The sequence below is a fragment of the Brassica napus genome, chromosome A9 (genome assembly GCF_020379485.1).
Source record: "Brassica napus cultivar Da-Ae chromosome A9, Da-Ae, whole genome shotgun sequence".
In the NCBI taxonomy this organism is placed as follows: Eukaryota; Viridiplantae; Streptophyta; class Magnoliopsida; order Brassicales; family Brassicaceae; genus Brassica; species Brassica napus.
The window spans coordinates 11817674-12041354 of record NC_063442.1 but is presented as its reverse complement, the minus strand read 5'-3'; the positions used below and the strand labels follow the sequence as shown (position 1 = coordinate 12041354).

Sequence of the window (223681 nt, the reverse complement as noted above, 5' to 3'; positions counted from 1 at the left end):
TTTATTTTTCAGTTCAATATTTTGATCTTAATTTATTGAATCACACATAAAAACTCATATGTATACTTCCATACATATTCAACATACATAAAATGTATCAAATAAACTCATAAAATATATGAAATTCAAATATATAAAGTTTTAACTAATATAAAATATTATGAAATCACATGTTCTTTCCTTTTTAAATATAAATATTTTTTAAAAATATAAATCTAAAAATGGAAATTTTCTTTAAATTTAAAAAAATTATCATAATCCCAATATTATTAATTTGTAGAGTTTTTACTGTATGTAGGTAGTTTTTTTTTGAGCAAGACTATATGTAGGTAGTTATAAGATACACATAATATAAAACAATAAAATAGATTCACTTGTAAACATTACATTTGGAGTAAGGAAAAAGAAATATTCTCGGCAACATGAATGATAATTAGAGAAAATCATATTATTTTTGAGTGTGATTGGATGGCATTACTAGAGTAAAAAAGTTGGAGTAAAATTTTTTACTCTGAATTTAATTTTTTTTACTCTGAGTTTCTTTTACATACATCCAAAGAGGATGAGAATGGTGAAAAAAGTTTTCCACTCATTTATTCTACAAAGTAATTTTTATTAGTTGTTTCCACCTTTTGTTTTACTCATAAAAACAAGGAGTAAAGTGCAGAGATACATGTTTCAAAAAAAAAAGTGCAGAGATACAAAAAGTAACATATTCTTTCTTTTTACCCTTATTTTTACGCTAAGTTACTCTAATTTCCTCTGTTATGTTGCTAGCCAAACCCTTTTTTTCTACTTGATTGGTTGGTAAGTAGTGAAAACCGGCGATAAATTCTTTTCACTGTTTTACTTTTACTCTAAAAATATTTTACAGTCACACCTTTTGTACTTGGCATTTTAACATTTTTATCCTAAGTCCAGCTATCACATGTTGTCTGTAAAACTCAACGGGACTAGTACAATGTTTACATTTTCTTTTTTGGCAGTGGCCTACTTGACTTAGAATTTGGATATGAGTCTTGCAGTTTTGTCTGTGGTTACAGGAAATTTATTATTCTCTATTTTGCTTTATCACCCTATGCTAAATTGCCAATGGCATTTTTCTATCTCCTGATCTCCTCGTCTCATGAATATACACTTTCCTGCAAACTACGAGAAGCAATACAAATACGAAGACTTGTAGATAGGTCTTACGCTAGCTTTAGATAAGCTTTACATTACTATTGTGTTTAGGATTATTCTCTTATGATAAGGTCATACGCTGACTTGGATGTTGTATAAATACTTGGGCACTGACATTATACACAGTGGTGACTGCGGCCAGTGCGACCGTCCCGGGTTCGGTTCAAATCTTACAATATTAGGGGCCCTAATTATTTTCATTAGTATATCTGATTTAGATTTGAACAGTATTAAAACGTTGTATCATAACTTTTTCTAGTTCAATTATCAAAGAGAATATACATGTTTGATGTTCGAGTCGAAATTTCAGGGACTTTTTACCAACGTTAAAAAATTAACTTACTATAGGAGCCTTAAATTTTTTTTGCCCAAGGGCCCTTCTATATATTAAGCCGGTCCTGATTATACAGACTCTCAGATCGCATACATATTGACAAAGGCTTTTCGTCGTGTCCCATTTCAAAATCTAGTGTCCAAGTTGGGCACTACAAATCCATGCTCTCAGTGACGGAGTTAGAAATATTTTTTACTGGGGTCATGATATATAAATTTGATATTTAAATTTGATAATATATGATATTATAACAAAAATATTTTTTTTCTAATGGGAACATATGACAACGTACGTAAATATAAATCACTGAGGTCAAATGCTTTTTTTGTTTTTTTCACTGATGTTATTAACGAAAACAAAGTCAACAAACATGTCCAACAAAAAAACCAAACAACAAAAAAGCTAAGGGCACAACACAAGGCCCAAATAGCATAAGAGCCCAAGAAGCCCAACTATTAGATACAGCTTGCGGCCGTAAGCACAGCAAGTAGAAACCGTTGAGGAAAGATGATTAGTCATCCACCAAGTGTTCGGTCGACAAACAATTCATGATCCACGCGTCAAGATAACCAATCACCGTGGAGCCAGCAACGAGGCGTGACGGAGCTCCACCAACAGGAGAGACAAGCCGGTGAAAAGCCGCTCAAACAGAAAAACTCTCACCAGAATCAAAGTCGCTAAGCCTAGACTGACGGATCAAACGTTTCGGAGAGTAGAAATCAACCGTCTTCGATCGAGCCAATCAACATCTATTTTCCTGAATTAACAATCAGACATCCTTGTTGATACGAATTAGCTTGAGGATGAAACAACCCAGCCGAAGGGAAGGAAAGAGACATCGGAAGATTAGCTCAAGAGTCGGATGAGCGAAGGAAACACATGAAACGCCGATCAAACACAAACCCGGAGAAAAGACTCCGGAAGAGAGCCGGCGAAGTAATACTATAGAAGCTATCACTCCCCGGAGACAAAAGCTGGTGAAGCCGGTGATAGCGAACAACCGCTTCCCAGAGTCAGAGCCCAATAGACGGGACTTTGTACCGGATTAAACTCCGGCGAACTAACACAAAGATCGCTCTCTCTGAAAAGAAAACTAAAGAAAAAGAAGAGAAAGCATCAAAACCAAAGACATCTCCTTCCTCTGAAAGATTTTTCTGGAGATAAGAGGAAGAGAGAATCGCTACTGACTGAAGTCAAATGCTAAAGTGGCAAAATATTAAATTAATTTTAGAAAAATACACATTATAATATTTTTTCAAAAATTTAGTGGGGTCATGTGACCCACAACCCCTTTTCTGCTTCTGTCCATGCACATTCTCCAACTTGAGAAGGAATATTAGAACGGATATACTTTAAAAAAGATAAATACAAAGACTTGTTAAAAAAAAAAGACTTGTAGAGAAGTCCTACGTAGTGTTTTTTTGGGATAAGCTTTGCATTCCTATTGTGTTTAGGATGATAAGGTCATATGCCGACTTGGATGTTGCATAAATACTTGGGGGTTGACATTATAATAAGACAAGCATTAGAGTAACCTTACTGGTGAGTATGTAACTCAGTTTTTAAATAAAAATTAAAATTATTATTTAGCAACATTTTATTTAGTTAATTAAATTATAAAGACTCTTAAAGCTATAAACCATTTAGTAAATGACATGTGTAATACAAAGTATATAATAATATGGGTGTAGAAATACTTTATCATGTCTCTTTCCTATTTTTTCTTTTTCTTTTTCCTTTTTTTAATAAATATTAAGATACTTTAATTATCGGTACTGCTCTTATAATAAGATCGGCACTTTTAATACCTGATCTTAATGTTTTTAAACCCGATCGGCCACTGAATCGGATGACTTACCGGATCACTGGATCATTGGATCGACCGCGGATGAACCGTGGATTAATAAATAAATTAATTTTATTATATAATAATATATTAGCTATGAAAATAAATATATAAAAACTAAAGTTTTATATTTTCTAAATATTTTTAAAACATAAAATAATAGTTTGGATATGTATATATATATATATATATGTTTAAAAAGTATTTAGAAAATACTTAATTTTAGTTTTTATATTTTTATTTTCATTTGACATACAATATATCAAAAAATAGTTTAGATTATTTAAAATTTTCTGTAACAAAATAAGAGTTATGACATCTAAAAGAAATCAAAATATAAAATTCATAAATATTTAAATTTCTAATGTGAATAATAAATTAAACTTTAAATTTAAAGTAAACCAAAGTAAAAGACTATTGTAATAAATTGTCAATAACGAAAATAAACTAACACCAAATAACATCAACTAATTTTGGTTCTCTCGACCATCGTTCACTTCATTTTCTTCAGGTGGCATAGTGAAATCTTCATCAAAATTTAAAAATAACAAATATAAAACTGAAAAGGAAAAACCTAACTTTTTTTTGTCAGCACTTAAAAATATAAAACATAATCTAAAAACTAAAAAAAAGAGTAAAAATTATTTATTGGTTCAACCGGTGGTTCAACCGGTATCGGATTCTGGGTTTTAGTGGGTTTTTGCGGGTTTTTGTGGGTTTCTAAATATTGGGTTTTTTACAAAACCCAAACCGAATTTTTTCTGGGTCACCAAGTTTACCGGTTCAACCGCAGGTCCGGGTCGGGTTTCAAAACACTGCCTGATCTAAATCTACAAAACTCAAGATATGTGTTAAAAAAGTGACATAAGTGGTAAAAACACTAGTAACATACTAACATGTATTAACTCCGTTGACTCATTGACTTGGATGGGTTGAGTCTAGAGGACAAGAATCCATGTCATTCTAAAAAGTAACCTGTGGTTGGTGAGCCAATTTATTCTCACCACAATGTGAATTGAAAGTTCAAACTGCTTCGTCTCGTACGAAGCTAGTTTCCTACAAAATACAAAATTCTTATAAGCATCAGAAAAAAAAACAAACTGAGAATCATGAAACTGTGTTTGACAAAAAAAAAAAAAAGAATCATGAAACTGTTTCTTTTGCTTTCTTTTATTGCTCTTGCGCTACTCGAAGCATATGGTGAAACTGATATGCAAGCGTTGCTGGTATTTAAGTCTCAAATTTCTGAAGAGAAAAGGGCTGTCTTGTCCTCATGGAATCGCTCATCCCACTTGTGCAACTGGAAGGGGGTTACATGTGGCCGCAAACTCAAGAGAGTTACTCATCTCAACCTGGAAAACTTGTCATTAGATGGAGTGATATCACCATCAATTGGTAATCTCTCGTTTCTCATATCACTTGATCTCAATGGTAATTCTTTTGGTGGTACTATTCCTCAAGAGGTGGGAAACTTGTTTAGACTTGAATACTTGGATATGGGAATAAATTCTCTGAGAGGACGGGTTCCAAACAGTTTGTACAACTGCTCTAGATTGTCGAGTCTTCGTCTAGACTATAATCATCTTGGAGGGAGTGTTTCTTCAGAGATAGGGTCACTGACAAAGCTCGTCGATCTAAATCTTTTCAGAAACAATCTGAGAGGAAAACTCCCTGCGTCTCTAGGAAACTTGACATCTCTAAACCAACTTACATTATCAGACAACAAACTAGAAGGAGAGATTCCGGGTGATTTAGCTAAATTGACACGACTAGAGGATCTTCAACTAGTATCTAACAATTTCTCAGGTGTTTTTCCTCCAGCTATCTACAATTTGTCTTCACTCAATTATTTAGGCCTCGCTTATAATAACTTCTTGGGTCGGTTGAGACCTGATTTTGGTGTTCTGCTACCAAATCTTATAACGTGTAACCTGGGAAGGAATTATCTAACAGGAGTCATTCCAACAACGATTACCAGTATCTCGACTCTTCAAAGATTGGGAATGAATGAGAACAGTCTGACAGGAAGTATTCCTTCCACTTTTGGAGAAATACCAAATTTGAAATGGTTATTACTTAGTTCCAACTCTTTGGGAAGTGACTCTTCTTCTAGGGACTTTGAATTCCTCACTTCTTTGATTAACTGCACCCAACTAGAGAAACTAGCGGTTGGTTGGAATAGGCTCGGGGGTGACTTCCCTGTTGACATATCTAATCTGTCCTCCAACCTCATAGCTTTGGAAGTCGGAGGAAACCTCATCTCCGGAAGCATTCCTCACGACATTGGGAATCTCATAAGCCTACAAACTCTAACGTTCGATCAAAACATGTTGTCTGGACCACTCCCTACCTCTCTTGGGAAGCTGTTAAACCTGAGGGTTGTAACTCTATCCTCGAATAGATTATCAGGAGAGGTGCCGTCTTTTATAAGCAACTTCACTATGCTGGAAACACTCGACTTGGCTAACAACAGTTTCCAAGGCATGGTTCCTCCAAGTCTAGGAAAATGCAGCAATTTGCTACATCTTCGTATGGATTCTAATCAGTTGGAGGGGGAAATCCCTCGGGAGATCACGCAAATCCAGCGGCTTATTCTCCTTGACATGTCTGGTAACTCTTTGGTTGGCTCTCTACCGGAAGATATTGGAAAGCTAGAAAAACTTATTACACTGGCTGTTGCGGATAATAAGTTATCAGGGAAACTCCCACAAAGCATTGGAAAGTGTCTCACAATGGAATATCTTTATCTGGAAGGAAACAGTTTTGATGGAGATGTTCCTGATATGAAAAGGTTGGTGGGTCTTAAAGAAGTTGATTTGTCCAAGAATAATCTCTCTGGAGGTATACCTGAATATCTTGCAAACTTTTCCAAGTTGGAGTATCTCAATTTGTCTTTTAATAAATTCAATGGAAGGGTGCCTATATTTCAGAATACTACTATGGTTTCTGTATTTGGAAACAAAGATCTGTGCGGAGGGGTTAAAGAGTTTCAACTAAACCCATGCCTCACGCAAGAACCATTGGCGGAGGCAAAGCGTTCCTCTCATCTAAAGAAAATAGCGGTTGGAGTTGGCGTGGGAGTAGCGTTTATTTTGCTGATGTTGTTCGTAGCTTTGATTTGGTTCAGAAAAAGAAAGAAGAATAAGCAGACCAGTGATCCAACTTCTTCTTCTGCCGCCTTGGAAGTCTTCCATGAGAAGATAAGCTACGGAGATCTTCGGAATGCAACGAATGGCTTCTCTGAAAGCAATATGGTTGGGTCAGGCAGTTTCGGTACAGTGTTTAAGGCATTTCTCCCGTCTGGGGAGAACGACGTCGTTGCGGTGAAAGTACTAAACATGCAGAGACGTGGAGCGATGAAGAGTTTTATGGCGGAATGTGCATCTCTCAAAGACATAAGGCATCGTAATCTTGTGAAACTGTTGACGGCTTGTTCGAGTATTGATTTCCAAGGAAACGAATTCAGAGCTCTCGTATACGAGTTCATGCCGAATGGAAGCATGGATACGTGGCTGCACCCGGAGCATCTTAAAGAGCCCTCAAGAACCTTGACACTTCTTGAGAGGCTCAACATTGCTGTAGACGTTGCTTCTGCTTTAGACTATCTTCATGTTCATTGCCACGAACCTATAGCTCATTGTGATCTCAAGCCAAGCAACATCCTTCTAGATGATGATTTGACTGCCCATGTTAGCGACTTTGGTCTGGCTCGTCTTCTCATCAAGTTCGACCAGGAGTCTTTCTTCAGTCAACTGACTTCAGCTGGCGTTAGAGGGACAGTAGGTTATGCTGCACCAGGTAAAACTATCACGCATATGCAAATTCCTTTAATAAAAGAAAGAAAATTAGTTTTTATTTTATTTTTATCAATCCAGTTTTGTTTCTGTTAATTATGGTGCAGAATATGGGATGGGAGCACAGCCATCAGTACATGGTGATGTGTATAGCTTTGGGGTTCTCCTTTTGGAAATGTTCACTGGAAAAAGACCTTCGGATGAGTTGTTTGGAGGAGACTTTACTCTAATTAGCTACACCAAATCGGCGTTGCCGGAAAGGGTTTTGGACATTGCAGATAAATCGATTCTTGACAGCGGTCTCAGGGTTGGTTTTCCTGTTGCTGAGTGCTTGGCATTGGTTTTGAACGTTGGACTTAGGTGTGGGGAAGAATCCCCAATGAACCGTTTGGCAACGAGTGAAGCCGCAAAGGAGTTAGTCTCAATCAGAGAGAGGTTCTTTAAAGCTACAAGAACAGTCAGACGCTGAAGTGTGTATGACTTTTTCTACAAACTTTGCCATCCACTTAACAAGCACTGAGGTCTATATAATATCTTCTTTCAAAATTTCTGTTTTTTATTTTTTTTTACTCTATATTGTTAATGAATGCTTGTGCTATTTTAAGACAACATAGCTGCCTTTAGTTCCGTTCTCGGATTATGAATCAATTAAGCAGACACTAAGCATATGCATTTTCGTTCATAAAACAGCAAGGCCACACCTAAAAGTGACCAACTTCTCAAAATGTCCCATTATATTTATGTTTACCCAAAAGTATCCTATTGTGTTGTTATACCTCTTTAACTCTAGCTTGTCTACATCCAAAATATTTGCTCACTCATTCCTCTTTGTAAAAACCACAAATTAATTACCTAATAAACTCTTGAGCTTTCTGCAAATGATCAAACAAATGCATGGCCGGCCCTGATCAATAGTTCATGCAAAAAGATATACTGTTGAATAAAAGACAAGCAGTTGACACAGATGTCGACTGGGACATGAACAAGGAAGCAAGCCACCAAAGGATGTGTGACACCCTCAATTCATAAAAATGCTTTTAGCTCGGAAAAAGACAAATTTGTTCAGACATGTTCATAAGTTTGGTTTATATGAAGAAAAAAAAAAGACAGACATGATGATAATGATGTCTTCAGTTGATGTACTGAGAGAGCCACTTGAATCCCTCGCCATATCCCATTTTCCGGACGATGCTGCACATGAAGACCTCGAGTGGGCGAACACCAGAATCTCCTCCAGCTGTCGTCACTTTGCCCTTACCGGTGGTGAAGTTGGTGAGACCCAAGTGATACCTAAGCTCGTCCTCCGAGGCTGCGTAAGGGATATCAATCTTGTTTCCGAGAATCAGAAACGGGACAGTTGCAAGGGCTTCATCCGAGAGAAGAGCGTCTAGCTCTTTCTTTGACTCCGAAAATCTCTCCTTGTCGTAAGCATCCACTAGGTAGACAACTGCATCAACCTTTCAGACAGAACAAGAACGAATATCTATCAGCAAAGATTCGATTGATAGGCTAATATGAACAATTTTAAATACTAACATGTTAATACACGCAAACATACTTTTAGTTTGGTCTATACATAACTCGTAGCAATTGTGTAATTGGACTGTAATGAAATAAAGAAATATCTATCTAAGGTTCTACTATAATGCAAACTACAATCATTAAGGATCTAGTATCATTAGAGAGTGGATGTAACCTTGGCGTAGTAATCTTTCCAAACTCTACGAGCAATCTGATGGCCGCCCAAATCAAAAGCCTTGAACTTGATTTTGCCAATGCTAAGTTCCTCGGACGTTGGATGTTGAGTCGGCTGGTGCTGAACCAATCTCTGTCATTACCAATCACATTAAATCTCATTAAATCTAACAGAAACAAAAGCGAATCGAAGTAGGCAAGGATGGAGAGAAAGACAAACCTCGTCTTTGAGCATGTGAAGTAGCGTGGTCTTCCCTGCATTGTCGAGTCCAAGAAACAAGATCTTCGCTTCTTTCTGCCATAGCCCTAACGACGCCAAGATTCCGTAGAACCAATCGAACAAAAACATGATTCTCCTCCCTTATTCTTCTTCCTCACAGAAGAAACTGAAATAAAAATTCAGATCTTGTCTGGATTCGAAAGACAAATGTGAAAAAGTATGTATGCCCAGAATATTAAAGCAGACGTGGCCGATGATTGAGGTGGCTTTTCCACGTGGCTGATTATGATTGGAAGGTTTTATTATGGATGCCAACGTGTACATCAGATCTAAAGAACGACCGGCATCTATTTCACTGCTTTTTTTTGTTATTTCAATATGATCAGTTTTTTTTTTGTCAACCCATTTGAATCTCATTCCATGTGTACCTTTGGAATACAATAGCTTAGTAGCTTTGCCAGGATATTACATAATTTTGATTTCTTATCCTAGCATTTTTTTTTTTGCAAGCTGACCAACAACACATACAAGTTCCTAGGAGAGTAATGAAATGTAGAATTTTGGTAGGATGCAAATGTCTTGATGTCCCTGCATTATGGAGTGCGCCTCATTAATGTTTTCCAACGGTAAATGAGTAGGATCCATTGCAGCGCTTCCTTGAAGTCTTCGAGTGCCTTCTTTACTAAACAAGGACCACCCTATACCGATTTTATTAGTAAAGCTCTGCATCTTGTGGGAGGGATCTCTGCAATGTTGGTTGGTATAGAAGAGGCTACCCCTTGCATTGGATTCATATCCATTGCCGTCGCCTATTGCCAAATGTTTAAATCCATGATCGCAGAATTAATTGTGTGAGTGATGTGTTCTCGTTTGTTCTCAAACTCAACTTTGTCCCGCGATTTCCAAATCCTCCAACCAAGAAACAAAGGAAACATAGACCGAGAGGCGAGAGCTCCCGTGTGTTGCATTTAAAACACTTCTAAGCAGATTAATAATGGCAGAGCTGTTCTGGTCTAGCTCAGTTTCTGCACCCTGCAATGCAAGCGACCATATTTCTCGTGCAACACGACACTGAATGAGCATATGATCAATATTTTCATCATAATCTCCACGGACTTTACATGTCGGTTCCAACTTGCATCCTCTTTGATTCAAATTGTATGCCACTGGAAGGCCATCATGGAGTAACTTCCACCAAAACATCTTAATCTTCGGTGGAATGTTTAACCTCCATATTTTCTTAATGCTTTCAAAGTCGAGACTTCTCCTGGTGGATCTTACAGTCGAGTCACTTTGCACCTCTTCAGCAAAGAAAAGAGAAGTCTTGTGTGTTACTTCAGTCCATAGTTGTGGCCGCTGGGTGGGAGGCAAATATGAACAATTTTGATAGTATTAATATAGAAAATAAAAGCTAATTTTTTGTCTATTTTATTATTTTACAGTAATTAAAATACTATAAATAAATGTTTTCACTTTTATTTTAAAAATACAAAAGGTACGAATAGATATTTTTAATTCTTATAAGAAGACTAGCTAATTCGCTCTTCAAAACACCTCTCTCGTTATTTAAAGTAGTACAGATCTGCTTCATCAGTGTTTTTGATCATGAATCTGATATCAATACCAAGCTTTTCTAACTCTTTCATATTCAACGTAAGATTAAGAAAATAGTAGATCATAGTGAATCATCAACTTAGCTACCATCTGCTTGAAAGCAACCTGATCATAGTTTTGTGCTTGTAATCTAGCATCAACTGTGACGATCATGTTGTGGACATTAGACACATTACCATTACATGGAACCTGACTCCATATATTATAATGGCTTCTCAAACACCATGTTCCATGCATTTTACAGTTCCATGCATACTCAAGCTTTCGATGTTTTACATATTCATATTGTTTTAAATCGCTCAAATCAGAAGTTGGCTCCTTCTACAATTTACAGTTGCAAGCAGTTACATGTAGATCAATAACTTTTTTAAAATAACAACTTAAATTTAAAATTTAAATATTATTATTATTATAAATATATGTATATATGTGATATTTTGTAATTGATATCACCAACCGCTATTATCATTTATATTTATTAGAATTTTAAACGAAAAATAGCCTAAAACCCAAAATTCTTTTATCACTATATAAATCTTACAGTACATGTATTAAATCGAATATTAATCTCTATGAAAACTATTTTTCTATAAAATTATAACTTTTACATAAACATACAAACTAAAAAAAATTGTGTAATTGTTATTGTTAATAATATTAACTTAGTATTGTTAATTTATTATCAAATGATGCTGCATATTCTATTCAACTACTCATAAGTATCTCATAAAACACTCGTCTCTAAACGATGCGCCAGCCGAATGAATCACTTAATAATTTGCAACCATCGACATCTGCAAAATGTATCAGCTTCTTTCTGCATGTTTCTTGCTTTCCATACCATTAGAAATGTTAAATGGATGAATTTGAGTTCTTCCATAAATCCTAAGGAGCTTCCTGATCTTTCAACTGCAACTAATTTCAAGGAACTGAATCTTAGGTGTTGCTCAATTTTGCGCAATGTCCCATCATCTATTGGTAATTCAAAAAACCTCAAGAGTTTGTATCTCGACAACTGCTGAAGTCTTATCCATTGTTTTTACTCGTGCTCAAAATTAGTGGAGCTATTAATCTCCAGGTTTTGGATCTTAACTCGTGCTCAAAATTAGTGGAGCTTCCTTCTTTTATTAGAAATGTTACTAATCTGTGACTATGGGATCTTAGTTTTTGGTCAAGCCTGGTGAAGCTCCCCTTTTATAATGGGAATGCTATTAATGTCAGAAGATTTTACCGAATTATTATAGATACATTCCTCTACTGGAATTAAGTTGGTCAAGTCTAGGCTTTGAGTGTAGCCAGATGTGACTCATTCGAGTTCCCTTCTTCTATTGGGAATAACTACTAATATTCAGAGATTTGATCTCGCAAGTTGTAAAATGCTCAACTATTGCGGAGGTTCCCTTTGTTTTGGGAATGTCACCAATCCCGATCTCTATTGTTGATCCTAATAAGGAATGTGCAGATGGGAGATAGTAGAGAGAGTATGAGAAAGTCAGGAATTTATCAAGTCTAAAACAAGCTGCCACGCTCACCATTTCATCATATTTTTTTGGTAGCTAAAAAAAGTTCTAATATCCCCAACAAACTAGCGCTAAAATAATTCTTTAAAAAGAAAATCAAACGACTCTGGAAACTTGTTGGATCCTTCTTCTGCTCAGAGCTCGTCCTGTAAGTAAAATCATAATCACAAAGTAAGTCAGTCACACAGCTTCAGCTAAAATCTAAATAAACACTTCTGTATATATTCTTGGTTGTGGACACATACATGGGCGGCATCATCCTTGTCTGAGGAGGTTTCTACCTTGGTTTCCTCAGTTTTTGAATCAGTGTCGGATTCATCTCCTTCATGGTCATCGTCCTCTTGTTCATCCTCAGCCTGCACAAATAAGTGAATTTATATCATATCACTTAATGTGAAATATAAAGAGAAATCATTGTGAAACCCGAGAGATTCTTACGTCAGAATCAGCAGTGGGAGCATCCTTTGATTCCTGGTAAAAAAAATAAACATACAAGTTGGTGATAACTCTCATGTTTATTATGATATTGTTTATTTGGAACTACAGATTGGCTAGTTTGGGTGGAGAAAGTTTACCTCTTCCTCTCTCTTCTTCTCAGCTTCGTCGAATGCTGCTTTCTCAGCCTGTAACACCAAATTGGATTTAGCTCTATGAGATCATCAACCACACAAACAAAACCTCCTTTTACAGAAAGAAACACAAAAGAGTTCAGGATTAACATACATCCTTGAGCTTTCCCCAGGTTTCCTCAGCCATCTGCTTAGCGTACTCCGGGTCGTCGCAGACCAAGACATTGTCGAACAATGATCCAGATTTCACCTAAATAATTACGGATGTGTTTAGTCACTAAAATATACCATCACGAAAGACAAAATATATATTTTCTTTGAGATAAGATATTGCTATTACCTGCCACAACTCCACTCCAACATACTTCAATTTGGGGAAGACATAGAGTTCTGGGTCATCCTTGAAGTCTGCATGAAATTGAGATGCTAAGACTTCAGTTGAATATAAAATATGGATTCCTAAATGACTCAAGTTCGTGTAAGATTATAATTCATTAAAAGAATTGAACAACGATCTCAAAGCCATGGGATTACAAATAAACTAGGATAAGACCCGCGCCTTGCGCGGGATTAAGTTATTATTTTTATTATATTTTGGAGAATGAAACAATAGTTTGGCTTCATTTAGATTAGGGGTGTTCAATCCGGATATCGGATTAGTTTCGGTTCGGTTCGGTTTTTTTCGGTATTTCGGTTAGTAAAATATAATTACTATTCTAAATCCATATTTGTTTTGACTTTAGTCTTTCACATACTTTTGAAAGATTTCAGCTGGACGACTAAATTGATCAGCCAATCTTGTTGCTTTAAATCATTAGTATTTATATATATATATATATATATATATATATATATATATATATATATATATATTATTTAGTTTGAATATTTATTAAATAAAAATTCATATGTGCTATATTTTATGATCATTTGTAACTTATTATAACAAAAAAAATAATCTATTGATCACAAAATTTTCAGAGTGGGAATCTTCAAATTTCTAATAATATATAGACGTTTTGAAAAATTCAAAATATAACATATAAGAAAAAATATAAATGTTTTTATTATTTATTTAATGTAATTTTTAATATCTTTCAATAATATAAAATTAAAAAAAGAACTAAGATACCAAAATTGTTATCAAATATTTATTATTCATAATAATTAATTTTCATATATACGTTAATCATATTAGGTAATTTCGTAACTTCTAATTAAGGAAAGTGCAAAAAAAAATTTGGTAGATTATTTATCAATTCGATAGTTAGTTTAATAAAAAATATAATGTAAGTTAAGATGAACCAACCTATTTTTCTAAGAATAGTATATTTTATATAGTCCTTTATTAAATAAGAATTTATAATCATACAGTTCTATGATCATTCATATCGTTTTATAACTGAATATTTAAATCATCGATAACAAAATTTTCAATGTGAAATCTTTAATAAGTTTATAATTTATAAATGTTTTTGAAAATTCATTGAAAGTTTTAATATTAAAATATTTATGTAATCTTATGGTATATAGTTTAATCTATATATATATATATGTTTTATTATTAAATGATATTTTTTACTCATATGGTTTTAAAATCATGTGTATCTTCTTATAATATTAAATAAAAGTTCATATTAATACAATTTTATGATCATTTATAACTTATTATGACAAAAAATAATCTATTGATCACAAAATTTTCTGAGTGAGGATCTTCAAATTTCTAATAATTTATAGACGTTTTGAAAAATTCAAAATATAACATATAAGAAAAAAATATAAATGTTTTTATTATATATTTAATGTGATTTTTTAATATCTTTTAATAATATAAAATTTAAAAAAAATAACTAAGATACACAAAATTGTTATCAAATATTTATTATTCATAATAATTAATTTTCACATATATGTTAATCATGTTAGGTAATTTCGTAGCTTTTATTTAAGGAAAGTGCAAAACATTTTTTGGTACATTATTTATCAATTCGATAGTTAGTTTAATAAAAAGTGTAATATAAGTTAAGATAGATCAACCTATTTTTCTAAGAATAGTATATTTTATATAGTTATTTATTAAATAAGAATTTATAATCATACGGTTCTATGATCATTCATATCGTTTTATAAAAAAATATTTAAATCATCGATAACAAAATTTTCAATATGAAATCTTTAATAAGTTTATAATTTATAAATGTTCTTGAAAATTCATTGAAAGTTTTAATATTAAAATATTTATGTTATCTTATGGTATATAGTGTTTAATCTATATATATATTTATTTTTTTATTAAATGATATTTTTTACTCATATGGTTTTAAAATCATGTGTATCTTCTTATAATAAAAATGTTAAACCATTGATCATTAATTTTTAACATAATAATTTTAATAGTTTTAGTCATTTATTGTCGTTTTAAAAAATTCAAAATATAACATATACGAAAAAATCTAAATTTTACTTTTATAGCTAATTTGATTGTTTAATTTATTTTAAAAATATAAAATTAAACAAAAAATGATGGAGGAGATATAAATTGTTATCAAATCTTTATTATTAAAATCATTTATTGTCATATATATATTAGTCATTTATGGTAATTCCGTAGGTTTTATTTAAGGAAAGAAAATATCATATCATATTATTATATCATATAGTTTGACCAACTTATGTATCTAACAACATATAAAAATCGAATGTGGACCTACTTATTTTTCAATTGAATGTAATTGACTACCTAATTGAGTGCCACCTATGCATTGGGGTCTCTTTTAATTAATACAAAATTGAGGTTACATCTTTTCAAATGTTCCTCAATTAATATATAAGGGATTTTATTGCATAAAATTGTGATTATAAACTGTTGCAGAGAGAATATTACCAGGGTTGTCAATCATTGGAGCCTTCCATTTTCCCTTGTAGTTAGGGTTCTTAATTTTCTACAGAACAATATCACAACAGTGAGAAGAGAGTGCATAGTTTATATACAATCTTATATACGCTAGCTACTTGATTGCAAAACCAACAAACCTTGGGCTTCCATTCACCGTTGTACTCGGGGTTGGGAATGGTAGGGGCAGTCCACTCACCATCTTCCTCATCATCCCAATCCTCAGGCTAAAACAAACATACGATCCAGAATCAAAACGAGAAAATGATCTAGACTAGTTATACACTTCAAATGCTAGAAAAACATTAACAAACCTTCTTTGCATCAGCGTCTGGGATCTCCTTTGGGATGTCATCGTATCCAGCTGGCTTTGTGTCTTCAGGATCAGGAATGTACTCTTTGTCATCCCAGTCCTCAGGCTACAGTAAAACAGAGACTCAGATTAATGAGAACTTGTTATCACACACGTAGAAGAGAGATATAACTTTACCTTCTTGGCGCTAGGATCCTTAATCTTCTTGGCTGGGAGGAGATCCCAGTCAGAGTAGAGGCTACCAGTTTGCTTCTCAACGTTATCAATAAGAATACTGTAAGTAGCATCCGGGCGGAGGATGAACGTGTAGACATGCGTGAGCTGATCAGTCTCACATGGAACCTCCTTCTTGATCAGATGGTTTGTTCCATTGTAGGTAAGGATAGCATGCACTTTCTTAGTGTCGTAGCCACAGATATCAGGACCAAACATGATGCTGTAAGGAGTGTCTCCACCGAATTTCTTCTGGTCAACATCACCACTGAGAAGCTTCATGTATCCACCGCCACAGTCAAGCTTCTGCTCGTGCTTGACGGAGAATTGGAAGACAAGGGTCTTGTCCTTGTTGCTGAACTCAGGGAACTCAGCTGATATGGCGTAGAATCTGTAGTCCTCGCTAGTCTGGATACCTGCAAGAGAGTGATCAACGCTTAACATGAGGTTTATGAATGAACATGAAGAGATCCAATGAATCATCAATCAACAATACCTTTGTCGTTAGCGTCACCAGACCAGTTGCCAGCAGTGTGGCTCCATTCCCCAGCAGTGTTGTCATCTTTCTTCCAGTCAGATTTTACCCATCTCTTCTCCCATCCATCTTTACAAACATAGATAACAAAAAGATTATCAGTCTAAATCATATCGAATACATATAAGCAATCACAAACTACTATCGAAATCGTATTTTCCCACACGCCTTCCTAGATCAACGATCATAATCGCGAAATCAAAGGATCAACGTTAAAATTCATAGATCTACCACAAACATTTCGAAAAAGTTCGATCGATTCAACACGTAATGAGCTAAACCGGATCAACGTGAAATCATCTGATCAAAACGAATAGACGTGGCGATCGCAAAACATCGATTGAAACTTTACAAATAACAGATAGAAGTTATATAGAGAAATGTAGCTACCTTCGAATTTTTCCTCGAAGATAACACTAGCAGAGGCGATCGCGACGAGGCCGATAAGAATCAGAGAGATGAAGTTGGGGTTTAGTTTCGCCATCGCTGGAAACTCAGATCGCACCTTCCTCGAAAACAGTAAGATGCTACAAGCCTACAGGAAGATGCTCTATATACCCAGAGAGAAGCCGCAAGTGAAGTAGCGCTCTCGTGGCTTACTGACGTTGCAAATTTCGAGACGTTCACCAATGAATGAATTACACGTCATATCTAGTTGTCATTGGTAGGACGTGGCCTCAGCTCATTGGATAAAACTACGAATTTGGAGTCGATTTTTAATCGTACAGAGTTTACACGTGGAAAAATGTAAGTACACGGTGCATCTCGTGTGATTTAAAGGAGGTTTCAATAACAGTGTACTCCGTTGGATTTTGGTAGATGCTATTGTAACCGTCAGATTCGACCTAATTTTATCCAAAAATCTTTTGTACAAGTAGTTGTTGCAATTTTCTATTTCTGTCCTATACAAAATAGACCTGTACAAAATTTATTAATACTAATTGCCAAAGAAAAATAACTATAGATGTACGATAAATAAATATTTTCCCTGAAATTAGATATTAAGATATTAATAACATTAAATGACTAAAATCTAATGAAGTAATATTTTTTTTTTCATTTTAAGCTCTCGGCATCTCATATTAAAAATTAAAACGGTTAAAATTGATGATACTATTCAATAAATAATTAGATTTATTACTATATTATTAACCATAAATAAAAAAATAATTTTATTGATATGATAATTATTTTTATCTAAAAATAATTTATACTGTGTTATGAAGAAATTATTTTACATAATGAAATTGTAAATTTTTAAGAAGAAAGATAAATTCATATATATTTTTGGATATAACTATGTACACTAAAGTTTTTCCAAGTTTCTTAAAAATTATTTCACAACATAATATTTAATTGTTTTAAAAAAAGATGAATCCCTATATATATTCACAATAATATTTAATTGTATTTAATATTTTATTTTATTTAAAACTATTAATAATATTCTACAGTTTGTTTTTTAAAATGTGTGTATAAATCTAAAAAGACAAATAAAATGAAACATATCTAAAACAAATCAATGCTAAATCCCCAAAAATGATATTATTTTAACAGCATTGATTTATCAACCAGTGGTATACATATATCCTTAAACCGAAATAAACAAAATTAATTTTATGCGAAACCGGGATCAGGTCTCATTAGCTAACCGTCGTCACATCCACATCGCTTTGAATAGTCTTTCCCTCTGCCACACTCGAACGTTTTGTTCTTTAAGCAGAAAAAATTGGGGGAAATCTGGAATCGAGAACTCTTCATGGACTTCCGCAGTAGAAGGGTTCAATTTCTTCTCTTCGCTATAGGAATCGTCGCTCTCAGTATCACAGGTGCTTTCTTCTTCATCCTCAAACTTACTGTTGTTTTTTTTGGGATGTTCATGTTAAATCAATGTATTTATAGTGTAAATCTATCTCTTTTTTCATCAATTTGTTCCTGTAAGTGCTAAATCCCGATCTGGGCTCTATTAGTTTGTACTGAAGTTTTGACATTTTGAAGATCTGGTTTTAGAAAAAGTAATTTTATTTCTTTGTCTGATATATTAGATTTGGCGTATGAACTGCATAGCTAAGTGTGTTCTGTAGTTATTATTATTATTTTTTATACACGATGGTTGTTAATATATATACTTTGGTTTAAACTTGGTTATATGAGTTGTTGGGATGTCTGAAACATCTGTTGTGTTAGCTCAGTGTGTTGTGTAATTATTGTTTGAATCTTCAAATTTCACAACTCCCTTTCCCTCATCTAGCTGCTTAATCCTCGGAACCATATAGTTTTTCATATATACTATGGTTTAAAATTAGTTATATGAGGTCTTGGGATGTCTGAATCATCTGTGGTGTTATATATATTTTTTATATATGTTAAACAGCGGAAAAATGTCGGGAACTTGTTGGAGAAGAAGCTGCGTCAAAGAGTGGACAGTTTACATTCCTGAACTGCTTTGACATGAGTTCAGGAACCGTAGCCTGTGCGGTCAAAGAAGGCGTGAAACTGTATTTCTACAGCATAAGATCTATTCACGTCGAGAAAGCCCGGAACGTCGCCATCGAGAAAGCCTTGCACGAGGCGTTGGTAAAAGGCATGGCCGCGAACGAAGCAGCCAAAGACGCGCAGAACGCGGGAGCGAAAGCGGCTAAAATGGCGACACGGCAAGCGAAACGGATCATAGGACCGATCGTAGCAGCCGGGTGGGATTTCTTCGAGGCGCTTTACTTTGGAGGGACGTTGACCGAAGGGTTCTTGCGTGGTTCGGGAACTTTGGTCGGTGCTTATTCGGGAGGGTATGTGGGAGAGCAGAGGTTTGGGAGGTTCGGTTATCTTGTGGGAAGTCACTTGGGGAATTGGATCGGTGCAAGGGTTGGACTGATGGTTTATGATGTTGTGAATGGGGTGAATTTCTTCTTTGAGGCTTATCAATCTGGAGAAAGTTATGAGGATCAGTCGACTTATAAAACTGAGGAGAATCAGTCTACATATGAAACTTCTGAGGAGGATCAATCTACATATGAAACTTCTGAGGATCAGTCTACATATGAAACTTCTGAGGAGGATCAGGGTTCGTATGAAACTTCTGAGGATCAGTCTACGTATGAAACTCCAAGTTACGAGCTGTAGAAGCTTCCTGGATTGACCATGGCCTAGGAAGCTTTTGAAGATTAATAGAATTGCTCTAGAAGATTCTGGAGTGTTTGTTTGTGATACGTTTGACATAGTTGTATAGACTAAAAGAGTTCCAACATTGCTTATGTACGAAATATTTAAAGTTACAATTTGTTCCTGTTTGACTCGATTTTCCTCTCAGTCATGTCTTGTTTTAAACCCGTTTATAGGTAGCAAAATGTTGTTTGTGGGAGGCAGGAGAAATGCAGATCATCTGCTGTTGCAGGAGAACTGCACTTAAATCATCCCTTCACCATTTTCTGTTTTTGAAATTTATTTGGCAGGAGAACTACAATCAGTTCAGAATTTTTTGTCATTTTCTGAGAAAAAACAGATCCCCCATATACAGTTCTGTCCATTATTTGGTGATGTTTTCCCACTTTTTTTTTGACCAATAAATGATTTTATTACAAATTATTAATATATTTAATAATCTTCTATAATCTTTTATATTTAATACTAACCATATTTAAACTACAATATTATACATTTACATAATTAAAAATTCACATATCATATAAAAAGAGAGATAAATAGACAATGAGATTTTTTAATGGAAAATAGAAATATTTGGTTAATTACTAATATTTTCATTTTTTAATTTTAAAATTTTAGTAACATAACTTTAGTGAAATTTATTGTTATTTACGTATTGTATTTGTATATTATGTATATTATTGTTATTTTATTATTTAAATATATAATATATTTTTAAATTGCTTTTATCATTATAAATTGTAATTAATGTTTTCAAAATCGGATCGGAGACGGTAGATCAAACTGGCCAGACCGTGACTCATTTTTTGACTTGTTTCTGATTGTGTTAAAAACCGGATTTGAGTTATACCGGTAAATCCAAATCAAAAACCGGTCAAACATGCTAAAATCGTGATATGATTCGATATTAAAAACTGGTTTTTAATTAAGTTAAAAATTTTAATTTTATAAAAGTTATAAAAATTTCATACGTTTTCTAATAACCATTTAAATAAATTGAGTTTGTCATATTTTATATCATTTTAATTTATTTTGATATTATTTTAGATTCTAACAATGATAAAATTGCATGAGAATAATTTTGTAGCTGTACTTATATATATAATTAATTAATTTAATATAAAATTTCAATTTAAAATCTGGTTGGACTAGTCCAACCGTTGATCTAGGGGTGGGCACTTTACCCGATACCCGAAGCCGCACCCGAACCCGATCCAAAAAACCCGAACCGAAATCCGAACCGAAGTAGCAAAATACCCGAACGGATATTAAGTTAGAAGAGATTGGATATCCGAACCCGAACGGGTAATATCCGAACCCGAATGGATATCCGAAGATAACCGAACATATGTATACTTACCCTTATATATCTAGTTTACATCTCTTATTTTATTTAAAATATTTATATTAATGTTACACATACTTTAAGATCATATAGTATATCTATAATTATGGAGAAAATAATTTGATATTCATTTAAAATGTATATCAAAATTTTTGTTTTATGTATTAACAAAAGGTACATCCAAAGTTTAAAAACAATAGCCAAATTAATATCTATTTGTTTTTAAGATATTATCTCCAAATCTATTAATCATTCAATCTATAAAAAATAAAAATAAATCAATTAAGTGAAATCTATATTTTTAAATACAAGAAACTTAAAAGTGAAAATTTTATTTTTTTCTTTTAAAATCTAAATATCCGAAACCCGATCCGAAATAACCGAACCCGAACTAAAAATACCCGAACCCGACCCGAAGTACAAAAATACCCGAACGGGTTCTATATCCCTATACCGAAATATCCGAAAATCCGAAATACCCGATCCGAACCCGAACGGGTATCCGAACGCCCACCCCTACGTTGATCTGCTTGATCTGCATTTCTCCCACATGTTCTGCTTGATCTGCATTTCTCTCACATGTTCTGCTTGATCTGCTCTTGATCTGCTTGATCTGCACCGCTTGAACTGTTTTTACCATTCGAACCCTGAAAATGTTGTATGTTTTCTTTGGTGGTAGAAAATTTTATTATTTAATTAGTAATTTTTCAGCGATTTAAAGTTGCGAAATGGACTTGTGAGTGTGACTGATTGTAAGTTGCTGCGACGTGCAAACGAACATGCCCATATAGTGAGATAGCAAACAATTTCACAACAAATCTGTTTTTTTTTTCAACAAATCTAATCTTCTTCATATTCTTCTTTCTCACGTTCGCCCTATATGATCTTATACTCTCTTCCATTTATCATAATCAAGTAAATCTCTTGTTCAAAAAGGCGGCCATCGGAGGTTGACCGCGGCGACTATGTCCAACTCGGTGTAGTTAGGTATTGATCCGTGTTGATCCGCTTAAGACCGTTTAATTCCTGCGTTGCCTAATTTCCACCTAAACTTTTAAAGTTTTTTTTTTCCGTCCGTGTAAAGTTAAAATATGATTAATTATTTTTTACTCATTATTAATATATTTTGTGTAATTATTCATTACTAAATAATTATAATTAATTATCAAACCCAAAACAAACACATATTACATCATTAAGAAATTTTTTCGTACCAAACATATCATAATCTAAATGTTTGATGACTCAAAAAAAGCTGTTTAAAAATATATATAAAAAATTATATAATTATGTATAAGAACATATGTCATCATGTTTAAAATTAGCTAAATATATTATAAATATATTAAATTTTATTTAAAACTAAATCCCGTATAATTTTTAAATACTTTCCGATTTTTTGGTAACTCGTTAGGTCCGGAGTCATCTCCGACTAGCACCCAGCGCATTTCAATATGGGGGGTAAATCCAACTCTCAAGTCTTATCAGACTCGAGACTTCAATTTTGAAATATTTATAAGACAACAAATTGGACTTGGGCCTTAGTTAGATTGGGCCGAGTTCAAGTCGAGTTGGGTTTATAACAGAACTAAACCGGTCAATTAGCGGATCAGACCGGATTTAGTTTGTTTCTTGAGGCAAAGGAAACCCCGAAACTTTTTTTTATTAGTGAGGTAAAATAACAAAATCAAAGCTTTCAGATCTTGAACAAGAACCTAATCTCTCTCTCTCTCTCTCGCGCTTGCTACGGAAAAGATGACTGTAAGTCCGACAAATCTCAAAATCTTCAATGTTCCTTACTGTATATGCTTCTGATTCTGTGGGGGGTTTTAATCCAGTTTACTATTCCGATTGATAACGGAGATGCCTTGAAGAACGCAGAAGCTGATTCACAAAGAACTCTGTAAAAATCCTCTCTCTTTCCCTTTCTCTCTCTCTATCTATTCTCGATTCAGTATTATGGTTTATGTTTGGAGTGTTTGGTTAGGTACCCGTATGTGACTGGGACATCGATTGTGGCAATCAAGTACAAAGATGGGGTTCTAATGGCTTCCGACATGGGAGGTCTGTTTCTTTTCCCTTAGTTTCAGCTAAAAAAGTAATTGAAGATTTCTCTTGTCTCTCTGTTGGGTTTCTTTTTATTAGTTTAAAGGTATCTCTTTCCGGCTAGGGATCATGTGTTCTTGATAGATAAGCTTGAATAAACTTGTTTTCATACTCTTTTGTATAACAGTCAGTACTCAGGATGTTATAGTGGCAAGCTTTTTGGATATTTGATTTCTCGTAAATTCTCTCTCTTTAGTTGCATTTTTTTTTTTGAGAGCACGCTTTGTAATTTTTGTTAGCTGTTACTGTGCACTTTCGATTGAGTTAGGGAGTTAAGAGTTCTAACAACGTTATGCATAAAAGATGTTGTTTCTGGCTATTTGAGTCTGCTTTGTATTTGACATTAGTTTAACCTTCTATGTGTGTTTGTTTGGCTACAGTTCTAATGGCTTCTTCTCTTTGTAAGTTTAAAGGTTTTATGGTGGATAATGAATGTGCAGGTTCATATGGATCCACGTTAAGATACAAGAACATTGAGAGAGTGAAGGCTATTGGCAAGCATTCTCTTCTCGGTGCCAGCGGAGAAATCAGCGACTTTCAGGAGATTCTTCGTTATCTTGATGAGCTCGTGTAAGAATGATTCCAACTTCTTCTTTTTTTCTCTTAAATCTTTCAACTTTTTATATCTGACGAAGCCCTTGCTTGCTTTTTTACATATAGGTTGAATGATAACATGTGGGATGATGGTAACTCTTTGGGACCAAAAGAGGTTCACAACTATCTGACTCGTGTCATGTACAACCGCCGCAACAAGTTTAACCCTCTCTGGAACACTCTCGTCCTTGGTGGCGTCAAAAATGGGGAAATCTACCTCGGCATGGTAACGTCTCAAGAGACTCGACATTCGCTCTATGCCAAGTCTTTCTTATTGATTTGGATCTGTTTGATTCTCTCTTTCTAGGTGTCAATGATTGGTGTTAGTTTCGAGGACAATCATGTTGCCACTGGATTTGGGAACCACCTAGCTAGGCCAATCCTTCGTGATGAGTGGCGTGCGGACCTGAGCTTCGAAGATGGTGTCAAGCTCCTTGAGAAATGTATGCGTGTGCTTCTTTACCGTGACAGATCTGCTATTAACAAGCTTCAGGTTTGTTTGTCATTAATTTCAAGAACGATTTGAAGCTCTTCGTTTGGAAACGTAATAAATGGAAAATGTGTGTTTGAAACTTTGCGCAGATAGCGAAGATCACGGAGGAAGGGGTGACTGTCTCTCAGCCCTACTCATTGAAGACGTTTTGGGAGTTCCAGGCTTTCCACAACCCAACTGCTGGTGCTCAAGGCTCTTGGTAAGAAAGCCTTATCAATCTTGAGACCAAGCTCTGCCTATTTATTTTATTTCATGTGATGTTGTTAAAATACTCTCTACTGTAGTGGATTTCCTGGTGGTTATCTCAATGAAATTTTCTGAAGACATTTGGACAGTTGCATCTCTTAAATACTACGTATTCTATAAGCTTTATGTCATACGAGGATGCCATCATATATACATAAGAGTAACAGTTGCCCTGTCATTACTGACTTGAGTCAGTACAGAATAAACCATAACTAGTGATAAAAATGATAGTATTATCAAAGTGAGATATTTAGATCGGATTTCTGTTTTAAGTCCCAAAAACATATTTTTGATAGGTAAAATTACTTCTTGAAATATTCTGCTTCTAAATATCTTGCAGCGCCTAGAACCTAAAACTAGGGTTGTCAGTTGAGTATGATCTTAAAAAATCAAAATCAGACATATCTTATCTCGATAAATCGGAACTGAAACACCTAAATGCAAGTATGAAAGAGCTACAACGATCTTTATGGTGATATGCATACAAACTTCTTAACTATCACCGGAAATACTCGAAAATGCTTTTATTTTCATTGAAATTGTTGGAGAGGGATTGAATATAAACATTCGGTCCAATTGTTAGAAAAACCTGTGCATATAATCATATTTCCACCTAATGGAGATAAAACGTGCATTACAATTGTCCTACAAATCAGGAACAGGAAAAGGAAGCAGATCACCACTTAATTATTTGCAAATAATATGAGATTAAAATGAGAATACCAAACCACCACGGGTTGGTGGGCTAGTGGTCTGAGGTAGTTAACACACCAATACGGACCCGGGTTTGAATACCCTCTGTGGCCACGGAATACTTTACGCCCTCCCTAAGTTTAAAGTTATCGCGGCGTTGGTACAGCCGTACCGGGTCCTTGGGTAATGGGTATTAGTGTCGGCTGGTTCCGGGCCAGGGGGATTAGATGGTTGGCAATCGGAAAACACGTGCAGATTACGGATTTTTGGGCAAACGGAAACCACGTGCGGATTACGGGTCACCTTTGAACCTCCTGTTAAAGAAAAAAAAATGAGAATACCATAACATAGAAATAGAAGACGTAGTGTTCATAACGTGGATGTTGCTCTCTCACACGTGAAGGGTCTTCTTGCCACCGCTAAAACCGGTCTCAAACAACTTTAGATAAATTCTGCAACATGAATACCATGTCAGGAATTAGATCGGTTTAGTATAATAACAAATCAGCATAATATAACTAGATCGTAGATCTGACCTCTATAAATGGGATAATGATCTTTTCTTTAAAACACCCTTCAAAACATATCTGACCTCTATAAATGGGATAATGATCTTTTCTTTAAAACACCCTTCAAAACATAAGTATATGATTTCAGGATTAGAAATCTTCAGAAAGAAAGGGCCTATACATCGAGATTGACAACATGCACAGAACGGTCGAGAACAGTGGTCGTTAGGAACCACTTCAAATTTGCAGTACCGACGGTATTTTATCATGCGTCTTGGCATGAGAAAAGAGAAATCTCCAAGAACACACTGGACATGCAATGTGACCCCAGAGTGAGAGCAAGTGTAGAACCAGTCTTTCGGATTTGTTTCACCCTCACAAATATCACACCAGTATTTACCATTTGGATCTTCGCCATAACATTGTATGAATACAGGCTTGATTCTTTATTGATACGTATGAGTACAGTATTTATACATAATACAGAAGTCATTAGGTATTAACTAATTACAATAATGACCCTAATCATATATCTCCTATACACCCCCTCAAGATGGAGGTACTAGAGTGACTCCAATCTTGTTCATGAGTTCCAGGAAGCGCAGTCGCGGAAGTGGCTTGGTGAGCGCATCAGCCAGTTGGTCTTTAGTCGAGAGATGAGTGACCCGAAGAGTGCCAGCTTGCACATTGTCACGAACAAAGTGATAGTCGAGAGCTATATGTTTCATTTTGGAATGAAAAACTGGATTAGCAGCTAGGTATGTGGCCCCGATGTTATCACAATATATGACAGGCATTTCCGCAAGCGGGATATGGAGATCAGTGAGGAGGGAACAGACCCATCGAAGTTCAGAGGCTGCATTGGCAACAGCTCGATATTCGGCTTCAGTCGAGGAGCGAGCCACCCCCTGCTGTTTCTTTGAGCTCCAAGAGATCGGGTTGCTCCCTAAGTAGACAATGTAGGCATTCGTGGAGCAGTAATCATCAGCGTCTCCTGCCCAGTCGGCATCTGAGTATGCGTGAAGCTTTAGCGGTGTGTCGGAGCGAAGCAGGATCCCATACGATGCAGTACCAGCGAGATAACGGAGTATTCGTTTCGCTGCTTGCCAATGGAGATCTGTGGGACTTTGTAGAAACTGGGAGAGACGGTTGACTGGAAATGCAATGTCTAGTCGGGTGAAGGAAAGATACTGTAGGCTACCCAGTACTGCTCTGTATTCGCGAGGATTCTCCATCGGTGTTCCGGACTTGAGAGACAGCTTGGGCATCGGTGCCATGGGCGTAGAGACTGGGCGCACAGAGAGCATGTTTGTACGCGTTAGAAGGTCTAGGACATACTTCTTCTGCATCAGATGTAAGCCTTTTGACGTCCTATTAACTTCAATACCCAGAAAGTAGCTTAAGTCACCGAGGTCCTTTAGTGAAAACCGAGAAGATATGGCCTGTATAAACCCATCGATGAGCTTTGTGTTGTTGCGGGTGATCACCATATCGTCGACATACACCAGAACATAGATGATATCAGGTCCTCGGTGATAGGTGAAGAGGGAGGTGTCAGCAGTAGAGTTCAGGAATCCTTGGGTCATGAGGTATGAGCGAAGTTCTTGATACCACGCTCGTGGTGCTTGTTTTAAGCCGTATAGCGCTTTCTTCAAGCGACAAACATAATGAGGGCGATCTTGATCGACGAAGCCAGGTGGTTGGGTAACATAAACTTCCTCGTCTAAGGTTCCTTGTAAGAAAGCGTTGTTCACATCAATTTGCCGAAGAGGCCAGCCCTTGGTAACTGCGAGATGGAGAACAGTTCGCACCGTCGTGGACTTTATGACCGGGCTAAACGTCTCCGTGAAATCATGACCATGCTGTTGGTGAAAGCCTTTGGCAACAAGACGAGCTTTATACCTGTCAAGTTCACCATTAGCTTTATATTTCAGAGTAAAAACCCACTTACAGCCAATAATATTCTGAAACCGTTCTGGTGGAACTAGCTCAGACGTTCCATTACGCAGCTGAGCATTGATCTCATCGCACATAGCTTGTCTCCAGTTAGGGTCTTTGAGCGCTTCAGCCACAGTCTTAGGAATGGTAGGTTTGAGTTTAGGAACAGAGGCAGTGAAAGAGGTTTTGGTTTTGGGTTTGGATATGTTATTTTTGGCCCGGGTTTTCATAGGATGGATATTGTGTAGCGGAGGAGCTGGAGGCGCTGGTGCAGGTGAGGGCGTGGGTGATGGAATTTGTGAGGAGGCTGATGGAGAGGAGGTTTGGGTTTGGCGTAAGGTGGGAGAGGTAGGAGGAGAGGAGGTAGACGTGGTGACAGAGTCAGGTGGTTGTGGAGCTTGAGTTGCAGGTGGTGGCTGAAGCGTCGTAGGAGACAGAGGCGGAGCTGGTGAAGATGGAACTGGCGGACTTTGCTGGTGAGGAGCAGAGCACGGGGGTGGAGCTGGGAAGAGTGGCCGTACCGGTACCAATGTCGTTGCAGCAAACTCGGTAGGTTGATGCCGAGCTTCTTCTGATGTTGTCGCAGTCGCAGGAAACGCAAAGGGAAAGCGTTTTTCATTGAAGACAACGTGACGTGAAGTGTAGATACGACCCGTTGCTCTGTTCAGACAGAGATACGCGCTTTGCGTTAAGGAGTATCCAATGAACACACATGAGGCAGACCTTGGTTCCAGTTTGTGGCTAGTGTAAGGTCTCAGCCATGGAAAACATTCCGAACCAAAGACGCGAAGCTTCAAGTAGTTAGGTGTTTGTCCGAAGAGCAGCGCATAAGGCGAATCATTGCCTAGCACCGGTGTCACCATCCTGTTGATGAGATAGACTGCAGCAGTAAACGCATAACTCCAGTAAGTCTTTGGCATAGAGGCTTGACTTAACAATGTGAGGCCAGTCTCGACCACATGACGATGTTTGCGTTCAGAGATGCCATTCAGCTCAGGGGTGTGAGGTGGTGTGGTCAAGTGAGTAATGCCATGAGTCGCAAGGAACTGACGCAAGGCAATGAACTCACCGCCGTTATCGGAGTACAAAGTACCGATCTTGTGTTTAAATTTGTTCTCCACCAGAGCTTTGAACTTGATGAAAGTGTCGTGAACCTGAGACTTCAGCTTGAGTGGATACAGCCACGTATAGCGAGTGTACATGTCAACAATCACAAGATAGTACTTGAAGCCATCTACAGACACAATCGGAGAAGACCACACGTCCGTATACAGATACTCAAGAGGATAATTTGAGACAATGGTGTTGGAGTAAAACGGCAGCCTATGACTTTTATTGATAGAACAATCCGAACAACAGAAATCGTTTGAAGCAGACAACGAGACTGGTAAAGAAAATTTGGAAACAACAGACTTAAGAACTGATAGGGCCGGATGACCAAGCCGTGCATGCCAAGAGAGGAGGTCTGGTTTCTGAGAAGATGAAGCTAGCAACGACATTGGAGAGGAACGTAAAGGGAGAAGGATCTCTACACTCTTGAAAACCTTGAACCAGGTCACAGGATCAGCAGTATCCGATTTTGAAGAGCCAGTCGAGCCTGATGAGAAACCTCTCCCACGGAACTTCAAGTACGACAACAACAACGACAAGTCAAAATCAGGAGCAGCAGTATCCGATTAGCTTAGCGAAGAAATATAATAACGAAACATACCTTGGCGAGAGGCACCTGATTCATCGTCGTCCTCTGCATCTTCTTCATCAGCATTGCTCGCATCTGATTCATCTTCGTTTCGTTGGGAGAGTAGTGACTAGTCACCGTCCTATTTTTTAAGGTTTATTCCCAATTGGGAATACATTTGTTACTATTGTTTTTTATACTTGGCCAATCAGGCCTATTTTGTGGGCTTTATTCCACATGGGCCTGCCTTGTATATTCTTTTATGTTTTTAGTGCCTAATAACTACACATGCAGTGCATGTTTTATTTAATTACGACATTATTCCCTTTTAGATGGTCTCCGGTACAAGAGCTCGAAGATTGTCAAGTTTTAATTAGCATTTCAAACAAGCACAAGCAGATAATGCAATTCCTGATTCAGCTACAATTACTAAACATATAACCAACTGTAACTAGATGATTTTTTTTTTTAAACATGGAGCTTGACCTGAGATAATTATTTATATCCTTATACATGATTTTATTACTAAAAAGTCTAAAAGATTAGCTTAATCAATACTATGATTGTAAAGGGAGAAGGATCTCTACACTCTTGAGAAGAATCCTGAACCCTATCTCTTTTATTTTAGTGATTCAGCATGTTTTCTTCATCTGTTATCTCTGTGTTTTCTTGCTCCATGGCTGAGTAGTCAGCTTGCTTAGTCTAGGGTGTTAGGGTGTTAGATCTGTGAGCTTGACATAAATAAGTTATAAATCGATTGTCTTCATTCATTGTTGTTCTTAAGGCTTGCATCAAGTTAACCACTTAGTGCCTGATTCTAGGTTTAATCTATTCATCAAAAGTGTTATAGGTTGCTAGATCTGTTATGAATGAGCCTAGCATCCCTAATCAGCGAAAGTAGATATTAGGGTGTTTGGTGAACCTATCGGACTTGATCTCTATTGCTTGCTGTCGCATCTTGATCCAAACGAGAGTTTAGGTATCAAGATCGATCAGCATAGGGGGCAGTTCCACGACAGTGGGCTGTTCTACTTGAGTGATCCGAGTTCTAGACTTGCTCTTAATTAAACTTGAATAATTGTTTGGCTCACACTTGCTTAACACCCGACCAAACCACCCTAGGCTAGCATTTTAATCATCTGAAATCTTTAATTAATCTTTTTACTTGCTTGTTACGAAATCAACTTTAAAACCCCCATATTGTTTTAGCTTGATATTGATCCCATAAAGATAAAGTGTAATAGTTGGTCTCTGTGGATTCGATCCTAAAGTGCTACATCGACATACCATTCGATTGTGGTAGTGTGCACATTAGGTTATTTGGTGTGCGTATACACATTAGGAAGAGTCTAAGGCATGTTAGCCATGGAGCGTAGGAGGAGGCAGAGGACTGGCTCGAGTTACCAAAGCTCCCATTGAGCTGCAGCTGAGAACAAGTACGAGCACTGTGACCGTGAATGCCACATATCTGGCACTTGCCCTGGTAAGGTCGCGGCGTGTATCCTTGACTGTTGGAGTTGGGACGACGATTGTTCCAGTTGTTGTGGTGAGAACCACGAGCATTGGAACGACCATGTCCACGACTGGTGTTGTTGTTACCACGGAAACTAGCCGCATTAGCCGTCACAGGAGCAGGCGTGAGTGTCTCAGTCTTGGACGCGAGTTTCAGCTCATGCTGAATGAGCTTCTCATGGACCTCAGGTAACGAAGGAGAGACATCCCTGCCTTCTATTTGATCAATCACCGTCTTGTAATCCTCCGGAAGACCCTCAAGTAGGAACTCGATCTTGTCTTCATGATCAAGTGGCTTTGCAAGAAGCGCTAACTGATCGAAGCGGTTGGTGAGGCCCTGAACATACTCATCAATAGTTTTGGTCCCCTTGGTCCATTGCTTGAGTTGTTGTCGCAATTGAAGAATATGACCGCGGCTTGGCTTCGCGTACGTGGCGGCGAGAGTGTTCCAGACTTCCGCTGCGGTGGTGGTGGTGGAGAGAAGAGATTGCACAGACGCAGAGATGACGCCAAGCAAGGAACTGTAGATCAGTTGATCTTGTCGCTGCCACAGCACGTAATCGGTGTTGACGGTTATGACATCATCAACTGTAACCGTTTGTGGTGGGATCGCAAGAGATCCATCAACGTGGCCTGCCAAATCATAGCCACTAAGGAGGGAGAGAACTTGACGATTCCACATAATATAGTTTGTGGAAGTCAGTTTGGTGACATTAGCCATGTTGACATTCAGCAGCGTGCGGTTGTTGGAGACAGTAATGGTCTCGTGAGATCTAGCAGGAGATTCATTGGCCATGGCGGAAGAGATGAAGAAACAGAGGGTGAAGAAGAAGAAGAAAAAGTCGGGAGAGAGGAGAAAAGATTTAGGCGGCGAAAAAAATTTTTAGGTATCGTGATATGCTCTGATACCATGTATGAATACAGGCTTGATTCTTTATTGATACGTATGAGTACAGTATTTATACATAATACAGAAGTCATTAGGTATTAACTAATTACAATAATGACCCTAATCATATATCTCCTATAAACATAACGAAAGAGGAGGCTCATCGTCTTTATGCTTCACCACCCTTGGCAAATTAAAGCATCGAAATCCAACGCAAAGTCACAATCATCACAAGAGAGCATATGTTGTGACATCTCTCCCCTATGGTGGCATGCACGACACCTCGGAGACGCTTTCTTATCATTATAATATACAGCAGGGTGGTCATGGAACTCATATGATTCCAGTTCTGAAAACGTACCGCAACGTACATCTATACTGATTCGATATGCCTTGTACCTGAAACCGCTAAACATTGTTTTACAGGCGTAACACTCAAAAGCTTCGTAGGAATCCATGTTGGGAGCATATAGTTTGAACTGTATGTTGCGAAACGGAAGTCGTTTTTTCCTTGGAAGATTCGCGCATGTCTCGTGGAGGATGAAACCACATTGCTCACAGCTGTATACCGGATCAGAATAGACCGGAGAGACGCATGCTTCACATCTTGTTTTTTCATCACGAGTACTTGTACCATCACTCTCTAGTCGAAGAATATGATTTTCGTGGCTGAAATGCTTTATCAAGTTATTACCCACCACCTTGAAGGGAGGAATAACTTCTTCTTCTTCAGGGATCCCTTGTAGCTCGACTCCATCCCACACTCTGTGTTTTGTTGGGCATGACGAATGAACAACAAAATCAGGGCAAGTGGAGCAAGTATAACCTCCGCAGTACTGGTTAACACTTTGGTGACAGACTCCACATTTCAGATTCCCCCGGTACCCAATATGATCAGTGAGAGAGATGCGGTGATCGTGGCGGTTGATGTTTATGACGCGAGGCAAGTCGATGCAATCTCGATGAACTAAGAAACTGCACTGAATACATGAATAAGGACTTCGATCGCCTTGCATCCCACAAACATTACAAGTAAACGAGACTCGTCTTGCCAAGAGGGAGAGTGTATGCCTGTGGGTCTTGGTATGTTGGACAGTGAGTGGTGGAGGATTCCTCTTGCAGTCAATACATATGCTGAAGTTGCATTTGGAACAATGATAAAGCACATGCGCTGATTCTTCTCCACACAGAATACATGTCTTCTCAGCGTTTTCTGGAAGTGATTCAGATGTGAAGAAGTCAAGGATATGACTAGAATGAGACGAATGGTTTACCTCTCTTGACTGATTGACGCAGTCCAAGTGAAAAACATCTTTGCAAGTAAGGCATTCATAAGGATATCCTTCATCAATAAGAGACTTGCATATTTTACAAGGATCCATGAGCGGTGCTTCCTTTGTGCGGACGACCGAATGCTCATGGAACATCGGATGCTCAATAGCTGGAGGCGGCGGTGGTTTTTGTGCACAAGCCATATCTATGACAAAATGGCAAATGGCACAGCAATAACCACTTCTGATTAAACGTCCGCATAGATGACATCGTTTGTAACCTGTCTTGGCGTTGAAAGTTAGAGGATGTTCAGGGTGAGAAGGATGGTTGATTTCCGATGGCGACTCGCCACACTCCTTATGGAACCAACCACCAGGGCTAGCATTATTGTAACACCCAGAGTCATTGCAACGGTAGCCTCCGTAGATATGACCTCTTACACGGCAACCTTCGCAACGAGCATAAAGAAATCGAGTTGAAGGGTACAAAGGATGTTTGTGAATTGGTAGTTCAAGTGCTGATACCTCCATGGATTCGTTCGAATCAAAGGGGATTTTTTTTTATTTTTTTTTTTGGGTTTTTGGCTTTCTATCCATATTCGGATAAACTAACACCCGCCACTAAAAAAACGCCAAGACTATCAGATTTAAAATGATATCCAAAAAAAAAAACGCTAAACACACAAAACACAAAACACTAATGGCTTTGAAACTCTGCTCATCATCCTCCTCACCTTCACTTTTCTTCCAATCATCAAGGAGATCTTCTTCTTCTCCTCTTAATACAATTAGATCAAAACCCACGGCAAGATCATCTTCCTTTCCAGGATTCCGATGTGTCTCTCAGGCTCGTTTACCGTCATTCAAAGTGAGTGTTGCCGCGGAGAGCCCGACGTCGACGACGACAGAGGCGGATGACTGGGGGAAGGTTTCCGCGGTGCTATTCGACATGGACGGTGTGCTTTGCAACAGCGAGGATCTCTCGAGAAGAGCAGCAGTGGATGTCTTCACCGAGATGGGAGTTGAAGTCACTGTTGATGACTTCGTTCCTTTCATGGGGACAGGTAAAAAAAAAAAAAAAAGAAAAAGAGACTTTTTTTTTAAATGATTTTTTTAATGAATTGATTTGGGTTTTTTTGTTGCTATTACTCACAGGTGAAGCTAAGTTCTTAGGAGGTGTTGCTTCTGTTAAAGGAGTTCAAGGGTTTGATCCTGATGCAGCTAAAAAGCGCTTCTTTGAGATTTATCTCGACAAGGTAAAAATGATCAAGAGAAATGTGACTAAAACCTCAAGCTTTTGTTTGTTATGTGATTCTTGTTTTCTTTTTCTATGGATTATATATAGTATGCGAAGCCAGAGTCTGGAATTGGATTTCCAGGAGCACTAGAGCTTGTTACTGAGGTGAGGAATCAATCACTATTTGCAAATTATTTGTTTTAGGCTCTCTGGTGATTAATGATCTGTTGACTGAGACAGTGTAAGAACAGAGGTCTAAAAGTCGCTGTTGCCTCTAGCGCCGACCGTGTCAAAGTTGATGCAAACCTTGCAGCCGCTGGTTTGTCTTTGTCCATGTAAATATCATTACAACTTTTGTGATGTCTTTAGTAATCATTTCCTAATTGCTGTGTGGAAATAGTCACCAATTTGTACCCTTCTTTCAGGTTTGATGCAATTGTATCAGCAGACGCATTTGAGAACTTGAAACCAGCTCCAGATATTTTCTTGGCTGCTTCCAAGATCTTGGGTGTGCCCACAAGCGAGGTAATACTCAACTTATTATTTAGTGCTAAGATATTATTGAGCAAAAGTTTACTTGTTCTAATTTAGCCTTAAAGATGTTCACAAGTGATTTGTTATGTACATTTTTTGCAGTGTATTGTTATTGAAGATGCACTTGCTGGAGTCCAGGCTGCTCAAGCTGCAAACATGAGGTAATTTACTTTTTGTGTATCAAAGTGAGTCAACATTATTAGCATACCAAAAAAAAGTAGATATGATACAACATTAGTAGCTTCAAGATGTGGATCGTTCGCAAATTCATTTTCTAAATTTGCAGATGTATAGCTGTGAAAACTACTTTATCTGAAGCAATTCTGAAGGATGCTGGCCCGTCAATGATCCGAGAGGATATTGGAAACATATCAATCAATGACATTCTCACTGGTGGCTCTGATTCTACCAGTATGTAGCCTCAAAGCAATTCGTTGCAAAACACTCTGTTTCTAATGTATTTATTTATCCATTGTACCTTTTCAAAATTTTCTTGAATAAAGGAACCTTCTTTGTAATGAGATTACATTTTGACATATTGAATTAAAAATGTTAAGCATTTTATTTTCTACTGGTAGATATCTCTAGGCTATAGATTTATCATTCTCTAGTTCCATAATTTTCTACTTTTTCTTTTTTACATGTTTGAGTACTTACGCAGGAAAACAACATCAAGAGAACACTGCCAGCGACAAAACCAATAACAACGGGTAAGTTTGGGGTTTATACTTGTAATATGCAAACAATCTGTTAGAGAAAAAAAAAGTCTATGTTTACAGTGTTAATATCGAGGCAGTTTTTTTATATGTACCTGATGGACTAGACATCATTAGAGAATGGAACAAATGATATGGCATGTGGAAATTTTCATATACTAGAGGTTGCAGATGAAATGTTCCAACAGGTTTCAGGGTTCTCGTCGAGATATATTGAGGTATGGGAGTCTTGGAATTGCTCTTTCTTGTGTTTACTTCGCCGCCAACAACTGGAAGGTAAAAAACACTGAAGAAGACTCTTTTTTTTTTGTGTTCAAAGCTTTTATTAATCTTACGGAGTTGCTGATTTTAAGTACAGGCAATGCAATATGCTTCTCCACAAGCTTTGTGGAACGCATTGGTTGGAACAAAAAGCCCTTCTTTTACACAGAACCAAGGTTTGGCCTTTCGTCTAAATTTCCACTGACTTTTTTTTTCTATGGCAGCGTATAGTGAAAGGTAGCTGACTTCTTTTTTTGTGTGTTACCTTGTAGGTGAAGGGAGAGTCCAACAGTTCGTGGATTACATTGCCGATCTAGAGAGCAAGTAAGAATAACTATTTGATAATTATCCAGTCTAATGTAAATGGAAATGCAAGAGTTAACCTCTTATCGTGTATTAGTATAACCTCTTATCATGTTTTTCATATTTTGATGTCTAGGCAAACAGCTACAACTGTTCCAGAATTCCCATCTAAACTTGATTGGCTAAACACTGCACCTCTCCAGTTTCGCCGGGTAAGTTCTCATCTGAAAGGGAGCATCAGATGCTTCTTACTAACCTGTTGTGACATATTTTGTGAGGCAGGATTTGAAAGGGAAAGTGGTGGTACTTGATTTTTGGACTTACTGCTGCATAAACTGTATGCATGTATTACCAGATCTTGAATTTCTTGAGAAGAAGTATGCAGACAAGCCAGTGAGTCTTTTTCTATAAAAAAATATTAATCAAATTTCACCAGGGGATGGATTACCAAGCTTCAACCTATGTTTTTTTGTTTTCTTTTTCTTATGTAGTTTACTGTTGTGGGTGTACACTCGGCTAAGTTTGACAACGAGAAGGACTTAGAAGCCATACGAAATGCAGTTCTACGCTATGACATCAGTCACCCGGTAATTGTTTGTAAAACTTTTTAATTATGCCAATTCCTGGATTTTTTTTTTTTTTTTTTGTTAACTGACTATTATTGGAAAAATGTTAGCTGGTCATCATTTTTGCATTTATGATGCAACCAGTGTAGTAGATATAGTTCTTCAGTGTTCTCTGTTTGGCCTAAGCTGATGCTTAAATTATCTCATTTTAAAAACAGGTTGTGAACGATGGAGACATGTACATGTGGAGGGAGCTGGGCATCAATTCGTGGCCGACATTTGCTGTTGTCTCACCAAATGGTAAAGTCATTGCACAGATTGCCGGAGAAAGTCACCGCAAAGTAACTTCTTTTATCTCTTTTCTCTCCTTTTTAAAATAAAAACTATCCAAGAACCTCAGACTGATTTGTTTTGTTTTCAATTTGGAACATGTAAATCAAATTTTACTTTCCACCAAAATACTCATTGTCTGCTCAATGATGCTGTACTCTTAAAGGACCTTGATGACTTGGTGGCAGCAGCTCTAATATACTATGGTGGGAAGAATGTTTTAGACAGTACTCCACTTCCTACACGTTTGGAGAAAGATAACGATCCGCGCTTGGCCGCATCTCCACTGAAATTCCCAGGGAAGCTGGCCATTGATACTCTTAACAACAGGCTATTTATCTCAGACAGTAACCATAACCGCATTGTATGTCCTTGACTCTCTATTCCAAACCCTTGTTATATATATATATATCATCCGGTTTGTCTAATATCAGCACTCTCTGGTCATTTTTTAGATCGTAACTGATCTTGACGGAAATTTCATCGTCCAAATCGGTAGTAGCGGAGAAGAAGGTTTCCGTGATGGTTCCTTTGAAGATGCTGCATTCAATCGTCCTCAGGGACTTGCTTATAATGCAAAGAAAAGTATTCTTTATGTTGCTGACACCGAGAATCATGCTTTGAGGTATAACTTAAACAAGAATCTCAAGTTTTGAGTGTAGAGATGTTAATCTGAAGTTTCAATGATTGTTCATCTTAGGGAGATTGATTTTGTCAACGAGAGGGTAGAGACTCTGGCTGGTAATGGGACTAAAGGCTCAGATTACCAAGGTGGAAGAAAAGGAACCTCACAGGCAAGAAACTTGATTCCGTTAATGTTTTTAATTATTCTAAGAGATTAAAGAGTAAGCAAAAAGTGTGTTTTTTTTTTTACTTTTAATATTCCAGCTTTTGAATTCTCCGTGGGATGTATGCTATGAGCCGGTGAAAGAGAAGGTCTACGTTGCAATGGCGGGTCAGCACCAGATTTGGGAATACAATGTGCTTGATGGTGTTACTAAAGTGTTCAGTGGAAATGGCTATGAAAGAAACCTTAACGGTTCTACGTATGTATATATACATTAGCCGTTTGAATTTACTTGACCTTTGTTTGCTTCTTTTTAATGGTATATATTTTCCGTTGTTGCAGCGCTCAAACGACATCGTTTGCTCAGCCTTCAGGAATCTCATTAGGCCCTGGTAACTACAATAAACTTGTCACTTTGAACTGTTACAAAGCTAGCAAGGAATGAAAACTGTTGCATATATACTGCAACTGACAGATTTGAAGGAAGCATATATTGCGGATAGCGAGAGCAGTTCTATTCGTGCCCTTGATCTTCAAACTGGAGGATCAAGATTGCTCGCTGGTGGTGATCCTTATTTCTCTGAGAATCTTTTCAAGGTAATGACTTGATTCATTTTCTCCTAATATCTTTTGGTTTTCATGTATTGTAGAAAAGTTTTATCATTCATTTTTAACTGTTACTGTTTCTACAACTTAAATATTACATTAGAGTCTCTAACATGCACTAAGACTTGAACAGTTTGGAGATAATGACGGTGTGGGAGCAGAAGTGCTCCTGCAACATCCACTTGGTGTATTATGCGCAAAGGATGGTCAAATATATCTAGCTGATAGCTACAACCACAAGGTAAATCTAATTTGGCATGTCTAAGGACTGTTCATTATCTTAACTCAATGTTCAAAACACTCATGCGTAGATTAAGAAGCTGGACCCTGTGACAAAACGTGTTGTTACTATCGCTGGGACAGGAAAAGCCGGTTTCAAAGATGGGAAGGTTATGGTTGCTCAGGTCTGATCTAGGTTTTACTACAATATTGTACATTGATCAAACTGAAAGACTGTTTCATTATTTTCACACGTTTGTTTCCATTGCATGTTTCAGCTTTCAGAGCCTGCAGGACTTGTTCTAACTGAAAACGGTAACTTTCTAGTCCCTTTTAACAGTTCTTACAATCAAAGTGCTAATGTTGTTGCCTTGCCTACACTGATTTTTCAGGGAGGCTTTTCGTTGCGGATACAAACAATAGTCTTATACGATACATAGATTTGAACAACAAAGTAGACGTAGAGATTCGTACACTGGCGTTAAAAGGCGTTCAACCGCCAATACCGAAGGCGAAATCATTGAAACGTTTGAGGAAACGTGCTTCGGCTGATACAAAGATTGTCACAGTGGATGCTGTTACATCTCGCGAAGGAGATTTGAATCTTAAAATCTCATTACCAGATGGCTACCATTTCTCCAAGGTTCACAATCTCGTCCTCCTTAAATCCTATTTACATATATATACAATGCTTCGTAAACACACTGCTTGGTTGTGCACAGGAAGCGCGGAGTAAGTTTGTGGTTGATGTGGAGCCTGAAGACGCAGTAACGGTCGACCCGTTGGAAGGAGTTCTTGGCCCTGAAGGTTCTACAGTGCTTCATTATAGACAATCTTCAACTTCTGCTTCTATTGGGAAAATCAGTTGCAAGGTTTATATTTCAATATCATTGGTTTATCTAAAATTAGTTTGTTTTATTATGGGATGCGTCTTTTTGCAGTATAAAACAAGCGGTTTTAATTATTTTTAATGTTTGCTTAAAAGTTTTGCAAACATATTTAATGAAAATGGTAGTTGCAGGTGTACTATTGCAAAGAAGACGAGGTTTGCTTGTACCAGTCTGTTCAGTTTGAGGTACCTTTCAAGATGGAATCAGAATCATCTTCTTCTCAGGTGATCGCATTCACCGTTAAACCTAGAGCATCAGATGCCGGCGGATTACAGCTTCAAGCTACTAGCTAAATCACTTTAATGATCAGGACCATGATATGATAAAAGTTAAATAATTGTTTTGGGTTTATTGTTGACCAATGCTGAAATACAGAAGAACTTGTTCAAATTAAAGAATAGATTTGCCAAATATTGTGTTAAATTCCTAAACAATGCTGTTTTTTTTTTCCTGAAAGAATGTACACAATTTGTATTTCGTCTCAAATCCATTAAAGATCAACAATCTTGAAAACTATCAAAACACACATTCATGTTTCATAAAGTTATTGTCCTAATCCTAATATCATGATGCCTCTGAAAAAATAATAAAGGTATCTGCAAAACTGAAAAAGATCACAACATAGAAATGTCAAAACAGGAAAAAGTGAAATGATAGATAATACAAAATAATCGAAAAAAATCGCTGGAAACTCATGAGTGAAATCTTGTGAACAACATCCACTACAAGAAAACACCGGGATTCTGACGGCTAATATCGTCGGAAAGTACAATTTCCTCGGAATTTTCTCAGAAAATTCTGAGGGAATACCGAGAAGACAAGATTCCGAGAACATTCCGAAGAAACATTTCCTAGGACTGTTTGTCGGTATCTCCTCGGCGTTTTCCAATAGAACGGTCCTCGGAAACATTCCGAGAGAAAAGAGGTATTGGAAAATTCTGACGAACCTCGGCCGTCGGAATTTTCCGAGAAACATGAGCCGTCGGAATATTCCGAGGAAGTGTATCCGTCGGGAAATTCTGAGGACCTGCGTCCCTCGGAATATCTGAGGAAGCAGTCGTCGGAATATCCCGAGGGATACACTTCCTCGGAATATTCCCAAAACTAATTTTTTTTTTAAATTAAAAATTTATTTTTTTTATTTGAAATTCGAAAATATAAAATTAAAATTGAAATAGCATTCAAAGTTGTACAAACCAAAATAAAACATTCGGAGTTTTTGAAAAAAAAAAAATACGAGAACTGCTCGTTCGGGTACATCCTCCTCATCATCTCTATCATTTGCTCGTTCTGCTTCCTCGTTGCCTCCCATCCCGCCTCTTGATCCGCCATCTTTTGCTCCAACGCAGCTATGCGGTCATCTCTGTCCTTCAACTGGTCCATAAGCCCTTCTGGATCAACATAGGGCTGTGGTGCAGAAGGAAGAACCGACCGGGCTCGACGACCCAAACCGACCAAACGTCCCTTCTTCTTTGGAACCGACTGAAATAGAAAATAAACAAATTTAAATAATAGAAACGTTGATAAAATGAAAATAAAGAAATAAATGAATTGAACTTTTTTATAAAAAACATACCGATTCAACAATTTCGTTGATTCGAATCCGGGACAAGTTGGTCGAAGCCGTCGAAGTGGCGTCCAGGTCGGTTTGAAGCTGAGATAGACGGGTCTCTTCGTCTTCCTTCTGAGTTTCGATCAGGCTGAGCACATCCTTCACAACACCATCATCAATCTCTCCGGTCTTCTTGTTGGTATGCGCCGTCTTCATTAGGACGAAATCAAAACCGGCTCGCCATCATTTCCATCCGCCTTAAAAAAAAACAAAAGTTAAACAAACATTAGAAATTAGAAGAAATGCATAAAAAATAAAATAAAAATACTTAAAAAAAAAAAAAAAGAGATTGAACTTACCAAGCGATCCCCCAGAGTGGCAATAGTCTGGGCACCCAAATTGTGCTAGTACATGCCCTTCCCGCCACGATCGCTCTTGCGGTTGGCGGAGTTGGTCACGGAGGTTTCTTTCGTCTCGTCCTTATCCCAATGCACACACAACTCCTCCCACACCGTCTGGTTGATCGACTTTGGGACCTTTTAATAAAAAATAAAATAGTTTAATAAATCCAAAAATAGTTTAATAAATTCAAAAAATTGTTTAATAAATTAAAAAAAACCTTGTTGATGAGCCACTTCTGCTTCCACTCGTAGATCTGCTTTCCATAGTTGTCCATAACTTTATGGACGAAGTGCTCACGGATAAAGTTCGTGTGATCGGGATTCCAGGTGAACTCTTGGTGGAAAAAAAACACAATTAGTAGAAATTTTATATTAAAGATTAAAAATATAAGTAAAAAAATTAGAATACTTACCGCAAACTGACGAAACCACATCTCCTGGTCCTCGCGAGAGAAGTGAGTGAAAGTCGGATGTCCCTTGCTGAGGTTCGAGTACATCATACGGTTGATCCATGCGCTGATCCAGTTCCCGGATCGGTTGAACCTAATATAAGAAACAAATTTTAATGAAAAGAAAAAAAAGACTTTTAATTACCATGTTTGACCGTGTCTCTTTGGACACGGAGTGAGATATGGAAGATGCTCACGACCGGGCTGTTGAACCAACTGGGCAACAGTCATCACTCCCGGAACGACTGGAGAAGCGGGAGGGGGTGCAGCAGCGGGAGGGGATGCAGAAGTGGCAGAGGGAAATGAAGAATCCCGATAGTGGCTGCTCGACCCCCGAGAGTAGCTGGACGAACCCTGAGAGTGGCTCCCCGTACCACTACGACCTCGTGGTGAGGCACGACAAGGTCGAGCCCGGGTCTGATCACCAGTATCCCTGTAAATTAAAAAAAAATATTTAAAAATAGTTTTAATAAATATTAATTGAAAAAATATTTAAAATTAGTTTTAATAAATATATAAATTAAAAAAAAATTAACAATAGTATTAATAAATATTAATTGAAAAACATATTAAAAATAGTTTTTATAAATACAAAAAATAATAAAATAGTGTTTATAAATCAAAAAAATATTTTATAAATACAAAATTAGTTTTAATAAAAATAAATATTTTAATAAATATGAAATCATCTTTTATAAATCCAAAAATCGAATTTATATACAAAAAACGTTTTGTATATTTAAAAATTGTTTTTATAAATACAAAAAATAATAAAATAGTGTTTATAAATAAAAAAAAAATGTTTTATAAATGCAAAATTAGTTTTAATAAAAATAAATATTTTTATAAATATGAAATCATCTTTTATAAATCCAAAAATCGAATTTATATACCAAAAACGTTTTGTATATTTATAAAATAGTTTTTATAAATACAAAAAATGATAAAATAGTGTTTATAAATAATAAAAAAATGTGTTATAAATACAAAATCGAATTTATATACAAAAACGTTTAGTAAAATCAAAAATCGATTTTATAAATACAAAAATAATTAAAAATTTATAAAAAAGTTCTAAATCAATTCAACTCAACCAAATCACAATTCTAAACCTATTACACAAACAAATCACAATCCTACCCAATCACCCTAACAAAAATCTATCAAAAAACTTTTAAAATCATCAAATCTACTTAAAAACCTAACAAATAGGACCTAAGAGAGTGGGATAGGGTCCTTACATGATTTGTGTAGGAATAGAGATGATTCGCCGGAGAGATCGTCGCGAAAGAAGGCGGAGAACGCCGGAAGGAGAGAGAAATCGCCGGAGGAAGAAGAGAGAAATGGGGAAGAAGAAGTGTTTCGTGTTTATAAAACCTGGAGCCCGATGGATATTTTCCGTCGGAATTTCCTCGGTATTTTCAATTTCAATTTTCGCAAAATATTTGGCGGCTGGTTTGCCCGGTTAAATAAAAATATTCTGAGGAAATTCCGACGGCAACTTAAATATCCGTCGGAATTTCCTCGGTATATTCATTAATTCGAGGAAAAAGAATATCATGTGCATGTATTTCTATTGGTTTATATTGTTCCTCGGAATTTCCTCGGAATTTCCTCAGAATATTCCGAGGAACACATGTTTGGGGTTTCAAAACATCAAATTTTTTTGCCCTATATCATTTCTTATACAAATGCAATGCATATCATTGAGGAATCTTTGTATAGATGATCATAAACCATGAAATAACTAAATTTCAAAACGAATTGTAAGTATTCCCTTTACTGTTCATTATAGTGTATAAGTGTTTCTCTTATGTTGTGGGGATTTCGTTCATACAATCGGAAAAGTGTTTATTATAGGGTAAGGAACAAATTTTTGACTTTATAATCAGTCTAAGCACTTAATAAGGGTTATATAAATGTTATTCAAACGGTAAAACGTTGTTTTCGGTTTAAAAACCCTATATCCTCGGAAAAGCCTCGGAATATACCGAGGAAATTCCGAGGAACACTTGACATTCCTCGGAATTTCCTCAGAATATTGCGAGGCTTTTCCGAGGAAACAGAAACACTAAAAGCAATGCCTAAATCCTATTGTCCCTCGGAATTTCCTCGGTATTCTCATATTAAAAAAAAAAAAGCGATGCTACTCTATTTCCGAGTCATCATCACCAGATGAATCTGAATCTGGATCTTGGTGAAACTCTCCAATCTCTGGTTCATCCTCTACGTGAACGACGGCTTCCTCTCCAAAGTTGGTTAAATCGACTACAAGGCCAACTGCAGCTAAATCTTCTGCTGCACTTAAGATGCCGGATGTGCTTGGTTGTAGTGGGTCTTCCAGCTCAGAACTTCCCTGAACTCGGCCTCTCGGGTTGAGTGATGTAACAGTGACCCATGGATCATCTCTGTTCTTAACCCGGAGGTACTTGATATAACAAACATGTAACATTTAAAAAATTATTTAATTTGTAAATAAGTGTTATTAATACACATGATGATGAATCATTATGAATAATTGATATATGTATATTTAATTACCTGATCGGCCTGAGAAGCAAGAATGAAAAGATCATAATATTGCAACTTTCGCCTCGAATGTACTGATGTAACACCAAATGCATCTGTTCTCACACCTAGATCTGGAGTGTTGTCGTACCAATCACAATAGAAAACAGTACAGCGCAATCCAACCATGCCCGGATACTTGATTTCCATAAGCTCCCGTATGTTTCTGTAGTATACATCATCTCCAGATGCAGAACAAACGCCAGCATCATAAGTTGTACACGAACGTCTCCTCTTTTGAGTTGTGAATGCATATCCTCGAGTACAAAATCTCGGATATGACTTCACAATATACTCTGGTCCACGTACCATCTCGCGTATCCAATCGTCAAATGTTTCACCTCTGGTCATACCAGCAGACAACTATTAATAGCACATATACGAGTTATATCAATATATGTGAATTAGTATAAATATGTGATAAATAATATTTTAATTTGTTTAAAGTACTCACATAAGTAAGCATCCATCCAGAAAATTCTCTCTGCTACAGTTCTTCAAGTTCCTCCTCTGTGGCGTATTTATATTCGAAGCGCTTTTCTGCCATGAAAATCCTGTACATATGTTGACAATAATATAATTAATTAAGATTTAAATTTCAACTTGTTAAAATTAAAATTTGTAAGCTAATTTATTTACCTCTCATATTGAAGAACATCTTCGGAGTTGGTGAGCAAATATGTTTGCAAATGACTGTGTTCCTTCTCAGTAAGTCGACGGTCCTTTGGTTTTCCGCTAAGTCGTCCAACATCTGTGAAGATGTCTGGAACCGTAACATGATATGTTGCCCGTTCGCCTCTATCATCATGCCGAGCAGGTCTTCTGTTTTTGGTCTGCACTTCCGCTGAAAAGTAAAACTCGGCAAAGTTTGAAGTTTCTAAATTTATCATCTGTGCGATTATAGAACCTTCCACCCTACTATAATTTTTCACCATCTTCTTCAAATGGTACATATACCGCTCATACAAATACATCCATCTATACTGCACAGGACCACCAAGTTCCAATTCTCTTGCCAGGTGAATAACAAGATGCTCCATAACATCAAAAAATGATGGAGGAAATATCTTCTCAAGGTTGCACTGATTCACAGCTATGTTAGTCTTCAAATTTTCAATACCTTCAAGAGTCACTGATCTCGTGCATAAATCGCGGAAGAAAACACTAATCCCTGCAATTGCTTCATGAACATTCCGTGGTAATAGTTCCTTGAAGGCAAACGGAAGGAGGCGCTGCATCATTACATGGCAATCGTGACTCTTCAAGCCGATAAACTTTCCTTCCTTTATGTCGACACAGTTACGGAAATTAGATGCGTAACCGTCTGGAAATTCCACATCGTTTGAAATCCAATCAAAGAACGCATCTTTTCCCTCTGCATCAAGTTGGTATATGGGAAAAAGAGCCCTACTATTCTCATCAACATGAAGTTCTGAACGAGCACATATATCGACTAAATCCAGTCTTGACTTCAAATTATCCTTTGTTTTACCTTGAACGTTAAGGATCGTGTTCATGAGATTGTCAAAAAAGTTCTTCTCAATATGCATGACATCTAAATTATGCCTCAGCAGATGATCCTTCCAGTATGGCAGATCCCAGAAAATACTCTTTTTGTGCCAATTATGTAGTTCTCCAACAACATCTACCGGATAATGCACATGTCCACCTTGGTTTGGCGTCTTTTCTGCACCAAAATCTCTTAGTTGTGTCGACAAAGCTGCCCCACTAATTTTTGGAGGTGGACTGTCAAACACCCTCTTGTTCTTCGTAAACAAATTCCTACTTCTACGATATGGATGATCATGTGGTAGGAATTTCCTGTGACAGTCAAACCAACACGTTTTTCTTTCGTGTTTTAGTTGGAAAGCATCAGTGTTATCTTGACAATATGGACATGATAGCCTTCCATGCGTTGTCCATCCAGATAACATACCATATGCTGGAAAATCACTTATTGTCCACATAAGTACTGCCCGCAGTTGAAAGTTTTCTTTACATGAAACATCGTATGTTTCAGCACCTTGAGCCCATAGTTGTTGCAATTCATATATAAGTGGCTGAAGAAACACATCAAGTGATCTATTAGGATGCTCTGGTCCGGAACGAGAATGGAGAGAAACAAAAACTCTCGTCGCAAACACAAGTTTGGCAGTAATTTGTATGGTGTAAGAATGACTGGCCATAGAGAATATTGTCTTCCACTCTTGCCAAATGGGCTGAAACCATCAGTACATAATCCAAGGTAGATATTTCTTCTCTCATACGCAAAGTCGGGATATGTTGATTGGAAATGCTTCCACGCTTTTGCATCTGAAGGATGTCTAATCTCACCATTTGTTGAATGCTCCGCATGCCATCTCATTGGTTGCGCTGTGCGTTCAGACTGATACAACCTCTGCAACCTTTCCGTCAAAGGCAAATACCACATCCTTTTAAATGGTACTAGAACTTTTCCACTCGTATCTTTATAACGAGTCTTTCCACAAAATTTGCATGCAACCCGCTGTTCATCCGCCCTCCAATAAATCATGCAGTTATCGCTGCATACATCTATTACCAGATACGATAAACCAAGAGCAGCTACCAGTTTCTGAACCTCGTAGTATGAACCAGGGGCTACATTATCCTCAGGTAGAATACCTTTTACAAAATCAGCAATCGCATCCACACAGTCTTCAGCCAAATTATAATTTGTTTTAATACCCATCAATCTTGTTGCAGATGATAAAGCTGAATGACCATCTCTGCAACCTTCGTACAAGGGTTTCTTTCCAGCATCCAACATATCATAAAATCTCATAGCTTCTGCATTGGGTAAATCTTCTCCTCTAAAATGATCATTTACCATCTGCTCAGTACCTACACCATAATCTACATCCATTCTAATTGGTTCTTCTAACCTAACCGCAGGCTGAGGTTCGCTAGTACTACCATATTCAGAATCAGTTTCTTCATGATGATACCAAATTTTGTAACTTCGTGTAAACCCGTTCAAATATAGATGAGTCCAAACATCCCACTCTTTAATAATCTTTCTATTTTTACAATTAGAGCAAGGACATCTTAACATACCCGTTTTTCCTTCCGGTTGTCGCTGAACTAACCCCATGAATTCGGTTATACCTCGTTGGTATTCTTCCGTAAGCAATCTCGTGTTCGGATCCAAATTCGTGTCCAAATATAGTATGTGAGAGGATGAAGAAATGGAGTGAATGAAGAGGATGGGGGGGTGCAGGTATTTATAGATGAAATGTTGCCGACAGTACCGAGGAAATTCCGACGGAATACCGACGGCAACGGCTCTTTCCTCGGAATTTCCTCGGAATTTTTAAAATCCCCCAACGGCTCTCTAACGGCTATAATATATCCTCGGATATTCGTCGGTGTTTTCGGAAGAATATGATTTCCTCGGTATTTCATCGGTATATTCCGAGGAAATTCCGAAGAAACCCAAAATTTGGGTTTCCTCGGACTTTCCTCGGAAATTCGTCGGAATATTCCGAGGATTTCATTTTCCGTCAGAATATCCTTCAGAATTACGCTATTTTCTTGTAGTGATCAGTGATAGTCTCCTAAGGGTTTTCTTTATCACAATTGTCTATGCACACATGGAGTTCGTGTGCTTTAAACAGCGGTTCAGATTAAAGTGGCCAAATGATGAAATTGGTTGTTGTTAATTAGCTTTGTGACTCTAGCCATACTGAGGGAATCATATAGACTTTCACATTAGATGGATTGAAAACAAGAGCCAGAGTTTTCTCTTGTTGTTAATTAGCTTTGTGACTCTAGCCATATTGAGGGAATCATATAGACATTCACATTAGATAGATTGAAAGCAGGAGCCAAAGTTTTCTCTTGACATAATGATGATTATGTATAATGTATTGAGAAAGCCGAAAGAAAAAGAAAGATTGTTGGATCAGAAATGCTCTTAACGACTTAACCCATATAGATACGTCAAAGTGATCTTCATCTAAGAAGTGTTATTATTTCTGCTGACAATGGGGAAGCTTAAGATACGATATCTAAGCTTTTGGACATAGCCTATCCTGAAATTTTAGGGAGTCTATTCGAATTTTTCTTTGATTTTACAAAACAATTGATACTTTTATGAGCTAAACGAAATCCTTATTTTAAATAAAATAAATTAAGATCTAAAATAATTGTATGATGAAATTTGTTGTTGTTAACTTTGGGTTACTCCAGCCATAGAGTGAAATCATAGAGACTTTCGCATTTGATGGACTGAAAACATGAGCCTTACGGTTTTGGCTGAGTAAAAGTTGTAACATCGCAGTTTGTAGTATATGAAAAGATTTTTTTAAAAATTGATTTGACTATCTATGTTACCAAAACACAGGAAAATGTCATGTGGTGATTGCAGAGTCAGTAAACAATGATTTCGGATCTTCAGAAAAAGTAACGCACCGCCTGTCAGACGGGATGTGTCCACACCCCGAGTGAGCGGGCGTGGGAAGCCCGTTAGCCGTGGACAGTTAGAGCGTTACAAGTGATATCAGAGCTGGTTAGCCATCTCGGTTCTGATACGAGAAGCGTCTTGAGATCTGTTGTAGTGCGCAATGCGGACGTTGCGTTCTGTGGGAGGGATGAATTATAACATCATGGTTTGTGGTATATAGAAAGGTTTAAAAGAATTGATTTGGCTATATATGTCACCAAAGTTAACTTATTTTTTCCGTAAAACTCCTTTAGAATTCCAGGGTTAACCGTGCTTGAGCTGGAGTAATGGAAGGATGGGTAAACTATCAGGAAGTGATTCGCGATATCATGTGAGTGAGGCCAAAACACGAGAAAAAGTCATGTGGTGATTACAGGGATATATATATATATATATATATATGTGTGTGTGTGTGTGTGTGTGACTTTAATATATAACATAGTTTATTGAATAAATTATAAATTATACATAGTTGTCATTACTAAAATTATATTTATTTTCTATTTGCTTAATAAATTCTAGGGAAATTTGCTAAATATAACTTAAAAATTGACTTAAAATTCAAAAATATACTCCATATTTAATAAAATGAAAAACCTAAAAGAGGTACAAAATTACTATTTACCTTTATGACTAAAAAAAGCCAAAAAGTCATTTTACGATTTTATCTTTCGAAAATGTACACTTAACCAAAAAGTTTATAAAGTGTAGACTTACTCCGAAATCTACATCGTAATTTTATTTTTAAAATGTATACAAATAATTTGTGTGAAATTTATTATAAGTCATCAATATAAGAACTAATATGAGGTATAAAAATTAAAATTTAATACAACTAAACAGTTTAAAATAATATATAATGGTTTGGTAATCATGTGTTGGACAATGTTTAGTAATTTATATTTTACAATATTTTTCATATTTGATATATGTAATTAAGAGTCCTTAGTTATCAAATAGACATTTAGGGTTTGAGGTTTGTGATTTAGGGTTTAGTAAACTTCCAATAAAATCTCCTTGATTTTAGAGTATAGAAGACTTCATTTTTAGTCTACTAATTAGATGATGACCGGTGTGCATGCGCGGAGTGAGTTTTTATACAAATGTTTGTTTATTAGAATGGTTTCAACATTTTGTAACACTTCAATTTTTATCGATTGTAAAATGACGAATACAAATGTTGGTCTTGTAAATGTATCATCGTTGTTGAATAGTTAATGTATTATAGTTCATTTAATTATTTTTAAGACGTCATATGCACACACAAAAAAATTAAGTTTTACGGCTGACACTAATCACCAAAATCAGATAGGCAACATCGGTTGTAAAATAACGAAAGTGGATTAGGTTTTCTTTTCTCAATTTATTTACTATTGACTCTCCATAAGTGATTTGATTTTCCACCTCTACAAAATTGTGCTTTCGTTTTTGTTTCATTGATATGAGTTTTTTTTGTTTTAACTTCTTCTATGAATTTGATGAATCGCATAAGTGTCAATTTTAGAAGATGGACATCTGTAAAAATTAGTTCCACTTCAGATACATATCTAAGAATCAATATTTTTGAAAAAAAACACCAGCAAACTCTATTCACGGATTATTTTTTAAATCTAATATATCAATCTGTTATAGAATATAAATGTAGACTCTAAATATAAATTTCTGTTTAGAATATATTCAACAGTCCGGTGTAGATATCATCTAATTCTAGAATAACAAAGCAAATTACTTATTTTATTAACCTACGCTTTTGAGGTTTAGTTATTTAAGAGTATACCAATAAAAGTATATTATAATATTTTATCATTGTACTATATGTAAACTATGTATAAACTAACAAATATTTGATTTATTAAATGATAAACCAAAAAAATTATTATAAATAGCTGAAATATCTCATTCTTACAATTATAATAGCTAGATAGGGTATTAGGGAGAAACAAATATTAGATGAATGAACAAATCTCTTATTCTTCGAACAAACTCAAAAGGAGGTGATTGCAATCTTGTCATAATATTTTATTAAAAACTAAAAATCATGACTAAATTATTTAATCTGAATGAAACAATGTATGTATAGTGATTCCAATATTAAAAATTGCTTCGATTTGAAGAAGTATTTTTCTGGGATTGTAAGGATCAAATAACATATTAGAAATTAAATATTTAAAAAATAATTAGTACATGAAATTATATACATTAAAATAAGCACATAAATTAAAACCAATACTTTTTGTTAATTTACAATTATTTTTTTGGTAAATAAATCAAAACAATAATTTTATTTACATTATAGGGTATATTATTAAATTTAGTGATATTGGCATAGATATATATAGTATATTTTAATATAAATATTTATTATTGACACTTCCTACTCATATAATTTTATTAACATTTGTATATTTGCTATAACAAAAATTTAAACCGTTAATCATAAAACTTTTAATGTGAGATTTTCCAATACAAATTTGAAAATTAAAGTTAACATATTTTTATATTTTTATATAGTTTATAATTTAATTTAATGATATCTATATATATATAATATGAATATCTATTAATGACACTTCATATTCATATGATATATGACCATTTGTATCTTGTCTGAACAAAATAAAATTAAACCTTTGATCACAAAATTTTCAGTGTGTAACTTTTACTATTTTTAGTAATTTATAGTCGTTTTTAAAAAAATCAAAATATAACATATAAGAAAAAATCTAAAATTTTTTTTATTATATGCCTAATGTATTTTTTTAATTTATTTTAATAATAAAAAAATTTAACAAAAAAGAGAGAGGATACATACTTGATAAAAAATTGTATTATTCATAATCATTAATTATCATATATATGTTAGTCATATTAGATAATTCTGTAGTTTTTAATATATGTTAATCATGTTGAATAATTCCGTAGTTTTTATTTAAAGAATTAAATAATCTTTTTTGTACACTATTAATCAATATGATAGTTAGTTTAATAAAAAAATATAATATATATTTGTATGGATCAACTTATTTTCTAAGGATTCTAAAAATCATTATGGTGGATGACAAGTGGCTACGAAATCATGTTGTAATGCTCCAGAGTTAATATATAGGGGATACTGAATATTATAAAAACTAAAATAATTTTAAGTTAAATTTGCATCAAAAAAATTTGTGAAATCGTATATTAAAATCATCAAAATAATAAAAAGGTAAAAAAATCATATATTAAAATCATTAACACAATAAAAATAAATAATAATAATAATAAAATTATCAAGTGCCAACGAAGTCTACTCCACAATTTAAAATTTAGTATACTTCTTTTGAAATCTACTATGTCGTAAATTTTATTCTAATTACAATTTTTTTCATTATATATAATTTTTTTACACATATTCTTTCTAAAGTGGCTGCAAAAATTTCTGAAATTCTTTCACTTCTCTCTAAAATTATCTCCATTTCTCTCTAAACCATAAAATAAAATAATTAACTAAACAGAAACAAACACTATTAAACTTAAAATCAACCTTCAAAACGTTTAATGTACACAAAACTAAACACATATAGGTCAAATTTAATTTTCGCAAAAAAATTAAAATTTCAAAATCTAACTTTAAAAAAATCAAACAATACTATAACATATGTTACCAAACCCTAAATCAATGACTTGGTCTACATTTACTCATTTATGTTGAAAACAATTCAATTTTACTAGAACTTAATTTATATCATTTGAAAATATTTATAATTACATGATTTCAATTTTTCTCTCATATTAATATTTTTATTAAATTTATAAATTATTTTAAAAATCTACTATATGAGAAAGCTTACAAAACCACATAAGACTTTTTGGGATTACTATTCGTAAAAATCCATATTGTTTTGGTCATAAAAGAATAGTTGTAACTTTATTAGATTTTAGGTTACTTTTGTTTTTAATAGAAGTTGGAATATACTTTTTGTATTCAAAATCAAGTTTTGGTCATTTTTGCCAAATTCTCTTAAAACATAGTGTAAGAAAATGTTAGGGTCCGAATGGTAACCGTGGTTTTGATAATATAAGCGATGCGGAATTAAAGTGCGGCACGGTCCAACTGCACAGTTCATGCGGTTTTACGGGACAAGTGCAATTTTTATAAAGAAAAGTAGTGCGGTTTTGATAAAAACAATATTGCGGTTTTGATAAAAAACAATATTGTAGTTTTGATAGAAAAATAATGTAATAATATATTAATACAATTAGGTACTAATTTTTTTATTTAGTGAAATGTCATAATATTTTTTTTTTATTTTAAATATTAAATTAATTTGAAATATAAAATTTAATACATATATTTTTGTTAATATAAATTTAACTACTAATATTCTTGTGAAATAAAAATAAAATAAAAATAAAAGATAAAATAAAAATACCTTGTAATGTATATGCATGTTGATAATCTAACCATAAAAATATATATCATTTTAAATATGAACGATATTATAGCTTAATAGTTTTTAATTAAATTTTATAAATTTAATTTCACATAATTTAAAATATTAACAAGTGGATAACCTAGAAAAGTCTACATGTCATATGTTACTAAATGTTGAGTATATTTGACTGAGTATATACTAATAAATTTTGAGTATATTTGAATAACTGTGACTAATATGAAAAAGTAACTACATCCCCTATATATTATTTGAGAAGCATTGCAACATTTTTTGTAGCCACATGTCATCACTAGAATGATTCTTAGAATCATTAGAGAAATATGTTGGTCCATCTAAATATATAATAAGCTTTTTATTAAACCACAATAAATACATTATTAATGTGTTTCATTATTTCCTTAAATAAGATTACGGAATTGCCTAATGTGGCTAAAGTATATATGACAATTAATTATTTTGAATAATAAAGATTTGATAAAAATAAGTGTGTATTATAATTATATTTGTTTAATTTTAAACTATTAAAATAAATTAAACAATCATAGTAACCATATAAAAAAAATTAAAAAAATTATTTATATATTATATTTTGAATTTTTAAAAACGAGTATAAATTACTAAAACTGTTAAAAGTTTCACATTCAAATTTTGTGATCTATGATTTAAAACTTTTGTTATGACATGATACAAATAATTAAAAAATAATATAAGTTGAAAGTCTCATTTAATAAGTATCAAAAATAAAAGATATATAAATATATGTATCATTTTAAATTAAACTATATGCCATATAAAAATACATAAATATCTTAATTTTGAAATTTACTTTGAACATTTTTTTGATAAAAAAATTGAAAAAATATTGACAACTAAATTTTTTGAAATAATATAAATTACTTAAACCACTAATCCCACAGTAAAAATTTTGTTATCAAGACTTTTTGCTATAACAGATACAAACGATAAAAAAAAAATATGAGCAAAAAGCATCATCTAATAAATATTAATATTAAAATATATCTTATATATGTTACTATCATTTAAATTTAATTATATATCATATCAAATAGAAAAAATATTTTTTTTTATTTATAAAATTTATTTATATGTTCGCACCAATTTAATTATATAAGTAGTAGATAATAACTTTTTAATTATTCAATATATATTTATTATTTCATAATATGTTATAAACATATAATAATAAAATAATTTATATATATAATGTTCATCCTGCGCAAGGCGCGGATCTTAACCTAGTTAAATAATTAAACAAAAACGCACTTTAATGGACATACCGTACCATAACCAAAGCGGAAACATTAACTTGTGCAGTTTTGCATAAAATAGAAGAAACAAAAAGATTTTTTTTTCTGAGTTTCAAATGCGTTATTTGGTCAATTAACGCACTTTAATGGACACACCGCTTTATGGTCGCCAATCATAACTTTAGTGAGCACAAACTAGGGCTGGGCACTATTACTCATACTCGCTTTGTACTCATTACTTGATCCTTATTTGCTTTGAATTTTCAAATATTTGACGTTATCAAAATAAATAATAAGTCGACAAATTTTAGTACTCGCAAATACAAAACAAGTACCAAATATCATTTTTAAAAATATTTGCTTTGTTATTTGTTATTTATTGCCCGTTTTATAAAATTTTTAAGTATTTTCTTTGTTATTTGTTATTTATTGTCCGTTTTATAAAATACTTGGTACTTACAACATAATATTTGATACTTGTAACATAATATTTGTTATTTATTATCTGTTTCATGTAATTTTGGATGTTAAAATTTGGTATGTGACAATGTATGCGCTTTTTTGTATGAAATATATATGTTTATTTTGATTACTTTCAAGCAATGCTTTTAAACCCGATCCGGACACTGAACCGGACGATTTACCGGATCACTGGATCACTGGATCGACTGCGGGTTAATAAATAAATTAATTTTATTATATAATAATATATTAGCTATGAAAATAAATATATAAAAATTAAAGTTTAATATTTTCTAAATGTTTTTTAAAACATAAAATAATAGTTTGGATATGTATATACTTTATGTTTAAAAAGTATTTAATAAATATAACTTTAGTTTTTATATTTTTATTTTCATTTGACATGCAAAATATCAAAAAAATAGTTTAGACTATTTAAAATTTTCTTTAATAAATTAAGAGTTATGACATCTAAAAAAATTAAGATATAAAACTCACAAATATTTAAATATCTAATGTGAATAATAAATTAACTTCAAATTCAAAATAAACTAAAATTAAAAGATCATTGTAATAAATTGTCAATAACAGAAATAAACTAACACCAAATCACATCAACTAATTCGATTCTCTCTATCATCGTTCCCTTCATTTTTTAAGGTGGCATAGTGAAAAATCTTCATCAAAATCTAAAAATCACAAATATAAAACTGAAAATGGAAAACCTAACTTCTTTGTTTTTGTCAGCACCTAAATTTTAATTGAAAACTTAGAATATAAAACATAATCTCAAAACTAAAAAATGAGTAAAAATTATTTATTGGTTCAACCGATGGTTCAACCGGTATCTGGTTTCGGGGTTTAGTGGGTTTTTGTGGCTTTTTACAGGTTTCTAAATATTGGATTTTTCATAAAATCCAAACCGGATTTTTTCTGGATCACCGGGTTTACCGGTTCAACCGCGGATCCGGATTGAGTTTCAAAACACTGCTTTCAAGTAATTAACAGATAAGTACTTGATTTGGTAAGTAACAAAGTAAGTCAAATAATTTACAAATACAATTTTTTTTTTTGCGAAGATTTGATAAAACAAGTATTCCTTTCAAGTAAATTAAGTACAAGTAATAAACTGAATTATTTAGACAAACCAAAATCAAGTAGCAAATAATTCAAAATCGGCAACTACTTATTTCATGTCCAGCCCTAGGACAAACGTCAACTAACTTAGAAAACCTAGATAGTATATATTAATTTAGATCGTTATCTAGATATTTGGATTCATATCCAAATCCAAATCCTCTTCGGCTCTGGACTCTTCTTCGTGCTGCCGGTGAGATGATGTTGGTTTGACTTGCGGTTACGAGATGTGATTCTTTACGGAGGGGTTGATGAATGGGTTTTCGGAAGCTGTAGGCTCTTACCGTTGCTTCAAGGTTTGAGGGCGCCTTTCTCTCCGGTGGCTCGCGGCAACTGAGAGCTCAGTCTGCTCATGCCTCCTTCTTGGTCCATCACTGCTACGCTAATGGCCAGTCTCTTTCCGGTCTAGTTCTTTTTTGCTTAAGTCTCTCTGTCAAATTGATGCTCTGTTTTAGTTTAAATTCTGCATTTCTGCTACTTTGTTTCTATGTAATTCTGTCAAAAACAAAAACTTGGTATAATAAATTTAACTTTTTACCAAAAAAAAAAAAAAAAAAAAAATCCAAATCCTTGAAAACATAAATTTTAAAATATACATTTGAAATCGTAATTGATACTATAATTAAAAAAAAGAAGGATAGTGTTGTCGGATAATGATTATCATGTTTCTAAATCTGGAAGAATATTGTCCTTGTCATCATGCACGTGTCTCTTTGACTCTCTTTCTCTGGTATCTAAAAAGAGAAATAATTAACACATCACATTTCTCTCTCCCATCGCTGTCCAATTACAAGTTACATATTATAATATATTACTCACCTATTATACAGCCGATAGATGTTTACTTTTAAAACTTAAAAAGGTAGAATAAAATGTGTTACAAAAAAAATTGAAGGTAGAATAAAATATAATTTCCAGCCAAGTTACTGCTCAATGTGGAAAAAACCTTGTGCCTATAAATTTGGTGGCGAAACCCGGGTTCCTATATCATAGTGAACATGGGAGCCATAACAGTGTTTGGACCAAAACTCGGATCTAAACTCTCTGTTCATTTTCATACGAATACATTTACATCATGCAGACTATCTAGCTTTCCGTCAATGTCATTTCCCGTTAAGCCTCCAAAGCTTGTTCCTTTGAAGGCCACTACTAACACTCTGGCTTCTAAAGATGAAAAAAATCGCAAGTTCAAGAAGTTAGCCCCTTCTGAGTGGGGTCATCGATTCGTCGACGCTCATGTCGATGTCTCAGTAAGTCTATAATCTATAAGCGTGCCAATTTTAGTGAAAAGGAAAGAAAATTTTTTTATTAGATTTGAATTTATTATAGATCCTAATTTTTTATATATTATTTACGTTTTTTGAGTTTTGAGTTTCTGATGTTGGATATTTATCTCTAATATTTTCTTTCAATATGATAACTTTTACCAGTTATAAATTTTAGTTTTCTTAGAACATTTATACTTGATCGACCAAGTTTAATACTACTTTTATATTCAGTCGAAAATGTTAAATAATCGGAAGGATCAGATATTAATTACAGGTCTAGGATTTTGTTTTTAGAACATATATCTTGATATCATATTAGATTCATGTTTATTATTAGTTTCCAACTGGTAGTAAATAAATTGGTCATAACTCTTTATATATTAGTTATAGTATTTTTTAAATTTTCAATGTGGGATACTTATCCTTAATAAAAATTTACGTAACTTTCAAATTATATCTGTATTTTATATTCTTAGAGATGTTAGAAAATATGTTAGCAATTTTTTAGGTTTCATCTATTTTTCTTCTTGTTCCTCATTTTTGCTTTTTTGGTTCATCTTATTCAGCTATACTTGGTTATAACTAGTTATTTTCATCTTTGGCCCGTAGATCTAGGCGCTGCTACGTATATGAAATCATGTTTTAGTATATAGATGTATAGAGGATATAAAATCATATTCAAATTCATATATTTGTTAAGGAAATCGATTCGCTTGGAAGAGAAATCGAAGCACTCAAGCCAAAAGTGGAAGACTTGTTCTTGTCTTCCGGTGGAGTTAATTCAACTAAAAAGAATATCCTTTTCATCTACCTGCTCGTTAGCCTTGGTCTTGCGTATCATTTCAAAGCTGAGATCGAGGAGAATCTAAAAGAAGGTTTGAAAATGATTGAAGAGACGTCGTCTGGTGAAGATGATTTGTACACAGTTTCCATCATCTTTTGGGTTTTCAGAACATATGGTCACAACGTTTCTTCCGGTAAGGATTCTCTACCTGGAACATAGAAGTTTTGTCATTGTGTGTTTAATATTTATAACAAGGTGATTCCGATAAGACCTCAGATTTAAAAGAAACTAGATTCTGATCAACTTTATTCGCGGGATATTTTTATTTCATATATTTAAAAATTTAAATAAGAAATATTATTTTATGTCTTATTAGATTTATAAAAGTTTATTTTCTTCTTTAATTATGAATAAAAGCAGAAAATTTATTTTCGGGTCAAAAATATTCAATGTTTGAGTATCCCAAAATAATTTTTATGTGATTTTACGTGTATTTTATGGTCCCGTGTTATAGCATATATTCAAAAAAATTTGTGTTGGTTTAAATATTTTAATTTAAAAAAAAACATCTGTGAAAGTATAATTTATTTATGTTTTAATTATTTTATAATCAAACTTACAATTGTATATAAATATTGTTACAAAATAATCACTTATTACTAGAATAATTGTTAATTGTAATTTGTTAAATATTTATATATTTTTACATATTAATAGAAAAATTATCTTAGAACTAAATATTCTGCGAATTATAAATTTAGGCTGATTTTAATTTTTAAATTTGTAAATGCGCATTTTAAAATTTACGACTGTTATTATTTACAAATTTTGGGTTTGATTTGCAATTTTATAAGTAAGATAGATTGATATAAGACTAAAATTAAAATACATTTAGAATATTCATTTTTAATGTATATGTCTTAAATGGAAAATATATTTATTTTACAGATTTTGTATTTCAGAAAAAAAAAAATAGGAATACATCTTGTCTTATAATTTGGGGTTTGCGGGTTGGTTTTGTCCATTAGGTTTTATATGTCTAGTCTAAACCTAACGGATTCATTTTTGTGAATAGATGTGTTTAGGAGATTCAAAGGAGATGATGGAAAATTTAAAGAATATCTTACGAAGGATGCCAAGGGTATCTTGAGCTTGTATGAAGCTGCTCATATGGTGACAATGAGAGATTATATATTGGATGAAGCCTTGAGCTTCGCAATGAGTTGCTTGGAGACGTTAGTAGCAAGTGGGACATGCCAGCCTCATCTCTCCAGGCGTATACAAAATGCTTTAGGACAACCACAACATAAGAACGCGGAGATATTAGTTGCAAGGGAATATATCCGGTTCTACGAACAAGAAGAAGGCAGCGACAAGACGCTACTAAAGTTTTCCAAGCTTAACTTCAAATTCTTACAGCTACAGTACCTTCAAGAACTCAAAGACCTCTCGAAGTAAGTACAATCTCCTCAACTACTAGTACCTATATCTAGCTTTTTTGAATTTCTTTATACAACCCTTGAAAGCTTGATTCTCAAAATTGTATATTAATGTGCTTTGGATGCCAGATGGTACAAGGAGAAAGAATTTGAATATAAGTTGCCACCTTACTACAGAGACAGACTTGTGGAACTGCACCTCGTTACGCTACCATTCTTTGAGACAAAATACTCACGTGTGAGGATTATGGTAACTAAGCTGTTCGTTGTTCAAATAATTCTTGATGACACATGTGACAGATATGCTTCTCTTCGTGAAGTTGAAAGTCTCGTCAATGCAATCGAAAGGTACTCTATATATACGTAGTATATAATTATATGTTAAAGTTGTGCCAGTAACATTTTTATCGTCTACAAGTCACACGTTCACATTTTTTTGCTTTCAAATAGAAGGTTTTGACACGGCGACTACACTACTACAAAGTTTGCAATAATTTTGGAAGTTTGATACCAAAAGTAATTATAAAAAACGATGCAAAGAAATATTAATTATAGCTCCCATGGAACTTATAAGAAATAAGTGATTTTAATTTCAATTTCTGGAGTCTTTTTAAAAGTAATGCTAAAATTTTAAATCTAAGAAGAAACGTTAAAATTCCATCAAAATCTACTCAATATAATAGAGTCATTCTAAAAGATATACGATACAAGATTACTAGACTAATTCATTAGTAACTTAACATGTCTTATATAATATTTTCCTTAATCATTCAAAATATAACCTGTAAAGAAATCACTAAAATATTATTTATTAATTCAGAGTTTTATTTTGGATCTAACTTTTCGCTAATCTGTTATATTTCATTTTTGGACATAATCAATTTTTTATTAACTAATATATTAAAATATAAATATATTTTTTAAAAACTTAGTTGATGTGTTTATCATAAAAACTAATTTTTACTATTAATTTTAATTATTCAGTAATGATATTTTGATAAAAGTAAATTAGGTAAATTCTTGGATCATATAAATAACACCATATGTTACCAATCTAATACATGCATAGAATATAGGGGGCCCTAGAATATATCATATTTAAATCATATCTAAGTGTACCATTATATATAATATTAATACATGAAATTAAGTGTTAAAAATAATATATTTAGTAGTACCATAAAAGTAATATTAGTACGTTTAAGTTATTACTTTTTGAACTATACATTAAAATTATTTGATACATTAGTGTATTATATGTTTTGAAACTAATCTTTTTATAATATCGTTGAATAAAATTTAATTATCTATTTATCCAATTCAATAAAATTTAAAAAAGATTTCAAATACTCAAAAAATTCAATCTCAACAGTTAACTAAAGTTCAAAAAAAAATTAATTTTTCGATTTTTTAACTATCCTATAGTTCTTAAATTTTCTTAAGAGGCTAATCTTTATATACAAAAATCGATTTTCATAATAAATTTACAAATATATACAACACAAACTTAAATTTTTAAATCACATATATTATTTTATTTAAAATATATTAATATTTATATTCCTAGAAATATGATTTCTCAAAGATTACACTTAACTCAGAAAATCATATTTACTAGCGCATCACATTTATCAAATATATCAATTTCTATCATACTAATATTCTGTAAAAACAATTCATATTTTCTAAACCACAAGATATATAATAAATATAATTTTAAATATCAAATAAAAATTTTAAACCTTAAATATTACAAATTGTAATGCATAATAACTTTTAATAACTTATACATTATCTTAAAAAATTTAAACCTTAAATATTACAAAGTATAATGCATAATAACTTTGAATAACTTATACATTATCTTACAATTGTTTTTAAAAAAAAATTATCACAAACTGTAAAATATGGCAAAATAAAAACATAAACACATAAAAACCATTTTGTCATAAATACTTTTAAATTATAAGTAACATAAATAATTTTGATCTCGATATCAAAAACTAAGATGCATAAATAATTAATAAAATACATAATACAAATCTAATCTATAAATTAGAGTCCTAATTTTTTTATGTGTAATTTTTTATTTGGACCATCCGTTAGAAAATTTATCAAATTACACATCATTTAATTACAATATCTTTTAATATCTTAATATTTTATTTGAAATACAAACAAACAACTTTCCTTATAAAATTCTAAAAAAATATTAAAACAATATTTCCAGTTTATTTTCGTAATTAATTATTTTAAATTCTGATTATCATTAAAATATAAATAAAATTAATTTATTTTTGATTAAAAACTAAAATTAAAATCATAAAACATTTTAATGATAATTGAAATTTAAATTAATTGATTTTTGGAAATAAATGTTTTAAAATATTGTGTTTTTATTTTTGTATATATATTCATTTTTATTTGAAATAAAAATATTAAAATACATATAATCTATTAAATTAGAGTCATATTTTGGACTTCATATATTTATATATTATTTTGAACTATCGAACATGGGTTCATCTAAATCATTTGAATTTCATTATATAAAATATTTATAAAAGATCTCAAACCATTTTGAAGTTGATGGAAAATTAAGATTAAGATCAGTAGTTCATGATGACTAATTTTGAGTTAGAATTTGTATCGACTTTTTTTGTAATTTAATTGGCATCGACTTTTGCTTGACACTTCATATACAAGGACTTATATTCGGTTTTCAGATCCCAGTGATGACTTACGATCCTTCTAGAAGATAAAAAAGATGAACTTAAACAATCTATAAAACAAAATAAATGTTTAAAATGAAATTTAGCTGCGCATGGTGTGTGTTCTATTCTAGTTTATTTTAAAATGAACTCCATATTTGATAGAACTCTAAACACTTACAACACGTTTTCATACAAGTTTTTAAGTTCTCAATCAAAATAAAATAAAACTGTGCCAAATAGATCCTAGTACTTACTAAACACGATGCAAAAATATTAGTTATAGCTCCATGACACTATATACGAAATATATAAGTGACGTTAAATTTCAATTTCTGAGTCGTTTTAAAATTGATGCTAATTTTTTTAGCTCTAACAAGAAACCTTAAATTTCATTTTTAATGTCGTTAGAAAAAGGACATTGGCATTTTTAAAAATAAAAATGATGTTAAATTATTATTTTTGTAATGAGTTCTGAATCTGGTCCACATCTAAAAATAAAAGAAATTGATAATGCATTTAGGTGGGATCTCGATGATGCCATGGATGGCCAACCTGATTATTTGAAATTTGTGATTAAACATATATTCGATACTTTCCAAGAGTTTGAAAGAGAAGTGGCATCAGAATTAGGAGGATCTTACAGCTTAAAAGCTACAATTGATTCGGTAATCATACAGTAAATTAATAGTATAATGCATGTGTTTACGAATAACCATTTTCAAATGATTTTTTGAAGAACTTAATAGTACAATGTTTACATTGTGAGAATTGCAGTGCAAGAGATACGCGAGAGCCAATCTTCAGCTCGCTACATGGGCAGAAGCGGATCACGTCCCTAGTTTTGAGGAGTATCTAGAAGTCGCTGGAGTCGAAGTCGCTGTGGATTTTACTATAGCAGGTGTTTTGATGGCTATGAAAGATATCTGCAAGAAAGAAGCCTATGAGTGGTTGAAATCTGGAGATAAACTTGTGATAGCAATGTATACAGTAACAAGAGTGCTGAATGATATTCATGGCTACGAGGTACACATGGTGGAAAGTTATTTTTATTCTAGTAATTCATATGTTGTTTTAATAGTCAAACTTACATGTGTGACATTCATTAGGATGACATGAGCAGAGGATATGTCACGAACTCGATCAACTGTTACAAGAAGCAATATGGAGTTACCGAAAAAGAAGCATTTGAAAAGCTTCATCAAATTATTGCAAACGCTAATAAGATGATAAACGAGGAGCTTTTGAAGCCAACTAACATGCCACGCCAAATTCTAAAAGAAATGCTTAACTATCAACGTATAACGAATGTTAGCTACGAAATAGGTGATGAATTTACCCGTCCTGGTGGAAAACTCAAGAGCCATGTCACTTCTATGTACCTTGATCTTTGAGTGATAAGTATGTCTGAGTCTTTGCGTCATTATAGGAATAAGAGACATGTTCTCATTAGTTTAGAATGAGTCAGTTCTGTTTCCGTTTTAATAGTTGTTTGTTGAGCATTGGAAGTCATTGAATAAAGTAGATCGTTCTGAAATGGATGCATGGTGACTATATACATTATATGAAATTTGTGGTTAAATTTATATTTGAATACTTCCAAGAGTTTGAAAGAGAACTGGTGACAAAAGGAGGATCATACAGTGTGAAAGCTACAATTGAAGGCGTAAGCAATCAAATTGTAGTCGAAAATTATTTTTTACCTATTAATAAAGATTATGTGTATACAAATTTTTGAAGAGAAATAACCTAATGAAAGGAAGCATAAGCAATTGTGTTCACAGAAAAAAAAAAAGCATAAGCAATATCAGTTGCATTGAAAAACACTGGTGAGAGCAGGAGGGGCAGAAGCAAAGAGAGACTTGTGGGGTCACTTGACCCCAGTAAAATTGGCGGAAATTTTATTTTTTAGTGTATTTGTTTCTAAAATTACTATAACATTTAATCAAAATTTGGTATTTGACTCCATTAATTTATGTTTAAATTTTCACATGTCTCGATTAATTTGTAAAAAACATTTTTGTTATAATATATATATACATCTAATTTAAATAATAAATTCATATATTATGACCACAATCAGAAAAAAATCTAGTTCAGCCACTGGGTGAGAGGGAGAGCCAACCTTCAACTCGCCAAAATGGCAGTATGGGGTCACATGCCTAGTTTTGAAGAGTTAAGTATCTCCAACAAATTCCTTCATTTTTTATGGGGTCCATCCTTAAATTAAAGGGTCGAATGGGTGATTCTCCAATGGTGATCATCAAAAAAATTTCTCTTAGAAACTTATATTTTACACTATAGTCTTCAATTTCAGTAATATTTCATTTTATAAATTAACAGTAAACCCATATTAATATATGGTATTGACATAATTAGTAAACATATTTAATTATAACATCAAATTACTTATATTAAAAGATAATACAATTGTCATGTTATGCATTATAATACATGAAGTCATTATATCATGCAATATCTCTTTCTTCCAATAACGTGAAGATCCTGTGACGATAGCAAATTTTGTGAAATAATATGTTTATATTATATTTTTATTAATATTAGTATATATTGGTATATAATATTTATTAATATATTATTATTATTTAAAAATAATTTTATAAGACCACAGTAATAATATTTAAGTGCCAATATAGTTATAATAGTAGAATGCCAAATAATAAATAACTAGATGGTGGCCCGCACACTTGTACGGACTAATATATATCCAACTAATTCAAATTTTAACAAATTTTTAATTTCAATCTAAATTATTTAATCAGTTTCAAAGATTGAATTAATTAGAGATATAATTATCTTTTTTTACTACAAGACAACATAGATAATGGTTTGGTATTTGTAAAATCTTTTATTTATTATATCACTAAATCATACATGTAAAAAGTATCATCATTATAATAATCTAATAAAGTTTTATTAGTACTTTAAAAATAATATAAAATATAAATCTACAAATAAACCCTAATTACCAAATTATCAGTGAAGCCTATGAAATCAAACCCCCTCTTCATCAAAGTCTTAATTGCATTTTATATGAATTTCTTCTTCATCGGAGTTCATATTAATACCTATTAACAAAATTTACAATAACTAAAAAAAATACTTGTATTTAATAAAAGTATATATATATATATATATATACATATCTAGTAAAAAGTGTATTTTTTAATTTTTAACAGCGAGAGATCGTATTCTTTGGACTCATACTTTGATTGAGAAGATAATTCGGTGGTATAAAAGAAAAGCAAACTTCATTTTAAAAATAATAAATAAAACATTAAAAGATTAAATATTAAAAATTAACATAAGATGAACAAAACTATAAAATTAATGCTCATTAATAATATTTATCCATGAATATATTGAAAAGATTTATTAAATAATCACTAAATATGTTCAAAACTAACAATTCAAAAAGTTATTTATTAAAACTAATGACTGAGCCTAAATTAAATCATGGAATATGACAAATAATGTTCTAAAAGTAATAAAACATGAAAATAATAAAAATAACCTAAACTTATGGATAACATGACAAGTAAGCAAAATTAAAATTACTACCTAAAATTATTTTAAATATGATAAATAAATAAAATTACTAACTAAAATTATAAAGAACATAAGAAATAATAAATAACCTAAATTATGGAGGATATGAAAAATAAGAAAATGTATAATTATTGAAAACATAACAAATAAACAAATTATCTAAAATTATAGAAAATATGACAAATAAGCAATAAGCAATGATAAATAAACAAAAATTATCTAAAATCATAGAGAAGAAGACAACTAAGCAAAATCACAAATTATAGAAAATATGACAAATAAGCAATAAACAATGATAAATAAACAAAAATTATCTAAAATCATGTAGAAGATGACAACTAAACAAAATCACTTCATAAATAATAGTATAAACTAGGATAAGATCCGCGCCTTGCGCGGGGTGAGAGTTTGATTTGAAAATTTATTATGAACTTAACATTTTGTAGATATTTTTTTTATAAAATTAATGGATATAAACATGCATAATATGTTAAACACATGTAAGTAGTGAATTGTAATTTGCATGGTGTGTTTATTGAAAAATAAATAGAATTTAAAAGGAATGCACATAATTTTTTAAGTAGTACCAAATGTTTACGAATAAAAAATTTTGTTTATTGGGTGGCCCTTTGAATATATATTTTAGTGAACTATATTTGTTGGACTTCATTTTAGTCGACTTAAGAAGTGTCTAAGAGTAACTCCAAACCAAAACTTTATTTTAAATGAAACAAAACCTCAAAACGAAGATTTAAAGGTTGATTGTTCCAACCATGAATCCTCAAAATAAATATTTAGAGTCTTTTTTATTTACATTATAATCTTTTACATTAACAAAAATTACTAATAATGATAAAACTTCACGAATGCGTATAAAACATACATTTAATATATTGTACAGCACATAATATTATTATATTATATAATAAAAGATAATATAAAAAATATATATATATATATATATAATAAAACAGCACACATACACAATTGTTTTAGAAAGTTATATACATATAGAATGCTTTTTTTATTTTGTGTTAGCTTTATTTAATATATATTTTTATTGTGTGAACTTTATTTTAATGTTATGTAATATTTATCATATTATATTTTATTTTGGTGTACTTAAGTTATTATAAATTAAAGTTATTATAAATTAAACTTAGTATATATATTTGTGAAAAGAAATAAAGATAAGAACTTATAGAAAATAAAAGATAGTTTTGAGGTTATGAATAGTAAAACTTTAAAACATTACATGTCACCTATAAGTATTTGTTGTATTGTTTAAAATAGTAGCTATAATCCATAAGCCTAAACCTTGTAAATATATTATTTTCTATTTTTAATGAATTATTAATCAAGGTTAGTAGGCAAGCTTTTGGCTGGAGATAGTTAACTAAATATGTTGACACAAAATAATATACCGACATATAAAGTTATGTGTCTTAGATTAAATACCCAAAACACATCAACTATGGCCCAGTCAAAACATTAATAATAAAGCCCATTATTAACTAACTATTACCGGTAACAAAATAATAGGTTCAGCAAAACTGAAAAGTCTTAAATGCTTTATTTTCTTTCTCTGTCGGTGTCTCTCAGTCAACTCTTCTTCCTCGATGTTCATCATGATTCAAGTTTGTTTGGAAGATCCTTATTTGAAATCCAGACCAAAAGAGGAGATTTTGTGTTTATCAAAACAATTCACTCTATTCTAAGAGCCAAATCGATATACTCGAAATAAAGGTTTGGTTTTCTAAATATTTGTTTACAAATTTTCATATTAAACGATTAGGATTCCGCGCGGTAATAATCCTTTTTTAATTCTTTCTCATGTAGTCATGTTCATATGCCTATCTTCTCTAATTGTAGATCGACCATCACCTGAGGATATTTCAATGGCTTTGGTTGAAAATTACTTTTTGTAGACATGCGAATGGTAAGGTATCAATCTCAACCTTTCAATTTCATGTTTACCAAGTTATTATCTCACATGAAAGTTCTAAACTTTGGGTTTGTATATCTTTTTAAACGCTGCAGGAGATTCCCTTCAAACCTGCTCGGCAGATTCTACAGGTAACCGCATGCAGTTTAAGGGATGATCAATCTCATTGAGAAGTCAGCTTGTGTACGATTGTAATGTCATCTTTCTGGGACTATTTTCAGGGCTCAACTGGTGTCCCTGCAGTTGTGTAAATAGTTTGCATGAGAGTAGCCACGGATAATGGCAATGTTGATTCTACTGCGTTCAATCCCCTGGTTAGTGAACTTCAAGCTATTCATACTGAGATTGATTGATATTATATTTGTTTTAAACTGGGGATATGTTTTGTTTCATGTATGTAAACTACTGATCCCGCTGTCATGGAGAATTTCAATATTCATGGATTCAACTATGGTCAAAAGCAAGAAATATATTTAACCATCAAATGCTGTGAACAGAGGTTAGTATTCAATACTGTCAAAATTGTAGGAGACTATATATCTCGTAATGAATGTGTCGTCCATGTTGGCTGCATCGTTAGGATTGAACTTCTGGTTTATAATCATACCACAACCCCATTAGGAGTAGACGATTTAGGATTGAACGCACGGCAGTGATTTGAAAACTTCATAAAAAACTCTGTTAAAATATTTCAACCAAATCTTTTCAACATAAGAATTCAAACAATTATTTAACCAAGCATAAGAAATAGAAAATTCATAAAGAGCAGAGGTTTAAACGAACCGCTACTTAAACTTGAAGTACAAATGATATGATGGTTTAAAGAAACCACAAAACGAACTAAAATCCAGAAATTTAAAACAAAAACGGAAAAAAAAAACTCAAAGAACTAATGCAAACATAAGCCTCTGCTCACACCTCCCTTAACGCCTAGTCTCACTTGACCCACTTTTTCAAACTTCTCCTTCTTGACATTTATAGTACACGCTGATCTTGTAACAGAGTCCTGATCTTGGCTGGTGTCAGATCATTAGACTCAGAGTGCTGAGATGAACCACCATGCAACATCATAGACCCTTATATTAAAAAATGCAAAACAATCAGCTCCTAAGTTTATACATAATCCTTATATTAATACACATCGACGAATTACCCCTGCTGTAACACATGGACGAATTGCCGCACTTCGTCCTTCTTCACGATTCTATGAATCTTGTCAGCTTATTAAAGATGAACACAAAATAGTAAGAAACCTTACATACTATATAATACCAAACATAATTCACGCAATGAAACATCATATATATTATTAAACTTACTTTAGCATACAAAGACCATCTCAATTGTCTCACCACCCACAGCTGAAAACTACTTCCATAGCCGGGTCAAAATTACCTTAGCCTTCTACATTGATTGGAAAGGTCTCAGGTCTGAGATATGGTTCATCTCAGCCATGGTGAATTTCTAAGTTTTGGGAAGGATCAATGATTTTGCTCTGGTTTAGTGAATGATGAAATGATCACTCCCCATTGGGTTATATAGGAGGAAAACATAGAATTAAGGAGAGTATATTCGTAATTTAAACCAATTAATGAAATAGATTTAGCTTGTCAATCACTCTAAAAATTAACGCACAATCTCAGCAATATTTGCCATATATAAGTCATAGATTTTATATATTCTCAATAAATTTATTATTGACTTGCGGAATCACCAGAAATTTTACCATATATAAGGGATACAATGCATTTTAAATAATTAATATAGTCAAAACTGTATATATACTAACCTAAAATAATAATGGCCACGTTGAACATATTTAAGGGACGTATAGTTCCAGTAATTAGGCTAGAAACATTCTTATCTTACTTGCATAAACCGGCATATATACCAAATTCAAATCGGTTCGTTTAAATTTCACCATTTCGGTTTGCGGTAATAGCCATTACAATAGAACATACGCCTCATTTTGCAAGTAGAGAGCTCATGTGTTTGTCTAAAATGGTTAAATGGTCTTTATTTTGATATATTTTTCTCAAATAATGTGTGAGAAAATAGTCTCATAAAATCTAAATATATGTGTATTTGATTGTTTAGGTAGATGATATTTTATAGTCCAGTATATGGCTGTGATGAAACATAGTGCATGCGTAAATGGAGTAATACGTATGGCAAATTGGAGAGAAGAGTACTCAGGTATTACGTACTACTATGTTAGTTTTAATATAAGGTAGTTTGATATAAAAGGGCCAGCGATTAATTGTATAAGATTGGATGGTAATGTCATTTGATGTAAATACTCTAGTGAATAAAGGGTGGTTAATTATGTAAGCTGAGAAGGACTATGAGACTGCCACCTCAGCATGGCATGCTTGTAAATAATTTATATTTCAAAGGTTATTTTTTCAAATTGCTTCTCCATTAATAAGAAAGGGATAAGTACACAATCATTAAACATATATAAATAGAAGGACTAAAGTAAAAGTAAACAGTGTTTTAAAGACTGCTACAATGCCCTTTCAAATTTGAGGATGTACTGTTCACCTCTTTATAATTTGAAGGGATGAAGAGTTGTTGGAATGCAAAAGTTTTTAAAAAATTGGAGTCTTGGAGATGCTCTTAAATGTTGCTGGAGTCACTGTTTATTTTACCTTGGAAGGTACTTTGATAGCTATGAAAATATCTGCGAGGAAGAAGCTTATGACTGGTTGGAATTTAGAGACAAACTCCTGAAACTATTTTGTACAAATAAAGAAACTTATGACTGCTGAATTATATATTTGGCTTTGAGGTAGATAAGGATTTTCCAATTTAATTTGATTCTTTCGATAATTCATACATCTTGTTGTTGTTTGATAATAGACACGTAACATGAGCAGAAGATATGTCACCGGCTCGATCAATTGTTATATGAAGCAATAATGGAGTTACCGAAGAAGAAACCTTTAGAAAGCTTTATCAAATGGCTGCAGACGTTTTGAGTTTCTGAAGACAGTCAATGTGCCACACAAGCTTCTACATGTAGTCATCGACGGTTTACGTATGGTGAATGTTGCGTACGTAAAAGATGATGAATTTACCCGACCCAGTGGAAAACTCAAGAGCTATATATATCACGCCTTTGTACGTTTATAGTTGAGAACCTTGTTCGAGGGAAAAAGAAAAAGAATTTGAGGACCTTATTTTATCAAATTACTTTGACCATAGGATTAATCTGTTCCCGAGAATGTAGGAACACAGTTCTCTAATGGACTTTCCGCTTTGTTTTTTTTTTCCAAGTTTGTACGAACGAATTTATATTATTCTTTTAACTATGTATCAGAGACGTATAAACTTTATAATATATTACAAAAAAAAATTATGACGACACATATTGCAATCTATTTTTTTTTATCTTTTTTTCGTCATGACTTTTACATATTCATATTGACTTGACTTGACTTGACTCTGTAAACAAAACTGGTAACTCTGCATCCATGTAAACGATGAAAAACAGCTGTTTTCTAACACTGCATGCTAGATTATCTGCCATTAAATTCTCCTTTCGAAGTACATGAATGATCTCTGAGTTGAAGAAACTTTCTTTCAAAGTCTTGATGTCTTCCAGATAACTGTTAAACGCTGGTCATTCTTCTGGTTCTGAAATCATCTTCACCAGTTGAGAACAATATGTTGCAAATGTGATTTGAAATTGACGCAAATTCCTCATACACTCCATTGCTCATATTAACCCTTCCACCTCCGAGTGGAGAGGTATTAGACTTGCTCTACGTGCCCCCATCAGTCCATCAAAACCTTCCAGAGTGTTATACTAACCTTGTCCTGAATATGGTTCATTTCTTTCTACGAACCAACTGCAAAGCACCATCGCCGTGAAATTGATTGTAGGGTGCCGCCCGCTGTGAATTCAACATATGTTCCTCAGTCCAGAGTGTTGATTATGTTTCCGCTAGGTTGAGCGTATCTCTAGGATCAATGTCCAAGTTACTAAAAAAATTTATTATTCTTTCTTTTCCAAATGTACTACAATGTCCATGAAAATTGATGATCATCCATTTTCTGGAGAACTCTCCAAAAAAGATGATTCATATTTGTAAAGAGAGAACTAGAAGAAAAAATAGCTGGATTTGATTGTATCTTTGAGAGCGTTCAAACTTGACGCGCATGAGGACATTCAAAGAACACATGATGTATTGATTCCTATGATGCTCCACATCTGGCACAACATATTTTCCTTTGTATCCCTCTTGCCTTTAGATTGTTCTTGACAGCTATACACCCTGATACCAGTTGCCACAAGAAATGTTTTATCTTTGGTGGGCACCGTATATTCCAACATAACGCTTTCAGTATATCCACTGTGGGTCCAAAAATTTCTTGTGATTTTTCTTGTCCGGATAAACCCGTTATATTTGGTATCCTGATTTTACCGTGTATTTTTCATTCTGAGTAAAATACCATCCATCACTATTCACCATCTGAGTCCTGCTCGGTGGTATACTTTTGATAATATTCACATCCTGGAAATCCACCAAAGCCCAAATTGCATGCGAGTTTCAAATTCGCGAGGTTGAACTAATGAGAGAATCCACTGTAAAGTTCGAGTAAGTGATATGTTGATTTTATTTGCTAATCTCGGGTGAATGGTAAGGAACCATGGATCAATGCAATTTATTTATAAATTAGAAAACAATAACAAAAGAAACAATAACGATAACAAGAAATCAAAAGACTTGAGTTGACAAAAAAAGACAAAAGACTTGCATTTTCTTTTTTTGTCAATGTTTTAAAAACCGAACTGAATATCGATTCGGCGTACTCACTGGTTGACTGGTCGGATATGTTCAACCGGTAATCATATATATAAATCATCCAATGAATAATATCTAAAAATTCAATTCAAAAAAATAATAATTATAATATCTAAAAATAGTATCAAAAATAGAAAAATAACAACCAAATCTTGAATACATAATGAACTAAATGAAAACATGACAAAGTAAATTAACAAAAAAAAATCTGTTGGAGAATGATAAAATATCATAAACTTATTCACGGGTATCATCTTAATGTCTCCACCTCCGCTCTCTTTCCGACAAAAGTCACAAATCAAAGTTAATGAAGAGTAAAAGATAATTATACCGTTAGGGTTAACTAATCTAGACTTAGGGTTTAGAGTTGAGGGGTGGGATAGAGTTTTTGGAATGTGAAATTTAAGATTTTAATAAATATATAAATAAATATTTAAAAAATATATTAAAAATATTAAAAAATAGTTTCAAACATAATTTTCGTTTTTCAAAAAGAAATTTGAAAAAAAAAAAAATTCGAGAAAAAAGAATTTCAAAAAAAATTTATAAAAAAGTCCAAATTTGAAAAAGTATAATTCGAAAATATAAAAAAACAATATTTTTTATTTTTTATTTTTTATTTAAATAATGATTTATTATATATATAAATAACAAGGACATAAGAGTCTTTTACTACTTAATGAAGAATGTATTTTTGAAAATGTTTATTTAGTGATAATAAAAATGAAAAGTGGTACCATAAAAGTGTTAAATATGTAATTTTTCCATCAAAGTTCTCTTCCCATTTTGCTCAGTGCATTCTGTTACATATCTCCAAGCTGTGACATCTTTCCGTTTCCGACGAACTGAACGTTGAGCAAAAGAATAATACATTAATATTGTTATATCAAATCTTGTGGTTAAAAAGAATCAGTGAATTGTTGATCAAAAAAAAAAAGAGAATCAGTGAATCAAACGATAGTTACTTTTTCTTACAATTGTGCAGTTCCAAATCTTGTGACAATGGAAAATTCAGATGATGAGGATGGTGTACGAGAGACGAAGAGAAGACGTTGTATTTTTTTTTTTGGAGAAATTATTAATAACGACAGCTATTAAGTATTATTAGCAAATTATCAATAACAAGGATTAGCCTAATATAAAATTTTAAATATACCAGAACCGGGTTTTAGTGTCGACCAGGATCACCGGTTTCGCCCGTTTTGAACCAAGTTTTCCGGTTTTTATCTAATCCGGATTTTGGCTGTAACTGGATTAGTATTTTTTAGAATGGAATTATTTGGAATGGCTTATTCCAAGAGATTCCAAAAAAAAATGTATCATTTACATGGAATTGAAAACAGTTATCATTCCATTAATTCATGTGGAATATGTGGAACTAAAAGAAATACAGTAATAATCCTTTCATGATAAAAAAAGCACGTGAATGAATGGAATAGAATCAAACTAAATAAAAAGTAATATTTTAATTAAGTTTAAATATTATGTAATTTATTTATTGCAGTAAAATAGGATTTGTTACTAACTAAACAAAAGAATAGTAACATATTCTTCCTTATTTAAACAGTCATACGTAGATATCAAACCCACAAATCAAAATTTGGTTTCTTTCCTTTCTTCGTTGCTAAACTGTTTTTTTTTTCTTGAGAAAAAGCTTAAATATTAATGTTTCTTGATCTATAGGTAATAGGCTGTATATAGCCAAGTGTACATTTTGTTTGCTACATATTAAATAAATATTTGTATTTTAAATTTTTTTTATAAATTTTTATAAAATCTAATTTAATATCAAACACGTTTATTGGTATATTTAACATGTTTTGATAATTTGACTTAAATTAAAAGTTACTTTCATTCCATTCCATTACATTTCTTAAAAAAGTTACCATTTGTGTTACAAAAATATTTCTTTGCAATTATTCATTCCATTTAATATTATTCTATAATTTCCATCATTTCATTAGTTGGCATTCCAATTTTTTTAATTCCTTGCATTCATAGTATTCCTCAACTTGATTACCAGTTACACCCTTTGAACCGAACCAGATTCAGCTTATTTAACGAGTCACAGTCGACCCGGTCCGACGTAGTCCGGTTTTCAAAACCTTACTTTTTGTACAAACTGCGAGTTCCGAACAAACTAATAATCAGAACCTGTTCAGGTCTGAACCATGAACCATGCCTGAACCCGGAAAAGACATGATCAAACTACAGAACCTACAAAAAGTTGCGTACAAACTATGAGCGGACACTGCTGAGGTCTGAAGGCAAAGACATGAGCATAACGAAACTTGTACGCTCCAACGCGTTTAAACCAATCCCAAACTTCGTCAGAAGCTCTCTACGTAACGCCTGCGTCGAGTCGGACCAAAACACGGAGTCTCCCCCTTATAAACCCAAGAAGCATCACATTTTAGCAACAAATCTCATCCTCTCGTACTTCGAAAAAGGCTTAGTCGAAGAAGCACGCTCACTGTTCGACGAAATGCCTGAGAGAGACGTAGTCGCTTGGACCGCGATGATCAAAGGTTACGCTTCTTCTATTCACAACGCACGCGCTTGGGAGTGTTTCCGTGAGATGATCAGGCAAGGAACGAACCCGAATGAGTTCACGCTCTCTAGCGTCCTCACTTCTTGTAGAGACATGAAGGTTTTGGCGTATGGTCGTTTGGTTCATGGGGTTGTTATCAAACTTGGTATGGAAGGTTCTATCTACGTTGACAATGCCTTGATGAATATGTACGCTACTTGTTCTGCAACAATGGACGCTGCTTGTTTGATTTTTCGGTATATCAAGGTCAAAAACGAAGTCACTTGGACTACGCTAATCACCGGTTTTACACACTTAGGTGATGGCATTGGCGGTTTAAAGATGTATAAGCAAATGTTGCTGGTAAGTTGCTTATGTTCCTTACATTTTGAGTGAATTTCTTAGTGTTGGGCATCCGAGTCGGTTTTCCGGTTGGTTCGGTTTATTCGGTTTTCGGGTTATTTGAATTGGAGTGTTTAGGAACCAGACATTTTTCTGATCGGACCAAATTAGAAATAGTTCGAGTTTAAAGCCCAAAAAATAAAAAAAAACCCCAATAACCCAGCTAAAGGAAAAACTAATAGATATTCGGGTCGGGTGGTTCATTTTTTATATTTTTATTTAAAAATTATATTATATATATACATATATTAAAATTAAAATAACCTAATAGTATTTCAATTTTTTGGGTTTAGAAATAGTAATCATTTGGGTTTTGTAATTTTTGGTTCGGTTTTGGTCTGGGTGTTTTGGTTCGGTTCTGTTCGGTTTTCGGATTTTAGAATTGTCATGTCACCATTTTGATATGTTTTATATGTTTTCAGGAAAATGAAGATGTGACTCCTCACTGTATAACTATAGCGGTTAAAGCATCCGCGTTCATTGATTCTATAACAACTGGGAAACAGATCCATTCGTCGGTGGTTAAACGTGGCTTTCACTCTAACCTTCCAGTGATGAACTCTATACTGGACTTGTACTGCAGGTGCGGATACTTAACAGAAGCCAAACGCTATTTCCATGAGATGGTAGATAGAGATCTCATCACATGGAACACTTTGATATCCGAGCTTGAGCGATCAGACAGCAGCGAAGCCCTCCTCATGTTCCAGCGGTTCGAGTCACAACAAGGCTTCGTACCAAACTGTTACACCTTCACAAGCTTAGTAGCCGCCTGCGCTAACATAGCAGCGTTGAACTGTGGCCAGCAGCTTCACGGGAGGATATACAGAAGAGGTTTCAACAAGAACGTTGAGTTAGCCAATGCTTTGATCGACATGTACGCTAAATGCGGCGACGTGCCTGACTCTGAAAGAGTGTTTGCCGAGATTGCGGAGAGGAGGAACCTTGTCTCCTGGACCTCGATGATGATTGGTTACGGATCGCATGGTTATGGAGCAGAGGCCGTTGAGCTTTTTGATGAAATGGTTAGTGTTAGTATTAGACCGGACCGGATTGTGTTCATGGCGGTTCTGAGCGCGTGTCGCCACGCCGGTTTGGTGGAGAGAGGGTTGAAGTACTTTAATGCGATGGAGAGCGAGTATGGGATAGAGCCAGATCGAGATATCTACAACTGTGTTGTTGATTTGCTTGGAAGAGCTGGGAGAATAGGAGAGGCTTATGAGTTGGTTGATACGATGCCGTTTAAGCCGGACGAGTCCACGTGGGGAGCGATCTTGGGAGCTTGTAAAGCGCATAAACACACGGGGTTGATAAGCAGATTGGCTGCGAGTAGAGTTATGGAGTTGAAACCGAGGATGATGGGGACTTATGTGATGCTTTCGTATATCTATGCAGCGGAAAGGAAATGGGGAGATTACGCGAGGGTGAGGAAGATGATGAGGATGATGGGTAACAAAAAAGAAGCGGGTGTGAGCTGGATCCTAGTGGAGAACCAGGTTTGTAGCTTCGCTGTGAGTGATAAAGCTTGTCCTTGTGCTGTCTCTGTGTATTCAGTGTTGGGGTTAGTGATAGAGGAGACCAGAGAAGCTGACTTCTCCTTAGTTCAAGAAGCTCGAACTTGACCACAAAATCTGAAAGTGGGTGAGAATCTTTCTGGAGGTAACTACCATTAGTGAGCAAATCTCTTTATGGGTAGATACAGTAATGGAGAGTGGTCCTACATAGTAAAGAACAAAGCCCCGCATACCTCATTTTAGATCAGGTATGGGCAACTTTTGATATCAGGACAATCTTAACCGGCCTCAATGGAACAAATGTTGTTTGTCTATTTCTAGCATAGCCTTTCTTTCTTGTATTGATGTTTTGAATTGTCATAGCTTACAAGAAACTTTGAAGAAATGGTTGGTTGTGAAGTAACCTCTGAGTTTCCTTTATTAAAGGAAAAAGATAGGCACATGTGACATTGATCATTCATTCAAAAAGTAGCTTTCTGTTGAAATGTTAACATCAAAAGGTTTCAGATCTAGACAATTCAAGCTTTGCTTGTTGATAGGTTTGTGAAAGATATTCCGGTTTATGTCGGTTTGGACTGAAAAATATCTTATTTAAGTAGAGAATTAAGCATAACATGTAGAAAGTAATACATAATTCAGATAATTAAAAAGAGAGAGACTTGAGTAAGTAAGCATCTCTAAATTGCAATAGCTTCTTTAACAGGTGCAGGCTTCTCAACTTCAGGAACCACAAAAGCTGAAACAGGGAAAGTCCTGGACAATCCGGTCGGTGTCCTGAAATTGATCTTCCCTAAACTTGTTGGCTGCTCCAAGACAAGCTCGTTGAGAGTGACCCAAATCAGAAGCTCCTTGGCCTTAACACCGGTAAGCTTCTTGATCTTTCCGACTTCCACCACGGCAGTGACCTCAGTGCCGTAAGAGACAAGTTTCCCGATAGATTCAAACTTGTGAGTGATGCTCTTCTTCTGCTTCAGCCACACAACACCTGTTTCTCTGTCGTATCCAACCTCTTCTATGTCCTTCAATGGCAATAACCCATTAGGCATGTCAACTTCCTTGAGGAACTCCTTGGTCTTCTCGCGGCATAACTCGTCTCCTGTGTATTTCTCTGCCCTAGCTCTCACTTCATCTGTAACCAAACCCATCTCTCCCTGTCTTTTTTTTTCCTTTGTTTTTGAGATCTCTCTGTCTTTTGTGTTTTTAGTTGCCTTGTTTGCCTTTTGATTTATAGGTGGTATCCTTTGGATTTACCCTTGGATTCTTCATTTAATTACGGAACATGCCACCGAAATTTATTCATGTCTCGTTCAGTGTATAAACATGAAACGTTTCTACAAACGGTGCTAAAGTCAAAACATTAAATGACATTGGGATATGAAAAAACCCGTAACACAATTTGAGCAAAGAAAGTAGTTGATCCAATGCCTTAACTCTGTATCTTCAGTTGTTAAAATTAAATCTGCAAAAACTGAAACATCAAACTACTTCTAATGGCCTTTCATTTATATCAGCTGAACATATCCAACATTAAATTAAGATCATCCCATATCATATAATAAATTTTAATACATTGCTAGGTGAAAATATTAATTTTGGTTATTGGAATGAAATGGAAAATAAAATTAAAAATGTGATGCATTGTATAGGTCTTTAATGGTTACAGTTGGGGCAGATTTATGGCCTAAATTAAAGTGATTTGGGTGGGGAGACCAACGTTACAGTTTATCACGATAATGTATTGACACGTGTGAAATCGAAGTTTACAATTTGTAGGTAGGACGGTCACCTTATTTAAGCGCAGTGTAGCATATGAGGAACATTAATAAAGAAAAAGCAAAAAAGTACATGAATCAATTGTAGTTAGTTGATGAATGTTGCAGTTTAAATTTTTTAACACTACATCCTAAAATTAAATATTTCCTCAAATCCAGGTTCTACTGCTATATATTCATACAGTCTAAACCCCTCAACTATGTTTACTTAATGTACAAATCCCTAAACTAAAGATTTACCAGTAATAATGGTAGTTATGATTTGTTAGAATTTAATTCATTAAATAAAGTTAGTTTAGAGATTTTTCCGTTAAATATTTAGTTCGAGAGTTTTTACCCAATACAAACTTAGTTAAGGGGTTTTAACGTTAAAAATTTCATAATATAATATGGATGATAACTATACTGGAACATAATTATTACAATTAAGCACAAAAAAAACATAATTATTACAAGTCGTAAAACCATCAGCAACATATACTTTTTGCGCTTAAGTGTGTACCACTTGATTTGATTCTCGATAGACATGAGCATAAATAAACACATGAGTCATGAGGTGAACTTTGATGCCCACCAAGTTAGGCTGGAATAGAGGGCTTGAATCTCCCATATAAAAGTCTTGCGGTTAAAATGATTCATACAAATATGTTTATATTTACTCAATTAGTAATAAAAAAATATATTGTTAATAAAGTTTTTTTGTCAACATATTGTTAATAAAGTTAGACTATTTCTTTTTAAAGTTGATTGTTTTATTACAAACTATAAATAAATATTATAGAGACGATTTTAACATACTTTGATGAAATTTTAGTCAAACTATTGAATTGTAATGACTTCCACAAATAAAGTTAGATTCATTCTCCTATAAGTTGATGAAATAAACGTACCATAAAAATATATATGTTGTTGTCTAAAATTTTGGAGTATACATCTGAAAGTTAAATATTTTCTGCATATCCAGATTCCACGACCACATCCAAAATACTTTCTGTTTATTCAATTATTAATTAAAAACGTATTATGAGAAAAGGTTAGGTTAAACTTAAACATACCACGAATTGTATATATGTTGCCCGTCAAGTTATCTGAATATACATCTTAGGATAGATTATTTTCCTTAAATCCAGATTATAGCTAAGACCATATTCATTTATAGATACTAGGGTTGGTGAATGAGCCAATAAGTAAAACAATATAAACATATCTTAAATTTTGATAAAATTTAGATGACAAATGAACAAATATTTAATTTGTTTTCAATATTTTCTCTACTTTAACTTCAACTAGATTTTGATCCGCGTTTCGAAAGCGTGGGTTTTTCTTTGGATTAAAAACAAAGATTATGAATTAGTATTTTAAAATTGTTATGCATTATTATGGTACAAAAGTTATATTATATCGATGAAGAAATTTATTTAAAATTGTATAATTTATGAATTAGTTTATTTATGATTTTATATATATACTCTTATGTAATTCTCTCTATTAGATATGAACATTTTAGCAGATCCATGAAACCAGACTGAAATCAATCTGGAAATATTGGTGCTGTTTGGGTTTGGATCTAGGACAAAGTACATATTCAATTTTTTTTTGGACCCGTAAATTTTTTTTGAGTCAATATCTTAACCGAGACCCTACCTAATACCCAAGTACCTGAATTTTGTGTGTATATTAGGTATATTCGAGTATTATAGATATGTTTTTGGTATTGCGAATACTTTTAAAGTTTTGCGTTCAGGTTTACGATTTTAGTTTCAGGTTTTGAGTAAAATTGTAATAAAAAAAATATAGGGTATTCGAAATTTTTTTGGGTATTTTTTAGTTCATTGGATCAGATTTCAGGTAAAATTTTGGATTTTTTCGGTATTTCAATATTTTGGGTACTTGTTTGGGTTTTTGGGTATGTGTTTCAGTATTTGTTTTTGGGTTTTCAGGTACTTAGAGTATTTTTTGGTTCCTCGATACCACTACAAGAAAACAGCGGTATTCTGACGGACGTTCCGATTGAAAATGAATTCCTCGGAATATACCGAGGAGTTTCCGAGGAAATTCCGAGGAAACACAAAATTTGGTTTCCTCGGAATTTCCTCGGAATATACCGACGGAATTCCGAGGAAAATTCATTCCGTCGGAATATTTCGACGGAATACCGAGGAAAATTGTATTCCTCGAAAAAACCCGATGAATTCTGAGAAAATATTATAGACGTTAGAGAGTCGTTGGAGAGCCGTTGGGGGATTTTAAAAATTCCGAGGAAATTCCGACGAACTAGCCGTTTGCATCGGAATTCCGTCGGAATTTCCTCGGTCTGTCGGCAGGATTTCAACTATAAATACAAGCACCCCTCTTCCTCTTCATTCACTCCATATCTTCATTCTCCCTCTCACTCTCTTTACACACGAATTTGATTCATAAAAAACATGTCTTCTTCAAATTATTTTCGTTCTTGGATCGATCGACCTCATTTGGATCCGAACACGAGATTGCTTACGGAAGAATACCAACAAGGTATAACCGAATTCATGGGATTAGTTCACCGACAACCGGAAGAAAAAACAGGTATGTTAAGATGTCCTTGCTCTAATTGTAAAAATAAAAAAGTTATTAAACAGTGGGATGTTTGGACTCATCTATATTTGAGTGGGTTTACACGAAGTTACAAAATTTGGTATCATCATGGGGAAACTGATTATGAACATGGTAGTACTAGCGAACCTCAGCCAGCGGTTAGATTAGAAGATCCAATTAGAACGGATGTAGATTACGGTGTAGGTACTGAGCAGATGGTAAATGATCATTTTAGAGGGGAAGATTTACCCAATGCCGAAGCTAGGAGATTTTATGATATGTTGGATGCTGGAAAGCAACCATTGTACGAAGGTTGCAGAGATGGTCATTCAGCTTTATCATCTGCTACAAGATTGATGGGCATTAAGACGGATTATAATTTGGCTGAAGACTGTGTGGATGCGATTGCTGATTATGTAAAAGGTATTCTACCCGAAGATAATGTAGCTCCTGGCTCATACTACGAGGTTCAGAAACTCGTAGCTGGTCTTGGTTTATCGTATCAGGTAATAGATGTATGCAGAGACAACTGCATGATTTATTGGAGGACGGATGAACAGCGGGTTTCATGCAAATTTTGTGGGAAGCCTCATTATAAAGATACGAGTGGAAGAGTTCCAGTACCATATAAAAAGATGTGGTATTTGCCTTTGACGGAAAGGTTGCAGAGGCTGTATCTGTCTGAACGCACAGCGCAACCAGTGAGATGGCATGCGGAGCACTCAACAGATGGTGAGATCAGACATCCTTCAGATGCAAAAGCGTGGAAGCATTTCCAATCAAAGTATCCCGACTTTGCGTATGAGAGAAGAAATGTCTACCTTGGATTATGTACTGATGGTTTCAGCCCGTTTGGCAAGAGTGGAAGACAATATTTTCTATGACCAGTCATTCTTACACCATACAACCTACCCCCAAACTTGTGCTTGCGACGAGAGTTTTTGTTTCTCTCGATTCTCGTTCCCGGACCAGAGCATCCTAAGAGATCACTTGATGTGTTTCTTCAGCCACTAATATATGAATTGCAACAACTATGGGCTCAAGGTGCTGAAACATACGATGTTTCGTATAAAGAAAACTTTCAAATGCGGGCAGTACTAATGTGGACAATAAGTGATTTTCCAGCATATGGTATGTTATCTGGATGGACAATGCATGGAAGGCTATCATGTCCATATTGTCAAGATAACACTGATGCTTTCCAACTAAAACACGGAAGGAAAACGTGTTGGTTTGACTGTCACAGGAGATTTCTACCACCAGATCATCCATATCGTAGAAGTAGGAATTTGTTTACGAAGAACAAGAGGGTGTTTGACAGTCCACCTCCGGAAATTCGTGGGAAAGATTTGAAGACACAACTTAGAGATTTTGGTGCAGAAAGGACGCCAGACGTCGGTGGACATGAGCATTTTCCGGTAGATGGTGTTGGAAACCTACATCACTGGCACAAAAAAAAGTATTTTTTGGGATCTGCCATACTGGGAGGATCATCTACTAAGGCATAATTTAGATGTCATTCATATTGAGAAGAACTTTTTTGACAATCTCATGAACACGATCCTTAATGTTCAAGGTAAAACAAAGGATAATTTGAAGTCAAGACTGGATTTAGTCAATATATGTGCTCGTTCAGAACTTCATGTTGATGAGAGTGGTAGGGCTCCTTTTCCCATATACCGACTTGATGCAGCGGGAAAGGATGCGTTCTTTGATGGGATTTCAAACGATGTGGAATTTCCAGACGGTTACGCATCTAATTTGCGTAACTGTATCGACAGAAAGGAAGGAAAGTTTACTGGCTTGAAAAACCATGATTGCCATGTAATGATGCAGCGCCTCCTTCCGTTTGCCTTCAAGGAACTATTACCACGAAATGTTCATGAAGCAATTGCAGGGATAAGTGGTTTCTTCCGCGATTTATGCACAAGATCAGTGACTCTTGAAGGTATTGAAAATTTGAATACTAACATAGCTGTGATTCAGTGCAACCTTGAGAAGATATTTCCTCCCTCATTTTTTGATGTTATGGAGCATCTTGTTATTCACCTGGTAAGAGAATTGGAACTTGGTGGTCATGTGCAGTATAAATGGATGTATCTGTATGAGCGGTATATGTTCCATTTGAAGAAGATGGTGAAAAATTTAAGTAGGGTGGAAGGGTCTATAGTCGCACAGATGATCAATGAAGAAACTTCAAACTTTGCCGAATACTACTTTCCAGCAGAAGTTCAGACCAAAAACAGAAGACCTGCTCGGCATGATGATAGAGGCGAACGGGCAACATATCATTGGAAGGTTCCAGACATTTTCACAGACGTTGGACGACTTAGCGGAAAACCAAAGGACCGTCTACTTACTGATCAGGAGCGCAGTCATTTGCAAACATATTTACTCACCAACTGCGAAGATGTTCTTCAATATGAAAGGATTTTCATGGCAGAAAAGCGGTTCGAATATAGATACGCCACAGAGGACGAACTAGAAGAAATGAAGCAGAGAGAATTTGGTGGATGGGTGTTTACTTATGTGAGTGATGGTTTGGCCAGAGGTAAAACATTTGACGATTGGATACGCGAGATGGTCGTTGGACCAAACTTTGTTGTGAAGTCATATCCGAGATTTTGTACTCGAGGATATGCATTCACAACTCAGAAGAGGAGACGTTCGAGTACGACTTACGATGCTGGTGTTTGTTCTGCATCAGGAGATGATGTATACTACGGACACATAAATGAGATTTTGGAAATCAAGTATTTGGGCATGGTTGGATTGCGCTGTACTGTTTTCTATTGTGATTGGCACGACAACACTCTAGATCGAGGTGTGAGAACAGATGCATTTGGTGTTACATCAGTAAATTCAAGATGGAAGCTGCAATATTATGATCCTTTCATTCTTGCTTCTCAGGCCGATCAAGTTTGTTATATCAAGTACCCCCGGGTAAGAAACAGAGATGATCCATGGGTTACTGTTACAAGACTCAACCCGAGAGGCCGAGTTCAGGGAAGTTCTGAGCTGGAAGACCCACTACAACCAAGCACATCCGGCAACTTAAGTACAGCAGAAGATTTAGGTGGAGTTGGCCTTGTAGTCGATTTAACCGACTTCGGAGAGGAAGCCGCCGTTCACGTAGAGGATGAACCAGTGATTGGAGAATTTCACCAAGATCCAGATTCAGATTCATCTGGTGATGACGACTCGGAAACAGACTAGCGTCGACATTTTTTTTTTTTTTAAATATAAATACCGAGGAATTTCCGAGGACATATAGGTTTTCCTCGGAATTTCCTCGGAATTTCCTCGGAATATATCTTCTCGAATTAGGGATTTGATTATAGATTCCTTTTCCTCGGAATTCCCTCGGAAAATTCCAAGGAAATTCCGAGGAACTTGGGGTTTTAAACCGAAAACAACGTTTTACGGATTGAATAACACGTATATAACCTTCATTAAGTGTCTTAACCAGATTATGATGTTTGAAACTAGGAACTTTGGTGTTTTATCCAAGAACAAACACTTTTACGATTGCATGAACGAAAACCACACAACATAAGAGAAACACTTATACACTTTAATAAACGGTAAAGGGAATACTTACAATTATTTTTGAAATTGTGTTATTTCATGGTTTATGATCATCTATACAAAGAATCTTCAATGGTATGCATTATAATTGTATAAGAAATGAAATACGGCGAAAATAATCGATGTTTTAAAACCCCAAACCCTGGTTCCTCAGAATTTCCTCGGTAATTACCGAGGGTATTCCGAGGAATCCTGGTTCCTCGGAATAATTTCATTTAACCGGGTAAACCAAGCCGCCAAATATTTCGCGAAAATTGAATCAAAGAATTCCGAGGAAATTCCGACGGAAATATAAAATATTTCCGAGGAAATTCCGACGGATAGTTTCCGTCGGACGCCTCATAATATTAGGGCGAGCCCGATCTTCTTCCCCATTTCTCTCTTTCTCTCCGCGCCGCACAGTCTCTCCCTCTCGCGATTTCCGGCGACTCCACCGTTCTCTCTCGCGATTTCCGGCGAATCTCCCCTAATCCTCCCCCATAATCATGTAAGAACCCTATCCCACTCTCTTAGGGTAGATTTGTATGGTTTTTAAGTAGATTTGATGATTTTGGAATGAGATTTATAGATTTTTGTTAGGTTGAATGGTAGGATTGTGTAAAATCGAGTTTGATTATGTATTTCACTTGATTTGGATTTTTTTTTTGGTTTTTATTGATTTTGTGGTTATAAAAATCGAATTTGTAATTATATATATATATTCAAAACGTTTTTTGTATATAAAATCTATTTTTTGCACTTTAAAATCATTTATATATTTATTAATGATTTTTAAAATCTACAAAACTTTTTTGTGATTAAAAATCATATATATAATATTTAAAATCATTTTTTTGTGGTAATAAAACGTTTTATGTATTTTATATATAAAATATAAATTTCTATATTTATTAAACATTTTTAATATTATTAAAACTATTTTTTGTAATTATTAAACATTTTTAATATTTTTAAAACTATTTTTTGTAATTATTAAACTGTTTTTGGGGTTTATTAAAACTATTTTTTAATTTTTAAACTATTTTTTATTTATTAAAACTTTTTTGTTAATTATTAAACTATTTATATTTTTGTGATTAAAAACTATTTTTAATTAAAACTATTTTTTTTAAATTTACAGGTCTAATGATGATCAGATCCGGCCTCGCCAGCGTCGTAGCCGGGGTGGTATGGAGAGCCAGTCTCGGGGTTCGTCCAGCCATGTTCAGGATTCCGTTTCGCCCCACAGCTCCTACCATACATCTCCCTCTCCATTACCCGCTCCTGCTGCTCCCGCTCCCGCTGCTACACCCGCTCCTGCTCCTACGGGTCCTCCGAGAGTGATGAGTGTTGCGGAGTTGGTTCGACAGCCCGGTCGTGACTATCTTCCCTATCTCACTGAGTATCCACATGGACATGGTCAAACATGGTAATTAAACTTTTATTTTTTTTATTGATTATTAATAATTTGTTCTTTTTATTAGGTTCAACCGATCCGGGAACGGGATCAGCGCATGGATCAACCGTATGACATCCGACTTTCACTCACTTCTCTCTCGAGAAGCAGCATCTGTGGTTTCGTCAGTTTGCGGTAAGTATTCAAATTTTTTACTTATATTTTTTATTTATTAAAACTATTTTTTGTGATTATTAAACTATTTTCTATATTTATTAAATATTTTAAATATTTTTAAAACTATTTTTTTAATTATTAAACTATTTTTTATTTATTAAAACTTTTTTTTTGTAATTATTAAACTATTTTCTATATTTATTAAACTATTTTTTATTTATTAAAATTTTTTTTGTAATTATTAAACTATTTATATTTTTGTGCTTAAAAACTATTTTTAAACTATTTCAGCAAGAATTCAACTGGAATTCCGATGATACGCTCTCTATCTATAACCATTTTGTCCATAAAGTTATGGACAACTATGGGAAGCAGATGTACGAGTGGAAGAAGAAGTGGGAAGTAAACAAGGTAGTTTTTAATTTATTAACAATTTTTAATTTATTAAACTATTTTTTAAATTATTAAACTTTTTTTTTTAAAATTAAAATGTCCCAAAGTCGATGAACGACACGGTCTGGAAGGAGTTGTGTGAGCATTGGGATAAGGAAGAGACGAAAGAAACTTCTTCCACCAACTCCAACAACCGCAGGAGCGACCGTAAAGGGAAAGGCATCTACAAGCATAACTTGGGTGCCCAATCTATTGCCACTCTCGCGGATCGCATGGTAAGTTCAACCGCTTTTTCTTCAATTATTTAGGTTTCAGAATTTTATTTTTTATGCATTTTTTCAAATTTCTAATGTTTGTTTAATTTATTTTTTTTTCAAGGCGGAAGAAAATGAAGGCAACCCGGTTGATGATCTCGCCCTAATGAAAAGGGCGTATACCAACAAGAAGACCGGTCAGATTGATGATGGTCTTGTGAGGGACGTGGTCGACCTGGTCCAAACTCAGGTGTACGACGAAGTGTCTCAGCTTCAAACCGATGATGACGATTCGACGGCTTCGACCAACTTGTCCCGGGTTCGAATCAACGAAATCGTTGAATCGGTAAGTTTTTTTTTTAAAGTTCAATTTATTTATTTCTTGATTTTTATTTTATCATCAATTTATATTATCTAAATTTGGTTATTTATATTTCAGTCGGTTCCAAAGAAGAAGGGACGTTTGGTCGGTTTGGGTCGTCGCTCCCAGTCGGCTGCTCCTTCTTCTGCACCACCGCCATATGTTGATCCAGAAGTTCTTACGGCTCAGCTGAAGGACAAAGATGATCGGATATCTGCGTTGGAGACCCATATGGCAGCTCAACAGGCGGGCTATGAGACCCAGAAGAGGCTGAACGAGCAGATGATGGAGATGATGAAGAGGATGTACCCGAACGAGGTGTTCCCGAACATTCAAGACCCGTAGTTTTTTTTCTTTTTTTACCAAAAACTTGGAATGTTTTATTTAACTTTGAATATTATCTACTATGTTTTATTTTATGTTTTATTCAATTTTAATTTTAAATTTTTGAATTTAAATTTAAAAAATTTTAATTTTTTTTAAAAAAATAATTTTTTTAAAAAAATAAATTTTTTCGAAATTCCGAGGAACTTAACGTTCGTCGGAATTTTCCGAGGGAGTGTAGTCCCTCGGAATTTTCCGACGGATCGGCGTTCCTCGGAATTTTCCGAGGGAAAGGCGTTCCTCGGAATTTTCCGATAAAAATTCCGAGGAATATTTCGTCGAAACTTCTGAGGATTGGACCATCGGAATTCCCTCGGTATATTCCGAGGAACCTTCCGACGAACTTTGTGTCCTCGGAATTTCCTCGGAATTTTGTTTTCTCGGAATTCCGTCGGAAATTTCTGACGGAATTCCGAGGAAGTATGAATTTCCGAGGAGATATTTCCGAGGACTTTTTTCGTCGGTATGTCCTCGGAATAGCGTTATTCTGACGACATACCGACGATTTTTTCCCTCAGTATCCCGATGTTTTCTTGTAGTGTACCCAAACTAATTCGGACATGTTACGTACCTAAAAATTACAGGTATTTTACAGGTATTTGAATTATAGATTCGAACCGATCATGACCTGAAAAGAACCAATCCAAACCTAAACCAAAAAGTTAAATAACAAATTTTATGATATATACTTTGTATAAAAAATAATTTAAAGTAAAATATATAATTTTTAACAGATGGTTTACTTTATTAAAATTTGATTTTGTATATTTGGAAATATATAATGTATGATGACATGATATATTATGATGTATGATATATGTCAATTTTTAAATGAGTTATGAAATCTGTTAAAGTTGATAAAGTTATTGAACTTAAATAGCATATCTGTGGTATATTATTTTTTGTTTAAAATATTTTGTAACAATGTTGCTATATCTTGGTTTTAAAATAGGATAAAAGTTTAAGAATATTTAATTTTTGATTTGTTTCAAATTTAAATACTTTTCGAAGTAAGATATATTCTTAGTAAATATATGAATTAGCTTTTTCATAATTTAAAACAGAAGTATAGAAAGGATGACGTGTATTGTTACATAGTTGATGGATCAAACGATTTATATAATTTATTTATATTGGGTGAAATGAATCATTTATTAATTATGAGACTAATGAGACATGTTTAGAGAATAATATAATAAAGTATATGTGGTACATTATTTTTGTGTAGCAAATGGTACGGTCATCTAATAAAAGAAAGTATATATGTCGTATAACTTTGTTCTTGTACAAAATAATGTGGTCTAATAAATAAATATATTATTAAATATTTGTTAGAGAAATTTTTGGTTACTTATTGTTAATTAAATATTATAGTAAGACCAAAAATATTGTTAGTTAAGGAAATGGTCTAAACAACCTTTTTAAATAGATTTAGGGGGGCTTATTGGACTAAGGATTTGAGAAAATTTCAGGAGTTTTAAATTTAATGGAATTTGAAGATTTTAATAGGGATTTGGAAATTTTGGTGGTAATTTAGATGGGGATTTAGGTAGGACTTTTTTTAAAAACCATAGGATTATCTTTATATGTAACGACGTCGTTAAAGCTCGTTTGTTAAAGAAAAAACGAAATGTTTTTTCCCGGATGATTCAAGTAGAGGTGATGTTACAACCATCATACCTGTTCTCCCAGTTACATCTCCAGTTCTGTCCCTTGTTGCTCATCAAAGACGTGTGATGACTATAAAGCTTAAGAAAGTGATTTAGCAGATCCGCGAGGCCCCACTTCAAGGTGGTATACACTATACACTAGTTTTCTTCAGTTATTCACTCCAAGTTGCAGAGTTTGAGAACAAATCTAAGCTCATACAGTTAATTCCATACTGAGATTGAGTTGATAGAATCATATATTGTTAGAAAGAACATTGGTTTTGATAGGGTGTTGCTACTGACCATTCAGCTCGGATGGTTAACATCTGACCCTTCAATGACTTCAACTAAAACATAAGCAACTGTCCTCACACGTTATTTCTCATCAACAAAGAACCTATTTTCTGGTGGCCAACAGATACAATTAACCTAAAACTAGGTGAGAAAATAGACTGTATTTATCAGGTTTATACTAAAACCACAAAAAAGGTTTGGGATGTACAGACACAAAAGTGCATGTATATATCAAACGAACACCTACGCCAAAGGAAAAGCTTCAGTTTTGGTGAAGTTTCCACTCTCAAAACAAAGCAAAGGATAACAAAACAAAGGATACAATAACAAAATGAAGGTATCAGAAACAAAAACAAAAAAAACGAAATCTTTAAGTACACAGAGCAAATGAAGAAAAATCAACTGCACCATCATCATTCTCGTAGTCATCGTGGTCTTTGGTTTGCTAAGCTTCTGTGGCGAGAATGTAAAGCAAGTGAACTCTGTTGGTCCAGGATAGGTCGAGCAATGTAATTAAGATTGGTTCTCGTGTGTTCCAAGACGATTTGAGTTATGTGGAAATCGAAGAGCATGGAATCAGAGCGTCAGGGACTCGACAGAGAGGTTGCACAAAAAGGGACTCGACAGAGAGTAAATCAAAGAGGAGATCGGAGGTAATGACGGTGTTGGACAAGAGTGTTTGGCCTCAGACCCGAAGCAATGTGATGGCTCTTTCCAAACCTTTCAAAGGAACTCATGGTCAAGGGTGAGGCAAGCAGGGGACAAAGAGAAACTAGAAAGATAGTTCTGAAACAACGTTACAAGAATAGAGAATGGCAATTGTCGTCCACAGAGTACGAGGTAGAAGATGAACTACGCAATTGATTTTTTCTTCTGAAATTCCATCTCTTTAGGTGGTATTTGTTTCTATTGAATTTGAAGTGTTAATCAATTTTTCTAATAATCTAAAATAATCTTTGATAAAAACATTTGATGAAATCCTTATTTTTCAATAAGGAGAGTTTTGATAGGATTTTTACAAATGTTATATCCAATAACCTTGAATTTGTATGAACTTTTACAAATACCATATCCAATAAGATGGGATTTGGAAGAAAACTAAAATTTGATGAAATCTCCAATTCAATAAGCCCCCCTCTTATTAAAACTCCTTCCTTTTTAATAGTATTGATAGTAAATATTTTTTTTAAATGGTAATCAATTGTGCTCGATACAGAAAACATTACCCTTTTATTTTTCATATGCTTTTTTGAATTTAATGGTATTTTTCCTTTATTATATTTTCCTTAAAATTACTATTTACAAAAAACAAGTAATGATTCATTAAAAATAAATTTACATTAAATTAGATAGAGAATATAAAAACCTAATACTAATTGTTACTATTTATATAATTGTATTTGCTTCATTCTTATATATGTTACTAAATTTGAAAATTTAAATTAAATGATATTGATTTATTTTTGAAATATGATTTTTACATTTACTTTATTACATACAATTGATTTATTTCATATTAACAAGTATCTATATTTATTTTTATTTTATTAGATATTTTTATTTTTTATTTATAATTAATTACTTGTAAAAAATGTTAAAAAATATTAATTTACTAAAATTTTGGATTGAATAATATTTAATCATCCAATTTTTAATAACATCCGAATAAGATCGTTTTCAAAATTCAAAAAAGATATCCAAAAATTTGATTGTAAGTGAACATGTAACTGAATTCTTATGCTTATTAAAATGAATTTAATTAAAATAATTATACTTTCCTTAAAATAAAATAAAAATTAGTAATTTATAATAATAGTATTATCAAATAGTTAAAGTTTAACACAAAAAATCTTTCAATGAAATTGCAAAAAATATTTATTTTTTAAAAGGTGAACCTAAAGTAACTTTTAACTTTAAAATAATAAATTTCTATATTACTATGTTTTGCTATAATTCAATAATCATTTTTATCGATTTGAGCAGTTTATAACCAAACCATATCGTTATAGTATTTCTTAACCAAACTACTTTTTCTATTTTGATCGGAACACCCTGCATAACATTACCATTTTCATTTGCGCAATTTGATATTGGTATGAATCAGAACAAGTATCGGTTCTTTTTTCTGAAACAAATACAACAATTTGGCACAAACCATTAACAAAAACCCAAAAGTTCCCAGATTTTGACATGAAAAGCAACAAAACTACAATCTGACGTCGAACTCTCCAGCGCGTGTCTGAGCACGAAACCCTTTGTACAAACGAGGAGGGATAGTTTTAAGATCAAGTTTCTCGATTCTTAGGCCAGAGAGAGCAATCCCCATTATCTTAAACCCAACTTTGAATGTCGGATACACATGAAGCCGTTCCAAGCCCGTTTCAAGCGCTAATGTCCCTGACAAACATGGAGTCTTGTCACTTGGGATTCTCCCTATTGTCCATGTACATGTCTGCAAAACATAGTCTCAAATCATAAAAGGAAACTTTCCAGAATGAAGAAACTGAACTAAAGTAAAAAGGCAGACCACCTTGTTAGAGAGGATGGTTACAGTTCCATGATTTGATGAGAGATCTGCCGATGAAACACAGTGAGGAAGCTGGAAACTCAACGTTATTGACTCAATCGTCTTTCCAGGGTCGCTTCTGATCCCCACTAACACACTAACCCGACATGTACCGGAATCTGATGTGATCTGAGGCTTTACATATAAAGGTGTGTTCTTCAGCTTCTTCACCCTGTAACTCATGAGCTTGAACTGTCCATCTGGAGGGACAAAGGAGAGAACTTGATGAGACTCCCAAGGCCTAAAGCGGACACAGGGGTGAAACCTCATGTCTTCTAGGACCGAAGGGTTTGCAAAGGACAATGTCAAATCTGGAAAACCAGTGAGCTGAGAACTCATTTGGACTTCGCCATAAATCTCGCATTTTACCAATTCTCCATCCCTGAAAACAAAATGTTTTCAAAAACCAGTTGAGTTTTTTGGAAGGTTAAACGAATAAGATTTCTTTCAGGTGTACAAACCTGTTGACGATTGCATCCATTTCTTCAACAAGGTCGACATAGACTTCGTTGCTGGAGTACTTTGGATCAGTAGGTCTCCAAGGAACACAAGAGCCAGCTCCACTAGGGAGCGTGTCACTAACGTTTGAAGCGTTTCCGGTTACAACGCTCAACATTTTGCTGACAAGATTCGGTGGAGCTATCATTTCCCTCAGGATGTTCGGTTCTGTTGTGAGAGGGAAACCATTATCGATCATCTCATCCAAAAGCTGCAAGTCACAAGAGAGGGTGAGGCAATAGCCACCATAGTTTCAATCACGGTTCTAGAAAAAGGGAAAAACAACTTTCTTAAAATCTGATTTATACAATTCAAACCGGTTTAAACATTCTAAATCGATTTATGCCGTTCTAAATCGGTTTAAATCGATCTAAATTAGTTTAAATCTATTAAATTAAGTAATAATATTAGTACAAACCCGCAATTTTGTCAAATTTCTTTTGTTTTGTATATCTACTTTTGATAAATCATCAAAATAATTTAATAATTAAACTCAAAAACTAAAATATCTTATATAAGTCTAATATATATAAAATAAATCATAGTCCCTAGTCCCTAACAGAGCGCATAGTTACAGCTTAGCGTTTCTAAACAGTGTACAGTTATAACAAAGATACCTCATAGACAATGATGAAATTGTCTTTGACCAGATCTTCATTTAGCCCACCAAGGTAATCAGACAGAACATCAGCTACTCTGCAGAGAAACTAAAACTCGAAATGGTTAAAAACACACTCAACATTTGGTTATCTAGAAAAGAGATTCACCTCGATTGCCATCAATGGCGGCATTTCAACTTGAGTGCAAGCTAAGAAAGTGATGCCATCACGAACGATTTGAAAAAGGTAATGCGTTGGTGAAGCAATCACTGGAAGTGACTATCCAATCAAACACACACACAAAGTTGGATCAATAGCGAAAAAAGATTGAAACTTTTAAGGTGTGGGAATAATAAAACCTTAAAGGAATCGGCTTGATCCCAGAACCAAGCGCATATGGATCGATCGACGCGGTGACCAGTAAGCTGTTTCTCCAGCATTACCTCTCTGTGAAAACATAGAAGGTCAAAAGATGTAATCTTTCAGATTGATTGGGTCAGAGGAGGAGATGACTCACCCGGAATCGGAGAGGAGAAATATACACTGAAGCATCGATGACCTGTACTGCTCTCTCTCTCTTCTCTGATCGAATCGTAAGATTGCTCCTCCTCCCTGATGCTTCTTCCATTGACGTGGAAACGGACGAACAGTTCATCAGATTGGGCTTTCATCTGCTACCATTTGATAATGGGCTTTTGTATTTTTTGTAGATTATTAATATAATACTATAAGTTCTCTAATGTTAGCCCATAAAGCTTTTGGTAATTTGGTATATGTTACTTTGCAAAAATAAAATTATAAAAATAAAGTGATGATAGGTACAAAATTACATAAAAACATAACCGATAAATTTTAAAAAGAAAAGATTATTTCTTTACTTTAATATCAAGAGTATTTTTCTAAACATTTCTTTTTATGAAATCACATTATATATAAAAATATAATCATTTTAAATTTTATTAATATTTTCTTTATCATATATGTTATTTGAAAATATAATAGGGAACTTAAATAAAAAAGAAAGATTAAATTAAATTTTATTCATCAAAGATATCTTAGTTTATGTTATTTAAATTATTTTGTAATAATTTGAGAAATAGATTGAGTTAAATAAAATGCTATATATTATGTTGTTTAAGATTATCTTTTAGAAGGGAAAATTATGTCTTTACTTTAAAATTAAGATTATTTTGTGACTTTAGTTATTATGATTACAATATATGTATAAAAGATATTTTCGTTTTTAAAATTTATATATTTTCTTTTTTAAATTGGTTATTTGAAAAAAATAAAGAAATACAACCTATAAAATGAAAAATAAAATACATATATAATAATGTTAATTATATATATTTGATTCATTAAAGGTATCATCGTAATCAACCACCGTGAGAGTTAACGTGAGAACGACACGTAATAAATTGACTTCTCAAATAATATTATAGAGATTATGTAATTTTTGTTTTGCAATTTTAATATAATATTTTTGTTAAAGAAATAATGGTTTGGGTTTTTATTTGTCATTTTTCTGCTAATTATCTCAAGCTAATCAATATTTCATGAAGTAAACTGAAAAGTTACATATATAATCTTTATTATGCAATTTTATTTCTCTAGAAAGCTTTCTCCAACCTCTCTCTAGAAGAGTCTTTCACCAAAGTTCAATGTCAGTGGCCGGTGGTGGCTTTCGCTGCCGGTTACCATCTCTTACTTTTTTCTTTTTGATGTAACTACTTCGGTCCTTGATCGATCTCTGTTTTCATTAGGCGATGTATTTTTCGTTTCACGACTTTGTGTTGTAGATTTCAACCAAACCAGAGTTGAGCTTAACTCGTATATATCTCTGGTTGTTTCTGTTTGTATTATAGTCTGATCCAAGTAAGGATCACGGAAGCGTTTACTGTTCGTGTTCTTCTTTCACAAGATCGCCCACTGAAATTCCAGTTAGCTTAAGTCGTTGTATTTTCATCGGAGGATATGATTCCAAATTCTCTCCTAGGAAATCATACTTTACCGTTTCTGCAAGTCGATAGGCTTATGGGTAAAGCTTTCCGGTTGGAAAGAACAAAGATGATGACAGATTAAGATCGACGGTTCAGAAGAGAGTAAGAAGAGTTGGCGTTCAAGGAGCGGTCTGACAAAGATTCTACTTATGAATTGATTTGATTAATCTCAAGTTTAAATCTGAAGATGTTTGATGGTTCGATTAAAGCGCATGTTGAAGTGAAGGAGGACTTTGGTGACTTGAAGAATCCGGCGACGGTGGATGAGCAACTCGCGGAGGAGCGTCTCTGTCGTGACCGAAGATCCCATTCTCCAAAAGCCTTGACAGTAGACGCATGTTATCAGAAAGAAGATTGGCAGGACACGTGGCGAGCATGGAGACAGTCATAACATAATAGTTATCCGATCAATCGGTTATCATGGGTTTGGGCTTATGAAATTGTAATTGGGTGGGATTAGTTTTTTAAGTTCACCATGTAATGTGGCCCACGGGACTTTCTTTAAATGAAATTAAGTTGACAAAAAAAACAACTTTATTATACGTATAACACATTAACCAAGTTGAAGGGTTGGTCTTTCTAGTCTTTTTCTAACACTGTTTAATTCAAACATCAGAGTTCTAAGAGTACAAACTCAAAACAGGAATAACAGACACTCACCAGTAGATGATATAAGTAAAGCTCAACCAAGCAAAAAACAACAACCGATAGTAGAAAAAAAATCCAACCAACATACTAGTTTTTGTGGACCAATTCCATAGCATCGTGTCTTCAAATCCAACTTGCTCAAAGTTGTAACCAAAGAGACATTACGTGTTATCTCCATAGAAGAGTAAACTACCGGTCTGTTTACTGAGACAATTTCAAAGGTCTCGAGAATATTTCATCGAGTAAAGAGTTGCTTTCCAGTCAGCACAAACTGACGAGCAGGCCCGATCCTGTACATGTACTGGGAACATATTTGCACAGGGCCCATTACAATTTATAAAAAATTTAATCCAGATTAGGGTTCGAAATGTTTTGAAATTATTATTTTTTTTTTTTAAAAAGGATCCTAAATTTTGTTTATTTCCTTTGAAAAGGCTCAATTTTTTTTTTCAGCACTGGACCTCATTTCCAACTGAGACGGACCTACTCACGAGAGAAAAGGTAAATATTAATCTCTTGCTTAACCCTAATCCCAAGATAATTATAGATCTCGGTGAAGCCACAAGGGCAATTCATTTAACCTACAACAACAATGTTGACTTATAACATCGAACAAGCTTGAACCAATAAGAGATTGGACCTAGCACGAAGCAGCGGAGCAGAACGAGAGAACCAGCAGCCTGTCGAACAAGCTTGAACCAAGAAGAACCACCAAACAATATTTCAAACGAAAGTAGAGGGAATGACCCGGGATGAAACAAACATGAGCACAAACCGGATAGAACACATCAACGAAGACTAGCATCATTTTAGTGAACCTGTCAGAAGGCTCGATTAAACACAAATCCATAAATATACGGCCCTAACAAAATAGACGACGAACCACCACTGCCATGACCAGGTTCACCATGGTACGCAACAACGACGAACACCAGCAGCTAACAAACCTACCGGTTACAATTAATCTGACAATTAATACATAACATATAGAATATATTCTTTTTTCATATAGAATATATTCTATGCATTTGCTTACTATAGTTACTTGTTTAGTTATAACTTTTTGTGTTATGCAGTGCAATTTTCCTGATTTTATTAGATAAATTAGATTTAAAAATAAAATTTATAACGCACAAATCAAATGAGCTACGCGTTCAGGCAAAATACTATAAACATTCCCATTTTACAGTTTAATCAAAAGTAGAATCTCGTCTATTTTGTTTTAAGGATTCCATAGAATATTACATACTAAAAAGTCCAGTCAAAAGAAGTTTAGTGACCTAACACATACTTCTAAACTAACATTATCCAAATTTTCTTATTTTGTCCCTCCTTAGAGTAAGCTAGGTCGGCCCACTGAGAATTTCACAGCACAACCCTTCTCAATTCAGTTTTAGATTACTTGTTGAAGTGAAGATATTAAACGCCGTTGATGTCGGCATTATGCATCTACCCAACCAAAAGAAATTCAAAGACAACGATAAAATTTTCTAGTTTTTATGGAAATTTTAAAAGGAAAGTGTATAACAAGTATTTCTTAACAGTTTTTTTTAAAGGTTAACCAAGAATTTTTGAGCTTCTTTCACCCCATCTTATATATTAAAACAGAAGTCACAACTTTGATTCATGTGTGATTTTTTTTAAAATAGACCTAATGGACCTATTCATAGAAATTCATACTATATTTTAATTCAGACTAATAATAAATATAATTTTTAAAATATTTTAATCATAGTATATTTTGATATCTTTTCATTTTAAATATAAATATATTTATTTTAAAATTCTAACAAATCTGTTTTAAAAGATTTTTACAAGATCTTCATCTTCGAAATTATATTTAAATATTTTCACTAATTTCAAAATTAGTTTAAAATATTATTATACATTAATATATTCAGTTATATAAAATAAAAAATAAAAAAATCTATAATATTTTAGTTATTATATAATCATAATCAATCATACTAAAATAAAATTATTATATTGAGTTAATATAATAAAATTGTATTAAATTTATATATTTATATATTTTATTTTCGTAATTATAAAATATTTATGTTCAAAAATAAAATCTAATATGTTGGTAAGATGGGTTAACATTATCAAACTATATAATACATGTATAAAAATTAACATGTATTTCTTTAAAGTTAATAATATAAAATCTTTGTAACTACTTTAGTCATAATATATTTTCATTTTAAATATAATATATATCTTATATATTATATTTTAAAAATTCTAATAAATCTGTGTAATATTTAAACAATAACTTAATGTATTTTAAGTTATCGTTTAGACATGAAAATAAATAAATTATATCCTATTTTGTCTACTTTTATAGTCATGATCATGTTAAAATATAATTATTATACTAAATAAATATGATAAAAATATATTCAATTGATAAATTTATAAATTTTATTTTCATAAATATAAACTATTTATTTAAAATATAATATGATGATAGAACGGTTTAAAATTAACAAACTATATAATACATGTCTAAAAATTAACATATCTTACACTTTTATATATATAATAATAAATTATCTAAAATGAATAAGCATAGAAATATTGGTAAAAAGAAATCCAGTTTTGAAATACAGGTCAGAATTTAGCATAAATTAAGTACAAAATATTTTTTAAATATATTTTCTCATGAATATATTAATTTGGTTAATAACTAAATGCAAATACAATAAGATAAATATAATAAGAAGTGGCAAATACATAAGGTTTAAACAACTAATTAATTATAACATGTAAATTATAAAATTATTGTATTTGAAATAGTTATTTAAATATTTAAGTATATGATTAATATTAAAAATATATATCACTTATGTTCTAAAAAAATAATTTATGTATAGAAAAGTGAAAATAAACACCCGTGCGGTTGCACGGATCAAAATCTAGTTACAAATTTACAATCAAAGTTCATAATAATGGTTTTCCGAATACTTCAAGTTTTAAAATTATATTAAACTCTACAGTATAAACCACAAACAAAATTCCTTATAACCTCAAAGCCTTAAATTATATATTTTTTTTAGAAAAAAGCTATAGATTTAAACTCAAAATAATGAACTTCTTCAAACTTTAAAAATATTATTCTATTTTTTATGGCAAATGTTTTTAGTTTAAAATGGTAAACTTGTTTTTTAGGTTTAATTGTACATGAGTATACATACACACATATTCATATTACAGAAATGGAAAAGTATTACCAACTTCGGATTACATTTGAAAGGTATACCTTTGCTGTCATAGTTCTAATATTTGATCTGTAACGTAAAATTGATCGAAATAGTCGGTCGGTCATAGTTAGGACATGCTACCCATAAGAAATTAAGAATTGTAAAAATGGACCAAACGGTTAATGGGTCCATGGACTTTTCTCACGACACGTGGCAGAATCACCGCCAAGTACATTTCATGTGGACACGTGTCACACCATTAACCAATCAGAATATCTCACACGGTGCAAATTGTAGCATCTGAAGTGGAACCCAGTGACAAGTGACAGATCAACTACCACATGATCTATTAATACCTTGATGAGTCGAACAGTCTTCATATTAGCACGTGTCAGTATGTAATGTCGTGGCATCACTTGGATAAGTGGGACCTTCTTTGTTATTATTCAAAAAAAGTGGGACCTTCTCTTCCAATAGTTAATTGTTACGAAGCTTCACGCGGTTATATACAACCGTTGGATATAACAATCTTGCTTAATAGCCGTTAGATAAAAATATTTTCTGGAAACTTTTAGGAGTCGGTCCTATTGTATTATCTGAAGTCATTAGTGATTAAATCTTTAATTAATTAACTTAAACCACTGAAAAACTCTATATAAATCAACACTTCTTCCTATTCAACGATCACTTACAAACGCAAAACAATATATACAACTCACAAAGACAAACACTCTTCATTTCTTAAGACAAGATGGCACTTGAGATCGACAACAAATTCACCGGACCAGTCGCTAACGGTGGAGAAAAGAGAGCTTACGTGGCTTTCCTCGCTGGAAACGGAGACTTCGTGAAAGGAATGGTGGGTCTTGCTAAAGGGCTAAGGAAAGTTAAGAGCATGTATCCACTTGTGGTGGCTGTATTGCCGGACGTACCAGAGGATCACCGGAAACAGCTGGTGGAGCAAGGCTGTGTCGTTAAAGAGATCGAGCCGGTTTACCCACCGGAGAGTCAAACCGAGTTTGCCATGGCTTATTACGTTATCAACTATTCTAAGCTTCGTATTTGGAAGGTATAATAAATACTAATATGTGTATAGTTTTTGTGATAAAAATTTACAGATGTCAACATATATTATAGTGACTTGTACTGTGTTAGGCTGTTAGAAATAGCAAACTTCTATACTTTTTAACCAAAGTATTTGTATTTTACAGAATTTTGTGGCTTTTTCTAAATGTTTTAAATTATAAAATACGCCAGTTTTAAATTAAATTTAGAGTTTATAATTTATTCTTTTTTTTACCACCAATATGTTTTTCTTTTTAATAATTTATTCTTTCGATTTCAAATCAGGCTTAATGTTTAGAGTTCAGTTTTTGGTTCAGTTCAGTTTTGAGAGTGTGTACTTATTCTAGACTAGCTATTTCATAAAATTAGACTAGCTATTTCATTAAATTCTTACAAATAATATACGTTGAAAACTATATAATAAAAAACTATATGATGAAAATATATGCATGGGTGCAGTTTGTGGAGTATAGCAAGATGATATACTTGGACGGAGACATACAAGTGTTCCACAACATAGACCACTTGTTTGATCTCCCAAACGGCCACTTCTACGCAGTCAAAGATTGTTTCTGCGAGAAGACATGGAGCCACACACCACAGAACAAGATAGGTTATTGCCAACAGTGTCCAGAAAAGGTGACTTGGCCGGCAGAGCTTGGTCCTAAACCACCTTTGTACTTCAACGCTGGAATGTTCGTCTACGAGCCTAATCTTTACACTTATCATAATCTCTTGGAGACTCTGAAAGTTGTTCCTCCCACTCCTTTTGCGGAACAGGTAAATAGAAGATTTTTTTCCTGTTTATAAACAACCCAAAACACGTTATAGTTATCTTATTCGTATACACTTCTGTTGCTGCAGGATTTCTTGAATATGTATTTCAGGGACATATACAAGCCGATACCGGGAATTTATAATTTGGTTATGGCTATGCTTTGGAGACATCCGGAGAATGTAGAGCTTGACAAAGTTAAAGTTGCTCACTATTGTGCTGCTGGTTCTAAGCCTTGGAGGTAGTAATATTACATGTTTAACTAATTTCAAACTAGTTACAGAAAAACCTAATTTACTTTAGGAGTAAAATTATGGTAAACTTATGTTCTGAGTGTTGTTTATGGTGTTTTTACCAGGTTCACTGGAAAAGAGCCGAACATGGGGAGAGAGGATATCAAAATGTTGGTCAAGAAATGGTGGGACATATACAACGACGAGACTCTGGATTACAAGAACATCAGTGGCGACAAAGGAGGAGACGACCATAAGAAGCAGTTTGTCAAAGCTTTGTCGGAGGCCGGTGTGCTTCAGTACGTCAAAGCTCCATCTGCAGCTTAGTCACCATATAATCATCAAGCTTTCTTACTCCTTTTTCTCGTGTTATATTGATTTAGTTCGAAACATGTGTATATCACTATAAGTTATATGTACAATACTGCTTGAGATTCGTTTTACTGGTTTGCGAAAATATGTAGTGTTTAATTATATTGTTATATAGTATCTTAGATACTATAATATAATTAATAGCTTGAGAAGATACAGTATCTTAGATACTATAATATAATTAATAGCTAGAGAAGATACTGTATCTTCTCTAGCTATTAATTATATTTTAGTATCTTCTCTATCTGTTAAATATCAATCTTGTTAAGCATAAAGCACTTTAGTTTGATAGTCACCAAAGAACTTTGTTAAGTGCTTCCTCAATAACTACAACAGTCAGCGTTCAAGCAATTTACGTGATAGTATAACACTAATTTTGCGCACCCAAAGACAGATAAGAAAGCACAGCACGGTTTCTTTTCTTTTTCTCTTCCTTACCAGTAGAGATCGTCTTGCAACATTGAAAATCGATGCCATAATCACAATTCCTAGCATCGGGATACGAGAATGCCCACCGTAATCACAAACTCAAACCATAACAGCATTAAACTTTACATCGTACTGTCATCCAACTCTTTTTTTTAACACAAAAAAACATATGAATAAACCGTTGCCACCACTCTTGGACCAACTTGAAGAAGCAACAGCACAATTGTCTTGTGCCTCCGACAGTTTCGAAAAAAAAAAACCGAGCCGTTAATAAAACAGAGCGTAGCCCTTTCTTCATTTTGGGACGTTCTGGTCCTTTTCGTTCCCTGGTGCATGAAAGAGCAAGGGCATGAAAGGTTATAACTCACCCATTTTCTACAAAAGTTACAAGGTCTTATAAAGATCAAAAACGCTAAGTTTATCAAATTAAAAAAAGGAAGATTACAAAGTGGCTATTTGAAAGAAGATTAATTTATTGATGTTATATTTAAAAGAAGTTAAAAATAGTACTTCTGAAAGAAAAATCTAAGAGCATCTTTTTCGCTTAGTTTTGAGCGTCTCTTAGGAGGAGGGTCTACGGTTCTGAAGAAAACGGTATGTTATGTGTGCAAAATAAGAGACGTGTGTTGTGTGTTCTTTGCACTGTTCACGGGTCCTACCGATACGTGGCAGTCCAAAATTAGTGCATTTTTTAATTTTTTTTTTTAAATTAGAAAAAAATAAATTAAAAAATAAAAAACTTTTAATGGAGTTTAGGGATAGAGATGCTCTAAGTGGAGTAGACATGATGAAATTTCCACTCTTTTATTTGAAGATGCAGACAGAACGAAAGACCTTAAAAGTCAAGAACTTATTTTGTATCTAGCGCGTTATCACAACTTCGACAGTGAAAAAAAAAAAAACTTCGACAGTGAACAGAAATATTGTCCGCGTTTTAGTCTTCTTGGATACAACAAGACATGAAGTGTCAAAAGCTCTGAGAAAAAAAATGCAGAAGCCAATCTTTCTCTCTTGCTTCCTCTTCTTTTTCTTCGTCTACTTCATCCCACGACAATCTTTCTCTTGCCCACAGGACCATAGAGAATTTCTTCTCGAGTTCAAGAAGCTGCTGACTCACAACATCAAGAACCACTCCACACAAATCGCTTTAGGGGAATTAAAGACATGGAGGCCGAACTCAGATTGCTGCAAATGGAAACTTGTGAGATGCAACACTCGTTCGCCTTCCAAAGAAGTGACAGACCTGAATCTCAACGGTCTTGTCCTCTTTGGCTCAGTGAGTTCAACCCTTCTGAGACCGGTTCTGCGTGTAAGCTCTCTCATGAGGCTAGATGTCTCCTCTAATTTCATACAAGGAGAGATACCTGGAGATGGGTTTTGGGAACTTGACCAGGTTAATCTCTCTTGACATGGGTCGTAACAGCTTCAACGGCACGATCCCTCCTGATTTGTTTTCCATAAAGACTCTTCAGCACCTTGACTTAAGCATGAATGCTATCGGTGGTACGTTGAGTGGTGACATCAAAGAACTCAAGAATCTGGAGGAACTGTTTTTAGATGAGAATCTTATTATTGGAGGAGAGATTCCTCCTGAAATTGGTAAAAATCTGAAAATCAATCTCAAAATTTAAAATTTGTACTTCTACGGTTTCATATTTAGTATAGCTGTAAGAGTAAAATTTTCACTTCGTTTTAGAATTTCAATACAAAATTTATTATTTTTTTTGATCAAATTAAATTTATTAACTTTAAATGCTATATGATTTTTTATATCTTCTAATTTATTTTTATTGGTTGAAATATGATTAACCATACAATTAATAATGTTTTTGTTTAGAAAATATATAAAATTAAATGTTTATTTAATCTGTGTGAAACGGAGAAAGTATTCATGTATGAAAAGGATGTTAGATAGGGGTCGTAGATGCTACTAACTTTATACCGTTGTGTGTGTTTGTTTATGTTACAAGGCAGTCTTACTGCACTACGGAAGCTATCATTGAAACAGAACAAGTTCTCTGGTTCTATACCGTTGTCCATATCACAGTTAACAAAGCTCGAAACAATATTCAGATGAATTTCATGTCCTTTAAGATCCCATATGGTATTGGCAGCTTGGTCAATCTCTCAACTCTGTCTATGAGTAGGAACAATTTCTCCGGTGGAATTCCATCGTCAATTCAAAATCTAACAAATCTCGAAACCCTTGAGCTTGAGAATAACAGTGGCTTGTCAGGTGAGATTCCCACATGGCTATTTCATCTTCAGAAGCTGAGGAAACTGCGTCTCGGAGGAAACAAACTCCAATGGAACAAGAATGGCTCTATCTTTCCACAGTCTAAGTTAACACATCTGTCACTTAGTTCTTGTGGTTTAGAAGGGAAAATTCCGGATTGGCTCAAGAATCAAACAGATCTTTATTTCTTGGATTTGAGCTTGAATAGACTCGAAGGAAGCTTCCCCAAATGGCTGGCTGATCTGAAAATGGAAAATATAATATTGTCAGACAACAGACTCTCAGGTTCACTGTCTCCTAGTTTGTTTCAGTCTCTGAGGTTAAGTATCGGTTCTTGCTCTATCAAGAAACAACTTCTCAGGTCGTATCCCTAACACCGTTGGAGAAACATCACTTATGATACTGAAGCTGTCTGAAAACAACTTCTCAGGATCAGTACCAAAGTCTATAGCAAATATTTACAGGCTGCTGTGGCTGGACTTGTCAAAGAACAAGTTATCAGGCGAATTCCCAAGATTCAGCCAACATTCATTGCTTGCATTGCTCGACATATCTTCGAACGAGTTATCTGGAGATGTTCCAGCTTCTTTTGGGTTAAACACCGTAAGTCTCACCATGAGTAAGAACAATTTCAGCGGCGAATTCCCTGAGGAATTCACAAAACTCTCATTTCTAAAGCATCTTGACCTTCATGACAACAAAATCTCGGGTATGTTCCCTAGCTTTATCTCCAGGCTATCTCAGTCTCTTGAGGTTCTTAGCCTGAGAAACAATTTCCTCAAAGGTTCAATCACAGAAGACATATCAACTCTCACAAGTCTCAAGGTCTTAGATCTCTCTGAGAACAGCCTCGATGGAACTCTTCCTTCAAATCTTGGCAATCTCACAGGAATGGTAGAATCCCCCACGAGCTCTTCTTCAATTGTTTCTAGCTTCATTTCCGAAATAACCGACTTATCAGAGATCGAATCACAAGACTTGGAAGTGAATTGGAAGAGAGTAAAGCAAGTTATTTCCAACAGAAACTTTTACCTCTACACTTGTCCTGTTCGTTTGGTTGCCGCGGTTTTCGGCGTCGGCATCGGCGGCTGCGTCGGCGTCGTTTGGTTGTTGTTCGTTTTGTTGACGCCGACGCCGACGCTGCCGCAGATTGTTGTTCGTTTCTGAGCCGCATGTAGTTGACGCTGACGCAGGAAGCATGTTTTGGGTTGTTCGTTTGACAGACGTTGCGGCTATTTACATTTATTCATTTTTTATTTTTAAAAAATTGTAAATTTATATTTTAAATATTAAAATGCAGCTTAAATATATTTACATCCATAAAAATATTATATTTACTTGATAATAAGTTTTTGGTCAAATATACAAGTATAACATTATTTTTTGTCATAAATCATAAGCTAAACTAAAACAAAGATAATACCTCAAAATATTTATCACGAAAAAAAGCTAAATAATACATCAAATTGGTTGATAAAAAAAAACATAAAGTCTTAATAAATATCACATATAAATGATAATCAAACTTATAAGCAAAAAAAAAAGTCATTAACTAAAACATTTAATACGGTAAACGACCTCTACCATACTCATTTGTGATGTTATCACGCAAAGCTTCCATCGCTCTATCACCGGTCGGCTCATATACAAAATGTCCACCACCACCACCACCATCATCATCATCATCATCATCATCATCATCATCATCATCATCATCATCATCATCATCATCATCATCATCATCATCATCATCATCACCTTCTTCTTCATCACCGTCACTATCAGCTTCTTCTCCTTCTCCATCTCCATCATCATCACTTTGCCATTGTACAAAATCATGATCTTCCCGATGTGAATCACGTATGAAGTTGTGTAGCGCCATCGTCGCTGTCACCAGCTTAATCCACTTGACCAGACCATACTTTGGATGCTTACGATCCAAAATCCTCCATTTTGCTTTCCATACACCAAATGTCCTCTCAATCACTGATCGCAGACCTGAATGCTTTCGGTTAAACAACTCCCGTGCACTAACTGGCGGTCCTCCTGTAGCAAATTGACCAAGATGAAATCGCATATTACGATGCGGACCAAGATAACCTGTCCTCGTCGGATATCCGGAGTTAACTAGATAATACTTTCCAGGAGGAGGATGTGGGAAAGAAGCCTCATTCCTCGCACAATGAGTCAAGACCTTCGAATCATTTGCTCTACCAGGTACACCGACATATGCATATATGAACTTCATATCGAAGTTACATATAACAAGAACATTCATTGTAGATCCTTGCTTTCTGCCATTATATGCTTCTGCATTCTGACTTGGAGGGCGAACCGGGACATTTATTCCATCAAGTGCTCCAATACAATCTCTGAAATGAGGCCAATACTGATCATCATTCCTCAAAACAGGACTTGCTCTTCCAAACTCGCCTTCTTGTGGTCTTAGTGTATCCTCCGCAAACTTGAGAAGAGCACTCAAAACTTCATCAAGCTTTCTTTGGACCGTATCCACTGATCTTTGATACCTTGCAGCAATATTTCGCTTCGTCTTATCTTGACCAACAGTCTCGAGAAACATTGCGACAGATTCCTCAAGGTAGACATGGTGAGTCTCTTTCAATCCATATCGCTCAGCTAGCATCTTGCACAAAGCTTCAAAAGTCTTTTGGTTCATTCGAAGAATGTCATAACATTGCTGATCAGATTCATACATCAGTTGTTGAATATGTCGCCATCCTGCTCCTCGATCTGTTCTATGACTCAATCTCTCCGTAATAGGCACATCAAACAAACCAAGTTCATCATCATAATCATCATCCTCATCTTCCAACATTCATCTTTCAAGCATCTACAAAAGCATATTTAATAAATCATCATCAATATGTTTGCTGTAAACTGTAACAAGACCAATATCTGATACTCAAAATGAAAACAAGATAACAAGACCAAATCATGAACACATTTAACCAAGCAAAAATCAGACCAAAGACTGGTCATGTCATATATATTACCAAGACTCGAGACTCGCCATGTTTAACAAACCAGTAACCTGTAAGACTCAAAGAACAAACCAGTATACATTCATGCAACAAGATCAGACCAAAGACTGTAACCTGTAATCAGTAAGACTCAAAGACATGTTCTGTGCCTTCAACCAAAAAGAAACTATTCAATCAAAATTATAAAAAACAGACCAACAAGATCACATAACTGGATATAAGACTATAAAGATTATAAAGCCACAAAAGGCAGAGTTTTCATACAAAGATCAGACCAACAAGATCACAAAAAAAGACTAGTACTAAACTCCATACTAGTTCCAGCAAGATCACACAAAAAAGACTAGACCAAACTCACAAACTACTCAATCATCACGTTTTATCTTGGTCCTAAGCTCAAGAAACCTAATCTTAGCTTCATCTGTCTTCATGGTTATAAAAGCTCTTCGATTCCCTTCACTATCTATAAGAAGTTCTAATGCTGCTTCATATAATGGAGACCACTCTCTCACTTCAGGCAATGCATACAGTATCTCTAACACATTCTCAACACTAGAAGCTTCTTGACGCTCCAACATGCGTTCCGCTATCTTGTTCTTCACCTCAAGAGCCTCAGTCCGTTTCACACAAGCCTCTACAACCATATCTTTTTCCTTACGCTTTCTTTTTCTTCTCGAACTCCCAGAATGAGCCTGAGCTGCTGGCTGAGAATCAGCTTCATCACCACCATCATCTCCACCCACTCTAGAATCCAAACTTGTTTCTCCATGTTGAGCGTTCCATCCTTCAGCTCCAGTTAATACCACACCACCAAATTCCGCTTCAAACATATCCATGTTATCAATCTCTTTACATACGGATTTTCTAATCCCAGGACACTCCTATATAACAAAAAAAAGAGTAAGTCAGATACATTTAAAGACACAAGACAGACAAACAGATACATACAAACAGATACATACAAACAGATACAGACACTAGACACTAGACAGATACAGTTACAAGACTAACATTTAAAGATAGACAGATACATATACAAGACTAACATTTAAAGACACTAGACAGACAGACACTAGACACTATACAGATACATTTAGAGACAAGAGACACTAGACAAACAGATACAGATACAGATAATTCTCATAAAAGACAGAAAATAAAACAGACAAGCTCTTATTAGAACAAAAAAATAAAACATACACAGCAAAGATCAGACTAGTATTCCGATATAAGAAATTCTCATTCAATTCAATAATCAAGCAGCACATAGAAGATGGAGATGATTACCTTAAAGACTATGACCGCGAGTGGAGCTAGATTCAAGGCTGCTTTATCTGGTGAAGAAGGCTAGCTGCAAACAAAGTATGTCTCCTTGAACTTGAGAGGGTCTGAGACCTGCAAAAAAAAATAACAGACCTTTAGAACCAGAGCATCAGACTCAAATGTACACACACAGGAACATTAACTCAGAAGACAAAAGCTTGGCTTGCATCAGTTTTTAGTGCTTTGTATCTAAATTAATTAGCAAGCAAATTAGATGGGACTTACAGCACCGGCAGGAGAGAACTTACGCACACACAGTTGACTTAGGATAAACAAACACAAGCCTACTGTATACAAGCATCAAATATCAGAAGTGAACTTAAAAGCTAACCCATGCAAAACTCATAACAGTTTATACAAGCATTAAGACCAGAGGTACAAGAAGAGAAAGTACACAAATGAATTCACAAGAACAATAATCATAAGATGGCTCAGAGAATGGTCACAAAGAAAAAAACAGACAAGGAAACATCAAAGACATTAAATCCACAAAGACAACCTAGAGCAAAGACAACTAGTACACTTGGAAGTAACTTGAGCAATTCATAAACACAGGTGAGCCTTGTAAAAATTAAACCAAGATCCATAGAAACAACTTCAGAGGGTCAAGATCAAACAATCATACCTGAAGACTTGAGAGGGTCTGAGAGAGAGTGTGAGCTTGAGAGATCTGTCTATGGAGAAGAGAGAGCTTCGAGATGCTATGGAGAAGAGAGAGCTCCACTGCAATAACCATGAAAACATTCGAGGTTAAATGCCTCAGCATTTGTGACAAAAACCCATATAAATATCAGACAGATAAAAGAGTTTAAGAGTTATTCTCAATCAATGTAAAACTAGCTAAAACAGACACTGAAAGTTTCCTCCACTAAACACAACTCATGGATTACTAATACAAGTATCAACTCATGAAAGTTTCCAGACACTGAAAGTTTCCTCTACTAAACACAACTCATGTGATTGTTCAATAACAGAGCAAAGAAAGAATCAAGCTTTCAGGTAAATGCACCTCAGCTAGTGCAAGAGCAGCAGAGCCACCGATTGACACTCAAACAGCTTTTCCAGGGAAACTGCAACAATTTGAAACTTTCAAGTCAAATACTAATCCAAATCTTAACAAATTGATCTAAATTTTTCAAAAGGATGAGATAATTACCACAAAGAGAGAGAGCTCGAGGTCGGAGATTGAGAGAGAGAGAGAGAACTCGGAGATGGGTCAGTGCCAGAGATCAAGAGAGAGCTTGAGATGGGTTTGCGTGATGGATACATAGCTCGAATCCTCGCATTGCACCATCAAGTCATCTCACACTTGCAGATGGAGAAAGAGCTCGTGACAGAGAGAGATGGAGAGAGAGCTTGAGATGGATAGAGGGCTCGTGATGGAGAGAGGGCTTGAGATCGAGAGAGATGGAGATAGAGAGATCGAGAGATGGAGAAAGAGATCGAGAGAGATGGGAGAGAGTTCTGCGTCAATGGGAGAAGAGCTGCATCTGCTTCAATTAGATTTAGGTTTTTTTGTAAATAATTAATTAGGTTAAGGACAGAATTCTAAATAGGTTAAATAGACGCACAATTTACGACCGTGGGATTTTACGGCGTCAAATGCAGGTCTCGACGTCAAACGCAGGTATCAGCGTCAATCAAACGAACAAGATTTTTAAAAAAATCGCCGCAGCCGCAGACGCAGGTAGCTGCGGTAACCAAACGAACAGCACAACTGTCTTAGACCTCTCCAAGAACAAACTACTCAGGAGAAATCCCAACTTCTTTAGGCAATCTCAAGAGCCTGAAGCTTTTGAACCTCTCACAAAACGACATCTCTGGATTGATCCCACACAGTTTTGGAGGTCTCAAGAAGCTAGAGATCTTAGACGTTTCGTACAACAACCTCTCGGCCAAAATCCCGCAAACGTTGTCCAGGCTCAGCGAGCTGGATGTTTTGGATTTGAGCAACAACAAGCTTTCAGGTAGAATCCCTGGGAGCTCTCAGCTCGACAGATTAAACGATCCAAACATTTATGCGAACAACAGCAAAATCTGCGGAACGCAAATTCAAGTATCATGCTCCAGAACACGGACAGAGCAGCTGCCAAAAGAAGAAGATGAAGAGGAGAAAGAAGCAACAGTTCCATGGGAAGCTGTAGTCATAAGGTTGTTCTTGTGGATTTCTTACATCAGTTTTGTTAATGTATGCAGTTGGCTATTTCAGAGATTCACCACCACGGCGATCTCCAAAAAACAGAGGATTCAAGTCTGTTGATTATCTTCAATCACGAATCCCTTGTTAAGCATCAAGCAAAAATAATAATTTGGCAACCCTAACTTGTACAAGTCAGTTAACTGTATTATTATCCAAGTCTTGAACATAATAAATTGGGATGATAATCTTTGTGAATCTCAATCATAGACAACTAGCAATTTCAAATGGCACATTGGTGCACCCAATACAATACGAGTCTAGATTCGCCCCTGCTAATGTATACCATCATACTCGGCACATCCGCGCAACTATAAATCTCTATCATTGATCATAGCTGTCCGAGAGGGACAAATTCTTTGTTAGGCATTTTCTAAATGTATTTGCACAGATGTCAAACGTTATTTTACGAGACAAATGTGAAAGGTTGATAAAGTAGGACAGCCAAAAAAGTGTTAGTGGGACCCCATGACCAAAAATGAAAGACGTGTTACACCCAACGCGTAGGGTACACCGTCACCTCCGTGTGACTCATTCCTTTTATACCACCTAAAACCCATCTCAGATCCAATACAAGATCAATTCGATCGTCTTTCACAACACAGAGAACAAAGAAAATTATAAGGTACCTAAGTTCATTTTTGTTTTAATGTATTCTTCCATGGATCTCTAGTTTCTTCTATTGATCTGCAATTTTGGTTTCTTATGAATTTGCTGCTCTTTACTTGGTATATTTTTTTCTTATGTATCTGATGAACTACTCTGAATTTTGGTGTCACACCATACATATACATATATATGTATATATCAAACACAACAAAAAAACCATATTGTGAAATTTCAGTTTTCTAAATTTTGGATTAGCTATATGTCGATAATAAGTGTTGATCAACTAGCCAATATCAACTAGTCGTTGTAGCTCTTCTTTTATTATAACAAATATTTATTTTCTTCTTTCTCTATCAGGGAACCATGTCATCGAACCAAGAAAATGTCAAGAAAGAGAAACTTCATGTAACAATGAAGACACAGGAAGTGGATCCAGATGAGAAGGGAGAGAAAGTTGAGGTGGAGATGGAAGTTAAGGCCAAGTCAACTGAGAAGGTTAAAATAAAGGACGACGAGAAATCAAAAGATGAAAAGGAGAAAGAAAAGACAAAGGTAAAAGATGAGGTAGAAGAAGACAAACATGCCGAGAAGAAAGATGAAAAACGTGAAGGCCATGGAGATATGGAAACTGAAGAGCATGATAAGAAACAAAAGAAGAAAAATAAAAATAAGGAGAAGAAAGATGAGGATGTATCACAAGGAAATGAGGAGTTCGAAGATGACAAAGAAGGTAAGAAGAAGGTGAATAAAGAGAAGAAAACGAAAGAAGATTCCAAGGGTGACAAGAAGAAGAAGAAAAATGAAGAGAAGGATGAGCCTGAGGAAAAAACTGAAGTTAAGAAGAAAAAAGAGAAGAAAGACGCTGATGTAAAAGTTGAAGACACAGAGAAGGAACACAAGAAGAAAAAGAAAGATAAGGAGAAGAAAGATGAAGATGTATCACAAGAAGAAGAAGAAGGTAATAAAAAGAAGAAGAAAGATAAGGATGAATCAGGTGCAGATGGAAAAGACAAGAAGAAAGATAAAGAGAAGAAACCGAAAGAAGAATCCAAAGATAAGAAAGAAAAGAAACTGAAAAAAGGAGAAAAGGATGAGCATGAAGAAGAAGAAGGGGAAAAGAAAGAGAAGGATGAATCAGGTGCAGACGGAAAAGACAAAAAGAAAGACAAAGAGAAGAAACTGAAAGAAGAATCCAAGGATAAGAAAGAAAAGAAGCTGAAAAAAGGAGAGAAGGATGAGCATGAAGAAGAAAAAGCGGAAAAGAAAGAGAAGGATGAAGATCACAAGGAGGAAAAGAAGAAGAGTAAAGATAAGATGAAGAAAAAGGAAACTGATGAGAAATGTGAGAAAGAAGCAGACAATGAGGATGAAGGAGAAAAGAAGCAGAAAAAGAAGAAGGAGAAAGGCGAAAAAGATAACAAAGAAGATAAGAAGAATGAGAAAAACCTTGAAGTTGAAGTGTTGTCCAGAGATATTAAATTTGAAGAACCAGGAGCTGAAGGAGAGGAAGGCAAGTCCAAGGACAAGAAAACTAAGAATAGAAAAGACACCGAGGGAGATAATGGTAGTGAAGAAGAGAACCAAAATAAAGAAGAAGGCCGGAAGGGTGAAGAAGGGAAGAAAAGTAAGAAGAACAAGAAAAAAGACCCAAAGAAAAAGAAAAAAACAAAGGATGAAGAAGAGAAAAACATAGCAGGGTCAAAAGATGAAGATGGTGATGAAGAAACAGAGAAAAAGGAAGAAAAGAAAGGAAAAGATGTGAAGAAGCTTGATGATACCAAGAAAAAGGGTAATGACATTGGTAAGCTGAAAATGAAGCTAAAGAAGATTGATGAAAAAATAGGAGCTCTAATGGAGAAAAAGGCAGAAATTGTGAATCAGATTAAAGACGCAGAGGGACTGGGAAAGGGAGAGCAAGAAGGTGTGAAACATGAATAGTTTGGAAGCGTCTGAAATAAACAAACTGGCTTAACAATATCCACAGAGAAGATTTATGTGGAACTGGACTTTAATCTTTTATGTTTTCTTTTCTTGAGAGTTGTTGTGATAACTTGAAATGGTTCATGTACCTTTGGTTTTGTTCTTTCATATCATCCATGTTGTAACAGTTACGATTGTGTTTCTATATTTGCAAGTTCGAATTAAGGATGAACCAAACAGTTTTGGGCTGGAAACAAAACATATGTTCTTCTCCTTTTCTTGTTGGAACACCATTTCTTCTCTTTGATAGAGAAATAAAAGGGAGCATAAACTTTCTATACATATGGTTTAGGGAAATTAGACCTAATGACCGGTACGAAAACTTAAATTAAGAAACTAACTGTCATAAAAAAATAATGTGGGACTCTAATGGTGTTAAATTGTGGGAGTTAAAAGTCACAATCAAAATTCTAATGTGAATAAAGTAAAGTTTAAACTTTAAAGAAACAACGAGAAAACAAAAGTTTTTAGTAGATTTTTAAGATAATTTGTTCAAACTGGACTAATATTTCGACAAAGACTCAACACAAGACAATACATCTCGAAGAAAGTATTATATGTCTCAAAAGTAAGTCCAAAAGTGTATATCAAATAATGGTCTTCACTTGTCTTTTATACCGATCAGTTCGCTCCAATTACTTCGCGTATTTAGAGTGCACGTGTTATATGCATTGCTCCGAATCTTAGTTATTTTATTATCCGTAGACTCAGAGCTTAGACCACCCGCAACGGAGTAACATCACCAGTCCTTAGCGCTTAATCTTAGGCAAATACACATATAATAATAATATTTTGCTTAATAAAACTAAGGACTGTAACGTAGCTAAGGAATTTTAGGACTTGATCCTTATGGTACGTGGCTACTTGTAAATGGATGGGAAGGCTTTTGTGTTTTTTTTTTCTTATCACCAAGGCTTTTGTGTTTCGTAGCTGAGGGGTCTTGTGAAAGAAGAAACACAAACTGAAACCGAAGAGCAACAGATTAGAGAGCACTTGTAGCGGCGCGCATCCGTTTCCGGCAAAGGGTTTAGATTCAATTGTCTGATTTTCATTCTTCTGAAATAAAAACGAAACATTGTCACTCTACGGGATCTTGATTCTGGTAAAGTTTCGATCTTTATTGTACTTTACGACTCTGCTTACCAATAATTTGAGTATGTTCTACCTATTACAGGTTTTCAGTTTTGGGTTTATGTTTAACTCTTTGTCTGATACAATCATTCTTGAACTCTTTGTCCCTGAGGCTGTGATTGTAGTCTCTGGTCTCAATTGGAAGACCAGTGACTCTGTCTCAATCCATGTACTGATGGAAAAGCAAAAAGAGAATGATTCAAGCACGGGAAAGATGGTGTTGGATGCAGTAACGTTTCAGCTCATGCTGTTCACGAGTTCGTTGCGAATAACGATACTGCGGTAAGCTGTCACGAGAGTGATGCTTCAGAAAAGCAAAGGAGAAGGAGTTTCATGTGATTGATCTGAGTGGTGGAGGAGAAGAAAGTGATAATGGACAAAGAATCTGCAGGATTTGTCATTTTGGTTCTGATCAATATTCTGATAGAGTTTCTGGCAAGTCAGTAAGTGTAGACTTGATTGAGATTGGTTGCAAATGCAAAAATGAGCTTGGCCTTTCCCATTTTCATTGCGTTGAAGCTTGGTTTAAGCTAAGAGGAAACAGGTACTCTATTTAGTTCATTAGCTTAGTAACCATATGGATTGTGTAAAACCTCTGTTTCTCTTCTTTGTAGTGTATGTGAAATCTGCAGTTCTTCAGCACTGAATGTTCCAGTAAGGTTGACGGAGGAGGAGTGGAGTGAAATAAGGGACACTACAACGGGTGAAGGAAGAAGACGTGGAAGTGGACAATCTTGCTGCATCTTCATGGTTTTTCTTCTTACAAGCCAACCCTTTGGACCGGAATATCTGGATTTTGCTCGTTGATCATGTCCCTATTGGCGTTTAACATGTTTTGATTGACGCTTTTATAAACCGGATTTGTGAAATAAATTCTGCTCCAACATAAAATCTCTTAAAACAGACTGTAGATTCAGTGTAAAATACAATTTCTTTAATATTTCCTTTTTGTTCGCATCCAACAATAATATGTAGACAGACATGTATATTTTTGTACATTATATAATATTGTATTCCTCCATCTATTTAAAAGACGATTTTTAGTTTTTCTTAGTTAAAATTATTGGAGATTCTTATATTATGCTAAGAACCCCACACTAAAAAACCCCAATAAACATGTCTTCACTGCTCTTAATTGTCTTCATCATCATTCCACTTCTCCTCATCCTCATCCTCTTTCTCTCTTTCTCTTCCTGCTTCAGTGTAGGGGATGATTATCACTGTCGAAAACGTCTACCCTGTTTCCTCCCAAACTCTTTTGCACTTAAAAACAACAAACATTGTAATATATTATCTGTTATGTTCATTCTATTATAAAATTGTGGAATAGAAATGTAAATGTTTAGTAGTCGGTTATGTTTATTGTTATGCTATCGAGAGATCAATTTTCTATACTATTTATTTGATAAATATAATAATATAATATAATCCGTCAGTTTGTCACAATGCATCATATACATAGTTATGTATAAAAAGAATTTTTGTCCATTTTCGTAACAAATTGACAAAGCTTCCAATAAAATCTTTACAAATAAATCTTTACTTGTTTTTTTACTTATTTTCGATTTTATAGATTTGATAGGTAATTTTAGAGTAAACTATAGTAAAAGAAAAAAGTGGAAAAAATTGGTGGAAAAAAAGAAACACTTTTACTTTAGCAAAATGTAAAATAAACATGCGTCTATGTTTTCTTCCATTTAAATAGTAACCAGAGCAGAGCCTAAAACAGTTTAAATAATGAAGGTTTTCTAAAAAAATTTCTTTTACAAATTTGGGGGATTTTTGTATGTAATTTTTTAAAAAATTTGGAGGATCTATGTTCGATTCGCTCAGGACCACCCTTGACTCTAATAATACAATCCAGTTACATTCTATGCGTATATTACACATTGCTAATTCACCCATAAAAATTCTTCAAAAATATATTCATCGTCCCAGTTACTCCTGAATATAAAAGCTATCGACGTAAACTCTCTCCACACTATCAAAGGTCTCTCCAATGGCAACTCTTCTTCCCCACTCCGATTCATTCTCCTTCTTCTTTGTTATATTCATTTCACTGGCTGTTCTTAGTCACCGGCATCCCTCTGCAACAGCCGCAGCAGGTTGTCAAGCTCCGCCAGTGATTTTTAACTTCGGAGATTCTAATTCTGACACGGGCGGACTCGTTGCTGGACTCGGTTACCTCGTTGGCCTCCCTAACGGGCGCTCATTTTTTCGGCGATCCACGGGACGTTTGTGCGACGGACGTCTTCTCATCGATTTCCTCTGTAAGTAAAACAAACAAAGACTCTGTGTTGGTAGTGATTGTGTCAGATCCACCGTCCGTTTGCATCTAAAATGTACGGCTCCGATCACGTTGATACATAGAGCATCCGCAATGGTGAGTCCCATTGCGGAGTCCTTAGAGTATTAAATATTATTTTTTTTTTTGATTTGTGTTTGTTTGTATAGTGAAGGATCTGAATTGAAATGGTGAGTCCAATGGTGAGTCCCATTGCAGAGTCCTTAGGTATATAAATATTATTATTTTTTATTTATTATTTTAAAAAGAAAAATTTTAGTAAAACATGGTTAAACAAAAACAAGATAAAATTAAAAAGATGATTAAATATAAAGATACAACATGAGGCCTTATAAATATTTAAGATGCTAAAATTTAAAAATACAACATGTTTATGATTCACCAAATTTGTTCCAAATATTTTCTATTAAATCATATTTCAGTCGATGATGTGCCTGGGTATCGTGAACATCATCCCGAATACCGATAATATTATGGATATTTGTAGGCATGTCGTTACTGACCCGGGAACTTCTTTGGCCGTCTTCTTCTTCAAATTCATAATCATCATACCGAATGTATCCATCTCGTTCATTTTCGACTATCATATTGTGTAGTATGATACATGCTCTCATAATCTTCCCAATCTTCTGTTTGTTCAATGAAAGAGCCGGGTTCTTCACAATCGCAAATCGAGATTGCAATACTCCAAAAGCCCTTTCCACATCTTTGCGGGTTGCTTCTTGTTTTTTAGCAAATAATTCTGCCTTAGGACCTTGCGGACTTGTGATAGATTGGATAAAGGTTGCCCATTTGGGGTAGATACCGTCAGTGAGATAGTAGGCCAAGTTATAGTTGTGTCCGTTGACCACATACTCTACCATGGGAGCTCGGCCTTCGAAAATGTCATCAAAAACAGGAGACCGATCCAAGACATTAATATCGTTTAAAGTACCTGGTGGACCGAAGAAAGCGTGCCATATCCATAGGTCTTGTGAAGCCACAGCCTCTAAGACAATTGTCGGTTTTCCCGAGCCACGTGCGTACTGTCCTTTCCAAGCGGTTGGGCAATTCTTCCATTCCCAATGCATGCAGTCAATGCTTCCAACCATCCCAGGAAAACCGCGTTTCTCTCCAATATCGAGCAACCGTTGAAGATCCTCAGCTGTGGGCCTTCGTAGATACTCTTCTCCAAATAGGTGTATAATTCCGGCAGTGAAATGGTGTAAACATGAAAGTGCTGTGCTTTCACCAAGTCGGAGATATTCGTCTGCCGCATCAGCCGCTGAACCGTAAGCAAGTTGACGAATGGCCGCTGTACATTTTTGTAGTGGAGAAAGACCAGACCGCCCGGTTGCATCTCTTCTTTGTGTAAAGAATGGAATGTTGTCTGAGAGGCTGACCACTATACGCAAGAATAAATCCTTACTCATGCGGAACCGGCGTCTGAATAAATGGGCCGAGAATGTTGAATGTTCGCTGAAGTAGTCATTCCATAAACGGTCGTGTCCTACTTCACGGTTTCGCTCTATATAAGCACGCCTCTTCTGCTTATTGGGTTGAGACTCGACAATGTCATTGTATGTATCATCCACTATTTCGTCGATAATTTCATCCAATCTTTCATCAACGTTATCGGATGAGGATGAAGACATCTTTAGATAGCCCTACGTTAAACCAAAATTTTACTTATTGTTTACTTAAATTTTAGTAAATTTTATAAAAAATGAAAAATTTTGCTAGTCTTTTTTATATAAAAAAATTCGAAAATTCAATTTTTGTAAACCAAATTTAGTAGGAATATTCACATTTTTAGTATTATTATTGAGATTTTTACTCAACCAGCCGAATACATGCAACGGGGTGAGAAAATCATTTCATTATTATTCATATTTTTAGTCAATCAAACCCATGTAAATCGTATGGTCAGATTCATTTAACTAACCGTGAACACAAATGCACCCGTTACACAAATCGTATGGTCAGATTCATTTAACTAACCTTGAACACAGAATAGAAACGACCGTTACAGTTAATACATTTAACTAATGTAATCTAGTTCTAGAAAAGATCTTCCTACATTTTTTCAGTTCTAATATGGAACACATGTTTCAGTTTAACCAAAAGTACCAAAAGAACGACTGTTATAGAGTGATAAGTGTTACCTAATACAAAGAGAAGGCAGCAAGAGAATACAAGAACTACTTCTTCTTCTTCCAAGAAGATACAACGACTGCTTCTACTTCTTTTACAAAGATGAAGCACCAAAAGGATACAAGTTTTGAACAACAAAGACAAGTACTTATAATACTAGAATTGAACACAAATACACCCGTGACTGGGTTCACATCCGCTAACGACCAAAAGACTTTCAGACCTCCCAATGCACCCGTGACTGGGTTCACATGGCTTCACGGACCTGACACATCAAATAAGACAACAGTTAGTACAATAGAAAAACAAGTAAAAGTCCCAACTTCACAAAACAAATTTAATACCTATAAGCAAGACTAATAAATCACAACATTTCAGACATTAGTTTGAGTTTTAAAGTAGTCTCCATCTCTGATAGTGGCTCTGTTTTCGCGAGTAAACGATCTAGGAGTTTATGTCTAGAGATTCTTTCTTTAGTTCCTAAAACAGCCTGCAGCTTCGTCAACTCCTCCTCTCTAGCATTCTTCTTCTTCTTACATCCAGCTTTGGCAGCCTTTACCCCGGGAGGTCTACCCTCTTCTTCTCCCTGTTCCCCTTCTTCTCTATCACCCGCCAAAGGTGGTTTCCGCTTCTCCTTACCACCGTCCTTAGACGTATGAGTTGCGCACCATTTCTGGTCATGCCTCAACTCCCTCCAGCAGTGATCCAGGGCGAACTTGTAGCCGTAATTACTGAAGAAAATGTCTAAAGCTGCTTTGATGAGATCATCATCATTCTGCCCACTCCTCTGCTCCCTCAGAGCCCCATCATAGCAGCCAGCAAACTTGGATACTTGCTCGTTAATCCGAGCCCACCTCTGCTTGCAAGGACGAACCAACCTCGGTATAGTCCCAACCAGGAGAGGGCTTGCGTTGTAGTAGTCTACAATACGGTTCCAGAAAGCATCAGCTTTTTGCTCAGTGCTCACCACAGGGTCCTTACTGGTGTTAAGCCACGCACCAATAAGGATTTTATCATCTGTGATAGTCCATTTCCTCCTCTCCTTCACACCAGGCTCATCGGGAACTTGGCTACCTAACCTATTAGCTTCGGGTGATTCAAGGTCAATGGGATTTTGACTATTTAGTAGGTTTACATAGCCAGAAGGGTTATTAGCCATGGTTAGAGGTTAGAGGTTGGGTTGTGACATTATTCTACCGACACTACTACTTAAATAAGCAAAGTCTAAACTAATTAAAGCCTATCAAATCAGAGCAGTTGGGAAGATAGAAAGCAAATAAGTTACATTAACACCTATTCTAATCCGAGTAAATACCTATCAAACTAAGTAATAAAAGCCAGTCAAATCATTCCAATACAAACCAAACAATTAGCTTAATTCCTTTCAAACACAACTAGAGTACTACTTTTAACCTTCATTTCAAACGACCGTTACAGTATTTATATTTAAAAAGAAATAGTACCTGATTACATATAATTCTGACAAACGCCATTCTCCTTTGAAACCTTTCCAACAATTCCTGGAAAAAATATGAGATAAAACAGTAGCTTAATTCCTGCTTTCTTCATATCCTATATGAAAATCCAATGAAATAAGAGGACAGAAACTAACCTCGTAGAATCACTAACACCAAACCTATTAAGACTAAGAGACAGACCATTAGCTTAATTCCTGCTTTCTTCATAGCGCTAAGCTCTTCTACCGTCTTCTCAAGTTTAAGGCGCTTCTGCTCACTCTCATCTACCGTCTTCTCAAGACCAAGGCGCTTCTGCTCACTCTCTCCAGCAGTGTTCTTAAGATCACTAAGTTGCCTCTGAAACTCCCTCATCTCCTCCATGACTGCCACTTCCCACCATTTCCACACGTGGCAGTCTCCATCATCAGCATGAACGCACGTAAAGTACCTTCTGTATGGGTCTTTAGAAGTGTAAGAGCAGCCGAGAACAGGCTGAGCTCCACAGTAGCAAGTCGTGGGGATTCCATCATCAGCCTCTGGTTCACGTGGGTAATCAACCGGCATTGCATTGCGGTTGCTACTGTCAGTTTCATCCGCGTACATCTGAGCTTCGGCTTCAAGCAGGGAGGTTATGTCCAGAGAGTCTGATGATGAAGAGGGCTGGCTGTAGCTGTAATCTTGTCCCATATTCTTTAACCTGAAAGAAGTGAAGAACACAGTTAAATCAATTACTTATGACATTCGCAAAAACAAACGCATATATACAACCGAGTAGTGATTTAATAGAACCCCAAGACTACTCCCTTAAAATGAACATATCGATTCAACAAGATCAAACAAATCAATTACATCTGACATTGAAACCAATTTGGGATTTCAATCCGTGTAAGAAAAAAAGAGAAGATCCGCTTCCGATTCAAACCAAAATCGATCTGAAACCCTATATACAAACAAACCCTCTCCCCAAATCGAGTAATCCCCAAATTTTTGAAAACCCTAATTTCAATCATTCAACGAAATCGATATAAAAACCCCCATTATACAACCCGATGGAGAGGAAACAAGAAGATTACTGATCTAATGAAGCGAAAATCAACGATTTTAGAGAAAGATTTACCTAAAACGAAGCAGAGTTGAATTGCCTACGATATCGCCTTTCTCTCCTTTCGAATTTTTTTTTCTACGGTTTCGGTCGAGAATGAGATTTCTCGCTTGACCCAACAAAACACAAACCGACCCCAACCCAGTAAGAAGAAGACACGTACTCAAGGATCAGCCCCTTAAAATCCTTCTCGAGGGGGCACTCCTTAAGTTTACACAAAAAAATATTATTATTATATTTACCCTAAGCTAAGGATTAGCGTTAAGGATCCGACATGGACCGCCGTTGCACTTGCTCTAAGTGTCGGTGATCGCATGTGTGTTTCGATAAACATATTCGGTCATTGAAATGTAGTAGGACAAAGTAGGTAGGTCCCATGTAGAACATGTTAGAAAGTGAATTAATTAGTTTGACCCTTTGTATCTAACTTTGGTCACGTAAAGTGATGCCATAGTCCGTCTTGTTTTTTTTTTCCACTAGATTTTTATTAAAGGTAAAGGTACAAAGTCCAACTGGACCTAGCCCAAACAAACAACAAACAAAGGTCCAACGAACAGGTCCAAACTTAACATAACACTATGGTTCAACAGCCCAAAGCGAAACCCGTCGTAGAAGAGTCGACTCACATGTCCACGTATTCGATCGCCCGGCGATCAATGGACACGTGTCTTGACAAGAATCAACCTTCTTCCTCCGGAAACCAGCAAAGCGACATGACGTATCGACGGCGAGGCAAACCCTAGACGAAACGGTCAAACCGAACAGCCACCGGAAAGCTCATGCCGATAAGTCATCAAAGACTGGCGGATCTGCGAGATCGACAACATGGTTAACCGCCTACAATCGATCGAAACCCTCCAATTTACCATCAGAGAATCAGAAAGAGAGGCAGGAGAATAAAGAAGCACAGAACCGCATATCAGAGAGGAGCGGGAGAACCCCGATAAAAATCCGGCGAAAGCAATGCCAAAGAAGCCACCACCTCCCGGAGACAAAAGCCGGCGAAGCTGGTGTTAAACGAACCACCGCTATCCGGAGACAAAGTCGGCCGACCACCATCGAAGAGAAAGGTGCGACGCCGGAACCAAAAAACCGATCTGGATAACTCTCTAATCTTTATTCACGATCTGGACAACTCTCTAATCTCTACTCCTTGTGAAAGATTAAGATTGGGAACAAGGAAGGTAGAGAGAAAATCATCTCTCTAGTCCGTCTGGTTTACGGTTCAGTTTATTTGTTTTTTTTTCCACGTTTATAGAAATACAATTAAGAATAAGATTAGTTCAGTTTTGGTTTGTTGTTTAGATTCTGGTTCAATTGCAACTAAAAGCATATCAATACTATTAAAAAAGAATGAGTTTTAATAAATCTACTTAAAAAGGTTGTTTGGACTTTTTACTTTTTTTATTTTTTTGGACTTCTCCTTTATATTATAACAATATGTGACAAGATATTTTATACTATAAATAAGCGATTTTTACTCTAACTATTAAATTTGATACATTATTATTTATTCTTAACCCTTTAAATATATTGCTAAACCATCATATCCAAACAAAATAAATTACATGAACCAAAACCAAAGCACAACCTATTATAACATAATCTTATCGAAATATTCATTTCCCCCATTTTTAAAAACATCTAAATATTCATTTCACCCACAAGGATCATAGTACCATCGACGACAAAATTAATTTCTAACACAGATAAACCCAAATTAATAAGACCAAAAATTTTAAGATAATTAAATTGAGACCCACATTAAATTTAAAATAGGAAAAATCCCAAATACTTAAGAACATAACTTACAAAAATATATGTGAATAAAACATTCTTTTTAAAACCTAATTGTTAATAATGGAACATATGTCTCTCTGATACTTTTATAAAATAGGAAATTGTAGTTTAGATTTATATTATAGATACTTTTTTAAAAAAAATTTAAAAATATTCTAATACTTGGTTTTATAATTGGTAGTTTGATTGTTAATATACATACAATTAAATGTAACATAAATCGTTACTAATAACACTATATTTATACCAGTTTCAAATTGTTATACTATTTTTACACACAAATGAATCTTCAAACAAATTTCGAACAAACTTCAAAAACGCAAACGCGTGATAAAATTTCCTACAAATTAATTGTGCTTATGCAAATGACCTATATATTAGTGATATAATCTTCAAAATTATATGATTCAAACCCTAAATTTCATAATTATGAAAAGCAAAACAAAATCAAACCCCCGCTTTCAAGCGCGGGTCAAAATCTAGTTTTGATGTTAAAATAGTTGATAATATAAGATAAATAGACTACTTATTTTTGGACAGGAAAATTGATTTTTTTTACTTAAAAAATCAATTTTCCCTGTCCGAAAAATTGATATGTTTTAATATTTATGAACTGGTAAAAAATATTTTATATTGATTTTATATCATATTATTAGTATTAATTTATATATATACAATTTATTACAGGTAAAATTAATTAATTGTTTACTTTAGGAATTTTTTTGTTAAGATATTTTGTTATTTGAGCAATCATTAATGCTGACCATATTTATAAAATTATTTGATTTTATATTTATAAGGAAGATTTTGTTAAGATTAACTAATGCTGAAAATTAGGATTAGTTAGTTTGTAGTGGCGTAGCTAAACTGTTAGTTTAAGGGTTAGTTCAATATTGTATTTATGTTTTAATAATATAGATAATTTTTTTGAACTGCGGGACAGAAATTATTAAATATTAATGTACATAAATAATATAAAATTGACGTAAAAATAATTAAACTTCATATAATTAGTTACTTATTGTATTACTAATAATTTTATATGAGATAAAAATATGTTCAATACAAGACAAAGACAAGTAATAAAATAGTATTTAATAAGAAACAAATCTGTAAAATACATAATTTGATAAATTAATTTATTATAAATACTATGTTGTGAAAAAAATACTAGCAACTTCAAATGCCAATAATCTAGTAACATGTTGATACAGACCTCATTTTTTAGGTGTCAATTAGTTGAAAAGATTCAACTACAAATAATCCACAAAAATTTCACAACTCTTTGACCCTTCTATTGTAGTCATTCAACAGTTTTAAATTTTATCCAATACCCTCATTGTGAATGGTGTAAGATAAAATTAACATTGACTAAAATGAAGTTGATCAACCATTTTGAATCAAATATTACACATATAACTAGTCAGGAAAATGTAGTTTCTTTTATTTTTGTCAGCATCTAGTTTCTATTGAGTTATTTTCTAATATTGGCAGTGCCGGACTAACATTTTCCACTGCCCCAATCAAAATTTAAAATTATACCTTTGTACATATTTTATCAAAATCATAAAACAGTATAAAACAACTTTAATTTTTATTAAATAGAAATGGAAGTCTATAGTTTGTTTAGGAAATAAAACTGTGATAAAAATATTTATTGGTAAAATTAATTTTGTTTTTTATTTTTTATGCAAAATTATCCACTAGATTTCTACAGTCATTTTTTTCAACCATCCATTATATGTCTATCATAAAAATCAGTAAACACAATAAAAAATATTATCGTAATAAAGTGAAGCTATCAAGCTTTTATCACATTTCGAAAACTATGAACTAACAAACATATGTTCTTACTACGTAAATGATTAGTTGAAAAAATTGAAACATTAAAACTAAAATATATATTAAGAGTTAAAGAGAAAAGAAGACAAAAAGAAAAATTAGAATAAAATAAAAATTATGCAAAACGATGCAAAAGAATAAATTGAAACCAAAAGAAAATCTGTTTTGTTGCTAATTTTAATTAGAGTTTGAATTATCATCTAAAATATAAATTTACTAATATATTTAATATATAACAAATTTATAAATATAGTTGAAAAGTTCAACACATTTTATATAAAAATGCCTTCTAAATAATATTTTAACAAAAAAAAATTACAAAAATTTATTTGTTTATAAGTAATAATACGATTATTTTTATAAAAAATATGTCCTATTATATTGGATGCCCTAATCTATAGTTTGGGTGGCTTGCCCTCCGGGCCGGCCCTGAATATTGGGCTTCCGTATGAAAATGAAGTTTAGATTTCTGGATATAAAACTAGTTTTGTTTGATTTGGTTTAGTATTGCCGGTACCATATTTTTTGCCGTGCCCTAGTCAGCATTATTAAAAACAAGAATGGATTTGATGGAAATTTGATATCCATTAAAATCCTTTTTCACTCAATATGTAGCCATTTACATTTGGTGAATAGTTTCACTAACAAGGGAATGTGATTGCCGATTCCGCAGGCCAGAGTTTGAATACAAGTCTCTTGAGGCCATACTTGGATTCTTTGGATGGATCAAGGTTCCAAAACGGTGCCAATTTCGCAATTGTTGGATCCACTACTCTCCCCAAAAACATCCCATTTTCACTCAACATTCAGCTCATGCAATTCCTCCATTTCAAATCCAGATCACTCGAGCTAGCTTCTACTTCAAGTAAACCTACTTCATCTCAAATAATTTTTGTATCTGCTCTCTTCTTGATTAATGATCTTGACTGGAGTCAGCATTGTGGGTTTCTTAGATCCGTCAAAGGGGATGTTCATAAGCGAGAGTGGATTCAGAAACGCATTGTACATGATCGATATAGGACAGAACGACATTGCTCGTTCCTTCTCTATAGGCAACTCGTATTCTCAGACGGTCAAGCTGATTCCACAATTTATTTCCGAGATAAAAACCAGCATAAAGGTTAAAGTTTCTAGCGTTATGGAACTTTGGTATGCACCATGTAAACTTACAAAACCAGTTTTGCGATCTGTAGAGATTGTATGATGAAGGAGGAAGGAGATTCTGGATCCACAACACTGGTCCACTAGGTTGTCTACCTCAGAAACTTTCAATGGCTCAGAGCAAAGATCTTGATCAGCATGGTTGCTTAGCCAGTTACAACGCGGCAGCAAAATTGTTTAACCAAATGTTAGATCATATGTGTGAGAGACTGAGGATTGAACTGAGAGATGCCACCATTATCTATATTGACATATACGCTATCAAATACAGCCTCATTGCAAATTCCAAAGCCTACGGTAAAGCAGAGTTATTCATTTCTTCTTACCATCAGTGACCGAAATTTATTGCTGTAATCTTAACTTTAGTTATGGTAATGCAGGTTTTGAGAGACCCTTAATGGCGTGTTGTGGATACGGTGGGAGTCCTTATAACTACAATGCGAAAATAACATGTGCACATAGAGGCGCTAATGTATGTGACAAAGGATCTCGGTTCGTAAGCTGGGATGGGATTCATTACACTGAGACAGCTAACGCCATTGTAGCCATGAAAGTGCTTTCAATGCAATACTCGAAGCCAAAAGCTCCCTTCGATTTCTTCTGTCGTCGCTGAGAGCCAAACTTGTTTTACTTGGAAATGTTTTAAGAAAAAGGAGAGAAATAAGAATTTATGTGTCTTAGTCCATGAATATTTTCTTTATATAAAAACACAACAGAAAAGTTTAGTTTGGTGATTAAGTGTAACTTAGAGAACAAGTAAATCTCGTGGAACACATATATCTAGAACTTTTAATAATGGGATCACCACAATATTCATAACAATTTTGTTCATTATACAAAAGTACTTTTGAAACACTTTAGATGATTAAAAATCTTACCAAGAAAACTCAATAATTTCTCCTCATGTGTACATATGTCGAGATATTGGAGACAACATAATCCGATAAGATGAACTAACTTCTTAAAAATAGCAACAGGTAACTCCTTGTTGAATAAATCAGCTAAATTGTCAATTGAACAAACATATAGGACACAAACATCACCATTCTTCTGCAGTGTATGAATCTTGTTATGATTTGATACATTTTTTTAATTCCCTTGATCACAAACACTTTAGAACTGTTATAGACCTTTTATCTTTGAAATTTTTATATTCCTCTTATGTGTGTCTATCATTTGCGTGTTCTTTGTTGTCTCATCAAACTTTTATCATGCAAAAACTCAGTGGAACTAAAACCATAATAAAGAAAAAGAATAAATCACACATTATCACATTTCTTCCTCTCGAATAAATATTATTATGATATATATTTCAATCACATATATTTCTTTTGAAATTTAAGCATTGCAGAATAAACTCTTTTGATTTCTATTATAATATCTAGAATCTTTAGACTTCTGGTCCATAAATGTCTTTTGACATAGACAATAATTTTTTGTCTGTTTGGACTTAATTCAATCCAAAGCTTTTTGCATTCAGTCGTATAATTTTGTCATATAAATCCGAGTTATTCATGCTTTTATTGTAAAAATTTGTGTTGTGACTTTCTTATCGTATGAATCACATTTATAATCAAAAAAGATTAGCAACTTGCCCAAATAACACTTTAAGTATAATACTTCATGACTAAATATATACAAGTATCTTAATATATAAGATTCTACAGAAATCTTCTAAAATAACATCTTAATTTCTAGATGTTTAGTTTCAAATACATAAGACGATACAGTCTTTTCAAAAGCTTTCTTCCAAACTATGATTTGCTATAAAATTAAAGAGTTTGGATTATATTCAAAATAATGATTCCAAATACTTCTCTCTTTCTAATTTTTAATATGTTTTGTCTATTTAATTCTTTCTAATTTGGCTAGTTTCTTGTGTATACTTTTCAATAGGCTTTATTTCATGATTTTTTTTAATTATTCATCATATCAACAACTATTTTCCATGTAAAAATATTATCGATTTTGATTTACTTATCGGCTCTATTTGTTAACTTATTGAGAGCTTACATACTTGAAGATTTGTTTTTCAACATACAGTACTTGAAGTTTTTATAAATAAAAATTATAAACAACATTTGAGAAAGAAAAAAAATTATAAACAACATTGTCCAACGAAATTTGTATAGCTGTTTTATCTCTGCATTTTAGTTGTCTTGCATTCAACTTTTTTTAATCTTTTCGTTGAATTTATTCAATTTATTTAATACTAAATTGTACTTTGAGTTTTTTTTTAAAACAATGTAATTATTTTCTTGTAGACAAAAAGATGAATGACAACAAATATAATATAGATTTTAAAAATAAAATTTGGCTTATTATTTAATATATATATATATATATATATTAATATAAAATTTGATATTGAATATATAAATATATTATATAGTCCATTGATAATACAATATTATGTTTTTGGTTAAAATATTTATGGATCTGGTGCTGTTTCGCATCCTCGTATTTTAAACGTAGGCTTTCAGACATAAAAATATTGGCTCTTAAACATGAATGAGCTTCTTTACCCCCAAACCATAGCCCTGATATTAACTTGAACCGGAAAAACTAAACACCATCCGAATCTTTATACAAAAATATTCGAACGAGAATTAAGAACTTAGTAGTTAGTACTGTTGAGTTCGGGTACAACACAAACTGAAACGAAATCCAAACTAAGATCCAAAAATATCCAAAATTAGTTAAATATATTAATGTATACATATAAATTTACATGTAATTTAGATATTTTAGAGTATTTAAAATATTTTTGTAGTTTGTTTTATTTGTTATTTTGAATACTTTTTAGTTAGTTTAGGTGTTGAACTAGTTTAATTAGTTTTTTGAATAATTAATATATTTTAAGTATTTTTGTTAATTTTTTAAAACAATTTAAAAAAATATTTTTGGGCATTTCAGACATTGGTTATAATCCGATCGAAACCGAATCTGGAAGGAATCGAACTAAACTCAATCCAAAAATTAGTAAAGATCAAATGGAATTTATTAGCATAGTACTGAAAATCCAAAATTCCGAATGATCAACTGAACCGAATCCGACGGCTCCCGAATGCCGAGACCCACCCTTAAATATAAATGAATTTGACCCTTTTTTTTCGAAGTTAGTTTCACATATATATTTTTATTGCAAAAAGTTAGTTTATTATTCACACACCATCTTGAAGAAGGATTACATATATAGTCAGTTATGTTAATTATGTAAATTCTCCTTCCATAAAATTGTGTAGATATCAATTTGTATTAGGTTAATATGTATATTTTAGTATTTTGGTCATTGGTCTTAAATGAAACAAGAAAATTTTCTGTTGAAACTCTTAAAGGTTAGGACCAAATGCTGAGATGGACCAAATGGGCACACAAAAATCTGGAATAGGACACTTCTATTTCTAATTCTTTAATGAATTAATAATAAATCGAAATTCAGCTGAAAATACCAGAAAACCTAAAATTTCAACATATTTACAAACCCAACCACTCTACCCACCCAATTACTAATAACCCGACCCGACCTATCTGTTTTCCCCTAAATCCCTAATTTTTTTTTCTTCGACGTAACCAAGAAACACAAATCCAAACACAATCAACAATCTCAAATCACTATCTCCCTCAATCTCCCCTCACTAATCAAACTCTGTAACAATCATCTTGAAGTTGGTTCCTTGAATCTCATCTATTTCTCTATTTCGTGTCACTCATTGAAAAACTATGGCTCCTGAGACTCGTTTCGCCGGAAAAACAAACAAGGAAGGTGCACCGGAGAAGAAGAAGAAGAAGAACGAGTCTGCGGCGGAGAAGAAGAAAGCTGTGGCGGAGAAGAAGAAAGCTGCGGCGGTGAAGAGGAGGAGAGAAGCCGTGAAAAAAAAAGAGATGCAGCAAAGAAGAAGACTGAAACCTCAGAAAAGAAGAGGAAGCAAGACTCGTCTTCGTCGGAGTCTTCATCCAATCCAACCAAGCGGCGTCGGACCGCATCTTCACCAGAACAACATTCCGATCCCGATCATTCCCCGGCACCATCAGCGGAATTGCTTTCTCAGGATGATAGAGAGGGTACGCCAAGCCCATCATTTCCGATTGAGCCACAAAAAGCACCTACTCAAACACCCAGTGAGGCGGAGAATCCACTGCAAGCTCCAATAACTTCTAACAACAGAGAGGATCCCAACAGAGAGTCACACTCACCAGAGGCTGCCATTAACAATGAAGCGCAAAGAACGGTAAACAAATCAATTTAAAATAGTTTTGGAATTTTTATGATAATATTGAACTAACAAATAGGAACCGTGAGCAGATTGGATCTAACAACAGTGATTCAAACCCACCTGAGGCTGCCATTGGATCTGCTACCATTGACAATGACGCGCCAAGAACGGTAAACAAGTCAACTGATATCTTGCATATTTGCATCGTTTTATCCATTCATCCATGAGCATTTTCATCATATAGATTAGGATTTAGCCATGTCTAGGTTGCATTTTGCATTCATTGTCCTTATTAGGTGTTGGAGTGCCACATGGAGTTCTTGGGGACATTTGGATGCATTTGGAGCTTAAAGGACGTGAAATAGGTGATCATTGGACGAGCAGAGCATGGGAGCGAGGTTCCGCAGCGACGTCATGAGGTCGCTCCAAAGCACCCCCCAGAGCGACTTGCCCAGAGCGACGCCCAGAGGTCGCTCGCATCTCACACCCCTCTCAGAGCGACCTCCCAAAGCGACACCCCGAGGTCGCTCGCGTCTCTATGGCGAGACGACACGAAACGAAGCCTGGAGCGACCTCTCAGAGTGACCCACTGAGGTCGCTCCCGAAGGCCGGAGCGACATGCCGAGGTCGCTCCGCGTCTATTATCTGCTCGATTTCTATTTTACTTAAGGGCCTTTTGGTCATTTCATTATGCACGTTTTACATTTCTAAAACCTATGTTTTAAACATCTTTTGTAGCCACCAGGCAGATTATCTTTTGATCTATTTGAGAAATACACAAAAACTCTCTGGAGAAGTTCATCTCTTGGATTTTGATTGTTATGTTCTTGTGTTCTTGTTGATTTCTTATCTATTTCTCTACATGATTATTCTGAAATCCAATATGAGTTTAAGAGGAATCATGGAGATTAGTGAGTAATCACCTTTTGAATTCATGGGTTAGGGAGATTAAGGGTGATTAGGTTAGAGCTAGGATGTTTTAGTGTAGATCATTCGTATTTCCTTGCTAGTAGAGTAATCATAATGCATCTTCTGAGTTGGCCACTCAGTTGTTGATCCTTAGGCATTTCTCACCCGAAAGGTGTTCGATGAAATGCCCGAGACAACTCTCCTAGGCTTTTAGTATACTTTGCCAAAGACATTTGTTGTTAAAGGTGCTAAGATAGCTAATAGACTTGTTAGTAATGATTGCTTTCATATTATTCAACCAAAGACATTTGATGTTTGAGATATGTTAGCAAATGAGCATTCATCTAGACATAGAGCTTGCTTAGAATTGTGTCTAGGCTTAAGGTCGATAGTTTGATCGATCATTTGCCATCCTTAGTTCGATACTTGATCACCCAAGGTCTAATCCCTATGCCCATGAGTTCTCTTTTCCCTTAGTCAAGAAAGTATCATTCTGTTATTGCTTTTTAGTTTTAGTCATAGCTTAAAACCCATCTAAATCATTGGTTGCACTTAGATTAAGTGAGTACTTGCATTCTCGGTGCTTTGATATCCATCAGAACTGGTTCGACAATCTTTTATACTACAACATTTGTCTTAGGAGCCTTGAAAACTCCTAACATCATCAACTTGAAATGGTTTTAGAAATATTTATCATAGAGTTGAACTAACAAATAAAAGAATGAAACTAGTTCAACTGGTAATAATATGTTGTAAAACATATTCAGTGGAATTTATAACTGGTACAACTATGAAAAGTATAACTAGTTTAACTTATACAACTGAGTATCGTATAATTAGTATAACTAAAAGAGTGAAAAATGATGCAACTGGTAAGTGATACAACTATTAACAATATAACTAGGTTAACTAATTAAACTGAGTATTGTTTAAGTATATGGTTTTATTGATGTATAACTGGTTTAACAAATATCGTATAACTAGGTTTACTAGTACAACTAGTAATATTATTTTTAGTACAACTAATTTAACTGGTACAACTAAGTGATTTTGTGTTGTGTAACTCGGATATTTATTCAGTGTATTTAGTGTTCTTATTTGTGTCTTCAGGCTGGGGAGGAGAATATGGCCGTAGAACCAATGAGACCTGTTGGTTTTTTTCTTCAAGCCGAGTGATTATTGGACGGCTTGCAAGCTCTCCTCAAGGTGCCACCAACACGATTTTCTTGAGACGATTAAAGACTTTAAGGAGTCAGAGAAGAGTTGGTTTGAGAATCACCCTCAGTTCAAGCATTTATTCCACATGGATTGTTGCGAGAAAAGAAAGGTTCAGGGATTGTGGATGTTGCTACTTCGTTGTATGCATACACGAAAGGAGCGACAAGCTTGGTTTGGGGTAAACGGTGTTCCAATTAGATACTCCACAACACACAAATAAATTCTACAACACAAATGAGACTCATTCATCATTTTTTTCGTTACCACTTCCTTCGTTGTCACCTCCTTCGTTCCCATTTCCACTTCTGTCACTGCTGTCACTACCACTGTTATCACTGTCACTGCCATCACTGCCACTTTCTTCGTTTTCACCAATCAATGGTGGAAACTTCTTCTTTCTCTTCCTCCGATATTCTCCGGCAGATGGGAATCTAGTAACTTGTAGTCTTCCTTTTTTTTTCTCCACATACGGAGGGAGGACAACCTGATATCGGATTTCCTCAGGAATTTCAGAACTTTCCCATGTTGAATGATGAGGCACTGGATATATTGTCCTGTAATATGCCAAAGTCCACTGCTCCATCCAGTAATACCTAGAACAATAATGGTCAGCCATTTCTCCACGCGCCATGATGGCAGCAAGTGCATGCACACAAGGATACCGATCAATATCAAAACACCTACAATAGCATGTTTTGTTGCTCAGATCAACTAAATAACCATGACCATCCTCGCCAAGCACATTGTAGTGACCTTCAAATGTATTTAGCTCGGTCACCTTCAGCTTTTTAGCCGTAGGATATATGTGATGCAATATCCCATGCACATGTGGGATTAGTATCTGCCTCTCTGGTACGCGTAGAGGTAATAGACGGTATTTGTTGAACCATTCTGTTATCTTTTCCACGATCACATCAAGCATTGGCAACAACGCATATTTCCTTGGTTCCTTCAAAACACCATTGATAGATTCAACAGTGTTGGTTGTGTCTATGTTGTACCTTTCTCCCGGAAATTTGCATCTTGCCCATTTTGTCTCATGAACACTGTCATCTAGATACTCGGCTGCTTGAGGATACATTTTCATGAAATCGTTGTAGCATTTGATGAACTCCACCTCACTGTAAATACCAGCAATACTTCTAAATTTTTTGGCAACCCCTTTCTTGTTAACATTGCTGCAAGCTCCGCTGACATTATTAGACAAGTGATAATTGCAATATCCATGGATCGCCAATGGGTATACCTCGTGTACTTTCTTGATGATGCTTTGGTTTCTATCAGTACAAAATACAAGCTGAGGATCATCTGATATCAAAGTTTTTAATATAGTTAAAAACCACTCCCAGCTTGCATTTTTCTCACCATCTACTACTGCAAAAGCAAGGGGATAATGATGATGATCTGGATCTTGAGCAGTGGCAATGAGAAGCACTCCTTTGTACACACCCTTCAGGTGAGTTCCATCCATTATTATCACTTGCCTAATCGCCTTGAACCCTTCGATGCAAGCTCCAAGCGCAAAGAACATATACTTAAACTGGTTCTTCTCATCCACTTCTAATCGTGTAATGGTATCAGGATTCATCCTTTGTAACATGTACAAGTAAGATGGCAGCCTAGCAAAACTCTCCTCCGGGTTACCACGCAAATCACTCAAAGCTTTATTTTTCCCTCTCAAAGCCATAGAATATGAAACTTTAACACCCAGCTTGTTCTGCACCAAATCTATGAGAGTCTTTGGATCCGGAGTCTTGTATTTGCCGGGATAATCAGAGTGCACCACTGATGCGACCAAGCTTGGCGTGCCTATTTTCTTCTTCTTCATGACACTTGCATCTCCACGAGAGCACGTATGAATCTTTCTATACGTTCTGATAGAGAAAAAATCAGAGTTCTTCAGCTTTGGAGCTCGTAAATACCATCTGCATCCAGCCCCACGACATTTCAATATGTAAACCCGAGGATTCGACTTCTGTATATCAACCTCAAAACAATTGGAATGCACACCTTTGTCCACTAAATCCCTCACTTCTTCTCTAGTCGCAAATTCTTGATGAAGACTAATATCAATGCCATCATCCCATTCTGAATTGACAACAGGAGGTTTAACTGTTGTAACAGCCGGCAACTCCTCCCTATCATCCATTTCATCACCCTCTTCACTGATTTTCTCATGCTCAAACTCATCCTCCTGAATATGAGGAACAATTTCCAACTCTCCAACTCCAACCATGCCATCATTAGCTCTGGCATCACTCAGATTTTCCTCATTCATAGAAAACATCTCGTTGCTCTGATTTTCTGAGACGATTTTGGTAAGTTCCACATGCAAGACACAACGTCGGTTCTTCTTATCTACCATCATCAAATATCCTAAAACATCTTCATCATCCAAGATATAATAAGAATTTTTATTATTCAAGACCAGCGGAAAGTAACTCAGTTGAAGCTTGGTGGCATCTACATCAATCTTCAGTTTTTTGCCTATTCTATCAACCAAGTGGGAATAAGTAATCTCCTCATATCTTCCTTTCATCACCAAAGTAGAAATATGTCGGTCTACACCATGTTCAAAGTGTATCACCACAGATCCATTGCTATCCATACTTCCTAAAATGAGTAAAAAACAACAATATTATTGAGTAGTTGTACAAGTTATATGAGTTTTACGGTTGTAAAAAATATCTGTTATATTATCACTTTGACGGGTTTACATATCAAACTAGTTATAAGTTATACTAGTAATACCAGTTATCTGACGTTCATTTTGCACATGACTATTACAAGTTATATTAGGTGTATCAATACCACCTATTCAATGTGTTACACTTAGTTGTACCAGATTTACTAATGATACATTTTCTATAAAAATGTTAGTAGTACTACATCAGTTGTACCAGTGAAACTAGTTGTTAAAGAATTTTGAGTTACAAGTTGTACCGGTTGTACCATACACAAAAACGATTTCTTTTACAATTTTATGTTTCATACTCTAACAAAATTATATCAACCAACCTTATAATTTGACTAACAGTTAACATGTATTTTATATGACTTAACCGAAACAAATAACAATAAAAACATAAGAGAGAAAGACAAAAAAGAGAGGGAGAGAGTTTACACTTACCAATAGATTTCAGAACCAAGGACGACGCAAATGGGATGTTTCACGGTGTCATAACCTGTAAAAATACCCTAAGAAACAGAGGTAAAGGTTTGTGGGCGAAGAGTTGAAGAATAGAGGTTTGGTTGGTGAAAGAAATGAATTTTCGTGGTTGGGTATGGTTGAAGAAGAAATGAAAAAAAGAAGAGTGATTAAATTTTCAGTGCGACCCAGACAAAATCTGATGGCTAAAATTAAAATAGACTCATAAGATCCATCGGCTGAGAGACAAGTTTCATTAATGGCATTATTGTAAATATTTCATTTTTAAAGATCGGACGGCTTAGATTATAACGTGAAGAATCAGATCTAATGGTTGACGTTGAACTTTCATTAAAGGTATAATCATAACTTACACTCATTTGTCCCGTAACAAATTAGTTTTGGTGGTTATAGATTTTTTTTTGTCCTTTGTCCCTTTGTAGATTAAAGTCCTAAAGGTTACGCTCTGTCCAAAAGTTATTTAGCCGTAGAGCTTTCTTTGTGTTTGTAACATTCTTAACTCTCAGATGAAGAGGGCTCACTTAATCCTGCACAGAAGCTACTGCACAGTCAATTCCAGTTTCCAAATCTCTCGCCTCTCAAAGGTCGGCCAAATCAACGAAGCTCGCAAGTGTTTCGATTCGCTACGCTTCAAAGCAATCGGTTCATGGAACTCCATCGTCTCCGGGTACTTCTCAAACGGCATGCCAGCAGAAGCGCGCCACCTGTTCGACGAAATGCCCGAGAGAAACATCGTTTCCTGGAACGGTCTGGTTTCAGGGTATATCAAAAACGGGATGATCAAAGAAGCCAGGGAGGCGTTTGAGACGATGCCGGAGAGGAACGTCGTCTCGTGGACGGCGATGGTGAAAGGCTACGTGCAAGAAGGTATGGTCGCTGAAGCGGAGACGTTGTTTTGGAGAATGCCTGAGAGGAATGAGGTTTCTTGGACTGTGATGCTTGGTGGGTTTATCGACGACAGGCGTGTTGACGACGCGCGTAGGTTGTATGATATGATGCCTGTGAAGGATGTTGTAGCGAGTACTAACATGATTGGTGGGTTGTGTAAAGAAGGGAGAGTAGATGAGGCTAGGATGATTTTTGATGATATGAGGGATAGGAATGTGATTACTTGGACGAGTATGGTTACGGGTTACTGTCAGAATAACCGTGTGGATGTTGCTAGGAAGCTGTTTGAAGTGATGCCGGAGAAGACTGAGGTTTCTTGGACTTCAATGCTTTTGGGGTATACACTGAGTGGGAGGATGGAAGAAGCTGAGGAGTTCTTTGAGGCAATGCCGGTGAGACCGGTTATCGCTTGTAATGCGATGATTGTTGGGTTGGGAGAGAGAGGGGAGATAGGGAAAGCGAGGAGGGTTTTTGATTCGATGAATGAGAGAGACGATGCTACTTGGAGGGGGATGATCAAAGCTTACGAGAGGAACGGTTTCGAATTGGAAGCTATTGATTTGTTTGGCGTAATGCAGAGACAAGGAGTCAGACCGAGTTTTCCGTCTTTGATCAGTGTTCTTTCTGTCTGTGGAGCCTTAGCGAGTCTTGAGTACGGTAGACAGGTCCATGCTCATTTGGTAAGATGTCGGTTTGATGTTGATGTGTACGTCGCCTCTGTTTTGATGACCATGTATGTGAAATGCGGCGAGCTTGTGAAGGCGAAGCTAGTGTTCGACAGGTTTACTTCAAAGGATGTTATCATGTGGAACTCGATCATTTCTGGTTACGCTTCTCACGGTTTAGGAGAAGAAGCTCTGAAGGTTTTCCATGAGATGCCGTCGTCTGGTACAATGCCTAACAAAGTCACCATAATCGCAATTCTGACGGCGTGTAGCTATGCAGGGAAAGTGGAGGAAGGGGTTGAGATATTCGAATCGATGGAGTCGAGGTTTTGCGTTGCACCAAGCGTTGAGCATTACTCCTGCACGGTGGATATGCTTGGGCGTGCGGGGAGGATAGACGAAGCGATGAAGCTGATCGAAACTATGACAGTAAAGCCAGACGCTACAGTTTGGGGAGCCCTGCTGGGGGCTTGTAGAACTCACTCGCGGCTTGATTTAGCTGAAGTTGCCGCGAAGAAACTCTTCGAGATCGAGCCAGAGAACGCTGGTCCGTACGTTTTGTTGTCTAGTATAAACGCGTCTCGAGCTAACTGGGGAGATGTTGCAGAGATGAGAAAAGACATGAGGAACAAGAATGTGAGTAAGTTCCCTGGTTGCAGCTGGATCGAAGTAGACAAGAAAGTGCACACTTTCTTCCGTGGAGATGTAAGAAACCATCCCGAGAAGACGTTGATATCGATGATGTTGGAGAAAACAGAGGGGTTATTGAGAGAAGCTGGTTATAGTCCTGACTGTAGCCACGTGTTGCACGACGTAGACGAGGAAGAGAAAATGGATAACTTGAGATTGCACAGCGAGAGACTCGCGGTTGCTTATGGACTCTTGAAGCTACCGGAAGGAGTTCCCATTCGAGTCATCAAAAATCTTAGAGTCTGTGGAGATTGCCACGCCGCCATTAAACTGATTTCGAAAGTGATGGAGCGAGAGATCATTCTTAGAGATGCAAACAGATTCCATCATTTCAAGAAGGGAGTGTGTTCCTGTAAAGATTATTGGTGAGAGAGAGACTGATCATCCGTACCCGGTTAGCTCATACTCTACCGAAAAGGTTTCAATTTGGTTTGATTCGGTTATTTTGATTCAAGTTCTATTGGTTTAAGTATAGAATGTTGCAGGCGTTCACGCATATCAATGCAATCACCACTTGATCACTCAATTATTATATTGCAATTATTATATAATAATGTGTTTATATTATCTTCTTTGGGAAGTGACCTACACTTTGGTTTTTGGCCATTATATTACAAATAAAAGAATATTAAACATATGTAATGTTCCATGTCACTTTGTCATGTTCTGTGGTTTCATCAAACTTCCGTCCATAGTGGAAAATGATTAAAGTTAGGTTTCCATTGATTGGATAAGAACAAAGACTGGTTGTTGAGTCACATTTTCTCTCTCTCTCAGCATTCACAAGCATTTCATTTCACTCGACGAACACAAAAGCTTCTCAGATTTCAATATCGGTTTCTCTGAGGTAAAAAAAGTTACCCTCTTTTTATGTTTTTGATCCTTAATTTGCGCATTTTCTGAACTGGGTTTGATCCACTTTTCTTTTTTTCGAATTTTGATGATCAGACCTCTGAAAATTCTGTCCTTTTCATCGGTTATTGAGATCTGCTTTGTTTCATTCCATGTCCTCATATAGAAGTGATTGATCTCAAATCTGGTTGGTCTTTAGATTGTTAATAAAGAGGCACTGTCTGATAACAGCAGCAGCTGTTGTTTTTCAGTTGTAGCGATGGGTTCTGAAGGACCAACGGCAGTGACAATCAACATCACAGGCTTCAAGAAGTTCCATGGAGTTGCTGAAAACCCAACGGAGAAAATGGCAAACAACCTGAAAGAATATTTAGCTAAGAATCCTCAGTCGAAAGACGTTGTTCTTGGAAGCTGTACCGTGCTTGAGACAGCTGGTCAAGGAGCTCTCGCTTCTCTCTATCAGTTACTACAATCCGCAATTAACACGAAAGAATCAGAGTCAGTGACCTGTGGAAAAACCATATGGGTTAGTTAGTATGTTAAGTTAAGATAATTGATTTTAAATATCTTGTTTTTGAATCCTCTGTGGTGAAGAAGTTTGTTCTGATGCTTCTTTTAGGTTCACTTTGGAGTTAATAGTGGCGCTACGAAATTCGCAATTGAGCAACAAGCTGTGAATGAAGCGACGTTCCGTTGCCCTGATGAATTGGGTTGGAAGCCTCAGGTTTTGTGCCTCACTCTCTTTGATTGATTCTTGTTTGTTTAGTTCTGTGAAACATTTGTTTTGGTTTGCAGCATTTGCCTATTGTTCCCTCTGATGGTCCAATCTCAACTGTAAGAAAGGTAAGTCCACACTGTCTCCTCTGTTCCGAAGCTTCATTGTCTGTTCTTGTCGCATGATGTTTGTGTATTGACTTGCAGACTACTCTTCCTGTTGAAGAGATAACAAAGGCCTTGGAGAAGAAGGGCTTTGAGGTGATAACATCAGATGATGCAGGTCGTTTTGTGTGCAACTATGTCTATTACCACTCACTGAGATTTGCAGAACAGAACAAGACCTATTCACTCTTTGTTCACGTTCCTCTTTTCGTCGCTGTGGATGAGGAGACTCAGATGAGATTCACTGCTTCTCTCCTGGAGGTACTCACTTCTGTTTGCAAGTAATGTTGTCCCAATTGTGGCTGATTCTTGTTCATGAATCATGAACCGATTTGTTTCGCCACCAATCAATAAATGAAATATAAGTTCACTTCTCTACTATTGCAGAAGTATCTTTTATTTTCTTATATTACAAACTACATATTCTAATGTAGTGTGGTATTATAAAACGTTGGAGACTTTCTTCTATATTCTTTACTGACATAAAATCTAGCTAGCCTTACATCATGTGTGTGTTCATATTTGTGAGTTGATGAACAACAACGAACACATCTTCTAGTGTCAGCAGCCCGGAAGAGCCTCAATCAGGCAATTAACAGGCGGGACAGTAACCGTCTGCATGCTTCCATACGCATTCCAGCAAAATGGGTTTTCAAAAAGCTGGCCTTTGTAAGGAAAGAGGTCAACATCCTCTAGTCTTAAGTTTGTACAGGGGAAAGAGTCGCTGCAACCAAAATGCATAGGTGGGCTTCTCAGATCGTAGCTCCCTTTGATATTCGCATACAGGACATCGCTGATGATGACTGCGCTGGTTTGGTTCGCACAGTTCTTGGTTTGGCAGTAGTATTGGTCTATCATTATAGGGTTACGAACGTTCACCATCAAAATGTTGCGGAAAACGATTCTTGAAACCAACCCTGACCCTCCTTGCCATGTCTTTATCCGTACACCGTTGTCTGAGTTCCATATGGTTGAGTTTGTCACGGTTATGTTCGAGACCCATGCACTTGAGTTGTGGACTCCAAGGCTTCCTATGCTGCAACATTAACCCATAAGTTCGTTTGTTTACACTCACGAAAAAATGAAAGCCCACAGAACTTTCTTAGAAACAGAGCCTTAGGAATCCATGAACCAGCCTGTGGTTATTGACTCAACCAAAAAATTTGGTTTTTGGTTCAGTTCGGTTAGAAGGTTTGTTTCAATTTGTCAACCACCGGTTTGTTTGTTTGTTTTTTTTAAAAATATTTGTTTACCAAACAATACTAATTTTAGTCAAAATTTCAAACCGAACTAACCAAAATCAGAAATAATTGAACATAACCAAAATAATTTAACCGAAAACCAAAAAATTCGGTAGAAATTTTTTAAAACCGAACTAACCGAAAACCAAACCAGATTTTTTTTTGGTTCACTTAACGAGATTTTGACCGATCCGAACTAACTGAACCGAAGAAACCAAACCTGCATGCCTACATGAATCTTTAGGATCCGTTAACATTTCTAAGCTTAATATGCTTAGTAAAACCTTCATTTAACTTGAGAAAGAGACGCGTATAAGCTCACATGCTGAGAATTTAAGTCTACTCTATGAAGGAACATGAGTTTGGCAAAAAATATTAATGGAATTTAGGAAAGTGATACCTAATACCGTGGCTTGGACCGCAGGTAATATTCTTAATATCCACATTAAAGCAGCCGGCTCCGATTGAAACACAATCATCTCCTTTGTATAGCCAAATTAAAAGAAAACTGATTATAACAAATGAAACTTACTGTTATACAACTGCAAAAAAAAAAAAGAGGAAATACCGTTGGAAATAACGGAATTGCGAATCTGAACGTTATGTGTATTCTCAATGTGGATCCCATCAGTGTTGGGACTAGAGGCTGGTGCATTGATGGTCACAGAGTCTACAACCACGTCATCGCAATTGTCAAACCTTACATGGAACTGAGCACTGTTCTTGAAGGTAAGCCCTTTGATTTTCACGTCTGAGCTTTGAAATATTCTAATTGCCTAATTAAAGAATAAGTTTATCCACGATTCAGAAAACTATAAAAAGAAATGTAAGAAAATGTGATTTGTGAAAACAATGACTAACCACAGGACTGTCACATGGACCGGGCTGAGTCGTTCCATTAACGCCCTTGTGAGGTTTGCAAGGAAGGTCCCACCATTTTTGACCACGGCCATTGACAAGACCAGAGCCTTGAATTGACAATCCGTTCACTCTGTAGAACATTAGCCACTGCCTCTTGAAGTTCCATGGCCACGACTTCGGTCCATCGGGAGACACAATGATCCCATCGATCTATAAGGAAGACATGAAGCTAACAAAAACACACAAAACGAAAGACCATTTTATGTTTTATGAAATCAGGCTAATCAACTTACTTGTAGTGTAAGGCGAGTTCTGCAAGGACCATTGAAGCTGGTTGGCTTCACCAAGAAACAAAAGGTGTAAGGAACAAGAAGCACGGCTGAGTCAACACCTGTGGTCATACATGCCGTGTCCCATGCCATCTTGAATGCTGAAGTGTCGTCCGTCCTACAATCGCCGATGGCTCCAAACGATGTCACGTCGAAGACATTGTTGTTATCATCATAAAAAGCAGGATTTGGAGCTGGTGATGGGCTTATATTTATGTTGTGAGTAACTCGAGACGATGATAATAAGATCAAGAAGAATGCATACAAGAGTTTAGAAGCGAATGACATTTTTTTTGTTAATGTATTGTGAGATGAAGAATGATGAGAATTATATACATGTATATATAATATATATGTATACACACATTTGTAAAGGGTATACAAAAAGAATAATATTTAAAGGTCGTAATGGACTTCATTATCCTCTCTATGCATGTTGCAGACTGTAGGATGTGATAGGTTTAGCCAAATTGTCTCACGCGCGCGAGGAATGAAGAATGTACCTAGTAAGGATCTTTAGGCTAGCACGTAGCCGCAAAAATAGTCGTTGAGGTTACAAAATTTTGGCAGGCATACATTCTTAATTCGATGATAAAAATTTCACTTTTGTAAGGCATATTTTTATTATTATTTTAAGCGTTATATTTTGACTGCCAGGCCTGCATGACAACATACCATCAGAAAAAAAAAGTTTAATGTCAGGTAAAATAACATGTAACCGGATGCATGAATTGTATGTGAAAAGATTTTCGTATTATCGGATTAAACAGTATGCTATTTGTTTTAGTTGAACACGAAATTATCAAATCTTGGTGGGAATAAAATTACACTCATCACTTGACCTTACAGCTTACCGAGCAAAAATTTATATTACTAGTATTTTCCTAATTTTCTGCAATGAACATTTTAATATATATTGATAAAGAGAGCTTACACTTCGAATTTTTTTTTAACAATAATAGAAATATTGGATTAGCAAAATAGCCGTATAAGTTTGTTTTGTGAAAAGATGAGTTGTGGTCACAAGTACAATTGGACAATCTTTTGTTTGTATAAAGGCTCTTCAGTCCCAACCCCTAGAACCTATGATATAAGTATGTTAGCTGCACTTTTCTCTTAATTTCAACTTCTCCTTTATGTGTGGTCGATTCTCCCTTTTCCCATTTTTCTGCCTCTGAAGTCCCAAGAGTGTGGGTAAGCATATTGATTTTTGATTCTTCCAAATCCGATTTTTCTTTGGTTGCGGGAACGTTGACTAGGGCTGATTGAAAGGCGTTGTAGAAGTTATGAACAACAATTTTTTTTTGTACATTCTAATTATGGTTTAATCATGCTCTACCTTTAAAAGTTGAGTATACTACCATTTGATCTACCTTTATAAATGAGTATGGATCCGAGTATTTTGAATGTTATAAGAAACAGTCGTAGAAAAATAAATTCTAAAATCACATAAAAACATACCGTCTATTTTTTTTTGTGAATATCTTAAATGGTTTTGATTTTCTAAAAGTATTTAAATTAAATCAAATATTGATTTACATTAAAATACTAGTATTAATGTGTTTAAAATCCCAAATTAATAAAATTAGGGAGGTGGATTCTCTAATATCCTAAATACAATTTTATATTTAGTTGAAATTGATTTATTTATGCAGTTAGAAGACCTCTTAGTCTAATGGTTTGACTAAAAATTCATCAATGGTCGGATCTGTGGCACCCTGCAGGGAGATTGATAGATATTACTGAGGAAATTGGAAGACAAAAGTTAGGCATTGCAACGAATGCAAGAATTTGTGATGTGTTTGTAGATAGTGTTTGGAGGATTCGGGTCTGTCGTGATCAGCAGTTACAGAGATTGGTGTAGGAGATCAATGTTTCCCATTAGTGCTGACTGCTAATGTCCCAGATGGGATCATGTGGAAGAATGGTCCCGACGATTATGGAGACAGGTTCATCGCTTCAAGAACATGGCATCAAATCAGGTAGCATAAGGGAAAAAAATGGAGTGGTTCTCCCAAGGTGTTCCTTGCTATGCTTTCATAACCTGGTTAGTATTCCACGACAGGCTCTATACAGGTCACAGTACTCGTAGATGGTGCCAGCCGCAAGGATGTTTCTTCTGTGGTGAGCCGTATGAGACCAGAGAACATCTCTTCTTTGCTTGTACATATACCTTCATGCTGTGGCTGCAAGTAGTAAGGACCCTGTTTGGAGTTGAGCCTGATCCGGATTGGGACATCACTATATCGCGTCTGCTCACAGGAAAGTATGATCGTCTACTTTTATTTTGCTGAGACTGGTCCTACAAGTCACCATCTATTTCATCTGGAGAGAGAGGAATGATAGGAAGCACAAGAACTCTGCTAATTCTGTGGATCATCTTAGTTCGTATCATAGACAAAACAATGAGGAATCGCATAATGTCGACCAAATACTATCTGAAACCGAAGTTGCAGGGGCTGTTGTGTCATTGGTTGGAGGCTCATTTGCCTTAATTTTGGATGTTTTCAGCTTAGTTGTTTGCAGTCTCTTTTAACTCTGTACATATATTCTTTTTACAATGATCAAGAAATTCAATATTTCATAAAAAAAAATATTTCATCAATACTTATACCGTAAGGCGTGAATTTTATAGGACTGCTCATGATGGTGCAATCAGACGTATTCTTATAAGACATGTAGACATGCATAATATTTTTCATAGTTGGTAATACTATAATTATCTTGCATTAAAAAATGGATTTATGCAGTTTGATTTCTTATGGCCAATGAGCAAAGCGTTGACAATATTCAACATAACAGACCTCTAAAATATAAACTAAAAATGTAGTGCAATCATGCGACGTAAGACATGTAGAATTGTCCATAATATTTATCATAGTTTGTAATTGTATAGTTATCAAGCCTTAAAAAATGGATCTATGCAGTTTGATCTTTTATGGCCAGTGAGCAAGACGTCAACATAATAGACCTCTAAAACATAAACTGAAAATGGTTCCGGCGGGGCTCGAACCCGCGACCTTCGGCTCATAAGACCAACGCTCTAACCAACTGAGCTACGGGACCTAATGCTTCAAAATCTGTATTTAAGGTTTATTGTACGGAATATTCCTCAAGGCCGCCAAGGGTAATGAGCTACTTCTGAATCATTGCAATGTGAATCTTGTGTTCTATGGTAGAGCAGATTCTGAAGTAAAAGCTGATGCAATAATAACACTGTACACATCAATCCATTATTTAATGTAAGGAGATATAAATACAAATTCAATTCCATGTACAAGCAATCCTCTAGGGTCTACTTATCACAAACTCGAAAACCACAAAATAGAAAAAATGCAAAAGAACAAGTTTAAAGAATAGCGGAGATCTTAACAATCATTACATATTGTGGTTCACTCCACCTTATCTTGAAACCTTGCGAAGAAGGCACTTTAAAAGCATCTCAATATTGACAGATTAGTCGGACGATTATCGTCTCTTGCTCTGTGATCTTGAAACTGGTGTACTCATGTCAATGTCCGAGTCCATGCTCCCCTCTCGTGTTCTTGGACGCCTTCGTTCCTGAAAGGAACATATTCAAAGTTACCATCACTTGTTATGTTCCATGTTTGTATCAGTCACTTGTTAGAAGACTAACCTCTCTAGGAATGGGGTATTCTTCGGACTCAAGCATCCGCACAACCTGGCTCATTTTGGGCCGTTTCTCGGAATCTGGATCGACGCATCTCAGAGCCGTCAAAAGGGCTCGTTTCAATGATCTTGTTGGTGGTCTTACCTCTATGTTTGGATCCACTACTTCTTCTGATCTTCTCGTTCCGACCATCATCTTCAACCATTCCACTAGGTTCACCTGCATTGATTTGATATGAAAGTCATCAACTAAATGATCATTGTTAAGTTTTATGGACTTCCTACTCAAAATCGATGGTAATAGTTTATTTACCTCATGAGCAGGACGGCCATAATCCACAGGGTCTCTTCCTGTGATTGCTTCTAAGAGCAAAACACCAAAGCTATAGACATCACTCTTTTCATTTAGCAACCCTGTATTTGCATATTCTGGAGCAACATACCTGCAAACACGTTAACAAAACAGATGGCTTGAGCATCAAGCTTTCATAGCAAAGTGTAACATTTAGAGCCGGCCTGAGATTTTAGAGGCTATAGACGATTTAGTAAAAAAACTTCAATAATTTTTTTTTTTTTTTTTTTACAAATTTAGAGACTAATTTTCTTCAAAATTAAAAAAAAAATTGGGGGTTATAGACCAATGCTTGACTGACTTATCCCCATGACCGGCCCTGATAACATTGCTTTCAGTTTTATAGGCTCTCTCACCCAAATGTTCCCATTACTCGAGTTGTCACATGGCTTTTCCCAGCGCCAAGCAACTTAGCAAGCCCAAAATCTGAAACCTTTGCATTGAATTCGTCATTGATCAGTATGTTGCTTGACTTAATGTCTCTGTGAACTACCTTTGGCTCAATTGCTTCATGCAGATAAGCAAGACTACACAAAGTGATACAGAGGATGATTGGTTTAAGAAATGAGATGGGTTTGGGTTTAACAAATGAATCATCTTGCTTACGCTTTCGATGTGCCGATGAGAACCTTCATCCTAGCTTCCCACGTTAGATATCCATGCTGTCTCATTGCTCCGTGAAGCCACTGTTCTAAGTTTCCATTGTTCACGTACTCGTAAACCAATATCCTAATAGCAGTTTCCATTGATTAGTTTATTTTTCTCTCTAACTAAGACAAAGTTTTAATGTCTATACCTGTGAGTGCCTTCAATGCAGTAACCAAGAAGACGGACCAAGTTCTTGTGACGCACATGACCAATAGCATCAACCTCAACTCTGAACTCTTTCTCTGCTTGCCCCCTACAAAGTCAAACTCAATATAGTAACAAAGCAAGACAAGGTAAAATAAATTCAAATTACTGTAACGAGAACACTTACAACTGATTAAGAATCTTTTTAACTGCAACAGGAGTTCCATTGATTAAGTCTCCTCTGTAAACAACCCCGTAACCGCCTTCACCGATAACATTCTCCTTTGAGAATCTATTAGTTGCTATTTCAAGATCTCTCAGTGTAAACCAGTGGCCCCAACCAAGATGAGACTCAGGCAAACCAGCCAATGGAGATGGAGTTGCAATGTTATACAATGATGATGATGATGAAGGCTGGTTTAAAGAAAGTTCTTCACCTGACTCAGATTGTTTATCTGTGATCTCTAAATGGTGAAACGAACCTGACCGGCTACAACTACTTCCACCGTTCTTTCTCTTCTTCCCCATATCTAAATGAACCATTACTTTGTCTGAGTCTTTATTGTTCCTGTCCTGAATTGTGAGAAGAATGCCTTCACGAGGAGCAAAGTTATTTGCTGAGACATGCTCAACTCTCACTTCTTTGATCTCCTTGGAGACTTGAGGGATTTGGATAACCGGAAGACCGGTTTTGGATCTTCTTGATTTCTTTTTTGAAGTAAGACAAAACGAAAGAACAGAGAGGATGGCTATGATGAGTAATGCAACAGCTATTCCAATTACTTCCCAAACCTTTAGTCCAAAGATATGGCTATCTCTAGATAGCTGGCTCTTCAGGCCACTGCCCATTTTGTCCCTAAAATTTAACATGAACCAGAAAATCAGAATTGTGAAACTAAGAAGAGTTCTCTTGGTCCATGAAAATTATTGCTATGAGATTAAAAAGAGAGTCTCCAAGTTTTTTTTTTGTGGTCCCATATTTATCCATACAGAAATTTAATTACAGGAAGACAAAAATTTTCCCAGAAAAAACACAAATGGACAACAGAAGAGCTAGAATCAAGGACATATAACGAACACAAACACAAGCAATAATGATATGTCTTTACTATTTATAATCAGACATTACAGAACAGAGTAAGTACCAATGAAGATGAGAATTTAATGATATAATTAATTACCTCTTTAATTTTCAGATCTTTGAAGACTTGAGACTTCACACACTCATTAACCAATCTTGAGAAGTAATAATTCCAGATTCTGGATCAAGAACAACCCAAATTTGATATAAGACAGAGTTACTTACAGAAGTTTCAAGAAAACTAAAGAAGCAAAATCCCAGATGCAAAGAAATCAGGAAAATGAACAGCTCAGACAAAGAGACAAGACCTTTCTTTGGCCCCCCTCTTAAGGCAAGTGTCAGTGTAGAAGAAATGATTTTGGGATCTAAGCTTGTAAGGAGCTGTCATGTAACCAACAACTACAGTAATAGTAAAAAACAAATCCAAATAAACACTCTGGCCCAGCAAAAAGATGAATATAGAAAGGTCTAATAAAAAAAATATAGAGGTAAGTTGGGGTTTAATATGAAGCAAAGGAAGAAACTTTGAAATGTGGGCTCTGAGATCTGGTGGAAGAGAAGAAGAGGAGATGGACATATCAAGTGGTAGGTAATGAAAGTTTTAGTGATTTTTTCTTCTTCTTTAATTTTTGGTGGTGAGGGAGATGTCTTGCCTTACATTACAATTTCATTACACAGAACATCATTTACATATACATAAAGTACAATCACATGCTGCACGTAATGATAATTGAAGAGGGTATAAGAGAAGCCACATGAATATGTAAGGTCCACAAGTGTGGATGACGTTCATGTTTTATAGTTACCCACAGAAAGTAACTGTCAAGTTTATTGCATTTACATGGTCAAAAAAATATAACGTGGGAAAAACTGTACTGAATGATTAGTAAACAAGAGTATTAGACAGGCAGTCATATTAATTGAGGAAGTAAGACTACAATTAACTAACGAAATAAGGTCCTTACAATGTAGAATTGCTGAAAGGTTTAAAACTCGATCTACAACCACTTGCAGAGTGAGAAGAGGTCCTTACAATAAAGAGGAACTCGCAGAGAGAAGAACATTCCCAACACACGAGGTCGGCATAAGAACTAAAGTGTCACAGTTTTCTATTGTTCTTGATGAGTTCATTGTCTTTAGCCGATTCCAATACTATTTTCCTTGTAATCCATTGCAAATCTTTTAATGAACGCCTTTCAAACGATTCACCATCGAATTAAAACCTGGCCATGCACGGTGATTAATATGATGCAAACACTGGTGTAGCGACTTGATAGTCAAGATGCATCAACAAAGACAACTAACAAGCGACTCGATGCCGTAGCTGCAATCTACGGACAGCCACTGCTTCAAGATTACAATATTCTAAGAAGGGCTTTGTTTCAAACAGAAACAAATCCGGCAGGATACCGAGTTGCGGCGAACTGAGGACGATTGTTGAGTCAAGCAAGGAATCAAGAAATTGATTCTCTCTGAAACTCGCTTAAAGAAATCTTGTCAAAGGTTAAACGTGAAACGAGTTCGGAACCAGAGTAGAACGAGTACTTGCTGCAACGTAAAAGACACCATTCATGACAAGTTTGAGACTTGGAGACTAAAGATCCCAGCTTTCTCAGGAGAAATATATCAAAGCGATCAAATGACCTCATTCAACATAACCATGGGACGTGCAGAATTCACCAAAGAGGAGATAGACGCGGGATATTGTCAATTGTTGGCGTAGAGCCTTGGACCATAGATTAAATACTTATTTAAGAACTGTTCTTAACCTTTTTTTCTTTGTTAAAATTAATAATCAATTTTTAAATTACGTTAAGAATCCTATTCCTAAGAACCCCATTAAATATGCTCTTAGGAAACCAATGTTTACATGGTTTTTAAGCCTAAAACAAAATTCCATCTATAGTTTTCGTGAATAGTCAACAGAGTTTTTAAAATTAAAAAAAAAATATTTGTCCAACTTACTTAAAATTTTAGAAATAATATTTGAGATAGGCAATGATTGATAATATTAATTAAAATCTTATTATATAAAGAAGAGTTTACTCTTTTTGGACACATGTCCCTCTCTTCAAAAACTCACCGTGAAACCAATTGACGTGGGATTATCTATGTGTTAAAAACAAAAGCCCATCCCAATTGTCCAACTAATGCATCATTTTCGAGAAGGCAACCATTGGCGTTCACCGTCTCCTTCGATCTCTGCATATCTGAACCGCCATTGGAGTTCCTGTATGGTGCTCTGAGACGACCCTTCGTGAAGAATCTCTGGAATCAAGGTCGGTTCGTGTCATTTCGATTGAGATTCTTCCCCTATGAACTGTTACGGATGCATTGATTCATCGCAGTTAATGACGTTCTTAACTCATTCAACCCACCCACCCCAAGCACGATTCCTCATTCAATGCACTCTACAAACGATGAATCTCCAGCTATAAAAAGATGAACCTTCATCCCGTAGACAGATCACTTTGTAACGAACAATGAGTGGAAAAAGTCTTCGTTTTTCATGTTTTACAGTCTGGTTCCATCTCACTCCTTCTCCAAGAAGGCTCCGACGAGATCTCCAGTGACTAATGGGAACTCCACGCCGAAGTGATTCTTCAAACGTTTAAACCCTGCCCGTCAAAGCCCGCGGGCGGCTTACCCATTTTAACATCCCTAGCTCAGACTTCCTTGGAGAGTCTTAAACAAGTGGTTTGTTGCTTTAGGCTAGGCTATGTGAAGAAGGTTTTTGGAGATGTCTAGCAACAGAGCAATAACAACAGTTGTAAGAAAAGATTTAGAGCCAAATTCTCTAATGAGAAACTTAAGAGCCAATCTGCATGCTAATAATATCTTTTATGTTTTCAGGTTCTGAGCCAACATTACAGATGAAGCTTCAGCTATGTTAAGAAGGTGTTCTATTCTGTTTTAATAACATGCCAATGTTTTTATCCCTATCTATATATCTCTTTTTATTTGGATGCATTATCGACTCTTTATTTACTTTTTTGCCCAGGTGATCCAGTGGGCAAAATAGGGAGAATAACCAAGAGTTGTGTTGACCACATTGTGATGTCTCCACTTTTTTTCTAAAACCGATTAGTCTCCACTTTGATTGATAATTTTCCATGCTTAAATGATAGAAAAGAATGTGCCACTGATATACAAAAGATAGTTATGCAGATTTTCTAGAGTACAGTTTGAAACTGATTGAACATCCAACGTAATGGTTTAACTTCGAAAGGGTCAATCTTGAGAGAAGAGATTTTCTAGACTATTAAAAGAGTAAAAATAAGATTTGATTGAGTTACATTGATTGAATCAAAATCAGTAAACAAAAAAAAAGGTCATATCAGATCAATTAAAGTACAAACCCATGACCTGGGTTTCAAAATAGCGCTTGTGCCTTGCGCGGATGTCTTAGAAAAAACGTTAGATTTGTATACAATATGGAAGAGAGATTTACCATAATAAACATGAAAACAGCACGAAGCTTTAGAGAGAGATTAACATAATAAACATGCCCACAACGTAGCGAAAGTTAATTACTTTATTAAGAAACTACCAATGCCTTTTTGGTACAAGACCAAAGTTTTTTTGGGTTATTCAGTGACTAAAGCTACGATATGCAGTATTTCTTTGTTAAAAGTTAAACACAGAACATAAAATAAAACTACAAACAATTTGAATCATCTGTAGTTAGACTAAAACAATTTAAATCAAGAATTTTCTATTAAACTTTTAATAAATAAATAAGTTTATGGTTTTTAAAATAAATATTTAAATAAATTGATAAACTGTTTTAATAAAAATCATGAAAATTAATTTAAATTCAGTTGAAAATAAGTTAAACATATTAAATATATTTATATTATTTATTCATTTGTTTACCCGCCCTACGGGCGGGCCTATCCTAGTGAACAAATATATTCATGCAAGAAAATAGAAGATCGCTTCCACTACCCTTAAGAGAACACTGAAAACTGATAGGCACATGCAAGAATCTTCAAAATTGAATTTTATTTACATTTTGTTTGAGATAAGGTTAAAGTTAACTTGGATACCAAGTTACACTAATTGAAGTTACACTAATTGTAAGTGAGATATGTTTAGGATAGTAGTTTCCTAACGAGTTTAGAAACTTTTTTTTATATATAAGAATATGCAAGAGTGTTGCATAGCTTATGTGTTTTAGAGATTATTGCATGAGAGTTTAAGTTTTTGAGAGTTTTCTTAAACTAATAAGAAAGATTTTTCTTATAGTTTTTGAGTTCAAACACTTGAGCTAAATCAAAATTTGATATCGGAGCAAAATATGGATGACATCACGACCACCACAACGCCGCGAAGGAAAAAGATGGCGGAGCTTCCTCTATCAGCTGCCCGAAGCTTACTAAAACTAACTACACGGTTTGGGAAATCAGGATGAAGATCTTACTGAAAGTACACAAAGCTTGAGACATAATAGAGAAAGAATCAGATGAAACCGATAAGAATGAGAGCGTTGATCTTTCAGTCGATTCCTGAAGCTCTAATCTTACAAGTTGGAGCTATAGATAATGCGAAGAAAGTATGGGATGTTATAAAAGCAAGGAATATGGGTGCCGACAGAGTAAAAGAAGCTAGACTACAAAGCCTAATGGCAGAGTTTGATCTTTCTAATTTTTTTATAAACATTGTTTAATTTTAAGAAAATTGTAATTATCTTTAAGTCAGTCCACCCTATTTTCTGAAACAAACCTAATTTTATTATATACTCCTATTAGGGAATATACATTATAAGACATGTACATATGCGTAATATTATTAAAATACTCTGAAAAAATAAAATTAACTATAAAAGCAAAACAGTTGCGACCTAAGGAATTTCTACTAAAAATACAGCCCCCCAGCTCTACCGACTGAGCTAAAGTCGGGATTGTAATAAGATAGATTAGATAAGGACTTGCTTGTTTGGTTAATCCTTTTTGAGTATAATAGGAAGAAAATAAAAATGATATTTAATTATTTGTATCTCGAACTGTTTTGTAACATTTTTAATTTACCTAAATGTAATAAGTAAACTATCATAAGAAAAATAATTACAAAATAGTGGTATTTTCTTACTGTTTCTCAAAAGCGTGCAAAGATTCGAACCTGCGCGGGCAAAGCCCACATGATTTCTAGTCATGCCGGATAACCACACCAGCACGTCCACTTTAATAATTAACTGAAACATTGTTCCATTGTAGATTAATCTACATGACACTCTCAATCATTATTATTGATTTTTTCGGGAGAAGTAGATGATTGTATTTAAAGGATATTCTAAAATTTTACCAACAGAAGAATGTATCAATAGTCCAAAAATTTATTATTTAAACATCCAAACTATACATATTTTAAAGCATTAATATTTTTTGCTAGATATTGTTTTTATTCCAGTTGAATACAAATTAAAAACAATTTCTATCTCCAACTTAAGTAAAATGATAGAAATAATATTTAGGATAGCATGATTGATTATATTAATAAAAATTAAAAGACAAGTTTATGCAAGAAAATGGCGGAGAACTTCCACTTAAGACAACATTAAAAACTGATTGGCACATGCGACAATCTTCCAAATTGAATTTTATTTACATTTTGCATATTCAGTTTGTATTATAGTTTTCGTGTTTAAAAATAGATAGTAGGCTAACTCTTAGAAATTACTTTTTAATGTTCACTTTAGCACATTCAGTATTGAAAAAAATAAGACACCTAAAAGATGATATTTAGCTGCATAACATACAATTTTTGGCATAATTACACAATTCAGTTTTCTGACAAATAACATCAAAATCAAAATGAAAAAGTCTTGACTAAAACATTTCCGACCTACCGGATTCGAACCAGTGACCTAAGGATATTCTGCAACTACTACAGTCCTCCGCTCTACCAACTGAGCTAAGGTCGGATGTATTCAACATTTCATACATGTCTACATTCTACATATAGATTATTGATACACAATAATGTATATATTGTTTGCTCATTTAAATAGTTATATAGTTTATGCATAACAAAATAAAAAACCAAGCCATTATATAATACATATTGCCCAGTCCATTGTAGCAGTAGCAAATAATTAGAAGAAACTAATTCACAAAATCTTGCGAGGACAATTTGAACTGGTGTTCAATAGTCCTTGATTTTTATCTGACACTCGATAATTATTTTTCTATAAAGAAGCATTTTGTTTCTTCAATTTTTATATAAACATAGAAAATGTAACTTATATTATGTTCATTCAAAATTGTTGATCTTGGAGAAAAATATTGCTAAATCAAGAAAGTTCGAGAAATTTTCCTTAACTAAAAAAAGGGATTAAAACCACAGCTTAAAAATATTTCTAATTTTTTATAAACATTTTTTAATTTAAAAAGAAAATTGTAATTATATTTAAGTCAGTCCACCCTATTTTCTGAAACAAACCTAATTTTGTTATATACTCCTATTACGGAATATACATTATAAGACATGTACATATGCGTAATATTATTAAAATACTCTGAAAAAATAAAATTAACTATAAAAGCAAAACAGTTGCGACCTAAGGAATTTCTGAGCTAAAGTCGGGATTGTAATAAGATAGATTAGATAAGGACTTGCTTGTTTGGTTAATCCTTTTTGAGTATAATAGGAAGAACATAAAAATGATAGTTAATTATTTGTATCTCGAACTGTTTTGTAACATTTTTAATTTACCTAAATGTAATAAGTAAACTATCATAAAAAAGTAATTACAAAATAGTGGTATTTTCTTTAAAAAAAAAACTGTTTCTCAAAAGCGTGAACGGCAGGATTCGAACCTGCGCGGGAAAAGCCCACATGATTTCTAGTCATGCCCGATAACCACACCGGCACGTCCACTTTAATAATTAACTGAAACATTGTTCCATTGTAGATTAATCTACATGACACTCTCAATCATTATTGTTGATTTTTTCAGGAGAAGTAGATGATTGTATTTAAAGGATATTCTAAAATTTTACCAACAGAAGATGTATCAATAGTCCAAAAATTTATTATCTAAACATCCAAACTCTACATATTTCAAAACATTAATATGTTTTGCTAGATATTGTTTTTATTCCAGTTGAATACAAATTAAAAACAATTTCTATCTCCAACTTAAGTAAAATTAATATTTAGGATAGCATGATTGATTATATTATTAAAAATTAAAAGAAAAGTTCATGCACGAAAATGGCAGAGAACTTCCACTACCGTTAAGACAACATTAAAAACTGATTGGCACATGCGACAATCTTCCAAATTGAATTTTATTTACATTTTACATATTCATTTTGTGTTATAGTTTTCGTGTCTGAATATAGATAATAGGCTAACTCTTAGAAATTAACTTTTAATGTTCACTTTAGCAGATTCAGTATTGAAAAAAAATAAGAGACCTAAAAGATGATATTTAGCTGCATAACATTCAATTTTTAGCATAATTACACAATTCAGTTTTCTGACACGTAACGTCAAAATCAAAATGAAAACGTCTTGACTAAAACATTTCCGACCTACCGGATTCGAACCAGTGACCTAAGGATATTCTGCAACTACTACAGTCCTCCGCTCTACCAACTGAGCTAAGGTCGGATGTATACAACATTTCATACATGTCTACATTCTACTAATAGATTATTGATACACAATAATGTACATATTGTTTGCTCATTTAAATAGTTATATAGTTTATGCATAACAAAATAAAAAACCAAGCCATAATATAATACATGTTGCCCAGTCCATTGTAGCAGTAGCAAACAATTAGAAGAAACTAATTCACAAAATCTTGCGGGTACAATTTAAACTGGTGGTTCAATAGTCCTCGATTTTTATCTGATACTCGATAATCATTTTTTTATAAAGAAGCTTTTTATTTCTTCAATTTTTATATAAACATAGACAATGTATCTTATACTATGTTCATTCAAAATTGTTGATCTTGGAGAATAATATTGCTAAATCAAGAAAGTTCGAGAAATTTTACTTAACTAAAAAAAGGGATTAAAACCACAGATTAAAAATCTTTCTATTTTTTTTTATAAAAATTTATTTAATTTTAAAAGAAAATTGTAATTATATTTAAGTCAGTCCACCCTATTTTCTGAAACAAACCTAATTTTGTTATATACTCCTATTACGGAATATACATTATAAGACATGTACATATGCGTAATACTATTAAAATACTCTGAAAAAATAAAATTAACTATAAAAGCAAAACAGTTGCGACCTAAGGAATTTCTGGTAAAAATACAGCCCCCCAGCTCTACCGACTGAGCTAAAGTCGGGATTGTAATAAGATAGATTAGATAAGGACATGCTTGTTTGGTTAATCCTTTTTGAGTATAATAGGAAGAACATAAAAATGATAGTTAATTTTTGTATCTCGAACTGTTTTGCAACATTTTTAATTTACCTAAATGTAATAAGTAAACTATCATAAGAAAAGTAATTACAAAATAGTGGTATTTTCTTTTAAAAAAAAACTGTTTCTCAAAACCGTGAACGGCAGGATTCGAACCAGCGCGGCAAAGCCCACATGATTTCTAGTCATGCCCGATAACCACTCCGGCACGTCCACTTTAATAATTAACTGAAACATTGGTCCATTGTAGATTAATCTACATGACACTCTCAATCATTATTGTTGATTTTTTCGGGAGAAGTAGATGATTGTATTTAAAGGATATTCTAAAATTTTACCAACAGCAGAATGTATCAATAGTCCAAAAATTTATTATCTAAACATCCAAACTCTACATATTTCAAAACATTAATATGTTTTGCTAGATATTGTTTTTATTCCAGTTGAATAAAAATTAAAAACAATTTCTATCTCCAACTTAAGTAAAATAATAGAAATAATATTTAGGATAGCATGATTGGTTATATTAATAAAAATTAAAAGACAAGTTCATGGAAGAAAATGGCGGAGAACTTCCACTTAACACAATATTAAAAACTGATTGGCACATGTGACAATCTTCCAAATTGAACTTTATTTACATTTTGCATATTCAGTTTATATTATAGTTTTCGTGTTTGAATATAGATAATATGATAACTCTTAGAAATTATTTTTTAATGTTCACTTTAGCACATGCAGTATTGAAAAAAAATAAGACACCTAAAAGATGATATTTAGCTGCATAACGTACAATTTTTGGCATAATAACACATTCAGTTTTCTGACACATAACATCAAAATCAAAATGAAAACGTCTTGACTAAAACATTTCGACCTACCGGATTCGAACCAGTGACCTAAGGATATTCTGCAACTACTACAGTCCTCCGCTCTACCAACTGAGCTAAGGTCGGACGTATACAACATTTCATACATGTCTACATTCTACATATAGATTATTGATACACAATAATGTACATATTGTTTGCTCATTTAAATAGTTATATAGTTTATGCATAACAAAATAAAAAATTAACCATAATATAATACACATTGCCCAGTCCTTTGTAGCAGTAGCAAACAATTAGAAGAAACTAATTCACAAAATCTTGCAAGGAAAATTTGAATTGGTGGTTCAATAGTCCTCGATTTTTATCTGACACTCGATAATAATTTTTCTATTAAGAAACTTTTTATTTCTTCAATTTTTATATTAACATAGACAATGTAGCTTATACTATGTTCATTCAAAATTGTTGTTCTTGGAGAATAATATTGCTGAATCAAGAAAGTTCGAGAAATTTTCCTTAACTAAAACAAGGGATTAAAAACACATATTAAAAATCTTTCTAATTTTTTATAAAAATTCTTTAATTTTAAAAGAAAATTGTAATTTTATTTAAGTCAGTCCACCCTATTTTCTGAAACAAACCTATTTTTTTTATATACTCCTATTACGGAATATACATTAGAAGACATGTACACATGCGTAATATTATTAAAATACTCTGAAAAAATAAAATTAACTATAAAAGCAAAACAGTTGCGACCTAAGGAATTTTTGGTAAAAATACAGCCCCCCAGCTCTACCGACTGAGCTAAAGTCGGGATTGTAATAAGATAAATTAGATAAGGACTTGCTTGTTTGGTTAATCCTTTTTGAGTATAATAGAAAGACAATAAAAATGATAGTTAATTATTTGTATCTCGAACTGTTTTGTAACATTTTTAATTTACCTAAATGTAATATGTAAACTATCATAAGAAAAATAATTACAAAATAGTGATATTTTCTTTAAAAAAAAATTGTTTCTCAAAAGCGTGAACGGCAGGATTCGAACCTGCGCGGGCAAAGCCCACATGATTTCTAGTCATGCCCGATAACCACTCCGGCACATCCACTTTAATAATTAACTGAAACATTGTTCCATTGTAGATTAATCTACATGACACTCTCAATCATTATTGTTGATTTTTTCGGGAGAAGTAGATGATTGTATTTAAAAGGATATTCTAAAATTTTACCAACAGAAGAATGTATCAATAGTCCAAAAATTTAATATCTAAACATCCAAACTCTACATATTTCAAAACATTAATATTTTTTGCTAGATATTGTTTTTATTCCAGTTGAATACAAATTAAAAACAATTTCAATCTCCAACTTAAGTAAAATGATAGAAATAATATTTAGGATAGCATGATTGATTATATTAATAAAAATTAAACGAAAAGTTCATGCAAGAAAATGGCGGAGAACTTCCACTTAAGACAACATTAAAAACTGATTGGCACATGCGACAATCTTCCAAATTGAACTTTATTTACATTTTGCATATTCAGTTTGTATTATAGTTTTCGTGTTTTAATATAGAAATTACATTTTAATATTCACTTTAGCACATTAAGTATTGAAAAAAATAAGACACCTAAAAGATGATATTTAGCTGCATAACGTTAAATTTTTGGCATAATTACAAAATTCTGTTTTCTGACACATAACATCAAAATCAAAATGAAAAAGTCTTGACTAAAACATTTCCGACCTACCGGATTCGAACCAGTGACCTAAGGATATTCTGCAACTACTACAGTCCTCCGCTCTACCAACTGAGCTAAGGTCGGATGTATACAACATTTCATACATGTCTACATTCTACATATAGATTATTGATACACAATAATGTACATATTGTTTGCTCATTTAAATAGTTATATAGTTTATGCATAACAAAATAAAAAAACCAAGCTATAATATAATACATATTGCCCAGTCCATTGTAGCAGTAGCAAACAATTAGAAGAAACTAATTCACAAAATCTTGCGGGGACAATTTAAACTGGTGGTTCAATAGTCCTCGATTTTTATCTGACACTCGATAATCATTTTTCTATAAAGAAGCTTTTTATTTCTTCAATTTTTATATAAACATAGACAATGTAACTTATACTATGTTCATTCAAAATTGTTGATCTTGGAGAAAAATATTGCTAAATCAAGAAAGTTCCAGAAATTTTCCTTAACTAAAAAGAGGGATTAAAACCACAGATTAAAAATCTTTCTAATTTTTTTATAAAAAATATTTAATTTTAAAACAAAATTGTAATTATGTTTAAGTTAGTCCATCCTATTTTCTGAAACAAACCTAATTTTGTTATATACTCCTATTACGGAATATACATAATAAGACATTTACATATGCGTAATATTATTAAAATACTCTGAAAAAATAAAATTAACTATAAAAGCAAAACAGTTGCGACCTAAGGAATTTCTGGGTAAAATACAGCCCCCCAGCTCTACCGACTAAGCTAACGTCGGGATTGTAATAAGATAGATTAGATAAGGACATGCTTGTTTGGTTAATCCTTTTTGAGTATAATAGGAAGAACATAAAAATTTAGTTAATTATTTGTATCTCGAACTGTTTTGTAACATTTTTAATTTACCTAAATGTAATAAGTAAACTATCATAAGAAAAGTAATTACAAAATAGTGGTATTTTCTTTTTAAAAAAACTGTTTCTCAAAAGCGTGAACGGCAGGATTCGAACCTGCGCGGGCAAAGCCCACATGATTTCTAGTCATGCCCGATAACCACTCCGGCACGTCTACTTTAATAATTAACTGAAACATTGTTCCATTGTAGATTAATCTACATGACACTTTCAATCATTATTGTTGATTTTTTCGGGAGAAGTAGATGATTGTATTTAGGGCAATTGTCAATAATAACACCTTTTGAGTTTTTGTCACAAAAATAGCACTAGAAGGAGAAAGTCACAAAAATAACATTCATTAAATGGTAAATTATTCCTAATACCCTTGGTTTAAATTAAATAAACAAACAAAAATAACTAAAAATAAAAAAAAAATTTAAAAATTTAAAAAAAAATTTAAATTTTTTTTATAGTTTCAGATTCGAAATTTATTATAATTTTTTTTCTTGAAATTTTTTTTTTCGAAATTTTTTTAAATTTTTTTTTTAAAATTTTCTTTTTATAATTCAAAAATACTTTTTGAAACTGTTTTTTTTTTATTTTTATTTTTAATTTTTTAGAATTTCTTTTTATTTTATAAAATTTTAAACCCTAATTCCAAAACCCCACCCCCCTTAACTCTAAACCCTAATATTTGGATTAATTAACCCAAGGGGTATAAGTGTATATTTACCTCTTTAATGAAACCTATTTTTGTGACTTTGAGTCTTAAGTGCTAGTTTGGGAACAAAAACTTGGTTTGGTGCTATCCTAGTCATTTTCTCTTGTATTTAAAGGATATTCTAAAATTTTACCAACAGAAGAATGTATCAATAGTCCAAAAATTTATTATCTAAACATCAAAACTCTACATATTTCAAAACATTAATATGTTTTGCTAGATATTGTTTTTATTCCAGTGGAATACAAATTAAAAACAATTTCTATCTCCAACTTAAGTAAAATGATAGAAATAATATTTAGGATAGCATGATTGATTATATTAATAAAAATTAAAAGACAAGTTCATGCAAGAAATGGCGGAGAACTTCCACTTAAGACAACATTAAAAACTGATTGGCACATGCGACAATCTTCCAAATTGAACTTTATTTACATTTTGCATATTCAGTTTGTATTATAGTTTTCGTGTTTTAATATAGAAATTACTTTTTTAATATTCACTTTAGCACATTCAGTATTGAAAAAAATAAGACACCTAAAAGATAATATTTAGCTGCATAACGTTCAATTTTTGGCATAATTACACAATTCAGTTTTCTGACACATAACGTCAAAATCAAAATGAAAAAGTCTTGACTAAAACATTTCCGACCTACCGGATTTGAACCAGTGACCTAAGGATATTCTGCAACTACTACAGTCCTCCGCTCTACCAACTGAGCTAAGGTCGGATGTATACAAAATTTCATACATGTCTACATTCTACATATAGATTATTGATACACAATAATGTACATATTGTTTGCTGATTTAAATAGTTATATAGTTTATGCATAACAAAATAAAAAACCAAGCCATAATATAATACATATTGCCCAGTCCATTGTAGCAGTAGCAAACAATTAGAAGAAACTAATTCACAAAATCTTGCGGGGACAATTTAAACTGGTGGTTCAATAGTCCTCGATTTTTATCTGACACTCGATAATCATTTTTATATAAATAAGTTTTTTATTTCTTCAATTTTTATATAAACATAGACAATGTAACTTATACTATGTTCATTCAAAATTGTTGATCTTGGAGAAAAATATGGCTAAATCAAGAAAGTTCGAGAAATTTTCCTTAAATGAAAAGAGGGATTAAAACCAATGATTAAAAATCTTTCTAATTTTTTTATAAAAATTATTTAATTTAAAAAAAAATTGTACTTATATTTAAGTCAGTCCACCCTATTTTCTGAAACAAACCTAATTTTGTTATATACTCCTATTACGGAATATACATTATAAGACATGTACATATGCGTAATATTATTAAAATACTCTGAAAAAATAAAATTAACTATAAAAGCAAAACAGTTGCGACCTAAGGAATTTCTGGTATAAATACAGCCCCCCAGCTCTACCGACTGAGTTAAATTCGGGATTGTAATAAGATAGATTAGATAAGGACATGCTTGTTTGGTTAATCCTTTTTGAGTATACTAGGAAGAACATAAAAATGATAGTTAGTTATTTGTATCTCGAACTGTTTTGTAACATTTTTAATTTACCTAAACGTAATAAGTAAACTATCATAAGAAAAATAATTACAAAATAGTGTTATTTTCTTTAAAAAAAACTGTTTCTCAAAAGCGTGAACAGCAGGATTCGAACCTGCGCGGGCAAAGCCAACATGATTTCTAGTCATGCCCGATAACCACTCCGGCACGTCCACTTTAAAAATTAAGTGAAACATTGTTCCATTGTAGATTGATCTACATGACACTCTCATTCATTATTGTTGATTTTTTCGGGAAAAGTAGATGATTGTATTTAAAGGATATTCTAAAATTTTACCAACAGAAGAATGTATCAATAGTCCAAAAATTTATTATCTAAACATCCAAACTCTACATATTTCAAAAAATTAATTTTTTTTTGCTAGATATTGTTTTTATTCCAGTTGAATACAAATTAAATACAATTTCTATCTCCAACTTAAGTAAAATGATAGAAATAATATTTAGGATAGCATGATTGATTATATTAACAAAAATTAAAAGACAAGTTCATGCAAGAAAATGGCGGAGAACTTCCACTTAAGACAACATTAAAAACTGATTGGCACATGTGACAATCTTCCAAATTGAAATTTATTTACATTTTGCATATTCAGTTTGTATTATAGTTTTCGTGTTTGAATATAGATAATAGGATAACTCTTAGAAATTACTTTTTAATGTTCACTTTAGCACATTCAGTATTGAAAAAAAATAAGACACCTAAAAGATGATATTTAGCTGCATAACGTACAATTTTTGGCATAATTACACATTCAGTTTTCTGACACATAACGTCAAAATCAAAATGAAAACGTCTCGACTAAAACATTTCCGACCTACCGGATTCGAACCAGTGACCTAAGGATATTCTGCAACTACTACAGTCCTCCGCTCTACCAACTGAGCTAAGGTCGGATGTATACAACATTTCATACATGTCTACATTCTACATATAGATTATTGATACACAATAATGTACATATTGTTTGCTGATTTAAATAGTTATATAGTTTATGCATAACAAAATAAAAAACCAAGCCATAATATAATACATATTGCCCAGTCCATTGTAGCAGTAGCAAACAATTAGAAGAAACTAATTCACAAAATCTTGCGGGGACAATTTAAACTGGTGGTTCAATAGTCCTCGATTTTTATCTGACACTCGATAATCATTTTTCTATAAAGAAGTTTTTTATTTCTTCAATTTTTATATAAACATAGACAATGTAACTTATACTATGTTCATTCAAAATTGTTGATCTTGGAGAAAAATATGGCTAAATCAAGAAAGTTCGAGAAATTTTCCTTAAATGAAAAGAGGGATTAAAACCAATGATTAAAAATCTTTCTAATTTTTTTATAAAAATTATTTAATTTTTAAAAAAATGGTAATTATATTTAAGTCAGTCCACCCTATTTTCTGAAACAAACCTAATTTTGTTATATACTCCTATTACGGAATATACATTATAAGACATGTACATATGCATAATATTATTAAAATACTCTGAAAAAATAAAATTAACTATAAAAGCAAAACAGTTGCGACCTAAGGAATTTCTGGTATAAATACAGCCCCCCAGCTCTACCGACTGAGTTAAATTCGGGATTGTAATAAGATAGATTAGATAAGGACATGCTTGTTTGGTTAATCCTTTTTGAGTATAATAGGAAGAACATAAAAATGATAGTTAGTTATTTGTATCTCGAACTGTTTTGTAACATTTTTAATTTACCTAAACGTAATAAGTAAACTATCATAAGAAAAATAATTACAAAATAGTGTTATTTTCTTTAAAAAAAAACTGTTTCTCAAAAGCGTGAACGGCAGGATTCGAACCTGCGCGGGCAATGCCCTCATGATTTCTAGTCATGCCCGATAACAACTCCGGCACGTCCACTTTAAAAATTAAGTGAAACATTGTTCCATTGTAGATTGATCTACATGACACTCTCATTCATTATTGTTGATTTTTTCGGGAAAAGTAGATGATTGTATTTAAAGGATATTCTAAAATTTTACCAACAGAAGAATGTATCAATAGTCCAAAAATTTATTATCTAAACATCCAAACTCTACATATTTCAAAACATTAATATGTTTTGCTAGATATTGTTTTTATTCCAGTTGAATACAAATTAAAAACAATTTCTATTTCCAACTTAAGTAAAATGATAGAAATAATATTTAGGATAGCATGATTGATTATATTAATAAAAATTAAAAGACAAGTTCATGCAAGAAAATGGCGGAGAACTTCCACTTAAGACAACATTAAAAACTGATTGGCACATGTGACAATCTTCCAAATTGAACTTTATTTACATTTTGCATATTCAGTTTGTATTATAGTTTTCGTGTTTGAATATAGATAATAGGATAACTCTTAGAAATTACTTTTTAATGTTCACTTTAGCACATTCAGTATTGAAAAAAAATAAGACACCTAAAAGATGATATTTAGCTGCATAACGTACAATTTTTGGCATAATTACACATTCAGTTTTCTGACATATAACGTCAAAATCAAAATGAAAACGTCTCGACTAAAACATTTCCGACCTACCGGATTCGAACCAGTGACCTAAGGATATTCTGCAACTACTACAGTCCTCCGCTCTACCAACTGAGCTAAGGTCGGATGTATACAACATTTCATACATGTCTACATTCTACATATAGATTATTGATACACAATAATGTACATATTGTTTGCTCATTTAAATAGTTATATAGTTTATGCATAACAAAATAAAAAACCAAGCCATAATATAATACATATTGCCCAGTCCATTGTAGCAGTAGCAAACAATTAGAAGAAACTAATTCACAAAATCTTGCGGGGACAATTCAAACTGGTGGTTCAAAAGTCCTCGATTTTTATCTGACACTCGATAATCATTTTTCTATAAAGAAGTTTTTTATTTCTTCAATTTTTATATAAACATAGACAATGTAACTTATACTATGTTCATTCAAAATTGTTGATCTTGGAGAAAAATATGGCTAAATCAAGAAAGTTCGAGAAATTTTCCTTAAATGAAAAGAGGGATTAAAACCACAGATTAAAAAACTTTCTAATTTTTTTATAAAAATTATTTAATTTAAAAAAAAAATTTAATTATATTTAAGTCAGTCCACCCTATTTTCTGAAACAAACTTAATTTTGTTATATACTCCTATTACGGAATATACATTATAAGACATGTACATATGCGTAATATTATTAAAATACTCTGAAAAAATAAAATTAACTATAAAAGCAAAACAGTTGCGACCTAAGGAATTTCTGGTAAAAATACAGCCCCCCAGCTCTACCGACTGGGTTAAATTCGGGATTGTAATAAGATAGATTAGATAAGGACATGCTTGTTTGGTTAATCCTTTTTGAGTATAATAGGAAGAACATAAAAATGATAGTTAGTTATTTGTATCTCGAACTGTTTTGTAACATTTTTAATTTACCTAAACGTAATAAGTAAACTATCATAAGAAAAATAATTACAAAATAGTGTTATTTTCTTAAAAAAAAAAACTGTTTCTCAAAAGCGTGAACGGCAGGATTCGAACCTGCGCGGGCAATGCCCTCATGATTTCTAGTCATGCCCGATAACAACTCCGGCACGTCCACTTTAAAAATTAAGTGAAACATTGTTCCATTGTAGATTGATCTACATGACACTCTCATTCATTATTGTTGATTTTTTTGGGAAAAGTAGATGATTGTATTTAAAGGATATTCTAAAATTTTACCAACAGAAGAATGTATCAATAGTCCAAAAATTTATTATCTAAACATCCAAACTCTACATATTTCAAAACATTAATATGTTTTGCTAGATATTGTTTTTATTCCAGTTGAATACAAATTAAAAACAATTTCTATCTCCAACTTAAGTAAAATGATAGAAATAATATTTAGGATAGCATGATTGATTATATTAATAAAAATTAAAAGACAAGTTCATGCAAGAAAATGGCGGAGAACTTCCACTTAAGACAACATTAAAAACTGATTGGCACATGTGACAATCTTCCAAATTGAACTTTATTTACATTTTGCATATTCAGTTTGTATTATAGTTTTCGTGTTTGAATATAGATAATAGGATAACTCTTAGAAATTACTTTTTAATGTTCACTTTAGCACATTCAGTATTGAAAAAAAATAAGACACCTAAAAGATGATATTTAGCTGCATAACGTACAATTTTTGGCATAATTACACATTCAGTTTTCTGACACATAACGTCAAAATCAAAATGAAAACGTCTTGACTAAAACATTTCCGACCTACCGGATTCGAACCAGTGACCTAAGGATATTCTGCAACTACTACAGTCCTCCGCTCTACCAACTGAGCTAAGGTCGGATGTATACAACATTTCATACATGTCTACATTCTACATATAGATTATTGATACACAATAATGTACATATTGTTTGCTCATTTAAATAGTTATATAGTTTATGCATAACAAAATAAAAAACCAAGCCATAATATAATACATATTTCCCAGTCCATTGTAGCAGTAGCAAACAATTAGAAGAAACTAATTCACAAAATCTTGCGGGGACAATTTAAACTGGTGGTTCAATAGTCCTCGATTTTTATCTGACACTCGATAATCATTTTTCTATAAAGAAGTTTTTTATTTCTTCAATTTTTATATAAACATAGACAATGTAACTTATACTATGTTCATTCAAAATTGTTGATCTTGGAGAAAAATATGGCTAAATCAAGAAAGTTCGAGAAATTTTCCTTAAATGAAAAGAGGGATTAAAACCAATGATTAAAAATCTTTCTAATTTTTTTATAAAAATTATTTAATTTTAAAAAAAATTGTAATTATATTTAAGTCAGTCCACCCTATTTTCTGAAACAAACCTAATTTTGTTATATACTCCTATTACGGAATATACATTATAAGACATGTACATATGCGTAATATTATTAAAATACTCTGAAAAAATAAAATTAACTATAAAAGCAAAACAGTTGCGACCTAAGGAATTTCTGGTATAAATACAGCCCCCCAGCTCTACCGACTGAGTTAAATTCGGGATTGTAATAAGATAGATTAGATAAGGACATGCTTGTTTGGTTAATCCTTTTTGAGTATAATAGGAAGAACATAAAAATGATAGTTAGTTATTTGTATCTCGAACTGTTTTGTAACATTTTTAATTTACCTAAACGTAATAAGTAAACTATCATAAGAAAAATAATTACAAAATAGTGTTATTTTCTTTAAAAAAAAACTGTTTCTCAAAAGCGTGAACGGCAGGATTCGAACCTGCGCGGGCAAAGCCCACATGATTTCTAGTCATGCCCGATAACAACTCCGGCACGTCCACTTTAAAAATTAAGTGAAACATTGTTCCATTGTAGATTGATCTACATGACACTCTCATTCATTATTGTTGATTTTTTCGGGAAAAGTAGATGATTGTATTTAAAGGATATTCTAAAATTTTACCAACAGAAGAATGTATCAATAGTCCAAAAATTTATTATCTAAACATCCAAACTCTACATATTTCAAAACATTAATATGTTTTGCTAGATATTGTTTTTATTCCAGTTGAATACAAATTAAAAACAATTTCTATCTCCAACTTAAGTAAAATGATAGAAATAATATTTAGGATAGCATGATTGATTATATTAATAAAAATTAAAAGACAAGTTCATGCAAGAAAATGGCGGAGAACTTCCACTTAAGACAACATTAAAAACTGATTGGCACATGTGACAATCTTCCAAATTGAACTTTATTTACATTTTGCATATTCAGTTTGTATTATAGTTTTCGTGTTTGAATATAGATAATAGGATAACTCTTAGAAATTACTTTTTAATGTTCACTTTAGCACATTCAGTATTGAAAAAAAATAAGACACCTAAAAGATGATATTTAGCTGCATAACGTACAATTTTTGGCATAATTACACATTCAGTTTTCTGACACATAACGTCAAAATCAAAATGAAAACGTCTTGACTAAAACATTTCCGACCTACCGGATTCGAACCAGTGACCTAAGGATATTCTGCAACTACTACAGTCCTCCGCTCTACCAACTGAGCTAAGGTCGGATGTATACAACATTTCATACATGTCTACATTTTATTGATACACAATAATGTACATATTGTTTGCTCATTTAAATAGTTATATAGTTTATGCATAACAAAATAAAAAACCAAGCCATAATATAATACATATTTCCCAGTCCATTGTAGCAGTAGCAAACAATTAGAAGAAACTAATTCACAAAATCTTGCGGGGACAATTTAAACTGGTGGTTCAATAGTCCTCGATTTTTATCTGACACTCGATAATCATTTTTCTATAAAGAAGTTTTTTATTTCTTCAATTTTTATATAAACATAGACAATGTAACTTATACTATGTTCATTCAAAATTGTTGATCTTGGAGAAAAATATGGCTAAATCAAGAAAGTTCGAGAAATTTTCCTTAAATGAAAAGAGGGATTAAAACCACAGATTAAAAAACTTTCTAATTTTTTTATAAAAATTATTTAATTTAAAAAAAAATTTAATTATATTTAAGTCAGTCCACCCTATTTTCTGAAACAAACCTAATTTTGTTATATACTCCTATTACGGAATATACATTATAAGACATGTACATATGCGTAATATTATTAAAATACTCTGAAAAAATAAAATTAACTATAAAAGCAAAACAGTTGCGACCTAAGGAATTTCTGGGTAAAATACAGCCCCCCAGCTCTACCGACTAAGCTAACGTCGGGATTGTAATAAGATAGATTAGATAAGGACATGCTTGTTTGGTTAATCCTTTTTGAGTATAATAGGAAGAACATAAAAATGATAGTTAGTTATTTGTATCTCGAACTGTTTTGTAACATTTTTAATTTACCTAAACGTAATAAGTAAACTATCATAAGAAAAATAATTACAAAATAGTGTTATTTTCTTTAAAAAAAAACTGTTTCTCAAAAGCGTGAACGGCAGGATTCGAACCTGCGCGGGCAAAGCCCACATGATTTCTAGTCATGCCCGATAACAACTCCGGCACGTCCACTTTAAAAATTAAGTGAAACATTGTTCCATTGTAGATTAATCTACATGACACTCTCATTCATTATTGTTGATTTTTTGGGAAAAGTAGATGATTGTATTTAAAGGATATTCTAAAATTTTACCAACAGAAGAATGTATCAATAGTCCAAAAATTTATTATCTAAACATCCAAACTCTACATATTTCAAAACATTAATATGTTTTGCTAGATATTGTTTTTATTCCAGTTGAATACAAATTAAAAACAATTTCTATCTCCAACTTAAGTAAAATGATAGAAATAATATTTAGGATAGCATGATTGATTATATTAATAAAAATTAAAAGACAAGTTCATGCAAGAAAATGGCGGAGAACTTCCACTTAAGACAACATTAAAAACTGATTGGCACATGTGACAATCTTCCAAATTGAACTTTATTTACATTTTGCATATTCAGTTTGTATTATAGTTTTCGTGTTTGAATATAGATAATAGGATAACTCTTAGAAATTACTTTTTAATGTTCACTTTAGCACATTCAGTATTGAAAAAAAATAAGACACCTAAAAGATGATATTTAGCTGCATAACGTACAATTTTTGGCATAATTACACATTCAGTTTTCTGACACATAACGTCAAAATCAAAATGAAAACGTCTTGACTAAAACATTTCCGACCTACCGGATTCGAACCAGTGACCTAAGGATATTCTGCAACTACTACAGTCCTCCGCTCTACCAACTGAGCTAAGGTCGGATGTATACAACATTTCATACATGTCTACATTCTACATATAGATTATTGATACACAATAATGTACATATTGTTTGCTCATTTAAATAGTTATATAGTTTATGCATAACAAAATAAAAAACCAAGCCATAATATAATACATATTTCCCAGTCCATTGTAGCAGTAGCAAACAATTAGAAGAAACTAATTCACAAAATCTTGCGGGGACAATTTAAACTGGTGGTTCAATAGTCCTCGATTTTTATCTGACACTCGATAATCATTTTTCTATAAAGAAGTTTTTTATTTCTTCAATTTTTATATAAACATAGACAATGTAACTTATACTATGTTCATTCAAAATTGTTGATCTTGGAGAAAAATATGGCTAAATCAAGAAAGTTCGAGAAATTTTCCTTAAATGAAAAGAGGGATTAAAACCAAGATTAAAAATCTTTCTAATTTTTTTATAAAAATTATTTAATTTTAAAAAAATTGTAATTATATTTAAGTCAGTCCACCCTATTTTCTGAAACAAACCTAATTTTGTTATATACTCCTATTACGGAATATACATTATAAGACATGTACATATGCGTAATATTATTAAAATACTCTGAAAAAATAAAATTAACTATAAAAGCAAAACAGTTGCGACCTAAGGAATTTCTGGTAAAAATACAGCCCCCCAGCTCTACCGACTAAGCTAACGTCGGGATTGTAATAAGATAGATTAGATAAGGACATGCTTGTTTGGTTAATCCTTTTTGAGTATAATAGGAAGAACATAAAAATGATAGTTAGTTATTTGTATCTCGAACTGTTTTGTAACATTTTTAATTTACCTAAACGTAATAAGTAAACTATCATAAGAAAAATAATTACAAAATAGTGTTATTTTCTTTAAAAAAAAACTGTTTCTCAAAAGCGTGAACGGCAGGATTCGAACCTGCGCGGGCAAAGCCCTCATGATTTCTAGTCATGCCCGATAACAACTCCGGCACGTCCACTTTAAAAATTAAGTGAAACATTGTTCCATTGTAGATTGATCTACATGACACTCTCATTCATTATTGTTGATTTTTTTGGGAAAAGTAGATGATTGTATTTAAAGGATATTCTAAAATTTTACCAACAGAAGAATGTATCAATAGTCCAAAAATTTATTATCTAAACATCCAAACTCTACATATTTCAAAACATTAATATGTTTTGCTAGATATTGTTTTTATTCCAGTTGAATACAAATTAAAAACAATTTCTATCTCCAACTTAAGTAAAATGATAGAAATAATATTTAGGATAGCATGATTGATTATATTAATAAAAATTAAAAGACAAGTTCATGCAAGAAAATGGCGGAGAACTTCCACTTAAGACAACATTAAAAACTGATTGGCACATGTGACAATCTTCCAAATTGAACTTTATTTACATTTTGCATATTCAGTTTGTATTATAGTTTTCGTGTTTGAATATAGATAATAGGATAACTCTTAGAAATTACTTTTTAATGTTCACTTTAGCACATTCAGTATTGAAAAAAAATAAGACACCTAAAAGATGATATTTAGCTGCATAACGTACAATTTTTGGCATAATTACACATTCAGTTTTCTGACACATAACGTCAAAATCAAAATGAAAACGTCTCGACTAAAACATTTCCGACCTACCGGATTCGAACCAGTGACCTAAGGATATTCTGCAACTACTACAGTCCTCCGCTCTACCAACTGAGCTAAGGTCGGATGTATACAACATTTCATACATGTCTACATTCTACATATAGATTATTGATACACAATAATGTACATATTGTTTGCTCATTTAAATAGTTATATAGTTTATGCATAACAAAATAAAAAACCAAGCCATAATATAATACATATTGCCCAGTCCATTGTAGCAGTAGCAAACAATTAGAAGAAACTAATTCACAAAATCTTGCGGGGACAATTTAAACTGGTGGTTCAATAGTCCTCGATTTTTATCTGACACTCGATAATCATTTTTCTATAAAGAAGTTTTTTATTTCTTCAATTTTTATATAAACATAGACAATGTAACTTATACTATGTTCATTCAAAATTTGATCTTGGAGAAAAATATGGCTAAATCAAGAAAGTTCGAGAAATTTTCCTTAAATGAAAAGAGGGATTAAAACCACAGATTAAAAAACTTCCTAATTTTTTTATAAAAATTATTTAATTTAAAAAAAAATTTAATTATATTTAAGTCAGTCCACCCTATTTTCTGAAACAAACCTAATTTTGTTATATACTCCTATTACGGAATATACATTATAAGACATGTACATATGCGTAATATTATTAAAATACTCTGAAAAAATAAAATTAACTATAAAAGCAAAACAGTTGCGACCTAAGGAATTTCTGGTAAAAATACAGCCCCCCAGCTCTACCGACTGAGCTAAATTCGGGATTGTAATAAGATAGATTAGATAAGGACATGCTTGTTTGGTTAATCCTTTTTGAGTATAATAGGAAGAACATAAAAATGATAGTTAGTTATTTGTATCTCGAACTGTTTTGTAACATTTTTAATTTACCTAAACGTAATAAGTAAACTATCATAAGAAAAATAATTACAAAATAGTGTTATTTTCTTTAAAAAAAAACTGTTTCTCAAAAGCGTGAACGGCAGGATTCGAACCTGCGCGGGCAATGCCCTCATGATTTCTAGTCATGCCCGATAACAACTCCGGCACGTCCACTTTAAAAATTAAGTGAAACATTGTTCCATTGTAGATTATCTACATGACACTCTCATTCATTATTGTTGATTTTTTCGGGAAAAGTAGATGATTGTATTTAAAGGATATTCTAAAATTTTACCAACAGAAGAATGTATCAATAGTCCAAAAATTTATTATCTAAACATCCAAACTCTACATATTTCAAAACATTAATATGTTTTGCTAGATATTGTTTTTATTCCAGTTGAATACAAATTAAAAACAATTTCTATCTCCAACTTAAGTAAAATGATAGAAATAATATTTAGGATAGCATGATTGATTATATTAATAAAAATTAAAAGACAAGTTCATGCAAGAAAATGGCGGAGAACTTCCACTTAAGACAACATTAAAAACTGATTGGCACATGTGACAATCTTCCAAATTGAACTTTATTTACATTTTGCATATTCAGTTTGTATTATAGTTTTCGTGTTTGAATATAGATAATAGGATAACTCTTAGAAATTACTTTTTAATGTTCACTTTAGCACATTCAGTATTGAAAAAAAATAAGACACCTAAAAGATGATATTTAGCTGCATAACGTACAATTTTTGGCATAATTACACATTCAGTTTTCTGACACATAACGTCAAAATCAAAATGAAAACATCTTGACTAAAACATTTCCGACCTACCGGATTCGAACCAGTGACCTAATGATATTCTGCAACTACTACAGTCCTCCGCTCTACCAACTGAGCTAAGGTCGGATGTATACAACATTTCATACATGTCTACATTCTACATATAGATTATTGATACACAATAATGTACATATTGTTTGCTCATTTAAATAGTTATATAGTTTATGCATAACAAAATAAAAAACCAACCATAATATAATACACATTGCCCAGTCCTTTGTAGCAGTAGCAAACAATTAGAAGAAACTAATTCACAAAATCTTGCAAGGACAATTTGAATTGGTGGTTCAATAGTCCTCGATTTTTATCTGACACTCGATAATCATTTTTCAATAAAGAAAATTTTTATTTCTTCAATTTTTATATAAACATAGACAATGTAACTTATACTATGTTCATTCAAAATTGTTGATCTTGGAGAATAATATTGCTGAATCAAAAAAGTTCGAGAAATTTTCCTTAACTAAAACAAGGGATTAAAACCAAAATATTAAAAATATTTTTAATTTTTTATAAACATTCTTTAATTTTAAAAGCAAATTGTAATTTTATTTAAGTCAGTCCACCCTATTTTCTGAAACAAACCTAATTTTGTTATACACTCCTATTACGGAATATACATTAGAAGACATATACATATGCGTAATATTATTAAAATACGCTGAAAAAATAAAATTAACTATAAAAGCAAAACAGTTGCGACCTAAGGAATTTCTGGTAAAAATACAGCCCCCCAGCTCTACCGACTGAGCTAAAGTCGGGATTGAAATAAGATAAATTAGATAAGGACTTGCTTGTTTGGTTAATCCTTTTTGAGTATAATAGGAAGACAATAAAAATGATAGTTAATTATTTGTATCTCGAACTGTTTTGTAATATTTTTAATTTACCTAAATGTAATATGTAAACTATCATAAGAAAAATAATTAAAAATAGTGATCTTTTCTTTAAAAAAAAATGTTTCTCAAAAGCGTGAACGGCAGGATTCGAACCTGCGCGAGCAAAGCCCACATGATTTCTAGTCATGCCCGATAACCACTCCGGCACGTCCACTTTAAAAATTAAGTGAAACATTGTTCCATTGTAGATTGATCTACATGACACTCTCATTCATTATTGTTGATTTTTTCGGGAAAAGTAGATGATTGTATTTAAAGGATATTCTAAAATTTTACCAACAGAAGAATGTATCAATAGTCCAAAAATTTATTATCTAAACATCCAAACTCTACATATTTCAAAAAATTAATTTTGTTTTGCTAGATATTGTTTTTATTTCAGTTGAATACAAATTAAATACAATTTCTATCTCCAACTTAAGTAAAATGATAGAAATAATATTTAGGATAGCATGATTGATTATATTAACAAAAATTAAAAGACAAGTTCATGCAAGAAAATGGCGGAGAACTTCCACTTAAGACAACATTAAAAACTGATTGGCACATGCAACAATCTTCCAAATTGAACTTTATTTACATTTTGCATATTCAGTTTGTATTATAGTTTTCGTGTTTGAATATAGATAATAGGATAACTCTTAGAAATTACTTTTTAATGTTCACTTTAGCACATTCAGTATTGAAAAAAAATAAGACACCTAAAAGATGATATTTAGCTGCATAACGTACAATTTTTGGCATAATTACACATTCAGTTTTCTGACACATAACGTCAAAATCAAAATGAAAACGTCTCGACTAAAACATTTCCGACCTACCGGATTCGAACCAGTGACCTAAGGATATTCTGCAACTACTACAGTCCTCCGCTCTACCAACTGAGCTAAGGTCGGATGTATACAACATTTCATACATGTCTACATTCTACATATAGATTATTGATACACAATAATGTACATATTGTTTGCTCATTTAAATAGTTATATAGTTTATGCATAACAAAATAAAAAACCAACCATAATATAATACATATTGCCCAGTCCTTTGTAGCAGTAGCAAACAATTAGAAGAAACTAATTCACAAAATCTTGCAAGGACAATTTGAATTGGTGGTTCAATAGTCCTCGATTTTTATCTGACACTCGATAATCATTTGTCTATAAAGAAAATTTATATTTCTTCAATTTTTATTTAAACATAGACAATGTAACTTATACTATGTTCATTCAAAATTGTTGATCTTGGAGAATAATATTGCTGAATCAAGAAAGTGTGAGAAATTTTTCTTAACTAAAACAAGGGATTAAAACCACAGATTAAAAATCTTTCTAATTTTTTATAAACATTCTTTAATTTTAAAAGAAAATTGCAATTTTATTTAAGTCAGTCCACCCTATTTTCTGAAACAAACCTAATTTTGTTATATACTCCTATTACGGAATATACATTAGAAGACATGTACATATGCGTAATATTATTAAAATACTCTGAAAGAATAAAATTAACTATAAAAGCAAACAGTTGCGACCTAAGGAATTTCTGGCAAAAATACAGCCCCCAGCTCTACCGACTGAGCTAAAGTCGGGATTGTAATAAGATAAATTTGATAAGGACTTGCTTGTTTGGTTAATCCTTTTTGAGTATAATAGGAAGAACATAAAAATGATAGTTAGTTATTTGTATCTCGAACTGTTTTGTAACATTTTTAATTTACCTAAATGTAATATGTAAACTATCATAAGAAAAATAATTACAAAATAGTAATATTTTCTTCTTTTTTTTCAAACTGTTTCTCAAAAGCGTGAAAGGAAGGATTCGAACCTGCGCGGGCAAAGCCCACATGATTTCTAGTCATGCCCGATAACAACTCCGGCACGTCCACTTTAAAAATTAAGTGAAACATTGTTCCATTGTAGATTAATCTACATGACACTCTCAATCATTATTATTGATTTTTTTGGGAGAAGTAGATGATTGTATTTAAAAAGGATATTCTAAAATTTTACCAACAGAAGAATGTATCAATAGTCCAAAAATTTATTATCTAAACATCGAAACTCTGCATATTTCAAAACATTAATTTTTTTTGCTAGATATTGTTTTTATTCCAGTTGAATACAAATTAAAAACAATTTCTATCTCCAACTTATGTAAAATGATAGAAATAATATTTAGGATAGCCTGATTGATTATATTAATAAAAATTAAAATACAATTTCATGCAAGAAAATGGCGGAGAACTTCCACTTAATACAACATTAAAAACTGATTGGCACATGCGATAATCTTCCAAATTGAACTTTATTTACATTTTGCATATTCAGTTTGTATTATAGTTTTCGTGTTTGAATATAGATAATAGGATAACTCTTAGAAATTACTTTTTAATGTTCACTATAGCACATTCAGTATTGAAAAAAAATAAGACACCTAAAAGATGATATTTAGCTGCATAACGTACAATTTTTGGCATAATTACACATTCAGTTTTCTGACACATAACGTCAAAATCAAAATGAAAACGTCTCGACTAAAACATTTCCGACCTACCGGATTCGAACCAGTGACCTAAGGATATTCTGCAACTACTACAGTCCTCCGCTCTACCAACTGAGCTAAGGTCGGATGTATACAACATTTCATACATGTCTACATTCTACATATAGATTATTGATACACAATAATGTACATATTGTTTGCTCATTTAAATAGTTATATAGTTTATGCATAACAAAATAAAAAACCAACCATAATATAATACACATTGCCCAGTCCTTTGTAGCAGTAGCAAACAATTAGAAGAAACTAATTCACAAAATCTTGCAAGGACAATTTCAATTGGTGGTTCAATAGTCCTCGATTTTTATCTGACACTCGATAATCATTTTTCTATAAAGAAATTTTTTATTTCTTCAATTTTTATATAAACATAGACAATGTAACTTATACTATGTTCATTCAAAATTGTTGATCTTGGAGAATAATATTGCTGAATCAAGAAAGTTTGAGAAATTTTCCTTAACTAAAACAAGGGATTAAAACCACAGATTAAAAATCTTTCTAATTTTTTATAAACATTCTTTAATTTTAAAAGAAAATTGTAATTTTATTTAAGTCAGTCCACCCTATTTTCTGAAACAAACCTAATTTTGTTATATACTCCTATTACGGAATATACATTAGAAGACATGTACATATGCGTAATATTATTAAAATACTCTGAAAAAATAAAATTAACTATAAAAGCAAAACAGTTGCGACCTAAGGAATTTCTGATGAAAATACAGCCCCCCAGCTCTACCAACTGAGCTAAAGTCGGGATTGTAATAAGATAAATTAGATAAACTTGCTTGTTTGGTTATTCCTTTTTGAGTATAATAGGAAGACAATAAAAATGATTGTTAATTATTTGTATCTCGAACTGTTTTGTAACATTTTTAATTTACCTAAATGTAATATGTAAACTATCATAAAATATAATTACAAAATAGTGATATTTTCTTTTAAAAAAAAAACTGTTTCTCAAAAGCGTGAACGGCAGGGTTCGAACCTGCGCGGGCAAAGCCCACATGATTTCTAGTCATGCCCGATAACCACTCCGGCACGTCCACTTTAATAATTAACTGAAACATTGTTCCATTGTAGATTAATCTACATGACACTCTCAATCATTATTGTTGATTTTTTCGGGAGAAGTAGATGATTGTATTTAAAAGGATATTCTAAAATTTTACCAACAGAAGAATTTATCAATAGTCCAAAAATTTATTATCTAAACATCAAAACTCTACATTTTTCAAAACATTATTATTTTTTTTCTAGATATTGTTTTTATTTCAGTTGAATACAAATTAAAAACAATTTCTATCTCCAACTTAAGTAAAATGATAGAAATAATATTTAGGATAGCATGATTGATTATATTAATAAAAATTAAAAGACAAGTTCATGCAAGAAAATGGCGGAGAACTTCCACTTAAGACAACATTAAAAACTGATTGGCACATGCGACAATCTTCCAAATTGAACTTTATTTACATTTTGCATATTCAGTTTGTATTATAGTTTTCGTGTTTGAATATAGATAATAGGATAACTCTTAGAAATTACTTTTTAATGTTCACTTTAGCACATTCAGTATTGAAAAAAAATAAGACACCTAAAAGATGATATTTAGCTGCATAACGTACAATTTTTGGCATAATTACACATTCAGTTTTCTGACACATAACGTCAAAATCAAAATGAAAACGTCTCGACTAAAACATTTCCGACCTACCGGATTCGAACCAGTGACCTAAGGATATTCTGCAACTACTACAGTCCTCCGCTCTACCAACTGAGCTAAGGTCGGATGTATACAACATTTCATACATGTCTACATTCTACATATAGATTATTGATACACAATAATGTACATATTGTTTGCTCATTTAAATAGTTATATAGTTTATGCATAACAAAATAAAAAACCAACCATAATATAATACATATTGCCCAGTCCATTGTAGCAGTAGCAAACAATTAGAAGAAACTAATTCACAAAATCTTGCAAGGACAATTTCAATTGGTGGTTCAATAGTCCTCGATTTTTATCTGACACTCGATAATCATTTTTCTATAAAGAAATTTTTTATTTCTTCAATTTTTATATAAACATAGACAATGTAACTTATACTATGTTCGTTCAAAATTGTTGATCTTGGAGAATAATATTGCTGAATCAAGAAATTTTGAGAAATTTTCCTTAACTAAAACAAGGGACTAAAACCACAGATTAAAAATCTTTCTAATTTTTTATAAACATTCTTTAATTTTAAAAGAAAATTGTAATTTTATTTAAGTCAGTCCACCCTATTTTCTGAAACAAACCTAATTTTGTTATATACTCCTATTACGGAATATACATTAGAAGACATGTACATATGCGTAATATTATTAAAATACTCTGAAAAAATAAAATTAACTATAAAAGCAAAACAGTTGCGACCTAAGGAATTTCTGGTGAAAATACAGCCCCCCAGCTCTACCGACTGAGCTAAAGTCGGGATTGTAATAAGATAAATTAGATAAACTTGCTTGTTTGGTTATTCCTTTTTGAGTATAATAGGAAGACAATAAAAATGATTGTTAATTATTTGTATCTCGAACTGTTTTGTAACATTTTTAATTTACCTAAATGTAATATGTAAACTATCATAAGAAAAATAATTACAAAATAGTGATATTTTCTTTTTAAAAAAAAAACTGTTTCTCAAAAGCGTGAACGGCAGGATTCGAACCTGCGCGGGCAAAGCCCACATGATTTCTAGTCATGCCCGATAACCACTCCGGCACGTCCACTTTAATAATTAACTGAAACATTGTTCCATTGTAGATTAATCTACATGACACTCTCAATCATTATTGTTGATTTTTTCGGGAGAAGTAGATGATTGTATTTAAAAGGATATTCTAAAATTTTACCAACAGAAGAATGTATCAATAGTCCAAAAATTTATTATCTAAACATCCAAACTCTACATATTTCAAAACATTAATAAGTTTTGCTAAATATTGTTTTTATTCCAGTTGAATACAAATTAAAAACAATTTCTATCTCCAACTTAAGTAAAATGATAGAAATAATATTTAGGATAGCATGATTGATTATATTAATAAAAATTAAAAGACAAGTTCATGCAAGAAAATAGCGGAGAACTTCCACTTAAGACAACATTAAAAACTGATTGGCACATGTGACTATCTTCCAAATTGAACTTTATTTACATTTTGCATATTCAGTTTGTATTATAGTTTTCGTGTTTGAATATAGATAATAGGATAACTCTTAGAAATTACTTTTTAATGTTCACTTTAGCACATTCAGTATTGAAAAAAAATTAGACACCTAAAAATGATATTTAGCTGCATAACGTACAATTTTTGGCATAATTACACATTCAGTTTTCTGACACATAACGTCAAAATCAAAATGAAAACGTCTCGACTAAAACATTTCCGACCTACCGGATTCGAACCAGTGACCTAAGGATATTCTGCAACTACTACAGTCCTCCGCTCTACCAACTGAGCTAAGGTCGGATGTATACAACATTTCATACATGTCTACATTCTACATATAGATTATTGATACACAATAATGTACATATTGTTTGCTCATTTAAATAGTTATATAGTTTATGCATAACAAAATAAAAAACCAACCATAATATAATACACATTGCCCAGTCCTTTGTAGCAGTAGCAAACAATTAGAAGAAACTAATTCACAAAATCTTGCAAGGACAATTTGAATTGGTGGTTCAATAGTCCTCGATTTTTATCTGACACTCGATAATCATTTTTCTATAAAGAAATTTTTTATTTCTTCAATTTTTATATAAACATAGACAATGTAACTTATACTATGTTCGTTCAAAATTGTTGATCTTGGAGAATAATATTGCTGAATCAAGAAAGTTTGAAAAATTTTCCTTAACTAAAACAAGGGACTAAAACCACAGATTAAAAATCTTTCTAATTTTTTATAAACATTCTTTAATTTAAAAAGAATACTGTAATTTTATTTAAGTCAGTCCACCCTATTTTCTGAAACAAACCTAATTTTGTTATATACTCCTATTACGGAATATACATTAGAAGACATGTACATATGCGTAATATTATTAAAATACTCTGAAAAAATAAAATTAACTATAAAAGCAAAACAGTTGCGACCTAAGGAATTTCTGGTAAAAATACAGCCCCCCAGCTCTACCGACTGAGCTAAAGTCGGGATTGAAATAAGATAAATTAGATAAGGACTTGCTTGTTTGGTTAATCCTTTTTGAGTATAATAGGAAGACAATAAAAATGATAGTTAATTATTTGTATCTCGAACTGTTTTGTAACATTTTTAATTTACCTAAATGTAATATGTAAACTATCATAAGAAAAATAATTACAAAATAATGATATTTTCTTTTTAAAAAAGAAAACTGTTTCTCAAAAGCGTGAACGGCAGGATTCGAACCTGCGCGGGCAAAGCCCACATGATTTCTAGTCATGCCCGATAACCACTCCGGCACGTCCACTTTAATAATTAACTGAAACATTGTTCCATTGTAGATTAATCTACATGACACTCTCAATCATTATTGTTGATTTTTTCGGGAGAAGTAGATGATTGTATTTAAAAGGATATTCTAAAATTTTACCAACAGAAGAATGTATCAATAGTCCAAAAATTTATTATCTAAACATCCAAATGCTACATATTTCAAAACATTAATATTTTTTTGCTAGATATTGTTTTTATTCCAGTTGAATACAAATTAAAAACAATTTCTATCTCCAACTTAAGTAAAATGATAGAAATAATATTTAGGATAGCATGATTGATTATATTAATAAAAATTAAAAGACAAGTTCATGCAAGAAAATGGCGGAGAACTTCCACTTAAGACAACATTAAAAACTGATTGGCACATGCGACAATCTTCCAAATTGAACTTTATTTACGTTTTGCATATTCAGTTTGTATTATTGTTTTCGTGTTTGAATATAGTTAATAGGATAACTCTTAGAAAATACTTTTTAATGTTCACTTTAGCACATTCAGTATTGAAAAAAAAATAAGACACCTAAAAGATGATATTTAGCTGCATAACGTACAATTTTTTGGCATAATTACAGAATTCAGTTTTCTGACACATAACGTCAAAATTAAAATGAAAACGTCTTGACTAAAACATTTCCGACCTACCGGATTCGAACCAGTGACCTAAGGATATTCTGCAACTACTACAGTCCTCCGCTCTACCAACTGAGCTAAGGTCGGATGTATACAACATTTCATACATGTCTACATTCTACATATAGAGTATTGATACACAATAATGTACAGATTGTTTGCTCATTTAAATAGTTATATAGTTTATGCATAACAAAATTAAAAAACAAGCCATAATATAATACATATTGCCCAGTCCATTGTAGCTGTAGCAAAAAATTAGAAGAAACTAATTCACAAAATCTTGCGGGGACAATTTGAACTGGTGGTTCAATAGTCCTCGATTTTTATCTGACACTCGATAATCATTTTTCTATAGAAAAGCTTTTTATTTCTTCAATTTTTATATAAAAATACACAATGTAACTTATACTATGTTCATTCAAAATTGTTGATCTTGGAGAAAAATATTGCTAAATCAAGAAAGTTCAAGAAATTTTCCTTAACTAAAAAAAGGGAATAAAACCACAGATTAAAAATCTTTCTAATTTTTTTTATAAACATTTTTTAATTTTAAAAGAAAATTGTAATTATATTTAAGTTAGTCCATCCTATTTTCTGAACCAAACCTAATTTTGTTATATACTCCTATTATGGAATATACATTATAAGACATGTACATATGCGTAATATTATTAAAATACTCTGAAAAAATAAAATTAAAAATAAAAGCAAAACAGTTGCGACCTAAGGATTTTCGGCTAAAAATACAGCCCCCAGCTCTACCGACTGAGCTAAACTCGGGATTGTATTAAGATTGATTAGATAAGGACATGCTTGTTTGGTTAATCCTTTTTGAGTATAATAGGAAGAACATAAAAATGATAGTTAGTTATTTGTATCTCGAACTGTTTTGTAACATTTTTAATTTACCTAAATGTAATAAGTAAACTATCATAAGAAAAATAATTACAAAATAGTGTTATTTTCTTTTTAAAAAAAACTGTTTCTCAAAAGCGTGAACGGCAGGATTCGAACCTGCGCGGGCAAAGCCCACATGATTTCTAGTCATGCCCGATAACCACTCCGGCACGTCCACTTTAATAATTAACTGAAAAATTGTTCCATTGTAGATTAATCTACATGACACTCTCAATCATTATTGTTGAATTTTTCGGGAGAAGTAGATGATTGTATTTAAAGGATATTCTAAAATATTACCAACAGAAGAATGTATCAATAGTCCAAAAATTTATTATCTAAACATCCAAACTCTACATATTTCAAAACATTAATATTGTTTTGCTAGATATTGTTTTTATTCCAGTTGAATACAAATTAAAAACAATTTCTATCTCCAACTTAAGTATAATGATAGAAATAATATTTAGGATAGCATGATTGATTATATTAATAAAAATTAAAAGACAAGTTCATGCAAGAAAATGGCAGAGAACTTCCACTACCCTTAAGACAACATTAAAAACTGATTGGCACATGCGACAATCTTCCAAATTGAATTTTAATTACATTTTACATATTCATTTTGTGTTATAGTTTTCGTGTTTGAATATAGATAATAGGCTAACTCTTAGAAATTACCTTTTAATGTTCACTTTAGCACATTCAGTTTTGAAAAAAAAATAAGACACCTAAAAGATGAAATTTAGCTGCATAACGTTCAATTTTTGGCATAATTACACAATTCATTTTTCTGACACATAACGTCAAAATCAAAATGAAAAAGTCTTGACTAAAACATTTCCGACCTACCGGATTCGAACCAGTGACCTAAGGATATTCTGCAACTACTACAGTCCTCCGCTCTACCAACTGAGCTAAGGTCGGATGTATACAACATTTCATACATGTCTACATTATACATATAGATTATTGATACACAATAATGTACATATTGTTTGCTCATTTAAATAGTTATATAGTTTATGCCAAAAAAAAAAATGAAGCCATAATATAATACATATTGCCCAGTCCATTGTAGCAGTAGCAAACAATTAGAAGAAACTAATTCACAAAATCTTGCGGGGACAATTTAAACTGGTGGTTCAATAGTCCTCGATTTTTATCTGACACTCGATAATCATTTTTCTATAAAGAAGCTTTTTATTTCTTCAATTTTTATATAAACATAGACAATGTAACTTATACTATGTTCATTCAAAATTGTTGATCTTGGAGAAAAATATTGCTAAATCAATAAAGTTCGACAAATTTTCCTTAACTAAAAACAGGGATTAAAACCACAGATCAAAAATTTTCTAATTTTTTATAAACATTATTTAATTTTAAAAGAAAATTGTAATTATATTTAAGTCAGTCCACCCTATTTTCTGAAACAAACCTAATTTTTTTATATTGTCCTATTACGGAATATACATTATAAGACATGTACATATGCGTAATATTATTAAAATACTCTGAAAAAATAAAATTAACTATAAAAGCAAAACAGTTGCGACCTAAGGAATTTCTGCTAAAAATACAGCCCCCAGCTCTACCGACTGAGCTAAAGTCGGGATTGTAATAAGATAGATTAGATAAGGACATGCTTGTTTGGTTAATCCTTTTTGAGTATAATAGGAAGAACATAAAAATGATAGTTAGTTATTTGTATCTCGAACTGTTTTGTAACATTTTTAATTTACCTAAATGTAATAAGTAAACTATCATAAGAAAAATAATTACAAAATAGTGTTATTTTCTTTTTAAAAAAAACTGTTTCTCAAAAGCGTGAACGGCAGGATTCGAACCTGCGCGGGCAAAGCCCACATGATTTCTAGTCATGCCCGATAACCACTCCGGCACGTCCACTTTAATAATTAACTGAAAAATTGTTCCATTGTAGATTAATCTACATGACACTCTCAATCATTATTGTTGAATTTTTCGGGAGAAGTAGATGATTGTATTTAAAGGATATTCTAAAATATTACCAACAGAAGAATGTATCAATAGTCCAAAAATTTATTATCTAAACATCCAAACTCTACATATTTCAAAACATTAATATTGTTTTGCTAGATATTGTTTTTATTCCAGTTGAATACAAATTAAAAACAATTTCTATCTCCAACTTAAGTATAATGATAGAAATAATATTTAGGATAGCATGATTGATTATATTAATAAAAATTAAAAGACAAGTTCATGCAAGAAAATGGCAGAGAACTTCCACTACCCTTAAGACAACATTAAAAACTGATTGGCACATGCGACAATCTTCCAAATTGAATTTTAATTACATTTTACATATTCATTTTGTATTATAGTTTTCGTGTTTGAATATAGATAATAGGCTAACTCTTAGAAATTACCTTTTAATGTTCACTTTAGCACATTCAGTATTGAAAAAAATAAGACACCTACAAGATGATATTTAGCTGCATAACGTTCAATTTTTGGCATAATTACACAATTCAGTTTTCTGACACATAACGTCAAAATCAAAATGAAAACGCCTTGACTAAAACATTTCCGACCTACCGGATTCGAACCAGTGACCTAAGGATATTCTGCAACTACTACAGTCCTCCGCTCTACCAACTGAGCTAAGGTCGGATGTATACAACATTTCATACATGTCTACATTATACATATAGATTATTGATACACAATAATGTACATATTGTTTGCTCATTTAAATAGTTATATAGTTTATGCCAAAATAAAAAATGAAGCCATAATATAATACATATTGCCCAGTCCATTGTAGCAGTAGCAAACAATTAGAAGAAACTAATTCACAAAATCTTGCGGGGACAATTTAAACTGGTGGTTCAATAGTCCTCGATTTTTATCTGACACTCGATAATCATTTTTCTATAAAGAAGCTTTTTATTTCTTCAATTTTTATATAAACATAGACAATGTAACTTATACTATGTTCATTCAAAATTGTTGATCTTGGAGAAAAATATTGCTAAATCAAGAAAGTTCGAGAAATTTTCCTTAACTAAAAACAGGGATTAAAACCACAGATTAAAAATTTTCTATTTTTTTATAAACATTGTTTAATTTTAAAAGAAAATTATAATTATATTTAAGTCAGTCCACCCTATTTTCTGAAACAAACCTAATTTTTTTATATAGTCCTATTACGGAATATACATTATAAGACATGTACATATGCGTAATATTATTAAAATACACTGAAAAAATAAAATTAACTATAAAAGCAAAACAGTTGCGACCTAAGGAATTTCTGCTAAAAATACAGCCACCAGCTCTACCGACTGAGCTAAAGTCGGGATTGCAATAAGATAGATTAGATAAGGACATGCTTGTTTGGTTAATCCTTTTTAAGTATAATAGGAAGAACATAAAAATGATAGTTAGTTATTTGTATCTCAAACTGTTTTGTAACATTTTTAATTTACCTAAATGTAATAAGTAAACTATCATAAGAAAAATAATTACAAAATAGTGGTATTTTCTTTTAAACAAAAACAGTTTCTCAAAAGCGTGAACGGCAGGATTCGAACCTGCGCGGGCAAAGCCCACATGATTTCTAGTCATGCCCGATAACCACTCCGGCACGTCCACTTTAATAATTAACTGAAACATTGTTCCATTGTAGATTAATCTACATGACACTCTCAATCATTATTGTTGATTTTTTTCGGGAGAAGTAGATGATTGTATTTAAAGGATATTCTAAAATATTACCAACAGAAGAATGTATCAATAGTCCAAAAATTTATTATCTAAACATCCAAACTCTACATATTTCGAAACATTAATATTGTTTTGCTAGATATTGTTTTTATTCCAGTTGAATACAAATTAAAAACAATTTCTATCTCCAACTTAAGTAAAATGATAGAAATAATATTTAGGATAGCATGATTGATTATATTAATAAAAATTAAAAGACAAGTTCATGCAAGAAAATGGCAGAGAACTTCCACTACCCTTAAGACAACATTAAAAACTGATTGGCACATGCGACAATCTTCCAAATTGAATTTTAATTACCTTTTACATGTTCATTTTGTGTTATAGTTTTCGTGTCTGAATATAGATAATAGGCTAACTCTTAGAAATTACCTTTTAATGTTCACTTTAGCAGATTCAATATTGAAAAAAATAAGGGACCTACAAGATGATATTTAGCTGCATAACGTTCAATTTTTGGCATAATTACACAATTCAGTTTTCTGACACATAACGTCAAAATCAAAATGAAAACGCCTTGACTAAAACATTTCCGACCTACCGGATTCGAACCAGTGACCTAAGGATATTCTGCAACTACTACAGTCCTCCGCTCTACCAACTGAGCTAAGGTCGGATGTATACAACATTTCATACATGTCTACATTAAACATATAGATTATTGATACACAATAATGTACATATTGTTTGCTCATTTAAATAGTTATATAGTTTATGCCAAAAAAAAAAATGAAGCCATAATATAATACATATTGCCCAGTCCATTGTAGCAGTAGCAAACAATTAGAAGAAACTAATTCACAAAATCTTGCGGGGACAATTTAAACTGGTGGTTCAATAGTCCTCGATTTTTATCTGACACTCGATAATCATTTTTCTATAAAGAAGCTTTTTATTTCTTCAATTTTTATATAAACATAGACAATGTAACTTATACTATGTTCATTCAAAATTGTTGATCTTGGAGAAAAACATTGCTAAATCAATAAAGTTCGACATATTTTCCTTAACTAAAAACAGGGATTAAAACCACAGATTAAAAATTTTCTAATTTTTTATAAACATTGTTTAATTTTAAAAGAAAATTGTAATTATATTTAAGTCAGTCCACCCTATTTTCTGAAACAAACCTAATTTTTTTATATAGTCCTATTACGGAATATACATTATAAGACATGTACATATGCGTCATATTATTAAAATACTCTGAAAAAATTAAATTAACTATAAAAGCAAAACAGTTGCGACCTAAGGAATTTCTGCTAAAAATACAGCCACCAGCTCTACCGACTGAGCTAAAGTCGGGATTGTAATAAGATTGATTAGATAAGGACATGCTTGTTTGGTTAATCCTTTTTAAGTATAATAGGAAGAACATAAAAATGATAGTTAGTTATTTGTATCTCGAACTGTTTTGTAACATTTTTAATTTACCTAAATGTAATAAGTAAACTATCATAAGAAAAATAATTACAAAATAGTGGTATTTTCTTTTAAACAAAAACTGTTTCTCAAAAGCGTGAACGGCAGGATTCGAACCTGCGCGGGCAAAGCCCACATGATTTCTAGTCATGCCCGATAACCACTCCGGCACGTCCACTTTAATAATTAACTGAAACATTGTTCCATTGTAGATTAATCTACATGACACTCTCAATCATTATTGTTGATTTTTTTCGGGAGAAGTAGATGATTGTATTTAAAGGATATTCTAAAATATTACCAACAGAAGAATGTATCAATAGTCCAAAAATTTATTATCTAAACATCCAAACTCTACATATTTCGAAACATTAATATTGTTTTGCTAGATATTGTTTTTATTCCAGTTGAATACAAATTAAAAACAATTTCTATCTCCAACTTAAGTAAAATGATAGAAATAATATTTAGGATAGCATGATTGATTATATTAATAAAAATTAAAAGACAAGTTCATGCAAGAAAATGGCAGAGAACTTCCACTACCATTAAGACAACATTAAAAACTGATTGGCACATGCGACAATCTTCCAAATTGAATTTTAATTACCTTTTACATATTCATTTTGTGTTATAGTTTTCGTGTCTGAATATAGATAATAGGCTAACTCTTAGAAATTACCTTTTAATGTTCACTTTAGCACATTCAGTATTGAAAAAAATAAGAGACCTAAAGATGATATTTAGCTGCATAACGTTCAATTTTTGGCATAATTACACAATTCAGTTTTCTGACACATAACGTCAAAATCAAAATGAAAACACCTTGACTAAAACATTTCCAACCTACCGGATTCGAACCAGTGACCTAAGGATATTCTGCAACTACTACAGTCCTCCGCTCTTCCAACTGAGCTAAGGTCGGATGTATACAACATTTCATACATGTCTACATTATACATATAGATTATTGATACACAATAATGTACATATTGTTTGCTCATTTAAATAGTTATATAGTTTATGCCAAAAAAAAAATGAAGCCATAATATAATACATATTGCCCAGTCCATTGTAGCAGTAGCAAACAATTAGAAGAAACTAATTCACAAAATCTTGCGGGGGCAATTTAAACTGGTGGTTCAATAGTCCTCGATTTTTATCTGACACTCGATAATCATTTTTCTATAAAGAAGCTTTTTATTTCTTCAATTTTTATATAAACATAGACAATGTAACTTATACTATGTTCATTCAAAATTGTTGATCTTGGAGAAAAACATTGCTAAATCAATAAAGTTCGACATATTTTCCTTAACTAAAAAAAGGGATTAAAACCACAGATTAAAAATTTTCTAATTTTTTATAAACATTGTTTAATTTTAAAAGAAAATTGTAATTATATTTAAGTCAGTCCACCCTATTTTCTGAAACAAACCTAATTTTTTTATATAGTCCTATTACGGAATATACATTATAAGACATGTACATATGCGTAATATTATTAAAATACTCTGAAAAAATAAAATTAACTATAAAAGCAAAACAGTTGCGACCTAAGGAATTTCTGCTAAAAATACAGCCCCCAGCTCTACCGACTGAGCTAAAGTCGGGATTGCAATAAGATAGATTAGATAAGGACATACTTGTTTGGTTAATCCTTTTTAAGTATAATAGGAAGAACATAAAAATGATAGTTAGTTATTTGTATCCCGAACTGTTTTGTAACATTTTTAATTTACCTAAATGTAATAAGTAAACTATCATAAGAAAAATAATTACAAAATAGTGGTATTTTCTTTTAAACAAAAAACTGTTTCTCAAAAGCGTGAACGGCAGGATTCGAACCTGCGCGGGCAAAGCCCACATGATTTCTAGTCATGCCCGATAACCACTCCGGCGCGTCCACTTTAATAATTAACTGAAACATTGTTCCATTGTAGATTAATCTACATGACACTCTCAATCATTATTGTTGATTTTTTTCGGGAGAAGTAGATGATTGTATTTAAAGGATATTCTAAAATATTACCAACAGAAGAATGTATCAATAGTCCAAAAATTTATTATCTAAACATCCAAACTCTACATATTTCGAAACATTAATATTGTTTTGCTAGATATTGTTTTTATTCCAGTTGAATACAAATTAAAAACAATTTCTATCTCCAACTTAAGTAAAATGATAGAAATAATATTTAGGATAGCATGATTGATTATATTAATAAAAATTAAAAGACAAGTTCATGCAAGAAAATGGCAGAGAACTTCCACTACCATTAAGACAACATTAAAAACTGATTGGCACATGCGACAATCTTCCAAATTGAATTTTAATTACCTTTTACATATTCATTTTGTGTTATAGTTTTCGTGTCTGAATATAGATAATAGGCTAACTCTTAGAAATTACCTTTTAATGTTCACTTTAGCAGATTCAATATTGAAAAAAATAAGAGACCTACAAGATGATATTTAGCTGCATAACGTTCAATTTTTGGCATAATTACACATTTCAGTTTTCTGACACATAACGTCAAAATCAAAATGAAAACGCCTTGACTAAAACATTTCCGACCTACCGGATTCGAACCAGTGACCTAAGGATATTCTGCAACTACTACAGTCCTCCGCTCTACCAACTGAGCTAAGGTCGGATGTATACAACATTTCATACATGTCTACATTATACATATAGATTATTGATACACAATAATGTACATACTGTTTGCTCATTTAAATAGTTATATAGTTTATGCCAAAAAAAAAATGAAGCCATAATATAATACATATTGCCCAGTCCATTGTAGCAGTAGCAAACAATTAGAAGAAACTAATTCACAAAATCTTGCGGGGACAATTTAAACTGGTGGTTCAATAGTCCTCGATTTTTATCTGACACTCGATAATCATTTTTCTATAAAGAAGCTTTTTATTTCTTCAATTTTTATATAAACATAGACAATGTAACTTATACTATGTTCATTCAAAATTGTTGATCTTGGAGAAAAACATTGCTAAATCAATAAAGTTCGACAAATTTTCCTTAACTAAAAACAGGGATTAAAACCACAGATTAAAAATTTTCTATTTTTTTATAAACATTGTTTAATTTTAAAAGAAAATTGTAATTATATTTAAGTCAGTCCACCCTATTTTCTGAAACAAACCTAATTTTTTTATATAGTCCTATTACGGAATATACATTATAAGACATGTACATATGCGTCATATTATTAAAATACTCTGAAAAAATAAAATTAACTATAAAAGCAAAACAGTTGCGACCTAAGGAATTTCTGCTAAAAATACAGCCCCCAGCTCTACCGACTGAGCTAAAGTCGGGATTGCAATAAGATAGATTAGATAAGGACATGCTTGTTTGGTTAATCCTTTTTAAGTATAATAGGAAGAACATAAAAATGATAGTTAGTTATTTGTATCTCGAACTGTTTTGTAACATTTTTAATTTACCTAAATGTAATAAGTAAACTATCATAAGAAAAATAATTACAAAATAGTGGTATTTTCTTTAAAAAAAAACAGTTTCTCAAAAGCGTGAACGGCAGGATTCGAACCTGCGCGGGCAAAGCCCACATGATTTCTAGTCATGCCCGATAACCACTCCAGCGCGTCCACTTTAAAAATTAACTGAAACATTGTTCCATTGTAGATTAATCTACATGACACTCTCAAAACTGATTGGCACATGCGACAATCTTCCAAATTAAATTTTATTTACATTTTAAATATTCATTTTGTGTTATAGTTTTCGTGTTTGAATATAGATAATAGGCTTACTCTTAGAAATTACTTTTTAATGTTCAGTTTAGCAGATTCAGTATTGAGAAAAAATAAGACACCTAAAAGATGATATTTAGCTGCATAACGTACAATTTTTGGCATAATTACACAATTCAGTTTTCTGACACATAACGTCAAAATCAAAATGGAAAAGTCTTGACTAAAACATTTCCGACCTACCGGATTCGAACCAGTGACCTAAGGATATTCTGCAACTACTACAGTCCTCCGCTCTACCAACTGAGCTAAGGTCGGATGTATACAACATTTCATACATGTCTACATTCTACATATAGATTATTGATACACAATTATGTACATATTGTTTGCTCATTTAAATAGTTATATAGTTTATGCATAAGAAAATAAAAAAACAAGCCATAATATAATACATATTTCCCAGTCCATTGTAGCAGTAGCAAACAATTAGAAGAAACTAATTCACAAAATATTGCGGGGACAATTTAAACTGGTGGTTCAATAGTCCTCGATTTTTATCTGATACTCGATAATCATTTTTCTATAAAGAAGCTTTTTATTTCTTCAATTTTTATATAAACATAGACAATGTAACTTATACTAAGTTCATTCAAAATTTTTGATCTTGGAGAAAAATATTGGTAAATCAAGAAAGTTCGATAAATTTTCCTTAACTAAAAAAAGGGATTAAAACTACAGATTAAAAATCTTTCTAATTTTTTTATAGACATTTTTTAATTTTAAAAGAAAATTGTAATTATATTTAAGTCAGTCCACCTAATTTTCTGAAACAAACCTAATTTTCTTATATAGTCCTATTACGGAAGATACATTATAAGACATGTACATATGCGTAATATTATTAAAATACTCTGAAAAAAATAAAATTAACTATAAAAGCAAAACAGTTGCAACCTAAGGAATTTCTGCTAAAAATACAGCCCCCCAGCTCTACCGATTGAGCTAAAGTCGGGATTGTAATAAGATAGATTAGATAAGGACTTGCTTGTTTGGTTAATCCTTTTTGAGTATAATAGGAAGAACATAAAAATGATAGTTAGTTATTTGTATCTCGAACTGTTTTGTAACATTTTTAATTTACCTAAATGTAATAAGTAAACTATCATAAGAAAAATAATTACAAAATAGTGGTATTTTCTTTTAAAAAAAAATGTTTCTCAAAAGCGTGAATGGCAAGATTCGAACCTGCGCGGGAAAGCCCACATGATTTCTAGTCATGCCGGACGTCCACTTTAATAATTAACTGAAACATTGTTCCATCTATATTATTAAAACTCAAGTACAAAATTGGAATGTTTGGAAATATGGATTGTAGTCTTTTAAAAACAAAATTTGTTTGGAAACAAGGATAGTAGTATTATAAAAAAAAAGTAATGGGCTTATGTTTTTAATAAAAATTGAAAGCCTATCATATTATAAGAAACTATCTATCTGGACCAGTTTTAAAATATACGAAAATGGATCAATCTAATTGCCTAAAATTTTTTTTTTCTAAACTAACCATAAAACAAAATTTAAACTTTATATACATATTTTAAATCAAAATAATAATTCAAAGTTGATTTATATCAAAAATTGATTCAAAAATATACATATATTCAAAAATGGATTTTTACTAAACTATTTTTCAATAACCATTATAAAAAATATTGTCAATATATATAAGAAAAATACAATACAAAGCCCAATTTGAAATACCAACTCAAATTATGGTTTTTATATTTCATATTAAGTTTTAAGAATATAATATATGTAATTATTTATATGATGGTACGTATAAAATACTATTAATTATATGATTACTTATATGATGATACGTATAAAATATGATTAATTATATGATGACAATATACAATATATAATAATGACTAGAGATGAGCTTTCGGGTACCCATACGGGTTTGGTTCTGATCGGTTTGCGTTTTCGTTTTTCGGGGTCAAAGATTTCAGTCCTATTAGGATGTTTCTAAATTTTGGTTTGAGCTCGATTCGGATCTTTGCGGGTTTGGTTCGGGTTTGGATAACCCATTTAAATTATTTTTAAAGTTTTGAATCATTATATTTAAATTCTCAAAATCTATAAATAAAATAATATATTACCTATAAATTTGAATAACATATGTCAGAATACCTAAGCATAACATATCAATTGGCTTGATTTAAATTTTGGATACGGAATCTATAATTATTTTAAGTATTTTTCGTGATTTGAGTATGTTTTAACTATTTCAGATATTTACTTTTGACTATCTATATATATTATCAAGTATTTAAACCAAATTTAAAGTATCATTCTTGATGTTTTATATACGTTAAATCTAAAAATAATTAATATATATAAGTATATAAATTTATTTTTAGATAAATTCGGGTACCCGAATACATTGGTTCAGATCAGATTATGTTCTCTAAATAACAAAATTTGAATAATTCAAATATTTAATCAATTTATGTTCGGGTTTGGTACTATATTTTTGGATCGGCATCGGTTCTGTTCCTCGGATTCATTTTGCCAAACCCTAATAGTTACATTAAAAACAAATATAAACATATTTTCCTCAAATATACACCCGCGCGCCTGCGCGGATCAAAGTCTAGTTGTAGATTAATCTACATGACACTCTCAATCATTATTATTGATTTTTTCGGGAGAAGTAGATGATTGTATTTAAAGGATATTCTAAAATTTTACCAACAGAAGAATGTATCAATAGTCCAAAATTTTATTATTTAAACATCCAAACTCTACATATTTTAAAACATTAATATTTTTTGCTAGAAATAATACATATTTCTATCTCCAACTTAAGTAAAATGATAGAAATAATATTTAGGATAGCATGATTTATTATATTAATAAAAATTAAAAGACAAGTTCATGCAAGAAAATGGCGGAGAACTTCCACTTAAGACAACATTAAAAACTGATTGGCACATGCGACAATCTTCCAAATTGAATTTTATTTACATTTTGCATATTCAGTTTGTATTATAGTTTTAGTGTTTCAATATAGATAATAGACTAACCTTAGAAATTACTTTTTAATGTTCACATTAGCACATTCAGTATTGAAAAAAAATAAGACACCAAAAAGATGATATTTAGCTGCATAACGTACAATTTTTGGCATAATTACACAATTCAGTTTTCTGACACATAACGTCAAAATCAAAATGAAAAAGTCTTGACTAAAACATTTCCGACCTACCGGATTCGAACCAGTGACCTAAGGATATTTTGTAACTACTACAGTCCTCCGCTCTACCAACTGAGCTAAGATCGGATGTATACAACATTTCATACATGTCTACATTCTACATATAGATTATTGATACAAAATAATGTACATATTAATAATTAACTGAAACATGGTTCTATTGTAGATTAATCTACATAACACTCTCAATTATTATTGTTGATTTTTTGGGAGAAGTACACAATTGTAATTAAAGGATTTTTTAAATTGACCAACAAAAGAATGTATCAATATTACAAAAATTTATTATCTAAACCTCCAAACTCTACATATTTCCAAACATTAATATTTTTTAATATATGTTTTTTTATTCCAGTTAAATACAAATTAAAAACAATTACTATCTCCAACTTAAGTAAAATGGTAGAAATAATATTTAGGATAGCATGATTGATTATGTTAATTAAAATGAAAAGATAAGTTCATGCAAGAAAATGGCAGAGAACTTCCACTACCCTTAAGATAACATTAAAAACTTATTGGCACATGCAACAATCTTCCAAATTGAATTTTATTTACATTTTACATATTCATTTTGTACTATAATTTTCGTGTCTGAATTTAGATAATAGGCTAACTCTTAGAAATTTCTTTTTAATGTTCAGTTTAGCACATTCATTATTGGAAAAAAATTACACCAGAAATAAGAAATTTAGCTGCATAACGTTCAATTTATGGTATAATTACACAATTCAGTTTTCTGACAAATAATGTCAAAATCAAAATGAAAAATTCTTGACTAAAACATTTCCGACCTACCGGATTCGAACCAGTGACCTAAGGATATTCTGCAACTACTACAGTCCTCCGCTCTACCAACTGAGCTAAGGTCGGATGTATAAAACATTTCATACATATCTACAGTCAACATATAGATTATTGATACACACTAATGTCCACATTGTTTGCTCATTTAAATAATTATATAGTTTATGCTTAGGAAAATAAAAAAGAAAGCCATAATATAATAAATACTTCCCCGTCCATTGTACCAGTAGCAAACAATTAGATGAACTAATTCACAAAATCTTGCGGGGACTATTTGAACTGGCGGTACAATAGTCCTCGATTTTTATCTGACACTCGAGAATCATTTTTCTAAAGAAGCTTTTTATTTTCTTAGATTTTTATATATACATAGACAATGTAGCTTATACTATGTTCATTCAAAATTGTTGATCTTGGAGAAAAAAATTACTAAATCAAGAAAGTTCGAGAAATTTTCCTTAACTAAAAGAAAAGGATAATAACCACAGGTTATAAATCTTTATAATTTGTTATAAACATTGTTTATTTATAAAAGAAAGTTATAATTATTTTTAAATCAGTTCACCCTATTTTCTGAAACAAACCTAATTTGTTTATAAACTCCTATTACAGTATATACATTATTTGATTGTACATATGTGTAATATTATTAAACTTTTTGAAAATTAACTATAAAAGAAAAATAGTTGTGATCTAAGTAATTTCTGCTTAAAATACAGCCCTCCGCTCTACCAACTGAGCTTAAGTCGGCATTGTAATAAGGTATATTAGATAAGGACATGCTTGTTTGGCTAATACTTTTTCGAGTATAATAGGAAAAACACAAAAACAAATTATTAATTATTTGTGTCTTGAACTGTTTTGTAACATTTCCTAATTTACCTATGTGTAAAAATTAAACTATCATTAGAAAAAAATAACAAAATAGTCATATTTCTAAAATCCCGGTTTCTCAAAAGCGTGAACAGCAGGATTCGAACCTGTACGGGCAAAGCCAACATGATTTCTAGTCATGCCTGATAACCACTCAGGCTAGTCCACTTAATAATTAACTGGATCATTGTTCTATTATAGAGTAAAACATAATACTCTAAATCACTGTTGTTAATTTTTCGGAGAAGTAGACGAGTGTAAAGGATATTTTAAAATTTTACCAACAGAAGAATGTATCAATAGTCCAAAAATTAATCATCTAAACCTCCAAACTCTACATATTTCCAAACATTATTATTTTTTGCTAGATTTTGTTTTTTTATTCCAGTTGATTACAAATTAAAAAAAAAAAATTATGTGTCCAACTTAAGTATAATGATATAAATAATATTTAGGATACGCATGATTGATTATATTATTTTAAATGAAAATATAAGTTCATGCATGAAAATGGCAGAGAACTTCCACTACCCTTAAGAGAACATTGAAAACTGATAGGCACATGCAACAATCTTCCAAATTGAATTTTATTTACCTTTGACATATTCATTTTGTACTAAATGTTTCGTGTTTGAATATAGATAATAGGCTACTCTAAGACATTACTTTTGAATGTTCACTTTAGCACATTCAGTATTGAAAAGTAAGACACCAAAATGATGGAATTGAGCTGCATAATTTATGGTATAATTACAAAATTCAGTTTTCTGAAAAATAATGTCAAAATAAAAATGAAAAAGTCTTGACTAAAACATTTCAAACGTTCCGGATCCGAACGAGTGACCTAAGGATATTCTGCAACGACTACAGTTTCTGCTCTACCAACTGAGATAAGGTTAAATGTATACAACATTTCATACATGTGTACATTCTACATAAAGAATATTGATACACAATAATGTCCATATCGTTTGCTCATTTAAATGGGTGTATAGTTTACGCTTCTTAAAATAATACAGAAAGCCGTAATATAATACATAGTGCCTAGTCCATTGTAGCAGTCGCATACAATTAGAAGAAACTAGTTCACAAAATCTTGCAGGGACTATTTGAACTGGTGGCACAATAGTCCTCGATTTTTATCTGACACTCGATAATCATTTTTCTATAAAGAAGCTTTTTATTTTCTTAAAATTTTATATCTATGTAGACAATGCAGCTTATACTATCTTAATTCAAAAATTTTGATCTTGGTGAAAAAATTACTAAATCAGGAAAGTTCAAGAATGTTTTCTTAACTAAAAGAAAAGGATTATAACCACAGATTAAAAATCTTTCGAATTTGTTATAAACATTTTTTTATTTCAGAAGAAATTTATCTTATTTTTAAATTAGTCCACCCTATTTTCTGAAGCAAACCTAAGTTTTTATATATATTATGGAATATACATTTTAAAATTGTACATATGCGTAAGATTATTAAACTACTTTGAAAAATTAAATTAACTATAAACGCAAAATATATATGTGACCTAGTGGATTTCTGCTAAAAATACAGCCATCCGCTTTACCAACTGAGCTAAAGTTGTAATTGTATTAATGTAGATTAATTAAGGATATGCTTGTTTGGTTAATCCTTTTTTGGGTATAACAGGAAAAACATAAAAAGGTTAAATAATTATTTGTATCCCAAACTTTTTTGTAGCATTTTTTAATTTACCTTAGTGTAATAAGTAAACTATCATAAGAAAAATAATTACAAAATAGTTGTAGTTCAATTTATGGTATAATTACGCAATTTAGTTTTATGACACATAATGTCAAAATCAAAATGAAAAAGTCTAGACTAAAACATTTCCGACATACCGGATTTGAACTAGTGACATAAGGATATTCTGCAACGACTACAGTCCTCCACTCTACCAACTGAGCTAAGGTCGGATGTATACAACATTTCATACATGTGCACATTCTACATATAGATTACTGATACACAATAATGTACATATCTTTTGCTCATTTAAATGGCTATTTAGTATATATATGCTTTAAAAAAAAATTAAACAGAAAGCCATAATATATAACATATTACCCAGTTAATTTTAGCAGTCATATACAATTAGAAGAAACTAGTTCACAAAATCTTGCGGGGACTATTTGAACTGGTGGCACAATAGTCCTCGATTTTGATCTGACACTATAATCATTTTTCTATAATGAAGCTTTTTATTTTCTTGAATTTGTATATATACGTAGACAATGGAGCTTATAATATGGTCATTAAAAATTGTTGATCCTGGTGAAAAAAATTACTAAATCAAGAAAGTTCGAAAAAATTTCATTAACTAAAAGATAAGGATTATAACCACATGTTATCAATCTTTCTAATTTGTTCTAACATTGTTTAATTTTCAAAGAAATTTCTAGTTATTTTTTTAAATTAGTCCACCCTATTTTCTGAAAAAAAACCTAATTTTTTGTATATACTCTTATTACGGAATATATATTTTAAGATATGTACATATGCGTCATATTATTTAACTTCTCTGAAAACATAAAATTAACTATAAAGCAAAATAGTTGTCACCTAAAGAATTTCTGCTAAAATAGAGCCCTCCGCTCTACCGACTGAACTAAAGTCGGCATTATAATAAGGTCAATTAGTTAAGGATATTCTTGTTTGGTTCATCTTTTTGAGTATAATAGGAAGAACATAAAAAGGTTTGTTAATTATTTGTATCTCGAACTGTTTTGTAACATTTTTTTAATTACCTAATAGTACTAAGTAAACTATCATTAGAAAAATAATTACACAATAGTGGTATTTTCTTTACAAAAATCTAAAAAGTGTGAACGGCAGGATTCAAACCTGCGCGGGCAAAGCCCACATGATTTCTAGTCATGCCCGATAACCACTCCGGCATGTCCACTTTAATTATTAACTCAAACATTGTTCTATTATAGATTAATCTACGTAATACTCTCTATCATTATTGTTAACTTTTTTGGGAGAAGTAGACGAGTTTGAAGGATATTTTAAAATTTTACCAACATGAATGTATCAATTGTCCAAATATTTATCATCTAAACCTCCAAACTCTACATATTTCCAAACATTATTATTTTTTGCTGGATATTGTTTTTTATTCCAATTGAGTAAAAATTAAAAACAATTTATGTCCAAGTTAAGTAAAATGGTAGAAATAATATTTAGGATAGCATGACTGATTATATTAGTTAAAATGAAAAGATAAGTTCATGCAAGAAAATGGCAGAAAATTTTCACTACCCTTAAGAGAACACTGAAAACTGATAGGCACATGCAGCAATCTTCAAATTGAATTTTATTTACATTTTACATATTCCTTTTGTACTATACTTTTCGTGTTTTAATATAGATAATATGCTAACTCTAAGAAATTCACCACGATACATATATATATACTTTTCTTGAATTAGTATATATATGTAGACAATGTAGCTTATACTATGGTCATTCAAAATTGTTGATCGTGGTGAAAAAGATACTATATCAAGAAAGTTCGAAAAATATTCCTGAACTAAAAAAAGGGATTATACCCATAGGTTATAAATCTTTCTAATACTCACTAAGCTCAGTGTTACTTTGCCACATACACAGTAGTATATTGTGATAACATGGGGGCGACGTATCTCTGTAATAAGCCGAATAAAGCATCTTGTTTTGGATTATCACTTCGTCCTGCGACAATGTAAACTTGGGTACTTTATGAATATCTCATGTATCTACTCACGAGCAGCTCGCCGACGCATTCACTAAGCCATTGTCCTGACCTCGTTTTTTGGAGCTATCAGGCAAGATTGGAGTATGTCAACTCCCTCCATCTTAAGCTTTCCATTCTATACAAAACACTCAAAACGCGCAAATACAAACTCCCAGAACTTACAAATACGACACTTATATCGGATGTCCGTGGGTCGCCCACTGCATATCACTGGTGAGGCAGGATTGGTTGAGCAATGGAAAGAATTTATCTGTGTAATGTTCTCTTACTGTGGGAAATGATCAATTGACTCCCTGTCGCATTTCAAGATAAATATCTTCCCTTATTAGTTTGCAGCGTTGGCACGCGACTATTTACGAGTTGTGGAAAGAGCAGAACCATCGTTATCTCTTTGTGGTTTACATCTTCCCTCCTTTCCATTTTCTCTTGTATATCTGTATGTTCTAAACTTTGATCTTCAATATGAAAGCCTTATTTAAAAAAAAAAGAGAAAAAAAAAGAACGACCTGGACAGCCACTGCATGTTTCTCGCTTGTTATGCATTTCAGATTTCTATCCACTCTGTTTGGAAGGAAAGAAATCGTCGTAATCACGGTGAACCTCCTTTACCTGCCACCTCTCTGCTCAAGTTCATCGACAAGAACGTCCAGGCTTCTTCGACTTTGGTTCAGTGCCATAGATGATTGTAAGTTTTTTAAAACAACCAGTAGTTGCACTTGATGGAAAACAGAGCTTTTGATGAATACAATTTAACATTCATTCAAAAAAAAAAAAAACAAACACATTTGTATTCTGTTGCAAAACTTTTTAAGTGTATTCCAATACTAAATCGTGAGCTAATTCATTCAGCCTATGATGAGATTAGTCCAAGTTTAAGTTGAGTTATTTAAGCTAATAAATCAGCTCAGCTGAATCATAAAGTACTTGAATTCATAATGAGCTAAGCTGAACCCCGTAGCTCATTTTGAACGCCCTAAAGAAATAGGAACAAAATCCAAATAAGAAGCACTAAAAGACAAAGTAGTGTTTAGGAATAGATAGCTAAACTCTGTGTACTGCAAAATAAACATGTACAAAATCTGAGATAAAGTCAGAAACTGATGGTTTAAGGGAGTGAAGCTTGAGGGGGTTTGGGTTGGTCGTATGCAGCAATGTTTTGGGGTTCACATTCAGGGCTCAGGAGACGGACAAGTGTTGCCGTAGATGCACTCATGGACACAGCTCCACACCCAGCCCATCGTAGACTTCTTGGCACTGTAACCCTCGGACCTGCACATTCCACATAAAGCAACAGTCATGAAATGGAGGGGTCAACATTTTCTTCTCTTACCATTGTATCTTAGGTCTTTGTCACTCAACTATCCAATCATTTGAATCATAAATTCCCCAAAAAAACAAAAACTATCCCCAAGAATCCAGAGAAAAATTGATACCATAGTGAAGTCTGCAGAGAACCCAGAAACCAAGAGCTCCGCCAACAGTGAAAATAGCAGCAGTTTGTCTCATGAGCCTTGAACATGGCTTTGCATCTGATCTCATTAGATCTCCTTCTGACCATCCTAACTTCTGCCTCAACGCCATTTATCTCTGTAACAACAACAAAAAAAACCCATCAAACCTTGGTTTTCTGACAAAGATGTACACTGAGACATTTCATCGAACAGTATAAGGATGACTTCAGAACAGAACAGATTTAATCTAAGCCTGCCAGAACAGAAGATCGGATTCTTGATTCCACTAAACCAGGGAGCTACAGGACGATTGTATTCCCGCACAATGAAATCGTCAAAGTTGATTAATTAAGCATAATCGCCGCAATGGATAAGAAGGAAGATTTAGAAGGAGAAAAGTGAGAACAGAGGAGCTCACCGGAGATGAACAGATGTGGAGTAGCTTATGGCCGGCAGAGGTTCGTAGCAAATAGGCAAATACAGATTATGAGGGACTTCTGAGAGGGGAGACATACATCGTGTCTTCTTTTATATCAAATAAAAGACATCATGTCTTTCTCATTTTACATCAACTTTACAAGTACGCCCAAATTTGTTTTTACAATAATGATATTAATTCATTATAAAAATAAAATAAAATATTAATTCTAATTAACACTTTTTCAATCTAAAATGGTTTTTAGTAATTAAAACCATAATCGCCAAAAAACTTTCAACTAAAAATCTTGTGAAATAAACTTTCAACTTTAATTTCGTTAACATATGTTACCTTATATGTAAAAAACCTCTATCATAATGACATAAGTTAACGGTTTATAAGTTGATGGTTTATAATTGAAGCCTTTTATCATTAAAAATCACTAAATATTTTAAAAGTTTTACTATCATTTATATATTGTTTTATATTGATATAAGTCTTTAAAACTAATTTATAAACTTTAACACATTATTTTATAACTAATTTATAAATCTTCATAAATATTTTAACACTTTTAGATAGAATCTATATATATAAAAATATGTTTGCTTCACTCCTGTGCATCCACGTCAGCGCCAGATTAGAAAGTCGAGGTTTGTAGTGATGCCACGTGTCCAGAGAGAAGAAACGCAGAGTTTCATTAACATCATCTTATTGGGCTTCGTTATTTTACATGTTATTGGACTGTGATAAAGAAAACGTAACTGGCCGGATAAGTCTGAGTTTTGCTAACTCTAATACGACAGCAGTGAAGAACGGAGGCGCATCCTAACGCCGTTGGTAACTGTTCAATCCTGCTGCTTCCTCTAGACCCATGATTATGCCTGGGAACGGGTCGGATCCGCCCCGCTCAACCGCCCCGCCGCAGGTTAAACTCATTTTTTCACTTGAAAATTATATCCGCAAGACCCGCATGACCGGATTTCGATAACCACACCCGCTCCGCATCAAACAAGCGGGTCTAGCGGGTTATCCGCAAAAAAGTTCAAAAAGCCAAAAGAAAAAAAAAGAATACTTGCTTTCGATCTACGCAGAGTCAAGATTTGATAGGGATGAGTTTACGGTTTCTGATTTGCAGAGAGTCAAAGGGTTGCTTTGGCGTTTGAAAGAGATGAGTTTAGTTGAGAGAATTAGTTTACGGCGTGAAAAGAAATGTTTGTGTAAAGAAATTTAGGTTTTATGTGGATCCTATGAAAGATGACAAACACGTTTAGTTAAAGTCATTAAAACAACACACATTCACAAGAGTCAACACAGAAACAACACACACTCTAATAGGTATAACATCAAATCAGCAAACGCTTTACATCTCTATCACTCCTAAACGACACAGTATCACTTTTTTTTTTTTTAACGCTGATTTATTATGATCTTACAATTATGATATAAGAAATATTACATAGACGATTCGACAACCGACAATACTACCTGCCTTATGAAGACCTACGCCTAACTGCATCACATGAGCCGTCCTATGAAGATCCACGCCTGGCCAGATTTACTTGCACCATGTTGAAGATCCCTTGCAAGCCTTTCCTCTATAGTCTGCATAATTGTTTAATAAACCGCTCTCTCCGAGACTTGAAACCTGGATTTCCTGTAATCTGCAATAAATTGCATAGTATGGGATTTGAACCCCAGACCTGGGTGTAGAAGCCTTTAAACCTTAACCAATAGGCTACGGTGCTTCCACATAATCAATTAAACACCATAACTAAATAATAATAATTTTTGTTTATTCTACTCATCACCTTATATATAATTTCTCATAACAAAAAAAATGAATATTAAAAATATTAAAATGCGTAATTGAACAAAGAATAATTTGAATTGATTTTATAATTGTTTGGCTACTTATATTTTTTATAATAGATTATAATATTTATAAATAAAATAAACATACTAAATATACAATTAACATTTAAATTTAAACAAAAAATCCCAGGCGTAGCCCGGACCGACCCTAGTATAACATATATTAACGGAATTAAAGTTAAAGGTTTATTTCATAGGATTTTGGTTGATAGTTTTTTGTGATTTATCTTTAGTCAATGAGTTTAATTACTAAAACACGGTTTTTTTAATGACTAAAAAAGTGTCTCTACTTACCTCCAAAGTCAACTAAAAACGAATGTGTCATTGTCACTTTCACTGGAGAAAATAAATATTTACACGTATAAACGAGATAATGGAGGAGAAAGAAAATCTCTTCCACTCACAAAAAGTACAGACCTTCTTGATCTTCACCCCCAATCGACTTAGGTTTGTTGCTCCATCATTAACTAAATTTCTCTCTCTAAAGTTTTGGTGTTTCCACCTTTATACAGATGAGTTTGTTAAACATGTGTTTTAACTTTTAACCATTTGATTCTTTTTTTCTTTTTTTTTGTTTTGTGTAGATTACTTCTTCCTGGAAAATAATCGAGTTTAACAGTCAGTGAACAATCAAGTGGGTTTAACGTTAGTAAGAGTAAGAATTGACTATTAACTTGCTTCAGTAACTGATTAACTTTACTTACGTTAATTTATCACTGGAATCCCAAAAAAAAAACTAGAATTATTTTCCTCTGTTTGAGATTTAATTAAAAAAAAAAAGCTTTAATGTTTTATCTTTACTTTTATGACGATACATGCGACAGGACATGATGCTTATCCGTCAAGCCATCTGTTTCTGTCTCTTAGCAACCTTTCTACATCCCACCAGGGGCGGTCCTGGGCACAGCGGACTGAAACACCGGCTTAGGGCCCCCAAATTTTTTTAAAAAATTTACATAAGAAGGGGCCCCTAAATTTGTAAAAAAAATTTTTTTTATAAAACCCTTACTAAATTGTTTTAGGCCCCCAGCATCTCAGGGACGGCCCTGCATCCCACAACCTCCAGTGGTCTGTTCCGTGTCGGTCTGAAGAAAAGACGGCTCGAGCTCGATGATATTAGAACCGGCAGAGTGATCAGAAAGCTGAAACATTCACAAGGAGGACTCGCATGTTACCCTACTCTTGGAGGTGATTCTAGTCAAGAAAATCAGGTTATTCTTAAGAACTACCTAGACGCTCAATACTATGGAGTTATTGGAATCGGTACACCTTCACAAGAATTCGAAGTTATATTCGATACCGGAAGTTCCAACCTCTGGGTTCCATCTATACATTGCAAATTTCTAGACGTGAGTTATACAAAATCTAGAATTTGTTTTGAACCGTCTCTTTTTGTCTTATCTTGTCTAGTATTTGTATGTTGTGCTCTTCAGTTGGCTTGCTGGGTCCATCACAAGTACAAGTCTAGCAAATCCAAAACATACACAAAGAACGGTACTTACGTTTGTCTATAGTCGTGTGTTAATAAATAAACCAATCTGTTGGTATCATTGAATCACAGTTTGAGTACAGGAAAGCCGTGTACTATAACATATGGTTCGGGATCCATCTCTGGATTCTTTAGTCAAGACAATGTGGAAGTTGGTGGTCTTGTAGTTAAAGATCAGGTCTGGATTATTTGTCTTTCCTCTCCTAAAACAAATTTGGTTTGCAGTGTAATCACACTAAAAACTTTCTTATAATATTAGGAGTTTATCGAAGCTACACATGAAGGGAGTCTCTCTTTTCTCCTAGCAAAGTTCGATGGACTATTCGGGTTAGGGTTTCAGGAGATTTCAGAGGGAAATGCTGTGCCAGTTTGGGACAACATGGTGGGTCAAGAACTAGTGAAGGAGAAAGTTTTCTCATTCTGGCTAAACCGTGATGCGGATGCTGAAACAGGAGGTGAGATTGTGTTTGGTGGTGTTGATCCTGCGCACTTTAAAGGCAACCACACTTATGTCCCTGTCACTAGAAAAGGCTATTGGCAGGTGAGAAGACGTTACTTGGTCCCATATATACTCTCTTGATGATTTTTGGCTTAAGTTTTTTTTTACTCTTCTTTCAGTTTAACATGGGAGATATCTTTGTCGGAGATAACTCAACTGGTAAATAATACTTATGGTCTGAATGTTTGGCATATGTGGGTCACGAAATCCAAAACTTTTATTCTGTAGGTTTCTGCGAGCAAGGATGTGATGCAATCATGGACTCAGGAACTTCATTACTAGCTGGACCAACTGTAAAAAAAAAACATATCCTTTAACCTTTTCAGGTCTTGCAATTCTAAAAAAGAAATGTTTCTAGTTAATATTGATTATTGATACTTTCGTTTTAGACGGTAATCACGCAAATCAACCATGGCATTGGTGCTACGGGAGTTGTTAGTGCGGAGTGTAAAATAGTAGTTTCTCAATATGGAGAGATGATATGGGATCTGTTAGTCTCAAAGGTAAAAACACTTTGTAAGTTTTTGCCATCATATATTACATTCTTGTAAATCAGGAAAGATCTTGATGTTAACGTGCAGGTACTACCTAGTCTTGTGTGTAAAGAGATCGGTCTCTGTGTTTTTGGAAAACAGTATGTAAACTATCTCTTCAAAGCAGCAAAACCATATAAAACAATATCAGCATAAACTTGGATCTTGATGAGTGCAGGACGGGAGTCAAATCGGTGGTTGAGCAAGAAGGATCATCAGTTTTATGTAAGGTCTGTGAGATGGCTGTTGTCTGGGTTGAAACACGACTGAAACAGAAAGAAACCAAAGAGAAAGTGTTTGAAGACCTGAACAAGCTTTGTGAGAGCTTTCCTAGTCCCGCAGGAGAGTCAATCATCGACTGCAACAACATCCAAAACATGCCAAATGTTACATTCACAATTGGAGGCAACCCCTTCTCTCTCACCCCTCAACAGGTTTTTAAAAAAAAACTTCTAATAATACTTTTACCTGAAAATGTTCTGTTTTCATACATTTGTTTGCTGTTGTTATATGGTTTAGTACATTCTCAAAACTGGAGTAGGCTATGCTGAGACGTGCATAAGTGGGTTTTCAGCTTACGATTTGCCTCCACCGACTGGTCCTCTTTGGTAAGCCGAGTTTAACTTTTTTACAGAGTTTATTTTCATATTTATTTAAAGGTTTTGAGGTCAAGGGTGGTCTATGCAGGATTCTTGGGGATGTCTTTATGGGAGCTTACCACACGGTATTCGATTCAGGCAATCTTCAAATTGGTATTGCAAAAAACGCATAAGTTTATGTACACCAGTTTATCTACGTAAGTTCGTTGTGTTTTATTAATGACTCATGTACCATACTACCATTTACTCCATGTATTGTCTCTACTAGAACTTCAAACATATTCTAGATTCTACTGTATCACTCTTTAGATGTAAGAGCATCATTATCCAGGATTTTTTTAGGTTGAGGTTTTTAGGAAAATATAAGAAACTGTTTTTTGATTTTTAATTAAAAAGTTCGTACTTTAAAAAACAGTTTCTTATATTTCCCCATCCTAAGAAATCCTAGATAATGAAGTTCTAATATTGATACAAGTAACGATTTAGCATTTGACCATCTTCAATCTTTCAAGGTCCCTACACATTTGATTATGGTTCAAGCCTGATCACGCAAACAAAAGGAGAAGTAGAATCTCAATTACTTATCTAATATAGCGACAAAAAGATTGTTAAATAACGGAGAGACTAGAGATTACAACTGAGTCCATAACACAACATTAAAAGAAAAACTTGAGATACGTTGTTCAAAAGAAACTAAAAGAAAAAAAATATAGATTTAGTGTTTTTGTTTGGTTGTTCTATTTGGTAAGAACCCATATGGCATATACCACTCCAGGTACAAAACCGAAGAACGTTAGGAGCAAAGAGAGCCAAAACTCCAACTGCAAACAAAATACGCAAAAGATGAAGAGAAAAAGAGATTCAAATCTTACTTCACGATTGTTGTTTAAATACTACGTTATTATATATATATATTTATCATAAGCACATTACCCCGCAACCAAATTTGAGGAATACGCCAACAGGAGGTATGAAAATTGCACAAAGAATTTCAATGAAACTGCCCATTCTTCTTCTGTAATTTTTGTTTTTGTATATTTTTGTGCTGCTTACGTTGTTGTTGGTTAATAAACAAGAATGTAGGAAATATACTGAATCCGTTTAATAAGGGAAAAACTGAATTTGATTGTATAACGTCCTCTGTTTATTCCTGAAAAGAAGGAGCTCCGATTCAAATTCCAATAACTACCCTACAACTCCCTTTGCATTTTCGACACGACTACCCGTTGCTCACCGGTTCAAGAAATGAGATGACCAAACAAAAAGTTAAATAATGGATTACTAGATTTTGACCTGCGCGGATTTGTTTTTTATTTATTGATCGAAAACTGATTTACAAACTACTATTATTTTTGTTTTGAACCATAGCAATTGAGTTTTTATGTTTTTATCATTTGTTTTTTTTTCTTTAAAATAACATTTATTCGAAATATAATAGTTATTCTATTATAATGTTTTGAGTTTTAAGAATTGTTTTCATATCCGGCCTAGATTCGTGGTTGAACCTATACATCCGATACATTGTACATAATGCAGTTCAAATTTAATGAAAAAATCGTTAATTAAAATTCCAATAGAACCTGGTAAAAATCCAAAAAACTCACTATTAACCCGCAATATGATACTATTGATTCGATAAAAATACAAATATCTGATAGTATTTTTTTACTCATATATTTTTAATTTAACATAAATTTGTAATTCTTTAGAATATTATGAAATTTTATTATGTTATCCAGATAAAGATGATAATATAAAAAAATCTTATTGATATGACAATATTAGTTTATTTTTGTTATTAATAACCTTTTATAAGTTTGTATTTTTATTTTAGATTAAAAAATTTATTTTAAGATCATTTTTAAAATATTTTGAAACACTCGTAATTGCCATATCAATACTATGTACAAAATCATATAAACACGGAAAAAGATATTCAAATATGTATATGATATATGGTGTAGGATATAGGGTTTTGGGTTGTACTGAAAATCTGCATAATATTCGAATTATCTATTTTCAATATTGATACATAGATTTATGAAAATAATAGTGTTTGTTATTTTATTTATTGTTCATAATATATATATAATTAGAATATTTATATTAAATTTAAAATTAGCATATCATTTATATATATAGACTCATTATTTATAAATCCATTTAGGTATCTGCAGGTCCAAAACCAAAAGACTTAAATGTCATTAATGAATTTTATTAATTTCTTGTAATAATACTCTTATTTTTGAGAAAACTGCAATTTTCATTAAGGGTAGAAATGGAGAATGATCATCTTTTAATGGTATTAATAGTTTAAACTTTATTATAATTGAATTTTGTTTACTTTACTATTTTTAGTTTTTGATTGAAAAAATTAAGTTGGAGGTAAAAATAAATTTTGTTTTAGGAGGGTAATGTATTCTGTGAAAACAATCATCCTTCAAAAATTAATTACAATCAAGAACAAAAATTTAAAAGTAAATATACATATAGTTCTTTTTATTGTAAATAAAGTGATCTTAAAATATTCAAATATCTACTCTATTAATTTAGAGTCCTATTTTTTTTATCTACCATAGAAAGTTGTTTTTAATTTTTGGACTTTTTCATTTTTAGTACCACGTTTAATATATTACAAGATGCACAAGTTTGTTACACATTATATATTTACACGCTACTTACATAATGAGACCGGATCACTTAAAGTAAACCAAAACCTTATTTACCATAACCATCGGAAATTAATCTAACAAAACCGATAAGTTATTGACTATTAGAATAATAATATACTAACTCTGATTTGACTCCATGTCACCACAAATAATCGATCATCTTTGCTTATATTCCAATCTACATATACAAGATCATGTTATTATAGAAGAGTAATACAATAACACTGATTTACTATTAGAAAAAAAACATGGTCTTTTCTGCTTATTCTCAGATCAATACCTGCGCACATAAAAAAATCAAAGTGTTTCATATTTGGTTCAGCTTGACCCATACAAAGATTACACCAATTTATAGTTCTTAATATGAAAATAAGTCGCATATAAGCTTCAGTCATCTAATCTATTAAAACTGAAGTACAAATTAAAATTAACCCTAACTTCTCCTTAATATTTACAAAATTATGCCACTCAACTTAACTATAAAAATTATCTGCGAAGCTTTCATTTATTAATGGATCTCCTAAGCCCATTAACAATATAACGATAAAAATTATTATGGACCGTATGATAATTGAACGTGATTGTAAAATCAATCCATATTAAATTTCTTTATATTTTGAAGTAGGAAACACGATCTCTGTTATATTCTTTTAGTATATCACATATTTATATTTTAATAGTGTATATTACAACAATACACGACTCTTAGTCCATATGCACATATTTATATATTTAGGAATTTGGTTGCAAGTACCTTGGTGCATATAGACAACCGGTTCTGTTTTAGTTAGGGCTGTTCAATATGGTAAAACCGAACCGTACCGAACCGAACCGAACCGAAATAGACAATATGGTTTGGTTTTGGTATATACCATATAAACCGAATGGATATAATTTTATAAAAACCGTAGGATTTGGATATGGTTTGGTATATAACCGATTAAACCGAATAAACTGAATAAAACCGATTAAAAGTAAAAACATGTAAATATGTATCTATTTTATAATAATACATGAAAATCTATTTGTTACATAAGTTAAATTTGTGTTAATAACTATTACCATAATTTTATAGTAATAAAAAATCTTAATTTGTAAAACACTTGAACTATAACTAAATAACAATACATCGCAATTCAGACATCTTATTTTCTAAGTCTTTTTTGATATTTTTGATTTATTTTAGTCTTCACTATATTAATATGAAGATTATAAATTTGATAGACAATAATTAATGGAAAATTTTCAATTGAAAAAACATGACTTTAATGAACACTAAATATGGAAGAGTGGAAAAAATTTTCATTCATGTTTCTGTTTTGTTTCATATTTTTATTTTCAAAATTTCAAGCTTTGATTTTAGTTATAGATTTGATTATTTTATTTGATGGTATAAGCATTTTTACTTTTTTTTCATTTATTTGAACATGTAATATATTTTTAATAAATGACTGTGTTGACAATATGACTCTAAAATTCATATAATATGATCTCAAACAAAATAATTATGTTTTTTGGTATAAAACTGAATAAACCGAAAACCGACGGTATATAAACCGAACCGAAGTAAATATGGATTTAGAATGGTAATTATATTTTACTAACCGAAATACCGAAAACCAAAAAAAACCGAACCGAAACCGAACCGATATCCGGATTGAACACCCCTAGTTTTAGTGTTTATATATTTGATTCATACGTTTTTTCCGGTTTAAGTAATCTAGTGTTATTTGGTATCAGTATCACCTTTTCTTATCTACACGAAAATTTAGCAATATAAAAAATATCAATTTTATTAAAACTGAAATACGAAATAGAACTAACTTTCTTTTGAACAATTTTATTACACTTTTTCTTTATTTTTCCACTCTTCATAATTTCTTCATTAATTACTTACCATAATAATATATCCACAGCTTTTTATTCCTTTTTTACCCATCATAAAAGTTATTAGTTTTATGACAAGTAATGTGATAAGTAAACAAAAAAATTTGATCAAACCAGTTTTTTTCTTTTAAGTAATTAAATCTGATTGTTTTTCATGGACTATTTCACTTTAATGATATACCAAAAACTCTAAATTATACTAATCTAAATTGTACACATGATGAAATTTACTAACTATTTCTTACAGATTATGTAATCCCACAAATTTGGTGTAATTATTTACGTACATTTCGAATATTTATAAAATATATGTTTAACCATAACACTAACCATGAATGTGAATATCAATTTGGTGTAAATATCTACGTACTTTGTATATTTATGCACAACAGTAACCCCTACTTCCAATTTATGTATTTAAACTATATATATATATATATATATATATATATATATTATGATGCTTTAATAATCAAACTTCAAAAACATATTAAAATCATGTTAGATGTTTTTGTTTTGAATGTATAGTCTATTTTATCATACACATAAAAAAGAATAAAAAATATTTAGATATTTTTTTACATTAAGATTTTAAAAATTTTAAAATCAAGTTAATATATTAATAACTATTTAATTCAAATATAAAGTGGACATGTGAATAGTTAATTTTTAATACAATATATGTGTTGTTTCACATATATATTCATTATCTAATAATCAAATAAAATTAATAAGATAAATATATAATAAAACATCGGTTTATAAAAATAAATTAAAAAACAAGAATTTAATTATTCATTTTTAGTTTAAAAGTCGTATAAACCTTTTAATATATGGTAAATATTACAAATATTAATTTCTAAACACTTAAATTAAATCAAACACCCGCACGGGCGTGCGGATCAAGTTCTAGTATATATTTATAATTCAAAACATAATTGACATTACATATGTTTTTTTTTAATCTATTTAAGCCATGTATTATAAAGGGATACTGCAGTTTATATCGGTATTGTATTACCAATTATTTTAATTTTTATTAATTATAAAAATCTAATCAAATAGAATAGAATATTATAGCCTCATTAACAATACTAGAGTCGGTGTCCGCGCTTCGCGCGGATAACATGTTTAATTAAGTAACAAAATTATCCAGATTTAATGAATGTTATTCTTTCTTTTAACCGCGTTTGTATTTGGGAAGCATAAAATTACCGGATACTGAGAAATTTTCTTGTCCTCGAGCTTCCTTCCTCTAAATGCAAAAGGATTTCGGTATTGAAACCATAATCACCATAAGAGAACAAAAGTGGGAACTGGATTTCTGGTCGACTATATCTCTCTCACAGATAGTGTCTGACATGTCGCCAACAATAAGTCCAGCTACCTCATTTGATTGAGGTAAGTCATATTGTTTGCCATTCCCTTTATCAGATATGAGACTGTAAAATCTTGTTCAGAGTTTGCCTCATAGCGTTCTCGAACCCGTCTAAAAACCTTTGCAAGGCAATTGTTGGCATCCATCATTTCTATAAGGACTTTTAATGTGGCTTCGTCTGCTTTTCCTTCAGAGGTTATTTGACCTAAAGCTTCCAGCCGATTTTTAATTTCGTTTGCCGTATCAAAAATATAGATTTGTAAGTACTTGGGTGGTAAACTTGGCTTAGGAATGAGGGATCCGATATGGTGGTAAGTCTGCCCTTGAATACGGAATGTGAATGACCCTCTGCCAAAAACAACACTGTAATCTAATTTCGCTCCAATAGATGTAAAAGCTAGGAGGGCATTGTAGACTCGGATTGTCTCGCAAAATTGTATATATTGCAGTAGCTTTTCTAACAATGGGGGAGGTTGTCTCAGAGGCGGAAGTTTTATCAGTCCTTGGTTGCAACAAATGCTGAAGTGTAATTCTTTTGTTTTAGGGTCTCTTCCGGTGCTCTCAGATTCTCAAACCAAAGCACCACATGATGGACATTATAAAATTGGGTTTGTTCTCGCTTTAGAGGAGGATGATACATCTGAAGGGGTTGAAAACATTAAATAGTCAAGAGACGACTATAAGATGATGATTTAATAGGTATTTGGAACCAGTGGTAACTCCATTATCAGGTAAATGGTTAGTTGACCCGATCTAAAAACTTATTTTTTTTCGTGTACAACATTTTTTTATAAATAGATAACTAATTGAATTTAAGAAATATGTTAATATACTGATTATATTAACGATTTTAAGTTCCTCTAATTTTAATTTAAATATATTGAACACTAAGAACTTATGATGATGCAAGTTGTATTAATGGTTTAATGTGAATATATATATAATGCATATAAAGTAAGAAAGTATGTACCTTTTCCTTGAGCTCTATCGATTTGTCTATTTCTTGCGGACGTAGATGTGTTAGGTCCTGTAATCAAACTGGTTGTTGGTTAGTCTACATAATTAATTTATTTTAATGTGAAGCTGTAGTTGTACTATTTGGTGCTTGCCTTCCATCCTTCTTGAAACCCGACCCGGACCCGCGGTTGAATCGGTAAACCCGATGATTCAGAAAAAATCTTGGATTTTATGAAAAACCCAATATTTAAAAACCCGTAAAAACTTGTAAAAATCCAGTAAAACCCGGAATCCGATACCGGTTGAACCACCGGTCGAACTAATAAATAACTTTTACTTCATTTTTTAAAGTTTTTGATTAAGTTTTTAGATTATATTTTATATTCTAAATTTACAATTAAGAAGTTAGATGCTGACAAAAAAGTTAGGTTTTTCTTTTTCAGTTTTATATTTGTGATTTTTAGATTTTGATGAAGATTTCAGTTTCACTATGCCACCTGAAGAAAATGAAGTGAACGATTGTAGAGATAACTAAAATTAGTTGATGTGATTTGGTGTTAGTTTATTTCCGTTATCGACATTTTATTACAATAATTTTTTATTTTTGGTTTATTTTGTATTTGAAGTTTAATTTATTATTCAATTAGACATTTAAATATTTATAAATTTTATGTCTTGATTTTTGAGATGTCGTAAATCTTACTTTGTTGGAGAAAATTTTAGATAGTCTAAACTACTTTTTGATATTTTGTATGTCAAATGAAAATAAAAATATAAAAATAAAAGTAAAGTATTTTCTAAAAGTTTTTAAACATAAAACATATACATATCCAAACTATTATTTTATGTTTTTTAAAAAAAATTAGAAAATTAAAACTTTAGTTTCTATTTTTTTTATTGTACATAGTTGATATATTATTATATAATAAAATTTATTTATTTATTAACCCGCAGTTCACCCGCGGTCGACCCAGTAACCCAGCAACCCGGTAAATCGTCCGGTTCAGTGTCCGGGTCGGATTTAAAAACATTGACTTTTAGATAGCAATATTGTCCTTCGCATGCCACGTGTATTTTTTCTTGACACTGCATGGATTTAAATTTTAAATGTGTGTTAATATTCATCTAGTCAATAAATACACGCACATACTTCACAGCCACTTACGGAGGGAACATTTTTTCCCATAAAAGCATTATTAGTAAAATATATGTACGAAATTATCAATTAATTATATATATATATAATATATTTATATAGTATTAGTTTCTTGTGAATAATAGATGGATAACTCACAGTCAAAGAATTGAGGGGCGAAATGTTGTTGCATAATTTCCGCAGATGGAGCTGTCCGCAAAAAAGTTGATTAAATAAATGAATAATTGTAATTGTTTGATCAATTAGTGCGAGACATGTCTCTATTAAATTTTGTGTATACCTTTCACTTTATTCCGTATCTCTAGCGGCCCGTCCACGTTTTCGTGTCACCTTGTTCGCATTTGATGACTCTGATATTAGAAAGAAAAATATTTTGTTATTTTGACTGTGGGTACTGATGGAAAACTATACCATGTGTCAACTACTATTGGTTAGGCTTTCTTATTCAACTACACGGAATACACGTTTATATAAAATACCAAAAATTGATTTTTACTATTTTGGGCTGAGAATGGGGCTTTAGGGCCTTTGATCAAAATCAATCGATAACGTTATTAAATCCACGCTTCAAATAGATAAAAACTGATAGGAATCAGAGAACTCCAGATGTTTTAGTAGGCTGGTGAGAATGGTTTAAATGGGCTGCGAGATGTGTCAAATGGGCTGCAAAGGTGACTAAATTTTTTTAATTTCAAACCCAATCCGAAATGACATGGCTGAATGATTGGTGATGATTTTTTTTGCCTATGTGGCAGTGTTTAGAGAGCTTTAATTTAGTCTCTTTTATATAGTAGGATATAAATCTAATCTTAACTAACGTACCGTGCAAACAAGATAACCTCTAACAACTTAATTCTTTCTTATCTTCAAGATTTTCTTTTTGGTCAAAGTAGATTCTTTGTTTTAACTAATGGGCCATTTCCATAGACAATAAATATAACTATTTTGCAAATATATGCTTTCTAAACGAGTTTGTATTATTCTTATATGGGCCAAAAGTTTTTAAAGTTTGAATATATCAAAATTTACATAAATGCCTATCTCTTCCAAATTGTGTTTTCAAAAAACAAATTTTTTTGTCAACAAATAACAAACTAAAATACAAATGTTATATAGACGTCCAAAACAAAAGTAAACTATTAAAAAAAAATAAGTTATACGAAAATAAAAAATATAATCTCATCTCAATAATTATTACGAAAATTAGTAAAAATATTATCTGCGCAGATCTGGATCTAGTAATCTATTAATTTAGAATCATACTTTTTATCTACTTAATAAGTTGTTATTTAAATTTTGGATTTATTAATATTTCAATAAAACTAAAAATAACATCCCTAATAATTATGAAGAAAATTTTGACAATTCAATGTCATTAATCACTTTTAAAACTTACCGATATCATTATATCACCGATTCATAGCATATCAGATTAACAAATCAAAATTTCATATATCTAATCTATTAGACTCTTACTTTTTATTTATTTAAGAAGTTGTCATTTAAATTTTGGACTTATTCATATTTCACTAAGACTTCGACTGGTGACATATAGTATTAGAGTTGAGTTACAATAAAACGTATGGTTTGATGTAACTTGAAGTAAAAACTATGTGGTATAAATTGTAGATTCATGTAGTGAGTTCGCAGTAAAAATATGAGTTACTATTTAATCAATATTGTTGATTGGTAACATTTTTGATGTATAAGTTGCAGTATAAATTATTTTTTAAATATAAATAATATTTTAAAAAGAATACTTTTAAAAATAAAATACATAAATCAAAATTAACTAAGGATGTTGAAAATTTATATACATAAATTTTTAATCACCGAACATTATTAAAAATTAAAATTAATTGAAAATTTTAATTGACTATTAGGTGGAACTGATACAAATATTTTATTTACATAACTTTTTAATCACCAAAGAAAATTAACAACTAAAATTATAGATTTTTTTTAACTAATTAAAATGAAAATATGATTTTAGAAAAGCTTTTTTGAGTATAATTTAGAGAAAAACTTTAGCCAACAAATATATAACCATATTAAACTGTTAAACACATTGTATTAAAAAATATAAACTAAACGTATTAGCCGCTAAGTGATTATGTATTTTAAATTGTTAATATTCAAAAGGTAGTGGGTAGTTAATTGACAAACCCAAAGTTTTCTGTAACTCAAATCTTAATACATGAGATTTCGGTTGATGTAGATTTAAGATTTGAGTTATCATTTTTACAAAAGCTATAACTCAAAATTGTAACTCAATAATCTATACTATTAAAGGAGGATCCTATTGTCATAATTACCTTAGGGGCATGTTTCCTTCACTAACATTGCATGTTTCATTAAGGGCAATTAAGTAATATTAATAATAAATCTATATTGGGTCATTATTTTTGGATCCAGTCCAAATCAAATCTCTCTTGGGCCATTTGGGCCTATTAAAAAATCAGATTCAATTCTCACTTTTTTTTTTCCTTTGGGCCATTGAGTCCAAGTTCAAATAATTTGTTTACAACTATTCTTAATTATTATTTTTTTCTTTTCTTAATATAATTTAAGCATTCATAAAAATAATTAAATTTTTTTATTGAAAAGTATAAATCTTTATTAAAAGTATATAATTTTTTAATTAAAATATTAACCCCATAATAAAATTAATTTATCAGAGTTATACCAACTTAATTCATTAAAAAAATAAAGTTTAATTTTTTTAACATAAATAGTTATTTAAAATGAAATACGATAAATAAAGATAAAATTTTTAAGTCTTTTATAAAATAAAACACAAATATATGAAAATGTGACATTTACTAAATATTTGTCAATTGAAAAAAAAAACAAAAATAAACCCGCGCTTTGAAAACTCGGGTCAAAATCTAGTAATCAATTATAACTCAAACACAACTTCAGAATCTTAAAACTAATTCATGATTGGTAACATTTTTGATTTATATGCTTAACTCAACTTAAATCAAGTGTACGACATGTTACCAAAACTAAATATAACATCCCTTATAACTGTGATGAAATTTTTGACAATTGAATGTCATTATCAATTTTAACACTTACGAATATTATATCACCGACTCATAGTAATCAAATGTCATATAATTATATAAGTAAACTGTTCTAACCATTGACCCAACAATCCCATACGGGTATAGCAATGATTAATATGCCAATGACACTAAAATTTTAATCCCACACTAGATTTTGACCAGCGCTTTAAAAAGCGCGGAATTAATTCTCTTTTAAAATTCTACAAATTTTTTAATTATAAAATTTTATTTTAAATTATAAGATTATGTGTTTTTATATATGATAACCGTATACATTTAAAATTTACTGAATGTTTATGTTATAATCATAGATATTAGATATGATATACAAAAAATTTATATTTATATTTATGAAATTATTTTTAAAGAAGTTAATTGTTTAGAAAAATATTGTATTAATTTTAATTTATTCTAAAGTATTATATTTATATACTAAAGATATTTTCTCATTACATATTTTAATATTATTGTTTCACATCTTATTTTTTATTTATAATATTTTATTTGATCATTTAGATGCATATATTTGTTCCAATTATATAAAAACACTACTATATAAGTTGAGAAAATGAATGATATTTCACATTGCATATTTTAATATTATTCTTTGCAGATTTTAACTTTTAATGATTATTTATTTATTTATTTACTTAGATGCATATATTTGTTCCACCATATAAAACTCAACTATAAAAATTGTAAAATGGAAAGTTTATGATTTTTTTTATTTCTCATATTAGGAAAATACACTACAAAAAAACACTTCAATTAGTTTGTATCTAATAAATAAATTATATTAGTTTAATTTATTTATTATCCGCAAAATTAAGTATATTTCATATGATTAAAAATATCTAATTATTCAAAAACAAATCTAGTCGAAAAAAATTTGCTATGGATATGATAAAGTTTTACCTATAGTAAATGCTAATAGTTAATTAGCATTATGGTTTTGTTTTGGTTTGTAAAGAAAATTTATTTGTTACCATAAATATGAGATATTTCTATTATTTTGTAAATATGATTAAAATTCAAGGGTAGAATCCTAAAACTTTAAAATAAGATCATGCTTTAATAGTATAGATGTTGCAACATAACAATCATGACGTTGGGTGATAAAATATTTTTTAATGGTTATTTTTGTATAAAATATCATTGAATATGATCTTATTAATAAATATATGTTATACTGCTATTTATGGCTTTGGGACTGAAATAGTGATATATTAGAATACAATGGTTGATTAAAATATTAAAATAAATATTTTACTTTTAGTTAAACGTGAATTGCAGAAGATAATTATTTTATATGATTAGTTTTTCTTTGGCAATCGTAGAAGATTTCATTTATAAATATAGTTGTGTAAATATTGCAATTAACTGATCTTTCCTAAAATACAGGAGATTATAACTATTCCCTTATATTATTTAGGATATGCTATGTGTAGAGATTAAATAATGTGTCTAACTAAATTCTAATTAATAGGTCCAAACAACCTTTATAAGTAGATTTATTAAGAATGCTTCCCTTTTAATAGAATAGATTCAGTTATATATACTTTAGAAATTTTGTATAGTACTGTTTTTGTGAATTTTGTATATCAGTTATATATTGTATTATATTTTTAAGTTATATGTGAATTTTATTTTCTTTTATATATACGTGTGTTTTTATAAAATCACATATATTCATTGATGAATTGGTTTATTCTATTTCATATACAAAAACTGAACTCAACACTTTATAAATTTAGTGGCCTATTTTATATATTTATATTTATAAATCTAAATATAACATATAACAATTATATAATATAGTTTCAAATGTAATTATTAACATAAATATATGGAATATATAATTGATGAAATATAAATTATAAACTAAATAATCTCCACAACTGTTACATACATATAAATTTCATTTTCAAATGACTAAATATTGTTGTATTAAATGAAGATTTTCCCAATATCAAATTTCCAAGAATATTCATCCAAGATTTTAATTCAAAATCTTCTAAATAAATTTGATTCTACCAAATACACACACTAATATTCAACTATGATATATACTTTAATTTAAAAACAAATTATATTCTTACTTTTATAGATTGATTTCATAATATTTTGAATTTCTTTTACACTAGCTCATACTATTAAAGCATAATTCCTATTAGGACTATGGGTCTGACTCGTTTCCCCGCTACCACCCGCAAACGCATCTTTTGCGGTTGGTAGCGGTTGACAGCGTTTCGAAACAATCATACAAACCGCTACAAATCGCTTCAAACTGCTCTGAACCTCTTAAAATCAAAAGCTGGTTCCAGCTAGCGTTTGCGGTTGCGGGCGGTTACGGGAGGATAATTTGTTTTTTTTTTTCAAAATAAATACAAAAATAAAAAATATTCAATAAAAAATAAATTGGAATTATAAAAATAATAAAATATATCTATTATATTTTAATTAATATTATAAAATTTTAAAATAAAAATATTTCCTATAATTTTTAAAAATTTAAAATTATAACTTTCTAAATATGATTTTCATATTTATTATAATAAAATATATCTATTATATTTTAGTTAATATTATAAAATTTTAAAATAAAAATATTTTCTATAATTTTTAAAAAGTTAAAACTATAACTTTCTAAATATGATTTTCATATTTATTATAATATTATGATTTTTGATATTTTTGTAATTATATAAAATGTAAATATTGTTAATCTATTATTTAACCGCTGGTGTATTTGGTAGTTAACCAGTCATAAGTATCCCGCAAACGCACCAATTTCTAACCGTAGAACCAGTCATACAAATCTCTTAAAACCGCTAGAAACTGCAACTACCCGCATCCGCAAACTCCCGCAACCGCAACCGCAACTGCTACGTTTGAACCAGTCGGGCCCTATGTCCATACTTTTAGAGTTATTTACAAAAGAATATCACTGTTTTTTTTAATAACAAAACATCATATTAACTACAACCAATCAGAAATCATCTACTTTTTTAACGCTGATTTTTATTCCGGAAAAAAAAATTGTTCGATCCACAACCAGGATAAACAACATACAAATAGACACATAATATTAAAGATAAAGTAAAAATAAAAATGCTATTCTAGCCAATATTTATAAGCAGTATTTAATATAATCTATTTTTAGTCACATTTGTTCTAACCAATTATATTCCACCATTCTAGCCAATTATTCAAGCATTCCAGCCAACTTCTTTTTTAAATAAAAATTTGCCACCAATATCTGCGATCAATCAAAAAATCTAAAATTCTCAATCCCATAAATTTAGAAACATATAAAATAACTACTACTATTTATTAGCATCATCTCAATAATGATCATCCTAAAAATATAAAACAGCAAATACATATATACAAAAAATACATTATATAATTTTTAGAAACTATATATATTGCAGAAAATACAATATGTTATAAAATAAGATATTTTTAAAAAAGTAATTCTAGAAAATATAATAAGATATAAAATAATAGCTAATAAAATCATATTTTCTTAATTTAAACAAAAAATAATGTTATTATTGTTAGTTATATAAAATTTGATAAAACTCCCATTTCCACACCAAAATATAATACATATAAATAACACAAAGCAATTCTAGAAATATCAATTAAGATACACTATTTCGACACAACAGATAACACTTAATCTAAACTACAAATAAAGAAAAAATATCCTAATGAAAATGAAAAATAACCGCACACAGCGGGGATCCGTCTCTAGTAGATGTTATAACAGACATAATAAAAAGGAAAAAAATATATATGACCAATATGATAGTATAAAAACGATTTAACATGGTTTACCGATTTGTTATTTTTTTTATCATTGGAGACAATTTCAAAAATTTGAGTACACTAGTTATTAAGGGTGGAACGGATCCGAATATCCAGAAAATTTAGTGTCCGGATCCGTGTCTTTTGGATGTTCAGGTTTCGGATATCCTCTAAATATTCTATTACCCGTAAGTATCCGGATCCAGATTCGGATCTGTTAAAAATATATTTTTAAAAGTATTCAAATTCTAAAATAATACGTATTTTAAATATTTATAAATATATATATGATTATAAAAATTAAAATATAATTTGGTTTGCAATCATTTTTTATGAAAATCTGATAATATCCTACATCTGCAAAACCAACTATGCCAAACTCGGTGTTTCTGAGATAAATCAATGTAAGAGTCAAAGCTCGCACAACAAATATTTATAAGTGAAAAAACTTAACTTTTTCAGGGAACCGAATTTTCTGTTATAGCCAACAATAAGTAATCAGAAAAGATGCGGGATAAAAAAATAAATTAAAATAAATAAAAACCTATATACTTTATTCTGAATTTATGCAAGAGCGTTCTAGAGACAAAAAAATTTACAGGACGTTTGGTATCTTTGGTTTTGATTAAATAAACTATATATTGATATAAGTATACATCAAGTAAATAAAAATATAACACTAAGTTATACGCGATGTGATAATCATTGTCTTAGATATAGTGCTTTAGATGAATCTATAAGCC

General features: G+C 32.8%; 25 protein-coding genes, 2 long non-coding RNA genes, 46 other non-coding genes and 2 pseudogenes across 84 annotated transcripts; 16 read left to right on the top strand and 59 right to left on the bottom strand.

Annotated features, from left to right (window-relative positions):
* The first annotated feature begins 4041 nt into the window (after positions 1-4041).
* Positions 4042-20026, top strand: LOC106386543. 2 transcript variants are annotated; one of them, XM_048739935.1, is made up of 4 exons: positions 4042-4054; positions 6339-6345; positions 18467-18560; positions 19106-20026. In XM_048739935.1, the coding sequence occupies exons 3-4, from the start codon at positions 18491-18493 to the stop codon at positions 19849-19851; spliced, it is 816 nt and encodes a 271-aa protein (XP_048595892.1). In that variant the 5' UTR covers positions 4042-4054; positions 6339-6345; positions 18467-18490; the 3' UTR covers positions 19852-20026. The 2 variants fall into 2 exon arrangements, with proteins under 2 accessions (XP_048595892.1, XP_048595893.1); XM_048739936.1 differs by lacking the exons at positions 4042-4054; positions 6339-6345 and having other exon boundaries at positions 18365-18560; positions 19106-19766; positions 19824-20026.
* LOC106386573 (probable LRR receptor-like serine/threonine-protein kinase At3g47570) lies at positions 4472-7783 on the top strand. The gene is made up of 2 exons (XM_013826413.3): positions 4472-7160; positions 7264-7783. Exons 1-2 carry the CDS (start codon positions 4472-4474, stop codon positions 7623-7625), a joined length of 3051 nt encoding a protein of 1016 aa, XP_013681867.2. The 3' UTR covers positions 7626-7783.
* On the bottom strand, positions 8150-9300 carry LOC106386562 (GTP-binding protein SAR1B). Its single transcript, XM_048739937.1, has 3 exons — positions 9072-9300; positions 8853-8984; positions 8150-8613 (listed from the first exon to the last, which is right to left on the bottom strand). The coding sequence occupies exons 1-3, from the start codon at positions 9198-9200 to the stop codon at positions 8287-8289; spliced, it is 588 nt and encodes a 195-aa protein (XP_048595894.1). The 5' UTR covers positions 9201-9300; the 3' UTR covers positions 8150-8286.
* Positions 12168-17359, bottom strand: LOC125577871 (calreticulin-1-like). The gene is made up of 12 exons (XM_048739934.1): positions 17122-17359; positions 16693-16800; positions 16161-16612; positions 15985-16089; positions 15811-15897; positions 15662-15719; positions 13115-13182; positions 12929-13024; positions 12781-12828; positions 12644-12676; positions 12451-12561; positions 12168-12351 (listed from the first exon to the last, which is right to left on the bottom strand). The coding sequence occupies exons 1-12, from the start codon at positions 17213-17215 to the stop codon at positions 12340-12342; spliced, it is 1272 nt and encodes a 423-aa protein (XP_048595891.1). The 5' UTR covers positions 17216-17359; the 3' UTR covers positions 12168-12339.
* A 2819-nt stretch (positions 20027-22845) lies between the features above and the next one.
* On the top strand, positions 22846-24765 carry LOC106386515 (proteasome subunit beta type-4-like). The gene is made up of 7 exons (XM_013826348.2): positions 22846-22999; positions 23077-23141; positions 23226-23302; positions 23785-23914; positions 24005-24164; positions 24246-24431; positions 24521-24765. Exons 1-7 carry the CDS (start codon positions 22994-22996, stop codon positions 24632-24634), a joined length of 738 nt encoding a protein of 245 aa, XP_013681802.2. The 5' UTR covers positions 22846-22993; the 3' UTR covers positions 24635-24765.
* A 7307-nt stretch (positions 24766-32072) lies between these two features.
* LOC106386503 lies at positions 32073-33698 on the bottom strand. The gene has a single exon (XM_048740329.1). The coding sequence runs from the start codon at positions 33696-33698 to the stop codon at positions 32073-32075; it is 1626 nt and encodes a 541-aa protein (XP_048596286.1).
* Positions 33699-33821: 123 nt separating this feature from the next.
* LOC106386492 (protein SUPPRESSOR OF QUENCHING 1, chloroplastic) lies at positions 33822-40093 on the top strand. Its single transcript, XM_048739933.1, has 27 exons — positions 33822-34231; positions 34323-34423; positions 34513-34569; positions 34645-34739; positions 34830-34929; positions 35041-35099; positions 35225-35349; positions 35600-35648; positions 35843-35930; positions 36013-36091; positions 36188-36239; positions 36355-36430; positions 36501-36611; positions 36710-36805; positions 37003-37125; positions 37281-37478; positions 37570-37739; positions 37815-37908; positions 38003-38160; positions 38244-38293; positions 38377-38498; positions 38641-38748; positions 38819-38911; positions 39005-39041; positions 39119-39369; positions 39449-39598; positions 39748-40093. The coding sequence occupies exons 1-27, from the start codon at positions 33868-33870 to the stop codon at positions 39907-39909; spliced, it is 3168 nt and encodes a 1055-aa protein (XP_048595890.1). The 5' UTR covers positions 33822-33867; the 3' UTR covers positions 39910-40093.
* A 17019-nt stretch (positions 40094-57112) lies between these two features.
* On the top strand, positions 57113-64184 carry LOC106432589 (terpenoid synthase 28-like). The gene is made up of 7 exons (XM_048739932.1): positions 57113-57601; positions 58320-58596; positions 59479-59857; positions 59972-60190; positions 63077-63221; positions 63331-63579; positions 63663-64184. The coding sequence occupies exons 1-7, from the start codon at positions 57350-57352 to the stop codon at positions 63945-63947; spliced, it is 1806 nt and encodes a 601-aa protein (XP_048595889.1). The 5' UTR covers positions 57113-57349; the 3' UTR covers positions 63948-64184.
* Positions 64185-67659: 3475 nt separating this feature from the next.
* On the top strand, positions 67660-70478 carry LOC106395141. Of its 4 annotated transcripts, none has more exons than XR_007316272.1 (5): positions 67660-67869; positions 67963-68062; positions 68164-68199; positions 68290-68567; positions 70166-70478. It is a non-coding gene; the product is annotated as an uncharacterized LOC106395141 (long non-coding RNA). The 4 variants fall into 4 exon arrangements; XR_007316273.1 differs by having other exon boundaries at positions 67963-68067; XR_001279145.3 differs by having other exon boundaries at positions 67667-67869; positions 67996-68062.
* A 4473-nt stretch (positions 70479-74951) lies between these two features.
* Positions 74952-77728, top strand: LOC106432612 (putative pentatricopeptide repeat-containing protein At1g56570). The gene is made up of 2 exons (XM_048739931.1): positions 74952-75772; positions 76234-77728. Exons 1-2 carry the CDS (start codon positions 75155-75157, stop codon positions 77431-77433), a joined length of 1818 nt encoding a protein of 605 aa, XP_048595888.1. The 5' UTR covers positions 74952-75154; the 3' UTR covers positions 77434-77728.
* A 170-nt stretch (positions 77729-77898) lies between these two features.
* BNAA09G15320D lies at positions 77899-78647 on the bottom strand. The gene has a single exon (XM_013873458.3). The coding sequence runs from the start codon at positions 78468-78470 to the stop codon at positions 78003-78005; it is 468 nt and encodes a 155-aa protein (XP_013728912.1). The 5' UTR covers positions 78471-78647; the 3' UTR covers positions 77899-78002.
* A 13556-nt stretch (positions 78648-92203) lies between these two features.
* Positions 92204-94492, bottom strand: LOC111200946 (AP-3 complex subunit mu). Of its 2 annotated transcripts, none has more exons than XM_022692589.2 (7): positions 94327-94492; positions 94169-94256; positions 93978-94088; positions 93828-93917; positions 93174-93421; positions 92677-93094; positions 92204-92598 (listed from the first exon to the last, which is right to left on the bottom strand). In XM_022692589.2, exons 1-7 carry the CDS (start codon positions 94359-94361, stop codon positions 92353-92355), a joined length of 1236 nt encoding a protein of 411 aa, XP_022548310.2. In that variant the 5' UTR covers positions 94362-94492; the 3' UTR covers positions 92204-92352. The 2 variants fall into 2 exon arrangements, with proteins under 2 accessions (XP_022548310.2, XP_048595887.1); XM_048739930.1 differs by having other exon boundaries at positions 92674-93094; positions 94327-94484.
* A 5844-nt stretch (positions 94493-100336) lies between these two features.
* Positions 100337-102227, top strand: LOC125577870 (galactinol synthase 2-like). Its single transcript, XM_048739929.1, has 4 exons — positions 100337-100732; positions 101188-101508; positions 101593-101744; positions 101862-102227. The coding sequence occupies exons 1-4, from the start codon at positions 100415-100417 to the stop codon at positions 102061-102063; spliced, it is 993 nt and encodes a 330-aa protein (XP_048595886.1). The 5' UTR covers positions 100337-100414; the 3' UTR covers positions 102064-102227.
* A 1680-nt stretch (positions 102228-103907) lies between these two features.
* LOC106432610 (receptor-like protein 46) lies at positions 103908-105940 on the top strand. The gene is made up of 3 exons (XM_048740328.1): positions 103908-104136; positions 104585-105058; positions 105135-105940. Exons 1-3 carry the CDS (start codon positions 103908-103910, stop codon positions 105938-105940), a joined length of 1509 nt encoding a protein of 502 aa, XP_048596285.1.
* A 278-nt stretch (positions 105941-106218) lies between these two features.
* On the bottom strand, positions 106219-111539 carry LOC111200944 (protein ANTAGONIST OF LIKE HETEROCHROMATIN PROTEIN 1). The gene is made up of 5 exons (XM_022692586.2): positions 110255-111539; positions 110108-110168; positions 109724-109821; positions 109063-109170; positions 106219-108656 (listed from the first exon to the last, which is right to left on the bottom strand). The coding sequence occupies exon 5, from the start codon at positions 107607-107609 to the stop codon at positions 106335-106337; it is 1275 nt and encodes a 424-aa protein (XP_022548307.2). The 5' UTR covers positions 107610-108656; positions 109063-109170; positions 109724-109821; positions 110108-110168; positions 110255-111539; the 3' UTR covers positions 106219-106334.
* Positions 111540-111790: 251 nt separating this feature from the next.
* On the top strand, positions 111791-114049 carry LOC106432608 (DNA ligase 1-like). Its single transcript, XM_048739928.1, has 2 exons — positions 111791-111920; positions 112262-114049. The coding sequence occupies exon 2, from the start codon at positions 112268-112270 to the stop codon at positions 113840-113842; it is 1575 nt and encodes a 524-aa protein (XP_048595885.1). The 5' UTR covers positions 111791-111920; positions 112262-112267; the 3' UTR covers positions 113843-114049.
* A 1010-nt stretch (positions 114050-115059) lies between these two features.
* Positions 115060-115822, top strand: LOC106443598 (annotated as a pseudogene).
* Positions 115823-116790: 968 nt separating this feature from the next.
* Positions 116791-127549, top strand: LOC106432582 (GDSL esterase/lipase LIP-4). Its single transcript, XM_013873428.3, has 5 exons — positions 116791-117285; positions 126328-126519; positions 126608-126774; positions 126848-127112; positions 127196-127549. Exons 1-5 carry the CDS (start codon positions 117015-117017, stop codon positions 127426-127428), a joined length of 1128 nt encoding a protein of 375 aa, XP_013728882.2. The 5' UTR covers positions 116791-117014; the 3' UTR covers positions 127429-127549.
* LOC125577869 (putative nuclease HARBI1) lies at positions 117638-118967 on the bottom strand. The gene has a single exon (XM_048739927.1). It carries the CDS (start codon positions 118952-118954, stop codon positions 117692-117694), a length of 1263 nt encoding a protein of 420 aa, XP_048595884.1. The 5' UTR covers positions 118955-118967; the 3' UTR covers positions 117638-117691.
* LOC111200623 (uncharacterized protein At4g04775-like) lies at positions 120921-121621 on the bottom strand. Its single transcript, XM_022691847.2, has 2 exons — positions 121066-121621; positions 120921-120973 (listed from the first exon to the last, which is right to left on the bottom strand). The coding sequence occupies exons 1-2, from the start codon at positions 121595-121597 to the stop codon at positions 120921-120923; spliced, it is 585 nt and encodes a 194-aa protein (XP_022547568.1). The 5' UTR covers positions 121598-121621.
* Positions 127550-130402: 2853 nt separating the features above from the next.
* Positions 130403-133303, top strand: LOC106383976. The gene is made up of 3 exons (XR_007316271.1): positions 130403-131047; positions 131122-131202; positions 133052-133303. It is a non-coding gene; the product is annotated as an uncharacterized LOC106383976 (long non-coding RNA).
* Positions 133304-133400: 97 nt separating this feature from the next.
* On the bottom strand, positions 133401-135524 carry LOC125578047. The gene has a single exon (XM_048740327.1). It carries the CDS (start codon positions 135522-135524, stop codon positions 133401-133403), a length of 2124 nt encoding a protein of 707 aa, XP_048596284.1.
* A 1216-nt stretch (positions 135525-136740) lies between these two features.
* Positions 136741-139285, top strand: LOC106432613 (pentatricopeptide repeat-containing protein At1g56690, mitochondrial). Its single transcript, XM_013873460.3, has one exon. It carries the CDS (start codon positions 136835-136837, stop codon positions 138938-138940), a length of 2106 nt encoding a protein of 701 aa, XP_013728914.2. The 5' UTR covers positions 136741-136834; the 3' UTR covers positions 138941-139285.
* On the top strand, positions 139170-140770 carry LOC106432617 (pyrrolidone-carboxylate peptidase 1). 6 transcript variants are annotated; one of them, XM_013873463.3, is made up of 5 exons: positions 139170-139418; positions 139655-139949; positions 140043-140147; positions 140219-140266; positions 140345-140770. In XM_013873463.3, the coding sequence occupies exons 2-5, from the start codon at positions 139683-139685 to the stop codon at positions 140585-140587; spliced, it is 663 nt and encodes a 220-aa protein (XP_013728917.2). In that variant the 5' UTR covers positions 139170-139418; positions 139655-139682; the 3' UTR covers positions 140588-140770. The 6 variants fall into 6 exon arrangements, with proteins under 6 accessions (XP_013728917.2, XP_048595882.1, XP_013728918.2 ...); XM_048739925.1 differs by having other exon boundaries at positions 139214-139418; positions 139520-139949; XM_013873464.3 differs by having other exon boundaries at positions 139220-139418; positions 139675-139949.
* Positions 140658-143152, bottom strand: LOC106432614 (annotated as a pseudogene).
* Positions 143153-145725: 2573 nt separating this feature from the next.
* TRNAI-UAU lies at positions 145726-145799 on the bottom strand. Its single transcript has one exon. It is a non-coding gene; the product is annotated as a tRNA-Ile (tRNA).
* Positions 145800-145944: 145 nt separating this feature from the next.
* LOC106432580 (probable receptor-like protein kinase At5g18500) lies at positions 145945-149239 on the bottom strand. 2 transcript variants are annotated; one of them, XM_013873427.3, is made up of 9 exons: positions 148897-149239; positions 148689-148767; positions 147695-148363; positions 147512-147616; positions 147322-147444; positions 147072-147242; positions 146677-146806; positions 146371-146583; positions 145945-146294 (listed from the first exon to the last, which is right to left on the bottom strand). In XM_013873427.3, exons 3-9 carry the CDS (start codon positions 148354-148356, stop codon positions 146202-146204), a joined length of 1497 nt encoding a protein of 498 aa, XP_013728881.2. In that variant the 5' UTR covers positions 148357-148363; positions 148689-148767; positions 148897-149239; the 3' UTR covers positions 145945-146201. The 2 variants fall into 2 exon arrangements, with proteins under 2 accessions (XP_013728881.2, XP_048595881.1); XM_048739924.1 differs by having other exon boundaries at positions 148689-149130.
* A 5187-nt stretch (positions 149240-154426) lies between these two features.
* TRNAY-GUA lies at positions 154427-154511 on the bottom strand. Its single transcript is given in 2 exon segments — positions 154427-154462; positions 154475-154511. It is a non-coding gene; the product is annotated as a tRNA-Tyr (tRNA).
* An 874-nt stretch (positions 154512-155385) lies between these two features.
* TRNAS-AGA lies at positions 155386-155467 on the bottom strand. Its single transcript has one exon. It is a non-coding gene; the product is annotated as a tRNA-Ser (tRNA).
* A 653-nt stretch (positions 155468-156120) lies between these two features.
* On the bottom strand, positions 156121-156205 carry TRNAY-GUA. The gene is given in 2 exon segments: positions 156121-156156; positions 156169-156205. It is a non-coding gene; the product is annotated as a tRNA-Tyr (tRNA).
* A 910-nt stretch (positions 156206-157115) lies between these two features.
* On the bottom strand, positions 157116-157196 carry TRNAS-UGA. The gene has a single exon. It is a non-coding gene; the product is annotated as a tRNA-Ser (tRNA).
* Positions 157197-158842: 1646 nt separating this feature from the next.
* On the bottom strand, positions 158843-158924 carry TRNAS-AGA. Its single transcript has one exon. It is a non-coding gene; the product is annotated as a tRNA-Ser (tRNA).
* Positions 158925-159562: 638 nt separating this feature from the next.
* TRNAY-GUA lies at positions 159563-159647 on the bottom strand. Its single transcript is given in 2 exon segments — positions 159563-159598; positions 159611-159647. It is a non-coding gene; the product is annotated as a tRNA-Tyr (tRNA).
* A 908-nt stretch (positions 159648-160555) lies between these two features.
* TRNAS-AGA lies at positions 160556-160637 on the bottom strand. The gene has a single exon. It is a non-coding gene; the product is annotated as a tRNA-Ser (tRNA).
* A 1194-nt stretch (positions 160638-161831) lies between these two features.
* Positions 161832-161916, bottom strand: TRNAY-GUA. Its single transcript is given in 2 exon segments — positions 161832-161867; positions 161880-161916. It is a non-coding gene; the product is annotated as a tRNA-Tyr (tRNA).
* Positions 161917-162822: 906 nt separating this feature from the next.
* TRNAS-AGA lies at positions 162823-162904 on the bottom strand. Its single transcript has one exon. It is a non-coding gene; the product is annotated as a tRNA-Ser (tRNA).
* Positions 162905-163561: 657 nt separating this feature from the next.
* TRNAY-GUA lies at positions 163562-163646 on the bottom strand. The gene is given in 2 exon segments: positions 163562-163597; positions 163610-163646. It is a non-coding gene; the product is annotated as a tRNA-Tyr (tRNA).
* Positions 163647-164553: 907 nt separating this feature from the next.
* On the bottom strand, positions 164554-164635 carry TRNAS-AGA. Its single transcript has one exon. It is a non-coding gene; the product is annotated as a tRNA-Ser (tRNA).
* Positions 164636-165291: 656 nt separating this feature from the next.
* On the bottom strand, positions 165292-165376 carry TRNAY-GUA. Its single transcript is given in 2 exon segments — positions 165292-165327; positions 165340-165376. It is a non-coding gene; the product is annotated as a tRNA-Tyr (tRNA).
* Positions 165377-166284: 908 nt separating this feature from the next.
* TRNAS-AGA lies at positions 166285-166366 on the bottom strand. The gene has a single exon. It is a non-coding gene; the product is annotated as a tRNA-Ser (tRNA).
* Positions 166367-167022: 656 nt separating this feature from the next.
* TRNAY-GUA lies at positions 167023-167107 on the bottom strand. The gene is given in 2 exon segments: positions 167023-167058; positions 167071-167107. It is a non-coding gene; the product is annotated as a tRNA-Tyr (tRNA).
* A 907-nt stretch (positions 167108-168014) lies between these two features.
* Positions 168015-168096, bottom strand: TRNAS-AGA. The gene has a single exon. It is a non-coding gene; the product is annotated as a tRNA-Ser (tRNA).
* A 656-nt stretch (positions 168097-168752) lies between these two features.
* TRNAY-GUA lies at positions 168753-168837 on the bottom strand. Its single transcript is given in 2 exon segments — positions 168753-168788; positions 168801-168837. It is a non-coding gene; the product is annotated as a tRNA-Tyr (tRNA).
* Positions 168838-169732: 895 nt separating this feature from the next.
* Positions 169733-169814, bottom strand: TRNAS-AGA. Its single transcript has one exon. It is a non-coding gene; the product is annotated as a tRNA-Ser (tRNA).
* A 655-nt stretch (positions 169815-170469) lies between these two features.
* Positions 170470-170554, bottom strand: TRNAY-GUA. The gene is given in 2 exon segments: positions 170470-170505; positions 170518-170554. It is a non-coding gene; the product is annotated as a tRNA-Tyr (tRNA).
* A 905-nt stretch (positions 170555-171459) lies between these two features.
* TRNAS-AGA lies at positions 171460-171541 on the bottom strand. The gene has a single exon. It is a non-coding gene; the product is annotated as a tRNA-Ser (tRNA).
* A 656-nt stretch (positions 171542-172197) lies between these two features.
* TRNAY-GUA lies at positions 172198-172282 on the bottom strand. Its single transcript is given in 2 exon segments — positions 172198-172233; positions 172246-172282. It is a non-coding gene; the product is annotated as a tRNA-Tyr (tRNA).
* Positions 172283-173186: 904 nt separating this feature from the next.
* On the bottom strand, positions 173187-173268 carry TRNAS-AGA. The gene has a single exon. It is a non-coding gene; the product is annotated as a tRNA-Ser (tRNA).
* Positions 173269-174913: 1645 nt separating this feature from the next.
* On the bottom strand, positions 174914-174995 carry TRNAS-AGA. Its single transcript has one exon. It is a non-coding gene; the product is annotated as a tRNA-Ser (tRNA).
* A 657-nt stretch (positions 174996-175652) lies between these two features.
* TRNAY-GUA lies at positions 175653-175737 on the bottom strand. The gene is given in 2 exon segments: positions 175653-175688; positions 175701-175737. It is a non-coding gene; the product is annotated as a tRNA-Tyr (tRNA).
* Positions 175738-177384: 1647 nt separating this feature from the next.
* Positions 177385-177469, bottom strand: TRNAY-GUA. Its single transcript is given in 2 exon segments — positions 177385-177420; positions 177433-177469. It is a non-coding gene; the product is annotated as a tRNA-Tyr (tRNA).
* A 904-nt stretch (positions 177470-178373) lies between these two features.
* On the bottom strand, positions 178374-178455 carry TRNAS-AGA. Its single transcript has one exon. It is a non-coding gene; the product is annotated as a tRNA-Ser (tRNA).
* Positions 178456-179113: 658 nt separating this feature from the next.
* On the bottom strand, positions 179114-179198 carry TRNAY-GUA. Its single transcript is given in 2 exon segments — positions 179114-179149; positions 179162-179198. It is a non-coding gene; the product is annotated as a tRNA-Tyr (tRNA).
* Positions 179199-180105: 907 nt separating this feature from the next.
* TRNAS-AGA lies at positions 180106-180187 on the bottom strand. The gene has a single exon. It is a non-coding gene; the product is annotated as a tRNA-Ser (tRNA).
* A 656-nt stretch (positions 180188-180843) lies between these two features.
* Positions 180844-180928, bottom strand: TRNAY-GUA. The gene is given in 2 exon segments: positions 180844-180879; positions 180892-180928. It is a non-coding gene; the product is annotated as a tRNA-Tyr (tRNA).
* A 910-nt stretch (positions 180929-181838) lies between these two features.
* Positions 181839-181920, bottom strand: TRNAS-AGA. The gene has a single exon. It is a non-coding gene; the product is annotated as a tRNA-Ser (tRNA).
* Positions 181921-182581: 661 nt separating this feature from the next.
* TRNAY-GUA lies at positions 182582-182666 on the bottom strand. The gene is given in 2 exon segments: positions 182582-182617; positions 182630-182666. It is a non-coding gene; the product is annotated as a tRNA-Tyr (tRNA).
* Positions 182667-183575: 909 nt separating this feature from the next.
* Positions 183576-183657, bottom strand: TRNAS-AGA. Its single transcript has one exon. It is a non-coding gene; the product is annotated as a tRNA-Ser (tRNA).
* Positions 183658-184321: 664 nt separating this feature from the next.
* Positions 184322-184406, bottom strand: TRNAY-GUA. The gene is given in 2 exon segments: positions 184322-184357; positions 184370-184406. It is a non-coding gene; the product is annotated as a tRNA-Tyr (tRNA).
* A 902-nt stretch (positions 184407-185308) lies between these two features.
* On the bottom strand, positions 185309-185390 carry TRNAS-AGA. The gene has a single exon. It is a non-coding gene; the product is annotated as a tRNA-Ser (tRNA).
* Positions 185391-186052: 662 nt separating this feature from the next.
* On the bottom strand, positions 186053-186137 carry TRNAY-GUA. Its single transcript is given in 2 exon segments — positions 186053-186088; positions 186101-186137. It is a non-coding gene; the product is annotated as a tRNA-Tyr (tRNA).
* Positions 186138-187039: 902 nt separating this feature from the next.
* Positions 187040-187121, bottom strand: TRNAS-AGA. Its single transcript has one exon. It is a non-coding gene; the product is annotated as a tRNA-Ser (tRNA).
* A 663-nt stretch (positions 187122-187784) lies between these two features.
* Positions 187785-187869, bottom strand: TRNAY-GUA. The gene is given in 2 exon segments: positions 187785-187820; positions 187833-187869. It is a non-coding gene; the product is annotated as a tRNA-Tyr (tRNA).
* Positions 187870-188771: 902 nt separating this feature from the next.
* Positions 188772-188853, bottom strand: TRNAS-UGA. Its single transcript has one exon. It is a non-coding gene; the product is annotated as a tRNA-Ser (tRNA).
* A 662-nt stretch (positions 188854-189515) lies between these two features.
* On the bottom strand, positions 189516-189600 carry TRNAY-GUA. The gene is given in 2 exon segments: positions 189516-189551; positions 189564-189600. It is a non-coding gene; the product is annotated as a tRNA-Tyr (tRNA).
* Positions 189601-190502: 902 nt separating this feature from the next.
* On the bottom strand, positions 190503-190584 carry TRNAS-AGA. Its single transcript has one exon. It is a non-coding gene; the product is annotated as a tRNA-Ser (tRNA).
* A 663-nt stretch (positions 190585-191247) lies between these two features.
* On the bottom strand, positions 191248-191332 carry TRNAY-GUA. Its single transcript is given in 2 exon segments — positions 191248-191283; positions 191296-191332. It is a non-coding gene; the product is annotated as a tRNA-Tyr (tRNA).
* Positions 191333-192232: 900 nt separating this feature from the next.
* TRNAS-AGA lies at positions 192233-192314 on the bottom strand. Its single transcript has one exon. It is a non-coding gene; the product is annotated as a tRNA-Ser (tRNA).
* Positions 192315-192649: 335 nt separating this feature from the next.
* Positions 192650-192734, bottom strand: TRNAY-GUA. Its single transcript is given in 2 exon segments — positions 192650-192685; positions 192698-192734. It is a non-coding gene; the product is annotated as a tRNA-Tyr (tRNA).
* Positions 192735-195677: 2943 nt separating this feature from the next.
* Positions 195678-195762, bottom strand: TRNAY-GUA. The gene is given in 2 exon segments: positions 195678-195713; positions 195726-195762. It is a non-coding gene; the product is annotated as a tRNA-Tyr (tRNA).
* A 722-nt stretch (positions 195763-196484) lies between these two features.
* On the bottom strand, positions 196485-196569 carry TRNAY-GUA. The gene is given in 2 exon segments: positions 196485-196520; positions 196533-196569. It is a non-coding gene; the product is annotated as a tRNA-Tyr (tRNA).
* A 3655-nt stretch (positions 196570-200224) lies between these two features.
* On the bottom strand, positions 200225-200306 carry TRNAS-AGA. The gene has a single exon. It is a non-coding gene; the product is annotated as a tRNA-Ser (tRNA).
* A 1813-nt stretch (positions 200307-202119) lies between these two features.
* On the bottom strand, positions 202120-203161 carry LOC106434248. Its single transcript, XM_013875085.3, has 3 exons — positions 203010-203161; positions 202574-202727; positions 202120-202409 (listed from the first exon to the last, which is right to left on the bottom strand). Exons 2-3 carry the CDS (start codon positions 202719-202721, stop codon positions 202246-202248), a joined length of 312 nt encoding a protein of 103 aa, XP_013730539.2. The 5' UTR covers positions 202722-202727; positions 203010-203161; the 3' UTR covers positions 202120-202245.
* A 2089-nt stretch (positions 203162-205250) lies between these two features.
* LOC106434262 (aspartic proteinase oryzasin-1-like) lies at positions 205251-208319 on the top strand. The gene is made up of 14 exons (XM_048739923.1): positions 205251-205331; positions 205469-205529; positions 205709-205778; positions 205923-206233; positions 206318-206378; positions 206457-206551; positions 206633-206914; positions 206992-207031; positions 207101-207165; positions 207262-207375; positions 207454-207506; positions 207584-207839; positions 207925-208013; positions 208093-208319. The coding sequence occupies exons 3-14, from the start codon at positions 205712-205714 to the stop codon at positions 208175-208177; spliced, it is 1518 nt and encodes a 505-aa protein (XP_048595880.1). The 5' UTR covers positions 205251-205331; positions 205469-205529; positions 205709-205711; the 3' UTR covers positions 208178-208319.
* Positions 208092-211299, bottom strand: LOC106434254 (UPF0057 membrane protein At1g57550). The gene is made up of 2 exons (XM_013875089.3): positions 208938-211299; positions 208092-208825 (listed from the first exon to the last, which is right to left on the bottom strand). The coding sequence occupies exons 1-2, from the start codon at positions 209010-209012 to the stop codon at positions 208742-208744; spliced, it is 159 nt and encodes a 52-aa protein (XP_013730543.1). The 5' UTR covers positions 209013-211299; the 3' UTR covers positions 208092-208741.
* Positions 211300-223681: the final 12382 nt, after the last annotated feature.

Bases quoted from the DNA above. Each gene is read 5' to 3' on its own strand.
- LOC111200944 (XM_022692586.2), bottom strand. From the start codon at position 107,609: ATGTTGGAAGATGAGGATGATGATTATGATGATGAACTTGGTTTGTTT.
- LOC106386543 (XM_048739935.1), top strand. From the start codon at position 18,491: ATGGACTTCCGCAGTAGAAGGGTTCAATTTCTTCTCTTCGCTATAGGA. The intron at 18,561-19,105 runs GTGCTTTCTTCT...TATGTTAAACAG, and splicing joins CGTCGCTCTCAGTATCACAG to CGGAAAAATGTCGGGAACTT.
- LOC106434254 (XM_013875089.3), bottom strand. From the start codon at position 209,012: ATGGGCAGTTTCATTGAAATTCTTTGTGCAATTTTCATACCTCCTGTT. The intron at 208,826-208,937 runs GTAATGTGCTTA...TTTTGTTTGCAG, and splicing joins TCCTCAAATTTGGTTGCGGG to TTGGAGTTTTGGCTCTCTTT.
- LOC106386562 (XM_048739937.1), bottom strand. From the start codon at position 9,200: ATGTTTTTGTTCGATTGGTTCTACGGAATCTTGGCGTCGTTAGGGCTA. The intron at 8,985-9,071 runs GTTTGTCTTTCT...TGGTAATGACAG, and splicing joins TTCACATGCTCAAAGACGAG to AGATTGGTTCAGCACCAGCC. The intron at 8,614-8,852 runs GTTACATCCACT...TCTGTCTGAAAG, and splicing joins GGAAAGATTACTACGCCAAG to GTTGATGCAGTTGTCTACCT.
- LOC106434248 (XM_013875085.3), bottom strand. From the start codon at position 202,721: ATGGCGTTGAGGCAGAAGTTAGGATGGTCAGAAGGAGATCTAATGAGA. The intron at 202,410-202,573 runs GTATCAATTTTT...TGGAATGTGCAG, and splicing joins TCTCTGCAGACTTCACTATG to GTCCGAGGGTTACAGTGCCA.
- LOC106432617 (XM_013873463.3), top strand. From the start codon at position 139,683: ATGGGTTCTGAAGGACCAACGGCAGTGACAATCAACATCACAGGCTTC. The intron at 139,950-140,042 runs GTTAGTTAGTAT...TGCTTCTTTTAG, and splicing joins CCTGTGGAAAAACCATATGG to GTTCACTTTGGAGTTAATAG. The intron at 140,148-140,218 runs GTTTTGTGCCTC...TTTGGTTTGCAG, and splicing joins AATTGGGTTGGAAGCCTCAG to CATTTGCCTATTGTTCCCTC.
- LOC111200623 (XM_022691847.2), bottom strand. From the start codon at position 121,597: ATGGGACAAGATTACAGCTACAGCCAGCCCTCTTCATCATCAGACTCT. The intron at 120,974-121,065 runs GTTAGTTTCTGT...TATTTTTTCCAG, and splicing joins GGTGTTAGTGATTCTACGAG to GAATTGTTGGAAAGGTTTCA.
- LOC106432582 (XM_013873428.3), top strand. From the start codon at position 117,015: ATGGCAACTCTTCTTCCCCACTCCGATTCATTCTCCTTCTTCTTTGTT. The intron at 126,775-126,847 runs GTTAAAGTTTCT...TGCGATCTGTAG, and splicing joins AGATAAAAACCAGCATAAAG to AGATTGTATGATGAAGGAGG. The intron at 127,113-127,195 runs GTAAAGCAGAGT...ATGGTAATGCAG, and splicing joins TGCAAATTCCAAAGCCTACG to GTTTTGAGAGACCCTTAATG.
- LOC106432612 (XM_048739931.1), top strand. From the start codon at position 75,155: ATGAGCATAACGAAACTTGTACGCTCCAACGCGTTTAAACCAATCCCA. The intron at 75,773-76,233 runs GTAAGTTGCTTA...ATATGTTTTCAG, and splicing joins TGTATAAGCAAATGTTGCTG to GAAAATGAAGATGTGACTCC.
- LOC125577871 (XM_048739934.1), bottom strand. From the start codon at position 17,215: ATGGCGAAACTAAACCCCAACTTCATCTCTCTGATTCTTATCGGCCTC. The intron at 13,183-15,661 runs GTAATATTCTCT...AATTTCATGCAG, and splicing joins TCCAATGATTGACAACCCTG to ACTTCAAGGATGACCCAGAA. The intron at 12,562-12,643 runs GTAAGAATCTCT...TTATTTGTGCAG, and splicing joins CTCCCACTGCTGATTCTGAC to GCTGAGGATGAACAAGAGGA.
- LOC125577869 (XM_048739927.1), bottom strand. From the start codon at position 118,954: ATGTCTTCATCCTCATCCGATAACGTTGATGAAAGATTGGATGAAATT.
- LOC106434262 (XM_048739923.1), top strand. From the start codon at position 205,712: ATGATGCTTATCCGTCAAGCCATCTGTTTCTGTCTCTTAGCAACCTTT. The intron at 206,552-206,632 runs GTCTGGATTATT...TTATAATATTAG, and splicing joins GTCTTGTAGTTAAAGATCAG to GAGTTTATCGAAGCTACACA. The intron at 207,166-207,261 runs GTAAAAAAAAAA...CTTTCGTTTTAG, and splicing joins CATTACTAGCTGGACCAACT to ACGGTAATCACGCAAATCAA.
- LOC111200946 (XM_048739930.1), bottom strand. From the start codon at position 94,361: ATGCTTCAGTGTATATTTCTCCTCTCCGATTCCGG. The intron at 94,089-94,168 runs GTTTTATTATTC...TTGATTGGATAG, and splicing joins ATCAAGCCGATTCCTTTAAG to TCACTTCCAGTGATTGCTTC. The intron at 93,422-93,827 runs GTATCTTTGTTA...TGTGACTTGCAG, and splicing joins ATTTCATCATTGTCTATGAG to CTTTTGGATGAGATGATCGA.
- LOC106386503 (XM_048740329.1), bottom strand. From the start codon at position 33,698: ATGGAGGTATCAGCACTTGAACTACCAATTCACAAACATCCTTTGTAC.
- LOC106432608 (XM_048739928.1), top strand. From the start codon at position 112,268: ATGTCATCGAACCAAGAAAATGTCAAGAAAGAGAAACTTCATGTAACA.
- BNAA09G15320D (XM_013873458.3), bottom strand. From the start codon at position 78,470: ATGGGTTTGGTTACAGATGAAGTGAGAGCTAGGGCAGAGAAATACACA.
- LOC106432589 (XM_048739932.1), top strand. From the start codon at position 57,350: ATGGGAGCCATAACAGTGTTTGGACCAAAACTCGGATCTAAACTCTCT. The intron at 57,602-58,319 runs GTAAGTCTATAA...ATATTTGTTAAG, and splicing joins ACGCTCATGTCGATGTCTCA to GAAATCGATTCGCTTGGAAG. The intron at 63,580-63,662 runs GTACACATGGTG...GACATTCATTAG, and splicing joins ATGATATTCATGGCTACGAG to GATGACATGAGCAGAGGATA.
- LOC125577870 (XM_048739929.1), top strand. From the start codon at position 100,415: ATGGCACTTGAGATCGACAACAAATTCACCGGACCAGTCGCTAACGGT. The intron at 100,733-101,187 runs GTATAATAAATA...GCATGGGTGCAG, and splicing joins CTAAGCTTCGTATTTGGAAG to TTTGTGGAGTATAGCAAGAT. The intron at 101,745-101,861 runs GTAGTAATATTA...TGTTTTTACCAG, and splicing joins GCTGGTTCTAAGCCTTGGAG to GTTCACTGGAAAAGAGCCGA.
- LOC106432613 (XM_013873460.3), top strand. From the start codon at position 136,835: ATGAAGAGGGCTCACTTAATCCTGCACAGAAGCTACTGCACAGTCAAT.
- LOC106386515 (XM_013826348.2), top strand. The intron at 23,142-23,225 runs GTAAAAATCCTC...GTGTTTGGTTAG, and splicing joins GCTGATTCACAAAGAACTCT to GTACCCGTATGTGACTGGGA. The intron at 23,303-23,784 runs GTCTGTTTCTTT...ATGAATGTGCAG, and splicing joins AATGGCTTCCGACATGGGAG to GTTCATATGGATCCACGTTA.
- LOC106386492 (XM_048739933.1), top strand. From the start codon at position 33,868: ATGGCTTTGAAACTCTGCTCATCATCCTCCTCACCTTCACTTTTCTTC. The intron at 35,100-35,224 runs GTAATTTACTTT...CTAAATTTGCAG, and splicing joins GCTCAAGCTGCAAACATGAG to ATGTATAGCTGTGAAAACTA. The intron at 39,042-39,118 runs GTAACTTTCTAG...CTGATTTTTCAG, and splicing joins ACTTGTTCTAACTGAAAACG to GGAGGCTTTTCGTTGCGGAT.
- LOC106386573 (XM_013826413.3), top strand. From the start codon at position 4,472: ATGAAACTGTGTTTGACAAAAAAAAAAAAAAGAATCATGAAACTGTTT. The intron at 7,161-7,263 runs GTAAAACTATCA...ATTATGGTGCAG, and splicing joins AGTAGGTTATGCTGCACCAG to AATATGGGATGGGAGCACAG.
- LOC106432610 (XM_048740328.1), top strand. From the start codon at position 103,908: ATGGGTTTTGGGAACTTGACCAGGTTAATCTCTCTTGACATGGGTCGT. The intron at 104,137-104,584 runs GTAAAAATCTGA...TCCATATCACAG, and splicing joins AGAGATTCCTCCTGAAATTG to TTAACAAAGCTCGAAACAAT. The intron at 105,059-105,134 runs GTTCACTGTCTC...ACAACTTCTCAG, and splicing joins GTCAGACAACAGACTCTCAG to GTCGTATCCCTAACACCGTT.
- LOC106432580 (XM_013873427.3), bottom strand. From the start codon at position 148,356: ATGGGCAGTGGCCTGAAGAGCCAGCTATCTAGAGATAGCCATATCTTT. The intron at 147,617-147,694 runs GTAAGTGTTCTC...TTGACTTTGTAG, and splicing joins AAAAAGATTCTTAATCAGTT to GGGGCAAGCAGAGAAAGAGT. The intron at 146,584-146,676 runs GTAAATAAACTA...AAATCAATGCAG, and splicing joins ATGGCCGTCCTGCTCATGAG to GTGAACCTAGTGGAATGGTT.
- LOC125578047 (XM_048740327.1), bottom strand. From the start codon at position 135,524: ATGGTAGATAAGAAGAACCGACGTTGTGTCTTGCATGTGGAACTTACC.